At 44.4% G+C, this 288,358-nt stretch overlaps 1 protein-coding gene across 1 annotated transcript; it reads left to right on the top strand.

Moving 5' to 3' along the window:
• Positions 1-51,837: 51,837 nt before the first annotated feature.
• AACS (acetoacetyl-CoA synthetase) lies at positions 51,838-224,722 on the top strand. Its single transcript, XM_088482114.1, has 18 exons — positions 51,838-52,071; positions 90,235-90,338; positions 97,883-98,003; positions 108,507-108,620; positions 116,476-116,573; positions 159,843-159,957; positions 161,905-161,986; positions 175,429-175,579; positions 180,608-180,688; positions 181,966-182,090; positions 193,695-193,759; positions 196,542-196,664; positions 207,560-207,673; positions 210,721-210,846; positions 213,477-213,546; positions 217,530-217,588; positions 218,392-218,594; positions 222,247-224,722. The coding sequence occupies exons 1-18, from the start codon at positions 51,942-51,944 to the stop codon at positions 222,382-222,384; spliced, it is 2,019 nt and encodes a 672-aa protein (XP_088338240.1). The 5' UTR covers positions 51,838-51,941; the 3' UTR covers positions 222,385-224,722.
• Positions 224,723-288,358: the final 63,636 nt, after the last annotated feature.

The raw sequence follows: 288,358 nt of genomic DNA, 5'->3' as shown, positions 1-288,358 counted from the left end.
TTCACCCCACCATTGTCACTCCCTCCTGGGGTTCGTCCTTTTCCTGGGCCACCTCACACTTAGAATATTTAGGCATTATTTTGCCAAAAATCCTGCTCAATTATATGACATGAATGTATCTCGGATGACTCGACTTACTACTGAGGAGCTCCGGAGTTGGAGACATTTGACGCTCTCATGTCTTGGGTCACAAGTCTTGCCTTATTGCTTACAAATCCATTTATCTTCCGTTCCTGGGTAACTTAGATTTTCAAGAGGGAGGGGCAGCCTATCCTTTTACGATATGGAGGGCGGGAGGGATACATAATATAAGTCATTTGCTCAATTTAGATGCTTGGCGACCCCTGACATTCCATAAGGCAACTGCAGAATTTGAAACTTTAAGGGCTTATCCCCTGGCTTATTTTCAGACACAACATTACATAGCTTCAGTGGTGCGGACATTTTCGGCTGATGATTGGTGTAATCCATTGAACCAAGGCCTCTCTGGATCAACACCCCCACGTAAAGCCATCTCCATATACTACAGATTTTTGAGTGAGTACTTGGACCATGATATAGTCAGCCAGGAGATGCACCAATGGTTGAAACAATTTTCAACTTTCTACTGAGGATTTGGTAATGGTCACGTACACAGCTAACAGCTAGTTCATATAATGAACTTTTCTTAAACATATATCATAGGACCTATTTGTCCCCTCACAGATTATATAGAATGGGTCTGTCTAAATCACACAGTTGTCCTACCGTAGATGTGCTAAGGAAGAGGCCGATCTTTATCATTGTCTATGGGAGTGTCCAAAATCACTTTTGTGCCGTTTACTCTGGAATGGACCATCTTGGATATCTTTCCGAGGGGTCAGAGGCTCACCCCGGGTAGCAGGAAATTACTACTCTCTATAAGTGCGGCAGCAGAAAAGACCATTTTGCAGGATTGGATACACCCAACCCCCATTAACTTTCAATTGTACAGGGAGAAATTAAATTTTATATTCCGAATGGACTGGGTTGAAATGGTGTTTAAAAAGAGAGGAGGGTCGATTTTTTCTGTGTTGAAAGTGGCAGAGTCACAATAAAACTTTCCCAGGTGTCAAACCCAGATTTATCAAAGTATGCGTCTAACCCAGTGGTATGAAACTAGAGTACTCTTGGGTGATCCTCCTATCACGTTGCCTGGCAGGTGAGTGTAGGACATTCTCTTTCTTTTCATTTATTTATTTAGTTATTATTTATGTATTTTCGATTATTTGTGTTTATATTTCAATTTGTGCTGGATTAAACTATGGGCAAATTGTATGCAGATATGTATACAGACATACATATGCCCTGGAATAAATGTATATGCTGATACACTATATGTATTGTTATCCAATATTTGTACTGGATTTATTACATTTATATATAGCTAATTTGATGTATAGTGTGTTTTTTGCTTCAATAAAAATATTAAAAAAATAATAATTTTATATATATATATATTTATAATTATAATCTGTAAAAATAAAATTCTAATCCTTCCTGGAATTTTAACCCTAGTCTCCCAGTGTAGCACTGTGTAACTACCCCTCCTTTACCTGTGTTACGGTAGAGCTTTCTAGGTAGATTTAAAGATACATCACTTTTCTCTGAACAAGAACAGGCTCCCAACAAGAGAGTTAAATCGTTTGAAACAGAACTAGTTGATTGCAAGAATAGAAAATTTCTCCAAGGCTAACCTAGATTTCAAAGATAGAGTACGGACTTATAGAAAGAAGAATCCGTACATTGAGACTAGTTTACAAACTAGTCATAGAAGACCAGAACATGATTCGGAAGTAACTGACAACACATATACAGTACCTGAGATAATTATTAATTTAGACCTCAATCCACCAGAAATAGGTCAAATAGTTTTCAATATAAAGAAAGAAAACATTCATATCAATCCTTGAGACATAAGTACCATAGAACTAACACTTACAAACCATCTACTACTGAACATAATACATATAGGAAAAAATCATTTGGAGGTTGTTTTTTTTTTTTGAGAGACAAGACCAGTAGAGAAATTTGCACATCCCAATCCATATGCTTCCCTATCCGTAGGCACCCCAAAAGATCCAGAGAATTGGAGGAACTAGAGGTGGCAGTAAGTCATACAAGGATACCCAGACTGAGATAAAAGCTGATGGGATATTTATCTTGACCGATAAATCTCTTAACTGATGTCCATCAAGACTTTTACAAAAAGGATTGAAATTTTCACCCAGCCAATAACCAAATATGTTTTGATTTATTCCTAGAACTCAATCACTATGTTTGTAAGTTGTGCAAGAAAAGATACTTTGCTTCCAAGAAATTAAAAGATTTTGAAACCTCTCCATTATTATTAGACAATGAGGATTCAGAGACTCTAGCTATACTGGAAGATCACAAATAATAATGAACATATTTTTGAAGTTGAGAATATACAGGTAAGGTTGATGAGAGTTTTCATTTAAGAGAAAATCCAAATATTTTCCCATGAAACATAAATCCAGTACTATTCTTTATTTTTACAGACAATAGATGATTTAAAACAAAAAGTGTTCCCAGAGGTCTACCTGATCAAATTTGTCATAATGTAAAAAAAAATAGCCCTCAAGAAACTTGAGGATGATCATTCCGCAGTTATTAAGAGTGCTGACAAAGGAGAGGGAAGGGGGGGTGGTGTTGTGAAGTAGGGAGTATTATATGTAACAAGCGTATAACCAGCTTGAACATAAAGAATGTTATCAGAGACTTATCGGTGACCCTACTAATAAGTATAAATTGGAATTTAAGATTTTATTATAGGTGGCCTTTCCGAGGAGAGGTCATTTCTAAAGATGAGTTTTATTTTTTTATTTTTGAATATGTGGTTTAGGTTCATTTTCCTCAGTAGAAAAATGAGCATGTCTAAATGTCTGTCTCATTTGTTTGATTTGGTTCTCTATATCTACTTTTAGGACTTGTGTGAAAATATGAGGTAGTTTTAGGCCAAATTTCAGCAGAAATAGAAAATTCTGAAGGGTTCACAAACGGTTAAGCACCACTGTGTGTGTAAAAAAAAAATATATATATATATGTGTGTGTGTGTGTGTGTAAAATATATATATATATATATATATATATTGTGATAGGATCATTGGTAAAGTGGTCTGTGGCAGGTACATTTGTCCCAGATTCCTGTCTTAGGTGTTTTAAACCCCCAGGAGAAAGTCTGCAGTGTAGCAGGCTTGAGTCTCGGCTTTTTGAAAAGCCGGTTTGGGACCTGGGGGTTGTGGGTGAGAGGAGAGGGAGGGCTCCACCCACGGCCACTCCAGGTTTTGGTTCTCGCAGCCTGGTAACAGGCTTGTTAAGGTTTCCACCTGAGAGTGGCCAATATAAGCCTAGTGTGTTGAGGGCTGATTGTCTCACCTGGGAGAGCAGACAGGGAGTTTGCTCAGAAACACTTGAAAACCTAACTGTAAGTGTTGTGCTGGCCCTGCCAGGTTCTGGTAGTGAGGGAACTACCTGTGAAGTTAGTGCCCCGACAGGGCTAGGATTTATGTTTATGTTTTCTTTATGTTTGTTTCTGACATTGTACAATAAAGACTGGCGCCAACCAGCTTGTACTTGCATCCAGTCTGGCGTACTGTTTCCCAGCTGCTGTGTGTGAAAGGAAGGAGTCCTCTACCCAGGAGAGGGACCCCGTAACCTAACTGTGTCACAATATGGTGGAGAATGCGGGCAACCACACACACTGAAGTTGCAGCAAGAGGAAAACTTTCCGTTTAAAAATTAAAGGGACAGACACCCAATTGGTGAGTGTGGAAATAACACTGTGTTCTTGGAGTCCCATAGATGAGGCGTCAGCCAATGCTCAGAGAGGCAAGGTTCAGCTTCCAACCTACACCCCAGGACAAAATGGAGGACATGATTAAGGCCTTGCTCCAAGCTACAGCTGCTCAGCAGGAATCTACCAGAGCTCAGCAGGAGACGAACAAACTTCAGCAGGAATCTACCTGGGCACAGCAGGAATCCACCAGGGTGCAACTGTTGGCCTTGGAGACAGCCCAGAGGCAACAACAGGTCGCCATCGAGAAAACCTGCCAGGCCATAAAAGAGGTGCTACAGCACCTGGTCGCCCGGCCCAGAGATGTTGCTACTGGTCCTCCCACCCCCACTCACTCCGTACGAGCCAGTCACTTCCTTCAAAAGATGACTTTGGGCGATGATGTGGAGGCCTATCTCGCCGCATTTGAAAGAACGGCCAATGAGCAGTGGGCAAGTCTGGTGGCACTTTTTTGTCTGGGGAGCCACAAAAAGCATATTTCGACTTATGCCTGGCTGATGCCAAGAACTATAAAAAACTAAAACAGGAGATCCTAACTCGCTTGGGAGTCACCACCTTTGTTCGTGCCCAACGGGTCCACCGCTGGGAGTTCCATAGGGACAAGCCTCCACGTTCACAGATGCATGACCTCGTCCATCTGTCCTCAAAATGGCTACAGCCCGAGACGCTGACGGGACCACAGATCGTGGAAAGGGTCGTGATGGACCGGTACCTGCGATCATTACCTGTGACTCTGCGCAAGTGGGTGAGCCATGCAGACCCTAAGTCCGCGGACCAGTTGGTCGAGCTGGTGGAGATGTACGTGGCGGCTGAGGAGCTGATGAGTATGCCCCACCGAGCCCCGATGGCGCACCGGCGAACTCCCACAGACACTGGTAAGACTGTTCCAGGGGAGAAGGGTGCTGGGCGGTGGAATGTACCTAAGACTGAGGGTGTAGAACCTGGAGACAGGCCTGCCAGGCCAGGAAGGTTCTTGCCCCGTAAACGACTAGACATTAATATGACTGTGTTTCCGATGTGGTGGCTTCGGCCATATTGCCGCTAATTGTTCACTTACAACTGGACCTATGCAATGTGATACTGCTCATGTCTACCGCTGGGGGGCTTTCTTTGCACAGACAGTCTGTACGGCTGACCGGCAGGCTGAGACTGATAAGCACATGTGTGTACTCACTGTAGATGGCAACCGAGTAGAGGCACTGTTAGACTCTGGTAGCTTGGTGACACTTATAAAAGCTGAGCTGGTGAATCCCTTGAGGCATACAGGGAAAACTGTTGGTGTGACCTGCATACATGGGGATACTCGATATTATGTTACGGCCGAGGTGAACATCGAGACACCATGTGGCTCTGCTATAGTTTCTGTGGGTTTGGTGCATGGTCTGGTGTACGATGCAATATTGGGGAGAGACTTTGCTCACTTCTGGAAGTTGTGGGAAAGCCGTTTTGATCCAGAGGTGAACAACCCCGATCCATTTGAGAAGGTAGTTGATGTAGTGGAGGAGGGAGTTTCTTCTGAGTCAGAGTTATTCCCTTTTTCTACTATGGTTGGCGAACTAGAGAATGCGGAACGTGACGGTGGCCCGCCAACTGATGTGCCTCCCATTGAGGTGGGAAGTGTTGTTGGGCCAGGTGATCGTCTGCCTGATTTAGAGGTCAGAAGAGAGGTCTTTGCCGTGGAGCAGTTGAATGACCCTACTTTGGTAAAAGCCAGGGAGAATGTAAAAGTAGTTGATGGTAAACCCGTAGACCCTGATAGTCCTTTGTCCTATCCCCACATGGCAATGTGTCAGGATTTGTTATATCAGGTGACTAAGAAGGGGGAAGATATTGTGGAACAACTAATAGTTCCCAAAGCCTACAGAAGAACAGTGTTGGATCTGGCCCATGGTCATATAATGGCAGGCCATCTAGGGGTAGAGAAAACCACTGAGCGAATAATGCAGAGGTTTTTCTGGCCCGGGCTTCATAAAGAGGTGTCTGACATTTGCGCATCCTGCCCTGAGTGTCAGTATCATGCTCCCAGGCCACATTTTAAGGGTCCACTAGTTCCATTGCCTATTATAGAGGTGCCGTTTGAAAGAACAGCGATGGATTTGGTTGGACCCTTAATGAAGTCTGCCAGGGGACACCAGTATATTCTGGTCATAATGGATTACGCTACCAGGTACCCGGAAGCGATCCCGTTGCGCAATACGTCAACCAAGACCATTGCCAGAGAGCTAGTTCATGTCTTTAGCAGGCTGGGTATACCCAAAGAGATACTAACTGACCAGGGTACACAGTTTATGTCAAAAGTCATGAAAGAGTTATGTCGCCTGTTCAAAATTGAACAGTTAAGAACTTCGGTTTATCACCCCCAAACCGATGGGCTGGTCGAGAGGTTTAACAAGACGTTAAAACACATGCTTAGGAAAGTGGTCGACAAGGATGGTAGGGATTGGGATTACTTATTGCCGTATTTATTGTTGGCCATAAGAGAAGTTCCCCAGTCCTCCACCGGGTTTTCACCCTTCGACTTGTTGTATGGGAGACACCCAAGGGGGTTACTAGACATTGCCAAAGAGACATGGGAGGGGCAGTCTAGTCCTTACAAAACCGTGATTGAGTATGTTTCTCAAATGCAGGAGAGAATTGCTGCGGTAGTGCCGATAGTGAGAGAGCACCTGGAACAGGCTCGACAGGCACAGCAGAGGGTATACAACCGCAATGCTTGGTTACGCAGCTTTGCTCCTGGGGACAGAGTGTTAGTGGTGGTTCCCACTGTGGAAAATAAACTTTTGGCTAAATGGCAAGGGCCCTTTGAAATCTTAGAAAGAGTGGGGCAGGTCAATTACAAAGTTTACCAGCCGGGGAAAAGAAAGCCGGAACAGATATACCATATAAATCTGTTAAAGCCCTGGAAAGATAGAACGGTACTGTCGGCCGTCCGAGCCCCTCCAGTAAATCCAGGGCCCTTAGTTCCCGAAGTGACAGTGGCAAAAACCCTTTCGGCAATTCAACAACAAGAGGTCAAGGAGTTTCTGATCAGAAATAGGGTGCTGTTCTGTGACGTACCTGGGAAAACCTCGGTTATTAAATATGACATCATCACTGACCCAGGGGTTAAAGTTAATCTAAAGCCCTATAGGTTGCCAGAAGCACAAAGAGAATCGGTGTCGAAAGAAATTAAAAATATGCTAGAGTTAGGGGTTATTGAAGAATCACATAGTGAATGGTCAAGTCCCATTGTGTTGATTCCATAGCCCGACGGGAGTGTGCGTTTCTGCAATGACTTCCGAAAGTTGAACAGTGTTTCAAAATTCGATGCCTACCCGATGCCAAGAGTGGATGAATTGATTGAGAGACTAGGGACGGCAAGGTATTTAACCACTCTTGACCTAACCAAAGGGTATTGGCAAGTACCGTTAATGGAGAGCGCCAAACAAAAGACAGCTTTTTCAGCGCCAGAGGGCTTGTTTCAGTACAAGATGTTGCCCTTCGGGCTACATGGGGCACCTGCTACCTTCCAAAGAATGATGGACAGGATTCTAAGGCCCCATAGACGGTATGCGGCTGCTTATCTGGATGACGTGGTCATTCATAGTCCTGATTGGCAGTCTCACTTACCCAGGGTACAAGCAGTGTTGGACTCCATCTATAAGGCAGGTTTGACAGCCAACCCAAAAAAGTGTTGTCTAGGCATGGAGGAAGTAAAATATCTGGGATACACCATTGGCAGAGGCCTGATAAAGCCTCAGCTCAATAAAGTTGATGCCATACAAAACTGGCCACAGCCTCTGAATAAGAAGCAGGTGAGAGTCTTCTTGGGAATTACGGGGTACTACAGGAGGTTTATACCCAACTTTGCCACCATGGCAGTCCCACTGACTGACCTGACCAAAGGCAAACAAAAAATCATGGTAGAATGGAGTCCTGAGGCAGAGAAAGCTTTTCAGGAGTTGAAAGTAGCGTTGTGTTCCCAACCAGTCCTGATGACTCCTAATTTTGAAAGGGAATTCATAGTACAAACCGATGCATCAGAAGTGGGTATAGGAGCGGTCCTGTCCCAGAACAAGGAGGGTGAGGAACACCCTATTTTCTATCTTAGCAGAAAGTTGAATGTACATGAGAGAAACTATGCCACAGTGGAGAAGGAGGCGTTGGCCGTAAAATGGGCATTAGAGGCTCTCAGGTACTACTTGGTTGGAAGAAAGTTCAAATTGATCACTGACCATGCCCCTTTGAAGTGGATGTCCGAAAATAAGGACAGTAATGCGAGAATTACGAGATGGTTCTTGGCGTTACAAACGTTGAAATTTTCAGTGGAACACAGGCCAGGAAGCCAGCTGGCCAATGCTGACGCGTTGTAACGTGTTCATTGTTTGGGGGCTTCAGTTGTTCCGCCCCACAGGTCGAAACAAAGGGGGGGGATATGTGATAGGATCATTGGTAAAGTGGTCTGTGGCAGGTACATTTCTCCCAGATTCCTGTCTTAGGTGTTTTAAACCCCCAGGAGAAAGTCTGCAGTGTAGCAGGCTTGAGTCTCGGCTTTTTGAAAAGCCGGTTTGGGACCTGGGGGTTGTGGGCGAGAGGAGAGGGAGGGCTCCACCCACGGCCACTCCAGGTTTTGGTTCTCGCAGCCTGGTAACAGGCTTGTTAGGGTTTCCACCTGAGAGTGGCCAATATAAGCCTAGTGTGTTGAGGGCTGATTGTCTCACCTGGGAGAGCAGACAGGGAGTTTGCTCAGAGACACTTGAAAACCTAACTGTAAGTGTTGTGCTGTGCCCTTGTTGCTGGTGAGGGCATTAGGCCCTGCCAGGTTCTGGTAGTGAGGGAACTACCTGTGAAGTTAGTGCCCCGACAGGGCTAGGATTTATATTTATGTTTTCTTTATGTTTGTTTCTGACATTGTACAATAAAGACTGGCGCCGACCAGCTTGTACTCGCATCCAGTCTGGCGTACTGTTTCCCAGCTGCTGTGTGTGAAAGGAAGGAGTCCTCTACCCAGGAGAGGAACCCCCTAACCTAACTGTGTCACAATATACATATATATATATATATTATATAATATATATATAAAATTTCCGAAAATCCGGCACTCGGTAGGGCTAGTGCAGCTGAGTGTGCTCGTGTGATTGTTAACATATAGTTATGAGGGTCCCGAACAAAACAAGTCCCAACACTGCACTACTAGTACAAAGTTATTGTATTAAAGGTGGTTAATACATGTCAATACTTGCATCACATCTTCAACATGATAAACGGTGCATCCACAGCATAATGTGCAACGTGACGTTTCGGGATCAGAAGACCCCCTCCTCAAGCTGCTGTGGTCTGTGAATAGCAAAGGTTTATTAGTCATTTGCTATTCACAGACCACAGCAGCTTGAGGACGGGGTCTTCTGATCCCGAAACGTCACGTTGCACATTATGCTGTGGATGCACCGTTTATCATGTTGAAGATGTGATGCAAGTATTGACATGTATTAACCACCTTTAATACAATAACTTTGTACTAGTAGTGCCGTGTTGGGACTTGTTTTGTTCGGGACCCTCATAAATAAATAAATATATATATATATATATATATATCTCTATATACACATATATGCTGGTTAATGCCACCATGCAGCATGAGAAGTTTATGTACACTAGCAGCAAGACACCACACAGCTTTCACAAGATATTATTATTATTATTATTATTACCAGTTATTTATATAGCGCACACATATTCCGCAGCGCTTTACAGAGAATATTTATCCATTCACATCAGTCCCTGCCCCAGTGGAGCTTACAATCTACAGTATTTTCCTTATCACATGCGCACACACATACACACTAGGATTACTTTGTGTTGGGAGCCAATTAACCTACCAGTATATTTTTGTAGTGTGGGAGGAAACCCACGCAAGCACAGGGAGAATATACAAACTCCACACAGGTAGGGCCGTGGTGGGAATTGAACCCATGAACTCAGCGCTGTGAGGCAGTAATGCTAACCATTACACAGTCTGTGCTGCCCACAGATATTGAGCCCTGGTATACTTCTGGGTCTGTTCTTTCAGGTTGGGTATGGGATGCCGGCAGTCTGGATCTCAGCTGTCAGAATCCTGACGCTGGGATCTCGACAGGGTTAACATATTGACAGTTGTTCATCGGTATGCTAACCCTCCCCCTCTCCCTAACCTAAACCTCTCCCTACCCTAACCCTTTCTCTATTGGTGCCTAACCCCCCCCCCCCGCACCTAGTGCCTGAACCTAACCTCCCTGCACCCTAACCCTCCCCCATTAGTGCCTAACCTTAACCCTCCCTTTAGTGCCTACCCCTAAACCTAATCCTTCCCCCAAACCCGCTACTTACCTTTGGCATCCCGGCACCAGGATTCTGACCTGCTTTGGGATTCCGGCGCTGGTAATGTAAGCGTCGGCGTCCCATCCATGGAGATGCCAAATGCATCCTGTTCTTTTGCCTATTGAGGAGGTTGCTACTAGTACTGGGGGGGGGGGGGGGGCTAAGGTATAGCCAGTACTTTTTAATTTCTGACTCCTAATTATTAAATGCTCATTTGCCCTTTCTGTTTTTTTACATGTTTTTGTTTCATTTTTGTATATCTCTGATTTGGGCCTATGTATAGGATATGTGTGTAGGGATAATGGCACACTTGGGTATATTTTGTTTCAATTCTATTTGTTTTTTTTGCTTTGTATTGTTTTGTTTTTTTTCTCTGTTTTCTTGTGAAAATTATAAAGACACTTATGGATCAATCCAATAATGTGTGAATTGCAAAGTACTAGTTGCTGTTTTTTCCGAATTTGCACAGCAAATTAATTTTGCAATTCGCTTAGCAACACGCACTGAACCAGTTCTAGAGTGAATTAGCATTTTTCCATTCGCACATCCATGAGGGTGAGAGATGGAAAGGAAAATCTTTATTTTAAGGTTAAAATTTTGGGACAGTGTGCTGAACCCCTTGGAAACCCCCTCTATTGACTAAGTAGGTAATTGGACGTTTGCAATTAGCTTAATTAGTCCAATAATTACATGTCATTTTTTGGGGGTAAAAAAAGCCTCAAATTACTCCCAAATCAACTTTTTCATTAGGTTATACCCCCCAAATTTAACTACAGTATTTATTTTTATTGAAAAATATTTTTTTTCACAATTTTTCTCCAATTCAATTAAAAATGCCTGTTCACGGTACTCTCAGCGGGGGTTTGAGAATTGTCAGCCAAATGCAATGTGAGAAATGCATGAAAAAGTGGGTTGACCTTACTGGAAACTAAAAAACTGACAATACATTTTGCAGAATCGTACAGAAGGCAATTAGTGGGCATAAGTAAGGTGCTGGAAGTATTTAAATAGTGTTAAATAGCTTATTTTTTTATTTTTTTTATACGAAAAAAAAAGAAAAATGCAAAAAGAAAAAATGCTTGGGGGAAAAAAAAAAAAATACTCCCTAATTAAATTTGGGTTGCATAAAGCTAATTTTTTTTGTCAAACCAAAAAAAAATTACATGTAATTATTGGACTAATTAAGTGTATTGGAAACTTCCAGTTGCCTAATTAGTCATTAGAAAAGGTATCCGAGGGGTTCTGCATGGTGTCCCGTCATTTTAACCTTAGAATATTTTCCCTACAATCTCTCACGCTCAGGGCGGTGCGAATGGAAAAATGCGAGTTGCTATTTGGATTGCAAAATGAATTTGCAACTCGCCACTCGCACCTAATTGGATTGATCTGTTCATTGAAAAAAAAAAGTGTTTCCCAATTATAGCTGCAAAAAACAAATTATCTTTATAGGCAGGGAATGTCCATGTCTCGATATGGTAAACCACTTTTGAAGGATGGGGCTGCTTGTGTGCTTGACCCCCAGGCTGAAATTTGCCAGCTAGCCTCTGTTGATGGGTTTACCTGGGTGGTGACTGGGAGGTGGCTACTATTACATGCAAATATGGGCCATTCAGTTGGAGTGTCAGGGGCATGTCAATGCAAGAGGCTGCATTCAGACGCACAGACGCAAGCATAGGAAGCTGTGGTCAGATTGAGAAACTGCACCTGCCATAGGACTGGTGCAATTTACAATGGTGCGATTGGTGGTGGCATTTAAGAACACACCAATCGGTATTACAGCACGCACATGTGCTAAAAAGTGGCCATTTCACTTCTTGCACATTCAGCCACCCAAATGTTTTCAAAGGAAAAGAGTTGGCAGACAGGCGTGTGCTGTTGCATGCGACGTAAAATCAGCCCCTGCCAGTCATGTCAGGAAGATAGCACCTACAATATTAAAACTGAGAAGTTCAGTGTCCAGTGATGACCTAGTCAAGAAAAGATGCATTTCGGGTTGACCAAAATACAAGAGGCTTGCAGGTGATTGGTAGAATGTAGGTTAAAATGCTTGGGAGAACATGTGCTTTTAAAATATAATTATAAATAGTATTAGCCCTGGCGCAAAGAATATATTAAAATCAGTAATAATGTGTGGATCATAGATGGTAGATACTAATATAAAAATATATTATTCTTCATACTTTATGAATAATCATGCATACATAGAATAATAAAATAAAATAATACACTGCTGAATAAACGTGATACTGTTGAAAAGAAAAAGTCTCTCACTGTCCCAATATACAATGCTGGCCGCAATTTGTAAATGGTAGTAAATGTAAAGGCTTCTATAGGGTAGATGAAACTTCAAAGTCCGTTCCTTTATCAAACAAAGGAGCTTTAATAGAATTAAAAGTTCCGGTCTCTATACAGAGTATGGTGTATCTTACACTAACAGCGCTATGTAGTTCGATGTAGCTTACCGGTAAGCCCAGCCAGGTGAAGATAGTTCCTTTTCCCACCTGTTGGCGGTCCGGATGTGTGCTTGTTGCGCCCTCCATGAGGAATCCTCCGGGTAATATTCCCCTCGTCAGTAGCAGATGGCCTGATTCTCCCTTTAGTTAGACAGCACGGCACGATACTTCTGCTCCTTCCGGGGTCCCGTCTTGGTACGGCAGCGACATACTTCCGGAAATGCGGACGCTCTAGCTTCACTCCTGGCAGTTGCTATGCCAATGTGTTTCTCCCGTATTGCAGGCTTCATGAGGGCTATGTTCCTCATTATGAGGAGCTCTATTTATTCAGAGATCAATTAAATGTCAATCATTCAATAAAAATGGCTCACGTTTACCAGCTTTTGAACCTCACAAAGTTTATTACTTCAGCAGTGATAAAACCAATCATTATCCTTATATGAAAATACAGATGATGTGTTTAATTTAAATTAATGTTCATATAGTATTTAATTACATGTCGAACTTAATTATATAATTATTGACTCATTGTATCAATTGTGACTTTTACTGTGGCAAATAGTGCAAAGCTTTGATATTTATGTTCAATATTCTTTCTTTCTCTTTTAATATTATAAATCTGGTTGAGACACAGTGTGATTTGCATCAAAGAAAATGTAAATGGATTATAATTTTTTATTTGATTTACGAATATTCCAGAAAGGTTCCCAAATCAAAATCAATGTTCATGCCCCTGGGTGTCATGGTATCTAATAAATAGATCCACTTTGCTTCTTCTTTTGAAATATTGGTTATAAAGTTCCCTCCTCTCCAGTTTTCTGCCACTTTTTTTGATAGCCATAAATTTTAGTTTTGAGGCATCACTTTCATGAAATAGTTTGAAATGGGCTGACACACTATGTGTATCCAGCCCTTTATTAATATTGCGAATGTGTTCAGATATCCGTATCTTCAATGGTCTTATCGTTCTGCCTACGTACTGCTGTTTGCAAGGGCATTCCAACAAATAGACCACTCCTTTCGTGGCACAAGTCATTCTTTCTTCGATCTTATATTCCTTTCCTTTACTTAAGGATTTGAAAACGTCCTTTCCTTTAGTACTTTTGCAGCTGGTTATCCTGCATCCTTGGCAGTTGTTGCAAGTATAGAAACTGTTTTTCATCTCCTGTAACCATGTTTCTCTCTCCTTTTGTTGTTGTTTGTTTGGTGGAATGGCACTATGGACCAATTTGGTTCTCAGATTATTGACCGCCTTATATATTATACTGGGTTGGGTAGGTAGTATTTGCAGTAACTTTTCATCCTTCAAGAGAATGGGCCAATATTTCCGTATAACTTTATCACCAAATACAATAAGAACTCGAAGAAGTTTGAAAAAGTACACATTTTTCTTATTTTCATCCTTTTTCTTAGGGTGTAGCATACTTAGACGGTCTGTACCTGCCACTTCTTCAAGATCCTTCTCCAGTTCAGATTCGCTATAGCCCTTCTCCAAATACCTTTGTTTTAAATCTATTGCCTGTGTTCTGAAGTCTTCTTCATTTGAGCAATTTCTCAGGACTCTTTTAAATTGGCCTTTAGGTATCCCTTTTAACCATCTTGAGTGGTGATTGCTGCTTCTGTCAATATATGTATTACAATCCACCTCTTTAATGTAAGTTCGCATTTCCAGTGTGCCACCCTGTATATAAATTTCTAAATCCAGAAACGTGACTTTAGTTTATTAAATTAAGATCGCTATTGTTGATATGTGAAATGGATTCCAATAATTCCTCCTCTGGACCAGACCAAATGAATAGCACATCGTCTATAAACCTTTTCCACAAATTAAGATATTTCAAATGTGGATTATTGTTCCAAATATTCTTGTTTTCCCATTCTGTGACAAATAGATTGGTGTATCCCGGGGCAAATTTCGTTCCCATCGCTATTCCCCGTGCCTGTTTATAGAATGAGCCTTCAAAATAGAAAAAATTATGCGTGAATATATACTCAATACTGTCTATAATAAAATTAATTTGGCTTGCTGGTACATCACTTTCTTCCACAAGGATTTTTCTTATATACTCGCAACCCTTCTGATGATCTATTACACTATAGAGGGAGGTAATATCGTATGTGACCAAGATGCAGTTGTCTTCCCATTTCGTGTTCTCCAATATTTCTAGGCCATGCATAGTGTTTTTCAAATGGCTTATCTTCTTCACCACTAATGGCTGTAAAAATGTTCAATATATTCTGACAAATTTGCCGATACTGATTTGGTTCCGGCTATTATTAGTCTTCTGGGTGAAGTGGTTTGATGCTTATGCATTTTTGGGAGATAATAGAACGCCGGCCAATAATCTGAGAACCAAATTGGACCAAATTGGTCCATCGTGCCATTCCACCAAACAAACAACAACAAAAAAAGGAGAGAAACATGGTTACAGGAGATGAAAAACAGTTTCTATACTTGCAACAACTGCCAAGGATGCAGGATAACCAGCTGCAAAAGTACTAAAGGAAAGGACGTTTTCAAATCCTTATGTAAAGGAAAGGAATATAAGATCGAAGAAAGAATGACTTGTGACAAGAAAGGAGTGGTCTATTTGTTGGCATGCCCTTGCAAACAGCAGTATGTAGGCAGAACGATAAGACCATTGAAGATACGGATATCTCAACACCTTCGCAAAATTAATAAAGGGCTGGATACACATAGTGTGTCAGCCCATTTCAAACTATTTCATGAAAGTGATGCCTCAAAACTAAAAATTATGGCTATCAAAAAAGTGGCAGAAAACTGGAGAGGAGGGAACTTTATAACCAATATTTCAAAAGAAGAAACAAAGTGGATCTATTTATTAGATACCATGACACCCAGGGGCATGAACATTGACTTTGATTTGGGAACCTTTCTGGAAGATTCATAAATTCGAATTAAAAATTATAATCCATTTACATTTTATTTGATGCAAATCACACTGTGTCTCGACCAGATTTATAATAATAAAAGAGAGGGAAAGAATATTGAACATAAATATCAAAGCTTTGCACTATTTGCCACAATAAAAGTCACAATTGATACAATGAGTCAATAATTATATAAATTAAGTTGGACATGTAATTAAATACCATATGAACATTAATTTAAATTAAACACATATCTATGTTTTCATATAAGGCTCATGATTGGTTTTATCACTGCTGAAGTAATAAACTCTGTGAGGTTCAAGAGCTGGTAAACGTGAGCCATTTTTATTGAATGATTGACATTTAATTGATCTTTGAATAAATAGAGCTCCTCATAATGAGGAACATAGCCCTAATGAAGCCCACAATATGGGACAAATGCGTTGGCATAGCAACTGCCAGGAGTGAAGCTAGAGCGTCTGCATTGCCGGAAGTCTGTCGCTGCCGTACCGAGACGGGACCCCGGAAGGAGCAGAAGTATCGTGCCGTGCTGTCTAACTAAAGGGAGAATCAGGCCATCTGCTACTGACGAGGGGAATATTACTCGGAGGATTCCTCACGGAGGGCGCGACATGCACACATCCGGACCGCCAACAGGTGGGAAAAGGAACTATCTTCACCCGGCTGGGCATACCGGTAAGCTACATCGAACTACACAGCGCTGTTAGTCTAAGACAGTGGTTCTCAAACTCGGTCCTCAGGACCACACACAGTTCACGTTTTGCAGGTCACCCAGCAGGTGCACAGGTGTTCTCATTACTTACTGACATATTTTAAAAGATCCACAGGTGGAGCTAATTATTTCACTTGCGATTCTGTGAGGAGACATGGAAAACATGCACTGTTTGGGGTCCTGAGGACCGATTTTGAGAACCTGTGGTCTAAGATACACCATACTCTGTATAGAGACCGGAACTTTTAATTCTATTTAAGCTCCTTTGTTTGATAAAGGAACGGACTTTGGAGTTTCATCTATCCTATAGAAGCCTTTACATTCACTACCATTTACAAATTGCGGCCAGCAATGTATATTGAGACAGTGAGAGACTTTTTCTTTTAAACAGTATCACGTTTATTCAGCAGTGTATTATTTTATATTATTATTCTATGTATGCATGATTATTCATAAAGTATGAAGAATAATATATTTTTATGTTAGTATCTACCATCTATGATCCACACATTATTACTGATTTAAATTTTTAATATATTCTTTGCGCCAGGGCTAACACTACTGTATTTATTGTTCACCCTTCCTTTCTGGTAAAGTAGGGATACTTTACCTAGCCCATTCAGGGCCGCATTGAAGTATTATAAGATATAAAACCTACTCTTTTGCACAGGTGACATCCTTTATATTTGTTTAAAATTTAATTTACCAAGAAAATGGATTGCAATTAAATGTACACTTATAGTGTAGACAGCTCTTCTTATTTAGAGAAGATAACTGAATAAATGGGAGAAGTGTCTAGTAAAACTAAACCACTTTAATGCTAGTTCTTGACACATTTAATGGAATTAATCCACTCATCAGAAGTGTTCACAAACTTATGTAAAAAATAGTGCCCTTTTTTTGCATATTCATATAGCAAATTAGTCATCCAATTGTCTATAAGCTTAAATGGAGTCATCAAAATTGTAATTTAATACATTATTAGTAGAATGAATATTACAGTATAATTTCCTACAGCAGGAATTTTCCTGGCTTTAATAAAGGAAATACTAAAGTCTGCTTGCAGAACAACCAAGGCACTGTTCGGACCCAGGCAATGGGCCTGATTCAGAGATGGACGCTAATGCGATCACAGCTCTGATTTAGCACGAAACGCAGCTGCAAAAATATGCTAATAGTTCTAAAGCTTACCAGAACAAAAGGACAGCAACCACTGCCTTCTCATCTGTGTACAATGTCTCGTACCAGCGAAAATATGTGTAACATTGACCAGCAATGCAGGCCTTGTGGACGGTCTGACCTGTCTCAAATACAGCGTCTCCCATGCTACATATGTGACAGCAATGGCTAATTTATGCACGCCCATGTAACGGCGCATGTAACGACGCTTAAACGGTAAGACCCACCTGCTTTTTTCAGACCACCCCCGTTACCATCCCCCAAACGCTGACTCAGTCACTCATTTTGTGAATGGGTTCTCTGTGTATGCGGAATCACCAGACAATTGCAGCATGTGCACAATGCGGCTTATATCCATGCGCAATGGCAATCACTGGGTCTGCGTAAAAATCAGCATTGCATCCATCTTTGAATCAGGCCCAAAGTCCTTATCTGTAAACTTGAGAAAAACATTACTAGAGTGAAGGCTTGGGCTAAGGCTAGGCAATGGTTTCATTTTTGTAGTAGGTTTACATATAGGACGAAAGCTATTTTTAGGGTTATTTAAGAGGTAAAATAAAACCGGATTTTATACTTCCATTATATCGTTTTCTTTGAGTCTAGTGGGGGACAATGGAAATACATTACAGTACAATAGAGCACGGGCACTTTAAATATGAATGACATGTTCATGCTCCCATCCATAAAATCATATTTAATGATTGAAAGTAAAAAAAAATCCTGATTTCTTAGCCCACCAATGGGGACACTGAAAATATGTTGGGGACGTTCCAAAGCTGCCTCTGCATTGGTACACTGAGTGGAGTGGTGCAAAACGCCCACATTCTAAAATAGGCACTGCTGTCTGGTAACGCTGGTTAGCTGAATCCTCATGCCATGCCACCAGGAGGTACTTATCGGCCGGTTAGAAAGTGCCTTGAATTTGAAATTCTCAGGAATTTGTTGCCTTTCCCTCGAATAAGCCTAATCAAGTATATAAAGGGAAACAGCCATAGATGTGGACCAGACAGGCTCTTCCACATCCTATGCATACTCCCCTGAACCAGTGATACTAGATCCCCTTTGACAGGCTGTACAAACATCGCCAGCACCCGATAGTCCATCTGGTAAATTTACATGGCAGTTGGGGCAGGATATTTCTGTTAGATATAATAAAAAATAGGCAACACTGCCACAGAACAGATAACACAAGACTATTAGAAAACAAAAGAGAACTTGTAACGGCAGAACAAGCCCAATAGTTTGAGGGTCTAACCATAAAAAAAACCCTAATACCTCCCAGCAGTCAGGATACTGTTTAGGGAATAATGGAGCACAAAAAAAGGCTGCAGCTTCGGCCAAGCTTTAACACTTAAGGCGGGTTTCCACTGTGGTGAGGGTTGTCTCTCACCTGAATTGCCAACATTCAGGTGGTATCCGCTCACTCCAGGGGAGGCTGGAGTGAAACTTGTGCGTTCTGCATTAGCAATGGTGGTGTGGAATTCGGGAGATGAGCGACGTCGTCAACGACCAGCAGGAGCTTGCATCACTGGTCATTGACTGCATACACTGGATGATATTGCGGACAATGAACGATAACGCTATAGTTCAAAACTTCCAATATATCGTCTAGTGCAGAGGTCTTCCACCTTTGGCCCTCCAGCTGCTGTGGAAATACACATCCCAGCATGCCCTGCCACCGTTTTGATAACAGCATGCTAAAACTGTGGCAGGGCATTCTGGGATCTGTAGTTCCACAGAAGCTGGAGGGCCTAAGGTTGAAGACCCATGGTCTAGTGGATACGCGGCTTTACATAGGAGAGCCTGCCAAGGAGGAGAGGAGGTGCATAAAGGAGAAACGCCACAGGACCTAGCCCCATGATAGCTGCTGTCCCTTGCTTATGATAGTAAGTCCTACCTGGCCCAGCCTGTAGACCAGTGTGGTGAGGTCAATGGCTGGGGAGGCACACATGTAGATGGGTACATAGCCGAAACTGGTTGTGGGTGGTCCAAGTTTTAGCACAGTGTAAGATAGAATTTTTTCCAAGAAACAGTAACACACTATCACATACTGTATTATGTATTTATATTCTCGTGTTACAGGGGGCAGTGCGGCTGTCAATGAAAAGGTAACTTTTGCGCATGCCGGAGCTTTAACATTTTCCGCAGCGTGGAGAATATTTTGTCACTCACATTAGTCCTTGCCCTAGCTAAAGTGCTGTGGATGAAGCAATTATATTGGTAGAACCCCCCATACATTGGAGTAACTGTGTGTGGATAGGTGGTCACTGCAGAAAGCAATACGGATATGATGAGCTATGCTGTGGTAATGTCAGTAAGTGGTGTAGCACTAGTGGAAGGTGTGTGAATGGGCCAACTTAGTTGTTCTAGGGCCCCCACAAGCTTCAATAAAGCCCTGACGAGACGAGTTGGAAATATGACTAAGGGGTCTATTTACTAAGCTTTGTTAGGAGCTCATTGGCTGATACTTTATCAGCGTTCACTTTATCTCCTAACTGCCATTTTTCAAACACAGCCTGTGACATGGCAGTTAGGAGCTGATTGGCTGGTACCTTATCACCGTTCACTTTATCTCCTAACAAAGCTTAGTATGTAGTAGAGATGAGCGGTTCGGATTCTGTGGAATCCGAACCGCTCCGAACATTGGGGATCCGAGTCCACCCGAACGCTGTTCGGGTGTTCCCCGCCTGACTCGGATCCCCATTCGAGGCCGAGCCGCAGCTCCCTAGTGTAGGGCAGACCGCTGTGATAGCGGTCTGTCCTACACAGATCACACACACAGCCGCCAGCGGCAGCTGTGTGTTTGTAATAGCAGCCAATGAGAGTAAGGCAGACTCTCATTGGCTGCTGTATGGAGGGAGCCGGTTGGAGCTCACTCATGAGCTCCGTCTTCCGGGTCCCTCCTCAGCGCGGGACGGAGGCAGGAGCAGGGATTCAGGTAAGTTTTCTTTTTTTTTTTTATGCGTGTGTGTAAGGGGGCATTAATGGGGGTTATACTACTACTGGGGGCCTGCTAGTGGGTGGCGTATTACTACTGGGGGCCTGCTAAGTGGGTAGCCTACTAATGGGGGGTATACTACTACTGAGGGCCTGCTAGTGGGGGGCATATTACTACTGGGGGCCTGCTAAGGGGGAGCATACTACTACTGGGGGCCTGCTAATGGGGGCACTACTACTACTGGGGGCCTGCTAATGGGGGCACTACTACTACTGGGGGCCTGCTAATGGGGGCACTACTACTACTGGGGGCCTGCTAAGGGGGGTGGCATACTACTACTACTGGGGGCCTGCTAAGGGGGGGCATACTACTACTACTGGAGGCCTGCTAATGGGGGCACTACTACTACTGGGGGCCTGCTAAAGGGGGGCATACTACTACTACTGGAGGCCTGCTAATGGGGGCACTACTACTACTGGAGGCCTGCTAAGGGGGGGGGGCATACTACTACTACTGGAGGCCTGCTAAGGGGGGGGGGCATACTACTACTACTGGAGGCCTGCTAATGAGGGGCATACTACTACTACTACTACTGGAGGTCTGCTAATGGGGGCACTACTAGTACTGGGGGCCTGCTAATGGGGGCACTACTAGTACTGGGGGCCTGCTAATGGGGGCACTACTAATGGGGGCACTACTACTACTGGGGGCCTGCTAATGGGGGGCATACCACTACTGGGGGCATGTTAATGGGAGCACTACTACTTGGGACACTACTACTGGGGGCCTGCTAATGGGGGCACTGCTATTGGGGGGCATACTACTACTGGGGGCACTGCATAGGGGGCACCACTACTGGGACCATTGTGTAAGGGACACCACTGCTGGGGGCATTGTATAAGTGGCACTACTACTGTGGGCATTGTATAAGGGGCATTACTACTGTGGGCTTTGTGTATAAGGGTCACTACTGTGGGCAGTGTGTAAAAGGGTCACTACTGTGGGCTTTGTGTAAAAGGGGCACTACTGTGGGCATTGTGTAAAAGGGGCACTGCTGTGTGTCGTAACATAAATAAGAGACACTACTTTATGGTGTAATGTAAATCGGGGGCACTATGGGCCAGATTCAGAGCCGAACGCTCTGACCAGAGCGCTTGCTCTGAATCAGGGCCCTCCTCCATGAAAATGGAGCGGCCCACCCACAGCATATGCGAGCGTCCATGATGATGGTCACGATGGTCTTGACCATCACGACTACCGGGCTTGCGACGGAGACCCTGCGGTAGGGTCTCGCTGTCGCAAGCCCTGGAGTGATTTTGGCTCTATCAGAGCCAAAATCACTCCCACTGACATCACTAGTGATATCAGTGGGGCCGGCTTCAGACGGTAGGCGTTCCCATGGGAACGCCTCCGTCTGGCAGGCACGCCCCCGGCACGCCCACCAAAGGGGGCATGCTGTCAATCAACATCGACAGCACGCCCCCTTTGGTGCGAGACCCAGAGCGATGGAGAGCCCGTCGCTCGTCGGGTCTCGCGCATGCGCACGACGGAGCTCCCTCCGTCGTGCGCATGTGCAGTGGGGGAACATCGACCCGCTTGCGAGCGTCCTGCGCTCGCGAGCGAGTCTGAATGACCCCCTATGTGCAGTGTAATAGATTGTGCACTGTGACTCCTTGGGCCGTAGCCCACTATGTAAACGAGTACTGTGATTCTGCTGGCCGTACCCCACTGGGTGGGTGCACTACTTTTCATTTCTGCCTCTGCTGTGTGGCAATGTTTCATAGATGTGCTTTAAACTGTGGTGTCTGTGCCGCTGCTTTGTCACTTAGTAACCAGTCAGCTCACTGCAATCTTTGGCCAATAATGTTGAAAACAATATTATAAGCTGTGGGGTGGTCTAAATTGACTATAAATGACTGGAAATTAATGTTATTGAGGTTAATGAAGAAAAAAAGAAGAAGAAAAAAGGACCAATTTATGTGATTTTAGCTTTTTTTGTCAATTTTTAAAAAAAAAAATCCAAATCCAAAGTCAGTCACTTCAGTTTGGCAAATCCAAATCCAAATCCGGACGGCGAATTAGAACCAAATCCAAAACCGTCAAAAATGGTCCGGCGCACATCCCTAGTAAATAGACCCCTAACTGTCCGTCTGTGTAGAATGCACACACATAGCTATTTAGCCTGCTTAGCCATTGTTTTAGTGTCTGTTTACTCTGTGTTTGTTTTTTTACAAGTGTGTATGCCAACACAGGAGGTGAACATTGAGTCTGAACACACTATTTCAGGAGACCAGCATCCAACAGACTCCTGTGAGTTCATGTTACAGTGCACTTTATGCACCTGCTTTGTGCATTGCTTGGCATTTCCTATTAAACGGCAGTACTTGCAAACCATGCTTCTTACAACTGCTTTATCACAATGTTTTTGTACATTTCCATTTTGTTGCTCTTTATGACCTTACCTTTGACCAACGCTTGCTGCTTATTCCCTCTCACGTGTTAATGTTAAACACAGTTTACTCATTCATGTTCTCAGTTAACACTTATTCTATCTGCCACTCCTGCTTAGAATTATCCTTATTTGCTACTGCCTCTCCTCCTCCCTGTACTTGCTGATTCAAATACTCTCATCTCTCCAATTTAACATCTTTTCTCTGTCTCAACCCGTCCATACACACATTTTTGCAACACTCCCTCACTCTCTGTAACATCTCAGACCTACTCTTGCCTTAAATACTTCATGTGCATGTGATGTACCTTTTAAATCTCTCTGGCCCTCCTTCTTTCACACCGCCTCCTCCTGTGGCCACTGATGACTTCAAATGAAGATACTATGTATACTGCCTCCTTTTTGTCGGTCGCGAACCAATCATAGCCCATGAAGTGGCAGGCACAATGTTTTAAATGCTGCCAGTGCTTTCACCATGCCCGGCTTGCAGCAGGCCTCGCTGCCTCCCGGGCTCTCCTCTCTCTAGTCGGTGAACAGGGCTAATGGGTGGTCTGTTGCACCCCCGGACCACCCCCCCAGTTTTGCCAATGGATGGGTTTTTAGTGCTGGGAGCCTGTCTCACCCCTATTCACTAGCCGTCCGCATGAAATCTGCTGAAAATGGCCCTCCCAAAATGACCGCTGCCTAGGAGGAGACATATGCTAGAGGTCCTACTGGACCTCTAGCATCTGTTAGTCACCCAGGCAGGGCGGTAGTGTGGACCGCACATAAGTGCAGTCCGCACTACACTATTAGTATAACATACACACAGCCGCCAGCGCCGCCAGCTGTGTGTTTGTCTGACTCTCATCGGCTGCTAAAACAGACTCTCATCGGCTGCTGCGCCCACTGCCGGAGCCGGGCTCTTCCGGCTTCTGCAGTAGGTGATGGGAGAGACGTCATGACGGTCTCTCCCATCATGCAGAGCGGGCCAGCCCGGGAGGACGCCGGACGGAGAAGCATGCCGGAGCGGGGATTAAGGCAAGTGTTTTTTTTGTTTTGCGTGACTGTCTGGTCGGGGAGGGGGATGACTACTACTGGGGGCACTGCTGGGGGGACGACTACTACTACTGGACTGCTACGGTGGGCACTGGTGGGGGGGACTACTACTGGGGGGAATTGCTGGGGGGAATATTATTGGGGCACTGCTGGGGGGAGCTATTACTGGGGGCATTGCTGGGGGGAGCTATTACTGGGGGCATTGCTGGGGGGGACTACTACTACTGGAGGTACTGCACTGGTGGGACCACTACTGGGGGCACTGCATAGGTGGGGATTACTGCTGTGGGCACTGCGTAGGTGGGGATTACTGCTGGGTGCACTGCATAGGTTGGGGGCATTGCTGGGGGAGGACTACTGGAGGCTCTGCTGGGGGCACGGCTGGGGGGTTAGTACTGGGGGCACTATATAAGGGGGACTACTACTGGGAGCATTATATAAGGGGCACTGCATATGGGGAGACCACTACTGGGGGCACTGTTTAAGACCCCTGACAACAAGCGGGTAATTTAAAAGTAATTACTGTGGGGGATAAAATGGTGTCAGGGGGCAAATATGTAAGTGGCACTTTGGTAATAGGCATTACAGTGTGTGGCATAATGTGTAATGGGCATTATGGTGTGTGGAATAATGTGTAAGGGACATTACGGTGTGTGGTATAATGTGTAAGGGACAGTACTACAAGGAGGAAAAATACTGTAAACTGTCTAGGGGGGGTGGGGGCACATTTTTAACTTTTGCACTGGGAGCCAAATTGTGTGTAAATGGCCCTGTAATTATTTTACCAAAATGCCGTAGGGGGGCGAGGGGGCGTCAGAAACATTTTTGGCAAGGGGGGGCAAAATTTATAGTTACGCCACTGACTGCAGTGCACTTCCTGGTCAAGGTGTCCATCAGTGCTCAAGACATGCCCACCGTAGTCTGAGGCATGCCTCTATTAGCTCTTTCTGTGCAGCTTACTGCCCATGGTATGGCCCTGCCCTCAGCTCTGAAGCAATGTCTGACTATGTAGAACAGGGCTGAACTGTTGCTGCCTCATCTCTTGTCTCCCTGCAGTCCCAGGGAGCTCCACAAAGCTGGTGAGTGTTAAATATAAAATGATTACAATAAACTAAGAAGATGTTTATAAGTTATAAATAACTTCTTTGTATTATTCTAGTAATTTTTATATAAAATCTCAGGAGTTTTACTGGAGATGCACTGCCTACCCTGACTGCATATCCCTGCTGTAGAGCATTAAATGGTCTGTACACCTAATGGATGTAGACTCCAAGACCCACTGTAACCATTTAGAAAAAAGGACTTCTCCTAGGATGTGCAAAAGACTTTTTACTACCTGGATCTATTCCACTAGTTATACGGTGGTGCTAGGACTGTTTATGCAAGCAAATCCTACACAAAGACCAGTCAGTGGCAGTGATCCTAGTCTTCCAGATGTCCAGTACTGTGAGTGATGGTACAGATCAGGGGGTGGGGGACGGACATTACATACATACATTCATTTAAAATGGCCATGTTTGCGCATAAAACTAAAGGGTTTATGTATCAAGCTGTGAAAAGCGTGGAGAAGTTTCCCACAGCAATCAATAAGTTCCAACCTATTTTTTTTTTATAGACTGTAGTTGATAAATGCTACTTCTAAGCTGATTGGTTGCTATGGGCAACTTCTCCACTGGTCCACGCCTCCACGCGTTTCCTTGCTTGATACATAAACCTCTGTGTTCTACACAGTTTTAGTAATAAAAGCCATTATACTTACTGTGACCAGATGACCTCACTTGCCATCCGATCACTGATTAGTTTTTATCCCCACTGGATCTTGGGGTATTAGGGATTCCCTCTTGCCATCGGTAACTGCCTGTTACTGACTCCACCCACTGCGCAGTGGGCAGGTATGTTGCTGCCACCACAAACTTCTACCATTGGTGCTTGGAATCACTTGCCTTTCATACACCCAGGCTCCTATCGCCAGCACCTGTAACTGCTTCTGCTGCATTTGCGTGGACAAGTTGCGGCCACACCTCCTGATTGGTGTTGGCTAATATTCACTGATCCCTCCGCAAAAGGACCAGGCTCTGCACGGTAGCTGGCAGAGGGCTTGAGCTTGGAGACACTGGGCTCAATCCAGAACAGCCGAAGCACAGAATAGCAATTCTGTCTTTGCAGGATTCCCCTGGGGTGTATCACAGCATGCAGATGTTACAGCAGTTAATTCCTTTTTGATGTACAAAAAGATACACACAAACCAGGCTTGCAGGCCTTTTATATATAGTCAGAACCAGCAGTGGCTCCTGCCCTCTTGGATGAGCGGGGCTGCTGCTGCCGAGAAGGAGCAACACTTACCGGCGCCTGCACAATGAAACTGACAGGCGCTGGGACTGGCGCATGCGCACTAGCGGCAGGGAGCTGCACATGCACATATCCCCAGCTTTCAAAGGGCTGCATCGTCTGCAGCCCCAAGGAGCCGGGTGGGGCTGGCCCAAAAGCAGAGAAGCTGCTTCCTACTGGCAGTCCCAGGGGGAGGAGACACTCCCCCTGAGACTGCATGTTTATGTGACTGACAGGTGGCGCTTCCAATTGGAAGTCACTGCCAGTTACAGTGTAGCCAGTGCAGTCACGGACTGCACTGACTACACTGAGGTGGCAGATTTTACTGGGGGAGCTGCAGCCCCTAGGTAAAAACTGCCACTGGTCAGAACACATAATACAGCATGGTGAAATCCTCCCACAGTCGATCTTGTATGCTAATCAGACATCTATCCCAAATGTAATTACAACTCCTATCCAGGGTTGCCGACATTTAGCTCCCTCCTTCCGGGAGGGAGCTGTCGGGCTTCCACAAGGGGGGCGTGATGCAGCAAAAAGGGGGCATGGCCATGCAAATGTCACATTATTGGGGTGGGACAGCGCGATAGCATCAACTTGGCCCCGCCCCCTCTTCACAATGCCGAAATTAATGGCATTGTAGAGCAGGGAGCGGGGCTAAGATGACGCAATTCAGCGCAAATCGCGTCACCGCCTCCCCTACTGCCGGGGTTTATACAGGTGGGTCGCCAGGGCCGGGAGGCTTGCCTGCTTTATCGGGGGGGCAAGGAGCGGCACCCAATTTTCGTGAGGCTCCCGGACGAAACGGAAGGGTAGGCAAGTATGCTCCTATCTCACAGGAGCTGGTAATTTTACTTTCATCCTTTGATACATTTATTACAAAGAGTCAAAATATCTATGTACGTTAACCAGCTTTAGTATTAGCATTCGTCTTCCTCCAATGTGCAGGTAAACAACTGTTTTTTTTCCCCAAAAGCACAGACACACCTTAGGGCCATTTCAAAGGAAGTGCTGTAAACATTTTTGGCCATTTGACACATTTCACACCTTCCCACAGAAACTTCAGAAATGCAGGCCTCACCTGGAGTGCACTGACCACAAAAGATCATTCCATTCATCAGACCTCCTGCTAGTAAACTACAATTAGTATCAAAAGGCCTGAATCAGGCTAGCAACAGCGTTCACAGATAAATGGTGCGTACTGCGCATGCAGCACAGTGTGCGTGATTGAGTTAGCATTGCAATCGCTTTGCGATCACTCAAGCAAAAGAAAAGTCATCACAGAGTGAGTGACAGGCTGTGAACGTTTGGGGGTGGTGATGGGGGAGCGGTAGGAGAAACGCAGGTGTCTGTCCATTTGAATGCCGTTTTCTGGGCATGCATAAATTAGCCATGACCGCATAGGCAGCTTGAGTACTTACTGCTTTCAACAAGACTTGTATATTCTGCGGCAGGTCAGACCTGCTGTAATTCAGCGTGAGGGGCCTATGTTACTCAGTGTTACTGATGTATACACAGGAATGCAAGGTATTATGGATGTGAGATAGCGGTAGTGGGTCTCTCTATGCTGGCTGTGCCATGGCTCTGCAATTGCATTCATTAGCATATTTTTGCAGCAGACCTCCGTGCGATTATGGATTGCGATAGTAATAGCAATCCATGTTGAATCATGCTAATTTCTTGCAGTCACAGAAATGGCAATTCCTTATACAAAAAGTGAATTTAAACACATCTTTAATATAAATATATTTAAACATGTTATAGACTATTAAATATACAGATGTAGCAATGCTCATATATGCCGCGATGCGTGTGCAGGGGCGCCGAGAGAGGGGGGGTAGCGGGTACAAATTACCCGGGCTTGCTGGAGAGGCCCGGCACTGCTTCCCCCCCTCTTACATCATAGCAGCCCAGCACACGCTGCTGTGTGCTGGGCTGCACTGGGAGACTGCTCGCGGCTGCTAAGAAGCAGCCACAGCAGTCTCCTATGCCTGTGGGGGGAACGATCAAGCTGATTGCGCCCCCACTGGTTATGCGCCTGGCTGAGGGGGCTCACTGTGCCCTCTGCGCCAGCGCGCAGCACTGCTTCGCAGCGCTGCAAAACGGGTTTTTTACCTAAGGGGGCGTGGCCACACGTTCAACGATTAGGCCACACCCCCTTTTTACTGGGACCCCGTGCGGCTCTTGATGGGCCTGTGCGTGTGCATTGTGGCATGGATGGTGTAACTAGTGTGCCCATGTCTATCTGTGCGTGTGTGTATGCACGTGCAAGCCATAGACTTCAATGGAGAAACGTAGTCTGGCAAGTGCTGTGCTATGCCACGATGTGTGTGCCCATGTGCACGCATCACGGCACCGATGAGCGTGGCTACATCATACATGCCTATTCTTCCGGAATTCACGGGAGGCTCACGATTTTTTGGGTAACCCCCGGAAGGTCGGCACCTCTCCCGCATTCTGCCCACTTCCTAGTGAAGTGGGCAGAATGGGGAGAATTTCTGCGGCGATCGCAGGTCTCTGTGCAGGGGGTGGGGCTTAATGTCGCGATTCTTCATGATTTGCGTCATTTGGCCCGTCCACTATTTAAATTTGAGCCAATCGCGGCAGTTTGGCACATGGGGGTGGTCCTTATTGGTGCAAATCGTCAGGCCTTGCCCACCATCGCCACCCTCCTGCTTTTCTTACCCGGGCTTCTCCAGGGAAGAGAAAAAAAAAAGGTAGACAAGTATGGGCTACATCTGTGCTCTGCTTTATACACCAATGCATTGCAGATCAACTGCAGTGCTTTACAGCAATATATATATATATATTTTAATACAGTTTATTATATATAATATGTGTGTGCATTACTGTTGGCACTAGTCCCATCTCCCAGCCTCTGAATTTTTCTATGCCAAGTCCCAGCATCAAACAGAGGCCAGCACAGCCTGGGTTAAAGTGCTCCTGGCTGCAGTCCTGCTCCTTGCCAATGGCTTTCACATTTACAACAGGCGCCTCTGCGCTGATTGGTCCATTCAAAAATGGCGCAGAAGCACGAGGGTTAACCCCTTCAGTGCTGTACTGGCCATTTTAGCCACTTGGGCTGGGTCTCTGGCCACACTTTGGCTGGGTACACACCTAAATGACCGGCAATCGTGCCGATGTTCAGGGCGATTTGTCTTCACCCTGGACATCGCATGATTGCCGGTACACACTGCACAATTTAATTAATGACGGAACGATTACTTGTTCTGTCCTTCATTAATACTGTACTGTATGTATTGCGCCACTACCTATTAAAAGAGAGAACCTCTCAAACACAGGGAAATGTTTATGCTCGACTCGTGGTCATATAAAGTCAGCATGAAGTAGAAATTAAATATATAAGTAAGTTTGAATCAAGTATGTGAATGGGGGGAAGGTCAAGTAGAAGGGTGGGGAGGTGGGTCCACTAAGAATAAGAGGCATAGAAGGCTTAGTGAGACTAGAACCCCTAGTAAAAAAAAAAAAAAGGTCACAGGGGTTAAAATTTGAATATTTTGGAATCAGAGATATGTTACCTCAAAAATACTCAAGGGCTATAGAGGCGAGTAATGGGAGACGTCATCTGAGAACTTCATAGTCAGGCTTTGTAAAGCAGATGACATAAATGGCCCTTATTTATGTGGAGATAGAAATATTGAAGGAAATGAGCATCCTAGTATAGTGAGAGAGTCCAATATTCAAGGACATCAAGTCAAAGATGGTGTGGAGAGGGGGCAGGGCAGTAAAGAGATAAAAAGAATGCTGGGAAGGGATAGAGAGAAAGGAGGTAAAAGTAAGAGAAGCTGGAAACTGAGCTCAGAGGAACAGAGGGGTGTTAAAGTTGTAAATTGAGCAGTGGTAGACCAAGTAGGGGGAGGGAAGACAAAGGAAAACAATCATTAGGATAACACAATAAAACATAATGTAACGTTAGAAGACATACCGTACCTGAACAGTAACAGGGCCCTCAAGGGGACTACATCCCAATAAAAAACGTGTCGCGGCTTGGTGTCTATTACTCAGCCCAAAGGAGTCAGCCAATACCAGGAGAGAGCCTTGGGCAAACTAGGACACAATATCAACTACAGGTGAAAAGCATATCAGCAAACAGTATATATAACAAGAACAAACATGCATCAAGAAAGGTAGCTCACGCCGGACCATTATAATTACATCTAAAATGTAGGCTAACATAATCACTGGAGGAGCAAATGCTATTACTCGCATATAAGGAGGTGTGTAAGAGTCATTTACAGATGTAGTCAGGTATCAAACAAAGTCTCTGGATGGAAGCATCCGAAGGAATACATAAAGTTGGTGAGTAGAGTAGCATACCTACCCGAGGAGGGGTCCAGTCAATATGCTGGTTCCGGAATCCAAACACCTATCAGAATCCCGGTGCCGGCATTCCGACTACCGGCCTCCCGGTGATAAGCACTAGGGTTTGGGGTAGGCACTAGGGGGAGGATTAGGGTTAGGCACTAAGGGGGGAGGTTAGGTTCAGGCCCCCCTTAGGGTAGGGAGAGTTATAGGGTTAGGATACTGACCAACAACTGTAAGTGTAAGCTAACACAAAGCCTCCTTGAGTTTTATTCCTGTAAGCCTTTTCCGTCATGTACCCATTGGAGAGCTGAAATATGTCAGCTGGAGCAAGAGAACAACTAACATAAGGGCTGGCAAATGTCCCCTGCAGTAGGTTTACAGCAATGTGGAGTTTACATAGTATCCCTGTGTGGTGACATGCACGGCCGTAGCACGTCACCAGGAAAGAGTGTAAATGTTAGTGGCAATAGGATAGGCAGGACAGTTGTAGTGAATGTAGCTGCAGTATTGTATTAGGCCAGTAGGTGGCCTCCAAGACCAGGAGTAAAGACTGTCCAGGAAGAACAGGGCCGATCCTCTAATAATACATGTGATAACTTCCATGAATGATGATGATTGGTACATTCAGGCCAGGTTACGATGCAGGAAGATAGGAAATATACAGAATGAGAAAAGGATTCCTATACCTGAGCCTCAGCAGAACAAAGGAGGGAGCGAGGGAGAGAGAGAGAGGGAGAGAGATCCTCAGACTGATAGGAGGCAAAATCTAAGATGGCAACCCAGCTCAAGACATGGCAGATGGACGGTAGACTCGGCTAACCGGCCTCGGCAAGCACTCAGGGACAGATGTATAGGGACTGTACGTAGGCCGACACTACCAAAGGAGGAAATTACCATTACCAGATATTTATATAGCGCACACATATGCTGCAGAAATCAGAGGAGGGATTGTGGATCCACGGCCAGGTCCCAGAAGTTAGACATGTCTCACAGGGAAGACTCCCACCTCATGGTGAAACAGGAGTTGCTGCTCCCGGGGTCAAGAGCGGGTCTGGAGCTGAAACATTGGGCTCAACAGAGGGCCCAGGAGGAGAGGACATAGGTGAGGCGAGTGGTAAGGGTGAGAACGTTATATAGCCACAGCAATAAGGGATTTCTCCAATGGTTAGACAGAGCACAGCTGAAGTGCGTCCACCATCACTACCTCCTCTTCTTGAGTACTTCCATGTCTTAGAGGTGGTCTCTTCTAACATGATTGTTTGGCAAAGTAAAACAAGCGTACTACAATTTTTCAGCACAACTGGTTCAGTAGAAAGTACAATACATAGGAGTTTAAGTTGATTGCATGTTATTTATATAAATTGTCATGTAATTTCATTATACAGCAGCTAAGTTAGCAATACTGCAGCTCCTATTTATATAATCGTAGATGTGTACATGCCGAAAAAGAAAAAAACAACAACTAAGATGAACATATATAATACTATTATATAATACTTATAGGCATACTTACCGACATGTATAAATCCTTTCCTGGAGCATCCCACAGAGCTGCTGCTGCAGGCCGGTTTGGGGGACAGGGCCGGACTGTTGACGTAATTAAGCCCTACCCCTTTCCCCAGAAAAAAATGTGATTCACGGGTCCGAGAGGAGGGGATGAGGCTAAATGTTCACTGACCTGCGAATTCCCCATCAAATCTCCCCATCCTGCCCACTTCACTAGGAATTCGGCAGGATGCGGGAGATCTGCCTACACTTCCGGGGGTTACCCGAAAAATCGGGAGCCTCCTGTGACCTCCGGGAGTGTAGGTGAGTATGCTTATAGGTTTGTACTTCCCCGTACAGACTGTGGGCTTGATATTCAGCAAGTATCGCAGTTGTTTATACGGATGCGATCGTCCGATTATTTTGCACTGCGCAGTGACCACGCAGACCCATCGCAGAGTGATTGACAAGAAGTGCCATTTGTGGGTGGTGAACACAGGCGTGCCAGTGCATTTCAACGGTGTTGCATTGACGTGCATAAATTAGCCACTGCGATACCAGATGCAGCCTGAGGTCTCATAGCGTGCACTGAAGTAAGCAGTTCCTGAGTAAGGTCCGACCTGCCTTAACTGTGCATATGGGTCCGATGTTACCGATTATTTAGATATGTTGCCCAAGTATACGGATGTGTATAATGGGAAGTGGGCATCCTTATGTTAGGCTGTGATCGCAATGCAAATGCAAACATTTGCATATATCCGCTGATATTAGCAGTTGCGTGCGTATAAGCAGATTAGCGATCCCTACTGAATCTGTGTTTGAAAAATTACAGTAGCTGATTTGTTGGTGCTTTATCTCTCTCCACTTTACCTCTCTCCAAGCTTTGATAAATCTCCCCCCCCCACTTATTTATATACAGGCAACACAGAATTCATACATACAGTAAAGAGAAATTAGTAACATCATTTAAATCAAATAAACTTACAAAATCCAATATGTTAGACAGTTAAAGTACATACAGCAGATACAAATTGTTTGTTTTATATGCTCACGGATTGTTGACTCTTGGCTATTGCTGTGTTAGGCTGGGAAGGTCAGATTCAGATAAAGAGATTGCAGTCCTATAACTTTGAATAACCTGGTGATTTCATCAAACCATCTACTCTTGCTCATTTACAAAATGTTGACCTTGAATACACTTATTTGTGTAGTTGAATGTATAAAGCATATTGCCTGCAATTTTCTGTCTAGTCATTTTAACATTTAACGGAAAAGAGAGAAAAAAACCCCCATGAAATAGTAACTTGGAAGAGCTCAGTGACCTTAACTTTTGCATTAGGAAGTCAAATGTTCCTAGTCTATTCCTGTTCCTATTGAGGGCCCCTGTCACGTTTGGCTTAGAGGACACCCCTACTGAGGGGAAGGTCCCTGGAGGAGAGAGAAGCTGGAGGCGTGGGGTCTGTATATATGATCTCCTCATCCACGAATATCAAACATTGACGAGACCTGTCCAAAGGCGCAGAGTCTAACCAGCTGGGAGGTGTTCACCAGTGACCCCCCCAAGCGGGATATGGATTTAAGCTGCACCCAGCAGGCAGGTTGCGACCCTTTGGAAAGGTGTCTGATACCGTGGCAATAGAAACAATAAACCCAAGAGATATATTTCTACAAGAAGTACCTTTTGCACTGGGAACTGGTACTCGTATGAGTATGAAGGCAAGTGCTCGAAGCACTGTTGTGCCAAGGAGTGGCACTCGTAACTGTACATTGGAAAGGGGTATTTGATGCAAAGCTGCATCAGAAGGTGGTTCTTGTATCGCACACAGGCAAGATGTTCGGACACACTGTTGCACAAGGAGTTGGCATTTGTATCGCACACATGCAAGATGTTCGGACGCACTGTTGCACAAGGAGTTGGCACTTGTATTGCACACAGGCAAGATGTTCGGATGCACTGTTGCACAAGGAGTTGACACTTGAGACTCAAGGAAATCACGTAGGGAACCTGGGACGAGGTAACAGCAAGTATACACAAGGTAGCGACGACATTGCACAGGCAACTTCCTTCTGTCCGGAGACTGGCTTTACACCCTAAGGTAGCAGATCATTTGTGGACAGCATCAGCTGACCACCACCATGCTACCATTGGGTAAATGACAGTCAGGTGATGTGAACTGTCATGGCTGCGTTCATGATGGCAACCGCAGCAACCAAGGCACAGCGCAGCTAATGGATGTCCACATGGCTCTAAGTATAATGCTCAACGTGTCACTTGCCGCCGCACCTGACGTCTGACCACCTGAGGGATCAGGGGAAGCCAGTGCTGTGGTAACGGCCGATCCTAGGCCACAAACTGACAGCCCCATTTCATACTTGCCTACTATGAGCTCCCTCTTTCCGGGAGGGAGCTGTAGGCGGAGCATGTGGAGTGACAGAGCGACAGCCCCCTCTTCACAATGCCAATATTAATGGCATTGTGAATCGTGGCACCGCCCAAACCCCCCCCCCTCCTGCTGCGGACTGGTTGCCGGGGACCGGGATGCTCGTCTGCCTTTCCGGGGGGCCAGGAGTGGCACCCGATTTTTGGGAGGCTCCCGGCCAAATCAGGAGGGTAGGCAAGAATGCCCCATTTAATAACAATAAATAAACCTTTTAGCATTTGCTAAAGGGGTTATGTTATCCTTTCAATATTTAACAAACAGCGGTAATCTAAGATTACCGCTGTTTGTCACTGCATCTTTAGATGACGAGAGTGATGCGGGTCCCCATTGCCTGCAATGAGGACCCGGCAGCTGCCTTTCTAGCTCAGTAATGTCCTCGTTTGGTTAAATAGTAATGCACATGCGCAGACTGACCGCCACGTATGCGCATGACATAGAAGTCCGTCGCTGACAGCAATAGGCTGCCAGCAGCTGAGCGGAGGACCTCGCAAATAAGGAAGGCTTCGCTGGACTTTGCCGCCAAGGTAAGAAATGAAGAATGCCAGTGGCATATTAGTTTGTATCACTGCGATACTAAACAAAATATGCCTTTGGTATTTAGGTTTGTTAATAAATGGGGCCTTCAGTATGAAGCCCATGCCCTGTGTTGTGGTAACTTGAGCCTTTTATACCCCTTTTACACTGACCTGAAAATCCCGGGTTGATGCACGTGAACGTGCATCAACCTGGGATTTTTGTCAGTGTAAACTGATCCAACCGTGTCCAAGGACCCAGGGATCCAACTCGGGTAGCTTGCAGGGTTGGCCACGGGTCGTTTCCGTGTCACCCTGAAGTGTAAACCGCGCAATATGGGTCACGATGATCAGGATCATGCCGTATGCTGCCTGATTGGCTGGCTTGAGTGGTGCTTGGAGATGACATCATCTCCAAGCGTCCACTGCAGTGCAACGCCGGAAAAGCCGGGTCACTGCAGACCCGGCTCCATTGTGGTCGGCTTCAGTGGCGCTTGAAGATGACATAATCTCTAAGCGTACACTGCAACGCCGGAAGGGTAGGGTTACTGCAGACCCGGCTTGGTGTGAACCGTGCCGACCCGGATATAGCCCGGGTCATTGCCGTGGTGTGACAGGGGTCTGTCTCGGGTCTGATCCTGGTTGGAAATGTGTTCCAAATCCAGGGTCAGACCCGGGACTTTGGTATAAAAGGGGTATTAGTGAGTGATTAGAAAGGAAATACTAGCTGCTCTCACTACCAATAAGCTACTGATTAGTTCTCTCAAGATAAGGGCCAGTACAGGGGGGTGTATCTACTTATGTACCAGGCCTAGTGGTGAGGGAAACAAGACAATGAGTTTACATCTAACATGTAGCCCCCACTCTGCTGTTCTGTGCAGAAGACCTGAAAGCCCAAGTGATGTTTCACTGTGTGAGCCAGACTAATTTGGGGGAATATTAATTATGTACACATTTTACCCCAGAAATGCATAATACTTTATTGCCGCATATTGGGCTAATAAGAAATTATTTTTTCGGGGAAAGGTATTAAAAATGTCTTCCAGTGACACAGGCTCCAACAGGAGCCCATCCCTGCAAAGACAACAAAATAATAAAGTGACAGCTTATGCGTACCAGGGGCTACAATGGTGTAGCGACACTTTGTCAGGCCCCAATCATGCAAAAATATTTGTTTACTATAGATTCTGGTGACTGCTAGTACTGCCCATATTATGATATGATGTTGTACTTGAGGTCTTTGATGCCTATAAAATAAATGTAGACAGGATTCTACTGATGTGGAGATAATAAAAAGGACATGACCTTTTCTTATACCCAGGGCTGCCATCAGAAATTGTGGGTCCCCAGGACCGACAGAACAGGCAGGCGTTAGGTGTTTCTGCAACTCCAGCCCTGCAGTGTCTCTCAGTACCCTTTCTGCCTCCACCTGCCAGCCCTCATTCTGTCTCCGCCTGCCAGCCCTCATTCTGTCCCGCCTGCCAGCCCTCCTTCTGTCTGCCAGGCCCCCTTCTGTCTCCGTCTGCCAGTCTCCCTTCTGTCTTTGCCAGCCAGTCCCCCTTCTGTATTTTCCAGCAGCCACCATTCTGTCTTTGCCAGGCAGCCCTCTTTCTGTAGGTGGCCAAACATGTACTAAGAAACCTTACATTTAAAACCATGTCAATTGTTGTAGTTTATTATAGATTTTTCATCATTAGAATTCTTAATGCTTATAAGATCTGATTCAGATCCGGTCGCTAGAAGCGCTCCCTCGCATGCAAAAAGGGGCCAGCCATGTAAAATTCATGATCGCAATGAAACAGGGGTGACCAGATCAGTGATAAAATCTCCATCTAATTTACAGGTGACCAGCAAAACAGTACCAGCAATGGGTGTTACGGGTAAAGTGCAACATTATCCTTTAACCAAATCTGCAGAAGTTACTATCGGTCCATTGCATACCAGGCATTCCTTTCTCCTGGCAGCAGCGGCCCCTACTAACCTACTGGGAAGGGATTTGTTATGTATAATAGGATGTGTCATTTATTGTACCACTGATGGTATATTATTAGATATTCTAGAGAGAGTTGGGCACGAGGTGAGGGATATATTGGACACTCCCCAAAGGATAATGTTTCACTCTACTGTTCCAGATAAAAATCCATCTCAGGTAGAGCAGATGTTATCTCAAATACCAGGTTCACTTTGGACCAAAGATGGACAGGACACTGGATTGATGGCAAATGCAGCTCCCGTAATGATAAATCTAAAATGTGGTAGGCAAGCTCCAAAAATTCCCCAGTACCCGTTAAAACCAGAAGTAAAGTTAGGGGTTTATCCCATAATTGAGCTGTTATTGCAACAGGGAATTTTAGTCCGTACAGCGAGTGTAGCCAATAGTCCGATTTTTCCAGTGAAAAAGGCTGGGGGGAGGGGCTATAGGTTAGTACAGGACCTTAGAGGGGTTAATAAGGTAGTTGAGAGCCAATTTCCCATAGTGCCAAATCCATCTGTCATTCTCATGCAGATCCCACCAACTGCAACCCATTTTACTGTCATTGACCTCTGTTCTGCCTTCTTCTCTATCCCTCTTCATCCTCACTGTCAGTACCTATTTGCATTTACATACAGGGGGGTACAATACACATGGACACGATTGCCCCAGGGCTTCATAGACAGCCCCAGTATCTTCTCCAAGGTCTTACATGACTGTTTACAATCTAATCAACCTGCCAATGGATCTGTTCTAATACAATATGTGGACAATTTGTTGTTGTGTTCAGATTCATTTATGTCATGTTTAAATGATACTAAACTTTTATTGCTTCATCTCTCGCAAACAGGACACAAGGTTGCTAAGGACAAATTACAGCCATGCCAGTCCAGGGTTAAATACTTATTACACTGTCTAACCCAGGGATTTACAACATCTGACTACTGACAGAATCCAGGCCATACAGACCATGACACTGCCGCAGAACCAACAGCAAATTCATACCTTCTTGGGAATGTGTGGATACTGCAGAATGTGGATCCCAGGTTTCTATTTTGGCTTTACCATTACAGGACTTAGGCTCTTCCTCAAAGCCCGATCGTGTCATACACACAGAGGAAACAGAACAGGCTTTCCTTAACCTTAAGGATAGTCTGACAAGAGCATCTGCATTGGGAATACCTGATTATGAAAAACCTTTTGATTTGTATTGTATGGAAGCTAATGGTTGCGCTGCAGGTGTCCTCACACAAACATGGTGACACTAGCAGACCCGTAGCATACTACAGTGCACAATTGGACACTGTGGCAAGATCACTCTCAACGTGTTTAAGAAGTGTAGCAGCAACTGCTCTATTGGTCAGTAAGAGTGAGGATGTAGTATTAGGCCATGATATGACTGTTTATACACCCCATGCTGTATCTGCGTTGCTGAATTCTGCCCAAACCAGACATGTTTCCTCAGCTAGGTTCACGAAATGGGAACTAGCTCTAATAGCACCTGCAAACATCACCATTAATCGGTGCAGTACATTAAACCCAGCAACATATTTACCAATTGTGCCTCAAGATGCACAAAGGTTGGAGAGAGGTGAGTCGCTGGCGGAAGGTGAGTTCTGCAGGTATATTGATGCACATGATTGTATGGAATATTTGAATCAGACCTTTACTGCAAGACCTGACATACGTGATACACCTTTAGATAATGTAGATGTGACATTTTACACGGATGGGAGTTGTCATGGACAAACTGACACTGGAGAGTTATGTACAGGTTATGCTGTGGTAAATGACGAGGACGTTATAGAAGCTGAACCCCTTGGTCCACCTCACTCAGCCCAAGTGGCTGAACTGGTGGCATTGAGGAGAGCGTGTGAACTGGCAGAAGGTAAGTCAGCTAACATCTACACTGACTCCAGGTATGCCTTCGGGGTAGTGCAAGATTTTGGTGCTCCTTGGCGTCTTCGAAATTTTATGACAGCAGCAGGCACACCAGTAGCACATTCATACCACATAAAAGGACTGTTGACAGCGATTCAGAAACCAAAGGCAGTGGCCGTTATTAAGTGTAAAGCCCATACATGTGAGGACGATCCGGTGTCACTGGGCAATAACAGGGCAGATGAAGCTGCCGAATGGGCAGCAGGTTTAAGAGTGAACATGCCAATTAACCAAATGATGATGTTTGAAACGATTGATATGCAGAAATTGAGATGCAAAATTTGTGTTCCATTCAGGAAAAGGCAGTCTGGAGATCCAAGGGATGTGGGCAAGAGTTCTCTGGACTCTGGAGAGATGGACAAGGTAAGCCGGTGGCACCCAAGGCATATTGCCCAAGCTTGGCTGAGGCAGCACACGATCTGACTCACCTGGGAAAGCAAGGTATGTGCAAATTGGTCAGGGCGTATTGGTGTGCACCAGGTTTCTCTTCCCAAGCTGAAAAGAGGGCAATGTCCTGTTTGACATGCTTGAGGAAGAACGTTGGAAAAACAATACCAACCGAGCCATCTCACATCCCTCTGACAGATGGACCTTTTCAGGTAATACAAATTGATTTCATCCAATTACCACCCTGCAGGAATCTCAAGTATGTATTAGTTTGTACAGATGTGTTTTCTAATTGGGTTGAGGCATATCCAGCTGAAACTAATACTGCTGCGTTTACTGCTAAAAAGATTGTTCATGAATTTGTATGCAGATACGTTATCCCTAGAATTATTGAAAGTGATAGGGGTACTCATTTCACAGGTGATTTCTTCCAGAACATGTGTAAGTTGATGGGCATTAATGGTAGACTTCACACCCTATACCGACCGCAAGCCAGCGCCAAGGTGGAGAGGGTAAACGGTACTATTAAAAATAAATTGAGTAAGATCATGGCAGAAACTGGACTGGGATGGCCAGAATCATTACCGCTGGTCCTTCATAGCATCAGGACAACTCCTAGACCCCCTCTTAATCTGTCCCCATTTGAAGTACTGTTTGGTAGACAACCTCATTTGATTATAAGTCCGCAGGAAGATTTGAAGAGTAACAACGAGGTAACTGTAAAGTATCTTATAATAATGAGTAAACAGTTGAAGCAGCAACAGCAGAAACTGAAATTGTTGTCACATGATATGCCAGAAACAAACTGTCATGATGTTGAACCTGGAGAATTTGTTATGATCAGAATTTCTTGCGTTCAGGTTGTCTGACAGATCGGTGGAAAGGTCCATATCAAGTGTTGCTGATGAGTAGAACATCCTTGAAAGTGGCAGAGAGAGATACCTGGGTCCATTCCACTCACTGCAGGAAGGTCAACCAACCGATGGAGATACAAGGTGGAGTCGAGGCAGATAATGTAGACCTGTCAATTGCGAGCCTGTTCCGGGAGGGTTAAGAGTTGCAGTGAGATACCTGAGCTAAAGAAATTTGTAGATTACTGTTCCAGCAATGGAGTGGTGTGCTGGGGTTACGGTTGTGTCTTCTTCCAGAATTTTCATCATCCTAGTTTGTTTTGGGATTTCTGGTTTCTGTGACGGAGGACAGATGACGGAGAGGGGAGCTGATGGTGATATCGATGGAGTGGAGTTAGGAGAAGGAATGCTAAACCAACCGGGGGAATATCTGGCCAAACCCAGTACAGTAATTGCTAAGAGATCTGTTGTTTTGGGAACTCAGAGACAGTGTGAAGGTCTATTATCTGAGGACTATTGTATTTGTGAGTTTTGTGCGTCCCTAGTCGATGAGAGATGCATCCAGCGGTATCAGTCTAAGTATAACCCGTATTGGGGGTGGGTATCCTTTAGAGGATTATCATAACATGGTGGGCAAAGTTTTAAACCAAACTGACTGTTGGGTGTGCTCTCACGTGCCTCAGGGACAGCATAATGTAGGGTTAGTGCCATTCCCATTGAATGTCTCTGAGGTTTTAGAATTGCAAAAAGGGGAAGCACTGGATGGAAAATTTCTTATGTCCAAACCACCCCATTTTAAACTGCAAGTAGATAGATCACTTTTATGTTTGAACATCACCAACTCCAACAAACCAGGAAGTTAGGAGGTGACTGGGAATAACCAGACGATGACCTTCTCACTATGAGCTGATAATAAACCTATTAATTTTGAACTTTACTAGGTGGGAGACACATCCGGTATAACTATACACTTAGTTCCACCAAGGAAATGGTTGGTAGGGTACCAGAAGGGTACTGTGCCAGGATTATACAACCAGAAACGTGTGTTAGTCAAATGGGAAAATATGAAATAGGATTATTTGTTAGAGAATTATGTTCAACAATAATGATATGTTCTATCCCTTATGTACTCCCAGATGATGTGTATTTTATATGTGGAAGGAAAGCGTAGAAGTGTCTCTCTCCGATTTCCGAAGGTTTATGTTATTTGGGAAGGGTACTCCCAAAGGTTATGACCCTTACACATGGTGAAATGCTTGGTATCCATAAAAACACACCATCTCCATATCTTCATACGCATTATGAACACTGGTGACCCCAAGGAGGTGATAGACCGGAAAATGGATGAAATTCTGCAGTTGAAATGGGAATTTAGAAAGAACCATAATGCTTCACTGGTAGAAATAGAGGAAAAGGTAGAAGATTGGTTCACTTGGTTGAACCCTGTGAAATGGTTCTCCGGTCTAGGAGAGTGGGTCCAGGAACTGGTTGCTACTGTGGGTAAACTCCTGATTCTTATACTGATTGTCATCATAGTAATTGGCTTATGTGTCAGGTGTGTTCCTAATGTATTGAAGTGCGGAAAATGTACCAGGGTGAACAGAGAAACCAAGATGATGGTGATGAGCAATGATATTATGGATACCAAGGTCAAGGAGGAACTGTATTACAATCCTGAATTAGAGTGTACAATATGATAATATAATCTGGATTTGTTTGGTCATGCAGAGATGTATTGTTGATGTTATTTTTAAAACATCCTAGATAATGCAGTCCCAAACTCCCTTCAAGACTTCCCTTTTAGGTTAGGTGCATCCCCACATCTTTCCCATGATCCCTTATAGATCCGTGGTGTGCGTATAAGGGCAGTTTTATGTCCCTTCTGTCAAAGCCGAATGATTGGCTGAGACCAGAACTTAAAATTAATATCGAGTGACGCCATTTTAGGTTGCCCCTGACAACGCCATCTTGCGTCACCAGCATGAAGCCACTGTGTCTGATGCTAATATGCTATTATTAGCATTGTGCGATCGCATTGCCACCGCATACTGTTTAAAATCCTATCACACCCCATACGCAAGAATACACATATAAATATATATATTTAAAGACTTCATATATTCAGTGATGACAGACATGTCTTGTGGACATGTTTGTGACAAATAATTAAGAATACACAAGGATACTGTGAGTGCTCTGCAACTAGATACAGGAGCTCATTCAGAGTCGGTCAGCAATGATGTCAGTGGAGAACTTCCTGCTCGAACAGAGCAGGAAGCTCCCTGGGGCTTACGAGTGCCCAGACCCTGGTCGTAAGCCCCGATGGTCGCGATGGTCTTGACCATCGCGACCATCACCCATGTCAGTCGTTAGAGCTGTGGGTGTTAACGATCAACAAGGAGGCGACTGTTCAGGATGCAAGCGGCCGCCCTGATTCAGACCGACCGCTTGCATCCAACGACCGCCTCTGAGGAGGCCCATAGTGTGTCTGTGGCAATTGAAGCATAACACAGACACTGATATGCTGAATGTGGAAAACAATGGTCAGACATTTAACTATCGTTTAACAATTGTAGGCCTTGTATCCAATGCTGATGTGGTTAAGCAGAACTAACAGTTGTATTCTAGATAAACATAGGAGAGCCTTTTGTTAAAATTATCAGACTGTTTGCCAAAGCTTGCTCCATCTCTGATCAGAACAACTCCATTGTCTGTCATTTTTTAACTTAGTTCAGACAGAAGTAAACGTAATATTACCAGTTACTGAATAAAGCTATATATATATTAATATAAGTATATATATAAATATGCACATTTGTACACAAATATATATATATATATACATACACTTAAACGATTACATGTGTATCCACAAGGCTTGCACACATATACAGTTGCATTTGTAAATAGAAACACACACAGCGCACCTTTTATGCTGCATGTAGACACACAACACATACTTACATATAATCATAAATATACACGCACTCATAAAAGGTTCCTGCACATTATGGTTTATAGTAAAGTTATTAATTATGATGTAAAATGCATGTATTTGATATTAATGGTATACAACATGATAGCATGTTTGGTACTAAACTGATACACTGTTTATTTCCAGATATCTGAACCTATCAGCGAAGGAATCGCATCTGGCGTTCGATGGTTATGGAATATAGGAAATTATTGGTTAGAATGTATACACTGTAATGTAGTGTCTCTATCTAGTTTAAATCAATTAAAGAAAGACAATGTAATCTGGAGAATTGGGACATACCCCTAGTGAACTGTCCTATGAACTACAGCATACTACAAAGACCAAGAGCAAGAACCAATGGAATTATGTTTGTCTGTCTACATTGTTGTTATCATGATCTGTTAGGGTATATGGAATCGGTATGTAATACCGCCGGCTGCATGGCCAGCAGTTCGAATCCCGGCAGCGTCAGGCTGTCCGCTCGCGGTGCCCGGCATCCATTCGATCGGGATGCCGGGCACCGGTCGCCCAGCGTCGGTGAAATGAGTGGCGTCTACATCTAGACGCCGTAATTTCACCCTCGCCGGGATATGACAGTCGGGAAGCCGGCTGTCGGTATAATGTCAGCCGGCTTCCCAATTGCATCCCGGGTATATAGCTTGTGTCCCGGTCCCAGTCAGTAGCCATTCTTCTTAGATGACCGCAGGCTTCTGGATTGATGACTGTAACTGGGACTGGTGTGCTTGCGTATGTATCGACTGTACCTTGTTTTTGTATAATCTTTTGCGCTAATTGTATTTAGATCACAGCGTGTAACTAAATGCTTTTTCTATGAATAATAACTTTTTGTGCTTTGGAACCACACTGAAAGTCTGGAAAGCAATTATTTTTCGTGCGACTTACAACGCTAAATAGCGACATTTAGGGTGTATAGATTATTAGATATTCATACCTTTTTTTCTTCTGACTAACACGCTGTGGAGAAGTTGTGCAAATTAAGAATGAACATCGGAAGCACGGCATTGAAGGGTTGCTGGGGTTTCCGCCATCAAATCATGCAATGTAGTGACAACTAGCCATCACAACTATTCGATAGAATAACCATCGCAAATTTTCCGATGGCTGACAACCATCGAATTTCCAGTATTCCATGGAAAAAGTACTATCAAATCGGCTTCCAATGTTCATCCCTAGTGCAAATTAATCAATCAGCTACTGTCATTAGTCTAGTACATTCTTTAAAATTGCACTGATTGGTTGCTTTTGGCAACTACTCCACTCTATCTCTCTTCAAGGTTTGATACATTTCCCTTTACTGAGTAAAGCTAGGTACACACTGTACATTTTATTTTTTATTGGGACGACAAACGGCGATATTTCGACAAATTGAAAGCCCCAATATCTGTTACACATTATGCAATTTTTTTCTAGATTTTCCGCCACACAACACTGATTTTGCATATGTCCGCCCACAATGAGGGTGACATAGAGACAGGAAAATATAGGAAGTATGGGAAGATTATTGAATGCACACACTGCTCCATATCTGAAAATTTACAGACAGATCGGATAATGGAAGGAATATGTTTGTGGATGTTTTCTTATAATTTTATTGGTGAAACGATCTTTTATACATACTATACAATAAATGAGGCTGATAACCCGATTATTGGTAAAGCTAACCAATAATTGTATAATGTGTCCCTAGTTTTACACTTGCCAGAACTTCGTACATGTGTGACAGGTGCAGTCAGATTACAAGTATTGAATAATTCAATTAATCATAAACCCTCTTCATCCAGCAGGTGATATTATTTTCATGCTAATCCATGACTAAATTTAGCAAGTTTAGTTACTGAAATGTCTTATATCACTATTACATCTGACTGCCGGGTCACACCCAGGATTATGTTCATGCGCCCATCTAGGGTGCGACCCGTCAGACTGGCGGCCTGGTCCAGCACTAATGCTGGGTCGATTATGTAATTGGCATCACGTGGTGAGCCGACGCTTGGAGATGATCTTATCTCCAAGTGGTGGCTCTTCCTATGCAGAGAACGGGACCTGGGTTGCATCGACACGGGTTAACTGTTCACACTGCATCACAAGCAGGGTTGAACACGCATGACCAGGGTTGAAATGCCGGGTTACTCAACCCGGTTTATTTCAACCTGGTCCTTTCACACTGCGCACTAACCCAGGTTGCTGCACGTTCATCTTCTATAACCCGGGTTATTGCTGCAAGTGAAAAGGGGTATTAGTGATATGTTCCCAACTATGTGAATATGTATAGGTATGATACATCTTAACCAGAAATCTGTTGTTCAAAAAGTTCTGAAATCCAGAAATAAAAAGTTAATTATTGCTGCTCACGGCTGTACAAGCCTTGTGGGCGAACCCCTATCCCACCACATGGAAGTGCCCCCACCTGCACTTTGGGATGCATCCTCTATTTCTTAAACTGGGTATACACTACACACCAGTGGGGCCCAGCGACGGTGCGATGCGATATGATACGATCCTGCGTACAATGGCGTGATGTATTATTACATGCTGCATGTAACTGCATCGGGTCATTCATTGCCTCATCCTATCTGCCGTGCAGAACAGCAGATGGGACTATGTGATGAACGACGGACCAGGCGTATATACTATACGATGTGTATAATATATCGTTCCGATCTACGTTGGAATTATATATTGTAAGATACATTGTATAGTGTACCCAGTTTAACACAGGGAGTATGGAGCTTTGTTGTGATATCATAGCCAAGCGCTACACTCCTAGTATAACACTGACCTTCCTTGCGTTGGTATGCAGACATTATTAGCTAACATTTTCTTCAGCAAATCAGCACGCACACAAGCTACCGGGCTTGTACGACGGGCAGATCAGGCAGAGCCTCTGGATTCTGGCTTCAGCCTTTGGCTGGCTTGTTGTGGTGATGGACTCTGAGTGAACTCTGAGATCCAATAATTTTAATTACTTATCGCTGCAATTAAGCAGCCCCCATAGAAACCTAAGGGAGCTGATTTTGCAATAGCAAACAGGAGACCGCAGCAGATATCTCCTAGATATTTACATCCCTGGGAATCTTAATACTTATGGATGCCCTCCGATGGATGTTTTCAGGGGATATCCTTCAAATATTCTTTAATAGTGTATTCTCATTAAATATGTTTACGCAATGGTGTTTCCAAAGGCTTCAGATACCTCAATTCCCACACATTTTGGGTAAAAGATCCCTTACCTGTGGGCATTATGAATTATTTTGTAATCATTTAACTTTCACCCAGAACCACTCCCTTATCAGACAGCCAATTTTGTTATTACATATCAATTGATGAACTTTGCTTACTGCACTGTGGACCAAGGGCCTGATTCAGAGATGTACATTCATCTGAGGATGAACGCACATGTCCGATGGTTAGGGTCTGTGTCTGCGCAGGATCCGTTCTGCGCATGTGCAAAACAGGTCCTACGATCTTGCTTGCAGAACCCAAGACGCAGCATGGTTGACATTCTGCAGCTTTTGGGGGGCGGAGCCGTGCCTGGACGCCGTTCCCGAAAACGGAGGTGTCTCCGTTTTCTGGGAAGGACGAGGCCATGGTCTGCATTGGCAGACACAGATTCCTGGCTTCTTGCATGACCAGGCACCCGGCCAAGCTGCGGGAAGCTTCAGCTCCCGTAAGCTGACCAAAGGAGCAACCATTGCGAACATTGGTTGCAATAGTGATCCCAGCCTGCGACCAACGTCGACACCTCCTTCTGTATTTGCATCTGAGATGGACGGATTTGCACAGTCGCTTGTGTGCGGCTCTACAAATCCTGCCATCTCTGAATCAGGCCCCAAGTTCCGATCTATAAGTGAATCGCTGCACAAAACAATTAGTGGAGAGCATACATATATGTGCAATACACATTTGTGGAAAAATTACTACATTATCGCTGCAATTAAGCAGCTCCCATAGAAACCTAAGGGGGCTGTTTTTGAGATAGAAAACAGGAGATCGCAGCAGATGAGCTCCTTACTCATATACTGTACGTGCATTTGTACTACGTTTCTAAGCTTGCTTTCAGAAACGGCAGAGGCAGCATACAGTTAACATTCTCTGCCCTGCCCCAGCCACAGGGGTGTGAACGCCAAGCAGCAATACTACTGGCAACGAGCGGGTTCCTGTTGTAGTTGCTTCGCCCACGGCATGAGGTTGCGCCCCTCTAAAGAGTGACGCTGATTAGCTGAGACGTAGGTTTTGCTCTCGCACCATTGGTTTCCTCTACTGACAGCCTCACATGCACACTGCAAGCACTCGGCTGATGTGGAGCCAGTGTAGTCTCAACCAATCAACGGCTGTGTGTGTGGTGGTGATGTAGCCGATATCCCTCCGCCGCAGTGACCGCGTCACAGTCTGACTCCTCCTGATTCCTGTCCATTGAATGGGAGACTAGAGAGAGGGAAGTCGTCAACATATTAAATAGCACAGGCAGGCGCTGTGCTGCTGACTGCATCAGCCTGTAGTCGTTAGCTGCCTGTTACTGATTGTATTGGAAGATTCATAAACTATCCAGATAACTGTAGTGGAAACAGTTGTAATTACATGTCTGAAACTCTGAATATATACTATGATCACCAGATAGCTACTAGGGGGCTACATTTTTTGAAAGAGGGGAATAACTAGTGATCACAAGACAATGGGGCCCATTTACCGAAGTGAATTTGAGGTAAATTCCCCGAAAACACCTGTTTTCAGGGGTTTACCTCAAATACTAAGTATCCCCCGGACGTATGAAGGAGGGACTGCAGCAGGTATCTCCGACACCTGTTGTGATCCCTCCATTGTCACTGACAGCCGCCTCCCCCATAGGTTTCTATGGGGGATGCGATGCTGCCAAATGGATCAATATCGGGAATACGAAGCATTCCCGATATTGACCCCAGCAGCTAATAGAGTTAGCCGCTGTAGTCTATGGCAACTTACCGCATATCAGCCGGTGGAGGGATCTCACGGAACCCTCCGCCGGCAATGAGAGCTGCTTGTGCAATCCGCGGGACTGCGCATGCGCAGCAGCCCCGACTGCCTTCCAGAGACATTGCAGGGATGGGCTCCTTTCGGAGCCCGTCTCCCTGCATGTCCCGGATAATACATCCAGCAGATAGGATCGCATTTTGCTATGCAATCAGGGATCAGGGGCGTTACTGGCATGCCCTGATCGCATTGCAAAAACGATCCTTGATAAATGGGGCTCAATAACTGTAGGGTTGATCCTATTTCCCCTTTAAGTTAAGGACCCGTATGTGATGTCGGTGAGGGCGGACGTGCGGTTCCATGCCCTGACAGCGTTGTTAGAGCTAGACTGTCCTAGCATTAGGTAAAAAGTGCCATCAATGGCAAAACTATCTGACTTCGGCTGTTAACCATCAGTGCTTTGTAAACTTCGATGATCAATGGGAATCCCTACTTTACAGGGATTACAGCATTCATGTGCACACGGACGGCACATCTCCACCAGTCATCTGGTCCTGTGAGGGAGGTGAATTAAATTTGTATTTTTTTTCACCCCCTCCCACAGTGGACAACAAGTCCCACTCGGCCGCAGTTTTAATGTACATACAGATGATGAGTAGCAAAGGGGATAAGATTAGTGAGCAAAGTAAGAAATGTTACAGATGCTAGCCAGGATCAAGGCTCTGCTCGGCCGATATGCTGAGACGGGGCATGCCGCAAGGCCACGGTCCTGTGACTTGCAATACACTTTTCTGTGTGCACTTGCCTGATGCCTGGGCCGAATTTTACCTCCAGAACGTCAATGGCCAGGAATGACACCTAGTTGTGCAAATCTTTTTTTTTTTTTGTGACATAAAGCTACACTTTTGGGGTTCAAAACCATAATTGTCTATAGTGGGTGAAGGGATAAATTGCAGCCTTTGTACAAATGTGAGTAGGACTGGATATTTAATGATAAATCTGGCCTCCTATCCTAGAATCCCAGACCAATGTCAACACTGACTCAGCACCATGCTTGCCAACTTCTTCATATGAAAAAAAAACATGCTGCCACCTTTGCTTTCCAGGCAGAAATGAAGTGTAATGCCATTAGAAAAATACATAAAGACTACCCCAATATGAAAATGCTACATTTCAGTTTATGTATGAAGAAAATCAGAGCTACAGTACAAACTGACCTTGGAAATTTACATATACTAGTTAAGGGCTTTTTAACCATAAGATTATTAAATAATATTTTAAACAAGTGTTATAAGCTAGAAAAATTTAAAAATATATGGCAACAAAACAGCATGAAGCCTTTTGTGCGAACAGAAGTCCGCGCTAAGTGCACCCTCTGGGCTTATGTTGGACAGTAATGGAATTGTTCTTAACCCTGGAGCTAAAAGCCCGTGGTAAATACCGGGCGCAAGATGATTGCATTCAGGGATGCGTTATTTAACTCAACCCCAAAATAGTAATAGCTGTGTTACATAGCACTTGAACCCAGGGAGGCAATCTCCTCTCTGCGTCAGCCCTGAAAGGTGCACACTGACCTCCTCCATTGCTTCAGGTTCTCCTTTATGCGCAGGAATAAATAGTGAGCCCAGGGGGCATGTACCGCGGTCCTCCCTCTCTAGGGATGGATCTCCAGGAAGGAGCGTATTAAGAAAGGAGTGGGCCCGTGTGCAGTCTCCGTCCGGAGCCCCCTCCTCTCTCTCTGATGGCCAGCACTGATTTCCCTACTGTGCATGCGCCAAACGCAGGGAAAATGCGGCGGCCATTTTACAGGCAATTTATACAGCGCTGATAGCGCCGTCGTGGGACTCCGGAGAGGTATTAAAAATATGAGTGCAGGGTGTGGGCCTTCCTAGAACCAGGGACCTGTGTGCCCCGCACACATTATAGATACGTCCCTTAACTGCACCAATGTACATAAAAGGGGCATGGCAGAGGCTCTAGAGCATCCTTTGTTCATCCCCCTCACACATGCAGGACCTGCTCTCTCGCTGTTGTTGTGGGAGCAGCAAATAGCAATAACGGAAAGTCCTGATCAACGACAGGCAGTATTGTATGCTGGAGTGTTGGTAGTTAATTGGGGGAGAAGTGTGTGTCTGGTTGCTGCTGTGTTGGCACGGCAGTGAATGCAGGGAGGGAGAGTGTGTGGGTTCTGCTGGGTTGTTGGAAGTGAATGCAGGGAGGGAGAGTGTGTGAGTTCTGCTGGGTTGTTGGAAGTGAATGCAGGGGAAGGAGAGTGTGTGACTGGGTGCTGCTGGGGGGTTAGTAGTGAATGCAGGAGGAAGAGAGTGAGTGTCTTGGTGCTGCTGGGGTGTTGGCGGTTAATGCAGGGGGAGTAGAGTGAGTGTTTGGGTGCTGCTGGGGTGGGGGCCCGATGTCCCCTCCCACCCCCCCTTACACAGGGCAACACTGTGTGCACGTCGGAGCGGGGGGAGGTGCAAGGCTGCTGACGGACAGCTGAGCCTGTCATGTCAGCTATAGAGTGAGGCGGACCATCAGCATCCCAGCGCACTATATGTGTGTCACGCATAACAGTGTGTCGGGGACTCGGGATGCCGATGGCCCGCCTCACTCTATAGCTGATGTGACAGGCTCAGTTGTCAGTCAGCAGCCTTGCACCGCCCCAGCTCCGGCACGTGCATACGTGTGCAGGGATGCCGACCAAGATTCCTCCCCTGGGTACCGTGTTAGGAAGCTGACCAACAGCTGCGCATGCGCAAAGGAAACTGCCCAGCTTTATAAGCAGTTTCTTTTACGCATGTGCGATTCTCCGATGGTCTAAACCATCGGTGGCATATAATTGCTTGGTTTTATACCATCGATGGTTCATGCCATCATCAACATCGACGGTAACCATCAATGGCAACCTCCCTGATGGCCATTCCTAGTGTCTGGGTGCTGTTGGAGTGTTGGAAGTGAATGCAGGGGGAGGAGACTGTGGGGTCTATTTATCAGTGAAAAGTGTGGAGAAGTGGACCAGTGGAGAAGTTGCCCATAGCAACCAATCAGCTTTTAAGTAGCATTTATCAGGTAGTCTATAAAATAATAGGTAGGAGCTGATTGGTTGCTATGGGCAACGTCACTGGTTCACTTCTCCACACTTTTCACTGCTAAACAGACTTGTGTGTGACTGGGTGCTGCTGGGGTGTTGGTAGTAAATGTGGGGAGAGTGCGTGTGGGTGCTGCTGGGACTGGATGGTTTTGGTAATGAATGCAGGTGGAGGGGGGCACCAACAACTATTTTGTCTTCCCTGAGTGAACCCTTATTGATTCACAGCACTTCTTGACCTTAATTGTATACAGAGATGCAAATTCCCTCCATGGATTTAAACACTGCAGTTAGCCAATATTGAAACATGCCCTCATGTACAGGAACATAACACATCTTATTATAACATGGATATATATGAATTAATATTTGGTTATCACAGCAGCATGAAACATCCTGCTCTTTTCATAATTGGGGGCAGAGTGCTACGTTTGTCTGGTGAAAGACCAAATGGTAATGTAATGTTAGTTATTGTAGAGAAGAAAAACTATATCCCTGTGACTCTGATTTGGCCAACCACTCATTAACCTCAGTAACCTGTAGAGAAAATGCTGTTTTTTTATTTTTTTGTTACGTACTACGTGTCATTTACCTTCAACAATAAAAAGGTTTAGTGGGAAAAAACTCAGGAGCAGCAGGACCTCGCAACAGAGGAGAGAGGTGTGGCACTATATTATTTCGCGGAGGAATACACTACAGCAGTCACCTCGCTTACATGTACAAAACAGCGTGTCAGTCTCAGGCTCAGAAGCAGAGAGAGATTGTGTGTGTGAGACAGAGAGTCAGAGTGCACACAGCACAGCATACATACATCCAGCATGTCTAGGAAGGAGGAGCCGATGGAGGAGATACTGGAGTCCAAAGTGATGTGGTACCCTGATTCCAAGAAAATCACCCAGATGGATGAGTTCAGGGCCAGAGTGAATAACAACTGTGGTCTTAATCTGGGTGAGTGAAAATAATAGGGGTTGTAAACACTGGCATTATGTGACACTAGTGACAAGTAAGTAAGTGATAGAATGAAAGGCACAATAATGAAAGTACATACAAGTTTCCCTTATGCACCTTTTGTGGTAAAAAGAACACAGGGAAATCAATGATTTGCAGTCCTGTATAGTTACATATAACTAACTGGGAATGTGTTTAGATATAGGTACCTTGGTTATCTGGAAACAATAATTCACAGTAAAAAGAAATATGATGCTGGAATATGGCCTGAGGTAAAATTGGCACACCTGTAAGGAAGAGTGCAAGTTACTGTATCACACACAATCTACCTGTAAGTGGCATCACTAGGTTGTGATCTACTGTAAATGTTCTATTTGCTCATTTACACGTTTCTTCTCCCTAAACCAGTTATACAGTAGACCAGTGTCATATTCTGTCAGTGGGGTGTAAACATGTATCCATGTAATACTAGATATTAGGGTGTGCATCTTCCACATCCATTTCACTTATTGTTTATTTTATCACCTGTTACAAAAACATCTGCATTAAACTGGTAAAGTAAAATCTGTATTGTTTTTTTAGGCCTGTATCCATTAGCATTTGAGGTTTTCTTTTTTTTTTAATGCTACGGTAGTAAAACTGTAATAAGAACTATTAAAATCCTAAAACTAGAGAACGGACAAGAGACCTCCCAGTAAAAATGTGAGTGGGGACTTACTTGGAAAAATGGTTTTTACTGTGACAACCATTTATCTAACATTTAATACATTCCTTTTATTCCACCCTTTGCCTGATTTGAGTCTTTCCCTCTTCCTGACCCACCTTATCTGCACCCAGGAACCCCTTTGATCATTTGACTGCTTTAGTCCTATATATATCAGTTGTATTATACCATTTGTATTTTGTTGAATTGGCGGTTTTTGCTAATTGGATGTACTTTATTTATTTGCACTGTACACTGTTTTACTTTATTTTATTTTATTTTTTTTGCTGCTACTTGTTCCATTTCCTTGTTTTTTTATGTTGTGTTTCTATGCATTTGAACTATGCAAACACAAGTGATAACATATATGCGTTTGTATGTCAAACACCAGTGAATGTTCTACGAAATTTCTACGTTGGTGATTCTATTGCAATACCTAAAAGATCTGCACTTTCTCTTTATTGTTTAATATCTAGTAGAGTTCCCGCTAGGCTGTTTTAGTGTGGCGCGGCGCCCTGCCCTCCTTCTGGAGGGCAAAAAGCACCCTGCCCTCCAGGAGGAGGGCAAAAAGTGCCCTGCCCTCACAGCCTGCGGGTGCCGTTCTCACCCGCGGGACGCAGTGTCCCGCGGGTGGAGAAACATGCGGTGTCCCGGTCACCGCCGGAGAATAGTCGCGCCGGGCGCATGCGCCCGGCATTTATTCTCTCTTTCTGCAGCGCTTGGGGGCTGCCCGGCATGTCCGTAAGCGCCGGGCATGCCCCCAAGTATGACGAAAAGGGGACGCGTCTTATAGACATGCCCCCTTTTCGGCCGCACGCGCGCCTTCGGTTGCCCTCTCTAGCTCCGGCGCCCTGCCTGCCGCCGGAGCTAGAATGAACACTATCTAGCGCAACTATGTTTCCAAAAGATGAGTGGAAAGAAAATAAAAATCAACATTTATAGGTCTATGTATAAGAAATACCGAGCTGCAAATTAATTAGGTGTATAATGTGTGTTGTAGGAGTCTAAAGTCAGTAATGGCTATGGAAAATTCAAAAGTGTAATGTGGGGTACACACCTAAACGATGGATCGTCCGGTTAATCAAACAATTTGGTAAGTGTTCTTCACAAACATATGTGCATACACGCTTGACAATCGGATGGCCAAAGGAACCATTTGTGACATCATTGTCGCTGGTTCCTGCAGCCCGCATATGGGTCAGTCATTCGCGTGTACACACATGCAGCACGGGCGATGTGATATACCTAGGAAAGACGTCGTTCACAGCTGTACTGAGTAGATGGTCCGGATGATGTATTGTCCGTCAGCTATACACACCAGTGTTCTCTCCAGGCAATTTTTTTTTTTTTTTTAGAGGGCACACCAACCGGCAAGATTCAGCCTACCGCCTGCCACTTCCCCTTGCTCCAATGCGGTGCATCCCCGTACAACTTACTGCACTGCACTCTCCCCCGCCCCAATGCATCACGTCCCCTGTCGCCTGGTCACCCCCAACCTGTCCTTGTTGCCACGGATGTGACGCCGAGCTGTGCCAAAGTCGCACGTTCTTCCATCAGAGGCTCCCAGTCTGTCTGGCATCTGTGTCTGCTGGCACTTTAGTGGGGGTTCCGGGCGATGGTATGTGACTCATTGAGGCTGGGGGAGTGACGGGCAGTAGATTGTACGGGGACATGACGCATTGGGGCGGGGGAGAGTGCCGGGTGGTGCAGCTTGGGCCTGTTACAGTGCAGGGCAGTGTCAGACTGGAGGGCAGAGATCCCTCACCGTGTATAAAAGCAAGGGCGCGCTGTTCGGGCGGGAACAGTCGCCTGAACACATTAAAGAGAATAGTCCTGCGTCCACTCTGTCTGTGTAGGAGCTGGAAAAATAATCTGTGGGGACAGTATTTGTGGAGACTGCAGGTGGGGACACTGTATCTGGGAGCTGTAGAAAAAATAAATTCTGTGGGGACAGTGGTCCTGATTCAGAGCTGGACGCTCTGACAGAGCGCTCGCTCTGAATCAGGGCCGTCCTTCTTGATTTTTAGAGCGGCCTCCTGGCAGCTCGTATAGCTGTGGGTGACCACCCACAGCTATAGCGAGCAGCCAGGAAGATGGTCGCGATGGTCAAGACCATCGCGACCATCAGGCTTGCGACGAGACCCTTGTGGTAGGGTCTCGGTGCCGCAAGCCCTACAGTGCTTTTAGCTCAAACAGAGCCGAAAGCACTCCTACTGACATCACTTGTCAGTTTTCCCATGGGAACGCCTCCGTCTGGGCAGCCACGCCCCCGGCACGCCCACCAAAGGGGGCGTGCTGTCACTCAACAACGACAGCACGCCCCCTTTGGTACGAGACCCGGAGCGACGGTTTGCCCTTCGCTATCCGGGTCTCGCACATGCGCACAACTGAGCCGGCTCCGTCATGCGCATGCCCACTGGGCCAACATCGACACGCTTGCGAGCGCTCGGCGCTCGCGAGCGGGTCTGAATCAGGCCCTGAATCTGTGGAGACTGCAAGTGGATTAGTACTCTAAAGCAAAATAAAACCTGTTTAAGGAATCGCATGAAGCAGAGCACATTAAATAACCTGATGCTGAATTCACTAGAGTGACCAGATCCTACATACTTTGATTATAACAAAGCTGCAGACGACTGGGCCTCTAAGAAGAAGAGGAGAATTAATATATATATAAAAGTTTTCTCCAGTTTAAATTCTTTATAAGGTTTTAAAACATTTTATTACTGGGAAGGCCCCACCCGGCTACTTCTTGATGCCACCCGGCTTGAAAAAATTTCTGGGGAGAACACTGCACACGGGGTTCCGGACTATAGACCATGTCTAGATAGACACCAGATGTTAGACAGTCAATAGGTCGACAGAGACAATAGGTCGACATGTAAGAAGATCGCCAGATACAAATGGTCGATGTGGGCAAAAGGTCGACACAAAAATGTTTTTTTTTTTGGTTAGGGTTAGGCATCAGGAGTTAGGGTTAGGCATCAGGAGGGAGTGTTAGGGTTGGGCACTTACTGGAGCGTTAGGGTAAGGTACTAGAAGGGACGGTTAGGGTCAGGCACCTACCCCGACAGTTAGGGTTAGGCACCAAGGGGATGGTTAGGGTTAAGATTAGGGCTATAAAACAAACAAAAAAAAATTATCGATAGTGATCGCGCTGTGCAAAAAAAATGTGGGTCTCAGGACACCTCACTTTAAAAAACATTGGGGTCCTACCCCACAGTTTCTGGGTCCCATCGCGATTTATGCTTTTGAGCTCCCCATATGCCATGAGAACACTCCACATGCCATTTATATATGTTGTTGCACATTTATCTATTTTTGCAACACGTTATGTAACAATCTAACTGTACACTGATTGTGTTCACTCGGCGGCAGGCAGGGCACTGGAGCTAGAGAGGGCACTTCCCCGCGAGCGCCGAAAAGGGAGCGTGTCTATAAGACTCGTCACCTTTTCGTCACTCTTGGGGGCGTGCCCGGCACTTACAGACACTCCGAGCAGCCCCCAAGCGGTGCTGACAGGTAGAATAGATGCCGGGCGCATGCGCCCAGCGTCTATTCACCGGCAGTGACCGGGTAACCGCACATTTCCCCTCCCGCGGGACAGTGCAACCTGCGGGTGAAGACTGCAGCTGCAGGCTGTCTTAGCGGTGCGGTGCGGTGAGGGCAGGGCGCTTTTTGCCCTCCAGAAGGAGGGCAGGGTGCAGCGCCCCACTAAAACAGCTTAGCGGGAACTCTGAGCGGCGTTGCATGTGATGCGCTTCTAAGAATCAATATTTAGGAGAAAAGTTCACTGCCAAGTGATACCCATTGTGAAAATATCTAGGATGGAGACAAGATGGTAAGATTATCAAACGTGATTCAATTAAACGTGAGAATCTACGAGAAGTTGGATCAGGGAAGGCTCGTTCTCGCGCCTTAAACAGGGTGTTTAGGCGCGAGAACGGGCATTCTCCGACTAAACTTCCCGACGCGATGTTGTTTTCCCGGCGCTAAGGGCAGAAAACAGCATCGCGCCTGGACTTTTGTCGGATTTCTGCTCGCATTCCTGGAGGGATGCTGATTCCCGGTACTAGTCACTTCGCGTTGAATAGAATCGTGCCCTATGAGGACAATGGTAATCGCCCAAGTTCTGTCCCTCCAGTGGACAATAATTAATTATTATTATTCTCGTCACAAATTGGCAAAAAATACCTTAATGTTAGACCTAAAAGGGTATAACTGTATATATTTAATTAAATAATAAATTGTATATATTGTATTTTTAATGTTGCTGCTATTGATCTAAGGAGCTACAGTGATTTGGACATAAAAGTAATACAATAGTTTCTTACGGGTAAATTTACTAAAGTCAGAGTTTTTAGAAGTGAGTTTTAGAAGTGATGTTGCCTATAGCAACCAATCAGATTCTAGCTATTATCTTCTAGAAGGTGCTAGTTAAATGTTAAGTAGAATCTGATTGGTTGCTATGGGCAACATCACTTTTAAAACTCACTTCTAAAAACTCTCACTTTAGTAAATTTACCCCCTAGTATTTGCTTTTTTAGCAGTCCCTTTCCCCTCAGTTTGACTTGCTGCACAGCCAGCTCCTCAACCACACACAATTTTCTCAGTACTTCAGCTGCCAGAAACATCCCCCAGTTTGCATCACTCAGCACCCTGCAGGCAACACATGGTAAATTACACGGATCCCGCCTGTGTGCATCTTGTCTGGTACAGCCCATGAAGATCATGCTCAATCACAGACCAGATCATGTGTGTGTGTCTATAAGGTGTCTGGACACTGTTTAGTAAAAAAAAACTCTACAAATTTAAAAGCTCCCAAAGTGCGACAGCCCGCCTCTATCCTGACATTCTCTGTTTGTAATAATTATCACACCCTATCATGGTCACCAGCCCTCCTCTATCCAGACAGTCCTCACTGCAATTAATATTTATCCTACTCTGTTTATCATGCCCCCTTTATCCTGTCCTCATACCCTGACCTCTCCCTCTTTTCTTTTCAAGTTCCCCCATCACTACACGTATTATCCAGCCCCCTCCGGGACACACACTGATCCCCCTCCACATCCCCGGCACCCAGATGCATACTTTCGGCTATCGGTACAGATTGGAAGGCAGTAAGTCAGTGCATCACCAGGTCCGTCAAAGCTCCAAGGGAACGGAGGAGTTGTATGCTGCCACTGCACCTCCCCCGAGATTCAGCCATGATGTGGTGGACATTATTATTAGATATGGCGTTACTGGTACTACTGCCTGAGCTCCTCCGTCTAACTGCTCGGTCACCTGCGGTGATGGATCATTGAGCAGGTGGGATTCTAGGGAACTCAGACACCCCCCTTCGTAAGTGCCAGACACCCGCTACACCACCTGCTCACATCCGACCCACCCCACCACAGCATAGTACCCATTCACCATCAAAGCACCTCTACCTGCCATAGCGCCATCCGCTAACCCGCTAACGAAACTGGATCAGAACCTCTATATACCCCTGCCTATACCTTCTAAAATCCTTCCTATAAACCTCTAAGAATAACACCAATTTGCGTGCGCAGTCTGACCGCAAATAAAGACAGGAGTGGAATCTGTGGTTCCAAAGCACAAGTATTATTCAGGTAAAAGTTCAGTCAGTTACACGCAATTGATACATACACAATTTAGGCGTAAAAGGAAATAATACAGACCCAAGTACAGTATACATACGCTGCGCCTCTGGACACGGAGATAGGCATCAGTAAGAGACCCTCAGTTCATACAGCATTCAGCATGGACTAAAAAAACAGTATCCGGGCACACATATTTATCCTCCCCAGACTAAAACAGGACAATGGGGAAGTTTCTTGCTGATGTCATTGGTTCCCAGAGGAGAAGCATATGTTACAGCACATTTAACAGGCTGGTTCAAATAGACTCTCCCTGCCTCTAACAGCAGGGGAATCTTTCTAGTCACGCCCTCTGTAACATCCTAACAATTATTCATGAGATAAAACATTTTGTTGCTTGTAGGTTCTGCGATCCATAACTTGCGAATGCACTATGCGATCTCCACACCGATAGTACCGGAATTCTGTTGAAAGAGTACACATCAGTACGGACCCAAACACTGCTTTCTTATCATGTACAGAACCTAAGTTATCAAATATCTTTATTTCACAGCATTTAAACTAACTGAACCAACTTAAATCATATCCTTTAAAGCTTATTAAACCTTATGTGTGAATATGTAATGTGTGAGTATTCAGGGTTTGATATAAAGACGCTAGTTAACTTAGGGCAGATGCGTGCGCTTAAAGCTAACAAACGGTATTTTCATTCGGGATCTTAAGCATAATGTGTGTATGTGAAATGGTGAAAGATGCAATCGCATGATGCTAATAATTGTGCATTCGCTACTGGGCGTCATGTTAGCAGCTCAATTGTGCGTATGAAACTAAAACCTGTTTGGATTCAGACAAATCCAATTGTGTAGATCAATGCCTGGATTATATTACAATTGTCACAACTATACTTTATCTGCATCCAGGGATTCCCAATTTGTATGTAAAAATACCCATTGTCTATTTCTATTTACTTTTACTCAGAAAGCTTGTTTTTCCAGTTGCCCTTGGTAGATTAACATTGCCATCTGTTCTTAGCTCCTGAATTGTAACTTGAATTGACGCTGGCCACAAAATGGAATCTTGCGGCCATTCGCAAGATGGCGTCGCCGCGATTAAATTTTAAACTGAACTTGTCTCAGCCAATTATTCAGCTTCGACACCGCTCACAGCTCACCCCACCCGCTAAAGCACCAGTCGCCTCCGCAGCACCAAACACTCACCCGCTTACATTTACTTCATCCAAGCCGGCTGCAGGGACCCTCTTCACTCCGAGTCACATCTCCGCATGTCATTCCCTGCTGTGGCTCCTCCTACTTTTTTTTTTTTTTCTTTATAGCCTGGCGCCGGGGCATCAATCACTTAATCAGGAGCCCATGGATTGGCCATTGCGGAGCGTGTCTCCGGGCCCCACCCATTCTTGAAAAGCAACTCCCTGGTCCTCATAACTGGTAAAATTCGTGCTATAGCCCCTTTTTATGTGTCAACGTTTTGACCCTGTCAACCATTTGTACCTGTCGACCTTCTTACATGTTGACCTTTAGTGTGTTGATCTATTGCCTGTCTAACATCTGGTGTCTATCAAGCCACTGTCAACCTTTTTACGGTCTAAATGTTAATCCACACCCTTGCACACGATATGTCATCTAGTGCTGGGGTTCCCAAACTCTGTCCTCAAGGCACCCTAACAGTCCAGGTTTAAAGGATATCCATGCTTGTGCTTAGATGTATAATTAAACTGTACTAATTAAGTCACCTGTGATGGATGGATATCCTGAAAACCTGGACTGTTAGTGTGCCTTGAGGACCAAGGTTGGGAACCACTGGTCTAGTGTGTACCCAGCATGAGACTAGAGTGATATTAAAAAAATAAAATAGATTCCTGCTAAAATTTCCAAAATGTTTACTAAACATGGTGAAGATAATTTAATATTACATGGATTAATATTTATTTAATACAGACTCAATCACATGATCAAAGCGCCATATTAACCACAAAGGACTTTTGGGGCCAAATGTAATAGTCTCTGGTTTGCTGAAAGCGCATATGGTTCTTTCTATTTGGGGCCCTTTCATAGACGATTCTTGGGACCCTAGGCAAATTCTCAGTGTTTTCCAGTTTGTTCGCGTGCCGAATTATGTAACGTAGAGAATTAATCAATTCAACAGTTGACATTTTGTTTCTGTAAGAACAGTATAAGGTATTTTGCCTGTTTTATGAATGCTTCTGTCTTTGATCAATTACTTTTGAGACCTTAAATTGATCTCCGTGTATGTTTCAAATCCATTTCTCCAGTGATTGTTTTTTGGCATATAACTATTACAATCTTTTTTTTTTTTTATGTATGCTTTTAGTGTATAGGTTTTGGACTTCCACATAGATTATTAAGTCAAGGGGCAAAATTTACTAAGAGGTGGGTTCTAAACCTCGGCGGTTTGGCGGCGCTTTGCTATTCGCAGTCCAAAACCGCTGCAAAACTGCTGTCAAAATAAATTTTATAATATAATAGAACAGGGCTGTCATTTAGAAAACGCCACCAAACCCCGGGGTTTAGAACCCGCCGTCAAACCGCCACCAAATCGCTGGGGTTTAGAACTTTAGAATTTTGCCCAAATAATTCTACTTATTCTGATCTTATGTGGTGCCTGAATTCTGTAAATACATCATTGTGATTGCTTTACTCTATGATGTGGGACAGTTCTTCCTGTTTCTTTCCAGATGAACAAAGTGTTCTCTATATATTTTGACCATGAGACAATATGCTTCAAGTGCTGGTTATTTGCCCAAAACTTTTCTTCATCCTACTTTACCATAAACCTAAATGAGCTGCTAATTGGAAGCATTCTTTTATTATTCATAGTGAGTAACTGCTTTTGATTGGAGTTGCCGAAGTTCAACTCCTTTGGGGGCGCTCATAGTGAGCAGTCTGTTTCGCTAGTACGTAATGTTTTTTTATTTTCCCATTTAATATGTTGACTCAAAATAAGAATAGTGTAAGGAAATATTATGCCCATTACTCTAAAAAATATATGGGGGATAAATATTTTATTACAATAATTTTGCCAATATTTATTTAAAAAAAAAAAAAAACAACGAAAGGAGGCACAGATTAAATGTAATAGTATTCCAAAGAGGACATTATCTATATAGGATGTAGTTATGTGACCGGCGGCCTCAAGGCCGTCTGTCACAATTCCAACAGCAGAATGCCGGCTAGGGATTTATGATGGACATCAAAATACAGACTCCTGTCATAACCCTGACACTGGAATCCAGGACGACGCGTGCCCGAACGAGGTAAGTCTGGGGCGCCCGTCCTGTTAGCCGTGGGGGAGGGGAGGATTAGGTTTAGGGCAGTTAGCGTTAGGCAGGGCACTGGAGCTAGAGAGGGCACTTCCGTGCGCGCCTAAGGCGCGCAGCCGCGCCCGAAAAGGGCGTGTCTATAAGACGCGTACCCTTTTCTTCTCGGGGGCGTGCCGGAACTTACGGACACGCCGTGCAGCCCCCAAGCGCTGCTGACTGAATAGATGCCGGGCACCCGCAGGCTGTCTTAGTGGGGTGGTGAGGGCAGGGCGCTTTTTGCCCTCCAGAAGGAGGGCATGGTGCAGCGCCCCTCTAAAACAGCCTAGCGGGAACGCTAAACCTCCTTCCTAAAGAAGATTTTATCAACACAAGACCCAAAGTGTTCAGTCACAGTCATCGGGACTACTGTGACAAGTGGAGCAGGCCCTCCAAAAACCCCCAGACATGTTTGACAATCTGGGTACCCATATTGCAAGTAGTTTCTGTGCAATGGATCTGGATCATATGACACTGTCATAAGGGGAAAAAACAAAAAATTAGGCAGTGCGACAAGGCTTACTGACAAGCCTCTGCCCCAGGCAACTATACAGCCTATTCAGATGATTGGACCCTGCACATCACATTCCAACCAGCCAGCCATCTACCATCCCACTACACTGACAGGTCCAACCCTACTCTCCAACCCACTTATCCTACTCCCTAACCCACTTACCCCTCCACAGCCTCAGAGCCTCTCTATAGAGCCATGCTGGAGGTGGACGAGGAGCCACCTCAAATTTTTCATTTTTGAACACTTTAAACTATTTTTAGGATCAAATATATTAAAATTATCTCCCCCAATAGCTACTCTATGGTATACAGTGGTGACGCCGCCGATTGTACACTGTCACTAAACACATGGCGTAAGGACAGATTGTTGGATGCCGGGGCCACAATCTGTACTTGTGCCATGTGTTTCTTGGCCTATTCAATCCGCCATCTGAACCACCGTATACCATAGAGCAGCATAGCAATTGGGGACAGATAAAACTTGTTGATAACGCACTTTTTACACTGCCATTATAAGCAATGTTGGTTTTATAATACATTAAGAAAATGCAGACATGTTGGTAGCATTTAATTTTAAATATGCAGCCATAAAGGTTGCCATGTTACATATATACAGCCATGTTGGCTGTTTGTTTTCTACATTTTGTATAAAAAAAAAAATAAATAAAATTCTTTCACTAGAAAATCATGTGTAATGTTTTTTTTTAATCACCTTTTAAAGTAGTGGTACTTCAGGACATTCACAATGTCTTTGCAGGTGTCCGGAATGATGACACCCAAAGCCTGGGGGGAATTGAGGGTCCCAAACTTCAGGTCTTCAAAGGACCTTCCTGTAGCCAGGAACCTCAGGGTAGCAATGAGCCTCTCCTCAGCAGGAATGGCCCTCCTCATATTGGTATCCTGCCTCTGGATATAGGGAGTCACCAGACGCAGCAACTCCTGGAAGGTGGCGTCATCCATATGCAGGTAGTTACAGTAATCATCCAGGTTGTTCTCCCTAATCTCCATCAGCAGCGGCATGTGGAAGCGAGTCTCCCTCCTCATCAACCACTCCTTCGTCCAGCAGGACCTCATCCTCCTACTTTCCTCAGCTCCAAAACCTTTCAGTTTTAGATAGCCATAGGCTAGCAGAAGATTATAGCGATAAGAATCCATCACCACAGAATGTAGTGTAGAACACACTTTGTTAAAAGAAAACCAAAAACAAAGCAGAGAACAATAGCAATGTACAGCGTTCAGCAGGTATAAATCAAGCATCACTAGTCCCAGAGTGGAAGTGCACAGACCTAAATGGAGCCTGCTTTATATACCCGCTAGTCAAGCCCTCCCATTATTTAAACTCCAACAAATGCATCGTGAGTTGTTTTTCGCAAGCGAAATATCGTTTACGACCCATCTATATCATTTGATTGTTTGTACAATCGTTCCATGTGTGGGCACAATTTTGTTTTACCAGGAGAGTTCAGGAATTAATCGCAAACCAGATTGAATCATTTGCAAATCGCACCATGTGTGGGGGCCTTTAGTCCTTTTTTAAAGTGACAATATATATTAGTCAGCCCTCTGTGTTTGCATGCAAGGGCGTAAGTAGAACTTTGTGGCTACATAGCAAGATCTTAAAATGGCCCCTCCCCGAGAGTTAAAAAAAAACACATACATTTGTCCCCACACCGAGCCCATTCATGTTATACCACACAGTAGTACCCCTTATACACATTAGGACCTGGAAGTGACATGCAGTTCCATGCCCATAAAGTCCACCTATAGCAGGGGTGGCCAACCAGTCAGAGGCAAAGAGACAAAAAATATATGTAGTCAAGCGAAAGAGCCGATAGCAGGCGCACAGGCAAAAAATGGGGCGTGGCCTAGCTGTCACAAGGCCAGGCCCCAATTTTGTGCTCACGCCTTTGGTATGACATTTGCAGGAGCATGACCTTGTGTTACACCCCCGTTTTTAGTTACGCTGGGGGCGAGCCCAGGACATTGAAAATACACATTTTACGTAATCTTCCCAATATACATTTTTCACTGTTAAAAGCCAGAGCAATATAGAAAACATTGAAATAACCACGTTCACATAAAGTACACAGAAACCAGTCAGATCCATCTAAAATACATATTGAAATCCAGAATAACATAAAATACATTGAGAATGCCAGTGCCCATGATGCTGTGCCCCTTGTAGTTGTGCCCCATATGCAGTCCCCTCCTGTAGTTGTGCCCATTAAACAATGCCCAGAATAGTTGTGGTCATTATGCAATGCCCCCTTGGAGCTGTGCCCATTATGTAATGCCCCCAGTAGTTGTGCCCCTTCTGCACTGTCCCTTGTACCTGTGCCCCCAGCACTAGCTCTCCCTCCCCACCCACACTCCTATGAAGAAACTTGCCTTCATGCTGGCACCGCTCCACGCCATCAGAGCTCCCGAGTCCCGCCGTCGCTGCTGCTTCTGCCGCCTGCTGCATATAACTGGATCCAGCAGACGTGTAGGCTCCTCACATCGCGGGTGACATCATGACGTCACCCGCGCACTGCATTACTGGGAACGCTGGCCTCTGCAGCGATCAGAGGCTTCTTCAGTCTCTGATGGCCTCAGAGACCAGTATTCTCAGTAATAATGGGGGTCTGCCGAGCCGTGAGCCTGGGAGGCGCATTAGAAGCTCAAAAGAGCCTCATGCGGCTCGAGAGTCGCAGGTTGGCCACCCCTGACCTAGAGAATAAACATGTCCCCTTGCCACGCTTCGGGCACGGTGGCTCGCTACGCTCACCACAAGATTATATTCCCCCTATATGTCCACGTGGATGGTAGGGAATGACGTTGGACAGTAGATGATGACGTCCGGGTCCTCTCCGCGACTAGACACTACCGTGAGGGGAGGGAGATATCTGCACAGGACTTCATATAACAGTCATCAAATTGAGACCAGCAGTAAGAGTTGTATTAATGGACTAAATAATTGTTACATATCTGAGTTGGTGGTGCTCCCCGAGTCGAAAAGGATAATAAAGTAGATTTTTGGGTGCACATTTTAAGTGTTCCCCCAAAAAGGAGTCTCTTCTTTTTTTTGCACCTTGCAGAAAACTAATGAGTCATAGGGCTCGATTCTATTCAGCGCGATGTAAATAGCTCCGGGAGTTAGCTCCCGGAGCTATTCAATACACCGCGCTGACAAGTCCGACTAATGATTTCTTCTCTCATCCCTCCGGGGATGAGAGAAGAAATCCGACAAAAGTCCCGGCGCGAGGCTGTTTTCTGCCCTTAGCCCCGGGAAAACAGCCTTGCGCCGGGAAGTTAGGTCGGGGAATGCCCGTTATCGCGCCTAAACACCCTGTTTAAGGCGCGATAACGAGCCTTCCCCGACCTAACAGCGTGATGAATTGAATAGCTCCGGGAGCTATCTCCCGGCGCTATTTACATCGCGCTGAATTGAATCGTGCCCATAGACTCCTGTTCATGCATTAATGCAATCACTGATATCTATACAGTGCTGGATTACCAGATAGGCAGAGTAGGCACTGGCCTATGGGCCTTTTAGGGGACCCCCGACAACGGGTCAAAATAAAATTAATTTGATCTTGAAAGATTATTACTATCAAGCTTTCCTAAATTGTTTGCAAAATATAGAAAAAAATTATCAAATCAAAGAAACGAAAACTTTACATTACAGACTCTTAATAAAGAAAATACTGTATATGTAATGTACCCATTAATAACTTAAGTACATAAACCATAAACATCAGATTCACATTACAAGGTTTGTCTCTTAAAAGCTCATCTTCTGTCAGCTGTCAGTTTGTTAAAAAAAGTCTGTGCATCCTACGTACGGTTTATTATAATTGTTGGTTGGTAAAATTAAAAACTTATTAGGAAATAACTTGCGAGGGGGCCCTGAGTTTTTGACTGCGTAGGGTCCTCCACAGGGTTTAATCTGGCACTGTATTTATATAATAAAAGCTTTTACTTTTAAGGTTGGAATTGGTAAATTTCTCCTCTGACTCTACAACCCTGGTTAGCATATCTGTTATGTTGTTGGTGCTTTCTGTCTTGCTGTCTTGCTCTAAGTTTTTACTGTCTACAAGTTCCTCATTTGGTTCCAACATGGTTTTGATCAAAGCAATCTCTGTTTCTATTTTGCTTATTGAAGCTCTCATGACCTCTACATTTAGTTTAATAAGACTGAAGAAGGAGCAATCATCTAAAGTTCTGTTCCATTTAATTAGAAATTGTTGTCATGGGGTATAAAGGCTGGCAAAAAGGCCTTTGAAACTGGCACTGCCGCATGTCAAACAGAGCAAGCACAATCTGTGACCAACAGACTGGAATTAACCACCTGCTGCACTTTTTCCATATTCTGTAAGTAACTATTTATATGAAAGACCTTCATTGACCTATGAAATACTTAATCTAACAATTTAATATCTCACTTAAAATACGAGTTTTTCAATCTCTTACAGTCATTTCTTTTCAGTGAAGCAGTGGAGCAACTTGTTTTGTCCCACTTTATTGCGATGTCCACCTAAGTAAATATATAAAGAAATTGACCTTCGCTTGTATTTCAGACAAAGGGGGGTATCCAATTAGCGCTGCTAATTGATCGCGGCGGGGCTATCCTATTAACCCCGAAGTGTTGCACGATACCAGCATTTATCGTGGATATTTTTCAGGACCTGATGTGTCCCGAAAAATAATCCATAAGTGCTATTTTTTCGCCCCAAAAAAGGGCGAAAGAACACATAGGTCTGCAAGCTTATCGCGGACACTGTGTTTTAGTGAGATATATCCTATTTAGTTCGAAATAATAGGATAGGGTGAAAAAAACATCTGTGAAAAACGGGGATAATCGTCGAAAAAACTATTTTTTTTGCCGATTGTGGGGATCCATTAGCGCCCGAACAATGTTCAGGGCTAATTGGATACCGCCCTAAATATCCTTCATGGTTTGAATTACTGTACACTTTTTGATAGGGTGATTATGTTTTCATTTAATTTTGCTTGCAATAATATTTACTTCACTGTGAACTTGATTCTACTTTGACTACCATCCTGCATTACTAATACATCTTATCATATACATGTGACTTTTCCATAACCAGTCGATTTTAGACTTCTACCACATGCACCTGGGTCTGCTATATCTAAATGTATTCATCTGAATTTTTTTTATAAATACAACTAATTAAAATTGGATGTAATCTCCCTATGATGGTGCGTACACACGGGACGATTAAAATGCTCGATATGAACGATAACTGTATCGATCATATTGTGTATTTTTTTGCTTTTTCCAACGACCTGCGATGCGCGGGCATGTATGGACGATAACTATATCGTCCATCGAACGTGCAGGCAGGCCAACCTGGTCGATATCGACCAGGTTACTATAGGGACCCACAATCGTTGATCACGAGTCGTTGGCCGTCCGTTGGTGGTGTGCTAGATGATCAATGTTGATCATCCAGCACACCCGGAAGATCGTTCAACGTTATCGTTGACTATCGTCTCCGTGTGTATGCACCATGAGGAATGCCACCATCATCTGTCAAATTTGAGAAGTGAGGGATATATTTTGATGCTTATAGTAACTATTTAAAAAATAAATGCAATAATTGTTGCTTTTGCCACCATTCCATGGCTGTTTTGCCAGCATGCAGCAGCAAGTGAACAAAGAATATCGGGTAACTTTGCTGGAGGCGATGTATGAAGATTATTACCGCCAATAGCTTTGAAGTAATATACAATCTATGATCAGGTCAAAACTAGGAAGCTACATTTCATTCATCAGTCAGTGTAGCAGAGAAACCAATATGAAATCTCCTGGCAATAATGGCCCTCATTCAGAGCCGCACGCAAGCGGGCGCACGTACGTTAGGCGTACGTACAAAAATATTTAAATTCAATGGCTCGCTCGTATTTTCGTTCGCATCTAAAATTCCTCCCTAAACTCTGACGACCCCTCCTCTAACTAACGAGCGTACGAAATAGCGAGCGTACATCCCCGAAATGGCTTGAAAGGAACGCACGCACAAGTATAAACAGGAAGTGGCCTTGTCAGATGTCGATTACCTGCTCCTTTATTCTGCCTACCTCCATCAATCGTATCATGCCAATCAATGTATCAATTAGCTTAATTGTTTGTTTTTTTTCAACACAATGCAAGAAACTTTACTCTTGTCTGTGTTTGTGTTTACCCGCAGAATACGTACGGATGAAACATTCGCTTTTATTGTTTAAAAAACATGTGAACCACAATTAAACAATTGTACTATTGCTGTGTATCCCCGCATATTTCCCTGGGTTCATTTCTTTATTTAAATTTGCTTACGCATGTCACTGCATCAAGCCTATCCTAACTCTCCAGAGATTTCTGGCCCTGTCGAACACATGACTCATACACTAACCAATAAAATTGCTCCTGTTAATTTCCAAAATACATTAGCCAATCAGAAAATTTTTACACACTTTATCAAAAATGATTTTTAAGAAAAACACCATTGCCATCATGAGAGCCTCCGCATTCACCAGGCGTGAGCTGCTGGTGCTTACGGAGGTCATGGATCGCCGGATCACCAGCCAGCCAGAACCCATGACCAACCGGCAGAAGCGCTCCGCGTATGCGGAGGTACGGTCCCGCCTGCGGTCCTTCGGATCACGCCGCAACATCGGGCAGCTGGAGCGCAGGTGGTCCGACCTGCAACGGCGAACGCCCCGCTTGCTGGCATGCTTTCGCATGCAGATCCTGGCAAGTAAGTGTTATGTATTGTGGTTTTAATGTTTGTGTTTGTGGGGCAAACTGCGTGTGCATGTTTTCCTGTCTGTTCTATTTATTATTTGTACTCATATCTGCGTCTGCATGTTTTCCTGTCTGTTCTATTTATTATTTGTACTCATATCTGCGTGTGCATGTTTTCCTGTCTGTTCTATTTATTATTTGTACTCATATCTGCGTGTGCATGTTTTCCTGTCAGTTCTATTTATTATTTGTACTCATATCTGCGTCTGCATGTTTTCCTGTCTGTTCTATTTATTATTTGTACTCATATCTGCGTGTGCATGTTTTCCTGTCAGTTCTATTTATTATTTGTACTCATATCTGCGTGTGCATGTTTTCCTGTCTGTTCTATTTATTATTTGTACTCATATCTGCGTCTGCATGTTTTCCTGTCTGTTCTATTTATTATTTGTACTCATATCTGCGTCTGCATGTTTTCCTGTCTGTTCTATTTATTATTTGTACTCATATCTGCGTCTGCATGTTTTCCTGTCTGTTCTATTTATTATTTGTACTCATATCTGCGTCTGCATGTTTTCCCTCTTTTTATGAATTTTTAATTCTACTGCTATTTTTTTTAGTTTTATTTCTTTTTTCTTTTTTATTTTTTGTTTGTTTGCCCGGATTTGTCCATAAACTAAACGCAATTTATTTGACATATTTTAGGGGGACAGCCAAGACTCCGCCGTCAACGTCGGCGTTCCCGCCCACTCTCCCCAACCCCCAGCCAACACTCCACCCCAAATCTTTCGCCTATTCCCCACTCCTCCCCATCCTTCCCAGACCCTCTCCCGGAAATGTCGGGCCTCCTTCCCCTCCGTCCCACTTCCCCCTCTCCTCCACCCACCCCTCTTCCAATTACCCCCTCCCCGGAGTCCAGCATAACTCCGCCCCATTCTTTGGGGAATGACGGATCCTCCGAGGAGGATCATGGAGGTTTTGCCGGAGCTCCCGATTTGTTTCCCGGTATGTTTTTTATTATTTTTTTTAAAAGCACAAACTGTTTGTATGTAATCATGTGTCGTGCCTTTCTTCGTGTTTTTGTGGCTTGACTTTTGTTGATTGTGAAGGTTTGCCTTTACCTCTTCCTGGTGATTTAAGCATACACATATCATACCTGTGGGAATTTGTACCTAGGCCTTGTATTTTTGCCAGCCCACCCTTTTTATTTATGTTTTTGGGTTTAGGAGTGTTTTTTTTTTTTTTTTATGTTTTTCTGTGGAGTCCCTATTGTTGTATTAACCCACACACTTTTCTCACCCACAGAGGAACAGAGGCGTCGGCAAGAGGTGGCGGATGTTGTGGGGCAGATGCGCCACCATGTAATCGGCCTTCTGGTGGCCCTCGACCGGCTGTCTGGCCTCCTTCGGCATTAGTTTTTTTTTTTTTTTGTTGTATTTGCCAAATAAATTTTTAAAGACAAATATACGTTGTGGCTCATTTTTAAAAACCAAAACCAAGATAGTTTAGCCTGACATAAGTTCCTGCAAGGATTTCCCTTTTTTAAAAGTTAGATTGTGTTTTGTCTTTGTATGTCAAACAGACACCAGAAACACATAACAGTAACAATGTAATTTCCCTTTTAGGGTGTAGTGTCAATTTCAGATTTCTACATTTTCCAGGTTCCTACTTGGTGCGCAATCTGCTTAGGCCAATCTTACAAATCCCAAGGTTGGGCCAGGCTTCCTTTTGGTGTGGATTGGAAAGCTGAAAACATATTTCAGTTTTGCTCAACTGGCGTCAGTACTGGTTTACCCCTTAGTCAAATGTAACTTGTGTTAACCTGGTTACACTTGCTGTTAACGTCCCAAAAAAGGAAGACCATTTCACTCTTCAAACATTTATTCACCACATAACAGAGAAAACAAAGTGGTCACTCCCAAAAAAAATACACAGTGATAAATTCAAATACAACACATACCAAGAAAAAAATAAATAAAAACACAAAATCAAGAACTGGTTGACGAAGGACCATGCCAACATGATTCCACAAACATGGCGTTGCGATATGGGTTCCAGAATATATGCCCAAAAGGACCAGATCCAGGTTTGGTAAGGGTAGCAGGAAGTAGTGAGCGTTGGAGTGCCAAAGATTATGTGAACAAACAGAAGATGGTGAGAAAATTATAAAAAAATTAGATGTTTGCCCAAAAAAACAAACACATTAGGTATAAACACTGGAGTTTTGAACAAACTTACCTAAAAAATCTGGCCACCACATCATCGCGTATGGCCCCCCCACATACTGACCTTCGACCAACCTCGGGGGGGCCATCCTCAGGTAAGGCATCCTCTGGCTGCATTGGGACACCACTCCTTATGGCAATGTTGTGAAATATCCCACACAGGACCACAATTTTCGACACCATATCCGGCACATACATGAGCTCGCCACCAGAGCGGTGGAGGCATCTGAATCGGCCTTTTAAAAGGCCGATACAGCGCTCCACCACTTGCCTGGTGGCTGTAAGTGCGGAATTATACGCACTTTGTGGCCCTGGTGTGGGAGCCAAATAAGGAGTGAGCAGCCAGGACATGCAAGGGTATCCACTGTCTCCTGTGAACAAAAATAGACCACATCAGGAACACTGTGTATCAAGCTTAACATTGTTATGTACTAAAGGTCTCCACTTACCCAGAAGCCACGCATCACCAGCTTGTAGGTTGGTTAATTTCTGCCATATCCCTGATTGCCGGATGACGAAGGAGTCATGTGCACTTCCTGGTAATTTAGCATTCAGGGACAGGATCTGGAGGGAGGCATCACATACCACCATTACATTCAGGGAGTGATAGTGTTTCCTGTTTCTAAATATTGCCTCCAGCCGTGCTGGAGGCTGAAGTGGTATGTGAGTACCATCCACAACCCCTATGATGTGTGGGAAGCCAGCTATTTGGTAAAAATTGGCCTTGGCCACACTAAGGGCACCCATATCCAAAGGCATTTTAATAAAATGATGGAGGTGCTTGAAAAGTGCCTCCATCACTGCCCTCAGGATCCGGGAAAAGGAGGATTGGGAGATGCCCGCCACTATTCCCACCGTTGTTTGAAACGATCCTGAGGCACAGAAATGTAACACCGCCATAAATTGCGTCAGTGGTGGTATTGCTGTTGGACTGTCAATTTGCCGCTCAAGATCACTTTCTATTAATGAGAGAGTGTCTATGATGATTTTGGGAGGTAGACGGTAGCGTCTTAAAACCTCATCATCGGGCATTCCAAAAAGGGTGACACGTGTTCGAAATATCTGGGGCCTTGCATGCCTACGATGCCTACGCCTGGGACGAGTTTGAGGTTGGTCGTCTTCCGGGAGCAGGGCCAGAACAATTCGCCCCAGATCTACCTGAAATTCAAAGTTTACAATGTAAGGCTTTTGACCCACCCCAAAAGTAAGAAAAAACAACTTAGCTTTCTGATACCATCCATAGCTGCTTACATGCCGGGGTATTGTCATGATACGTATAAACTGTAAAAAAAGGCAACAATGAGACTTCAAAAATTTAGAGGGTGTTTTTTTTGTTTAAAAATTGTTGCAAGCCAACACAGAAAATAGCGGAAAAACACATTTGGCCATCGATGAAAACTACATTGCACACCGTACGTCAAATAGGGTTCAAATGGACCCAAAAAATGGAAAAGGGAAAAGCAAAACTGGATTATATGATGAATAAGCCGTCAAAAATGCGGTAAATTTTTCGCAAATGTAAGTCACTACACCAACAGTCAAAAATGCGGTAAATTTTTCGCAAATGCAAGTCACTACACCAACAGTCAAAAATGCGGTAAATTATTCGCAAATGCAAGTCACTACACCAACAGTCAAAAATGCGGTAAATTATTCGCAAATGCAAGTCACTACACCAACAGTCAAAAATGCGGTAAATTATTCGCAAATGCAAGTCACTACACCAACAGTCAAAAATGCGGTAAATTATTCGCAAATGCAAGTCACTACACCAACAGTCAAAAATGCAGTAATTCATTCGCAAATGCAAGACAAAAAATGGACTTACCCAACTCGAATATATAAGATGTCGTCAAAAAACTTCTTTGGGTCCGAAAAAAAAAAAAAACTAAAAAAGATGAAATGAGTGTTAAACAAATTAACTAACCACAAAACAGAAGAATACACCAATTGGCCACAAATTTGAATGCACAAAACTTACCAAATCAGGAAAGGATGTTGATAAAATGAAAAAAATGCGAACGGAAAAACCAAAGAAATGTAGCAAAAACAAACAAAAAAACAACTCTCCAAAATCCTCCAAACGCAACCAACCAACCAAATCCAAACCACTTAACCAACAACACTCCAACAACCCCACCTCGAATCCACACACACCAAGCCATAAATAGTGTTTATTTTCCCGCACAAATTAAGGATGAATCATAGGGACGCACAATCAATGATGCGGCCGCAAACTAACGACGCATGTATAAATACGTCACGAAATCACATAGAATTTCTGGATGATTTCATGCTGGAAGCAGAGACATGGCTTCAAACCAGGGAAACAATGGTCAAAATTGCGGCGGTAAGGCCTTCATGCATTTTGTGTCAATGAGTATTTTAAAACATAATATTGTGCAAGTTGTGAAGTGGCTAAATCTGCATATTTACCCAAATAGGTGAGGAGGATGACATGGAAGAGACTGCTGGCCCCAGTCAACCCGCCAAAGCTGCAAAAAAAAAAAGGCAGCCACATTTCACAAGCAAGGAGATGGAGGTTTTGATCCAGAAGTGCGTTGACATCCTGCCCCAGGCAGCCAGGAATATGAGCCAAAGCCAGAAGTGGAGAATGTGGGAGGAGGTCGCCGTTGCTGTCAATAGGGTGGGTGATTATGTCCGTCTAGCCCGGGATGTCAAACGGCGGTAAGTAAACACTTTCCCATCCTATAAACAAACCCCATTGTAAAAAAAAGGATAATGGTTCCAAATTCATTCCACAGATGGGCAGACTTCAAATATCGTCTAAAACAAAAACTTGCCGACAGGGCTAGGCATGCAAGGGGGACAGGTGGGGGTCCCACCCCTGTGTCATTGGAGTTGACAGACTTAGAAGAGATGGCACAGGGGTGTGTGCAGGCTGTGGAGGTGTTTGGCGTGTCCAACATGGATACGGACATGCCAGACTTTGCGGCTCCTCATGTTGGGCAAGGTAAGTCTTGTGATGTCACCAACTCTGAAATGCTATTGTGCCAATATGTAGATTCTAATGTGAGTCTTTTCTCCAATTTCCTAACAGAGACAGAGGCGGATGAGTCTGCTCCAGAGGGGAGCCTTGGCCGCAGAATTTCTGCTGACTCTGCAGGGGAGGAACCAGTACATCCGGCTGAGGACCCTGCAGAAGCCAGTCCAGGGCGTGCCCCCTCGCAGGCAGTGGGCCTCCTCACAGAACTCAATTTTAAATCGGATTGCCATACGGAGATTCTGCAGAGGATGGACGCCAGTCTGATACGGGTGGCTGAGGCCCTGGAGCAAAATGCTGCGGCCAACGTGACCATTGCTCAGGCCCTGGCGGAAAATACCAGGGCCAACATCCGCATCGCCGATGCCCTGGAGCAGCTCGTTCGCCAGCACATGGTGGAGCCGACCTCCCTTCCTGCCGGAACATCCAGATCCTCTACCTCTGGCACAACATCAGGCAATCCTCCAAATGTGCCTAGCCCTGTGCCTAGTCCAGAGGCCACAACATCTGCCTCTGGACAGGCCAGCCCGATGGCATCCCGGACCCGGTCTGGCGCCCACCCTCACCCAGCCAAACGGGCGAGAAAACGGTGACAGCAATGGCGACTTTTCCCACTTTCCTTCTGTGCTTGGCTCATATTCCTTTCTGGTCAAAACTTCCCTCTCCTTTCTTGTGAAATGTTTTTAAATTTTGTATTTACGCTTATGTTAGTAGTTATGTTTTTTTTTTTTTTTGATCAAATATCTTGGCCACAAAAAAAGGCAATACAATATTATGCCAATTTGTTTGTGTGTAAACAATAAATTAAAAACAAAACACTGACATTGTATTGTGACATTATTGTACAAATGGGTTACATTTAATCCTGGCCTTAAACGCAAAAACTGACCCTCTTTTTTTTAAAAAAAGGCCTCTTTAAGGAACGTTTAAAAAAACACATAGCGATGCAAATTCCACAGTAAACAAAAAAAAAGGGGAGCTAATTAAAAGATAATGACATTATTGTTACAATAGGCCATAACCACCAAATTGTGGCCAAAATCAAAGCCCAAAAATGTACGCTAATTGATTATGTAATCATGACATTAGCAGCTCTGATTTCCACCTGCGTACGCTTTTGTGCTATCCCAATAAACTGCTTTCCAAACACATACCAAGCCGGATTTCAATCCAACACTAATTACTTTACTGACCAGCCACGATTAATCGCTGCACCATCGTGGAGTCCCGGGACGGAGGAGAAGGCCATCGCCAATGTGGTCGAGTAATCCTGACCCTAAGCTGTGCGAGCATTTTGAAGGGAAAGCGGATGTTCCAGTGACGTATGAGACGGTCCGAACACATTTGACGTTCGCATCTGCTAATGTATGTACGCCCCAAAAACGCCTCGCCACGCCTGCGTTTTTTCATCTCCACCCCCGTCAACACCCAAAAACGCCCTGTTCTGTCAATCACATTTGACATGTCACTTCCTGTACGCTATTTTAGGAACGAGAGAAAAAAAGCTCGCAATCTGCCGTACGCACATGCGCGGTGTAACACCGACGCATGCGCGGTTAGTCAACATCGGAACGCAACGAGCGTACTGTTGTTAACGTGCGGCTCTGAATGAGGGCCAATGTCTTTTGCAAAACTATGTGAACATAATGTGAATTGTTTTTATGATCCATTGTCACACGAATAGATGATGACCCATGTGTTTAGGGGTGGTTCAAGGGGAGGAGGGGGGGCATGTGTATCTGTGCGCCCCAACTTGTGATTTCTGTAGTGGCAGTTTGCCTGAAAACCAGATCATATTGTCTGCAGAAAATTAGTAGACAACAATCGCATAAGTCCAAAACCAGGCGTCCCCGGAAGATGTTGAAATAACTCCCCAGGGGCCGCTGAAGAAACGCGGGCCGATGAAAAGGCGCATGCTATTGTATACTACTACCATTTGATTTAATGTTTCAGGTAGCGTGCTACAGCTTTTAAGCTGGGTACACACTAGATGATTTTATGAACGATTTGGCCGATTCCGATGCATCGGAACGACAAATCGGTCATATCGTCAGTGTGTATGCACTATGGTGCTGATTCAGACCTGCTGGCCGCTCGCTGGGTCTGTGGGCGTTTTTTATTTATTTTTTCTCCAGCCGCTCGCAAAGCTGTGGGAGACCACCCACCGCTTATGCGAGTGGCCAGGAGACCATCGCGAAAATTGCAACCTTCGGTCTTGCGACGAGACCCTGCGGTAGGGTCTAGGCTTCTGCAAGGCCGAGTGAACTCCCTGCTCTAATAGAGCAGGAAGTCCACTACTGTCATCAGTAGTGATGTCAGTTTACCCGCCCTGCAAACGCCAGGCATAGCTAAAGGAACGCCTGCGTTTCTCCTGCCACCCCCCCTACCCGCCCACAAAACGGGGCGAGCTGTCACTCACCATCGACAGCCGCCCTGTCTTGTTGCGAGCCCCGTAGTGACTGAACTTCAGTCGCTCAGCGGGGCTCACGGACATGGCGCATGCGCAGTGCGCAAATATCGGACTGCTTGCGAGCGCCTCTGAATGAGCTCCTATGTCACTAACGATGCGCACTCCCAAAGGGTCGATATCGTTAGTGGGGCCATGCTGCCGAATGCAGCATGACCTCCACCATCGTGCCGACGTCAGCAATGTGTATGCACTTGCCATATCACGCTGGGTACAAATCGTTTAGTGTGCACCCAGCATTACCCCTATTTGGTGTTGGTGCCAACCACTACCTGTTTTTCTGAATGTATCCAACTGTAGGAATTGCCTAATCAGTATTGTAGATTAAATGATGCATTCAAAAAATGGACTTTGGTCATTCTTTTTGCTGTGTTTGTGAAGCTTAGTTCACATTTGCACCAGGGAATTATTGTGTCTAATGTGGTGTTAAATAGGTTACTGCAGGTAGTTTGTGAGTACACTACACTCCTCCTATGCACCGTTTTAAGGTTTTTTTCTTTTTCCCTCCAGAACACTATATATATATATATATATATATATATATATATATATATATATATATATATTAGTGCCTTGCAAAAGTATTCACCCCCTTTGCATTTTTTGTTTTTGTTTTGTTGCCTCACAACCTGGAATTAAAATGTATTGTTTGCAGGTGTGCATCATTTCATTCACAGAACATGCCTATAACTGAAGTTGTGTTTAATTTTTTTATATTGTGAAGCAAACAACATTTAGGACAACATAACAGAAAACTTCAGCGTGCATAACTATTCACCCCCCTAAAGTCAGTACTTTGTCGAGCCACCTTTGCGGCAATTACAGCTGCAAGTCGCTTTGGATAAGTCTCCATGAGCTTGCCACATCTTGCCCCTGGGATTTTTGCCAATTACTTAAGTCAAAACTGCTCCAGCTCCTTCATGTTGGATGGTTTTCTCTTATGAACAGCAATCTTCAAGTCTGACCACAGATTCTCAATTGGATGGAGATCTGGGCTTTGACTAGACTATTCCAACACATTTAAATGTTTCCCCTTAAACCACTCGAGTGTTGCTTTAGCAGTATGCTTCGGGTCATTGTCCTGCTGGAAGGCGAACCTCCGTCCCAGTCTCAAATCACAGGCAGACTGAAACAGGTTTTGCTCAAGAATATCCCTGTATTTAGCACCATCCATCTTTCCCTCGAATCAGTTTCTCAGTCCCTGCTGCTGAAAAACATTCTCACAGAATGATGCTGCCACCACCATGTTTCACTGTGCGGATGGTGTTCTTGGCGTAATGGGATGTTCGGTTTGCGCCAGACATAGCGTTTCCTTGGTGGCCGCAAAGTTACATTTTAGTTTTATCTCACCAGAGCACCTTCCTCCATAAATTTGGGGAGTTGCCCACTTGCCTTTTGGCAAACTCAAATCGTGTCTTTTTATTTTTATCACTAAGTAATGGCTTTTTTCTGGCCACTCCTCCAAAAAGCCCAGCTCTATGGAGTGAACGGCTTATTGTGGTCACATGCACAGATACACCAGTCTCTGCTGTGGAACTCTGCAGCTCCTTCAGGGTTACCTTTTGGTCTCTGTGCTGCCTCTCTGATTAATGCCTTCCTTGCCCGGTCTGTGAGTTTTGGTGGGTGGCCCTCTCTTGGCAGATTTGTTGTGGTACCATGTTCTTTCCATTTGTTGATACTCTGGGGGATCATCAAAGATTTGGATAGTTTTTTAAAACCCAACCAGAATTGTACTTCTCAACAACTTTGTCCCTGACTTGTTTGGAGAGCTCCTTGGTCTTCATGGTGTAATGCCTCTTGTTTAGTGGTGTTGCAGTCTCTGGGGCCTTTCAGAAAAGGTGTGTTTATACTGACAGATCATGTGACACTTAGATTTCACACAGGTGGACTTCATTTCACTAATTATGTGACTTCTGAAGGTAATTGGTTGCGCCAGAACTTTTGAGGGGCTTCATAGCAAAGGGGGTGATTACATATGCACATGCCAATTTTCTAAATTTTAGTTATAAAAATTATTTTTTATGTGTTTTTCTCATTTCACTTCACCAAATTAGACTATTTTGTGCAGATCCATCACATAAAATTCAGATAAAAAAAAAAAATACAGGTTGTAATGTAACAAAAAAGGTAAAAAGCCAAGGGGGTGAATACTTTTGCAAGGTACTGTACACATACATACACCTGAAGTGCCAAAAGTCATGGAATAGCAATATGTAAAGGTAATTGTAGTCCATGGTAACAGACAAGCGACACTGGCTTAAATCACATCCACATTTAATGCAGAGGGTACCGTATGCATATCCTGCAGGTCAGTGCAGTGTTCTTCAGCTTCTGTAGATATGAGAGCAGAAGACCAACGAGTGCCCCGTTAACAATACAACACTGCACACAGCACTTCACCTGGGCTAGTAACGTTTGTAATTGGACCCTGGAGGACTGGCAACATGTGGTGTGGTCCGATGAGTCATAAATCCAGTTGTTTCGGGATGATGGTAGGGTTTAGGTGTGAAGCAGACCCTATGACGCTGTGGACTCCAGTTGTCAATAAGGCGCTGTGCAGGCTGGTAGTGGTTCCATAATGGTGTGGGGTATGTTCACGTGGCATAGGTTGGCTTTGCTGGACCTCCTGAACCAGTAACTGTTACGTTCCATTGCTTGATGATCACTTGCATCCCTTCATGGACTTTAGGTACCCCCACAACGATGGAATATTCCAACAGGATACTACACGTGTCATCGATCCCAAGTTGTCAAGAACTGGTTCGCGTCATGAACCCAATCGAGCATTTATGGGACATGATGGAGAGGCCCATTAGCACCCAAGATCCTGCATCTACAAATATTGGGGAGCTGTGGGACGCTATCCAGATGGCAAGGGTCAACGTCTCCAGAGGTCTTCTGTACTCTTGTGAAATCGATGCCACAGCGAGTTGCTGCATTTCGCCAGGCTAGAGGGGGCACTACACGATAATGGGCATCTATCCTATGCCTTTTGCCACTTCAGAGTGTATGTATGTGTATATTCTAGCAAATACAAGACAGCACTCAGGGATTTGTACAGAAGGAAGAGTCAAGGCACTGAGAGTTCAACGTTTCAGTCCTTCCGGACTTTTATCAAGAACGCTTTTCTTGCACTTTTATTTAATATATAATATATATATAAATTATACACTTCACAGAATAGGTATGTAGCGTAGATCTGTCATATGTCCTATTTGTGATCACCTTTAAAATGACGCCGCACTATATAGCTATTCTGTGAAATGTTGCTTTTGTTATAACCAATAAAATGGTGTCCATCCATTTTCAGAGATCATTCAAAATTTTTATTGTGGATTATAAATGAGTGTGTAACATAACTTTATTTAGAATGCGTGATATACCAGTTTTGAGACTGATCGTGCTTAATTAGGAATATGAATGAGTCCAATTAAATTGATATATGCGGTCGTATAAACATCTCCAGTGTGCGGTATGGACATATCCACTGACTAAGTCTGTTTTCTGACTAAATGCGTTTGAACAGTTCTACAGAGATGCAGATGCAGTGACAGCAATTATCTGAAAGCGAGAAGTGGAGCGATACAACTTCCGTGATTGGCACATAACACTAGACTTGTTTTATATACTTGTATTGATGTGAGTTTTCTAAATCCTTAAGTAAAGGTTCTCTTTTACATGCTTCACAGTTGTGTGCTTCTCTTATGTCTGTCTCTTTTGTGCCTGATCTCCTGTCTAAAGTGATGTGAGATCGCGGGGTGCTATTCAATTGATGCCGATGATCGCACCCATAGAGGTCGGGTTTAGCCACGTAAAACGGCTACCCCCTACCAAAGTGCTGGACGCGATCCTGAAAGTGGCGTTTGGGCGCACAAACGGGTCACTTTTCACCGATTTCAGCTTGCACCCCCCGCGGGGTGTGAGCTGAAATGGTGCGCCGGCAGCTGATCGCACCCGACAGGAGCAACAATTGAATAGCTCTGTCAGGCGCGAAGGGGGCTGGAAACAATTGAATTCTCTTTGCCCCTCTCAGGCACTGTTAAATCATTAAAATCTATCAGCCACTTGTACCTGTTGGGAGAATTGTGTGCTTACTCGTTCAGTCTATGGCCATCATTCGGGTCAATTGCATTGTTGAATGTGATGGCAGGGATAGATCTCAACTCCCAGAGAAGAGATAAGAGTGCTTTTGAACCTGAGAGTCTAATGTTGAAAGTGTGGCCCTGATTCAGAGCCGGTCGGTCTGACAGAGCGCTCGCTCTGAATCAGGGCCGGTCTTTTTTTTTTTTTCTTTTGTTTAGAACAGCCTCCTGGCCGCTCGCATAGCTGTGGGTGACCACCCACAGCTATAGCGAGCGGCCAGGAAGATGGTCTCCATGGTGAAGACCATCGCAACCATCTGGCTTGCAACGAGACCCTTGTGGTAGGGTCTCGTTGCCGCAAGCCCCAGAGATTTCGGTTCTAACAGAGCCGGAATCTCTCCAATGACATGTGATGTCAGTGGGGCCGGCCCCAAACGGTAGGTGTTTACATCGGAACGCTTCCGTTTGGGCAGCCACCCCCACGGCCTGCCCACCAAAGGGGGCGTACTGTCACTCAACATTGACAGCACGCCCCCTTTGGTGCCGGCCCCTTCGCTATCTGAGTCTCGCGCATGCGCACGACGGAGCCTGCTCCGTCATGCGCCCTGGGCCACCATCGACCCAGTTGCGAGCGCTCCGCGCTTACGACCGGGTCTGAATCAGGCCCAGTGTGTGTGTGTGTGTGTGTGTACATGATCTGATTTGTATGAGATTAGAGACTGCATATAGTTACCATGTAAAGAAATGATTTAGAATTTATCCACTTAAGAATATGACCTGTTGCCCATCAGTCTCATGGGTTCACTCATTTACATGCCCTATCTCTATTGCACATATATGTTTGGATCTCCTGTTTGCAATTCTTAAGGTGCATACACACACAACGATTTTGTGAACAATTATCGTTAACGATATCGTTTATCGTTCAATCACTGAGAAAATCGTTCACTTTCTGAGTTAAAACGATAAACGATTATCGTTCATGCGCGTTTACGTTTGTAGTTCAGTCAGACTGACCAACTAAACGATTTTCAGTAAGGGAATATGCAAAAATCGTTTGTAGTTCAAAAAAATCGTTCATTACACTTCGTAAATGAACGATTATAGTGGACTATTTTCGTTCATTTTTCCCTTGAAAAAATGAACGAAAATCGTTCATTTACTAAATCGTGTGTGTGTGTGTATCCACCTTTAGCCTGCAATACCCGAGTATGGGACAGATTGGGGTATATCTGGTTGGTCAATCTTAGGTAGCTGATTATTGTCATGATGGATCTTCTGCTATTACGCATCCATGAGTCACATATTGCTAATCTCAGAAGACTATGTTGAACATACATTGTAATTTTATGCTTTTAATTTTCTTAACATAGACGATCGGACGACACATCGGGCAGTGTACCCACTGTCACTGACTAATCAGCGACATCGCCCGTCAGACCTGCATGCAGCCAAACCCTCCCCTCCCACAACCTTACCCTGACCCTCCCCCTAGTGCATGGGTCTTCAACCTGTGGCCTGCGGACCTGTTCCCCTTGGCCCGCCAATGGTTAGCACTACACAGAAACAAACACGTTGGCGGCAGTGTGTTTGTTTTGGCAGCCAATGAGCGTCAGACTCTCACTGACTGATGTGCACACTGCAGGAGCCGGACTGGAGCTCACTCCCGCAGTGTGTGATGAGACGTTATGACTCCTAACTCATAGTGCAGAGCGGGCCGGGAGGACTAAGGAACGGACAACGGCAGGAGTTGGGGATTCAGGTAAGTATTGTGTTTTTTTTTTTTTTTTTGTTATTGTATTGTGTCTTTGTCCAATATATGTAAGGGGCACTGCATAGGGGGAACAATTACTGGGGGGGGGGCACTGCATAGGGGGGACCACTACTGGGGATGTAATATAAGGGGGCACCACTGTGGGCACTGCATAGGGGGGACTACTACTGGGGGCACTGCATAGGGGGGACCGCTACTGGGGGCACTGCATAATGGGGGCGCAATATAATGGGCACTACTGGGGAACTGCATATTGGGGACTACTACTGGGAGCACTGCATAGAGGGGACCGCTACTGGGGGCACTGTATAGAGGGGACTACTACTGGGGGGACTATATAAGGGGCACTGCATTGGGGGGTCTACTACTGGGGACACTGCATAATGGGGACCACTACTGGGCACTGTATAAGGGGCACTACTGGGGCACTGCAGAGGGGGGCAGTAATGGGACATAATTGTTTGAGGATGGGTGCAACTATCTGACATTTAATGGAGTAGGAGGGACAGCTATGGGGCATAATTATAATTGTGGGAGGAGGGGTGCCGTTCTGGTACCTAATACAAATTGTAGGAGGGGGCAGTTATGGGTCATAATTGTGTGAAGAGGGGGCAGGGTCTAAATACCGCAGTATAGCTTAGTGGCCCTCGGGCTTCGTTGAATTTTTTAATGTGGCCCACACTGTCTTAAAAGTTGAAGACCACTGCCCTAGTGCCTTACCCTAAGTCTCCGCCTAACCTAACTCATTGTCTGGGTCGCAGCCGTCTGTATTCTGGAGCCGGGATTCTGACCGCTGGAGTGGAATGTTGGCATTTGCTTGAGAGCAGACGTTTGCAATGGCTGATAGGAGAAGTAGGGCTGATTGAAGTTTAAATGCTATATTTCTTTAACTGAACTTTCAGGAGCTGTTTTGGGGGGTAATTCCCATGTGGATTCAAGAAAGTTTAAGCTTGCAAACATGGATTCAGTAACCAACCAGTCAATAGTGTTATGGACTGCAAATATAGCAGTCGTTCTAGTTTTGTTTTTAAGTATATGTAAGGAGGTTCTTTAGGGTTTATCATTTCATATGAAAGTAAGAAAAGCTGATCTTGTTACGAGGCTGAAATATGTTTTAGCTATACTTTACAATATAGCCTCATTGATGTCGCATACTGTATTGAGGTCATCTTGGGACATGCAAAACATTTAGAAATCCTGCATTTGTAGTTAAAATTCGTATGAAAATGAAAAGTATTTTAATTAAGTATATAATTAAGGTATTAGGGGTATAGTTACTAAGCAGTGTTAGGAGACAGAGTGAAAAGTGATAAGGTGCCAGCCAATCAGCTCCTAACTGCCATCTCACAGGCTGTGTTTGAAATATGACAGTTGGGAGCTGATTGGCTGGCACCTTATCACTTTTCACTCTGTCTCCTAACACTGCTTAGTAAATAGACTCCTTAGTCTCTATTGCTGCTTGGTCAAGCATCTCTGCAAATTAATTTCAAAAAGATTAACTGTGTTTCAATCATGAATCTTACAAGTAGAATAGTTTATTTGAAGATCCTATATACTCCTGAAATGTGATTTGGTGACTCCCACCCTTTAAAATATTGGAGAGTTTAGAAACATCAGATAAGCCTTTCATCTTACAAAAAGTAGTGTTCCTGCTAGGCTGTTTTAGCGAGGCGCCTCGACCTGCCTGATTTGAAAGCGCAGAAATGCGCCCTGCCTTAAAGGTGTCGCCCCGATGAAATGGTTGTCCAAACCTGCAGGCCGCATTGTTGCACTGGAGCTTTCCCCCCGCCGGACAATCATCGGTGAATGAATAGATGCCATGCTCATGCTGCCCCTACAGTGATGAAAAAGGGGTGCGTCTCAAGGCCATGCCCCCTTTTCGGGTGCACGCTGAAGTGCCCTTTTCTGACAGGTGCCCTGCCACACCGTGAACACTGAAAAGGTAAGCATCCAATTGGCTGTGATCATATGTGGACGCTATTTCGATGTTCACGTGGTTATCGGTGGACTGTGCATGCGTCTTAGCAGCAGTGCGCACATGTGGCTACTAAATTGCAATCAAATAGAACTACGGTTGTAGTGAGGATTTCTTTGTAAGTGATTGAGCGACAAGGGCTGTTTTGTAGGAGATAACTGGTAGTGGTGGTAAAAAAAAGCGGCATGTCGTGACCACTCTCCAGGTGTGTATCTGCCTACATCTGCCATCGCGTACGCAGAAAATATGGCGCCATTCTCTGTTCCCTCAACCATAGGGTTAAACAGATGGTCAATTATAAAAGGATCTGCGACCGCCACTGTTTATTTGTATTAGGGGTGAGCGGGTTCGGATTTCTGAAATCCGAACCCCCCCGATCCGAGTCCGATCCGAGTCAGGCTCGACTTTTCCCGCCTGACTCGGATCTGAAATCGAGGCAAAACGTCATCATCCCGCCTTCCGAGTCTCGCGGGTTTTGGATCCTATATAAGGTACCCGCGTCGGCGCCATTTTCTCACTCGGCTGTGGACAGTGAAGAGGGAGGGTGGGAGTTAGGGCTGTGTAGTGTAGTGTAGTGTAGTGCTGCTGTTGTCCACTACTTCAAAGTCCATAGGGGCTGGCTGTGTTGTGCTGTGCTGCTGTTGTTAATAGGGGCTGTGTCCACTACTTCAAAGTCCATAGGGGCTGGCTGGACTGTGTTGTGCAGTCAGTTCTCCATAGGGGCTGTGTCCACTCCAAAGTCCTGTGCAGTGTCCCAGTCCTAAAGGAGTGCTGTAGTGTTGTCCAGGGGGTGCTCTGTCCATCAGGGGTGCTCCCCCCAAGTGCTAAAAAAATAATATATTTTCTGTGTTTGTGAATTGTGTGCGCAGTAGCCGCACGTGCATCAACAAAGTAGTGCCAAGCGTGCGCCTGTGTCATAAGTAAAGGGCCGGCTGGCTTGACCGTTAAGGGTGCTGTAACCCCCAAAGTACACTCCAGTCCAAACCAAAAAAAAAATTATTTTCTGTGTTTAGCCGCACGTATATATCAAATCGATATAACATAAATGGAGGACCAAACTTTCTCCGATAAAAATAAAATAGAGAAAGATCAAGAACCACTTCCTCCTAGTGCTGAAGCTGCTGCCACTAGTCATGACATAGACGATAACATGCCATCAACGTCGTCTGCCAAGGCCGATGCCCAATGTCATAGTAGAGGGCACATACAATCCCAAATGGCAAAGTTCAGGAAAATGACCTTGAAAAAGACATTTAAATCAGCTGAAGAGAAACGTAAACTTGCCAATATGCCATTTACGACACGGAGTGGCAAGGAACGGCTAAGGTCGATCCCTAGTATGTTCATGACTAGTGGTTCAGCTTCACATGACGATGGAAGCCCTCCTCCCACTAAAAAAATCAAAAGAGTTAAGCTGGCAAAAGCACAGCGAAGAACTGTGCTTTCTAAGAAGATATCACAAATCCCCAAGGAGAGTCCAAGTGTGGTGGTGGTTGCGATGCCTGACCTTCCCAGCACTGGACGGGAAGAGGTGGCTCTTTCCACCATTTGCACGCCCCCTGCAAGTGCTGAAAGGAGCACCCACAGTCCACTTGCTGATATGCAAATTGAAGATGTCACTGTTGAAGTACAACAGGATGAGGATACTGGTGTAGCTGGCGCTGAGGAGGAAGTTGGCGAGGAGGATTCTGATGGTGATGTGGTTTGTTTAAATCAGGCTCCGGGGGAGACAGTTGTTGTCCGTGGGATGAAAAAGCCCATCACGGTCATGCCTGGGCAGAAGACCAAACATTCCACCTCTTTGGTCTGGCAATATTTCTATCCAAATCCGGACAACAACTGTCTTGCCATATGTACCATATGTAAAGGTGAAATAAGTAGGGGTAGGGACGTCAACCACCTAGGAACATCCTCCCTTATACGGCACCTGCAGCGCGTTCATAAAAAGTTACTGTCAAGTTCAGAAACTTTGGCTAAGACCGTAAGCAGTCCAGGGACACCTAAATCCCGTTGTCCTGTTGTATCCAAGCGCCTGCAAACCACACCGTCAACTCCCTCCTCGTCAATTTCCTCCTTAGTCAGGATCGGAAGTAGTCCTGCAGGCCATGTCACTGGCATGACTGACTCTCCTATCCGGGATTCCTCTGGAGGATCCTGCATTGCTACGCCTACTGCTGCCGCTGCTGCTGTTGCTGCTGCTGGGAGTCGTTCATCATCCCAGAGAGGAAGTAGGAACACCACTACTTTTACTAAACAATTGACCCTCCAACAGTCCTTAGCGAGGAGGATGAAGTACGACAGCAGTCATCCTGAAGCAAAACGTATAACTGAGGCCTTGACTGCTATGTTGGTGTTAGACGTGCGTCCGGTATCCGCCATTAGTGCAGTGGGATTTAGACAATTGATGGAGGTAGTGTGTCCCCGGTTCCAAATCCCGTCTAGATTCCACTTCACTAGGCAGGCGATACCGAGACTGTACAGAAACGTCAGAAAAAGTGTCCTCAGTGTCCTGAAAAATGCCGTTGTACACAATGTCCACTTAACCACGGACATGTGGACAAGTGGAACAGGGCAGACTAAGGACTATATGACTGTGACAGCCCACTGGGTAGATGTATCACCTTACGCAGCAACAGCAGCAGCGTCACCAGTAGCAGCATCTCAGAAATGCCAGCTCGTTACAAGGCAGGCTACGCTGTGTATCACCGGTTTCAGTAAGAGGCACACCGCCGACAACCTCTTAGAGAAACTGAGGGAAAGCATCGCCCAGTGGCTTACCCCACTTAGACTCTCCTGGGGATTTGTGATATCTGACAACGCCACCAATATTGTGCGGGCATTACATCTGGGCAAATTCCAGCACGTCCCATGTTTTGCTCACACAATAAACTTGGTGGTGCAGAATTTTCTGAAAAGCGACAGGGGCGTGCAGGAGACGCTTTGGGTGGCCCGAAAAATTTCTGGCCACTTTCGCCATTCAGCGACTGCGTGCCGAAGACTGGAGCGCCAGCAAACACTCTTGAACCTGCCCCGCCATCACCTGAAGCAAGAGGTTGTGACGCGGTGGAACTCAACCCTCTATATGCTTCAGAGGATGGAGGAGCAGCAAAAGGCCATACAAGCCTATACATCCACCTATGACATAGGCAAAGGAGGGGGTATGCACCTGACTCAAGCGCAGTGGAGAATGATTTCCGTGTTGTGCAAGGTTCTCCAGCCCTTCGAACTTGCCACACGTGAAGTCAGTTCAGACACTGCCAGCTTGAGTCAGGTCATTCCCCTCATCAGGCTTTTGCAGAAGCAGCTGGAGAAAGTGAAGGAGGAGCTAAGACGGAGCGATTCCGCTCGGCATGTGGGACTTGTGGATGAAGCCCTTCATTCGCTTTGCCAGGATTCCAGGGTGGTCAATCTGTTGAAATCAGACCACTACGTTTTGGCCACCGTGCTCGATCCTAGGTTTAAAGCCTATGTGGTGTCTCTCTTTCCGGCCGACACAAGCCTGCAGAGGTGCAAAGACCTGCTGGTGAACACACTGTCAGCTGAAGCGGAACGTGACACGTCAACGGCTCCTTCTTCATTTTCTCCTGCAACTGGGGCTGCCAGGAAAAAACTTAGGTATCCTAAGCAACCCGCTGGCGGTGATGCAGGGCAGGCAGGACCAAGTTTGGACATCTGGTCCGGACTGAAGGACCTGGCAACAATTTCTGACATGTCTACTGTCACTGCATATGATACTGTCACCATTGACAGAATGGTGGAGGATTACATCGGTGACAGCATCCAAGTAGGCATGGCAGACAGTCCATACCTGTACTGGCAGGAAAAAGAGGCAATTTGGAGGCCCCTGTACAAACTGGCTCTATTTTACCTGAGTTGCCCCCCCTCCAGTGTGTACTCCGAAAGAGTGTTTAGTGCAGCCGGGAACCTTGTCAGCGAAAGGCGTAGGAGGTTGCTTCCACAGAATGTGGAGAAGATGATGTTCATCAAAATGAATTATCAGCTCTTCCAGGGAGACCAGCCTCCAGAAGGTACAGAGGGACCTGTGGTGGTGGATTCAAGTGGGGACGAGTTAATACTTTGTGAGGATGAGGATGTACACACTGAAGAGGGTGAGGAATCGGTGGATGAGGAGGATGAGGATGACATCTTGCCTCCATAGAGCCAGTTTGTGCAGGGACACATTAATTGCCAGCTTGTTTTGTGGGGGCCCAAACGAACCAATCATTTCAGCCACAGTTGTGTGGCAGACCCTGGCGCTGAAATGATTGGTTTGTTAAAGTGTGCATGTCCTGTTTATACAACATAAGGGTGGGTGGGAGGGCCCAAGGACAATTCCATCTTGCACCTCTTTTTTTTTTCTTTGCATTATGTACAGTTTGGGGCCTAGTTTTTCAAACTGCCATCCTGTCTGCCACTGCAGTTTCACGCCTAGATGGGTCACGTGTTTGTGCCGCCCACTCGTGTCGCTTAGCATAGTCATCCAGCTACCTTGGTGTAATCTTTTGGCCATAAAAACAATATTGTGAGGTGTGAGGTGTTCAGAATAGACTGGAAATGAGTGGAAATGAAGGTTATTGAGGTTAATAATTGCATAGGAGCAGAAAAACCCACAAATTCTGTGATTTAAGCTGTTTTTATGCTTTTTTAAAAAAAAATACAGATCCAAAACACAAAACCCAGAACCCAAAACACCGAAGGGTGGTTTTGGCAAAACCAATCCAGATCCAAAACACGAAGAAAGATCCAGATCCAAAACCAAAACACAAAACACGAAAAGTGGCCGGTGCACACCCCTAATTTGTATGCAGCTGCTTGGATCTGCGAGGCCTTCGGTGGTCTTCTCAATACATTTCCAGGTGGCTTCAGCATTAGCATATTTTCTTACGGCAGCTATGTAGAAATTCATAGCTGTTAATGCATTAGCATACAAATATAAGTCAGGCCCAACATGCCGTGGGCACCCTCATTTTATCCATCTTTCTATGTACAGCTATAAAGTAGGGGAATTTGGGGAGAGGGTGGTATCAAAGGGTTGGTGTCAGCTGCCAATATACTGACCAAGCTTATCGGTAAATCATTAGGTTTAGATTTATTGGTATTGCTTGCGATCTGTAACTGAATAAATAAATTGCTGTTTTAATTATAAAAAAAATATTGAGTGTTCAATTTAAGTCCAGAATTTACATATTGGTCCTAGCCATTAAATATTTAGAACTTTTGATGTGCCATTTAAAAATGTTTAGTGTGTCAGGGCTGGGTACAGGATCCCAACGCCGGCATCCCGACTAGTTTAGAATGCCGACGCCTCCAGGTAAGAAGACCTAACCCATAACTTTCCCTCCCCGCAGCCTATACCTAACCCCCCCCTCCCCCCACCCTAGTGCCTAAACCTAATCCTCCTTCCCCTCAGCCTAACCCTAACTTTCCCCTTGGTGCCTTACCCTAACCCTCCCCCTAACCCCAGTACTTACCTTCGGGATTCCAGCCTCAGCATTCTGACCGCCGGAATCCCAGTGTTTGTTGTTCTGACCGCATTCCCTGAAATCAGCAGGAAAAAAACACACTTTCATATTATTGTCTTAGGTTTTAATAAGTGAAAAAATTTGGGTTAGTAGGGAATTATTGCGTTCACATTTCATAGCTTTCTCATGCATGTACCTAACGGTTTCCTGTGGTATGATTTGTACTCTTGTATGTGGTAATCTTAGGAATCTTGTTCACTTGACAATTAAGGTTTAATTATCTCTTTTTTGCAGCCAATTACAATGATCTGTATCAGTGGTCTGTGGAATGCTATCCAGAATTTTGGGGAGAATTTTGGGACTTCAGTGGCATAGTCTTCTCACGTATGTATGATGAGGTATGTTCTCTGTTACACCTGTTCTACTCTTCTGAACCATTTTAAGAAAAATGTTGCCCTCTGGCAGGAAAATACAACAATGAAATCTATATTCATGTAAGCAATTCAGGCTTTGAGTGCTAAAACACTTTCATGTGACAGGGAACTACATTGTGTTCATACTCTGCATTTTTCTTGCATGACTAGCAAACTTGGTGGGGGAGTGTTTAGGGTCATAAATAAAAATCTAACAAATATGGCAACAATGTTTTTTTTTTTAATTTGTTTTTTTTATGCGGGTTGGGTATATATGTTAGACAAGTAAGATTTAGACATTGAAAATATAGGCACCATAATGTCAACTGGTACAATATTTGGTCAACCAAAATATCGTCATGTACTATATGTAGACTGTCAAAATATCAACATGGACATAATGTAGAATATTAATATGTAGACAGTGAAATGTCAACAGTCAAAAATGTCAATAAATAATACAGCTGCTGCTAAAAGCTGGCGGCTCAGATGCCTGCGAGAGCCACAAGTTTAGACACTGCCAGAAGCGGCGAAATAGTTACTTTTAAAAAATGCGTGAGTCCTCCCTCAAATCCATAACCACCAGCTAGGGGGTAATGCTACAGCAGAGAAACACAACATCGGGTCCCCCTGCCATACAACTCCTTGGAGGGGGGACCCCATTTTATTTTTGACTGTCGACATTTCTTTATTTATTGTCAATATTTTAACTGTTGACCTTATCACCCTATCATCCTTACGTTGATAGGGTGATAAGTAACTGTTGATCTTACGCACCCCTAAGCCAATTGAGAAACAATAGTTATGTGGTGGTGGAGAGGGGTGCTCTTCTGCTTGTCCAGATATTGTATGATGAGCAAAACCAATGTTGGTGGTTGCCATTCACATTGACCATAAATAATTTAATTTGGTCTTGGACCACTGACCCTTGGCACCCCTGCCAAGGGTGCCACGGGTCAGTTTGGGAACCACTGATATATGCTTTAAACTATATTGAATTACAGTTAAAATGCACTCACCTCCCTTGTGCAGAGGCTCCAATGCAAACAGATTGACTTGTAAAACACACATATACAGCCCTTAATTAAGCCTGATGGATAACTGCCAGGACAATATTTGAGCAACATTTTGAAACAAAAACATAATAAATATGCTCAGTCTTACCTATATTATACATGGTACCTTAAATAACCTTTTAAAGGAAATATTTTTTTTACTTTACTTTGAATTGGTTTAGTTTGGAACTGCATGAAAGGAATCTTAGATAAAAATATACTTTTTTTTGTCAAAATTCTACATTGCGCGCAAAGCTCTAATAACAGTCACTCAATTAGCCGGAGCCTGGGAGTCTCTAGTCTCTTACGGTTATGTAATAAAGAACTGTAAAACCTAATTTTGAGTACCATTGTAAGGTGCTGATTTTGGGTTGCACGGATCTCTTTATAGACGCAAATGGTGAGTGAATGAAACGCATACTTGAGGTGAAACTTGCGGTTACCATCAAAGGCAACAATGGTTCCCACCATAGACTTCAACAGAGATTTCCCACCATTGAAGTCTTTGGGGGAAAGTGTGAGACAGGCTGACCGTACACAGCCTATCAACAGGCAGCTCCTACGGAGGCGCCGGCTGATTGGCTGGTGGCTCCTGTATTGACAGTGGTCACGCGGGTCCCTGTCATTCGCGCTGAGGAAGGGTATGTGTAAACACATACCCTTCCTCCAGTCTGTGCTGGATTCGGGTATTTCGTTTTTTTGTTTTTAACCCTGTGGATGCCTAAATGGGCCAAAAAGGATGTGATCTAAGTAAGGAAGAGGTGAGTATTGAATTTATTTATTTTTTACAGGTTTCGTGGATTTCTACTGGACAAGGGGATGTGATTGACTACAGGGATTCTAGGTGAGTATGCGTGAATGAGAGTTTGCATGTATGCTTTAATAAAACTTTACTGTCACGGTGTGTGTGTGTCTTGTGTGTGTTTTTAATATTTTTGTTTTGCAGGTGAACTACAGGTATCAGTGGGCCCTTAATGCCCTGCATGCTGTTACTTGTGGTTCTCCAAGTACCAGCATGTGGGGGAGGCTTGCCAGGACCTGTAGTTTTCCAGCAAAAAACAATATTAGTTCATCCATTTTTTACACACTATACACAATCAATCCTGCACCTGGAGAGGGGGACCCCTTTATTGGGGGGTGTCCCCACCATCACCGGCCTGGGCTGACCAGCGATCAGGTGTAATGTTTTTGCCGGGGGACCTGTTGAAAGGGAAATTTTTTTTTATTTAAACACACAGAAATATGCACGTATCTCATGGATATGGACTCTCCTATCTGAGCCTGGTCTATTGTTTCGATTTTTGGTATGGTTGCGGATGCGAGTTTCAAACTCACATCCCATTACATTTCCTGAGTTCTATCTTGTGATTGGGAAACCATATGGATGCGAGATTGTTTTTTGCGAGTTATAGATAAGCTAGAAATCTGCAAGTTTTTACACGTCGCACCCTATTACATTTGTGAGGGTGTAAAAAAAAATAAAAATGCGAGTTTAGCACTAAAATCACAACCCATTACATCTGGCCCAATAATTTTGATACAACTCCTGCGTCTGTTCACATTGGTGTATTAAGTAATAATACTCTGCTTATGACAGCATCGATCTAAATTATGTAGTCCTTGCAAACTCTTCTAGTTGGGGTGAGAGTTTAGAAAATGTGTTTTTTTTAAACTCAGCCAATGTAATAGAGTCAGAGAACAAAGCAACAGAAAAAGCTGGCATGTTTTTCAGACTCAAAAAAAAAAGCTCACGTTCTAAATATCTCATCCAGATGGTTTCCCATTTTGAAGATAAAACTTGACTAATGTGAGAGTTTACTGCTAAACTCTCACATTTTCTAAACTCACCCTATTACATTTGGCCCCATAGTCCTGGTTGATAATCCAGTAGCGCACCTGTGAAATTTATAGCTGCTTCTGTTGTCACTACTCAAAATAGTGTAGAAGTGGTTAATGCAAGAAGCGCTTTTTTTTTTTTTTTTTGGATTTGTATGTACTAATTACTATTGATACTTGCTGGTCCACAGAAAAGTGAATAAATAAATAAATAATCAAACTGCAAACCAAACGAACAAATAAAAAGGAGGTATGTAAATACTTAAATAAAATTAAAAAAGAAGAAAAGAGGATGAGTTAGAAAAAAACTATATATCAGCATAATTGCTGACTAAATGAAACTAATAATTAAAAATAGCATAATGCTTATGTAGATAAATGAATTGGTAACGAAAAGTTTGATAATGGTATAGATAAAAAATAAGATATCTATGTAAAAATTAAAACTTTGAGTCTACTCAAACAGGGTTTAAAGTTCGCACCACAATCAAAACCAAGCAAATTTGAAATGTATATAGATCTGCACAAATTCATACGCAAAGCTTGTCTAAAGAAATATTATGCCAAGGAACCATCTTTAAGAAACGAGACACTAATACCCAATTACAGTAACTCAGAATTCAAGCATACTCATTTGAAGCCACAGAGTCACTTTACTCCATACCATGTAAAAGGATCAAGCTTGGAAACCTTTCAGAAACTAGTGGAAAAAGATATCGATATGCTGCCAGAAAAACCCAAAATTAAGATGAACCTCACGAAAGAGGAAAAAAACGCCCTAGAAGAACTGAAAAATAACAAAGAAATTGTAATTAAAACAGCAGACAAGGGTGGGGGTCTGGTCATCGACATGAACACTACAGATTACAAACTAGAAACGGAAAGACTACTTGCAGACACCACAACATACCAAAAACTAGAAGGGAATCCAACAGACAGATATATTAAAGTACTCACCGAACTTCTGGAAGAAGGTCAACATTTACAAATATTAACTAAAAATTAATTTGCCTTCCTCAATACATCCACACCAAGAATACCAGTGTTCTACCAGATTCCTAAAGTACACAAAGACCGAGAGAACCCTCCGGGACGTCCAATAGTATCTGGTATAGGATCAATGACATCTAATCTTTCTGGCTATGTGGACTACTATTTGCAACCACTTGTAGCGGAACAGGAAAGTTACATTAAGGACACCACAGCAACATTACAGAAATTAGCCAACATCACGTGGCAGGATTCGTTCACACTAGTAACGTGTGACGTGTAAATTTACACCTGTATAAGACATGCTGATGGTTGTGCCCACACCTACCATTATTTATGTAACCAGCCGGACATCCCAAATAGCCAAACAAACTTTATTATGAGCTGCATAGAATTCATACTAGAACACAATTTCTTTTGGTATGAGGGTAATTACTATAAACAACTGACTGGGACTGCTATGGGTAGTCGATTCGCACCAAGCTATGCGAATTTGTTCGTGTCAATAACCCATACAGATCTAACATTCATATGTGGATTAGATATATAGATGATGTACTAATGATATGGGATGGCAATCAAGAGGACCTAGAAAAATTCCTGCTGTATATAAACTACAACGATCTAAATTTGGAATTTACATCTACTCACAGTAAACACTCCATCAATTTATTGGATCTGGAAATCTTTATAGAAAACCGAAAGATTGAAACTAAAACTTATTTGATACCAGTGGACTGTAACAATTTTCTGCTAGCAACAAGCAATCATCATCCAAAATGGATGGCCAACATACCAGGTGGTCAATTCCAGAGATTGAGGAGGAATTGTTCTAAAGATACGGATTTTGCGATACAAAGTGAGAAACTGAAGGAAAGATTTGAAGACAGAAGCTATAACAAGGACCTGCTAGAAAACAGTCTTAAAGCAACCCACAGAAAAAATAGAAGTGACCTCATCAAATATAAGACATCCAAAAAGGATGTCACATCACAGATGACTTTCATAACCAGATATAATAGTAATACAAAAGCATTGGAAAATATTCTACACAAACATTGGCATATCCTCAAAACAGATCCATTGTTAGAAGGAATAATTCCTCCAAAACCGAGAACAATTTATAGAAGAGCCAACACATTGCAAACAGCTTTTACTGCAAGCTACATCCCGCTAGCAGAACCAAGCACAAACAATGGCAGCAAGGGATTCTTCCATTGTAACCACTGCAAAGGATGTACAACATTGGAAAAGGTAACAACTAAAGGGATACACAGTTTCCCATCAAAAGTAACAAATAAGGAATATACGGTGAAAGAACATCTAACTTGCAATACAGAAGGAGTAATATATTTGCTACAATGTGACTCTGGACTTCAGTATGTGGGCCGCACGAAAAGAAAGTTCAAAATTAGAATATGTGAACATATCAATAACATCAGGAAAGGCTTAAGAACACACAGCGTCTCTGACCATTTCTTCATTAAACACAACAGTAATCCTAAGGGGTTAAGATTCATGGCTATACAGAAAATAGAAGAAGATTGGAGAGGGGGAATTTTATACAACGAATGTACAAAAAAGAAACACAATGGATTTATGAACTGAAAACTTTGCATCCCGGAGGACTCAATATAGATTTTGAACTGAGTTCATTTTTAACTAGTGCTTAATAACCTGTTTTTATACATCCTGTGGTCCACTATTTATCATTCTATTTTATTTCTTTACATTTCATTTTTTTATATGTATTTCCAAATTTCATTTTCCATTTTTCTATTTATTTTAATTTTTACATAGATATCTTATTTTTTATCTATACCATTATCAAACTTTTCGTTACCAATTCATTTATCTATATAAGCATTATGCTATTTTTAATTATTAGTTTCATTTAGTCAGCAATTATGCTGATATATAGTTTTTTTCTAATAAAGTTTTTTTCTAAAAAAAAAAAATCTAGCACACAGCTGCATTAACTTGCAGTAATTGGTGCAATCAGCATAGTATAAATGAAAGCAACGACCAACAGCTTGGCTTCCTTGAAAAAGTCCCCCACGTGGACGAAACATGTTGGAGCCCAGACCACTACACAAGCCACCAGCCACCTTTCATCAATAGAGCCAGAGGCCAGAAAGATTGCCGGAAGCACAGCGGAGATTGCTGCATGCTGAGCTGCAACCCCCGCTAACAGACTGGGTACAGTCCGCTGACAGCAGAGTGGGAGCGAGTACAGCATCAAGCGGCACATGTTCACCAGCAACAAAGGACAACACCGCTTTTAGGGTAAGATAGGGACAGTTACCCGTTTGCACTGCACCAAAGCAGCGGGCACCTATCATTCCCACAAAAGGAGTGTAAACATTAATGCTTAAATATCACTGGTACTTTATCATTTTCAATTAATTTTGAACTAGCCACATTTCGTTTTTGTTGTTTTATTTTATTTTATCTTCATTTCTATTCAAAGTAACTCATCCTCTTTTCTTCTTTTTTATTTAAGTATTTACATACCTCCTTTTTATTTGTTCGTTTGGTTTGCAGATTGATTATTTATTTATTCACTTTTCTGTGAACCAGCAGGTATCAATAGTAATTAGTACATACAAATCCATAAAAAACAAAAACAAAAAAGTGCTTCTTGCATTAACCACATTTGGCCCCATATCTCAAGTTTTTGCATAGAGTATTTTTAAATGAATTATTTTGCTTATGTCTTGTAATTGTTTATCTACACCAGCGTTTTTGAACCGCTGTCCCGCGTCACACTAGTGTGCTGCGAGCGGTTGTTAAGTGTGCCCTGCAGTCAGATCTTTGTACTGGACTGGGCAGTACTGAGCTCTTCTGGGAGTGTCAGGTGTGCCTGGGCCATCACCTATGCAGACGCAGCGGCGTGACATCACAGGTCACATACGCCGCATTTCCAGTCAGCCAGCCTGTCCACCTGCCAGACCTGCGGCCCCTAGAGATGCCCTGCATAAGGCCACCAGCACCCCCAGTTAGCCAGCCTGCCTGCCTCACCAGCCAGCCAGCCCCGTGGCAACCAGCTCCATCAGCACCACTAGCCAGTCTGCTTGCTGCCACCAGCACTGCCAGCCTGCCTGCCTGCCTCACCAGCCAGCCAGCCCCTTAGCCACCAGCTCCATCAGCACCGCTAGCCAGCCTGCTTGCCTGCCTCACAAGCCACCCCTGCGGCCACCAGCCAGCCTGCTTGCCTGCCTCACCAGCCAGCCCCACGGCTAACAGCTCTACCCGCACCCCCAGCCGCCCCGCGGCCAGCCAGCCTTTTTTTTGGGGGGGGGGGGAGAATGTGGGTTTTTTTTTCTCTTTGGGGGCCAGCAATGTATTTATATTTTTTTTTAACTTTCCTGTGGGGAGCAATGTATTGCATTTCATTCCTGTGAGGGTTTTATTCCTGTGGAGGCCAATGTGTGTGTATTTTTATGTGTGTTTTTATGTATGTTTTTTTCATGGGTCGCGCATGGCGCATCGCCGGATGGTGTGCCTTGGCAATTTTAAGATCTTGCGTAGTGTGCCTCGAGTTAAAAAAGTTCAAAATCACTGATCTACACAAACCGATCCTTTTCTGATTTAATTGCAAGCTTTAACTTTTTATTTTTTTGTTTATTCTTCCATGTTTTTTTGCAGGTAGTTGACCGATCCAAAGGGATTGCTGATGTTCCAGAGTGGTTTCCCGGGAGTAATTTGAATTATGCAGAGAACCTTCTAAAGCACAAGGAAAATGACAAAATTGCTCTGTATGCTGCAAGTAAGTGTTAACTATTATACTTATATCATTTTGTTGAGCTTTTTTCTCTTGAACATATGAGAATAAATGTAGGGATAAGAGGAGAGCACATTATGGAAGTCAGTCTGCAGCTGCATGACTGGCGCAGGGGGTCCAGCCTTGTAGAGAAGTGGATCCTCATTTTTAAGCTCTTTTTCCAAAAATGATTGAAAATTTCTAAGTTTATTTCCTCTCCATATGGGTTTTGTGTAAATATCAGGAGATCTGCTCAATCATATATTTAGATTATAATACATACATGATGTTTATATAAATATTATTTACAGTAGCCTATACATGTATAAACGGTGAGATCTGACATAATTTGTTTTCTTTAGGAAGACTTGTATGACTGTAAATACTGCAAAGTTATTAGAAGTCACCTTGGACTTCTGTGACAATCACTCAACCTACAACCTTGTACATTTTTATAGTCAGACTGCTTGAGGTCTTCTATTCTCTATATAACTTGCAGTAGGGAGTGCATTTTCCTATATATAATATACAGGATTTTACATCTTCTCTCTGTTGTTAATCAGGCTGATTGCAAAGTTTACTAATTGATTATATCTAATTATTGGAGGGTAATCCTTTTATAATACAGTTGCTTGGGGGCATGACATAGTGACAGAGACTGGGCATGATGCCATTGTGAAAGAGAAAGAGCTCATCATTAGGGGTGTGTCAGATGCAGGAGGTATAAGGAGCTGGGTACGGGATGCCGGCGCTCTGGATCGCAGCGGTCAAAAACCAGACACTGGCGTCCTAACAGGATTAGGTATCCTAACCCTTCTCCTATCCCCTAAACCCCCCCCCCCTCTTAGTGCCTAAACCTAACACCTCCCTCACCCCCTATATCTAACCCTCCTCCTAGTGCCTAACTCTTACCCCTAACCTTAATCCTTCCCCTAAACCCATTATTTACCTTCAGGATGCCGATGCTGGGACTCCGACAGGTGTCGGGATTCCAGCGCTGGCAACCCACTGGCCGGGATTATGTCAGCATCCCGGTATAAGAATATGACTGAGAGCAGACACATGGGATGTAGTAGCAAACCCTAATACGTTTTTATCTGTCCATAGAGAACATTCATGTGCAGTATGTCTACCATATGCAGTTTCCACATGTTGACTTATTTAAACAATTTATAGTAAGTTCAATTTTGTGTTGGATCTATTTCTTGTGGCCAAGATGTTATACATGTAAGTAACATTGTGGATGTTGATGAGGGACTTATTACATCAGCTTGAGTGAAGACTGTTAGGACACATATTCTCAGAACTGGGAGTAAATTTACTGAGAATCGTGTTTTCCCAATTGCATTCTCAGGTGAAAATATCACTTTTTTTCAAATCGGAAATTCACTATCACTAGTCGGGTGATTTCTATATCTTTTGGGGTTGAAAGCGGGTGGTTTAATGCCGCAAATTCGTCCGTTTTGAACAATAGAAATTTTCTCCTTCATCCACTAGGGGACACTGGAGTTCAAGACAGTGGGGTATAGACGGTGGTAGAGCAGAGCTTGGCACTTTAAATAATTTAAAAGTGTGACTGGCTCCTCCCCCTCTATGCCCCATCAGCCTCAGTTTTTAGAATGTGCCCGAGAGAGCCGGTCGCACATCTGGCTGTCTCCAGCCTTTTTCATATTTTTTATTTTTCAAGCATTGAGGACAGGCAGACTGCTTGCTGTGACAGTCTGCCTGCTACGGGGGAGCCGCCGGGAGGGCACCACACGGCTACTGCAGCCTGTGTCCGGTGACCCTGAGGAGGGGGCACCAGCAGATGGAGTCATCGGACCCTGCGAGGACCCGCCACTGCTGACACCGGCATGTGTCCGGGTTCCTCGCCGCCCCCTCAGCCCAGCATCCCGGCCGCAACAGCCCGTAAGTATATCCCACCACTCCTGACTAGCTGGAGTGGTGGGCGAAAATGCTGGGCTCAGGACAGCGCGCGCTGCGCGGCTGTTACACAGCCTCCTTCCCCTGCCAGTAAACAGGCAGTGTCGGAGCTGCTGATGAGACCCGCTGCTGCACTCGGCAGTCAGCGTCCGGGTCTCTGGCTTAGCCTAGCCACTGTTCCCCCTCTCCTATTTAAATGAGGGGATGGATAAAGCAAGAGGCCCCTTTGAAGCTCCTATATGCAAGGAGGGAGACTGCTGCATCCCACTGCTACCATAACGGGAGTCTGCAGCCCCGCTATTATAGCCCTGCATAACGGGGCTGGGGCGGGGCTTAAGGAGCCGCTCAACGCGGCTCTAAGTTGCCGCGCTGGTGCTTGTATGAAAGCGCTGGCTTATGCTCATTAGCCGCTGTAGAGCGCGGTACAGCGCTCTTAGCGGTTGGTTGCTGTGCCGGTGCTTATTTGAAGAAGCACCGACGCTGGCTCTCACAGCGCTATGCCTGCCTAGAGAGAGAGGCTGGAAAATAACAGCGCTTGTAGTGCAGAGTCCCCGTTAGCGAGACGGGGTTGATTTACCGCCGTTAATGTGGTGTTGGGGGCGGGGCTTAGCGGCGACCCGGCCAAGGCCAAAACGCTGGGCTCAAGGACAGCGCGTGCCACGCTGCGGTTAGAGCTAATGAGCACAGCTGCGCCTTTGTACGGGATCCCCCCTCATTTAGTCTGCACTGCAGCAGCATCCCTGAGGTTAGTAAGCGGCTCACTGTAATAATGCCGCTTCCCTGTTCAACGCTCTGGAACATCCTGCCTGAGCAATGCCAGCAGTCAGTTCCAACACAGGTGGGCAAGCGCTGACTCCCCCCCCACCCCCCCCCACCCTCCCCCTGCCCCCTCTGCTCAGGAGAGAGGCTGGAAGACAGGACCCGCCATAGCTGAAATCGGCAGAGTCCGGGTCTCCTGCCCCTTCCCCAGCATGGCTGTTAGTAGGCTGACAGCGGTGAGGTCTGCGTTGCAGGGAGTGCTTTAGCACTGGTTTCCTACGAGACCCCTCCCTTTTTGGGAGTGCTTCAGTAAATAATAGGATGTCCGTCACTGTATGACAGGAGTATTCCCAGCTAAATACGCTGTGCTGACGGGACACGGTCCCGCCATTTTGCCAGACAGTGTAGTGGTTAGCGTTGCTGCCTCGCAGCAGTGAGGTCGTGGGTTCTCTTCCCACCGTGGTCCTAGCTGTGTGGAGTTTGCAAGCAACGGGTGTTACCCCCTGTCATGGCTTCCCCTTGGTTCTATAAAGGGCACCTGGCTTAACCTAATTAAAGATATATAGTATGTATAGTACTTGTACTAGTCATTGTTCTGGTTGCTGGGGCCAAAACTTATGGTTATAGCTTACCCGTAACCAGGGTTAGCACATTATTGCGTCCCATCCCCAGGCTTATGCCTCATAACCCTGAACACGCTCTATCTCGTCTGATTTTGGAAGCTAAGCAGGGTCAGGCTTGGTTAGTACTTCGATGGGAGACCACCTGGGAATATCAGGTGCTGTAGGCTTATATAGGTGCCAGCACATATACTACATTATAGGCTGGTTTTAAAACCTTCCAGTTCTGTATAGTGCTAGCTACTGTGCATAGCTAGTTGTTAGCAGAATGGGAACTAGCCTAAAACCCCTGTTTGCACTATAACACCGCGTTATGCGGTTCTGAGAGGGGCCAGTTACTCAGCCGGTGCACATTCCCGGCTAGAGGCGCTGGGCTGACGGGACACAGTGCCGCCATTGCAGCGCAGGGTATTACCCACTGTCAGGCTTCCCCTTGGCTTTATAACAAAGGGTGCCTAGCTAAATCTAATGGCCTGATATCATAGCCTGTGAAGGTTACTCCATGGTGTACTAGCTACTCTGCCTAAACTGAGATCTTTTTGATTCCCTCTTCAAAAAACGGGTTAATCTGGAGCTAAAATAGCTCACCTGAAGCACGCACGCTCATAATATATAAGGCGAGTACACCAGTAACAGAAGTCCCAGGAACGACACCAGTCTGGGACAGCACGCTGCTAACACATCTTGCCTCTACGCCATAACAGAATGACGGCCACATGAGCAGCCTCCCGGCGTGGAGGTAAGCCACGGTATATATATATGTGAGTATGTGTGTGTGTGTATGTATGTATATATATATAATATGTGTGTGTGTGTGTATGTGTATATATATATATATATATATGAGTATTTTATACCAGCCCTGCTTTAGAATATATACATGCTGGAGTGAATTTGTCCATCCATGGCGCTAATTATGCTCAGGTTCTATTTTAAATATTATCGTCGCCTACTAAACTTGTATGTAGGTACACGTATGCATATGTGGATATCGCGTCTTATCCTTACCATAACATACTAGCATAATTAAAGATGCTACGATTGGAGGCTGGACGCTCCTGATGCGGTAGTTGGTACAATGACTCCGCTTTACACTATCTCTCCCTAGAAATTGGGTTGTGTGTGTGTGTGTGTGTGAATATATAATGTTTATACTTCCACATTCATTAGGTTTACCTATTATTCCACGGATGCGTAGCCGTCTGGGTTTACCATAAGCTGTAGGCTATATCCATTCCTATTATATGGTGGTTCTATAAACTAGAATCATGTTCTGCAGCTTACATAGTGATAGTCACAATTCCCTGGGCATTGCTTCCAGTATGGTCCCTATACATGTCCTGGGGCGCGCCCCATTCGGGGGATCTATTCTCATTACAACTACAGTGGTGCACTTGTATTAATATTTCCGAACAGGTACCCTTCTCAGTATCTATTCCGGTACTCCATATTTTTGTCGCATATCTCAATAAAATGAGTCTCAAAAGGGCCTTAGGTACAATTCATACCATGAGGCCTTGGGCCGCCCACAGAACAGGCTCAATTTAGAGTCCTGTTATACGACCACCTTGTCTCCACTAACATTTTATTAGTTTCCACAGTAATTTCTACTGCACTTCTCCAGACTAAGGTCCGTGCTGTGGAGCATTGGTCTTCGCCCACTGAAGCTACTCTTTATACCTAACATGGCGGGTTGCTGTGTGATAAAAGGTCAGTGACATTCTACATAGCGTCCAGAGTGCTTCTGGTCGCTCACAGGTAAGAGCTTACCTCACTAATGCCTAGGAAGATGCTCCTATTTCATGCAACCTGACATACATAACGTTAATCTCCCATACGGAGCCTAGCGGCTGTCCTAGCAGCCCTCTGCTCTTTTAATCAGTTGGCTCTACACTTTAGAGTTTCCCTGGTGTGTGGGTGCATAGTTTGTACATTGAGATTAGCGACACTATTCTACTAGAATCTGTTGGGGTTATGGACCAAAGCGCATCTCTGGGCTAGTGCACATCTTTACATAAGTGTGACAGTCACTATGTTCCACGCAGGGGGCCTGGTTGGGTTTTCCTGTTCAGTATATGTTGATATTTTATCACACTAATAGGTACCTGACGGGTACTTGCATGGTTGTCCTGCTGCCCTGGCCTTGCTGTGTGGGATGCTTCCCTATATTGGTAGCTCTCCCTGGGTGGGGCTACATTCGTGCTCCTTTACTGCTAAGTTCCTGGTTGTTTTCACACTATGTTCGGGCCGGCAGTTGGTACTGACTACGCACTTCCATCAGGTTGGAAGTTGTCTTTTTATCCCTGTTTTCAGTATGGGTTATACTGCTGTCTGACCCTCTGAAAGGAATTGTAGTCTCCATCCTCTCGCATTCGCCTCTGCCACACGTTGGAGACTTCTATGGTATAACCTTTCCGCTGGTTCACAACTTTGTTGTAGTGGGACCTCAAGGATCGTTCCAAGCGATTGTTCGGTCTTGTCTTTGACCTCCCAGTATACTCTTTATTGGGAGTCTGTGGACAGGATCAACTTTGTATCTGTTGATTGGTATTGTCATACTTCTATCTATATGATTATGACCAGCGGTGCTGGGATTCTGCTGTCTGCAGCTGTTGCAGTTTCCTGTGCAGACTCTAGTACGATTCACGAGTTTTTCTCGTTTTCTGCCCTTCTCCTATGGATTCTTGTTGGGGCTCTCTGCTACCAGCTGTCTGGTTTGGTCTATTTTCAGCCGCTTCTCAACTGTGATTGTTTTCTCGCCAGCCGTTCTGTTCATTTTGGCTTCCGCTGTGCGTACGCTGTGGAAGTTCTTCTGTGACTGTCTCCTGAGGAGTAGTGTTTGTCTACTGTGCTCTACGACACTTGATCCTCTGCCTCTGCTGGGCCTATTGTTCTTGGCAGTCCCTATTTCGGTTTGGCCAAGGGGTCAGCAAGTTCTCCGCGCTTCCCACCCAGGAGGTTGGCTTTGGGACGTCCCCACTGTCTTCAACTCCAGTGTCCCCTAGTGGATGAAGGAGAAAACAGGATTTTGGTACTTACCGATAAATCCCTTTCTCCGATTCCACAGGGGACACTGGACGCCCGCCCAGCGCTGCGTACCTGACGTTTTGTTGGGTTCATTCTATGGTTGTGTGACTGCATGGTTCCCTGTTATGGGTTCCACTGTTCTCATTCAGTCGGTCTTGTTCCGTTCTGTGGTCTTCTCCTTCTCCTCGTTTTCTTTTCTCTTGTCCTCCGTCTCCTCTCGGGCTCAGTTCTTAAACTGGGGCTGATGGGGCATAGAGGGGAAGGAGCCAGTCACACTTTTAAATTATTTAAAGTGCCAAGCTCTGCTCTACCACCGTCTATACCCCACTGTCTTGAACTCCAGTGTCCTCTGTGGAATCGGAGAAAGGGATTTATCGGTAAGTACCAAAATCCTGTTATATCACCATTGGCTCAATTCGGAAGTACTTTTCACTTTTTTCTGCCTAAATTGTGAATTTACCATTATGTGTGTAATCTTTACTAATCACGGTGTGTGTGTTTGTTGTGCCTTTACTTAACTATTTATTTTACAGTGGGTGTACAGGTGCTGGACGCCAGTTGGCACTTGTAGTTCCACAAGTGCCAAAGGGCAGGCATGCTGGCACCTGTAGTCCCACTGTAAAATAGAATAGTTTTAATCTATTCTTCACTTTATTAGCCCCGTACCCACCGCTCCAGGGGTGCGGGGAAGAGCCCCGGTATTCAGATCAAGCCTGGGGTTCAGGAGAGAGGGGACCCCTTTATTACAGGGGTCCCCACCTCCCCTGAGATCCCTGGCTTGGCCTGACCGACTTGGGGTGAGAATGCTTTTGTCCCTGGAGACCCGATAATAGGGTCTCCGGGTTGTGGCATTACACCCCAGTCGTTTTGGGTCAGGTGCTGGTTTTAAATATAGGGGGAACCATACGCATTTTTTTTGCCCCCCTATATTTCAAACCAGAACTGGCCCTGCAGCCTGGTGCTGGTTCCTAAATTACGGTGGAACCCTACTCGTTTTGTTCCCCATAATTTTTGGAACCAGGCCTGGCTGACCAGTCCGGGGCTGGTTATGCTTTTGGGGGGGAGGGGGGGAACCCACGTAAATTTTTTTTTCCTGTAAAATTAACCCTTAAAATAGAAAAAAAAATAAACAAACAGTCTTCATATATTTCACTGATATGTGCAGCCTGCTTGTTCGGGAGAGAAATTCGGGCGGTGAAATCTGGACCTGTCAAAACCGGGAGCTTTGTAAATTCCCAATTTTTAAAGTGGAAAAAACGGCCGTTTTTGATCGATCCTATCAGAGTTGAAAAACGGGACAAATCAGGACCAACGCGAATCTTAGTAAATTTACCTCCTGGAGTAATACAGTAACATGTTCATTATATCAGCATCAACACACTCTAGGCCTGATTTAGATTTGATAGCAGCGGATCTGAGAAGGTATGTAAAAGATGCAGGTGTCTTCTTTTGAATTGAGATGTCCACATATGCCTTCTCAGATCAGCTGCATGCTTCTGAAGACCCAGTATAGGATCACAATCTGCAACATCACTGGCCTTGGCACCTTACTTGCAGTGGACATTCTGAGTAACCCTAAGGTTTCTCAGAATGTGCAATGCAAGTAAGGTGCCAAGGCCAGTGAATATGCATCAGAAGACACTCTGAAATCGGCACTCCTCTTCATTACCACCCTCAATGAATAAAGGAAGCTGATGATTTTACCAGATAATCTGGAAACAGTGAAGGGTTCCCAGGTCCAACATGCAGTGAGGTTAACCACTTGGTGAGCTGATCCTTATATTGGCATCCACCACTGCAGCACTTCCAGCACAGATGGACGAGTGGTTTAGTCAGCACCGCTGTACAGTGAGCTCCATATGCACACCAGGGAAAGTCTTTCAGGGTAAAACAGACAGCTCAAATATCCAATAGGTAGAGGCTTTTTTTTTCACTTTATACGGATCATCTGGTAAAGTCATCAGCTTCCATTATTCATTGGATCCGTGACTGTTCATATACCCTTGGGACTTGTAGTTCCACAAACACCTTTTTGCCATATGAGTCTCCATCCATTTCTAATATATGCATTGAAATCATTGGGATCAACTATACAAACGGCTCATATAATATTATTCTTTACCAGCGTGAACTATCATTTTTTAGGGTATATATAGTCAGGTGCATAAATATTGGGACATTGACAGCATTTTCATATTTTGGCCTCTATTCACCACCACAATGGCTTTGAAATGAAACAAACAAGATGTGCTTTAACTGCAGACTTTCAGATTTAATTTGAGGGTAATTACATCCAAATCAGGTGAACGGTGTAGAAATTACAACGGTTTCTAAATGTGCCTCCCACTTTTTAAGGGGCCAAAAGTAATGGGACTATCAACTCAAAAGCTATTTCACGGACAGGTGTGGGCTATTCCCTCGTTATTTCATTATCAATTAAGCAGGTAAAATGTCTGGAGTTGATTCTAGGTGTGACATTTGCATTTGGAATCGGTTGCTGTCGACTCTCAATATGAGATCCAAAGAGCTGTCACTATCAGTGAAGCAAGCCATCATTTGGCTGAAAAATCAAAGCAAACCCATCAGAGAGATAGCAAAAACATTAGGTGTGGCCATATCAACTGTTTGGAACATTCTTAAAAAGAAAGAACGCAGCGGAGAGCTCAGCAACACCAAAAGACTCGGAAGACCACGGAAAACAACTGTGGTGGATGACAGAAGAATTATTTCCCTGGTGAAGAAAAACCCCTTCACAACAGTTGGCCAAATCAAGAACACTCTCCAGGAGGTAGGTGTATGTGTCAAAGTCAACAATCAAGAGAAGACTTCACAAGAGTGAATATAGAGTGTTCACCACAAGATGTATACCATTGGTGAGCCTCAAAAACAGGAAGACCAGATTAGAGTTTGCCAAACAACATCTAAAAAAGCCATTACAGTTCTGGAACAACATCCTATGGACAGATGAGACAAAGATCAACTTGTACCAGAGTGATGGGAAGAGAAGAGAAGGAAAGGAACTGCTCATGATCCAAAACATACCACCTCATCAGTGAAGCATGGTGGTGGCAGTGTCATGGCGTGGGCATGTATGGCTGCAAATGGAACTGGTTCCCTTGTATTTATTGATGATGTGACTGCAGACAAAAGCAGCAGAATGAATTCTGAAGTGTTTCGGGCAATATTATATGCTCCTATTCAGCCAAATGCTTCAGAACTCATTGGACGGCGCTTCACAGTGCAGATGGACAATGACCTGAAGCATACTGCAAAAGCAAACAAAGAGTTTTTTAATGCTAAAAAGTGGAATGTTATGCAATGGCCAAGTCAATCCCCTGACTTGAATCCGATTTGAGCATGCATTTCACTTGATGAAGACAATACTGAAGGGAAAATGCCCCAAGAACAAGCAGGAACTGAAGACATTTGCAGTAGAGGCCTGGCAGAGCATCACCAGGGGTGAAACCCAGCGTCTGGTGATCTATATGCATTCCAGACTTCAGGCTGTAATTGCCTGCAAAGGATTTGCAACAAAGTATTAAAAAGTGAAAGTTAGATTTAGGATTGTTTAGTTTGTCCCATTACTTTTGGCCCCTTAAAAAGTGGGAGGCACATATAGAAACCGTTGTAATTCCTGCACCGTTCACCTGATTTGGATGTAATTACCCTCAAATTAAATCTGAAAGTCTGCAGTTAAAGCACATCTTGTTTGTCTCATTTCAAAGCCATTGTGGTGGTGAATAGAGGCCAAAATATGAAAATTCTGTCAATGTCCCAATATTTATGCACCTGACTGTATGTGACTGGGATTATTTATTATCAATTGCAATACAGTGATTTTATATTTAACCCTATTAATATTGTATATTTATATATTGTATTAAATCTGTATTTTACCTTTATCGGTGTGTCTTGACCGTCACTTATTCTGCCATACCAGCATTTAATATTTTCTTATATGGGTATTGTGTATTGATTAGCGCAGTTTCACTTGTTTGTGTTGGTTCTGTTTATTAGGTTTTTTTCATGAATTACTTTAAAACTAGCTGCTGCTATTAATCCCACGTATACTTTTTACATATGTGGAGTCATTTTTCAATATATTCTCACAATTTTATTTAATTAGCGCCAAGAATAAGTTTTTTCTTATTTTGCTGAGCTGTATCATTATTTTCCACAGGGGAAGGAAGGGAGAATGTGGACAAAGTGACTTTTGAAGAGTTAAGAAGAGACGTTGCATTGTATGCTTCTGCCATGAGAAAAATGGGAGTCAAAACGGGAGACCGTGTTGTTGGTAATTGTGCAGATTTAATTATACTGTGCTTCCCATTCTTTTTAACTTTTAGACATGCTTTACAAAAGATTAGAACAGAAATTTGAAAGAGGAAAAACTAATGATTATCAATTTTTCCACTCAACCGCTTAACTAGCTAATATTTTTTTTCCATAAACCACTCCGAAATTGTTGTTTTCTTTAATGATTGAATTAGGTCCAGAACATTGTTTTAAAACTTATCCAACACGACTTTTATAAAAAAAAAAAATGTTTAAACACTTGGGGCCTGATTCAGAGCCGCTCGTAAGCGGCCGCTCGTTCGCTCTGAGCGATGTTCGCACATCTGCGCATGCGTATGGGCCGTAATGCGCATGCGCCAACCAGTCATTGCGGTCGGAATTCGTGTGTTCGCAAAATAGCGAGTGCCTGCTAATTTGAGTGACAGGATGAGGCGTTTGTGGGTGGTAACAGGGGAAGGTGCTTGAAAACGGGGAGTGGAGATCCGAACGCAGGCGTGCCAAACGGTCAAAACGGGCGTTTTAAGGGTGTGCATAATTAACAAAGCTGCGTCATCGGCCACGTCACTTGGTTGTCTCTTGCCTGAACTGTTCGCATTATTGCGGTAGGAAAATCCTACCACAAGCACTGCGAGCAGTTCAGACGCCTTTCGATGTACTCGATTAATCTAATAAATAGCGGAGATGACGTATGATGCGAACGGCCAGGGGGCGTTTTTACAAAATAGCGAGCACATATTTCGTTCGCTCGCTCAGACATAGAGGCGTCAACAGACCGCAAAGAGCGAGCGCTCTAATTAAATATCTGGCCCCTTTTTCTGAACGAGCGAGCGCAAATAGCGTCCGGCTCTGAATCAGGCCCTTAATACCATAAAAATAGCACTTTTTATGGTATACTGTAATGATGTCCATTGACAGCTGTACCATCGATGGCCGATAGTTTACATCGATGGTTGAACCTATTGATTCTTTGAGACTGCAGCTGCTGATGTTTTCTTAACATCGGTTGGGGGACTGCCATAGATGGTGTAGCAAAGGTGCCTGTCAGCAATGGCATATTGATGGCATTGGTTTCAGAAGGATTTCTAAACTTCTGAATATTCCAGTGAGCTGGTGGGGCCATAATCCGGAAGTGGAAAGAACATCATTTCAACATAAACCGGCCACTACCAGGTGCTCCTTGCAAACTTTCTGATAGAGGAGTGAAAAGAATTATCAGAAGAGTTGTCCAAGAATCAAGGACCACTTGTGGGGAGCTTCAGAAAGACCTGGAATTAGCAGGTACAATTGTGTCAAAGAAAACCATAAGTAATGCACTCAACCGGCATGGCCTGTATACAGGCTCACCACGCAAGACTCCATTGCTGAAGAAAAATCATGTTGAAGCTCGTTTAAAGTTTGCTGCACAACATTTGGACAAGCCTGTGAAATACTGGGAGAATATAGGCCCTCATTCAGAGCCACTCGCTGTTTGCGGTCGTTCGTTCTAAAACAAGGGGTGGCTATTCAAATAAACCGTTCGCTGTTTGCGGTCTATTCACGCCTCTATGTCTGAACGAGCGAACAAAACTTGCGTTCGTTTTTTGGAAAAATACGCCCCCTGGCCGCTCGCATCCTACGTCATGTCCGCTATTTATTAGATTAATCGAGTACATCGACAAGGGTATGAACTGCTCGCTATTCTTGGGGTTGGTGTTTGCTACCACAATTTTGCGAGCAGTTCTGACTATAAAATAACTCAGTGACGAGGTCAATGACGCTGCTGTTTTAAATATGCACACCCATAAAACGCCCGTTTTGACCTTTAAGCACGCCTGCGTTCTGATTTCCACTCCCCATTTTCAAGCACCTTCCCCTGTTACCACCCACATACGCCTCTTTCTGTCACTCAAAATAGCAGACATTCGCTATTTTGCGAGCACATGCATTTCGGCCGCACTGACTGGTTAGCGCATGCGTATAACGATCCGTACGCATGCGCAGTTGGGCTAACATTGCTCGGAACGAACGAGCGGCCGCTTACGAGCGGCTCTGAATCAGGCCCATAGTCTGGTCAGATGAGACCAAAATGTAACTCTTTGGATTCCATAATACACACCATGTGTGGAGGAGAAATGGCACTGCACATCACCCCAAAAACACCATGCCAACAGTGAAGTTTGGAGGTGGGAACATCATGGTGTTGGGCTGTTTTTCAGCATACGGTACTAGCATACTTCATATACTTGAAGGAAGGATGAATGGAAAATGTACTGAGACATTCTTGATAAAAATCTGCTGCCATCTACCAGAATGCTGAAGATGAAACGACGGTGGACATCTCAGCAAGACAATGATCCCAAACACACAGCCAAGGACACTCTCAATTGGTTTCAGAGAAAGAAAATAAGCTAATCAGCATGTAATAAAATATAACTTTTATTAAATTCAGTCTAAAATATGGACTTGCATAACAAACAAACACTAAACATTATGGGAGAAAGGTAATAAAGTAAAGGGTGTGGGGGAGAAAAATTTCCCTGTGAAGGCGGCGAAATATAGGAAAGACAATACAACACAAATTCACAAAAAATGCACAATACTATACAGTATTTGTGTGACAAAGACAATGTATAAAATACACCCAGGAGTGTCAAAGGTTTATAATCAAATGTACGCATCTTGTAGAACAAAGGAAATATCAGAAACGTTAAAACAGATTTATCAAAGATGAAGATCTCGTCAGTAGCCCGACACTTCCATCTTAAACATAACGGGGAACCCAGGAACTTGAAAGCTTTTGGTCTTGATAGAATCCACATGGGTATTCGAATAGGAGACCTAACCAACACCCTATTGAAGAAGGAAACTGAATGGATCTTTAAGTTGGGGACCATGGTTCCACATGGCCTCAACAAATACAACAGTTATAGTTCATTCCTGACCCATTGGTTTCAAAATATGGACCAAAGGTTATTATCTATTCCCTATCTGATTTGATTTCTTATACCTATGTTTAGGTTAATATCGTATTTCTCCACATAACCATACTCAATTATGATTTTTCTCATATAAGAACAAAACCAAAAAATTTTTTCTTTTCAATTTTATCTTATGTGACTTCCACAATATAGCAACTAGGTATTTTATACAATCATCTCAATATTTCTCACGTTATTACTTTATTTTATCTCACATTAGTTTATCCTGTTTCAATTACTTTTTTATGGACAGGATTACTTATAACCACAATATATTACTTTGCAAATGATATGACCCAGAAGGATATCTCATAGACTTCATATATAATATATCGCGCTACACCCTATTTACTAACTCTTTCTTCTCCTCATTTGCACCTACAGCACATGTACCTTTTAATCTCTGGTCACTACTGATTCAGGAGATATATATATATATATATATATAGCGGCAAATGTAAGGTCGCACTCAAAACTTATACAGGAGTGCACGGATCACAGGATTTGTAGCAAAATCCAGCACACCTCTTGGTAAAGAATAACATGAAAAAATATTTAATGTTTAAAAAGTCACCATCAGGGTATAGTAGCAAGCCATAAAGCAGTATAATATAAGGTAATACTCAGCACATCTTGGAAATGTATTGCCTCCATAGACTTTTTAAACATTAAATATTTTTTCATGTTATTCTTTACAAGAGGTGTGCTGGATTTTTGCCCTATATAGGGCTTATTGCTATATATATATATATATATTATGCACTTATTAGCACCTTGCTATTATTGTTATATCTAGCTTTCAGCTTTTACATAATTATATTGTGCATCAACATTACCATTCTTATTTACTATTGATTTTTTACAACCTCTGAGACTAATGTACGAATATCTTTAGATGTAATTCACATCTTTTGAGAAACAGGATCAACTTTTGATAGGTTATATGGATTTAGATTAAATCCTTACTATATAGCACGATGCATTATAGCATTACAGTGAATCTAATTTCTACAGTATATTTTCTCACATTTTTAGTCTCCGATTCCTTCTAACCTACAAGGGTAATTAGTCTTGAGCATAACACTCCATCAAAAGCTTCATTGCTATTTACAAACGTACACCTGTCATAACAGGCACTTACTCAGGTCCCAAACTAGCATTATGTTTCTCTTTCTTCCCATTCTGTCTCTGTTTTCCCTCCCTGCTCCCTTTTTCCTTTTTCTAAATTTACCCTGTAGCTATACGTTTTATACGGACATCGTGCACTAATGGCATATGTACATAGTCCGTGGAGCACAATATGCAATCTGCTGTAAGATGTCACTCACATTCTTCCCTCTCGCACAGGGCTAGTAGCTCATGACAAGCTGTTAACACAGCTGCACGAGCCTCCGTTTTGACTCACCCCGCTATCTGATTGGGCCAGTCTGCTCATAACTGAGCCCATTGCTGACTGGCTGGTACGAATGCCAATCTTTCTTTACAGCTTCCTCACTGGTCCACTAACCCTAGATAACCAGTGGAAGCTTTCAACTCATTTGTAGCTGACTCTTAAGTGATCAAGCCACTCAGGCGAAATGTGCGTCGATCCCCAGGGTGCCCTGCATGTGCAAAATGTAGGACGCCCCTACACACAGGTCGTATTTGGATTTAACTATTTATTTCTTTTTGGAGCAATTTCCTTTCATGTAACGTCTACGGCAGTGATTCCCCCAACCTCTGTCCTCAAGGCACACTAACAATCTTGGTTTCAGTGTTATCCATGCTAAAGCACAGATGGTTAAGTTAAAATAACTGAGGTGCTAATTAAGTCACCTGTGCTCAAATTTGGCTGTCCTTAAATCCTGGACTGTTAGTGTGCCTTGAGGACCATGGTTTGGAACCCCTGGTCTACGGTTTTAACATCTCAGGTACAGCCCCTGTTACTAAATATTGCCATATTATAACAGCAAATTTGTTTGTTCAATTGCAATTTACTAATACATTTATCAGGGCTTCTGTTGCCTCATAAGTGTTACATAAAGAGCGCTGCATGATACATATTGCCGGCAAGCTGCCAATCTTACCTTTCTCTATAGACAAGATTTTACTCTTTGATTGCCTCTAATTAAGCTAGGTATATTATTTTGACACATATTGTACAACTATTATTCGTGCTCCCCCTTTTTTTCTTATAAGGTGACTGCTACCTATCATTTAGTACCTATAAAGTTCTCTGTTACTATATATCAACTGGGTTTAGAACAATCTTATGTGATCACATACCTATACTAATAAGGGTATATTTATCTCTATACACTCCTATCTCTCCCCGCCTACAGCCCAGTCATTTCCCTCTTTCCTTTTGTCCAATGCTAAATTAGCAAGACAATAAAGGGGTAGAAACGAATGCCTGTTGAAGGGGCTTGATATTGTCTGTATTCTCCTGTGGTTACTGTGAAGCACGGGTCTCTCACTTCCCAGCCTCTGCTTTTTGCAAGATGGGAAGCAGCAGAACTCGTTGACGGAACGGGTTTCTCACACCCTGTACTTTCATCTTTCTATACTATATGGTATAAATACTACCATAACCATCCTACTTTGAGTATTTATAAGGCAAATATTGACCAACGATATACCTTGACTTTACACTCTTATCACCTCCCGTCTGCAGCCCAGTAATTTCCCCCTTTCTTGTCCAATGCTATTTTAGTATGACAATGAGGGGACTGAAATGAATGCCTGCTACAGGGTCGTGACCTTACTTTTAATTTGGAGGGATTACTGTGACACACAGGGTCTCACTTCCCATTCTCTACTTAAGCATAATAGCAAGCAGTAGACCGGGATTTCTGACACCCCTCATTTTTCATCTTTCTGTACTATATGGTATATCTCTATAGTGATTGGTCCATTTACAGGACTTGATTTTGTTACCATTACATCTAGAGATTTTCTTATCATATGTTTAGCTTGCTGAAGTGATATCATTATATCTCTCCAATTGTATTAACATTTGATTGTAAACCTTTGACACTCAACGACCTGGGTGTATTTTATACATTGTCTTTGTCACACCAATACTGTATAGTATTGTGTATTTTTTGTGAATTTGTATTGTCTTTCCTATATTTTGCCGCCTTCACAGGGAAATTTTTCTCCCCCACACCCTTTCTTTATTACCTTTCTCTCATAATGTTTAGTGTTTGTTTGTTATGCAAGTCCATTTTTTAGTCTGAATTTAATGTTCTATTTTATTACATGCTGATTAGCTATAAGAGTGCTCCATCATAGAGTCTTGGATTCGGCCTTTGGACCTTTCTCCCTTCCTCTTTAAAGAAAATAAGCTGCTAGAAAGGCCCAGCCAATCACCTGACTTGAATCCAATTGAAAATCTATGGAAAGAACTAAAGATCAGAAACTGTCATTACCAACAAAGGCGTTTGTACGAAGTATTAAATAAATTTCAGTAATCGTGATCAATACTTTTTTTTACACATAACTTAATTTATGGACATCTATGGTTTGATTTCTTTGCATGTGTGGATTGCATGGGTTGTTGCTGACATTTGGGGAAAATTTCATTACAATAGCCCCATTACAAATCTATTTACTGATAAAACTGTTGATGTGTTCAATACTCATTTTGTCTGCTGTCAGCTGCTATCTGCCCGGCGGCTGCTCTTTCCCCTCTGCAGCCGCTGGAATGGCTTATGCGCAGACAGGGAGGGAGAGAAGGACATTTCTAGCGCCGTCAGCAATGTCTTTCTCTCCCTCCCTCCTGCTATAGCGGCAGCTCCCCCCCCCCCGGCTGCAGAGAGGACAGAGCAGCCGCCGGGCTGCCGCTAGCAGGGAGGGGGAAGGGAGAGAACGACAGCGCAGTCAGTGTGCCGTCAGTTGCTATCTGCCCATCAGCACCTCTGTCCTCTCTGCAGCTGACGGGGTGGGTACCGCCGAAGCCGGGCTGCCCGATCACTGCTTCTAGCAGAAGCAGTGATCGGGCACATGGAGGAGGTCCCTCTGAGATTGGCGGCTGCTAGAAGATCATCTTCAGGCTTTTTTGACTGGTTGCATCAGATGCGACCATGTCAGGGAAAGCCCAGCCTGGTGTGTCTGATGCGACCATGCCAGGCAAGTGGTTAAAGGCTCAGCTCCCTACTGTCATGTTACAGGCTGTGTTTGAAAAATGTCATTTGCAAATCACTTTTCAGAGCTTAGTACATCTGGTCTAGGATGAAACTGCAAATTGATAGGAAATAATTGTTTTAAGAAACACTTTTTAGTTCAACATACATCACCATACAGAGCATCTATCATCCAAGAAATTTAATGAAATGCTTTTGAGCCAATCATTACAGCCAGGACAGGTTGGAGCTCAGGAGATCTATGATTACTCTAGAATGAGAGTTACTAGTGCCTAACTGGCAGACTAACAGAAAAAGGTTGATATTTCAGTAAGGTGAGAAGATACAGAACAGCAAGTGTAGATGACCACAAGTCTTTGAATGTGGCACCAATAATTAATAATCAACTTCAGTTGAATCATCCTCATTTTATGGACTTAAGGGGATCGTACACCTATCCGCTATAACAGCAATTCCCCATCCACATTCTGCCAATAAGGTGTCAGGGAACCGGGAATATTCAATGTTGAAAAATCTTGATTCCCCCATCCTGATCCAAAAATGGTTGGAATTGTTGAGTCGGGGATTTTTTCCATGTTAAATTTTCTTGATCCGCCGACAGATTGCCGATCATCGATTAGAACAAGAATTGGAGCCTTAGATTTGTTATAAATGTGAATTGTATCATTAATAGTGTTCTATTTTCACTGTATCATTCCTATTATCTGTTAACTGCTTGCAAACAAGTTAGTGGTAATCAGTTTTTCTTTACTATTGAATTGTTTGGTTTTAGGCTATCTTCCAAACTGCATCCAGACAGTGGAAGCTATGTTGGCCACAGCAAGTATTGGAGCAATTTGGAGCGCCACGTCCCCAGATTTCGGAGTCAATGTAAGCTGATTCTTTTAATTGTTCTACAGGTGTCTAGCAACCATCTGTTTTTTGTCTCCACTTGCAATTTCGTATTCTATGTGTCATCTACATTTTTTTTTCTATTTATTCAAAACTTTTTTTACACTTTTTGGCTGCCTTTATTGGAAAATAGGTAGAACCCTATTTGGAACAGAAGATAATAAATGAGTATTATGATTCTGCTGTTGATCAATAGATAAGTGTTATCTACTTTAACTCTGCATCCCCCTGACTGTTTATATACTTTAACTATCGACTCCTGCACTTCAATGATGAGTGATCCATTTTAAAACGTTAAGATTTGCAATGATATTCTAATGCTGGCCCCACACATAGCGATATTTTACCGATTCTGACACATTGGAACGACAGCTCGTGTAAAATATGGCCAAATTGAGAGTAAACCGTGAGTCCCACCAAATCCTGTGGAAATCGTGTGCAGAGCTGCCGGGGAGAGTTTCAAGGGAAATCGTACACATCGGCTGATCGTGAGCACATCGCTATGTCTGTGACCAGCTTAAGACTTTACTTACATCAGGACTTTCTGGCACACATTCATTTTCACAGCAATCCCCTGTATACCATTATTATTGTTTGCTCTTCAGGTGTGGTTATATAATGGGGATGCAGGCATTAGGCCAATGTCAATAAGCTGCAGTGATACGTGGACTGTGTATTTTATGTCTTTACAGTCAGAAAAGTTCCAATAACAAAGTTCAAATCTACAGTAAAATAAAAAAAAGACGAAACAAAACCTTCTTGTGCTATCTTGTTGACTTCTGTTAGGATAACATAGATATCAGAATAACTAATAATATTGATGAACTTCCTTAAAGGATCACTAAACATCCAACATTGAAAATTTCAGATGTGGACATGAAAGTCAACTACATTGTCAAGGTGCCCACACACATAGCGACATTTTACACGATTTGGCCGATTTTGACGAATCGTGACGGCGAATCGGGTAAAAAAAAGTACAAATCGTGAGTTTATACTCACGAGCACGATGCCGATGCGCGTCCCCGCTAGTTGTATATCGCATCTTCTGATCTGCCGTGCTGTAGGGCAGATTAGCCAACCATGAACACGATGGACGCCGATCGTGAGGGTTTTTTCCTCACGATGAATCGTACGATTCATCACACAATGCGGAATTTGACTGACAGAAGCCTGGACACGCCCCATCGCCATCTTGTGCAGCATCGTGTATGGAGCAAGACAGTCGCACTTTGGGAGCCTGCACAATGGATTTTTGTTTTGTTGTATATTTGGTGAGTATTTGTACAGTTTTTAAATGCAACCACACTGACCACCAATTAGGGATGTGCATGCTCGGATAGGTTGTAATGATGATGTTCGTCCATGCAAGATGACGTTTTGCCTCTTTCTGAGTTCCGTTTTTTTGGAGGGAAAAATCCGAACGCCACGTGCAAACTCGAACCTATCCGAGCCTGCACATCCCTACCACCAATATGTGCTCCCCACTGCCCACCAATGTGTGCCCCCAGGTAATCAATGCATGACCCAGCCACCGCCCGCCGTATTGAGGCGGGCGTTGGCTGGGTCATGCATTAAGCTCCCACTGCCCACCAATGTGTAATACCTCAAATAAATAAATAAACACGTTTTTTACAAAAAAAACACCATTACTTTTAAAAACACACATTATTTAAAGCTGGGGGTCTTCTACCTTTCGGTCTCCAGCTGTTGTGGAACTACAGATCGCAGGATGACCTGTCACCCACCTTTGAAACTGTTTTTAGGGCATCATGGGATCTGTAGTTCTACCACAACGACAGGCCCAAAGGTGGAAAACCCATACTGTCAAACAAAGAAAAACATATTACCAAGCAATAAACACATAACATTCCTGTAAAAGAAAACATGATTAGAATACCATAACAAACCTTTAAAAACCTGTAAAAAAGAAAATATTAAAACATTAAAAATGTGAACTATAACAACATTACATTTAACAAAACTATATACACAAATATTTAATTGTCCTTTTTTTTCTTATTCATAGATAATGTCCATGGATTCAGAACGTGAATTAGTTACAGGATTCATTGAAATCCTGCACTCGAAAGACTGTCTGTGGAAGATCAGTTCTCGGAAGTACCACAATAAGTCGCACAAGTTGGCCGCACTCGAGGAACTGTTGGTGTATACGAAAAAATACATATCTGATGCAGACCTGAAAACTGCACGGCAAAAGATACAAAATCTCAGGACAGTATACATCAAAGAAAAAAAGAAGGTGGATGACTCCAAAAAATCAGGAGCGGCTACAGATGAAATATATACTCCTGCGCTGTGGTACTACCAAATGATGTCATTCATCAGTGAACAAGAGCCTCAAAGGGAATCAATCATCTTGATGTCTGAGCGTGAGGGAGATGAGGAGGTTGCAGAAGTCTTGGTAAGTAGTGACACAGTTTAAACCAAAATCCTTAATGTTTTTGTTGTTAAATCCCAATGTCCAATTTAGTCAGTAGTTCACAGATAGTCCTCCTGCCATGGTACAGCACCTGGTCCATTGAAATAGGTCATGTACTCCTCCCTCACTTCTTTGGCACGTGCGGTGGATGTTGTTGTAGTTGTTGGTGCAGACACAGATATCAAATGTCCAATGTCTTCCAGGGGTCCTACATCTTCTGGTCTAGCTGGGACTGGTCCTCGTTGAGTAGATTTTCTTTGCAGAAAGTTGTGCAGCACACAGCACGCCATCACGACCCAGTCTATCTTCTCCACATGTTGATTGATGGTGGTGTGGAAAATGCGGAAGCGGTTGCTCATTATTCCAAACGCATTTTCCACAATGCGCCGTGCCCGGGATAGACGGTAGTTGTATATCCTTTTCTCTCTGGTCAGGCCCCTGTGTGCAAATGGCTTCATCACATGTTCATGTAATGCAAAAGCCTCGTCTGCAACGAAAACGTAATTTAGGCTGTGCTTTGTCTGGTCCAGTGAGGGCAGGTTGAGGGTTTTGTTGGCGAGTCACTGGTAGAAAGCCGTCTTTTTGAAGGACCCACCATCCGAAGCACGCCCATTCTTGCCAACATCCACAAACAGAAATTTGTAGTTGGCATTCACCACTGCCATGAGAACGATGCTGAAGAATCCTTTGTAGTTGTAGTAATATGATCTGGTGTTGGCAGGTGGGTTGATGCGGATGTGTTTCCCATCGATGGCTCCTCCGCAGTTAGGGAAATTCCAACGTTGTTCAAAATCTTCCGCGATGCTGGTCCACTCCTCCACGGTGTTGGGAAACTGTAAAAATAGTAAAAAATATGTTAAAACATGACTATAATATATTTTATATCTTTTTTCCCTATATAGTCTCCCACCCAAGACCCTGATTTAGCATCCACACCGGACCTCAGTCTGCTCGGTGGCGAGAGTGATCCGGAGAATAGCACACAAGTGGAAAGTCAAGTTCCACCTGGACTCAACAACCCCAAAAAAAGAAAAAAAAAACAAGGCAGAAAGGAGAATTTGACAGAACGTGAGGACCATTTTTTACAAAACGCAGAACGGCTGCTGCAGAAACCCCCAGATGCAATTGATGATTTCACAGCTCATGTGAACAGCACATTGAGAGATCTGGATGCAGATATCCAAAGAAATTTTTTAAGGTTAAACTATGACCTCTTGAGTCGTTGTATGAGCAAAAATATCTCAAATTCGACATACATTGCAGATCCAATGCTATTTTCCCCTACCCAAATAGGTATGTCCGCCCCCCCCCCCCCCCCCCCGCCCAGTTAGATATTACTCCCCCACCAAGCACCAGCACCACCTTGTATAATGCTCTGCTGGATGCAGCAGATGAGTCGCCCCAATATACAGAGATGTAAATTTTTTCTTGATTTTAATATCACCAAATTTTATGAATTCTAATAGGTGCTTGCTGCATGGGATAGGGTGGTGATGACGCCATTTGAACAAGGTCACTACGCACATGGCACAAGTACACATTACTGGAAGCCGGGGCCACAATGTGTACTTGTGCCATGTGTGTATTGGCCTGTTCAAACTGGCGTCTGACCCACCCTATCACATACAGCCAGCTACCTATTGGGATTCATAAAATTTGGTGATAATGTTCTTTTGTAAAGTTGTAATAAAAAAAGTATTTTGCACACAGTTTAGTGCACACTTTCAGTTGCCTGCAGGTCAGTGCACATTGTACTTAATGAAGGCTATTTTTTTCTTTGTTTTAGAAAAAAAAAAAATAATAATTTTCTTTACACAAGAAACCAATGTGTGGTGTTTTTTTTTAACTTACCTTGCAATACTGGTACTGTAGCACTTTTACGATGGCTTTGCAGGTCTCCGGAATGATGACGCCCAAGGACTGAGGTGAGATGAGTGTCCCAAACTTTAGGTCTTCCAGTGACCTTCCTGTAGCCAGGTACCTTAGGGTAGCCACCAGTCTGTCTTCAGCAGGGATTGCCCTCCGCCACCTTGTGTCCTGTCTCTTGATGTGGGGGGTCACCAGATGCAGCAATTCTTGGAAGCTGGCGTCATCCATGCGCAGGTAGTTCCGATAGTCCTCCGGGTTGTTCTCCTTGATCTCTATCAGCAGGGACATGTGAGAGCAGGTATCCCTTTGTAGCAGCCACTCCTTGGTCCAGCATGCTCTCGTCCTTCTTCGCTGGGCCCTCTTCCTAATCTCCCGGACCCCGGCTTCAGCGACCAACACTTTATACTGATAGGGACGTATCAGTACAGAATTCAGGAACAGGATAGAATGCAGGTAGGTAGCACACACTTGCAGGTAGAATAAACTTTGTATAAGGTAAGCCAAATACAAAGAGCACAGTAGCAATGTACAGGATTCAGCAGGAATACACCTAGCCTCATCTAGTAGCAGAGCAGAATGTACACAGAGTTTAGGGTGCCTGCTTTTTTTATACTCCCAAGCTAGCCCCTCCCATTGTTATGGCTATTTAAATTTCCCTCCAATAATCAAGAGCCTGTTTTTTTTTTATTTTTTTTCAACTCACGATTTGTTATGACCAATCTCACGATGCGTACGATCCGATAGATCGTGAGATCGTAAGACAGATTGGGTGTCTTTTTTCCTAAATCGTTATCACGACAGCAAGGGAGCTCCCGTGAAAGTTCATGAGGAAATTGGCCATAAAATCGTATCGTGAGCACATCAGTATATGTGTGGGCACCTTCAGACTGACAGTCTATTGTAGCTCTTCCCAAATGGTACAAACCGCACCTGCCGCCTTTTCAGGACAGGATCTGTTACAGTCAACTGAGCATTTTTGACATCAAAGGCTATACAGTATATTTCTGCAGAGCAAGCCTAACTCATCAGTCACGATCTGCTCAGTTAAAGAATCCTTTGCCATCAACCCAAGGCACCCCTGCAAGTGCTCTGATGCACACCAGGTTGCCACAGCACCCAGTTTGGGAACCACTTGCATAGATCGTGCACATTTTGCAAAAATATGCATATATTATAATAAGTTTTGGTATAAAACTGGAATACATTTAGTTGAGACTTGGAAGGGTTAAGTTGAAGGTAGAGGGAGTCCATGATGGTGAAGACGGCAGAAATACAATCAGTGGCGTTAGTTAAAAGAGAGGGTGAAAGTTCACAGTGGATGTCATCAGCATGTAGGTGGCACTTAAGTTCCAATCTGCTGAGTACAGCGGGGCATTTGTAAATTGCGACTTGAATGTGCCCCAGCAATGCTATCTGTGGTGCTCCATGCTGAAAGGAAAATGGATACGTAAAACCTGCAGAAACTACTAGATGAGAACATGATGGGTAGTGTCTTCCAGGAGAACTTCCAGTTTGGAAGAGAAGCTGCATCACAGAATCAGTGTTTAGCAAGGACCGTTTACGTGAAGTAGAACCAAAACCAGATTATGCAGTGAATATGGAGATGAAAACTGAGGTAGGTATTGACCCAGTGTTAGATGCATATAAGATGAGTAATGCAGTATCTCAGTGGAGGGGAAGCAATCGGGAAGCATACGGTCGCAATGCCGACCGCTGGCTTCCTGACTGTCTAATCCCGGCAAGGTACAAATGACAGGTGTCGAAATCTCGACGCCTGTCATTAGACCCGCGCTTGGAACCCAACACCTGGCTTTCCGATCGAAGGTAAGCGGGCGCGGACAGCCGCATAGGGGGAGGGTTAGGTTAGGGGCTCCCGGGGGGGGTTAGGGTTGGGCACCCCCCCCGGGAAACTTAGGGTGAGGCTGCGGGGAGGGGGGAGTTAGGGTTAGGCACTTGGGGGGAGGTTAGGGTTAGCGGGGGGGGGGAATTAGGTTAGCTATACTTACCTTAGTGGACAATTGGGATTTCCACCTCTGCCGGGCTGCCGCTGTCGGGATTACAACCTATCGGCGCGGTAAATCATACTGATCTCCAGTGGAGAAGATGGATCATGGTTTCTAGACACAGAGTTATTAAAGAATCGATTCTTAAATGAGGAAGAGGTTGAAAAGTACATTAAGGTGAGCAATGTTTTCATATTAAATGGTACAGATGTAACCGCCGCCATCGTTGCCGCGATGCATGCGCACAGTGTCATGCATTGCAGAACAGCCGCAATGTCCGCCATAGACTTTGACATGCGAGTCGCGCCATTCATGCCGCAATGCGCTCTCATCACGGCATAGATGAGCGTGGCTACATCTGCATTTACCTTGTCTTCAAGAGTACAGATGTGTCCTCATACACCTATCCTTCTTGCGCCTTATGCTTTTTTCTTTGATAATAGTGTTTTAAGGGCTTAATTCACTACCAGTCGCTGCTGCGATTAAGCACGCAATTGGCCGATTGTTGCATTCTGCATATGCATTGCAGTGCACGAACCGGCCACTGTAATATGGACTGCGATCGCAGTGACTGCGCAGAGCAATTGCAGAGTGATTGACAGGAAGTGCAGTTTGGGGGTTGTGATGGGGGGTGGTTGGCGAAACGCAGGCGTGCCAGTGCGTTTGAACGCTGTTGCAGGGGCATGCATAAATTTTCCACTGCAGTGCCTTACGTAGCTTGAGTACTCATAGCGTGCGTTGAGGATAGCAATTTCTGAGTAAGCTCAGCGCTTGTGCAAGTGTGTGTGAGGCTGCGATTGTACTCTGTTACCAATGGTTTCGCAGTCTTGCTAAGGATTACGGATGTGTGTAAGGTAAAGTGGGCGTCCTTATGTAGTGGTATGACAGCATAACGATCACAATGAATTGGCATATCATCGCAGCAAGACTGCGTGAGTAATCGTTATTGCAATCGCAGTTGCTATCCGTAGTTAAAAAGTTAAAAAGTACTTTTATTTAGGAGTATTTTGTCGCAAAGGAAAGGTATAAAGTAGCAGATTAAGCTTAATGATGCATACAAGTGACCCATGCCAGGCATCGCGACTCGTGTCACATGGGAAATATCTCTGCACTGCATCCGACATCGGCAGTGTGTGTGACTCTGAATCAGGCGCTTCTATGCATTTTTTCAGAAAAAAGTTTCATGGCACGGTAAAGTCTGTGACACACCAAACAGGATTATTTGGCACAATTTGTGGATAGGTGTATGTGGACTCATCTGTAGGCATCAAGATGTTGGACTGTTAGTGATGAGGTCTCTTGATCCTGGACTAAGGAGGGATTTAAAGATGCCAGATAGGTCCCTTATTTAACAGCTCTTTCCCACAGATTTCTGTACAAGGTTTCCCATGAAAACAGTTTGGTTCTTCATACAGCTCCCTGAACTGAATCATTGACTCAATTATGTGTTCAATACTAACTTAGGACAGTAGATGGCAATATTACTCTAATATATAACATGTGAGCTGTGGGTCTTATGTCCAGTATGACTAATTTTGCGCCAAACAAGAAAGCCTAAAATGTCTCCAGAATAAATACTTTATTTTGCTCCATTGGGCAAGCTGGATGAAGATGTGACCAACACTGCAAGGGAAGCATATTTGTCAGTTTTACACCAGGAGAGAACAGTGGTATATGCACCAGGTTGATACCAGGATAAAACAGTAGTTTATGTTAGGGCTGTGGGGCCAAACCTTTGACTTTTGACTCCCTACTAGTGTCCCTACTTCGACACCTTCATGAATGGCAAATGTATATTGTAAGTAACAAATTTACTGTAGGAAAATGGTAGCACAAGGCTTGTAATCAGCACCACATAAATCATCAGGCTACATAAATTGATTGAACATAAAAGTGCACAATATAATGTAAAGAGGTCATACACTATAGTCTCCCATTGCCCCCGGAAAGTTAAACAAAACCCCCAGATTCACAACTGCCCGTCACAAATCTGACCAGCGCACTTGCGATTCCGGATGGGCCGGGGCTCGGACGATAGCTCCACCACTGTGTCTGGGTGATGTCCTATCAGAGGAGATGTCATGAGGCAGCCCAACACCACAACCTATGTGCTCTGCTCAGCCTCTGACTAGAGAAGAAGTGTGTTTTCTTTCACTTGGGGGTTCAGGAGGTGATGACACTGATATGGGGGTGTGAGGGAGCCAGAGACATAAGAGAGTGGGGCTAAGGTAGATATGACAATGCTATGGGGAAGGGGAGACAGACCTATGGAGAGTGGGGGCTCAGGGGCTGATGCTGCTATGGGGGGAAGTAAAGATATAGTGAGTGGAAACTCAGAGGGAGATGACAGTGCTATGGGTGTGAGGGAGGCAGAGACACTGAGTGGGGCTCAGTGCCTGATGACACAGCTATGGGGGGAGGCAGAGATATGGAGAGTGGGGGCTAGGTGAGATGACACTGGTATGCGGAAGGAAGCTCGGGTAAATAACACTGCTACGAGGCGGGCAGAGACAACATTAGGAGAGTGTGGGCTCGGGGAGACGACACTGTTATGGGGAGGAGGCTCACTGAGATGACAATGGTATGGGGAGCAGAGACATTTGGAGAGTGGGGCATCGGGCTGATGACACTGCTATGGGGGGCATACATACAGAGAGTGGGGGCTCGGGGTGATGACACTGCTTTGGGGAGGGGGAAGGAAAGACAATGGGGTCTCAGAAATCATATTGCTATGGAGAGTGGGAGACAGAGAAATATGATGAGAGGGGACTCAGGTGATAATTACACTGTTATGTGGGGCAGGCAGAAACATAAGGAGAGTAGGGCTTAGGGGGAGATGACCTTGCAAGATGGAGTTGCAATAGATACACCCATAGGTGGAGCTAGCAATGCCCTTTGAGTGGAGCATGACATGCCCCCTCAATGGCGCACCGTGCTCCGCGGGCGCATTCTACAGTTCATGCTTGCCAACTCTCCCTGATTGTCAGGGAGACTCCCTCAAATAGTAGCAATCTCCCTGTTATACCTTTCCCCCATTATGTAGCTGTTTTATCTATGCTTGTGTAAATATGTTTCACATTTAATACAAATTAATGTTTTGCTACTATTGGAGTGCCGCCTACCTTCTTTCCCTTTGGGGCTTGTACAGCTCCTTAGGAGATACCTGCGTTGTATCCCACCTACAGGAGGGCACCCGAACTATATATATATAATTAATATATATATATACACACAGTGCCTTGCAAAATTGTTCACCCTCCTTTTTGGCTTTTTACCTTTTTTGTTACATTACCTGTAATTTATTTATTAATTTAATCTGATGGATCTGCACAAAATAGTCTAATTTGGTGAAGTGAAATGAGTAAAATATATATAAAAAAGATTCTTTATAAATAAAATTCTGAAAATTGGCATGTGCATATGTAATCACCCCCTTTGCTATGAAGCCCTTCAAAAGTTCTGGTGCAACCAATTACCTTCAAAAGTCACATAATTAGTGAAATGAAGTCCACCTGTGTGAAATCTAAATGTCACATGATCTGTCAGTATAAACACCTTTTCTGAAAGGCCCCAGTAGCTGCAACACCACTAAGCAAGAGGCATCACACCATGAAGACCAAGGAGCTCTCCTCAACAACTTTGTCCCTGACTTGTTTGAAGTACAATTCTGGGTTGGGTTATAAAAATATATCCAAATCTTTGATCCCCTGGAGCACCATCAAATCCATCATCTTCAAATGGAAAGACATGGTACCACAACAAACCTGCCAAGAGAGGGCCGCCCACCAAAACTCATAGACCGGGCAAGGAGGGCATTAATCAGAGAGGCAGCACAGAGACCAAAGTTAACCCTGAAGGAGCTGCAGAGTTCCACAGCAGAGACTGGTGTATCTGTGCATGCGACCACAATAAGCCGTACACTCCATAGAGCTGGGCTTTATGGTAGAGTGGCCAGAAAAAAGTCATTACTTAGTGATAAAAATAAGAGGACACGATTTGAGTTTGCCAAAAGGCAGGCGGACGACTCCCCAAATGTATGGAGGAAGGTTCTCTGGTCAGATGAGACTAAAATTTAACTTTTTGGCCACCAAGGATAACGCTATGTCTGGCGCAAACCCAACACATCCCATCACCCCAAGAACACCATCCCCACAGTGAAACATGGTGGTGGCAGCATCATGCTGTGGGGATGTTTTTCAGCAGCAGGGACTGGGAAACTGCTTCTAGTCTAGGGAAAGATGAATGATGCTAAATACAGGGTTATTCTTGAGCAAAACCTGTTTCAGCCTGCCTGTGATTTGAGACTGGGACGTAGGTTCACCTTCCAGCAGGACAATGACCCGAAGCATACTGCTAAAGCAACACTCGAGTGGTTTAAGTGGCATGTTCTGTGAATGACATGTTGCACACCTTCAAACAATCCATTTTAATTCCAGGTTGTGAGGCAACAAAACATGAAAAATGCAAAGGGGGGTGAATACTTTTGCAAGGCGCTGTGTGTGTGTGTGTGTATGTGTATGTATATGTTTGTGTGGAAAAAAACAAAATGTGCTGGCATCCAGCCTGGGTACCTACAAAAAAAATTCACAAACCGTCCAGTCCAATAAAGTGTCAGTCTCAGGACTTGTAATCGTGGTGTATTGACACCTAACACACAACTGGTACTTCTGTGTGGTCAAAGTTTCATTTAATACAAAAAATTATAAAATAGTGTTAGAATTATTTCTCATAAACCCCTTTCCACCATTGGATTTTTAACTTGTAAAAGAGCCTTTAAAATGTTAATGCATTAGAAACAAGTTATGACTCATCTTAAAGCATACTATTAGTTTTTTTTTCAAAATAATTTTTATTGAAACACTGCACATATTCACATTCAAGAATTTCAATCAGATCAGTACAGAGCATTTAAAGACATCAGAAATGTAACACAATTACATAGTATTGTCACTATGTTCATAAGTTTTTGAGATCATATAAACCTTATAGCCGTATTGCTCTGTCAGATGTTACATAATACAGACTTCATAATAGTATATTGTACAGGTTGAGTCTCCCATATCCAAATATTCCGAAATACAGAATTTTTTTGGCATGACTCAGATAATGAAACCTTTGATTTTTGATGGTTCAATGTACACAAACTTTGTCTAAGGCACAAATTATTAAAAATATGGTATAAAATTACCTTCAGGCTTTGTGTATACGGTGTTTATGAAACATAAATGAATTTCATGTATGTATACAAACTTTGTTTGAGCCACAAAATTATTGAAAATATTGTATAAAATGACCTGCAGGCTGTGTGTATAATGTGTATATAACACATAAATGCATTCTGTGTGTATATTTGGGTCCTATTCCCAAGATATTTCATTATTGTATGCAATTATTCCAAAATACGGAATATTCCGTTATCCAAAATACCCCTGGTCCCAAGCATTTTGGATATGGGAGACTTAACCTGTAATATTCAATCTAGTCACATCACAATTTTTCATATAACATAAGAAATTCTTAATATGCATACAAATACAGTCAATAATGAACATTAACTAAAGAAAAATAAATAAATAGAAACTCTCTCTCGCCCTCCCCCCCCGACCAAAACCAGAAGAGTCCAGATTCCCTCAATATTCAGTATGTTTAGTGACCAACCGAAGTGACATCTATTGGAGGGTTGTTTCCAATGGTTTGAAGTGTGTACCATGAGGTATCCTTCACACTATTATAAATTTGCCGTCGCATTTCCAGGGACAGAGTAGATATAAATGATTCCCATGTGTTAAAAAATTTCTCCACTTTGATTTCTTTTTCTAATATTACCTCTACCCAATCCATTCGAAAAACATTAAATAATTTTATCTTAAATAATGCAAAAGATGGGGCAGTGGACGAGATCCACTCTTGTAGTATCGTCTTGCGTGCTGCCGCACTGATTGCTAAGAGCATTCTCCTACTCCCCTTACTCGCCCTCATATCTGTGGGAATAATGCCAAAGATTGCCCACTCTGCCATAAAAGGGACATAATTGAGTATTGATGATTCCGCATATCTTTTTATTTGTAACCAGAATCCTCTAACCAATGGGCACGACCAAAAACAATGATATAAATCGGCATTACTTTCCCCACACCTATAGCAGCAATGAGAAGTCGTGCGTCCCATTAAGTAACTTCTGTGCGGTGATAAATAAGCTCTGTGGAAAATGTTTAAGAACATCTCCACATAGATAGTTGATGTTAGAGTTTTACAAGAGTAATTAAGGGCAGCCATTAAATCTTCAATTGTGTACGTAGGACATTTCTGAATCCACTGTGACAATCCCCTAGTATTGGATGCATGATCCATGTTTGTTTTAAAACACAGATAATAGTTAGAAATGGCTTTCCTCAAAATTGGTGGTTTGGAAAGAAGACTATCTATTGGATTGTTCCAATCTCCCTCTGCAAACACCTGTATCACAGAATTAACGTAATGTTTTGCCTGTAGCAAGGCCACAGGGTATCCTGATAAAGTATTATATTTTTCCAAGGCTTCACAATATGTCAGAGTCCTATGTGCCTCTCTATCTACCAAACATCCTATTCTCTGTATACCTCCTACTTGCCATAGTGTAAATGGGTATGTTGCCTGTCCATTTTGAAAATCGGGGTTTCTTACAAACGGAAGAAATAATGATTTATGTGAATTTAAACCTGCCTCATGTCTCAATTGATGCCATAGTCGTTTTGTATTCCACAATAGTGGGTTATCCCTCACAGAGGCAGAAAGTTCTTGATCGTGAAGATGCAAAAATGTAATTAGGTCCCTTTGTTCGAGAAACTCCCGTTCAAGTGACGTGTTGGCATAGTTTTCTGTTCGTTTATCCAATCGGACAGATAACGAAACATAACTGCTTTATTATATAACTTGATATCTGGAAAGCCTATTCCCCCATTTAATTTAGATTGTTGTAATTTCAAGAGGCTTATCTTAGGTCGCTTACCATTCCAAACAAAAGATCGAAAAATCTTATTCAGGAGTTGCAAATCTTTTGCTGTAACAAACAAAGGCAAGGCCTGAAGCAAGTACATCAGTCTCGGGAATGAGATCATTTTGATTAAACATGCACGTCCCATATATGATAGGCAGAGGTCCCTCCATCCCTCTAGCTCGTCCGAGATTTTTTTTATAATAGGTTTGTAGTTAAAGGAATATAAATTTGCTAAGTTTTTAGGAAGTATAATACCCAAATATGTGATCCTGTCACTAGCCCACCTAAGTGATATGTTTTCTGGTAAGTGTGGTATTGTATTGCGCGTACCGAGATAGAGCGCTTCCGATTTACTTATATTAACTGCAAATCCTGAAATTTCTTCAAAACTTTTTAACACTTCAAATATGTGGATCATACTTTCATGAGGATTAGCGATATAGAGCATTATATCATCAGCGAATGCTGTTAGTTTTATTGTTCTGGAGCATATATTAATCCCCTTAAAAATACTATCTTTTTCTAATATTCTTATTAACGGGTCTATGGCCAAATCGAATAAAAGGGGTGAAAGGGGGCACCCCTGTCTTGTACCCCTAAACATCTCTATTGGGGTGCTGATATAGCCATTTATTAGAAGTGTCGTCATGGGGGATAAATATAAATATTTAATTAAATCAATAAATGTTGACCCAAATCCACGCATTTGTAATATCTTAAATAAGTGAGGCCATAGCACTGTGTCAAACGCCCTTGACGTATCAAGACTCAACAGGGTATTAGTGGAACTTGAGGATATTCCTGACGTTACCGCCACTGCTGCTATTGCCGCTCTAACCACACGGACCGAATGTCGCCCTTTCACAAATCCCAGTTGATGGGGAGTTAATATATCAAGTAGAATAGTTTGCAAACGATTCGCCATGATTTTGGCCAATAGTTTGGCATCCGTATTTAACAGATTAATCGGTCTGTACGAATCTAGCTTTTGTGTGTCTCTTTGTGGTTTGGGAATCAACACTGTAGTAGTATTTGTGAAGTATTGAAATGGGGATTTATTATCTATCATATCATTAAACAACTCCTTAAGGATCGGAGCCACCTGTTGCTGCAATAGTTTGTAGTATTCATTTGAGAATCCGTCTGGTCCAGACGACTTCCCTAGTTTTAGTTCTGATATAACAGACAACACTTCAGTTAATGTCACTTCTCCTGAAAGTGCCTCTTGTTGTTCTGTAGTTAATGGAGGCAACAAATCCTCAGTGATTAAAGTATCATGTTGGAGCTGATTAAAGGAAAGATCGCTATATAATTCCCTATAGTATTCCTCGAATTTCTGTACAATATCATTATTGGTAGTGAGTAAAGTGTTAGTGCGTGGATCCCTAATGGCTGTGATATAATTCCTTTTCCGCCATGATTTGGACATGTCAGCAAGCAGCTTTCCTGCTTTGTTCCCCCATCTGTAAAACTTATGCTTAGCATATAGTACATCTTTTTAGCTTGGGACAGAAGGTGTGTGTCTAATATTTGCTTCGCCTGAACATATGTTTCTCTAGTTAGCTCAGTAGGATCTGCAATATAATTCTGTAGAGCTAAAGTGAGGGCCTCTGACATTGATCTATACTCAGCGGTTTGTGCCTTACGTTGTTTAGAAACAAAATCGATAATCCGTCCTCGCATTACAGCTTTAGATGCGCCCCAAAAAATGGTTGGTGTATCCCACGCTTCTAAGTTGTCATCCTGATAGTTCATCCACTGTGTAAGTAAATATTCCTTAAAGTTAGTTGATTTGTATAAATAGGACGGAAATCGCCAATGTCTTAGGCCGCCCTTTGATTACGGTATAGTCAATGTTATGGTAATGGGTGCGTGATCAGAGATTAAAATTGAATGTATCCCGGAATCTTTTATTTTAGACACTATGCTGTCCGACACAAGAAATAGATCAATTCTTGACCAAGATCTATGTACGGCAGAGTAAAAGGTGTATGATTTATCTGTGGGGTTTAATAATCTCCAGACATCTGTAATGTGATGGTTTGCTTTAAGAGACTGGAATTGTCTCCATACTGCCGAATTAGATGATTGTGGGGTCGGTTGTCTATCTATTGATGGGTTTTCTACCGAATTGAAATCTCCTGCAACTATTAAGGAGTAATTAGTGCGCTGTGCCAAAATACCCATTATCTGTCCGATAAAATCTTGAGGTGAAACATTCGGTGCATATAAGTTTACTAGGGTATACCTGGAGCCCCAAATTTCCACATCTATAATTAAAAACCTACCATTGGGGTCGGCTATGGTGTTTATGATAGTATACTGTAAATTTCTCTGAAATAGTATAGCAACCCCTCTGACTCTTCTGTCGCAACCAGCTTTTACACACTCCCCTATCCAGGATGCCTTCAAAGTAGAGAAGTCGCCCTCTGCCCAATGCGTTTCTTGTAATAACATAATATCTGCTTTAAATTTTTTTAGGTGAGTAATTACTCTTTTTCGCTTAATTGTGGAATTTAAACCCCCCACATTCCAGGATAAAAATTTCAGCTTACCATCATGTATCCCAGAAATCCCGGTGCTCATGTTTAGGGACATATCTTATCCAATACCCTGTTGTGGGATAAAAAATGTATTGAACATTATCAAAGCAAAGTACGGAACTCTGCCCCAGCCAACAGAGACCGTCATTTTTGATACAATGAAACCCCATATTCCCAGTATCCTCCAGGATGGGAGGGAGAGAGCGAGAGAGAATCCAACAAAAACAAAACAATAAAAAGCATAGAAAAGAATAAACCAACTGAAATCAAAGGCATTACACAATTTTGTGCAGCGCTTCCACCTTTTTCTTTTATTTTCCCAACTATATTTCCATGTGGTGTTCATCACTTGTAACTTGTGATGTACACCAGAACTTTGTAACATATTCTACTCATTGAAATGAGGAATGCCTCTTCATGTGAATAAAACACAACATTTTAAATAGCAATTATCATCTTGCAGATTATCATCAAGTATAGAAATGACAACAATCCACTCCTGTAAATATCCCTATTGATTACTGAATTAGAACTATGGCCCTCATTCAGAGCCGCACGTTAACAACAGTACGCTCGTTGCGTTCCGATGTTGACTAACCGCGCATGCGTCGGTGTTACACTGCGCATGTGCGTACGGCAGATTGCGAGCTTTTTTTCTCTCGTTCCTAAAATAGCGTACAGGAAGTGACATGTCAAATGTGATTGACAGAACAGGGCGTTTTTGGGTGTTGACGGGGGTGGAGATGAAAAAACGCAGGCGTGGCGAGGCGTTTTTGGGGCGTACATACATTAGCAGATGCGAACGTCAAATGTGTTCGGACCGTCTCATACGTCACTGGAACATCCGCTTTCCCTTCAAAATGCTCGCACAGCTTAGGGTCAGGATTACTCGACCACATTGGCGATGGCCTTCTCCTCCGTCCCGGGACTCAACGATGGTGCTGCGATTAATCGCGGCTGGTCAGTAAAGTAATTAGTGTTGGATTGAAAACCGGCTTGGTATGTGTTTGGAAAGCAGTTTATTGGGATAGCACAAAAGCGTACGCAGGTGGAAATCAGAGCTGCTAATGTCATGATTACACAATCAATTAGCGTACATTTTTGGTGTTTTATTTTGGCCACAATTTGTTGGTTATGGCCTATTGTAACAATAATGTCATCATGTTTTAATTAGCTCCCCTTTTTTTTGGTTTACTGTGGAATTTGCATCGCTATGTGATTTTTTAAACGTTCCTTAAAGAGGCCTTTTTTTTTTTTTAAGAGGGTCAGTTTTTGCCTTTAGGGCCAGGATTAAATGTAACCCATTTGTACAATAATGTCACAATACAATGTCAGTTTTTTGTTTTAAATTTATTGTTTAAACACAAACAAATTGGCCTAATATTTTGTTGCCTTTTTTTTGTGGCAAAGATATTTGTTAAAAAAAAAAAAAAAAGCCATAACTGGTAACATAAACGTAAATACCAAAATTAAAAACATTTCACAAGAAAGGAGAGGGAAGTTTTGACCAGAAAGGAATATGAGCCAAGCACAGAAGGAGTGTGGGAAAAGTCGCCATTGCTGTCACCGTTTTCTCGCCCGTTTGGCTGGGTGAGGGTGGGCGCCAGACCGGGTCCGGGATGCTATCGGGCTGGCCTGTCCAGAGGCAGATGTTGTGGCCTCTGGACTAGGCACAGGGCTAGGCACATTTGGAGGATTGGCTGATGTTGTGCCAGAGGTGGAGGATCCGGATGTTCCGGCAGGAAGGGAGGTCGGCTCCACCATGTGCTGGCGAATGAGCTGCTCCAGGGCATCGGCGATGCGGATGTTGGCCCTGGTATTTTCCGCCAGGGCCTGAGCAATGGTCACGTTGGCCGCAGCATTTTGCTCCAGGGCCTCAGCCACCCGTATCAGACTGGCGTCCATCCTCTGCAGAATCTCCGTATGGAAATCCGATTTAAAATTGAGTTCTGTGAGGAGGCCCACTGCCTGCGAGGGGGCACGCCCTGGACTGGCTTCTGCAGGGTCCTCAGCCGGATGTACTGGTTCCTCCCCTGCAGAGCCAGCAGAAATTCTGCGGCCAAGGCTCCCCTCTGGAGCAGACTCATCCGCCTCTGTCTCTGTTAGGAAAAATGCGAAAAGACTCACATTAGAATCTACATATTGGCACAATAGCATTTCAGAGTTGGTGACATCACAAGACTTACCTTGGCCAACATGAGGAGCCGCAAAGTCTGGCATGTCCGTATCCATGTTGGACATGCCAAACACCTCCACAGCCTGCACACACCCCTGTGCCAGCTCTTCTAAGTCTGTCAACTCCAATGACACAGGGGTGGGACCCCCACCTGTCCCCCTTGCATGCCTAGCCCTGTCGGCAAGTTTTTGCTTGAGACGATATTTGAAGTCTGCCCATCTGTGGAATGAAATTGGAACCATTATCCTTTTTTTTACAATGGGGTTTGTTTATAGGATGGGAAAGTGTTTACTTACCGCCGTTTGACATCCCGGGCTAGACGGACATAATCACCCACCCTATTGACAGCAACGGCGACCTCCTCCCACATTCTCCACTTCTGGCTTTGGCTCATATTCCTGGCTGCCTGGGGCAGGATGTCAACGCACTTCTGGATCAAAACCTCCATCTCCTTGCTTGTGAAATGTGGCTGCCTTTTTTTTTTGGCAGCTTTGGCGGGTTGACTGGGGCCAGCAGTCTCTTCCATGTCATCCTCCTCACCTATTTGGGTAAATATGCAGATTTAGCCACTTCACAACTTGCACAATATTATGTTTTAAAAGAATCATTGAGACAAAATGCATGAAGGCCTTACCGCCGGAATTTTGACCATTGTTTCCCTGGTTTGAAGCCATGTCTCTGCTTCCAGAATGAAATCAACCAGAAATTAAATGTGATTTCGTGACGTATTTATACATGCGTCCTTAGTTTGCGGCCGCATCATTGATTGTGCGTCCCTATGATTCATCCTTAATTTGTGCGGGAAAATAAACACTATTTATGGCTTGGTGTGTGTGGAGTCGAGGTTGCGTTGTTGGATTGTTGGCGGTTAAGTTGGTTGGATTTGGTTGTTTGCGGTTGGAGGATTTGGCGGTGTTTGTATTTTTTTTGGTTTGCTACAGTTGTTTTGGTTTTCCGTTCGCATTTTTTTGGTTTATTTTTTGCCATCGTTTCCTGATTTGGTAAGTTTTGTGCAGTCTAATTTGTGGCCAATTGGTGTCTACTTCTGGTTTTTTGTTTGATATTTTTTTTTTAACACTAATTTCATCTATTTTAGTTTGTTTTGGCTTTCGGACCCAAAGACCTTTTTGAGGGAAATCTTATATATTCGATTTTGGTAAGTCCATTATTTTTCTTGCATTTGCGAACTAATTAACACATTTTTGACTGTTGGTGTAGTGACTTGCATTTGCGAAATAATTAACGCATTTTTGACTGTTGGTGTAGTGACTTGCATTTGCGAACTAATTAACGCATTTTTGACTGTTGGTGTAGTGACTTGCATTTGCTAAATAATTAACGCATTTTTCGAGGCTTATTTATCATGTAAACCAGTTTTGCTTTTCCATTTTTGGGGTCCATTTGACCCCTATTTGACGTACGGTGTGCAATGTCGTTTTCATCGATGGCCAAATGTGTGTTTCGCCTATTTTATGTGTTGGCTTGCACCAATTTGACAAACATAAAATCACCCTCTAAATTTTTGATGTCTCATTTTTGGCTTTTTTACAGTTTATACGTATCATGACAATACCCCGGCATGTAAGCAGCTATGGATGGTATCATAAAGCTAAGTTGTTTTATGTTACTTTTGGGGTGGCTCAAAAGCCTTACATTGTAAACTTTGAATTTCAGGTAGATCTGGGGCGAATTGTTCTGGCCCTGCTCCCGGAAGACGACCAACCTCAAACTCGTCCCAGGCGTAGGCATCGTAGGCATGCAAGGCCCCAGATATTTCGAACACGTGTCACCCTTTTTGGAATGCCCGATGATGAGGTTTTAAGACGCTACCGTCTACCTCCCAAAATCATCATAGACACTCTCTCATTAATAGAAAGTGATCTTGAGCGGCAAATTGACAGTCCAACAGCAATACCACCACTGACGCAATTTATGGCGGTGTTACATTTCTGTGCCTCAGGATCGTTTCAAACAACGGTGGGAATAGTGGCGGGCATCTCCCAATCCTCCTTTTCCCGGATCCTGAGGGCAGTGATGGAGGCACTTTTCAAGCACCTCCATCATTTTATTAAAATGCCTTTGGATATGGGTGCCCTTAGTGTGGCCAAGGCCAATTTTTACCAAGTAGCTGGCTTCCCACACATCATAGGGGTTGTGGATGGTACTCACATACCACTTCAGCCTCCAGCACGGCTGGAGGCAATATTTAGAAACCGTAAACACTATCACTCCCTGAATGTAATGGTGGTATGTGATGCCTCCCTCCAGATCCTGTCCCTGAATGCTAAATTACCAGGAAGTGCTCATGACTCCTTCGTCATCCGGCAATCAGGGATATGGCAGAAATTAACCAACCTACAAGCTGGTGATGCGTGGCTTCTGGGTAAGTGGAGACCTTTAGTACATAACAATGTTAAGCTTGATACACAGTGTTCCTGATGTTGTCTATTTTTTTTCACAGGAGACAGTGGATACCCTTGCATGTCCTGGCTGCTCACTCCTTATTTGGCTCCCACACCAGGGCCACAAAGTGCGTATAATTCCGCACTTACAGCCACCAGGCAAGTGGTGGAGCGCTGTATCGGCCTTTTAAAAGGCCGATTCAGATGCCTCCACCGCTCTGGTGGCGAGCTCATGTATGTGCCGGATATGGTGTCTAAAATTGTGGTCCTGTGTGGGATATTTCACAACATTGCCATAAGGAGTGGTGTCCCAATGCAGCCAGAGGATGCCTTACCTGAGGATGGCCCCCCCGAGGTTGGTTGGAGGTCAGTATGTGGGGGGGCCATACGCGATGATGTTGTGGCCAGATTTTTTAGGTAAGTTGTAACAAAACTACAGTGTTTATACCTAATGTGTTTGTGTTTGTTTGCGAACATCTAATTTTGTGTTTTTTTTCTCACCATCTTCTGTTTGTTCACATAATCTTTGGCACTCCAACGCTCACTACTTCCTGCTACCCTTACCAAACCTGGATCTGGTCCTTTTGGGCATATATTCTGGAACCCATATCGCAACGCCATGTTTGTGGAATCATGTTGGCATGGTCCTTCGTCAACCAGTTCTTGATTTTTTGTTTTTATTTAATTATTTCTTGGTATGTGTTGTATTTGAATTTATCACTGTGTCCTTTTTTTGGGAGTGACCACTTTGTTTTCTCTGTTATGTTGTGAATAAATGTTTGGAGAGTGAAATGGTCTTCCTTTTTTGGGACGTTAACAGCAAGTGTAACCAGGTTAACACAAGTTACATTTGACTAAGGGGTAATCCAGTACTGACGCCAGTTGAGCTAAACTGAAATATGTTTTCAGCTTCCCAACCCACACCAAAAGGAAGCCTGGCCCAACCTTGGGATTTGTAAGATTGGCCTAAGCAGCTTGCGCACCAACTAGGAACCTGTAAAATGTAGAAATATGTAATTGACACTACACCCAAAAAGGGAAATGACATTGTTACTGTTATGTGTTTCTTGTGTCTGTTTGACATACAAAGACAAAACACAATCTAACTTTTAAAAAAGGGAAATCCTTGCAGGAACAGTCTACTTATGTCAGGCTAAACTATCTTGGTTTTGGATTTAAAAAATGAGCCAGAACGTATATTTGTATGAAAAAATTTATTTTGAAAAGTTAACAAAAATAAAAAAACTACTGGCGAAGGAGGCCAGACAGCCGGTCGAGGGCCACAAGAATGCCAATTACATGTTGGCGCATCTGGCCAACACAATCCGCCACCTCTTGCCGACGCCTCTGTTCCTCTGTGGGTGAGAAAAGTGTGTGGGTTAATACAACAATAGGGAATCCACATTAAAAAAACAAAAACACAACGAAATCACTCCTAAACCTAAAAAAAAATAAAAAAAGGGGGTGCTGCCAAAAATACAAGGCCTATGTACAAATTCCCACAGGTGTGATATGTGTATGTTGAAATCACCAGGAAGAGGTAAAGGCAAACTGCGAAATCACCAAAAGTCAAGCCACAAAAACACGAAGAAAGGCACGACACATGATTACATACAAACAGTTTGTGCTTTACAAAAAAACAAAATAAAAACATACCGGGAGCCAAAACGGGAGCTCCGGAAATGCCTCCATGATCCTCCTCGGAGGATCCGTCATTCCCCAAAGAATGGGGAGGAGTTATGATGGACTCCGGGGAGGGGGTAATTGGAAGAGGGGTGGGTGGAGGAGAGGGGGAAGTGGGACGGAGGGGAAGGAGGCCCGACATTTCCGGGAGAGGGTCTGGGAAGGATGGGGAGGAGTGGGGAATAGGGGAAAGATTTGGGGTGGAGTGTTGGCTGGGGGTTGGGGATAGTGGCCGGGAACGCCGTCTGGACGGACGGTGACGGCGGAGTCTTGGCTGTCCCCCTAAAATATGTCAAAGAAATTGCGGTTAGTTTATGGACAAATCCGGGGACCAAAACTAAAAAAAAAACACAACCCAAAAAATAAGCCAAATAGGAGTAGAATGAATAAATCAGAAATAGAGGGAAAACATGCACACGCAGATATGAGTACAAATAATAAATAGGACAGACAGGAAAACATGCACACGCAGATATGAGTACAAATAATAAATAGGACAGACAGGAAAACATGCACACGCAGATATGAGTACAAATAATAAATAGGACAGACAGGAAAACATGCACACGCAGATATGAGTACAAATAATAAATAGGACAGACAGGAAAACATGCACACGCAGTTTGCCCCACAAACACAAACATTAAAACCACAATACATAACACTTACTTTCCTCGATCTGCATGCGAAAGCATGCCAGCAAGCGGGGCGTTCGCCGTTGCAGGTCGGACCACCTGCGCTCCAGCTGCCCGATGTTGCGGCGTGAGCCGAAGGACCGCAGGCGGGACCGTGCCTCCGCATACGCGGAGCGCTTCTGCCGGTTGGTGATGGGTGGAGGCTGGCTGGTGATCCGGCGATCCATGACCTCCGTAAGCACCAGCAGCTCGCGCCTGGTGAATGCGGAGGCTCTCATGATGGCAATGGTGTTTTTCTTAAAAATCATTTTTGATAAAGTGTAAAAATTTTCTGATTGGCTAATGTATTTTGGAAATTAACAGGAGCAATTTTATTGGTTAGTGTATGAGTCATGTGTTCGACAGGGCCAGAAATCTCTGGAGAGTTATGATAGGCTTGATGCAGTGACATGCGTAAGCAAATTTAAATAAAGAAATGAACCCAGGGAAATATGCGGGGATCCACAGCAATAGAACAATTGTTTAATTGTGGTTCACATGTTTTTTGAACAATAAAAGCGAATGTTTCATCCGTACGTATTCTGCGGGTAAACACAAACACGGACAAGAGTAAAGTTTCTTGCATTGTGTTGAAAAAAAACAAACAATTAAGCTAATTGATACATTGATTGGCATGATACGATTGATGGAGGTAGGCAGAATAAAGGAGCAGGTAATCGACATCTGACAAGGCCACTTCCTGTTTAAACTTGTGCGTGCGTTCCTTTCAAGCCATTTCGGGGATGTACGCTCGCTATTTCGTACGCTCGTTAGTTAGAGGAGGGGTCGTCAGAGTTTAGGGAGGAATTTTAGATGCGAACGAAAATACGAGCGAGCCATTGAATTTAAATATTTTTGTACGTACGCCTAACGTACGTGCGCCCGCTTGCGAGTGGGTCTGAATCAGGGCCTATACTCTGAACTGTATCAGTACTGTCAATCTTTTCATCTACGTGGTGATCTTTCTCGGTTCACGCCAATACCAAAGTGAGTCTTGGCTGTCTTAGGATCAGTGAAATATAACGTTTGATCTCCATCTTCCACTCTCAATTTGGCTGGGTATAGTAGTGCAAATTTAGTATTGCGCTCATACAGTAATTTGCAAACCTCAGTGAATTCCCTTCTTTTCTGTGTAACTGCTGCTGAAAAGTCTTGGAATATTAGTACCTTATAACCATCTATCATCAGTGTGGATGTTTTTCGGTATCCAATAAGAATCCTCTCTTTCATTCTATAATCTAGATACTTTGCTATTACTGATCTGGATCTGGCATTTGGCCCTGGTCTATCTGGGCCTATTCTATGCACTCTTTCTACATGAGGCAGGATTGGGCTCTCAGATAAATTTAAGGCTTCAGGTATTTTATGAACTACAAGTTGCACCAAGGCTTGGCCACTTATTTGTTCAGGTATCCCAATGAACCTTAAGTTACTGCGCCTAAGTCTATTTTCCATGTCATCAATTTTGACCATGAGCAACTGTACACTTTCTGATTGTGTGCTCGCTGTTTGTTGCAATTCATGAGATTGATCCTCCATGTCGCTAACTCGTTGTTCTAAAGTACTAAGTCTGGAGGTGTTAGAATCAATCTTTGCAAGTGCTGCGTCAAATGATGACTGAAGGGAATCTAATTTTTTATCTATCAAAGGCATCAGTATTTTTGAAATTTCCTGAGCTGTTTCTATAATTGACGAGGGATTCTGAGAGTGGTGACCTAATGATGTAGCTCCCTCAGGCTCCAGTTCAACTGTATCACTATGTGATGGAGAAGGAGGAGCATTCTTAGCCGTTTTATTTACCTTGCCCATTTTGGAGTTTGACCCTGTGGAAGATATAGTCGGAGTGGGCTTACGGACGTATCTGTCCATCACCTATCAAAGAAAAAATCCACAGAGAATTCCACTCTAGATGGATAATTAGTGGTCAAAAAATGAAATTGTAAGAGTCAAAAAATTACTAAGCAGTACTGAAATAGTATGAGGTTGACTAGAGTACAGGAGTAGATAGGTATAAATCTGGTATCATATTACCCAAGAAAATATTTGCATTGCATTTCCAATCCATGCTTTGGTTTCCTGAAAAGACCTTATGAGATGCATTCCTCTATACAGTATGCGTAAGCCTACAAAAGCTCCATGATATCTTATGTAGCTAAAGTCAATATAATATATTAACGTTTCAACCACTAGATGGCAGCACTACTACTCAGATAGGCTATATATGATGTCAGAATTATACCAATATACAAGTCAGAAGTCTTCAGTATGATCACTTATTGCAATTGTTTTGTTCTCAATCTCAGAACAACATGCATCTAGAGTAATATGGTAGTTAATTCCTGAGAGAGTTCGGTACTACTCTAGCTAGATATAATGCAATTTGAGAGAAAATGTGAATTAACACCAAGCTAAGCAACAACACCCTTCCTATAGAGCTTATTTACCTTGACCTCTATGCATCGACAGTATAGTAGTTCAGGGGCAGAGGAAAGGGAACAAGGGAAAAAAGGGGAGCACACACCAAAATGCAGGGGGACAATTTTAACAGATGTTAATTGACTCTAGCAATAATATTAGTAATTGTATGATGCAATACAATATGTTAGGATCAAGGCATGGATTATAGGCAGCCGCCTTAACAATTCTTGGCATTTAAGTTATTATAGGCGACTCTACAGATATTTCAGAGGTATAACCTGCGTGTGTATTAGCAGCCCTAGTGTTCAATCCAACTTTGCAGTGGACCCCAAGATATCACAATGCAGGCCAACAGGACTATCCAGAGCCAGTTTCGTTTATCATTCTATTCACCCTCCCGTATCATAAATATTACAAGGATTCCGTGTCCAAGATGATAAGTCAGCCAAGGGTAAGTGTCCACTCACCGACCAAAACCTAAGTGGGTGATTTCAGATAGGGACGTTGCCAGTACCTGTATCCTGACAAAGATCCCCTTGAAGAGCTACAGTCTGCTACCGGACCTCCGCCGCTCCCCCTCCCCTTCTTGTATCCAGCAGGGAAAGCACTGACATGCGCTGGGCACCGGGAGTACAGGTAGCAAGAAGGACTCCCAATCAACGCAGCCCGCGACCGGAGATTTCCAACTCTCAAGGCAGAAAGAAAAGGTATAGCGTCCAGCCGATGCTATGCTGCGGCACCCCGAAGAAGCAACGATCGCCCCCGGAGCAAGACCTCAATAGGCAGCGTCAGGTAGGGACGTTACCAGCAGCGTTATCCCGTTTTAGATCCACCAGGCGAGCCGCTGCCTCTTACCAGAACTCCACTCTTCTCCGACACAGCAGGGAAAACACTGGTATGTATTGAGCGCCGATAATCTAGGCAGCAGGGAGGGTTACCGATCTACGCGGCCCGCGGCCGAAGATGTCAAACTCCCAAAGTGACAGAGAGGGATGCAGCGTCTAGCCAATGTTTTGCTGCGGTACTTCGGAGGAGCACCGATCAGCTCCGGAATGCACGGCAGGCGAATTCTCCCAAGCCGATGCCCATACACTCTGCACAGTCAGTCCCAGCGTTCAGCCTCTGACCCCACAGCAGTTCCAGATGGATCTTGTGTTCACTGCATCTCTCCAGCACCGCTCCGCGCCACGTGCGCACCTTAGTGCCGGGTAGTTTCTGTAACCTCCGCGCTATTTCAACAACTCCGGTTCCACTGTATTCCACCGACAACAGGTGAGTAGTAGTTCGGTATTATAAGTCAGTCGTGTTTAGCCTTCTGTATAAGGCCTACAGCTTTCAGAGGCAAATCGCGCCACATGAGCTTATGGCGTTCATACAGCCCATCTAGTTTGATGGCCAGACTCCGGCAGATAATAATCTCTCCCAGTCGATATAGGTATCTCCAGATTCCCCAAATGAAGGGGGATTTCAGGATGGTTTTGGCAAACCTTAAATCCGTCAGTTGTAGGGAGATGCCTTCAGATTTTATGCCTACATCAGGGATCTTGTCTAAAACGCGGCCATGCTGGATGCCCCGCCTACCGGAAGTCGCATACTATTAGTTTAATACTGGGAACAGCACAGAAAATACATGGTAAAACACATCTAAAGCATGCATTAGTTTTCATGCATTTTATTTATACTTGCCTACATTTAATCTCTCCATTCTGCAGCTGGTCGGTTCTCATGCTCCCTTACTGCATAATTCCGCAAATGAAGGGTCTTCGAAGAGAGGGGGTGGACAAAATAATGCAATTCTCATGGAAATGCAGCATATTGGCCCCACCTCCTCCCCATAGACCTTTGATTTGCAACATTAGTGTCCCCATCCTGCCCATTTCACTAGGAAGTGATTGAGATGTTTTGGGGACTCCCCAAAAATTCGGGAGTAGGTAAGTATGATTTTACCCATCTACCGATGCATATGTTTGAGCGAGTCCTTAATGTTTGTGGAGGCACTTTTTACCAGTGCAATCTGATTGAAACACTATGCAATATGTATACCTAACCTCATGTATCAAATTCCTATTTCCCTATGGAAGCATGTACCACTTAACTCTTTGTTTGTTATTCCCGAGAGTTGTTTTATTACTGTGTACCAAATTGTACAGTAAAATTAAATACAGCCGTGGCCAAAGGTTTTGAGAATGACATAAGTATTGGTTTTTACAAAGTTTGCTTCTTCAGTGTTCTTAGACCTTTTTGTCAGATGTCACTATGAAGTAAAATTACAAGCATTTCATAAGTGTCAAAGGCTTTTATTGACAATTACACTAAGTTTATGCAAAGAGTCAATAATTGCAGTGTTGACCCTTCTTTTTCAAGACCTCTGCAATTCACCATGGCATGCTGTCAATCAACTTCTGGGCCACATACTGACTGATGGCCGCCCATTCTTGCCTAATCAATGCTTGGAGTTTGTCAGAATTTGTGGGTTTTTGTTTGTCCACCCACCTCTTGAGGATTGACCACAAGTTTCCAATGGGATTAAGGTTTGGTGAGTTTCCTGGCCATGGACTCAATTTCGATGTTTTGTTCCCGAGCTACTTATACCGCTTTTATACCTAAATTCCGGGTCTGACCCGGAGGTTTGAACAGGGGGCCTGATTCAGACCCACTCGCTAGGCTGCGTTCGCACGCAGCCTGCCGATGTTTGCAATCTGCAAATGCGTATAAGTCGCAGTGCGCAAACTAGTCCATGTGATCGGGAACTGTTTGCTCGCTGCACATAGCCAGCTCGCTAGAATGAGTGACTGGACAAGCCGTTTATGGACGGTGACAGGATGGTCGATGAAAACGGGGGTGTGGTGGTGCGAATGCAGGCATCTCTGAGCGTCTCAACGCTATTTAGAGGCATGCATAATTAAGACGCAGTGTCCTAGTACACGTCACATGGTGGTTTTACATACTGAAGCACTCGCAGTGCTTGCGGTAGGGTATGGTCGTCCACAAGTGCTGCATTTGCTTCCGATGGTACTCGATGTTACTGATTGTTGCATACACTTCCTGGAGATGACGTGGGAAAGTGGGCGTCTTATGGGTGGTGGGCATTTAAATACACACCACAATTGCTTGCCAAGACATAGTGGGCGTGCTAATGCTTTGCAGTGCGTTCGCGGGATTTGCATACTTTGGCTGCGTGCAAACACATCTAGCGAGTGTGTCTGAATCGAGCACAGGGTTCCAAACTGGATCAGACCCGGAAATTTAGCCGGCGCCGACCCAGGACATTCCCGTCTCTGCACCGTTCACACCGGAGCAGGGTCTGCAGTGTCCCGGCTTTTCCGGCGAGGAAGTGGACGCTTGGAGATGACTCCCTTCAGGTCATCGCGCCGTTTACACTGCAGGGTTTCACAGGTCATTCCTGTGTTAAACCCTGCAAGTTACCTGGGTTGGTTTGCCGGGTCACTCGACCCGGGAATCCAACCCTGTCCCCTTTTACACCAAGGAGCTACCAGGGTTAACCCTGCAATAACCCGGGTTTTAGCTCTGGTGTAAAAGGGGTATTCGTTATCACTTTTACCTTATGGCAAGTTGCTCCATCATGCTGGAAAAGGTATTTTTCGTCACCAAACTGTTCTTGGATGGTTGGGAGAAGTTGCTCCTTGGAGGATGTTTTTGTACCATTCTTTATTCATGGCTGTGTTCTTAGGCAAAATTGTGAATGATCCCACTTCCTTGGCTGAGAAACAACCCCACACATGAATGGTCTCAGGATGCAATCGATACCTTTTTTAGACATTGCATAGCTCAAATACAGTGAAGTGCCAAAAGTCATGGGATAGATTTCTAGTATCGTGTAGGACCCCCTCTAGCCGGCGAAGTGCAGCAATTCGGTGTGGCATAGGTTCCATAAGTGGACGGAAGACCTCCGGAGATATGTTGACCCATGCCGTTTGGATAGTTTCCCACAGCTCCCTGATATTTGTAGGTGCTGGATCTTGGGCGCGAATGGACCTCTCCACATCGCCTAATTGCTCAATTGGGTTCATGTCTGGTGAACGTAGTGGCCACACCATTTGTTGGAACTTTTCAGAATGCTTCTCATACCAATTTTGGACAACTTTGAGAATAATGACGTGGTGCATTATCTTGTTGGAAAATTTAATTGTTGTGGAGGTACATGAAGTCCATGAAGGGCTGGAAATGGTCATCAAGCAAAGCAATATAGCGATTACCAGGCGGACCAGTGGACCCAACCCATGTTACGTGAACACACCCCATACCATTATGGAACCACCACCATCCTGCGTGGTGACTTGTTGACAACTGGGGTCCATGGCCTCATGGGGTCTGCGCCACACCCAAACCCTCTCATTAGCCCAAAACAACTGGTACTGTGACTTATCGGATCACTCCACATGTTGCCAGTCCTCCAGGGTCCAATTAGTGATGTCATATGCCCAGGTAAGGCGCTGTGTCCAATGTCAGTGTTAATAGGGGCACTTTGGTGTGTTTTCTGCTCCAAGACACCACAAAGGTAAAGAACACTTCACTGACCTGCAGGATATGCGTCTGGTACCTCCTGCATTGCATGTGGATGTGATTTGAGCCTGCGTCGCTTATCTGTTACCGCGCCAATGATCATTAAGCACCCGTAGTTGGCCACTGCACGGACCACGGTGGGTGGTAATACCTTCCCTGAGGTACTCCCGGTACCTACGCGACACCAAAGATGGAGGAATGCTGAATGTACGCACAACTTCAGAAATGCAATGTCCCATACGTCAGTCATCCACTATCATGCCCCGTCGAACTCTGATAATTCACGTCGCCTTGCCATGAGCATCCTAGCTGGTGTTCATACTGACTCACGGGATGTCAGATTACAATTGATGCAGCTCTGGACATTTACGAAAAACTATAGTATGGAGAACCATCTACCATTACTTTTACATACTGCTATCCCATGACTTTTGGCACTTCAGTGTAGATGAGCATTGTTAAATTCAGTGTGGTTGTTATCAAAATATATACCAATAGTAATATATATGTATATATATATATATATATATATAAACAAAAAACAGGGAGCGCACCATCGTGAACCACATTAAAACATATAATTTATTGAAAGTCACTAAGAACACTCACAATGTATTCAATTTTCACGAGCATATCAAATAAGGCTCTCACAGATCCCCAGAGCTGTACAGCATCGGCTCAGACCAAGCGTCGCAGCTGTCGGACGGGAACTGTTCCTTCTCCTTCACACCAGCTGGATAAGCAGACAAACACAGGTATTGCTTCTCCAAATCTCCAAACGCGTTTCGTCACGTCATTGGACTTCGTCAGTGGGCGTGTCTGGACCCCACGGTCCAGTGGATTTTATAGCGCACACAATCAAGCTTATTAACCCTTTCCATACTTCACAACCTGGTTAAATCAGTAATATTTCAATGACTAGCGTACATTGCGTATATAGTGTGCTTTCCATATAAATTAACCATTTCATCAATACATAAAACAATACAAATATTCTAATACATTAATTTTAACAAATATAAAATAAATCGATACTCAATACTCATTAAAATGACATCTGGACATTACATTATAGATGCATTATAGCAATGATCATAAACCATCGATATCAACAATATATCATAATATAAATAAATATTAAATACAAATCTAAAAATACAAATCTATAACAATACAATTACACCATAAAAAATTAATCAATAAGAAATGGAATTAAATTGCAACCTTCATTTAGACCAAAAGGAGTTAAGAGTGTTTAACTTATGGATCCAAAAGGTTTCTCTTTTAGCTAGCTTCCTTAATACATCGCCCCCCCTCTCATCAGGAATATTATGCTCTATTGCCTTAAAGGATACATTTTTTACAGTAGCATTTTGACACTCTGCAAAGTGTCTAGAGATACTGTGATTCTTTATTCTATTCAAAACATTTCTCATATGTTCTAACACATTATTTTAATCTGCCGTTTAGTCTTCCCCACATATTTCTTATGGCATCCATTACACTCAATTAGATATATAACATATGTGGTCTGACAATTCATAAAACTTTTATCTCATATCTCACATCACCACAAGAATCACTAAAAAACTTCTCTTTACTAAAAAACTGACATATTTTACAATGACTACAGGGGTAAAATCTTTTAACTCTATCAACATTTCCACTCTCTGTAGTCATAGGTAGAGCGCTAGGGGCTAAAGCATTCTTCAGTGATCTCGCCTTTTTAAAAATCACCTGGGGATTCAGGGGTAACACACCACCCAAAATAGGGTAGAGGGATAACACATTCCTATGCTTTTTCAATATCCTCTTAATATCTTTCTCTTTACTATTAAAGGTCGTCACAAAAGGGGCAAAAAACTCTTTATTCTTAGGAGCATTAGTCCTATCCTTATATATTAATAACTGTTGTCTCGGCAGTGACTTAGCTCTCTCCATGCTCTCAGAAATCAAACTGTCTGGATATCCTTTCTCTTTAAATCTCGCACCATATATAGCTGATTGTTTATCAAACATTTCATCTTGTGCACAATTCCTACGTAAACGTACAAATTGGGAATAAGGTATGTTTGACTTCCACTTTTGCAGATGACAACTATTGAAATGAACATAACTGTTACTATCTACAGCTTTTATATGGGTATACGTTTCTATATTATCCCCGCTCTTCCAAGTTGAAGTATCTAGTACAAGATCCAAAAATGTAATTTTTCCTTTTTGTATATTACTAGTGAAATGTAAATTAAAATCGTTCACAGCCAAGTATCTCATAAATTCTTCAAACAAGGACGGACTACCCTCCCATATAATAAGGACATCATCAATATAGCGCCTAAATAATTAAATTTTCTCAAAGAAGGGATTATTCATATTATCCAAAATACAATTCTTTTCCCATACCCCCAGATAGAGGTTCGCTAGACTGGGGGCACACGGAATCCCCATCGCAGTCCAGCAGTGTTGGAGCAGAAAACAGTCCTGAAAAAAAAAGAGTTGGGGGCTGTTAAGACTTTAGAGAAAAATAGGGATATAGTAATCAAAAGTGCAGACAAGGGGGGAGGTGTTGTAATAATGGACAGGGAGGCATATTTGAGAGAGGCTTGGAGATTATTGAATGATGAATCCACCTATAAGAAGGTGGATGAATCTTTGATTGATAGTATTGTAAATGATATTAATAATCTTTTAAAACGCAGCCTGGATGAAGGCTGCTTATCAAGGGAAGAGCACGGGTATCTGATGGTGACATTTCCAAGGATGCCTGTGTTCTATTTTTTGCCAAAAATACACAAACGTCTTATTGACCCCCCTGGTCGCCCCATTGTGTCAGGGATAAAATCTGCAACATCAGGTTTGTCCGAATTGGTGGATATTTACATCAAAAAGTATGTTGTGAATTTAGATTCATATATTAAGGATTCAACGCAAGTATTGAAAATATGAAGTGAGATAAAATGGTCTGAAAACTATTTCTGGTGCACTATTGATATTGAGGCCCTTTATACAAGCATACCACATGATAGAGGTGTTGCAGCAGTTGATTTGTTCCTAAGAAATGATCCTGAAGTAAGTGAGATAAAAAGGAAATTTATCGTGGATTGTTTGATATTGGTTTTAAAAAATAATATGTTTAAATTTCAGGACTGTTTTCTGCTCCAACACTGCGGGACTGCGATGGGGACTCCGTGTGCCCCCAGTCTAGCGAACCTCTATCTGGGGGTATGGGAAAAGAATTGTATTTTGGATAATATGAATAATCCCTTCTTTGAGAAAATTTAATTATTTAGGCGCTATATTGATGATGTCCTTATTATATGGGAGGGTAGTCCGTCCTTGTTTGAAGAATTTATGAGATACTTGGCTGTGAACGATTTTAATTTACGTTTCACTAGTAATATACAAAAAGGAAAAATTGAATTTTTGGATCTTGTACTAGATACTTCAACTTGGAAGAGCGGGGATAATATAGAAACGTATACCCATATAAAAGCTGTAGATAGTAACAGTTATGTTCATTTCAATAGTTGTCATCTGCAAAAGTGGAAGTCAAACATACCTTATTCCCAATTTGTACGTTTACGTAGGAATTGTGCACGAGATGAAATGTTTGATAAACAATCAGCTATATATGGTGCGAGATTTAAAGAGAAAGGATATCCAGACAGTTTCATTTCTGAGAGCATGGAGAGAGCTAAGTCACTGCCGAGACAACAGTTATTAATATATAAGGATAGGACTAATGCTCCTAAGAATAAAGAGTTTTTTGCCCCTTTTGTGACGACCTTTAATAGTAAAGAGAACGATATTAAGAGGATATTGAAAAAGCATTGGAATGTGTTATCCCTCGACCCTATTTTGGGTGGTGTGTTACCCCTGAATCCCCAGGTGATTTTTAAAAAGGCGAGATCACTGAAGAATGCTTTAGCCCCTAGCGCTCTACCTATGACTACAGAGAGTGGAAATGTTGATAGTTAAAGGATTTTACCCCTGTAGTCATTGTAAAATATGTCAGTTTTTTAGTAAAGAGAAGTTTTTTAGTGATTCTTGTGGTGATGTGAAATATGAGATAAAAAGTTTTATGAATTGTCAGACCACATATGTTATATATCTAATTGAGTGTAATGGATGCCATAAGAAATATGTGGGGAAGACTAAACGGCAGATTAAAATAATGTGTTAGAACATATGAGAAATGTTTTGAATAGAATAAAGAATCACAGTATCTCTAGACACTTTGCAGAGTGTCAAAATGCTACTGTAAAAAATGTATCCTTTAAGGCAATAGAGCATAATATTCCTGATGAGAGGGGGGGCGATGTATTAAGGAAGCTAGCTAAAAGAGAAACCTTTTGGATCCATAAGTTAAACACTCTTAACTCCTTTTGGTCTAAATGAAGGTTGCAATTTAATTCCATTTCTTATTGATTAATTTTTTATGGTGTAATTGTATTGTTATAGATTTGTATTTTTAGATTTGTATTTAATATTTATTTATATTATGATATATTGTTGATATCGATGGTTTATGATCATTGCTATAATGCATCTATAATGTAATGTCCAGATGTCATTTTAATGAGTATTGAGTATCGATTTATTTTATATTTGTTAAAATTAATGTATTAGAATATTTGTATTGTTTTATGTATTGATGAAATGGTTAATTTATATGGAAAGCACACTATATACGCGATGTACGCTAGTCATTGAAATATTACTGATTTAACCAGGTTGTGAAGTATGGAAAGGGTTAATAAGCTTGATTGTGTGCGCTATAAAATCCACTGGACCGTGGGGTCCAGACACGCCCACTGACGAAGTCCAATGACGTGACGAAACGCGTTTGGGGATTTGGAGAAGCAATACCTGTGTTTGTCTAGTGTGAAGGAGAAGGAACAGTTCCCGTCCGTCAGCTGCGACACTTGGTCTGAGCCGATGCTGTACAGTTCTGGGGATCTGTGAGAGCCTTATTTGATATGCTTGTGAAAATTGAATACATTGTGAGTGTTCTTAGTGACTTTCAATAAATTATATGTTTTAATGTGGTTCACGATGGTGCGCTCCCTGTTTTTTTGTTTCTATTTAGACATACGGCTCAGGAGGTGAGCCGCACTGATTCATACTACCTATTTGGTAAAAATCATTGGCTGGACAACACTACTGAAAAAGGAATCTACAAGGATTATTTGCGCTACAGACTGTGCCTTTATGTATATATATCTATATATATATATATATATATATATATATATATATATATATATATATATCAATTTGTTTACAGTGAGAAATGCCCGGTGATTATTGTTACAGCTTTCTCTTCCCTTCCATAAATGGAAGTTTGGAACACTGTTGAGAAGCTTCTAAACAGGCATCTATTTCATTGTATTATCCTGTCATGTGAATTTCTCCATATGGCCACTTGAGAGCAGTAGAACCTCATGGTCCTCAAGTCACTTACAATTACATGGAAAAATCTTCACAAATCTTCACAAATGATATTAAAGCTGGTTTGCAGAGAGTGATTTGAAAGTGTTAACCCTATTTTAGGGTTTTCATTTCTTTTGTAAATGTTCGCTTTTTCTGCAATTCTCACTTCATTAAAAATCAATCCCTTTCCATAATCCTTCATTGCCGGACAGCCAGTTGTACTGGACTCTGGGTTATACACTAGTCCAAAATTGCACAGTATTGTGCCATCACAGTAACTGTCCTGACTCATTTCCGGGAGTATAATTTTGTGTTCTGTTGGCGTCATCACTCTTAATTTAACTATTGTCTTTCAGAGTATTCTCATTTACATAATACAGTTACATTGCACATATGAGTGTGAATGGAGATTTAAATTGCATAGATCTTGCTAGTAATTATTGGTTTCTAAGTCACCATTTCAAAGCGATTACATAGAGAAATGCTTACCAGCATTTTCAGTGTCCGAAAACATTTAAATGGAAAAAAATTGTGCTGACTTCAATTATGCACCAAATTGTGCACTCCTGAACCATGCTGACACCCTTACAGCTTGTTCACATTTTTAGTTATTGATGATGCAGCGTAGTATGGCATGGAAACTGCAGGTGACCCTAGATTCAGTGAACTTTCTGCCCTGTATATGTAACCCACACAGCTAGTGCTCACCTGAATGCAAGTGAAAGGCAAGAAGCATAGGCGCAGTAATGTCTCACCGCTTCAAAACAAGTGGGTGGATTACCTTGCAATGTACTTTAATGTTTTTTTATTATTATTATTACTATTATTTGTTATTCAGGGTCCATAGGGCTCCACAGAAAGACAATGGGGTGTAGGTGGTACTTGGAGGACCGGACACCAACAGCAAAGCTTTTTCCTGTCCCAGGATGCTGCGGTCCTTCCCCCTGTACCCCACCCACAGCCTGAGGGCAACTCCGTTTCGTTGGTGACCGGCAGGAGCTGGATCACCGTTAGAACAGTGGGGCTGCTGTTAAGCAGCCAAAGCTTAATTTTTATGATTTACTTTTATTTTCATTCTTACTACAGTGCAGCAGCATTAGACAGTCCTCTGGACGTCTGCGCTACTGCTCCGTCACCTCTCTGCGGCGCCGCGACACCAGCCTTCGGCTAAGTACTCTCGGTGGGGCTCCGGGGGGGACCTAGCTAGCAGGGCTCCTCGGACCTCAGACTGCAGCCGGGACTCAAGGGGACAGGTAAGGCGGGAACCCACATCTATGCGCAGTCTTGCCTCTGGTCTCAGGAGACAGACTGGAGGCGCTGATGTGGACACCGGTTCATCCTGGAGTCCACTAGACCACCAGGGCTTTACAAATACTGGCACAGGGCACAGGTTAAGGCCAGAGACCCTGTGGTTGATGTCAGCACAGGGGAGAAGGCCCTCTTCCTGCGGCCCTCCCCCTGGCTCAGGGCGCCATTCCACTGCGGTCTTGCCGCCCCTGAGCTTCTACTTCCTCATCCTCCACCCCCTCTGAGACTCACGGCAGCCATTGTGTGCATTCAGGTCTTCGGGAACGCTGTGTCCAGTCTTCCTGTATACCACTCCCAAAGGCCAGGTTATACAGCGCTATTTCCTAACAGCATCTGCGGTCTGTGTAGTTGAATTTAGTGCCCACTGTAGTTATATTTTATGCTCTGCATTGTATGTGTGCTAGCTCTGCTGTCTGTTTCTTTTTTCACAACTGTCAGCTTGTACCTTTCCCTTTCTTTCATTATTACCCTGGAATACTGAGGTATAGGTGGTTATTGTACCTCACATCTACCTATATTTGTGAGGGCTATCACATACTGTATATCTGTGTTGCGTACTACACTGTGCCATATTGTACATATATCTGGGTTGCTCACTGCACTGTGCCAGCTTGTGTGCTACAATTATCCTTGCAGCTTTGTCTAGCAAAGGCAAGAATAACAAACAGCCTGCTGCTCCCACTCTGGTGTCTTGCAAGTCCTGTTTAGCAGGTTTAGCTTCAGAGGATCTCATTCAAGATGGTCTATGTGCATCTTGTTATATGGCCCCTCAGCCCCGGCATCCTCTCCTCCTGACTCTCCCTGGGCTTCTTTTTCAAAGGTGTTGGCAAAAATTGTGGACCACTTAGCATTCCCTGTGGTAGCTTCCCCTATGGGATAGATACAGCAGGTGCTCCCTTCTAGTCCTTTGCCTCCCCCAAGGGTAGATGTACTTTGTACCTCAGTGCAGAGTCTAGCAGCTACCTCCACAGCCTTTCAACAAATGCTGCAAAAGGAGAGACTCTTACCTTCTAAGCATGCTATGTTATCTCCCCAGTCCACCCAGCTATCAGATTCTGAGTTATCATCCAGGGAGGCAGAGGATGCAGACCTCTCTCACTCTGACTCCCCCTCAGGAGAAGAGGGGCACCCCTTTAAATTGAATATACCTGCACTTGTAAGAGCAGTAAAATCTATTCTTCAAATAGAGTCAGAACCCACTCCTAGGGCAAAAGAGCCACTATTTAAGCGACAGAAGCTAGTTTTGCCAGAGTTTCCTCACTCGCATCAGCTATCTGATCATATGTGTGAACCATGGAATATGCCTAGTAAAAAGTTTCAGTGCCTAAACGCTTGATTTCCTTTTACCCTGTTCCAGCTACTGATTGCACTAAATTTATTCCCATGTGACATGCCTAGTTAAGAACGCTACCTTACCTATCAATACTGCAACCTCCTTAAAGGAGGCTACAGATAGAAGGATGGAAGCTTGCCTGAAGTCTATATACTCTCTTACAGAAGCTATTACTTGTCCTGCCAGGGCTACGGTCTGGGTGGCAAAAGCCATTAAGAGTTGGGCAGAGGCCCTAGAAGATACATTTCCCTCTAATGCTTCCAGGGAACAGCTGTCCTACATATTTCACATTAGAGATGCAGCCTCCTATTTATGGGATGCGGCTTTGGATACATTGCCTCCTAGCTTCCAAGGCATCTGCTACTTCCGTGGTAGCCCGCCGTATTTTTTGGCTTAGCTCATGGAAAGCAGATCCGGACTTTAAAAAGGCTTTGGAGTTTCTGCCTTATTCTGGGGAGATCCTGTTTGGCCCAGATTTGGACAAGATTGTGACTACCTTGGCAGCTTCCAAGGCCTTGAAAATGCTGCCCAGAGCAGTGAAACGAGTTGGTGCCTATTCTGACTGTGCCCTGGATCCTGGTATCATCATTGGACTACCTGTACCAGTATTCCAGGGTCTGCCACTCTTAATGCTGATTGCAGCTATTCATGCTCTCACTACATTAGTCACATGCATTAGTCTATTAATGTGATTTTTATGTGTGTTTTATGTGGTTTTATTGTGTGTTATATGTTTATTAAATTGTATTAAGGATTTGTGACTTCAGCGCTGCTTATTGTCATTTCTGTGTATTGGAGATTAACTATTTCCTTTCTGCAGCTGCTGGGAATAGCACCACATGTCAGCACCCTTTCTATTTTTTAGATAACCAGGCTTGTGCAACTACCAAATCTGATTACAAGCCTTCAGTCTGATGGGACGGGCCTCTCCCCAGGGGCTCCCAGGGTGGAATGCCGACTTCTTCAGTTCGCCCAGTTCTGGCGTCAGACCACATCAGACGCCTGGGTAAGAGAAATGGTATCCTGTGGATACGCACTCTCATTCCTGAGGCGGCCCCCCCAGCAGTTCTTTTGCACAGGACCTTTATCGGGCCCAAGCAAAGCCCTGCTCCTCAAGAAGGCCATTCAATCCTTACTGCTCTCGGGTAATAATTCCGATCCCCTCATCACAGAGAGTGAAGGGATATTATTATATCTACCCTTTTCTTGGTTCAAAAGCCCAACAGGTCTCATCGGCCTATCCTCAACCTCAAGTCTCTGAACAAGTTTATCAAGGTGCTCAGGTTTCGTATGGAAACCCTACTCTGTATTGTCTTGGCTAAGGAGCCTGGTGTCTCTGGACATTCAGGACGCTTACCTACATGTACCTATAGTGCCTTCTCATCAGCAGTATCTCCGGTTTGTTGTCCTACAGCAACATTACCAATTTCAAGCACTGCCTTTTGGGCTTTCTACAGCTTGGATCTTTACCAAGATCTTGGAAGATATGGCGGCCTATCTTCGTCGTCAGGGGATCAGACTGCTCCCATACGATCTCATGCTCTTAGCAAGCTCCCCAGAAATTCTTCACCGCCATCTACAAGTAACCATTGCCTTTCTACAAACGCACAGTTGGCTGATAAACTGAAACAAGTCTTCCCTGACCCCTTCTCAAAGAATGGTACATCTGGGAGCCTTCCTGGACTCTCGGGCCCAGAGAATCTTCCTGACGGCAGACAAAATATCTGTATTACAGCACTGAGTGCAAAGATTACTCCACAGTCGCCGAGTATCAATTCACTATGCAATGCAGGCCTTGGGATCCATGGTGTCCACCTTTGACATGGTGGAGTTTGCTCAATTTCACTCCAGGCCCCTACAACACCTGATCCTCTCCAGGTGGAATGGGCTGCCTCATCTCCTCAGATCTCAGACGATGGGCCCCAGGAGGTTCGCCTGTCACTATCGTGGTGGCTACAGACGTCCCACCTAAACAAGGGTCACTCGCCCCTCTTGGATCCAGGACTAGGCACTCCACACAATGGACGCATGCCTCTGTGGGTGGGGCGCAATGACCGGCCAGCGGTCCTTCCAAGGATGCTGGACTGGAGGCGATCTTACCAGTCAACGTCCTGGAACTCCGAGCCATTTACAAAGCCCTCACTCTGGCCCAGGATATTCTTCAGGGCAAGCCTGTACAATTTTATAGTATGACAACACCACGGCAGTGGCCTACCTCAATCACCAAGGAGGCACTCAAAGTCGGTCAGCTATGGCAGAAGTGGTCCGCATTCTCACATGGGCCAAACACCATGTCCGCAGTGTTCATCCCGGGGATTCTCAATTGGGAGGCGGATTTCCTCAGCCGTCATGACGTGCATGCAGGGGAGTGGTCTCTCAATCCAGAAGTCTTCCAGCTCCTGATGGACAAATGGGGTCTACCGGACGCCAGTGGTACTCCGATCTTCAAAGTCTCTCCATAGACGTTCATCTTCAATTTCCTCTACGACCAGACCTGTTGTCTCAGGGTCCTGTCTACATCCGGACCTTGCCTGTGTATCTTTTTAATGGCTTGGCTCTTGAGACATCCCTCCTAAGGTCTAAAGGATTTTCCAGCTCTGTGGCCCAGACCATGCTCAGAGCGCGTAAACCGGACTCTCCCAGGATTTATCAGAGTGTGGCATACATATTTCCAGTGGTGTGCTACTAGAAACTAGGTTTTTAGGGTTTCTAGAATCCTTGTCTTTGTTCAAGCTGGATTGGATCTCGAACTCTGCCTAGCCTCTCTGAAAGTGTACATCTCTGCTCTGTCTATCTGGTTCCAGCGCAGAATTGCTCCTCTACCAGATGTTCACACCTTCCGACAAGGTGTTCTATTCTATTATATACAACCTCCCATTGTCCCTCCTGTGGCTCTGTGGGATTTGTCAGTGGTTCTCCACGCACTTCAGGAGCCTCCATGCGAACCCCTGGATTCAGTGGATGTCAAATGGCTCACTGCGAAGACTCTGTTTCTTCTGGCTATAACATCTGCCCTTAGGGTATCGGATTTCTGGGTGCTTTCTTGTCACTCCCCATTTCTAATCTTTCATCCGACAGGGCTGTTCTCTGAACGCTCCCTGGCTTACTTCCCAAGGTGGTCTCTCGTTTCCACCTCAATGAGGAAATTGTGGTTCCGGCCTTTCAATCACCAGACCTCTCGGCAGGTGAGGCCTCTTTGGATGTGGTCCGTGCTCTGAAGATCTACGTGGACCGTACTAGTTCATCAGGAAATCTGACTCCCTCTTCATTCTATATGGATTCCACAAAAAGGGATGGCCAGCTAACAAACAGACTCTGGCCAGATGGCTTCGCATGGCTATCTCACAGGCTTACACGCAGACTAGCCTTCCTGGGCAGGCTACAATATCTGCTCATTCTACTCGCTCTGTGGGTCCCTCGTGGGCAGCCCGCCGTGGCGCGTATGCCGAACAACTATGCAAGGCGACCGCGTGCTCTTCCTTCGAGCGCCGGGTTCTCTCAGCTCAGGAGCATCACTGCCCTTGAACACTACTTTGGGACATCCCCATTGTCTCCCTGTGGAGCCCTATGGACCCTGAAGAAGAAAAGGAGAGTTATGGTAAAACTTACCCTTGTTAACGCTCTTTAATCAAAGTCCATAGGGTCCACAGGGCACCCACCCTGACGCTCCTGGCTTCTATGGGTTTCTTCTCTTGGTCACTTGGTTCCTTCTCTGTGTGAGAGTGTGATTATTCAGTGTTCCAGTCTTCCTTCTCTCCTATCCTGCTCCTGCCTTGTGCTTGTTAACAAAACTGAGTTGCCTTCAGGCTTTGGGCGGGGTATAGGGGGAAGGACTGGAGCATCCTGGGACAGAAAAAAAAGCTTTGCTGTTGGTGCCTGGTCTTCAAAGTACCACCTACACCCCATTGTCTCCCTGTGGACCCTACAGACTTCGAAAAAAGAGAGTTAACAAGGGTAAGTTTTTTTTTTTTGTTTTTTTTTTACCATTCCAAAAATATGGAATATAGTACGTCATTGATTGTATCTTTATTAGTTAACTTAAATGTTTTTACTAGCTGGCTAATGGCAAGAAGTGTTTTAAATGGACCGGTATTCCTTTTTTAAGGAATACATGTGTTAATATGTTCCAGTTATAATGCTACACCTTGCTTCTATAATGATGCTGGTAGTTTGCTTGTAGCACTCACAATTTAGTAGAGTTCCATTATGCTTCCTCTTCCCCACAATTATTTTTTTTCTCTTCACCATCAGTCTTGTGCTTTTAATGTAAACTTGACATCAGAGTTTAGCTCCCACTACCGTAGAACAACCCTTTAGTTAAAAATGTTTGTTACAAAAATAGTGCTCTCTTTATCCTTATTTATGAGATAACTTAGGGCCTGATCAGATGTGGATAGTATGCACAGTTACAAGGAAGCAGCTGTGCAATACCGTACAGCAAATATTGAAAAGCTGCAGGAAGCGTCTATAGGAAGCAAACCCCTCCTGACAGCAATTGTGATCTGGAGAAAATCCGTGCCGCTATAATACATCTATTTAGGTGTAAGTGACAGTGCTCCTTAGATAGCTAGGAGTGCTGTGTAAGGGATAAGTGTGATGTCATTTGCAGAGTATGTTGTCATTAAGGGGCATGGTTTGGTCCTTAAAGGTCTGAAAATCTAATTGAGTGCAAGCAAAGCTTTAGCAGACAAAACTCCCGGCACCGCCTGCACAGAGGGACAACATAAAATACAAATACACCCCCAGTGATAGACACCATTATGATATGAAACACCCTAAACCGACCTGATACTGGATTGTTATCCCAAACACAGTTTATTGCTCTGTTCTTGTATGTACTTTGTTTTTATGTATAATTCAAATTACTGTACAATAACTTAATTTCTGTTGTGATAACCCGTTGGTGTAGTCCAGCATGTCTCTTATGCAATGATTTTACAGATAGCAGCTGGTAGAGAAGGATGTCTAAATGATGGAAAATGTACAGAATAACAGTCTGTTGCCGCAGCTGCTAGATATGATGCTATTTTAAGTTGCAGACCAGTGGTTTCTTAGCCATGAATGATGCAGGCTGAGAATACAATAAAGGTTCTGTCTGCAGTAATGTTTTATTGATGGGGCTAAATGCATCTCTGTGAAATGGAGATATGCCAGCAAATTTCATATTCTGTCTGTATAAAATAAAATAGGCTAACATAATATTCTGTTTATCTTGTTCAGGGTCTCATATTGGTATAAGGACCATAGCATTGGTTGCTTTAAGATTAAATATGTCCCTTTGAGATTTGTCTGAGTAGGTCGCAGCCTCCAATAAAACACTATAGTAATGTGTGTAGAGAACAGGCCCATTTGGATGTACTTGTTGCATTGGATTAGTACACATCTGCTTTTAACCTAATATTTTTCTCTCTCCATCCCTACTCCTCCCTCTCTATACCTCTCTCTATCTATCTCTCTTTGTAGGGAGTACTGGACAGATTTTCCCAAATTCAACCCAAATTAATTTTCTCGGTGGAGGCAGTGATTTATAATGGGAAAGAACATTCTCACCTGGAGAAACTGCAGAGTGTAGTGAAAGGTACAGGAACTTTATATGTGTAATTTTACTGTGCATGAGCAGTTGCTTAAAGGTGCAGTAACAGTTTTTTAGGGGGGTAGTCAATTAGTGGCAATGGGAGCAAGATGCTGTAGTTCCAACCAATTCTCTATATTCCACCACCATTGCAGATTTTTTCTAGCACCCCACTGTGGTGCACAGGAAAACCTGCAGTGTTGTACAGGTTGAGTCTCCCATATCCAAAATGCTTGGGACCAGGGGTATTTTGGATAACTGAATATTCCGTATTTTGGAATATTTGCATACCATAATGAGATATCCTGGGAATAGGACCCAAATATACACACAGAATGCATTTATGTGTTATATACACCTTATACACACAGCCTGCAGGTAATTTTATACAATATATTCAATAATTTTGTGGTTCAAACAAAGTTTGGGTAAAGAAATAAATTTCATGTATGTTTCATATACACCTTATACACACAGCCTGAAGGTAATTTTATACAATATTTTTAATAATTTGTGCCTTAGACAAAGTTTGTGTACATTGAACCATCAAAAATCAAAGATTTCATTATCTCAGTCATGCCAAAAAAATTACGTATTTCGGAATATTTGGATATGAGAGACTCAAACCTGTAGTACCATAATGATGGTTTGTGTCCTGCTGCTCATAGTGTCTGCACATTGCCGATAATTGTATACCAAGGTTGAAGTCTTCAGTATTTGCTCTATGTATGTCAGTGCTGTTTTGCCATTTGCTAGAAGCTGATACCTTTCTTGGAAACAAGGCCTGTCTGCCTCCAAAATAGTCACCGATTTCTTAATACCAATCGATAACATTTACTCAAAATGCGGTGAATGAAAATGCCAAATGTAATTAATATAAATTGTCTGCAGCCAGAAATAATTTCTATACAAACATGGCTTTGTTACACATAATTAATTTTGGTGAAATGAGAATTTTGTAATTGCAAATGATAAAATATGTTTCGTCCAAATGTCAGATTTTTTTCCCGTTTTCATGTGTTTTATTAGAAAAAACAATTCAAAATTAATTAGTCTCGTGACACTATTACATATATTGGGCCTGATTCAGAGCCGGTCGCTATTAGCGCTCGCTCGTTCAGAAAAAGGGGTGGCTATTCAAATGAACCGTTCGCTCTTTGCGGTCTGTTGCCGCCTCTATGTCTGAACGAGCGAACAAAACATGCGGTCGTTTTTTTGATAAAAACGCCCCCTGGCCGCTCGCATCATACGTCATGTCCGCTATTTATTAGATTAATCGAGTACATCGACCAGCGTATGAACTGCTCGCTATTCTTGTGGTTGGTTTTTCCTACCACAAGTTTGCGAGCAGTTCGGACTATAAAATAACCCAGTCACGTGGTCAGTGACGCTGCTGTATTAATTATGCACACCCATAAAACGCCCGTTTTGACCTTTAAGCACGCCTGCGTCCTGATCTCCACTCCCCGTTTTCAAGCACCTTCCCCTGTTACCACCCACATACGCCTCCTCCTGTCACTCATATTAGCAGGCATTCGCTATTTAGCGAACAAACGATTTTCGGCCGCACTGACTGGTTCGCGCATGCGTATTACGATCCGTACGCATGCGCAGTTGGGCAAACATCGCTCGGAACGAACGAGCGGCCGCTTACGAGCGGCTCTGAATCAGGCCCATAGATTGTGCATGAGGGATTTTTTCCTGTGTAAAAAATAAATAAATAATTAACTTTTAAGGCTTTTTTTTTTTTATTTGGGTGACAGTTAAAGCAAGTATAAATATACTCTATGGAGAGATCCACCTTGTTCTATTACATATATGTGTGTATTATGCACTTTTTTTCCCAGACAGTTCATAAACTAGTCCTCTGGTCACTATAATGGACAATATGGTTCTGGCTTTGTTTTTCCTTGTCCAACACAATGGAACTTGCTCTGTTACTGTTGTCCTCAGGGTTACCAGATTTAAAGAAGGTGGTTGTGATTCCTTACGTTTTTCCGAAAGATAAGATCGACCTCTCCAAGATTCCCAACAGGTTTGTGGTTGTGTGGGAGGGAGGATCAATCACCATGTTTCTGTCCAATGATTATAGACTTCTGTATTCATACATGTCATTTTAATGGCTTTTTTTTTCCAACTAAAGAGTTCTCCTAAGAAGTGGCAGAACAACCACCACTGCAGGGGGTGCAGCCACTGAAGCACTAGAATGCCAGGTCACTCTTACAGGTTTCCAGCTCTACTCTATCCACATGCTCAGAGCAGGCCCCCATTTTTGCTCTTCTGAGAGCTGAGCCGGGCCTGGGAGACTGTACTATGCCCTGTGGACCTCATAGCAAAATTTGTGGGAGGCATGCAGTGTTCCTCCTCTGTTTCTCGGTGACCTAAAGTATCTGCGCTGTCTATACTAGCTAATGGAATATATCTAATGTGCCCTGTCCATGTAGAATTTGTAGCATCTATGGTGCAAGACGGCCAGCATGACAGACAATCTGAGATGAGTAGCATACTTTATTTTTCTTTCAATTATACATCTTCGCAGACACAGTGAAACACTACGCATGGCTGCACAAGGATTAGTTTTACACAAATACAAAATCGCAGATGAAAAACAAAGGAACATAGCATGAGAAAAAGCCGCGTTGCTCGCATTAGAGCCCCTCTTACACAGATTCAGAATCAGTCGCACATCAAATTGACCAGTGCAAGCTAGTAATGTAGACTTTGTCGCACCCAGTTGTTTTATTTATGCGAAAAGACTCATTTTATGAGAGAAGGATGTTCAGCGTGGAGTCGTATTTGCCGCGATTTGAGCAACAGTGTATGAGATCACATCTGTATATGAGTATGAAAAGTGTTCCCAGTACTGGAAATGTGCAGAAGTTACACACACCTCAAATGGCTGAGAGATATGCTTTATAACATACACAATTTCTTATTTCGTGTGATTCTTCTCACTTCACTGGTGAACCATAAAAAATAAAAAAGATCAATTAAATGTAAGATCAATATACTATCACACGCGCCTTATTCTAAGATGAGGAAAAAACCTTAATTGTGCTGTAGCGCCTCCTTCTCTATGGATTATTCCCAGAAAAGAAGAGAAATACTATACGCTCACTGTGTAGAAAGATCAATATGTGATAGCAAATAGAAAACATGGATGATTGATATTAGACCTCTTAAGTGATCTTAAATTCACCAATGCCAGATTAGTTTTAATTGGAAAGCCTTTATTCAGAAACAGTCACAATTCATAGTGCCGTAATCACTTAAATGTTTTAAATTACTACTAATCTGCTACTTCTTACTTTTCATACTGATGTAAGCAGGTACAGTACATACCTCGCTACTGTCACAACTGTGGTCCTCAGCCATCTCAACAAACCTCCTTATTATAAATCTGTAACTGACGGACAAATATTTAAATACTGCACAAATGAAGACGTGACTGTCCACTACATTTTTTCATGTTCTGGAACCACTAAGCCTGAGCCAGTGGGTGAATGGGACAGAATAATAAAGCGATACCTGCATGACACTGTAACTATGGGAGTTAGTTATTTAGATAAAATGACGTTATGGTTCTACACTGACTAAAAATGGAGACACTTGACACTTCATTGCAGCATGTTAAGCATTCATTAACACAAATGCAGCATATTTCACTTGCTGAGCTTCCTTTTTAGAAATCCACATTTTTCTATTACTATTTCTGTGAGTGCTGTCAAATACTATGTGCATCATTGAAAACATGACAGTGTCAGCTGTTTTCATGTTTATGGAAAACAAACCATAACAGATGGATAAGACTGTGAACATGAACCAGATTATCTTAAAATACCAAACCATTACAAAGCTGTTTGTTATTTAAAAAGACACAGCAATCCAAATATGTATGATATACAAAGGCTTCCATGTAAATACAGATTTAATAAGGGCATAGTTTGTGTTTAAACCTTTACTTTTTTTTTTGTTGTTTTTATTAATAAATGCCCAAAAGCTGGGTACACACTATACGATATGTGACTGCCTATCCCCCCTCGCAAACGGGCCGACATAACGGGTGGACGGTACACACTAGACGATCCGATGCCCGATAGGTCAGCTCCTGCCGCATCCCGCTGCATGGGGTCGTTAGTCGCATTGTCAGGTTGAGCTGCATGTAGGGATGACCTGACGATGCGGCTGACAACCCCACGGGAGCGAGCAACAGCTGACATAGTGGGTAAACACTACACGATTTGGACAATATGTCGTTCCGATTTGTTGGAATCGGGCATATCATGCGAGAAATTATATATTGTGTACCTGGCTTTACATGCAGTTGCTTTATTACCACCCTAGTCTTTTTCCTTGAGTCTCATTGCTTTTCATTGTGATGTAAATACTGTAGGTAATTACATCTATTGTTCATCCACAGAGTGCCTGCTAATGCCAGTGAAGACTGAGCTAGGCTATTTCAGTTAATAGAGCTAGAACCATGTACAAACTGACTGCTTTGCAATCTCTTATAGCAATTAATTGTTATCAAATATTTATAAAGTGCCACCAATTTACGCAGCGCTGTGCAGAGAGAATATGTGTCACTCGTATCTGTCCCTGCCCCATTGGTGCATACAGCTTTTGGAGTATGGAGAAAAACCCATGTAGGGAGTACATATTGCTTGGTAAATGCTGTGAGCAGGGCTGGATTATAGGGAGGGCGACAGGGGCGGCCGTCCCGGGGCCCTCCCCATGCTGTCCCCGGCCGGCCAGCCCCTTCCCCAAGATTAACCTTTTTTTTTTTGGTCTTCTTATATTGGAGCCGCCTGCCGTGGCCCGCGATTAAGCTCCGCCCCCTTCTGCCTCTTAAGTAAGCAATAATGTTTGCGTGTGAGTATATATGTATATATAATACCCACACACAAATAGGCCTACCTGATACACATATATATATATGTGTGTGTGTGTATATACATATATATATATATATATATATATATCTCACACACACATATCAGGCAGGCCGATTTATTACCAGTTATTTATATAGCGCACACATATTCCGCAGCGCTTTACAGAGAATATTTGGCCATTCACATCAGTCCCTGTCCCAGAAGAGCTTACAATCTATATTCCCTATCACATGACACACACATAAGCACTAGAGTTCATTTTGTAGGGAGCCAATTAACCTACCAGTATATTTTTGGATTGTGGGAGGAAAGCGGAACACCCGAAGGAAACCCACGCAAGCACAGGGAGAATATACTAACTCCACACAGCTAGAGCTGTGGTGAGAATCGAACCCACGACCTCAGTCCTGTAAGGCAGTAATGCTAACCATTACACCGTCTGAGCCTTTGAGTAATAGCTGCCTATTGGCCTCTTATTTCTGTACAACGGCACATCTATTTGTGTAAAAGCAGAGAGACCTACTAATGTGACTACCGTCCAATATTATTGCTACCACTAAAAATTTTAGTTTTCACTAAATTGAATGTGTTTACTTGCTGTAGTAACTGATTATTTTATTTGCAACACCACAAAGTAGTTGTACAATACAATAGATTTATTGGGGTCTTTTAGATAACATAAAGCAAATAGGATTGAATTAAATACAATTTTTATGTCACTCCCATAATTCCAAGATTGGTGCTATAAATCCACACAGTAGCAGTAGCATGGAGATTGCAGCAGCAGCATAATCATTCTGAAACCGCAACACAGGGCAGACAATGTAGCGTCTGTTCCCTGCCCTTGGTCACCGAGCAGTTAACCGATTCTTCAGCAGCTGCTAAGTTATGGTAATGCATTGACATTTTTCATGTAAATTTCTGGGACATGCATTCACTTGAACGTCTGGAAGAGAAGATTTATCTTCTCATAATGAGTGAAAATTGAAATTCATATTATAGTCTGTGCCCTCCCTTATTTTATTTCCCTGTATTTTATTTATATTTTGTTTGATTATTTTTACTCTAAATGTAGTTTTTAACATGTTGTGGCAGTTACCATCTACAAAATGAGCCCTCCTGGCTTAGATGAAAGATATCTCCATTCCCTAGCACAGTGCAGGAGACATGGGTTCCAGTGAATAGATTTACAATCAAAAGGTTGACAAAGTCTAGATAGACACCCATTGGTAGACATTCAATAAACAGGGACAAAAGGTCGACAGGTACACAAGGTCCACATACAAAAGGTCGACCTGGATAAAGATACAGGTACAAACGGTTGACATTAAAATGGTCAACACTTTTTTTTAGTTCTTTTATGCTTAGGCACTTACCTTAGGGTTAAGCTCTAGGAGGGAAGTTTAGGGTTAGGCACCAGGAGAGAGGGTTAGGGCAGACACCATGGGGAGCGTTAGGGTGAAGATTATGGTAGAAAAAAAAGTCAAGTCAAACATTTTTGTGTCGACCATTTCAGTGTAGACATTTTGACCATGTTGACCTTTTTGTACCTGTCTATCTTCATCCATGTCAACCTTTTGTACACGTCGACCTTTTTTCCCTGTCTACCTAGCGTTCCAGCTGGCCGAGTATCGTCCCTACCCTCGGGCTGCGGCTCAGAGTGCCCTTTCTCTAGGTCCGGCGACCGGGCCTAGAGGGAACACTACTACCTATTGACTGTCTACCATTTGGTGTCTATCTAGACATTGTCTACTTTTTTACTGTAGATCTCTTATACCAAACCCGCATACGTATGTTTGTTTTTTAGGCACTTTTCAATACTCCTTGGATTTTGTTATGGATAAGTACCTGCTAAACACATCCTGGTTTACAGTCTATTGCAAACACTATGTAGAATATAATTATGGCACTTGATTTCTCATCCGGTACACATTCTCAACCCTTCTTGTGCCATATGCTCCAGAATCCTATCACCCTAGTACATTGTAATAAGTTGAACCTGGTCTTTTCTTGCATCTCTCCCTCTCCCTCTCCCTCCCTTTTGTATTTTGCTGCAAAAATTAAATGTGTAATTTTATAAATGAATCATATTTGTAAACCATGCCCATCACACTGTTGGGAGTAGCATCATGAATTTATTGACTGTAGTGTTGGTGCTAGATGAAAGCTTCTGCCTTTTATATTGGATGCTCTATGTTGGCTGCTGCCAATAGAAACGTTTATCACAAAAATGTTTGTCAGTGACAGTAATAATAAGACATAGTAATCATATTAACATAGTGGGAAATATGGGCGTGGCCTGGAGTAGCAGTGCGTAGGAGGTGTTTGCCAGCTCTCCTGCTTTCTTCCTGTTAATATATCCTGTTTGCGTGGACGTACCATCTTGAATTTCTGTATAGTGTGAGGTATTCTTTCCTGCATCTCCTGAGGTTCACCGGTGGGCTCTTTGTCTAGTGCCTACTTACCTGTTGCCCGATTATCTCCATGGCCGGGTCCCGCAGTGTGGTATTCCTGAGACTGCTCCTGTTTTTGTGTCCTCTACTACAGATCCTGTCCTGGACTTATCAAACTCAGATACAATCTCATGTATTGGAAAGGATACCTACTCCATTTCTGGGTATTTTGATTCTACTGTGGTTTCTCTGAACATTTGTTCTCCAGTCCTATTGGATACAAAGTTTGGGATGGCTGTATCACTGATTTTTGAATCTGAAGCTTTCATGTTCACTACGAAAGGTCCTGTCCTGCATTTATCCTTCTCAGTGGATGTGATTATATCCGGATCTGATATCTGCTCTCTTTCTGGGTGTTGCAATTCTGATGTGGTTCTTCCAAAGATCCATTCACCGGGCCTATTGGATATGATGGGGATCCAGGATTTGTTGTTCCAGTGTTCCATGGATTTTTCTATTTGTCCTTGGGTGGGCTGGAACAGGACTGTTCCTTTATTTACATCCTAGCAAAATGTGGAGACCTGGCCGGATTAATGCTTTGTAGACTATCATTTTGCCTCTCTATTTAGATGCCTTTTCGACCCTATTTTTATTTTTCTTACTGGTGAGTATGTCAGTAAACTGCTTAGCATTTTGTGTGGGTAATATTCCAATTGCTTAATAAGTTGGAGAGCTGGGCTGTCAGGTTCCGGCCTAGGATTGGCCGTTACTCACCACAGTGCCGTCTTCCCCTGACTTCTCGTGCAGTCAGACGTCTGGTGCAGCGGCAAGTGACGCGCTGAGGATTATGCCTTAGGTGCACTTGTCTTCCAGTTTCTGCTCCGTGATTTGGTTACCGAGGTTGCCATCATGGGCGCAGCCATGACCATCTTCATCACCTGATTGACCCTCCGTCCAATGGTAGCATGGTCATTTGTCAGCTGACGCTGCCTTCCAATGGACTGCTACCAGGCTCTGGACAACAGGAAGTTGCCTGAACAACGTCGTTACTACTAGTGTTTTCTAGCTGTCGCTTCGTTCCAGGTTCCCTTGCTGTTCTACTCTCGAGTCTATTCTAGTTCTCTCCTGTGCCAGCGGTGCGTCTGAAACACCTTGCCCACGTACTCAGTACATCCTTTGAGTACAATCACAGCATCATCCTCCTGTGCCAGTGGTCATCTGATACCTTGCCTGTATACTCAGTATACATCCTCGTACTGTGACCTCGCTAGTGCTTCCTTCTGAAGTACAACCTCCTGGGCCTCATCTGTGTTCTAATCTCCATTTCCCACGTGTATCGGACACCTGACCAAAGGGCCGCGACCTGCCTGCTGGGTGCAGCTTAAACCCATATCCCGCTTGGAGGGGTCACTGGTGAATACCTTCCAGCAGGTTAGACACCGCGCCTTTTGGTCGGGTCTCTCCAACATCTGATACTTGGTTGAGGAGGTCATACATCCAGGGCCCGATTCCTTCCACAACCCCGGACCTCCGCTTTCAGCTCCTCAGTAGGAGATTCCCCTGAGTCATTCTTGACAGTTTGTTCAGGCCAAATGGAAGCTCCAGGATCCCAGGGTGCAGGGGCGTTATAAGATCTCACCTCTCACATGGACAATCAGGAGGCAGCACAACATCAAGTGGCTCAATATTTGCAAGAGCTTTCTGGGGAATTACTTTCCATCCAATCTACCTTGGCCACGTTACTCCCTCCTCACACGGTGTCTGCTCCTTCGAATCCTCCAGTCCATCCCCTGGTTCCTGTAACACAGAAGTCTCGTCTTCAGTTGGCATCCCCGGAACGCTTTGATGGAAATCCACGACGTTGCCGAGGTATCCTCAACTAATGCGAGCTTCAGTTCGAATGTCTGCCACAATTTCCCTAAGTCTAGGTCATAGGTGGCTTATATTATTTCATTGCTGGCTGGAACCGCCTGGGATTGGGTTTCTCCGCTATGGGAACGAGCAGATCCTCTGGTGTCCAACTATGAAAATTTTATTTCCTCTTTCGAAAGAATTATTGACGAGCCAAACCCGTACTGCCTCGACTTCCTCTGATATCTTTCGAGTCCGACAAGGAGCCCGTGGGACAGTACGTGGTTCAATTTCAGATGATTTCTTCTGAATTAAAATGGAATGAGGAGGCTCTTAAGGCAACCTTTTTATATAGACTTTAGGAGAAAATGAAAGATGAGTTAGCCTCTCGGGATCTTCCAGAGTCCTTCTCCGAGGAAATCTCTCTATGCATCAAGATTGACTTACGCCATAGGGACGATTGACTAGTAGAGGGCGAGGGGATCATTTTCGGGATCGGACATTTTTGTATACAAGTTCCTCTTCTCCAGCTACAAGTAAAGAAGAACCAAGGCAAGTCATTAAATCTCGGCTGACCACGGCAGAATGTAATCGCCGCTTCCAGAATAAGCTCTGCCTTTACTGTGCAGCTCCGGAACACGTTCTCAAGAATTGTCCTCTTCTTGCGGGAAACTAGACACCCAACTGGTTCTGGGAGCATCCAGTTGGGGGTAGTGATCAAGCCTTCCCACTTAATGGATAGTCTCTTAACAGTGTTCCTTTCCCACAAGTTAAGGACAAAGGATTTGAAGGCCTTGGTAGATTCCGGAGCTACAGGGAATTTTATTTCTGATTCCTTGGTGCAAACCCTGGGTATTACTCCCCTACCCAGCAAGCTAACTCTTTCAGGGGTGGATGTCAAAATCATTCTGGGTGAGTCTATTTCCACTATCCACCCTGTGTCCCTCCGAGTAGGATGTCTCCAAGAAATGTTGGAGTTCCTGTTCCGACCTAAAACCTCCTATGAACTAGTTTTAGGTCTGCCTTGGTTAAAAAGACATAACCCTACGCTAAATTGATCTAATATGCAAATCCTCACCAAAAAGGGAGCCAATCCTTCTCAATGGTCTTCCTCGGCAGTGACGGCGTTCCAAAAATTAAAAACTGCGTTCTCTACAGCCCCAATCCTTCGCTAACCACAACTTGCTAAATCCTTCACATTAGAGGTGGATCCCTTTTTCGGTTGGAGTGGGAGCTGTGCTATCTGAAACTGCTGAATATGGGAAGATTCCATGTGGTTTGTTCTCGCGAAAAAAATTTCTCCAGCTGAAAAGAATTATGCCATCTGTAACCAGGAGTTATTGGATATGCACTTGGCACTGGAAGAGTGGCGACCTCTTTTGTAAAATGCTAGATTCCCTGTCGCCATCATTACTGGTCATAAAAATCTGGTATATCTCCAAACAGCTCATCGGTTAAATGCTAGGCAAGCTTGTTGGTCCCTCTTCTTTGCTAGATTTGACTTCAAGCTTCAGTTTCATTCTGGTGTTCTGAATAAGAAAGCTGATGCCCTGTCTCTGTCTTTTCTGTCTGCACAGGAGGAAGAGGATCAACCTCAAGTTCTCAGAATCCTGGACCCCCTTGTGTTTGCACCCACTCAACTCCTGTCTCCTCCACCTGGAAAAATCTTCGTTGCTCCACAACTGCGGAAAAGTTTACTGACTTGGGCCCATACCTCCCTTTTCACTGGACATTCCGGCATACTTAAGACTTACAGCGATCTTACTGGTGGCCTACCATGAAGAAGTTTGAGATTTCATTATGTCCTGTGCTAAGTGTGCTCAGCATAAAGTCACTCGCAATAAAACCGTGGGTCTGTTATGTCCTCTGACAGTTCCAGTTGCTCCGTGGACTCCATGGATTTTATTTCTGAATTACCACCGTCCAGAGGACATAACACTGTTCGGGTGTGTGCTCGTGGATCGATTCTCAAAGATGGCCCATTTTATTCCCCTTGTCGGTCTTCCGTCTGCTCCACAATTGGCGAAACTATTCATCCGGGACATCTTCAGGTTGCATGGTCTACCCACATAGATAGTGTCCAGTCGAGGGGTGCAAATCGTAGCCAACTTCTGGAGAGCGCTGTGTGCAACCTGTGGTATTAAATTAAAATTCTCCTCCGCATACCACCCACAAACTCATGGCCAGACCGAAAGGGTGAACCAAGAGTTGGAAACATTTTATTAGACTTTTTGTATCAACTTCACAGGATGACTGGGTCAATCTTTGCCGTTCTTACATAATTTCAGGTATCATTCTTCCTCTAATTCCACTACATTTTTCACAGTCTGTGGTAGACATCCACGAGTGCCTGATTTCTAAGAATTACCATCCATGGCGGTACCAGCCATAACCAATCTGGTAGACTCATTTGCGGTCTTATGGAAGAATATTTATTGTTCCATGAAAAAAGCCTCAAGTAACTAACAAAAAATTTGCTGATAAGAAACGCCTTGCTGTTTCCCTTCTGAGGATTGGAGATAGGGTATGGTTATCATCCAAGAACATTCGTTTAAAAGTACTGAGCATGAAGTTTGCTCCATGCTTCATTGGACCCTACTGCATTCTCAGAGTACTTAATCCCGCGGTGTATAAATTAGAACTTCCGCCTCAGCTGAATATCTTCAATACCTTCCATACCTCTCTACTACGTCCTCTGATTCTTAACCAATTTCAACCTTCCTCTCCTAAAGCACCTCAAGTGCAGACCCAACAGGGTATCGAATTTGAGGTTGAGGGAATTCTGGATTCTCGACATCGATCCAATTACCTTCAGTACCTTATTGATTGGAAAGAGTACGGACCTGAAGAACGAGCATGGATTAATGCCTCCGACATCCATGCTCCTCAACTTGTTCGAGCTTTTCACAGAAAGTTTCCTGATGAGCCTTGTAGGTCTCTGGAGTCCACCCTGAAAGCAGGGGGTACAGTCAGATTCCGGCCTAGGATTGGCCCTTACTCACCACAGCGCCCACTTCCCCTGACGGCGAGTGACGTGCTGAGAATTATGCCTTAGGTGCACTTGTCTTCCAGTTGCTGTTCCCTGATTTGGTTACCGAGGTTGCCGTCATGGGCGCAGCTATGACAGTCTTCATCACCTGACTGACCCTCCGTCCAATGGTAGCATGGTCATTTGTCAGCTGACGCTGCCTTCCAATGGACTGCTACCTTAGGATATTTAACAGGCTCTGGACAACAGGAAGTTGCCTGAACAACGTCGTTACTACTAGTGTTTGCTTGCCATCACTTCGTTCCAGGTTCCCTTGCTATTCTACTCTCGAGTCTATTCTAGTTCTTTCTTGTGCCAGCGGTGTGTCTGAAACACCTTGCCCGCGTACTCAGTACATCCTTCTGGTGCAACCACAGTGTCATTCTCCTGAGCCAGCGGTGTGTCTGAACACCTTGCCTGTGTACTCAGTACATCCTTCTGGTGCAACTACAGTGTCATCCTCCTGTGCCAGCGGTCATCTGATACCTTGTCTGTATACTCAGTACTACATCCTCGTACTGTGACCTCGCTCGTGCTTCTTTCTGAAGTACAACCACCTGGGCCTCATCTGTGTTCTAATCTCCATTTCCCACGTGTATCGGACACCTGACCAAAGGGCCGCGACCTGCTTGCTGGGTGAAGCTTAAACCCATATCCCGCTTGGTGGGGTCACTGGTGAACACCTCCCAGCAGGTTAGACTCCGCGCCTTTGGTCAGGTCTCGCCAACGTCTGATTCTTGTGGATGAGGAGGTCATACATCCAGGCCCCTCGCCTCCAATTCCTTCCATAACCCCTACCTCCGCTTTCAGCTCCTCAGTAGGAGATCCTCCTGAGTCATTCGTGACATGGGCCTTATATAGGTAAGGGTCATTTCATTTATTTGCCTAGTCAGTTATGATGTTTTACTATCCTTAATTTGAGGTGGGGTGGAGGTAAAAAGGCCCATTGTGCTTAGCTTGCAGAGCTGGCCGTATAAGCAATATACATCAAGTTTTGCAGGTTAGCTTTTGTGCCTGCTTTACTCAAGGATTGAAGAGTAGTATATCTGTGCCTGGATTGCGACAGTAGATGTGGTTATACAGTGGTAGTAGTAAATGCTAAAATATTGTACATAATTCATATACAATCAGTTGTGGATCTACATTTTTGGGGCAATGAAGCTTGAACTGTTATGGGGGCCCCTTTGCAACCAGCAACAATAGGGCAACATCCAATAAGGTCCAAATGGCTTTGTTGCCCTTGCATGGACCTTGAGACCCAAATGGTGGAGATGTAGAATCCCCCCAGAGAATGAGAGACTGTAGATTAATATATCTAGAAACAACCAGAGTGAGAGACTGTAGAGGTGGATAGTTGTAGAAACCCCCCACAGAGAGTGAGAGACTAGATAGATGTAGAAACCCCCAGAGAGTGAGAGACTGTGTGTATATATATATATATATATATATATACATAGATGTAGAAACCCCCCAGAGAGTGAGAAACTGTAGATGGATATAGAAACCCCCCAGAGAGTGAGACTATGTAGATAGATGTAGAACCCCCCCCCCCCAGAGAGTTGAGACGAAAGATATAGAAACCCCCCAGAGAGTGCAAGACTGATGATAGATAGATAGATAGATAGATAGATAGATAGATAGATAGATAGATAGATAGATGTAAAAAAAACCCAGAGGGTGAGACTATGTGGATAGATGTAGAATCCCCCCAGGGTGAGAGACTGTAAATAAATAGAAACCCCCCAGAGAGTGAGAGACTGTAGATATATAGATAGATGTAGAAAACCCCTAGAGAGTGAGAAACTGTAGATGGATATAGAAAGCCCCCAGAGAGTGAGACTATGTAGATGTAGAATCCCCCCCAGAGAGTGAGATGATAGATATAGAAACCCCCCAGAGAGTGAGAGACTGATAGATGTAGAAACCCCCCAGAGGGTGAGACACTGTAGATAAATAGAAACCCCCCAGAGAGTGAAAGACTGTAAATAGCTGTAGATGCCCCCAGGGAGTAAGACACTGTAGATAGATGTAGAAACCCCCCAGAGCAAGTGAGAGAGAGAGAGACTGTAGATCGATCACATACAAAACCAAAACTTCCTCTGTTGGATCCAAGCTATTGATCCTCCTGATTGGGATCTCTGGGATCCCCCTGAGTCAGGTCTCTCCCCCACGCTGCATGCTCCCACCTCTGGGCTGCATGCCATCCCTCAGTCAGCTCAGCTTTCAGTTTGTGGTCAGCACTGCAAGGCCGACTTTTGGCAGATGGGACAGAACAAATGGAGATGGAAGCATCTAGTGGCACCTGACAGTACTACACTCATCAGTGACACTGACGGCGGCTCTCTATTCTGTGCCCAGCCAGCTCATAAGAGGGATGGGGGGGGGGGGGCGGGCGTTTGGGTACTCAGAACCCCCCCCTCCCCCTACATGCCACATCATCAAAGGAGCCATTTGTGTAACTAGTAACATCACTTTTATCATGTAAAAGGAATTTCGAACAAGACGTAAGGTCAAAATTAAACTGAACTGTTCACACAAGGCAGAATGGGTCCATGTATTCATGTTGTTTATGCAAGATTCTGACCTTACCATCTGCATATTATAGCAGAAATAGAGTTTCACCAGACCAGGTACAATTTTCCCAATTTGCCAGTAGCCTCTGTACTTATCTGACAGTAATGAATGGAACCTGTGTGATCTAGTACTGTATCAACTTCAAGGTTCGATAAGTTGTGCTTTCAGAGATGCTCTTCTGCATGGCACTAACGTATGGTTATTTAGGTCACTGTCTCCTTTCTGTCAGCTTAAACCTTGACATTTTGTTTTAAATTCTCATTAATAAGGTTTTAGCCCATGGAACTACCACTCACTGAATATATTTTGTAATGCGCAGCATCGTCTGTAAACTCTAGAGACTGTTGTGCATGAAAATCCCAGGAGATCAGCAGTTTCTGAGATATTTAAACCACAATGTCTGACTAATAATTTATCCACAGTCAAAAGTCACTTCTGTCGCATTTCTTCCCCATTATGTTTGTTCTGAACAACAACTGAATCTCTTGACCATGTCTGCTTGCTTTTATGCATTGAGTTGCTGCTACATGATTGACGGATTAGATACTTCCATTAAAGAGAAGGTGTGCCTAATAAAGTTGCCACTAAGAGATGGCCCTAGCATCTCTATGGCCATCAAATAAAGTTGTATATTGCCTCCTCCTCATAATCTATATGGTTGGTTCATACAGGGGCTTCCAGTAATGTACAAATTACTTGGTTATCCTTATATTCTTGTCTTTATTTTATTTCCCAGTGTGTTCCTGGATGACTTCCTAGCAACTGGAAGAGTCGGGGATCAGTCACCACAGCTGGAGTTTGAACAGCTTCCCTTCAATCACCCCCTATATATCATGTACTCATCTGGCACCACAGGAGCACCCAAGTGCATGGTGCATTCAGCAGGAGTAAGTATTAACTTTGGTTTAGTTGCAAAAGACTGGTGACAGATATCTGTTGTGTTGTAATACTGTATTTGTGAGAACCAATGCATCTGCTCCTAAAATCAGCTCATAGTTTAACTACCCAAATTAAATCTACCATAACATAAAATCGCTAGCCTATTTGTAAACGTCTCCGAAAAGCTCAGCTACTAATTGTTGTGAAAATAGTTTAAACTGCCTAAAGCTACTAATTTCTAATTATATGCTCAGAACAAATATTCATTTTATTTATCCTTAAAGCTTGCCATGGTAGTTCTCTGCAAATATGTCTGATGGATTGTGTAAACATTTCATCTGTTACATCATATCTGATATTATTATTATAATACATTATTTTGATATTCAACATTGGACAAACAGAACAAGAACCTGCAATCATATCTCATTGTAATGGACATTCTAGCATGGGCATGGTCATGTCAGCAGAAAAGTTGAATTCGGAAATTAAAAAAAAATTTGAGAAAACTGGTCATGTATCCAGATAAAAATAATGAGATCTCATTAACTGTTCAATTTTCTGCTCATAGTTCCAGCAGCCAAAATGCCTGAATTTGCTTTAGTAGATTGGAAATAACAATGGGGTGTTGGCTGAGTAAAATTAATCATGCCGAGAAATGTATTTATTTTTTTTGAGAACTAGAAAATTTCACCTCACTTTGTGTCCTTTTGATGTGCTTGTGTTGGTTAGACTGTGATATATGCACTTGTGTGGCAGTATTGCTACTTTTACAGAGGACAAGGGACCTCATTCAGAGGCGGTCGCAAGAAGCGATCGCTCTCTCTGAATGAGGGCGGGCGCTTCTTGTTTTTTGGTGCAGCTGTCAGCTTAGCTAGCGACCATGGTGATGGTCGCGATGGTGATCATCATCGCGACCATCAGGGCTTGCGACCAGACCCTAAGGTTGGGTCTGGGCACTCGCAAGCCCCAGGGAGCTTTCTGCTCTGATGGAGCAGGAAGCTCCCCACTGACATCACTGATGATGTCAGTGTGGCCGCCCACAAAACGGTAGATCAGATCAGATCAGTCGTTCCTTAAGGAACGCCTCAGACCAGATCAGATCAGTCGTTCCTTAAGGAACGCCTCAGTTTTGGAAACCACCCCCCCGGCCCGCCTACAAAAAGGGGCGAGCTGTCGATCAACATCGACAGCCGCCCCTTTTGTAGCGAGCTCTGGAGCAAAAGGCTTGCGCACGCGCAGTGAGGCCGCTGGACGTGCCCAGGGCTACCCATCTACCCGGTTGCGAGCACATCGGTGCTTGCGACCGGGTCTGAATGACCCCCAAGATCTTCTCTAGTGACCAAAATTCCCCACACACAAGCAATATATTTTATTCTAGTTAAGGGCTATTTCACACACAACTGTTTTTATCCGTCCTGTAAAAAAACTGACCTTTTTTTTTTACCGTTGTTTCAACTTCAGTGGAAGTTACAAATACATTAAGGTTTCCACACTGTTACAGCCGTGATAACCACTGACTAGGACGGCAGACTAAGGCTCTTTTCACACACAACAGTTTTGTCCGGACAGAAATTATTTAATTTTTTTTCCTGTGGATCAGTCCCTTTCACACACAGTGGTTTTGTGTAATGTTATTGCCGTGTGTTACAATCTCTTTTCAATCTTTAAAACTGAAACCGTGGACGGCAGCCATCCTAGTCAGTGGTTATCATGACTGTAACACGGCGACTGTGCCGTGTTCGTGCAGTGTGGAAGCCCTAATGTATCTGTAACTTCTGCTGAAGTTAAACATCGGTAAAAAAAGTTGTGTGTGAAATAGCCCTAAAAGTACATATTTTGCATATCTCTTAGTGCACAGATGTAGTCATTCTTTGCTCATACATTTTAAAAATATCCACTGGTGGACCAAATTATTTTACGTGTAATACTGAGGAGATCTGTAAAACATGCACTGTTAGGGGTCCCTGAGAACTGGAGTTGGAAAACATTGCTTTGGGCTCTCATATATGACAGCCAAATGTGAATACCAAAGCTGCATACACACACAACGATTTTGTTACCAACGATTTTCTGAACGATTTTCTGGCAGATTTTTTAAAGTGTAATGAACGATTTTTTGAACTACAAACTATTTTTGTAACTTCCCTTAATGAAAATCGTTCAGTTGGCCAGGCAGAATAAACTACAAACGGGAACGCACATGAACGATAATCGTTCATTGTTATAACTCAGAAACTGAACGATTTTTTTCAATTATTGAACGATAACGACATCGTTTTAGTTAAATCGTTCAAAAATTTGTTACGTGTGTATGCACCAACTGAACGATTTTCATTAAGGGAAGTTACAAAAATCGTAAATTGTGTGTATGCAGCTATAGACCTACATAAGCCATAATGACCACAACTACGTATATGGGTTTGTGAAAATGCTGTATTCTGACTGCTTGTAGTTGTATTCTATGAATTCTGTTACATTGTGTTATCGTATCTGCCTCATCCAAGGAAGATCACTGTTGTTGTTGCACTGCAGATCTTAGAATGCAGAAACAAACTGTTATCACAGACCATTTACTTTACTCCTCTAACTATAACGTCAGCAGAGTTGAAAAAAGTGTCAACGGTGTACGAGTCTGGCTGCTGACTGCGATGTGAAGTCTCACCTATAGAGCTGCTGTGTCCTCAGCAACTCTATGAGAAATACAGTGTGTGAGACTGCAGGCGTCACATTAACAATTTCACTGCTGAAAGAATCTTTGTAAATTTTTTCAGACATGATTGTGTTAAAAAAGATAACTAGCATTTTCCAGCAATATTAATCCTCCTTTAGAAGTTTTGCAAAAACACTTTGGCCCGTATTCAATTAGGGAGCGAAAAGTCCGTGCTGGACTTTTTGCTCCACATCGGAGATTTTCCTGGGATAAAGTATCAGGCGCGCACCCGCTTTATCCCGTATTCAATTAGGAAGCAGCGAAAACGTGAGCCTGCGGAAAGGTAAGTATCGCTAAAAATTCGGGAATTTTCGGGTTTTGTTCCTAGGACCCCCCTAAAGATGTCCAGACATGGGGAATCACTGTGGGTACCCTCGTTTAGCCCTGCAGAATGTGTTCTGCATTTTTAAATAGCCGTGGCAGGTGTTTTTTTCCGACATTAGAACAAGTGATACAGAAGAGCACTTAGGTTTGTTTTTTCGATTTTTTAAGTGGTTACTTCAAATTTGGGGTACATGAAAATGGGTACTAGCATATTTTTAAGTCCCTAAACTAATTTTTTTAAAATTCTGCAAAAATGTACCTGCCGCTAATAGCTTATTCTAGAAAACACCTGCCGCATACTTAGAGTACCCCTGAACCTATTGGGCTATTTTTAAACACTGTTTGCCTTTTTTTTTTATTTTTGCCCCAAAATTTTTATTATTTTTTTGGGGTGTCCCTATTTTTTTTTTTTTTTTTTGACACAGTTCATATTTAGGGGCTATTCCCAGGGGTGCAGGTTTATTTTTTTTTTTAAGCCTGCACCCCTAAAGCCCAATTCTGCACTTTTTTTCGCCATGTAAAACATGGTGAAAAGTTATCCCCATTTTTTTTCAAAAACTTTTTGAACCTGCGAAAAGTCTTTGAAATTGAATACAGGGATAATTGAAATCCCGCTGCCGGGATTTGAACCAAGCATACCGATTCCGTCACATGATTGATTTTTTTTTTTTTGCAAGTTTCAAAACTGCTGCTCAACGCAGGTGATTTTGCCCTCCAACTTGCCATATTTATGATCTGGTGGTTTGGAGGCCTATATTTCATGCAGTTTATCTGATACAGCATATGGTTTAGGAGACACTGCCATTATTTCCCTTTTTTCTTTTTTTTTTTTTAATTTAGTATTTTTTTATTGATTTTGATATGAAATTACAGAAAAAAATAAGTACATGCTTCGCAGCTGCTAAAACACAGCAAAGGCATATCATCACAGTGCACAGATACTCATGGTTATATAAACAGAGTATATAGATATCAGCGAGAAATAAAAAATTTGAAAGTCACACATTCAAAACCGCAAATAAACAAACAAAATGTGTGGAGTGGCACATACTGTACCATTTTCATAATAAGCCAACACTTAAACAAATCCCATATTAATCTAAGAAGGGATGTAGGGGAGAAAGAATTAACATCACAACCTAAAATTTTTATAAATTCTTCAGTCAGGCCGACGCGGGGAAGCATATTTCGAGGAGAGCCATCTGGACCATATCTTGTCATATTTAGCTTCTGTTTTACGAGTTCTATACAGATAGCTTTCATGCTGCAACGCTATAGCAACCAAGGAAAACCAAGCCTTCACTTTTAAAAAAGAAAAAACACCACCTTATTTACTAATTAGTGTTGGTCCCAGCCCTCTAATTGGACGCTCAAAGCCCGCACTTGGGCATGTCTGGCCCAACTGGTACTATTGTCCTGTGGGTACCAGGGAACGAAGGTAAATAGGTTTCTTTCTCTCTTGCTTTCTATATATAAAATTGTGCCTTATTTTCTATATATAATAGTTCCTCTTTTTATTGTTCTAATTAATATTACACCCATATTTATGTGAATGGTAATTGTGTCCCCATATTTAATTAATTAGTTAATAGCTCCCCCTTATTTGAATAGTTAATTATGACCAAGTACTATTTTTATAATTGTTCCTTCAATTATTACCCCCTAACATTTTCCATACTGCAGTGGTATCAATATGTACTTACCTACTTCTTCTTTATTCTTCTTCTCTATTAAAGGGAGATGGTCCCCTCACAATAAGCACCCAATGTAAAATAAGTTACTAGCTGGTATGTCAGCCTATTTAATAGGCAGCCAGTTAGTCAGGAGCAGATGAGTAATGTGATGTCTCATAGAGATTTCATGCACAGTGTGCTTCCTATAATATTTATTTTCTCCTTAGTTTTCTATTAAGCTAAGGATGCTGTATGATAACAAACATTATTTTTACGTGTTTAATGTACACCCTGTCTGATAAGGGATCTTCTTTTTTTTTCCTTAGGGAACCCTGATAAAGCATTTATGTGAGCACATTTTACATGGCAATACTACAAGCAGTGATATCATCATGTACTACACCACGGTAATATACTCTCTTGTGGATCACAGTACTTCTTAGCAAATTTCAAATATGGTGCACAACACATAGCTGACCTAGGGCTATATTTACTAAAGTGCAGGTTTTTAGAAGTTGAGATGTTGCCAATAGCAACCAATCAGATTCTAGCTATTATCTAGGTGCAGGATAAATGTTAAGTAGAATCTGATTGGTTGCTATTGGCAACATCTCCAATTCTAAAAACCAACATTTTAGTAAATATACCCCCTAGCCTTTGTTTAGGTGCGTTTGACAAAGTTCTTATCACTCATTTTAGTTTTCTAAAAAAAATAATAATAAATAAAAACACAATAGGCAGGAGGTAAAGTGGTCAAGTCAGAGGGCTAGAATTAGACCAGCAGCAGAAAATATTTAAGTGCCACTATCTTCTGCATGTCCTATGTATTGACAGATTTCACACTGGGTGAGTGGGTGAGGGGCAGCTAGGACATCCTGCTGCCAATCAGCAGCACAGAGTAGGAAAGCAATTCTCTGCAGGGATATCCGTGTCCAACACACCTCTATGTGATGTAATAGTCATGCATCCAAACTGTTTATATTTAGAAATGGGATGTAGTTACAAACCCGGTGGTCGAGATTCCGGCGCTCAGAATACCAGCGCCAGAATCCTGACCGCCGGCATCCCGACTGTGAGTATTAGGGTTAGGGGGAGGGTTACGGTTAGGCTGCAGGGGGTAGGGTTAGGCTGTTGGGAGTGTTGGTCTGCAGGGAGGAAGGGTTAGGTTTAGGCTGAGTTAGGGTGCGAACACTTATTTATTGGGTCGGGATTCTGACTGTTGGGATGACGCTGTCTGTATTCTGACTACTGACATCTCGTCAGCCGGGATCCCGTACCCAACCCTTAGAAACGCCTCTTGTGATTTACCATGCCTACTTATAAACTGTTCTTTGAAGTGATAATTATTTTATCCCATTGAATCTTGTGAGATGAGGCCATGCCACCCAAGGCACGGGCATGTGCTGCTATCGAACTGCTGTCATGCTGCAGCCTTTGTCAGAAGGTTTTAACAACTTCATAATCAACAAAATACAAATTAAAGATCAAATGGATTTTCCCAGTAACCAACTTAAATTACTCTAATATATTACCGGTATATAGATTTAATAATTAAGTTTTGAGCTTTTCCAAAACGTTATGTCCCTGCATTTGTAAATATCTAACGTTACTGAATGGTTGGTTGAACACACTTTTTTTTTGTTTCTAATGAGGAAGGTATTGGCATGTGTTTCTTATTTTACAGGCTGGATGGATGATGTGGAACTGGCTGGTTACAGTAATAGCAACTGGAGCCTCTGTGGTGCTGTATGATGGCTCTCCTCTTGTTCCCAGTCCAAATGTGCTATGGGATCTTGTGGACCGACTAGGGTAAGTCGCATCCCTACCCAATTGCAAAATATGAGTCCTGTAAAGTTGCATAGTGCAATCTTCTATATGTCCACTGAGAAGCACAGATGAACCTGTGGGGTAATGAAGCAGTGACTATACAGGTGCTCTGTGTGAGGGTTTGTCTTGTGGATGTTCTAAACCTAGTTCAGTGACGCGAGGTCAGTGGCTGGGGAGCCACACATGTATAGAAACACAGTTTTTATATCAAGACTTTGGAGCATGACAGGGAGTATAATAGGAGAGGGAGTATGACCGGGGAGGCCCTGCCTACCCTGACTGCACGTCCCTGACCTAGGGCCGTATTCAATTAGTTTCGCACCTGCGATACTTTTTCGCCTGCCGTACTTTTCGCCTACATCGCATATTTTAGCCGCGGAAACTTATCACGCGTGATTCGCACTATTCAATTCCAAAAGAAGTGAAAACGCAACCTGGCGAATGCAAATCAGGCGAAAAGTGCTGACAGAATTGTGGAATTCAGCCTGACACCCCCTAAAAGATGCACTAACATTGGGGATCAATGTACATGGCCCCCGAATAGCCCTAATAAAGCTATTTGGGGTACTTGAGGTGTGTCAATTTCTTCTAATTAGCGTCTTTGCACAAGTGGTGAAGAAATAGTATTAAGCAGTTTTTTTGTGTGAAAATAAGTCGTCCTGTCAAATTTGGGGTACTTGAAAATGGGTGCAGGCATGGTTTAAAGTCGCAAAAGTTAAGTTTAAAAAAACATAAAAAACCGCACCTTCAGCAAACACCTGCAATCAAAAAAACACCTCACCCATACTTGCAGACCCCCCAAAGTCTATTTCACTAGTTTTTATGTTTGTACCCCCACTTTGCACTTTTTCGCCCCCTTTTTCAAAGTGCTTTTTTGGGGTGTTCCACGTTTTTTTTTAAGGTTTTTTTTTATTACGCAGTTATCCTTTGGAAGGGCTGTCCCAAGGGTGCTGAGTAGTTTCCCCACCTTTTCACCCACAATAGCGATTTTCTTTTCTCCACCTAATCAGAGATGAATCTTTTTCGCCTGTTACATTGTATTGCGTTTTCGAGAGCACGACAAGCGGATGCAGTTGAATACGGCGATACTTTTCCGACAGGCGAAAAGATGCAATCGGCGATACTTTTTTGCGGATTCCGACTTTTAGTGGCTGATTGAATACGGGCCCTAGTTGTAGTTGAAACAAATAATTCAATCTTCTGACATTAGTGAGCGTGGACTATTAGTGAATGTGAAGTATCATGGTAACAAGAAAAAACACAATGTTTATTTGTGGAAATGTATCTAGATATATGACTGAATAATCCAATATATGCAGTAGCATACTTTCTTATATAACAATTGTGGCAATAATATATACTTTATATGGAGAGGTTTCATTGACACATCTGGGGACTGATTCAGAGTTTGTGCTTGTGAGAAATGTGATTTGTGTACAATTTTACACTTTGTACAGTACATGCACCAAAACGTATGCCCATATTTTTGGTTCAGCAAAGGAGACGCAGGTCAGGGGCAGTCACATGTAAGTTCAGTACATTTGGCACACGCAGACACAAGTCAGACAGCCTTGGTATTCGATGTTGACTTGCGCATATCCTTTGCACATCCCATAGAGCTTGTGCAATTTCTGAGTCAATAATGACTGCGTATTTGCAACTAACTGTAGATATGTGCATGTCAAAATACAGCCATGGAAAGATAAGTGTACAGAGTAAATAGACCACTCTGGTTATGCCATAAAATCTTTTCAAATGATTATTTAGTTTATTTGTAGAACTATTGAAATTACTATAGGGTTAAGACTAATACAGCAACCTGAGTCATATTTGTAGTAAAGACACAAGTTACATCTTTTATTACTGCGGCACATGAAAATCGTGGAATTTCTTTATATACAGTGCATCCAGAAAGTATTCACAGCGCTTCACTTTTTCCACATTTTGTTATGTTACAGCCTTATTCCAAAATGGAATAAATTCATATTTGTCCTCAAAATTCTACACACAATACCCCATAATGACAACGTGTAAAAAGTTTTTTTTGAGATGTTTGCAAATTTAATTAAAAAAAAAAAGCTAAAATCACATGTACAGTAGTGTTCACAGCCTTTGCCATGAAGCTCAAAATTGAGCTCAGGTGCATCCTGTTTCCACTGATCATCCTTGAGATGTTCCTACAGCTTAATTGGAGTCCACCTGTGGTAAATTCAGTTGATTGGACATGATTTTGAAAGGTATACACCTGTCTATATAAGGTCCCACACTTGACAGTGCATGTCAGAGCACAAACCAAGCATGAAGTCCAAGGAATTGTCTGTAGACCTCCGAGACAGGATTGTCTTGAGGCACAAATCTGGGGAATGGTACAGAAAAGTATCTGCTGCTTTGAAGTTCCCAATTAGCACAGTGACCTCCATCATCTGTAAATGGAAGAAGTTCGGAACCACCAGAACTCTTCCTAGAGTTGGCCGTCCATCTAAACTGAGCGATCGGGAGAGAAGGGCCCTAGTCAGGGAGGTGACCAAGAACCCGATGGTCACTCAGTCAGAGGTACAACATTCCTCTATGGAGAGAGGAGAACCTTCCAGGAGGACAACCATCTCTGCAGCAATCCACCAATCAGGCCTGTATGGTAGAGTGGCCAGACGGAAGCCACTCCTTAGTAAAAAGCACATGGCAGCCTGCCTGGAATTTGCCAAAATGCACCTGAAGGACTCCCAGACCACGAGACTCTGGTCTGATGAGACAAAGATTGAACTCTTTGGCGTCAGTGCCAGGCACCGCTCATCACCAGGCCAATACCATCCCTACAGTGAAGCATGGTGGTGGCAGCATCATGCTGTGGGGATGTTTTTCAGCGGCAGGAACTGGGAGACTAGTCAGGAGGGAAAGATGAATGCAGCAATGTACAGAGACATCCTGGATGAAAACCTGCTCCAGAGCGCTCTTGACCTCAGACTGGGGCGACTGTTTATCTTTCAGCAGGAGTGGCTTCAGGACAACTCTATGAATGTCCTTGAGTGGCCCATCAAGAGCCCAGACTTGAATCCGATTGAACATCTCTGGAGAGATCTGAAAATGGCTGTGCACCGACGCTTCCCATCCAACCTGATGGAGCTTGAGAGGTGCTGCAAAGCGGAATGGGCGAAATTGCCCAAAGATAGGTGTGCCAAGCTTGTGGCATCATATTCAAATAGACTTGAGGCTGTAATTGCTGCCGAAGGTGCATCAACAAAGTATTGAGCAAAGGCTGTGAATACTTGTACAGGTGATTTCTTAGTTTTTGTTTTTTAATAAAATTTGCAGAAATCTCAAAAACTTTTTACACATTGTCATTATGGGGTATTGTGTGTAGAATTTTGAGGACAAACTTTAATTTATTCCATTTCGAAATAAGGCTGTAACACAGTGATTCCCAACCTCTGTCCTCAAGGCACACTAACAGTCCTGGTTTTAGTGATATCCATGATTGTGCACAGAGGGTTAAATCAAAATAACTGAGATACTAATTAAGTCACTTGTGCTCAAGTATGGCTATCCCTAAAACCTGGACTGTTATTGTGCCTTGAGGACCATGGCTGGGAACCCCTGCTGTAACATAACAAAATGTGGAAAAAGTGAAGCGATGTGAATATTTTCCGGATGCACTGTATGTCTAAGTATATATATATATATATATATGTGTGTGTTAACTTTTTTAGTTCTAAAAGGGCAGGTTCAAATTTTTAAAATGGGCAAAGTGTAATAGGGTGAGAGTTTTATCTTCAAAATGGGAAAAAATCTGAATGAGAGTTTAAATCGTGAGCTTTTTTTTTAGTCTAAAAACATGCGAGTTTGCATGTTCTCTGACTCATTGGGCAAGTTTAAAAAGTGTCAGAGTTTACTGCTAAATTGTCACATTTTGTAAACTGTCACCCTATTACATTTGACCCAATATGTGTTATTATAACGTGTAAGTTATTGATCCCAACCTTTAGGACAGCAAAAAGGAAGCAGATAGAAAGAGCTGGATGACATGTAGGATTCCTCAAGGAGATATTTAATTAGCTTTTTTAGCCCAAATCTGCTGCTGAACTTCAATCCTCTGTCTAATAATGACTATGTTGAGCTATTTATGCTGTCACTGAATTCAGCAGAGCATAGCAGTCAAAAGCAGCTCTTGACTTATTCAAAGGAGGGCACCAAGGGCGAGGCGGATTCGGTATGATACACCGCCGGCCGCACTTGGAAGGAAATCCCGATCGTCTAGAAGGTAAGTACTTACTAACCTAACTCTACCCCCTAACTCTCCTTTAGGGTGCCTAACCCTAACCTCCCCCCCCCCCGTGCCTAACCCTAATCCCCCCTCTAGGTGCCTAAACCTATCCCCCCCTACCCCGCCGCCTAAACCTAAGTCCCCTGGGGGGGTGCCTAACCCTAACCTTCCCCCAGGGGTGCCTAGCCCTCCCTCCCCCTAGCCTAAACCTAACCTCCCAGTGGGGTTTCCAACACTATGTCCCCTCCGGGAACCCTAAACCTAACCCCCCCCCTCGCTGGGATTCTGTAGTCTAGATTCTGGCGGTCGGCATTGTGACTGCCGGCATCATAAACGTATGCCGTCTAAAACATGTAAAAGCTCGCGGAAGCATAAAAAGATGCCCACTGAAGGCTTCTCTGATCTGGACGCAACATCGGATCAACATCGCAACCATCGGTCGCATCATCGGACATCTGAGTAACCCTAGGGTTAAGCACGATGTCCACTGCATCTAAGCTGGTAAGATCAGTGAATCTGTGTTGGAAGACATAGACACTGGCTTTGGCATTCCCACAAAACGGAGACGACATGCCTTCGGTTTGTGCAACGTCTCCAGCGTCTACAGTGCACTGAAACCGACATCGTAGCTGTATTGCGACACATGCACAGTCCTCTAAACATCGTCCAACTCTGCAAAAATCGTAAAAGCATCCACCACTGAATCGGCCCCTATGTACTTTTAATATAGGAATATGCTAGATGCCATGTGTCTGTCTGCTATCAAGAAAGAATATTTTATTTGTATTTCTGTAGTGCACACATGGGGAAAGATAGAGGAATCCTCCATGAACTGTTAAAGCAAATTCATTTATGTGAAGTTCATTGTAGCAGGGGACACTTCATCCTCACATGGAATGGATGATATAGCGCTCCTGCCTCTTTATCGCCAAAATCAAGAGTCTGAATATGAGGACTTAGTAGGCAGCGAAGAATCCCTGGAGATCTTCTTATACTTAAAATCCTTGCCTACAAAGAAGGCGTTTGCTGACATCAGTGAAGTTCTACTATAAAGAGGTGTGATCTCAGTGATAAAGGGCAGCCTAACTCCACTAGGTACAGAATTTCAGGTGTAGAAATACTGCAAGATCCCATTACAAACTCTGCTGCAGACCTGGAGAAAACTATTTTCAAGCAGGCTGATTCCATTCAGCTACACTAGCAACTTCATGATGTTGAAAAGCATCTTGTAGTACAAGGTTTACGTAAATTCCTTTTGATATACCTGAGGATTTGATGGCAATATGGAAATTATTGTTGTCTGAAAGACTTAAATAGAGCAAGCTTCTAGGGCTCTGAAACCTGAGAGGTCAACCTCAGATATTTCAAGAGGCTTCAGCTGTTGTCAGTTTTATTCCACAACAGAGGAAACCATGAGAGAGGCTAAATTGCAGAAGCCTCTGCTGTGTGATAACCTCTGCTGTGTGATAACCCCGTGAGATTACTCTCTTTCAGGATCTCTCTGCTCATTTTACAAAAGAGGCGAGCACTGTGGTCTTATACTGGGTTTCCTCAAAGGACTATTTTATTGATGGCTAACAAGTGTATTGTAGTGTTGATCCTCGGATGAGCTTTCACTTTTCACAAGGTTCTGGTCAATACTTAAGTATTTTAATGCCTTTAATAGGTACCCAAATGCTATTTGTGAGTTCTTTTACATATTGAAAGGCTGTGTGTATTCTGGTGATAAAGCCAGAGGAGTCTTTATCATTTTTCCCAGCATGTTCCATTTAAGCTCATAGGTATATAGTGGGAATATGAGTGGAGATATTTATTTCTTGAAGGCCAGATCAATATTGTTACCTGTACTTGGGCTGATTTTTATGTTCCCAATAAACTACAATCCTCTTGCAGGATTTTACCTACATTGGAACGGTTCTCCTATTGGTGATTTGGAGATTTTAATTTCATGCTAAATCCTATATTGGATTGCTCTGTTGGGGTCTCCTGTATCCCCTGGGTTCGGATGCATTCGCCTAAACATAAGTGTTATTATTCTAATTTGTTATCTACTTTATATTCTTCTATTTAAATTGGAGTTCTCCCCATGAATAGATGGTAAACTAGTTAGAAACTGAATACATCTTTCCAAGCGCAAAAATAGGAAGTGAACCTTACAGGAGATGCTTTATCGTCCTTTCTAATGAACTGTACTCATAAAAATGTCACTAGGAAAATAACATAGTAAAAATATGTTTTACATACTTGTCTTCTCTCACTAAGTTTATTCATTTGAACTATTATCCATAGTTTATTTATTTGCACTATAACTTGTTTTTCGCTGGGTCTCTTCACTTAGCTTTCTGGGGAAGTTATAATATTCTTTCAGCTAAAAAACATATTTCCTTTTTTACTTGATAAAAATGTAAGTGAATTGTCTGCATGTCTGCGATATTGGGATCTGGTTACATCCTCAGAATGTTGACCTGTTCACAATGTTGACATCTTTTAAATATCGCCGACGGTTTGGATTGGTCTGCAGGGGGATGTTAGGCTTGGGTTGTGGAGCGAGGGAGGGGGGGTTAGGGACTAGAGGGATTGTTAGGGGTATGGATTAGAGCAGTGGCGTAACTAGGGCAGGGCGATCGGGGCACGTGTCCTGGTTGCCGTGGAACCGGGGGCGTGCAGGGGGGGGGGCGCCGCCGGCCACGGTACCGGCCCGCCCTAGTTAGCCAGTGTAGTGCCGACCGCAGTGTGTGCGGTCAGCATTACACATCTACACAGGACCGGCGCTAGGCTTCCCAGCGCCGATCCTGTGCTGCACAGCTGAGCCCTTTCCCTCCCCCTGAACGCTTGCCCAATAGCGCCAGGAGGAGGGTGGCAGGCGGGCGGGCTCAGGCTGTGCTGACACACAGATCGCCGCCAGCGCTGGCGGCGATGTGTGTGTTAACCAGCAGCCAATGAGAGTCAGACGACTCTCATTGGCTGCTGCTGCTACTGCACACACATCACCGCCGAGCGGCAGCGATGTGTGTGTGAATCAGCAGGCAATGAGGTCAGACAGACTCTCATTGGCTGCTGCTGCTGCACACAAATCACCGCCAGTTCTGGCGGCGATGTGTGTTAAACAGCAGTCAATGAGCGTCAGATAGACGCTCATTGACTGCTGCAGCCGCAGCGCCCACTGCAAGAGCCGGCTCCCTTCCGGCTCCTGCAGTGGGTAATGGGAGAGACGTCATGACATCATGACGTCTCTCCCATAATGCAGAGCGCGCCAGCCCGGGAGGACTGAAGTGCGGACTGCAGCGTGGATTCAGGTAAGAATGTTTACTTTTATTTATTGTTTCATTTCAGTGTGTATTTATCGGGGGGGGAGGAGTCTAAGGTGGGGACTACTACTGGGGGCACTGCTTCGGGGGGGGGGGGGGACCACTACTGGGGTCTACTACAGGGGGGGGACTATTACTAAAGAGGGGACTACTACTGGGGGCACTGCTTCGAGGGGGGGCACGGGACCACTACTGGGAGCTACTACTCGGGGGGGATACTACTGGGGGCACTGCATTGGGAGGGACCACTACTGGGGTCTACTACAGGGGACACTGCATTAAGGGGGACTCCTACTGGGGCCACTATAAAGGGCATTGTGTAGGGGGGACTACTACTGGGGGCACTGCATTGTTGGGGGACCACTACTGGGGGGGACCACTACTATTGGGGGCACTGCATCAAGGGGGACTCCTACTGGGGCACTATATAAGGGGCTTACTACTGGGGGCACTTCACAGGGGGGACCACTACAGGGGGCACTGAAAAGGGAGAACCACTACAGGAGGCACTGCATAGGGGGGGCAACTACAGGGGGCACTGTATAAGGGGCACTACTGGGGTGCTGCATATGGGGGATCACTACTGGGGGCACTGTATAAGGGGAACTAATGGCGGGCTGCATAAGGGGGACTACTACAGGGGGAACTGTGTAAGGGGCACTGCATATGGGGGATCACTACTGGGGGCCTGTATAAGGTGAACTAATCGGGGGCTGCATAAGGGGGACCACTAATGGGGGTACTGTATAAGGGCACTACTGGGAGCCTGCTTAAGAGGGACCACTACTGGGAGCATTGTATACTGGGGGTACTAAATAAGGGGGACCACTACTAGGGGCACTGCATAGGGGGGACTGTATAAGGGGCACTGCATTAAGGTGCAAATTGAAAAATGTTCACAGTGACCATTTTTCAGTGGCCACGCCCATTTTTCGACACGCGCGCCCTCAATGGGGGGGTGTTTTATGGGGGGGCTCAATTTTCAAATTTGCCCTGGGCTCCAAATACCCTAGTTACGCCACTGGATTAGAGTTAGGGGGACGAATATTCAAAAGAGCACCACTCCTCAGATCTAGTCACCGGAACTTCTCCTCACATGACCGCCGTGATCCAGAACACGACGCTGCCGCCGGGACCAGGTAAGACACCACTAGACCACCAGGGGTCGTTTCTCAACAGTCTATCATGTTGACATGTCAATCGTGTACACATGATGAATGTCGACATGGTCACTATCGACATACTAAGCATGTCGACATAACTGTTGACTAAACGTCCCAGACCTGCAGTATCAGTAGTAAAAACCTAGCTGCATATTAGAGAGTATGAAAATAAGGCACACCTCTAGCTGTGCAATACCAGTGTGGATAAATTGGTGGCTAATTTTAATTGATTACTGTAGATCTGATTTAATCAGAGAAAGCCATTCAGTTACGTCCGTGTTTCTCAAACTATCCTCGTGGAACCCTAAAGGTGCATTTCTACTACTTGTAGATCTGTTGTGTTAGTCAATTAACACACTTATTTTAAAGCTAGATGATCTGGAAAACATGCGCTGTTGGGGTTCCGTTAGGAGCTGGTTTGAGAAACGCTGTTACATAGTTACATACATGCATCTATATATGTGCACTTAACTTCAAGTATTCTTATTTGTTCTGTTTAGAATCCATATACAGTATGTATGTGTGTGTAATATATATATATATATATATATATATATATATATATATATACATATATATATATATACAGTCAGGTCCATAAATATTGGGACATTCACAGAATTTTCAGATTTTGGCCTCTATTCACCACCACAATGGTTTTGAAATGAAACAAACAAGATGTGCTTTAACTGCAGACTTTCAGATTTAATTTGAGGGTAATTACATCCAAATCGGGTGAACGGTGTAGGAATTACAACAGTTTCAATATGTGCCTCCCACTTTTTAAGGGGCCAAAAGTAATGGGACTATCAACTCAAAAGCTATTTCATGGACAGGTGTGGGCTATTCCTTCATTATTTCATTATCAATTAAGCAGGTAAAAGGTCTGGAGTTGATTCTAGGTATGACATTTGCATTTGGAATCAGTTGCTGTCGACTCTCAATATGAGATCCAAAGAGCTGTCACTATCAGTGAAGCAAGCCATCATTAGGCTGAAAAATCAAAACAAACCCATCAGAGAGATAGCAAAAACATTAGGTGTGGCCAAATCAACTGTTTGGAACATTCTTAAAAAGAAAGAATGCACCAGAGAGCTCAGCAACACCAAAAGACCCGGAAGACCACGGAAAACAACTGTGGTGGATGACAAAATAATTATTTCCCTGGTGAAGAAAAACCCCTTCACAACAGTTGACCAAATCAAGAACACTCTCCAGGAGGTAGATGTATATGTGTCAAAGTCAACAATCAATAGAAGACTTCACAAGAGTGAATATAGAGGGTTCACCACAAGATGCAAACCATTGGTGAGCTACAAAAACAGGAAGACCAGATTAGAGTTTGCCAAACAACATTTAAAAAAGCCATTATAGTTCTGGAACATCCTATGGACAGATGAGACAAAGATCAACTTGTACCAGAGTGATGAGAAGAGAAGAGTATGCAGAAGGAAAGGAACTGCTCATGATCCAAAACATACCACCTCATCATTGAAGCATGGTGGTGGTAGTGTCATGGCGTGGGCACGTATGGCTGCCAATGGAGCTGGTTCCCTTGTATTTATTGATGATGTGACTGCTGACAAAAGCAGCAGAATGAATTCTGAAATTGTTTCGGGCAATATTATATGCTCATATTCAGTCAAATGCTTCAGAAATCATTGGACGGCGCTTCACAGTGCAGATGGACAATGACCCGAAGTATACTGCAAAAGCAACCAAAGAGTTTTTTAATGCTAAAAAGTGGAATGTTATGTAATGGCCAAGTCAATCCCCTGACCTGAATCCGATTGAGCATGCATTTCACTTGATGAAGACAAAACTGAAGGGAAAATGCCCCAAGAACAAGCAGGAACTGAAGACATTTGCAGTAGAGGCCTGGCAGAGCATCACCAGGGATGAAACCCAGCGTCTGGTGATGTCTATGCTTTCCAGACTTCAGGCTGTAATTGCCTGCAAAGGATTTGCAACAAAGTATTAAAAAGTGAAAGTTAGATTTAGGATTGTTTAGTTTGTCCCATTACTTTTGGCCCCTTAAAAAATGGGTGGCACATATAGAAACCATTGTAATTCTTACACCGTTCACCTGATTTGGATGTAATTACCCTCAAATTAAATCTGAAAGTCTGCAGTTAAAGCACATCTTGTTTGTTTCATTTCAAAACCATTGTGGTGGTGAATAGAGGCCAAAATCTGAAAATTCTGTCAATGTCCCAATATTTATGGACCTGACTGTATATATATCTATATATGAAACTGCAGCACTCCTGGCGACTTGAATAAATCCACTATGACGGCATGTGATAGCAACGTTTCAGTGCTCTTTATTCAGCACTTTCATAAGCTTGATGAAAGTGCTGAAACGTTGCTATCACATGCCGTCATAGTGTATTTTTTCAAGTCGCCAGGAGTGTTGCAGTTTCTTATGTATGTATTTGACCTTTTTTGTGCTGGCACCCGGGGCATTAGTTGGCTATCCAGGGAGAGCCAGACACCAGGATAGTGTGTGTGTGTTTTTACTGCACATATGTTATAGCCATAATGTCGTGCCCATTTCTTCATAACTTGGAATGAATCATGATGGAATAAAAATATTTCTTAAATTGTTGTTCACTTACTAGTTAACACTAACCAGCAAACCAAAGTATCAAATACAAACTGCAAGAGCTGTTAAAAATTAGAAAGATCTTCTACAAAGTACCGGTTATGAATGGCACTGAGTCTTATTATAAACTCAGAGTAAATGTGATAAAAATATGTAATGTGTTAATCATTTACTTTAAACCCTAGAACTATTAAACACAACAGTTAAACTGTGAATTTGTTGTCTTTAACAAGCCAGAATTTTGTTTTGCAGGATTACCATTTTGGGAACTGGTGCCAAATGGTTGACTGTACTAGAGGAGAAAAATCTCAAACCGTGTAAGTGTTTTATTTTTGTTTTTGTGTTTTATGATCTTATTTTTTTTTTTTTTTCTTAAAGACAAATTTTATTGAGAGGATGAGACAATACATAGAAGACCCACATAAAGGTCCAAAAAAAGATGAAATAATACAATACGGATACAAGGAAAATCAACAAATTGTCAGATACATGTACTGACAAACCATAAAATAAGTATCCATAAATCTGCAGTCTCAACCAAGTTTTAACTAAAATCTAGAAATAGAAAAAAAAAAGAATAATAATACTTAGAATAGAAAAAGGAGACTTAAGAGTAGAAAAGAAGGGGAAAAGGGAGATGAGGACTCGGCTGAACTCCCGGCAAGGGGTGGCCTAGCATACAAGTCAAGGAGGACCTGTCCAATTTAGAAAAAGCAGGGGGGACCTGGAAATGGGATGTCCAGGACTCCTATATTTTAGAAAAACTGTTAGATGAACCCCGAAGAATACTGATCGTTTGAGACCTCTCCAATGACTGGGATTTCAGTTTTCTTCCAAGCTAGTGCAATGTGACACCTGGCTGCCAGCACCATATGGCAAAATAACTTATGCTGATGGTAAGGTGTTTTATTGTCTTATTAAATTAGTCAATAGATAATATTTATGTCTACACCTTTTGAACTCCAACATAGGGCTGGGATTCGCTGCGAAATTGCCCGATTTTCGCCAAAAAAAAGGCGAAAACAGAGCGGTGAAAAAAAAAAGGCGCAAAAGTTAAGAATTTGCGTCTATACCTCAAAAAATGGCTGACTTACATCGGAAATTATTTTAGAAGTGTACGATTGGCCATAATAAAAGTTGTCGGTTGGCGATAATTTGTGTATTTGGAAAAACATTAAAAAAATTATAGAAAACAATATTTTACAGGAAATTACTGTTCCATGTAAATTGGAGGTACGTTAAAATGGGTGCAAGTATATTTTCATGTCGTTAAAAGCGCAATTTTAAAAACCGTTAAAAAGCGCCTGCTGTGGCCATGTGCGATGTTTAAAACACTTGCCGCATCCATACCGCCCCCCTGAAAAACCAGACCCAATATGTTAAACCCATTTTCAACTATTTTTTTTTTTTCTCCCTAAATTTAACTGTAGTTTATCGCCAAATTAAATAACTTTAAAAAAAAAATTGGCTAATTTATCATTAGGTGGGGATGGCCAAAGGGTTCTGAAAAAAATCCCCACATTCTTAGTCAAAAATTGGGCTATTGCAATTTTTTTTCTCCTGGTCTTAGGTGAAGAAAACTTTTCGCCTGTTTTTTTTCGAAAATCGTCAGTTTTCGCCAGGTTTTTTTGGGCACAAATTGGCCAATATCGGCAGCAAAACCAGATGATTTTACCACTAATTAAATCCACCCCATATTGGGATACATTTCTAAAAACTGTTCTACATTTTGTGAAAAAAATAAAACTGGTGTCTGATGTTTGCTTTCATTTTAAAATTATTATAGAAGAATTACAAAATATTTATAGCTTTGGGAATTAGAAGAATCTGGAAGACAATGGGGAGGGTTTATGGAAACGGTCATTCATGTAATGCTACATGCAAGAAGGTTTTGTACATTCCAACTTTACTTGTTTCTAGCAATGTCTGGTTGGTTATTGTCCTAAATATCTCCATGTTTTCCACTGTCCTCCATATTCTTTTGACTACACATATTCAACCTTCTGACATGATAGTGTGGGCAGGCAGCAGCCAGCATAATAATGTCTTAATGATTAAGTGCACCAGTGAGATGTTGAGTTAAATTCACAGTATGTGCCAAAGATCACTAGTGATTGTCAGCACACAGGATCACTTGCAATATGATCAAATCACCTTGGCTGCAGTGCTACTTTAGCCCTTTCATTTGTAAACTGCGCACATAACATGATGTAGGCAGTGACCGCCTCCTTACATACTGGAACATTTTTGTAGAGTATTAATAACTCCAGTCTGTTCTGAAAAAAATGACGATATTCCCTAGAATTGGAACGTCATATTTGAACAATTTTTGAGCATTGCGATTCTTGAATTATTCCTTTTTATATTTTAAAACCCACTGCCACAATGAGACAATGGGGTACATCGCAAACACTGAAACTGTGCTATGTGTTTTTCTACAAAATGGCTGGTTATTAATCTGGATATTGTACAGATTACACAATTTATCCATTATAATCCAAATGGTTTTACACACAAATCCAAAAGTAATAGATTCTACTTTGTGTAATGGACTATTTTATTGTGTGGTAAGAGGCGTGAATGTCACATTTTGAACTTCCTCAGTTTGTATTCAGCCACTACCTTCATTGGGCCACCGCTTGCTTCATCTTTTGCGGATTTTCAGATGAATCATTTCTGTTCAAATCTCCTTTATCAATCAACAAGTATTTTCTGAAAGTTTAGTAAAAGTCATCCTTTTTATTGCATTTATCTCCGAAGGTGTTCATTTAAGGTGTTGATTTATATATTTTGTGTTTTTCAAAGCAAATGTTGCTCAGCCTCTGCTCAGATGAGCCATGGAATTGTGGAATGGTCACACATGTGAATATGTACTGTGCAGTTAAATAGCTGCTATTGCACACACACAAAGAAAAAAGTGCAAATGACCCCCAAGAACCTCTAACGTAGCACAATGTGGTAATATGAGAGTTGTAGTAACACTGTGAGGAGAGGTCTACAAACAGAGAATACAAGAGATCACATACATGTCGAGGACTTGGTGGCAGTGGTTTTATTTGTAAACAATTTGAAGGTATTTGATGTAATTACTTTTAACAGGTGAAACGAACAGTCTGAAAACGCTTCATACAATACTATCAACTGGGTCACCTCTAAAGCCACAAAGCTATGACTACGTGTATGAGCATATAAAAAAGAATGTCCTGCTTGGGTCTATTTCAGGTATGAGCATCCAGTCTATACTGGCAGCTTTGTGCATCAGTGTACTAATATTAATGTTAGACTGTTAATGTTAAAATGTAAGATTGATGTTAGACTGCCAAAGTAATACACAGACCAAGCAGTCTTTATCTGTGTTTTACAATGTTCATTAGTTTTATTTTTAGCTTTGTTTGCCCTTTTACGGCATAATACATAAAAACTACATTATTATTATTATAAATGATGTATGTAAGGTCTTTTATGTTCAGAATTACTATGTTCTAATTTTGATTCAAAATGAGGGGAAATCAGAAGGATAATCAGAATAATCTAGTGTTCTCTATCTTAACCAAATTGTTTCATAATGTCATTGATTTCCAATGGCATTGTGTATTTCTGGATTCATTCATATTTCATAGCCAGAGGGCTTATCGCCATAGAGGTAACTGTGGGCTTTGGTCAAATTACATCCCTTAATAATTGTTAATGTTATTTTGTTCTGAAAAGATCTTCTTCTAGGCAGGTCCATAGAACACGTTTGTTGAAGCCCACACCCCTGAGGCACAGGGCCTGATTCAGAGGTGCACGCAATTTGAACGCAATGCCAATTTTCACATAGTTGAGCGATTATTTGCTACTGCACATGCTCCAAAAGTGCTGAAAATCCCAACGACATATGCGTTACACTGAGTGTACGCAGAAAGATGCTGTTGCGTTAGGGACAGACGGTATAAGAAATGGGGTGGCAAGGTGATGGACACATAAAAAAATCTGTCTCATGGGCGTGTTATGGGAGCAGAGCCTGCCCTAGGTATAGGCAAACTAAACAAATGCCTATGGTATTTGGAATGCCTAGGTGTATACAGGGGCACATAGGGCAGCGTAGGTTTGGGATAGGCACGGCTGGGGTACCTACTGCCGCTGCACGGAGTCAACGATTGAAGCTCAGCTAACCGATCCGATCAAATCGGGCAGCAACAGTAAGCGGGCAACGGTGGTTTAAGGTAGCGGAGCACCTGGAAGGCGGCTAGTGGCAGCTGCGATTAGAATGAGCTTCTGCACATGGGCAGAGGCTCATTCAGAACTATAAGTAAATGGCTGCAGGAGGGCTGCTGCACTCGCAGCAGCTCCTCCCATGGGCCTTTGCGGAGCTCGGAGTTGTGAGTCGCACCTCACGGCTCCGGGCTCCGCCTCCAGCAATCTTCACACACAGCTGCGACCTGTCAGCCTGATCCGGGAAAAGCGGGCCCACCACCCACGGCTTGCTGTACCTAGAGTCTGGCGGCTCTGCTGGCTGAGCAAAAGTAAAGTCTGGAACTGGGAGAGGGCCGGGGTGTTGTGGCGCTCACTGATGGGAGAGAGGTGCGAGATGATGAGGTTGGGTGCTGACATTGTGCTGTGCTGGGTGAGGGGTGTTGTGCTGGGATAGGAGTTCTGGGTCAGGTGAGGGGTACTTGCGCTGTGCTGGGAGACGGGGGGTTCTGTGCTTGGAGAAGGCTATGATTTGTGCTTTGCTGGGAGAGGAGCTCAATCAGAACTGCCAGAGTCTCCGTCTAGCTGGCAGCAGGGTGGCCCTAAGATGTAACGCCCTCAATGATTCTTGACATGCCACCATCGGCGCACCACCGACCCTTGCACCAGTCCTTTGACAGGTGCACTTTATCCATCTGAACATGGCCTCTGTGGCTGTACGTTTGGGAACGCAGATGCTTTCATTGCCCGCGACACTCCCATACAGAGATGGCCCTAAGATGTAATGCCCTCAATGATTCTTGACATGCCACCATCGGCGCACCACCGACCCTTGCACCAGTCCTTTGACAGGTGCAGTTTATCCATCTGAACATGGCCTCTGTGGCTGTACGTTTGGGAACGCAGATGCTTTCATTGCCCGCGACACTCCCATACAGAGATGGCCCTAAGATGTAACGCCCTCAATGATTCTTGACATGCCACCATCGGCGCACCACCGACCCTTGCACCAGTCCTTTGACAGGTGCAGTTTATCCATCTGAACATGGCCTCTGTGGCTGTACGTTTGGGAACGCAGATGCTTTCACTGCCCGCGACACTCCCATACAGAGATGGCCCAAGTCAAAGTTGTGCCCTAGGCAAGATTTTGGCTGGTGTCCCACCAAGTCAGATCATGAAAAGGGGTGTGGCCTTCCCCCAATGTGCTGTGTTCTCTGGTGCTGGGGGCAGATTTTGGGGCCGTGAGGTGTGACTCACTACTCCGGCTCTAGTCAAGAATCATTGGCGGTGTTACAGCATGCAGAGACGCTGAAAGTGGGCGTTTTAGGGCTTGCTCATTCAGATGCAAGCTACTGGACCAGGGGAAGGCTAAAAGTAGCATTTGCATATTATGAGAGCTGCAACTCTGGCAGCAGATGCTTGAGTGGACACCGCAGCATCCACCTCTGAATCAGGCCCACAGTGTGGAATCTCTCAAAAAAAAACGCTTGTTAGGAACACTGTATAACCTTTACACAATGCTAAGCCATGTTTTGATCAAAATCCTTTGCTGTCTAGTTTCTTATAAGTTGGCACCACCTTGAGAAAGGCGATGAGAAGCCCATTTTTTTTCTCCCATTTTTACATAGGAGGGTTAGTCTCATGAGGTGGCTGATTAAATATTGAACAAATAGGTGAAAAACCCTCTTCTGATTAGAAAAGTCTAGAAAAATAAGCTTGCAATGCATAGGCAAAACAGCCACACTTGTATGGGGGTATTTACTACTATTAGCATCATTAGTATTGTACTTGTGAAGCAGCATGGTACTGCGCTGAACAGTTTATATAAACAATACAGTGCATGAAGCAACAAGATGACTGCGGACATGTAATAATGGTGAAGAGGACCTTGCTCCTGAGAAATTACCATCTAGTGCCGATAGGGGTACAGCTGACGAGCAAGAAAGTTGATGGAAAATGTTATCCCTCCAGAAATGTGCAGAAGTTGAAAGGGATTAATTGTTTTAAAAATGTGAAGGAGTTCTGAGTTTAGTTTATGACAGAAAATATCCTAGACAAGTACAACCTCTCTGGGACTACTGTGAAACCGGGTGGGATTGAACTACCAAAGAGAAAAATGGATCAAAAGAATGGCCATTAGAACAGAGAGCTAACATTAGGTCTGCTTTGGCTCTTAAGGTGCATACACACACAACGATTTTTTGAACGACTATCGATAACGATGTCGTTTATTGTTCAATCGTAGAATAAATTGTTCACTTTCTGAGTTAAAACGATGAACGATTATCGTTCATGCGCGTTTACGTTTGTAGTTCATTCAGACTGACCAACTCAACGATTTTCAGTAAGGGAATATGCAAAAATCGTTTGTAGATCAAAAAAATCGTTCATTACATTTAGTAAATGAACAGTTGTAGTAAACTATTTTCGTTAATTTTTCCCTTGAAAAAATTACTGAAAATCGTTTACTAAAATCGTTCATTTACTAAATCGTTGTGTGTGTGTGTGTGTGTGTGTGTGCACCTTAACTGCTACTTGTTCCTCTACAGATTGTTGTTCGTTCCTGTAAGGAGAGATAATTGAGACTGCATTTGTTTCAGGTGGGGTCACTCCTGATACAGCATTGATTAAGACCTGTCCGATAATGGCAAACATGCACTTCTTACATTTATAAGTGTGTAAATGACATCTTCTTTAAAATTTGTTCACATTTATAAGATAGGTTTTTCTTATAGAAAAATTACAGTACAGAGGGCCTGATTCAGACCCACTCGCGAGCGGCTGTCCACTCGCAAGTGGGTCGATGTTATGGACTGAGCATGCGCACGACGGAGGGAGCTCCGTCGTGCGCATGCGCCAGACGCGACGAGCGAAGGAAAGTCCTTCGCTCGTTGTGTCCGATCAAAGGGGGCGTGCTGTCAATGTTGATTGACAGCACGCCCCCTTTGGTGGGCGTGCCGGGGGCGTGCCTCCCTGACGGGGGCGTTCCCACGGGAACGCCTCCCGTCAGAAGCTGGCCCACTGACATCACTAGTGATGTCAGTGGGAGTGATTTTGGCTCTGATAGAGCCAAAATCACTCCGGAGCTTGCGGTTGAAAACCTCAACCGCAGGCTCCGGCTCGCAATTTCGATGGTCGCGATGGTCTCGACCATCGCGGCCATCACAAAGCACGCTCGCATAGCCTGTGGGTGGTGACCCACAGCTATACGAGCGTCCAGGAGGACGCTCCATGAAAATGGAGCCCGGCCCTCATTCAGAGCGTGCGCTCTGCTCAGAGCGTATGGCTCTGAATGAGGGCCAGAATCTCTTATCTGTAATCTTTTATCATGGAAATATCTAAATCCAGAAAGGAGAAAAAAGTAAATAATTGCCACAGTTTTTTAATGTTGCCCTACACACAGGCATTAATATTAGGTTGTATTCCTACAGTTATTATGAATTATTTAATACATCAGAGGATGTTAGGGCAGTTTGGGGAAATATTTTTTATATGTATTTTACTAGATTCCAGAAAGTTCACCTCTTTAGAAAATCATCGCAGTCGTTGTAATATATCCAATACTGGAACTTCATTCATGGTATATACTAAAAGTTAAAATGTACTCCTATTACTGGGTATTATGTTAAGATACTGTTGCCTACTCTTCAATCAATGGAATGAAATCTCCTAAACTACTACTTGTTCCGTGTATAGGATATACTCATATTATTACAGTATGTCAGTTTGTGTTATTCCTGTTTTTTATTTCAGTAATATACTTTAAAACTAAAAGCACTTAAAGCCTTATTGTGCATACTACAAGGCGGTCCATAAAATAGGATTTTTTTATGCTATGTCTAAGTATTGCCTATTAGAAATTTAGGGCCAAATGTCATAGGGTGAGAGTTTAGCAGTAAACTCTGACACTTTTTAAACTCTGCCAATGTAATAGAGACCGAGAACATGCAAACTCGCATGTTTTTAGACTAAAAAAACTCACGATTTAAATTCTCATTCAGATGTGTTCGCCCTATTACTTTGGCCCTTAGGGTTAGTGAGTGCCTTAATTTTTGGCCTCTATTCTCTACAAGTTGAGTCTCCCATATCCAAATATTCCAAAATTCAGATTTTTTTTTTTAGCATAACTGAGATAGTGAAATATTTGCATATTGATGGCACAAAATTATTAAAAATAAAGTATAAAATTACCTTCAACAGTGATGGCAAAATACGGGCTATAGCACATTTTTACGCAATACATTCCTCACTCCTCACTTGTGTGCTCGCTGCAGAACAGCCTTTCACCGCGATGCTGCCGGCGGTGACTGGCTGCTGCAGTGCACACACAGCGACTGCAGCAGCCAATCACCGCCGGCAGCGCCTCATCCCCCAATCACCGCTGGCAGCACCTCGACCTCCAATCACCGCCGGCAGCACCTCGTCCTCCAATCAACCATTGTCTATGTCGTTCCGTTTCAGTATATCACTTATCACAGCTATTTGCTTAGTGGTATTCACACACTGTTATGTCTTCGTTTCATATGTTATAGCCAGAGAGTTTAATGGAATGTAATTCCCTCACACAGGGAGAGATAGGTGTTGTGTAGCCCTTTATCAAAATAACCAGTCAATGCTGCCAAAGATACTATATTTCACATAATTATTACACATTCTCAAATCATCAGTAATGGGCTAATCATAATGGTCCTGCTCTAATTCTATATATAGCCTATCTCTGCTAATATAGTATTATATTCCAACTGATAACAGTTGTACTTTGTGTCACTTTTATCTCTTGATTAAATGTATCCAATCAGTTCCCCCTTGGTAACTGCATACATGGGCACTATGGTCCTAGTGATTTTGTCATTCGTATAATATACTTTATTAACCACACGGATTTTTTACTGTGCTACTCAAATTTATTTATATCCTACTAATGAGGATTCACATCATATCCCGCACAGGTACAACTCAGTATGGATTCATTTCTATTTTTAAAATCTATTCACATTAATCACCAATAAGGTTATAGCAGGTCAGGGCTGCATCTGCGGTATCAATTAGCTGTTGCTATTCTATCCTAGTATATTGTTGTGATCAGTGCTATTATGACAAGCTCTTTCCGTGGATCCCTGGCCGCATGCGGCACTATTAATCCCCCATAAACTTTTTTTTATCACCGACAATAATATCTACTAGAAGTTGCTGCACTTTAAGCCGCGTGAGCACCGGCGTAACTTGTATAAATATGACCTGTTGGTGATTTATCAGCGTTGTTTCAAGTCCTGTGAGTGCCACCCAATTTGCCACATATTTTATATAGAGTGATTCATCATTACCGGGGGGAGGACACCCAGGCAGGTATATTTATTTTTGAGTGTCAGTCGTGTCAGTTTGGACACACCTCCTCATTCAATAGTTTTTGTTTATTTTAATTATTTTCAACATAGTAGATTAATACTGAAGACATCAAAACTATGAAAGAAACAAAAGAGTGTTAAACAAATCAAAATATGTTTTGTATTTTAGATTTTTCAAAGTAGCCCTCTTCTGCTTTGATGATAGCTTTGCACACTCTTGGCATAGGGGTCCCCTGTGTTTTCCATAACCAGCACACCAAGCTCTTTCTAGCGTAGGGATAATGCCACAGCCAGAAGCACCCTTTCACCGGGTCCCCCAGCCAAACCATTAAACCCTGGCCGCTAGTCAGTCTAGGCCGAGGATCCCTGGGGTGGTGGGGACCCCCACAATAAAGTGGTCCCCCTTTCCAGGGCACCCTAGGCCTAGTCTAATAGCCCAGGGCTATCCCTGGCACACCTGGAGCGGTGGGTGACGGGTTGAAGTGACCCCACCCTCCCCTAAAGCACAACCAGCCCTGGGATTTTCACTGCCAGTCCAGGTTGTGAAAATACAGGGGACAAAAGACCTAGGGGTCCCCTGTATCTAGCGCAACCAGCACAGGTCTCTGAGCCGGTCCTGGTTTTGGAAATACAGGGGAAAAAATTGGTAGGGTTCCCCTGTATTTACCAAAACCAGCACCGGACCCTTTCTAGCGGGGGGAGTAATGACACAGACAGGGGAGCCCTTTCACCGGATCCCCCAGCCAGAGCATTACCCCTGACCACTAGTCAGGCCAGGGTTTCATGGGGAGCTGGGGACCCCCCAATAAAGGGGTCTCCCTCTCCAGGGCACCCCAGGCCTAGGCTGATAGTCCAGGGCTATCCCCGGCACCCCTGGGCTGTGGGTGCCGGTTGATTGTATAAAGTGTGGTGTTATATATTTTTCTTTGCAGGTGAACCACAGGTCCCAGCAAGCCTCCCCTACATGCTGGTACTTGGAGAACCACAAGTACCAGCATGCAGGGCATTAGGGCCCTCTGGCTCCTGTAGTCCATCTGTAAATAAAATATTAAAATAAACACAATACACTTTAATATTGTAATATTTTATTGTACTGCATCCTCACCTGGGGGGCGGCGGTGTTTAAGCCCTTTTGCATGGCTGCCACCTCGCCAGGGCTTTGGCGTCTTCGCCTGGGGACGGCGGCCTTTAAGCTCTATTGCGGGGCCACCGCCACCCCAGGGCTTTGGCGTCCTCATCTGGCAGACGCCAACCCGCCAGGGCTTCTGCATCTTCGCCTGGGGGGTGACGGCCTTTAAGATCGTTTGTGTGGCCTCCGCCACGCTAGGGCTTCAGGTCCCCTCTTCACCTAGAGAGCGGCAGCATGTAAGCTCTTTGTTACGATCCTCTAGCAATTGCTAGGACCGAGATGGAGGTATTGGAGATACGAGGCACATCGAAGAACAGTCACAAGCAGAATATTAAAATCATGGCAGTTTACTTTATAAATTATATGGTGAACCTGGAGGGCCAGTACAAACACAACAAGTCAGTGATGCAGTAAGGAGCTGATACAATAGGACAGTCAATAGAATATACTGTAGACTTACAGCCCAAACTAAAGTTGTTGAATGGCCAGGAGGCCTAGTTGACAGCGTTGCTTGAAACGTGGTATAGAAGCAGGATTGCTGGAGGTCCTAGTAGACAGCGATGCTTGAAACGTGGTGTAGAAGCAGGATTGCTGTATGGCCTGTAGGGCCTAGTAGACAGCGATGCTTGAAACGTGGTGTAGAGGCAGGATTGCTGTATGGCCTGGAGGGCCTAGTAGACAGCGTTGCTTGAGACGTGGTATAGAAGCCGGTGTGCAGAGTACACACAGCATGTACATTAATAACTGGAAGTCTGGATGAACAGAAAGCAAGTTGCATAACCAAAAGTTCCACATGAAAACTCTATAGCCGACAGTGCGGCGACAGTCCAGCAAGTTCAAATAGAATCAGCTGCCAATCAGGCAACACTAGGAGGAAACATGTGAAATTCTCTGACGTCTGGGTCTTTTACCAACCGGCAACCTAGAAGCATGGTCAGGAGCAGGAGGAATACTGAGAGGAGACAAGTCCTGGACTGGACTTGTAACAGTACTCACCCCCCCTCTCCCACCCCCCTCCCCCCTTGACGTGGGGATGAAGAAACCCAAGATTCAGGTTATCGGGAAACTTCTGAAAGAAAAGTCTTTTCAGTCTCGGAGCATGGAGTGCATCTTCCGAAACCCAGGAACGTTCCTCTGGGCCGTAACCCCTCCAATGAACCAAAAACTGTAATTTACCTTTGGAGAACTTGGAGTCCAGAATTCTTTCAACAACATATTCCTGTTGGCCATGGACAATCACTGACCAGGTTTGGAACTAGGCTTACTTACAAATCTCGTGGAAGAAAAAAACGGTTTGAGGCAATAAAAAGTGTTGTTAATACGTTAAGAATTGGGTAGTTGCAACTTGAAAGCGACGGGATTCACTTGAGCAATAATGCGAAAAGGCCCGATGAATCAAGGTCCCAATTTATGAGTAGGTTGGCGCAGCTTGATATTCTTAGTAGAAAGCCAGACCAAATCTCCCCTTTTTCAATAAACACGGTCTTCGATGCCTGATGCCTGTCAGCAATACTCTTGGAATGAAGAGAAACTTTGCAGATACTTCGATGAATTCTGCTCCAAATACGGCGAACCCGAGACACAGATGACGGAGTAGACACACTGGAAACATTAGGTTCAAAGGAGTTAGCTCTGGGATGCTGACCGGTGACACAGATGAAGCTGAATGACAAGCATTGTTGAACGCAAATTCTGCAAGAGGCAAATGCAGGACCCAATCTGAATGACATTTGGAAATGAAACAAAGTAAATATTGCTCCAGAGTCTGGTTGGAACGTTCTGTCTGACCATTGGACTGTGGATGATATCCTGAAGAAAGACTGATAGAAATACCCATCGTGGAACAAAATGTTCTCCAAAATTGTGCAATGAATATGTGCCACGATCAGACACTATCTAAAGGCAATCTATGAAGTCTAAAGATGTGATGTATAAATAATGAAGAAAGGGCCTGATTCAGACTCGTTTGCTATATGCGTTTGCTCGCAAGCGGCCCGATGTTCTGCGTACGCGCATGCACACTCTTCGTTCTGCATGTGCGCGAACTACTCACTGCGATCGCATACCGCTCGCTCACCCAGCAAAGGCAGCCCAGGGTAATGAGTGACAGGAGAGGCCGTTTGTGGGTGGTAACAGGGGAAGGACACTAATAACGGGGGGTTGGAGATGCGAACGCAGACGTGCCCGGGTGTTTCAACACCTTTTTAGAGGTGTGCATGCAGTATAACTATCTTGTGTCTTGTTGCTGTGCTCAGTCTTGCCATGGTGTATGACCTGTGACATGAAACGGTCTTCCACATCCTCACCTTTTGTAGCAGAGTTTGACTGTTCCTCACCCAGTTTTAAGCCTCCTACACAGCTATTTCTGTTTCAGTTAATGACTGTTTCAACCTACATATGAAAATGATGATCATTATCACCTGTTTGGTATGATTGGTTAATCATACACCTCACTATAATCCTACAAAATCCCTGACTTTGTGCAAGTGAACCTAGAAGAATTGATGCTGATTTTAAGGGTGGTCACACCAAATATTGATTTGATTTAGATATCTCTTCTGCTCATTCACTTCATTTTGTTAATTGATAAAAATGAACTATTAACACTTTTATTTTTTAAAGCATTCTTACTTTGCAGCATTTCATCCACACCTGCCTACAACTTTTGCACAGTATCTTGTGTGTGTGTGTGAATATATATACACACACACACGCACACGCACACACACGCACACACCAGAGTACTGCAGAACAGCCAGCATTGTTTATTATCTGTCCCCATCAGTTAAGAGTCTCAGAGCAGCAGCAGAGTGTGTTGGCTGATCATGTGACGCCAGTGCTGCTGACCTTGTCAGTTGTATTCATACATTGGGTTTGATTCAGAGAAGGATGCAATTCCTATATTTTCGCAGAATGAGTGCTTGTTATTGCACATGTGCAGCGATTTGCTTTGCGACTGCTCTCGTACACAGGAACCACTCGCAAAGTGCGTAACAGGTAGTCGTCGTTTGGTGATGATAACGGGGAGTGGTTAGAATAACGCAGGCGTATGACCGTTTGAACACGGTTTCATGGGCACGCGCGTAAATTAGCCATTGTGATCTCCTGCATGTCAGGAGAGCTGCAGTGTTTGCACTGGTCAGACTTGACTGCCCGATGTGTGTCGATAGTACCGATGATTATGCTGTATGAGAAGGCAGCAGTGGGCGTCCCTATGCTCGGCTATGCTTTGGAAGGCATTAGCATATTTTAGCAACTGCGATCCGTGAGTATGCAATTGCATTAGCATAAATCTCTGAATCAGGTCAAAAAATGATTAGGCCTTTTTTTCCCATCTACTTTAATGTACTCATTTTATTTTTTTTAATAATATAATTTATTTTATATATACAATATAATATAAATATAATAAAATAATCTATATAATAAAATACTTGCCACCTAGATAATAGTGTTTTTTTCTCTTCTAGGTGGCACAGATATTATATCCTGTTTCATGGGGCAAAATATCACCATTCCAGTTTACAGAGGGGAAATCCAGGCCAGGAACCTTGCAATGGGAGTGGAATCTTGGAATGAGGAAGGTAATTATTTTGTATTCTAAAACGAAAGTTCTCCAAATTATCTTACACTATCTAAGGGGTTTATGTATTTGCACTGGGTTCTAAAATGGACATTCAGATTTACAGTATATCGGCATAATGGTTGTAAAATGTATTTACCTTCACCACATTGAACTTTAGGGAGAAAATTTATTCAAAGGTGCTGCGTCTTCAGTAGATATTGCCCCTTGAAATCAAGTGGCCGAAACCAAAGAAATGCCCTCATATGATGCTTGTGTATTGTGATGTAACTGGAGCTGCAACGTGGCACTGTTCCTGATGCATGCTCTCTTTTGCACAGTGTATACAGTCAATATGGTAAAGTCAACCCCACATGTATATAATATGGCACAGTGTACTGTGCTGACAGCCACTACTCCTGGCAAGGAAGTTTATAATGCTAAAACTCCATGCCTATGAGCATCACTTATTTAATTTAATATATACACTTTGTAAAGCACTTTTAGCTGATTAAAATGATGTAACAGATCGGGGATGAATAATTGAAACATGAGTGGTGAAATTGGAGGGAACGCAAATGAAGCATACCCTATGGTATATCTGCTTTTACCTCTGAAAACATGAAGACCATTTTGCTTGCACATATTTTTTTCTCACTTCATACATCTTACAGACAGTACTGATTTTGCTTAATGTGGCTCATTATCATAAGGTTGTTTTATATGTTATGTTAAGCTGTTTACATTTTATCCATCACGTTATGGGGCCTGAGTATCAAACCTGGGAAAGAGATAAAATTGTGAGAGATAAAGTACTAACCAATCAGCTTCCAATTTACATTTTGCAGGCTGTGTTTAGAAAACGATAGTTAGGAGCTGATTGGTAGGTAATTTATTTGTTCAAATTTTATCTCTCTCCCTATAACTGTTAACTTTTTTCATAACTTAAGTATGTTATGAGATTACATGGGTTGCACTACAGCTGGTGGTTACACATTTTTTTGTGCTACTGTACAATTTCAAGTACATTTTAAATCCTTTTGGGATTACTCACAGTTTATTTTCATGCATTGGGTAATCAAAATAGATTTCATTTGAAATTCTTAACACATTATTGATTAGCGTACACCTGTATACAATAAAGGTGTTTTAAATTAATTTAAACATGAATACACCTCTGAGAGGTCTCACAGCTGGTTAGTGCATTACTAAACAAGAGATTCGTCATGAAGGTCAAATGACATCTAAAGCAAATGCTGTAAAACGTTGCTTTAAAAGTATGAAGCAGAGAAAGGATATAAAAAGAAAAAAAAAAAAAGACTTCAAAAACTTTTAATGCTGTACCTCCTGCAGCAATGCCAATTCCGTCATAAGGAAATATAGAGAAAATAGGTCACAACTGTGAGTTTGTCTAGAGCAGGCGTTCCTTCAAAACAGCATCTGTGTGAGAAGAGGTCTTGGTAGAGACCACCTACGACAACACTGCCAGACAAATTGTCTTCCATGGCAGATTTCAGGCTACAAAAGCCTGTCACTTAACATGTCTGCACTTTATAGAATGGTGCCAAAAAGAAAACAATTGTTAAAGAAAACTAACATGAAATGTCAGCTACAGTTTTCCAGAAAGCCTACAATGACATTGGGGTGGCATTTGTATTATTTGATGCTATATAAATGAGAAATGCTGCAAAATATCAAAAACTGAAAAATGTTAACCTGATGGGACAAATAATGGCATGAGCTACATTATTTCCCAATGCAATTAACACTGAACAAAACAGTGATTTTGCCCTCAAAAAGACAAAACTACTATTGAATGTAAACCTTATCTGTGGCTTACTATAAAAGGAAAAAAACAAACGCCAGGGACATTGCGGCCCCTTCATTAGTTGTCCATCTTTACAAATGAGCCAGTAAATACTGGATATATGCAAAGAGAAAATAAGATCGCAATTGCAATGGATAACGTAAAAGGGACATGTGGACTGTAGGTATGTAATGTAGGGGTTTTCAGCAATTCTCTTTAGGAATAAAGGGCCTGATTCAGAGCCGCTTGTGAGCGCACAGCGCTCGCAAGCTCCATGTGCGAGCCCGCCCAGCGACTGAACTTCAGTCGCTACGAGGCTCGCTACAAGACGGGGCGGCTGTCGATGGTGAGTGATAGCTCGCCCCGTTTTGTAGGCGGGTAGGGGTGGTGGCTGCACAAACGCAGGAGTTCCCTTAGGAATGCCTGGCTTTTGTGGGAGGACCTACTGACATCACTAGTGATGTCAGTATTGGACTTCCTGCTGTATTAGAGCAGGGAGTCCACTCAGGCTTGCGGAAGCCGAGACCCTACCCCAGGGTCTCGTCGCAAGCCCGATGGTCGCGATAATCACGACGGTCTCCAGCCCACTCGCACTAGCTGTGGGTGGACACCCACAGCCTTGCGAGCGGCCTGGAGCCAAAAAAAACGCCCACAGACCCTGCGAGCGGCGCTGAATCAGGGCCAAAGTTTTTTGTTATTGAATTTGGTTAAAAGTTGTAAGTTCTTTAAAAAAAATGAAGTGTAAAAATTGTGAAGTCTATCTCACATCTCAAAAGCTTTATGCCTCACTAAAGGTTAATATTCTGCCTCATTGAGTCTTTCTGGTAGAGCAACAACACACTGTGTAATAGTTGCGCGTTTGTTGTGTCAATTCATTCCCCTCCCCTGTAAAGGTGTTAATGCCAAGATTGCAATGAATATGCTTAATTAATTGGGTCACACTAAACATTCTTCTTTAGAACCTTCAATCTGTGAATCAGTTACGCATATGTCATCCAAATTTACATAGCACACAGGAAATCTTAATAAATAAAACAGGCTTGTGTAGTTCTACTTTAGACAATCAAAACTTACATAAAGTCAAAATAAAGTTATCACTTCAGTAGCAGATAAGAATGTAGAGTACAGTATGTCTTTTTTTTTATTTTATGTAAGTGGATAATCTATTGTTCTTATTCTGCACAGCGTAATGCTAATATTATCATCTAATTATGTAGATAGATGTTCCTATATTCCCTTATAGTTCTCTCCATTTTCTCCAGGAAAGGCTGTGTGGGGGGAAAGCGGAGAGCTGGTGTGTTTAATACCGTTACCATGTCAGCCCACGCACTTCTGGAATGATGAAAATGGCAGTAAATACCAGAAAGCATATTTCTCCAAATTCCCAGGTACCACATTAAGATAGAGCATTAATGAATATACACCAGCTATCATCTGTAATTATAATCCAGATAGTGGCAGTGGGTGTTTGCATTTGACCAACAGTCAGTGGGAAAAATAGCTTTTTAATGTCTTGGAATGTACTTAATGAGGTGTGCGCTATTTATTCAGTATAGTAGAATAATTAGAATTGTTTACAATCCTATCATGACAAAATACAAAAGGGGGCCAGTAGCATAGAATGTCATCTCCTAGTAAATGTCATATTTATAAAAAAAGAAAACCTTTTTGTTTTTTACATCCTTTTATTTCTCACTTTGCTTTATAATTTACAATGCAAAAATGGGGTATAGACCGTAATAACAGGTACTGCTGGGTAGTGACATACGGGGGTAATGTGATTCATGAATCGGTGGTGCAAAATCAATCATTAACATATAAGTAATTGGTCAATAGGGGGGTAGGATAGAGAGCAGAAGAGATAGTATGTGTATTGGATGGGGGTATTTGTGGGATCAATGGAGGGGGGAAAGCAGGGGCTGGCTGGCAACTTTTAGCCTGGGGGGCAAATGCATGCAGGCGGCCCTGGCAGAGGAGTAGCGTGTAGCCAGGGTGCCCGAAGAACGTGCGTGCTACGGCGCCCCCCCCCCTCAAGTGTTCCAGGGAGGAGGCTGGCCATATGGGATTAATGTAAAGTAAAAATAAAGATTAGGGACAGCCCCGTCGTGGTGCCCATATGCAGTGCCCCCCTGTGCCCCAGGAGAGGACCCCCTTATGCAGGCCTCCAGTAGTGCCCCCAGTAGTGGTCCCCCCTGTGCAGTGACCCTTGTGCCCCCAGTAGTAAGCCCGTTATATAGTGCCCCCAGTAGTTTTACCCCCTATGCAGTGCTCCTTATATAGTGCCCCCAGTAGCAGTCCACACCCCTTGCAGTGCCCCCAATAGTGGTAACTCTTATGCAGTGCCCCTTAAATAGTGGCCCCAGTTGTAATCTCCCCCCTATGCAGTACCCCCAGTATTGCCCTTTTTATAGAGCCCCCAGCAGTGGTCCCTCGATGCAGGGCCCCCTGTGGTAGTCCCCTCCCCCCTATGTAGTGCCCCTAGTAGTAGTCCCCTCCCCCCTATGCAGTGCCCCTAGTAGTTGTCCCCTCCCCTTGTAGTGCCCATAGTAGTAGTAGTCCCCCCTTGTAGTAGTAGTCCCCCTCCTTGTAGTGCCCCCAGTAGTAGTCCCCCAAGTTGTAGTCCCCCCCCCCCCTTGAAGTGCCCCCAGTTATAATCCCCAGTAGTGGTCCCTCCTTGTAGAGCCCCCCCCTGTAGTGCCCCCAGTAGTGATCTCCCCCTTGTAGTGCCTCCAGTAGTGGTTCCCCCTTTGTAGTGCTCCCAGTAGTCCTCCCCCCTTGTAGTGCCCCCAGTAGTAGTAGTCCCCACCCTTGTATTGCCCCCATTAGTAGTAGTCCCCCCCCCCTTGCAGTGCCTCCAGTAGTGGTTCCTCCCTTGTGGTGCCCCCAGTAGTGGTCTCCCCCCTTGTAGTGCCAGCCTCCCCCCCCCCAGTAGACACACATAGTAAAAAAAAAAAAAAAAACACTTACCTGAATTCCCGCTCCCGCCGTCGCCATCCGCTCCTCCGTCTGTCCTTCCCGGGCATTATGGGAGAGACGTCATATGATGTCATGACGCCTCTCCCGTTGCCCACTGCGGGAGCCAGAAGATGGAGCGGCTCCTGCAGTGGGCGCAGCAGCAGCTAATGAGAGCCTGACAGACTCTCATTGGCTGCTGCTTACAACAAACACACAGCTGCCGGAGCCGGCGGCTGTGTGTTTGTCACTTGTGTAGCGTGACCGAACTCCGTCCGGTCAGCGCTACACACGCGGTGCAGTCTGTGTCACAGTGATGCTGCGGCCCGGGGGGCACATGGCACCCTGCCCCCCGGCCCAGCCCGCCACTGGGGGAAAGCCCAGGGTAGACATGGATGGGGGTATTTGTGGGATAAATGGAGGGGGGAAAGCCCATGGTAGGCATGGTTAGGGTTGGGGCAACATAGAGTGGGGAGATGACTTTGCGGGAGGAGGGCTGTTGTTTTACGCAACCTCTTCTTGTAAGCAGACTGTCTATTTTCTCAGTCCCGGGACCCACAATCTGATGGCAGCCCTGTATATAACATGTACTGTATATAAGGCTGACTAGACTACTGTTTATTAAAGGCTTTTTATTAAAAAGAAGAAAACTATAGTCTATATAGGGCAGACTAGAGGGACATATCAATTCTTATCTGCTTTCAAATTCTAGGCTCTATTTGCTAGGATGGAAATAAAGTGGATGGAGAAAGCACCAGCCAATCAGCTCCTAACTGCCATGTCACAGGCTGTGTTTGAAAATTGACAGTTAGGAGCTGGTTGGCTGGTACTTTACCTCCGGCCACTTTATCTCCATCCAAGGCTTAGTAAATAGACCCCTCTGTTTCTTGGAGTACCTCTGCTAAGTTGGTTTGATGAGTTGGGTTTACATTTAAATGTATTGGCATGATTGAAATTGTTCTTTAATAATGTTTATTGGAAAGTCTAATTCAGTGGCTTTGTTTCTAATTTGAGCTGTTTAAGATTTGTAAAAGGTTTTTTTTTCACAAAACTTTGTTGTCTGTAGGTGTCTGGGCTCATGGAGACTACTGCAAAATAAATCCTAAAACAGGAGGGATCATAATGCTGGGGCGCAGGTGTGTACTTTTAATTTATGTTCACCCATTTACTATACTTAGGGCCTGATTCAGACCCGCTCGCGAGCGCTGAGCCCTCGCAAGCGGGTCGATGGTGCCCTAGTGCGCATGCGCACGACGTAGGGAGCTCCGGGTCTCGCCCCAAAGGGGGCGTGCTATCGATGGTGACTGACAGCACGCCCCCTTTGGTGGGCGTGCCGGGGGCGTTGCTGCCCAGACGGAGGCGTTCCTAGAGTGGGCCGGCCCCACTCTGATAGAGCCAAAAGCACTCCTGGGCTTGCGGCAGCGAGACCCTTCCGCAGGGTCTCGTCGCAAGCCCGATGGTCGCGATGGTCTTGACCATCGCGACCATCTTTTTGGCCGCTCGCATAAGCTGTGGGTGGTCACTCACAGCTATGCGAGCTGCCAGGAGGCCGCTCCAATTTTAGGTAGGAGGGCCCTGATTCAGAGTGTCCGTGTCTGCGCTGCTTATGCACAGTACAGAAATCACAGAGAACATGGCGTAGGCACTATTCTCCCAGAGATGCAATGGCTAGTATCAAAACCATTTGCTGGTATAACCATCGATGGTTATACTTTATATGTGCAGAAGCAGTCATATTTTTGCGCATGCGTACTTTATCTGAGCTGCAGACACCACTTTCGGGTGTCCACAGCTGAAAAAGTACATCCAGCCATTGGGTGGGCACCTGAGAGCCTCATTAGATGGTTGGCAAACATCGAATACACGCAAATCGATGGAAAGTGTTTCCATCAGATTGGGAGCATCAATGGTTGCTAACAATCTGCTTCGGATGTCTATCCCTTTTGCACAGTGCTAGAGTCTACTCGCATCTGCACCATGGAGAGAAGAGGGAGCCCGGCCAGAGGCTGCACACGGGCTCCCTCCTCTCTTAATCTGACACTGAGTCGGATGCATACCTCTTTCAAATTTGTACTGCTCAGCCCACTGATGTTGTTTTGCAATGAGGATTTATTCGCAAAGTGATTGAGAGGCGACTTAAGTGCAGGCGTGTAGCATCTATTTTCGGGGTGTGCTTCTGCCTACAATTGCGATCTCATATCCAGTAAAAATTACTCCGACATCTCAGCTCCAGTGACCATTCTGCGTGACCATAAGGGTACTCCAATAATCGATAGATCTGCAACCTAGCTGCGTCTTTGTACACAGGGTCTGATTCAGCAAGGACCGCAGTTGCTAATACGCATGCAATCAGAGGATTGTTTCGCACTGCGATGCATATGCAGTGCGAAACAATCGGCCGATTGCGTGAACCAGCCGCCGCGATCGGAACTGCGAGTGATTGACAGGAAGTGTGGTTTGTGGGTGGTGACAGGGGGCTGGTCGGGGAAAACGCAGGCGTGCCAGTGCGTTTCAACGGTGTTGCAGAGGCGTGCATAAATTATCCACTGCAATACCATACACAGCCTGAGGTCTGATAGTGTACACTGAAGGTAGCAATTCCTGAGTGAGGTCTGACCTGCCTTAACTGTGCGTATGGGTCCAATGTTACTAAATGTTACTGATTATTTTGCTATGTTGCTAAAGTATACGGATGTGAGTAAGGGGAAGTGGGCGTCCTTATGTTAGCCTGCGATCGCAATGTGGATGCAAACATTTGCATGTCACCGCTGATATTAGCCACTGCGTTGCGTGCATTTTAGCAGAATAGCGATCCTTGCTGAATCAGGCCCACAGTCGCTTGGATTTTCAAAGATGCCGGTGGGCGTCTCAATACAAATCCTGGCGACTGCAACATTTTCATATTTTGGCACTGCAGCTGCATACAAATTTACAGCTGCAGCAACATTAGCGTACATCTCTGAATCAGGCCCAGAGTACATTAAGGGCGTGTTTGCATATTTACTAATGGAGGCAGGCACTGAGATGCATATATGTCTGTCAGTAGCTGTATCACCTAGTGCTGCTGCAAATACAAGATAGTTGCCCGCTATGATAGCTAGCCAACTATTGATTGGCTGGTTGCGGACTCACCTCTGAAGATAATAGTGGTTTTCTTCATTGAGCTTGCCAATATTATATGATCTTGTTGCTGTATTTTAGAAGCTTTTGCTACTTTCATTTGCATTGAAGGAAGATTTTATTGGCTGTATTTTTAGATGTTTTTAAGCAAATAAAATCTAAAAGCGAATTAGTTTTTCGCTGTCAAAACAAATGTATAGGTATATCTGGGTATTAGTACACTGGCAACTGAAATTTGCACATATGCTAATTGTGCAGAACTGGATGCATCTTATGATGCCACCAACTTGGCTTATAGTAGTAAATTAATTTTGTTACGTGCAGATTTGTCAAGTTTATTTTAATATGCAACTCTGTAACATCCCTCTTATGTCTGGAATAATAATTACACATGGCATACCCATAAGACAGTTTCAACTTCTAACTAGTGACTTCTACTTCCCCCGCCTCAAAAGTAATTGCTGGACTTCTATTTCTGATAGTCAGACAGGGGGGGTCATTCAGACCCGCTCGCAAGCGGGCCGATGTTACCCCACTGTGCATGCGCACGACGGAGGGAGCTCCGTCGTGCGCATGCGCGAGACCCGGCTATCGACGTGGTAGCCGTCGCTCCGGGTCTCGCACCAAAGGGGGCGTGCTGTCGATGTTGATTGACAGCACGCCCCCTTTGGTGGGCGTGCCGGGGGCGTGGCTGCCAGACGGAGGCGTTCCCATGGGAACGCCTACCGTCTGAAGCCGGCCCCACTGACATCAGTAGTGATGTCAGTGGGAGTGATTTTGGCTCTGATAGAGCCATAATCACTCCAGGGCTTGCGGCAGCGAGACCCTACCGCAGGGTCTCCGTCACAAGCCCGATGGTCGTGATGGTCTTGACCATCGCGACCATCATCATGGACGCTCGCATAAGCTGTGGGTGGTCACCCACAGCTATGCGAGCGTCCAGGAGGACGCTCCATTTTCATGTAGGAGGGCCCTGATTCAGAGCGAGCGCTCTGGTCAGAGCGTCCGGCTCTGAATTAGGCCCAGAGTTTTATATAGGAAAGAAAGGAATATAGAAAGGACTAGGTGACCTCTTGTGTCTGTGCCATAGGATTGCAACACAAGCTCTTAATGTTTCATAGCCCAAAACACATTTTATATTTGCCCATTTAAAGGACCACTAAGCTTAAAACCGCAGTTAAATGAAATAACTGTAACGTGAGCTTGCTGAGAGGAGACTATGGCCCTCATTCAGAGGCACTCGCAAAATGCGAGCGGTCGCTCTGAATGAGGGCGGCCGCTTGGGTTTTGAAGTGTGGCCTCCTGGTCGCTAGCTAAGCTGTGGGTTACGACCAGGTTGATGGTCGCGATGGTCTGCCCTAAGGTTGGGTCTCGGCAACCGCAAGCCCCAGGGAGCTTCCTGCTCTGATCAAGCAGGAAGCTCCCCACTGACATCACTGCTGATGTCAGTGCAGCCGCCCACAAAACGGCAGGCTTTCCTTAAGGAACGCTTCAGTTTGTGAAACCACCTCCCCGCCACGCCTACAAAACGGGGCGAGCTGTCGATCAACAGAGACAGCCGCCCCTTTTGTAGTGAGCTCCGGAGCGAGAGAATTTCTCGCTTCGGGGCTTCCGCACACGCAGTGCCGCTGCTGCGCACGCGCGGGTCCTAAACATCGACCCGCTTGCGAGCGCTCAGCGCTTGCGAATGTGTCTGAATGAGGTCCTATATTTGCAATAAGTGATTGTGCTGATGGAGGAAGTATTTTTTATTGTATTTTGTAAATATGCACGCAATATATCCTGCCACCAAAACTGATGAGACACACCATATACTTTGGGTATTGTGAATGTACAAATCTTGCCCTACAGTACATTACTTGCAACTCTTCCCTTAATGGTAAACATACCTTTTTGGCTTTTTAGTTGGTCAACACACTGTAGTTATTAGTATGCATTTATTGTATATTGTACATACCTGCCAATTGCATGAATGTTAATAGTACCTTTTGCATTGCAGTGATGGAACACTGAATCCAAATGGGGTACGATTTGGAAGCTCGGAAATCTATAATATAGGTAAAGATGATCTGATTTATATAGTACAAAATATGAATATTTCCGCAAGCCCTCAAACAAGTGAATATAATAGGTTCATTTCCTACATAATGGTAAAGAGGTGATTGTAAAATAAGAAACTGTCAGAATTTTAAGTGGGAAGAAATGACTAATGTGTAGCCAAGATTTGTAATGCAGAAGTTCACTTCTGGGACTTGCTAATTAAACACATTTTCAACATTCGGCTGCTGACTGGCTATGCTAACAAAGCCATTATTACGTCTCCTGAAAAGATACAGATTAGAATCCCACTGCTCCCCTCCAATTCCCTTTTACGCTTCTCCAACAGACATTAACTGCTGCTTATTACTGGGGCTTAGAGGATAGATCAGGTCACACAGTTATTATTGGAAAAACCTCATTGAGCTGCAACTGCATTATAAGTAGCAGTAATACCAAGCACAGTAAAGTTCACATAGATACTTGGAAGAATGGTGTAGTGCAGAATAAGCTAATTGGGTATGGAAATTGTTTGCATTAACCTGACAGAGTTTTATGGGGGTTATATTTCACATTCCACAATATATGTTCATCTTTTTTACTTTTCTGCAAGTAAAATGGAAATGTGAATAGTTTCTACAAAATCATGGGGGGTTTTCTAAGTGGAGTACTGTACAGCAATTTTTTTTATGTCTATGTAATTGTGATGCTGTTTTGCCAGAGGTAGTGTGTAATCTAACTGCAGTATGTAAAAATTGCCCCAGCAGTAGATGGTAAATACCGACTTGTAGATGTATAATGGACTGAACTCTCGCTTCTTGCAGTTGAATCATTTGTGGAAGTCTCAGACAGCTTGTGCGTCCCCCAGTACAACAAAGATGGGGAGGAAAGGGTGATACTCTTTCTTAAAATGAACAATACCTTCACCTTTAACAGCAATCTGGTGAAAAGGATGAGGGATTCTATTCGTGTGTCACTGTCTGCCAGACATGTACCAGCTTTGATCCTTGAAACAAAAGACATTCCGGTATGTGTATAGTACATTCATTGTTATAATATAACAGATTAGAGATTGTGGAATAGTGTGATTGGCATTAACATGGATCACGTGTTAAAAAACACTTTAAAGCTGCATAACGATCGTTTACGAATATGCCTTTTCCACCCTGCGGAGACGGAACCACTGCTACTTTCAGCCATGTAGGGGTTCCGTGGCTCCATCTTCAGATTCTCATTGGTCCTCCTGCTCACATGACCCATCTGCAGCCATTTTAAAGTGGCAAACTTAAAAGTCTGCTGGGCAATTGATAATGTGGCTGTAATGGGTACTACAGATTTATAAATAAAGAAATGATAAGGAAATGCTATGGTTTGGATCAGGAAATCGGTAGATGGGAAACCATCCAGGAATGACTCTTGCCTTAGCCTGCTTCCACATACACTTCTCAAACCAGGGACTGGCAACATCATTTTTATTAAGGGTCTTATATGCATCCCTCAGTCATTGCATTGGGAGTATTAAAACTGTCAGTGCACCCACTGATCTTTAGATCACTTCCCATTATGACTGCACAGTATCAGAGCAACATGCTAATGCAACCAACCTAAGCAATACACTATGCATATAGCAAGAGGACCCCACCATAACAGGACAGACTGTATTAATGTACTGCACTGTCACTTTGATGTCAAAAGGGGAAACATAAAATACTACAATCAAAAGTGCAATAGGTGAGCCTTTGGAATCAGACTGCCATGGCACTCCTCTGTTAAACGGAATACTCCTCCCATTATTTAACATTGCATAAAACCAGTATATTAAAACATGGTGCTCTTGCTGTCTGGGTTGTGCTGTTCACCTAATCCACTAGGGTGCATGAAGCGGATTGGGTACGGGATGCCAGTGCTCGGGATATTGGCGGTCAAAATCCCGATGCTGGCATCCCGACAGGGTTAGCATACCAACATCTTTTAATGGATATCCTAACCCTTCTCCTACCCCTAACCCTCCCTCGCCTGTGCCTAAACCTAACCTCCCCTCCTCACCTAGTGCCTAAACCTAACTCTCCCCCTAGTGTCTAACCCTCCCCCTAGTGCCTAACCCCGCTACTTACCTTCAGGATGCCGGCGCTGGGATTCTGACAGGTGTTGGGATTCTAACAGCCAGCATCCCATGTGCCGGGATATTGACCGGATCCCCATGAAGTCATTAATGGTCCTCTGCTGTTTTCCTGCCACTCTTCTGATGCAACAGTAGTGTTATAGATGTAGCTCCCAGTATATGTGAATGGGAGGAGCACCATAGACCACATGATATTCCAGTTCAGGAGTTAGAGCTTTCCACTTCTGTTCTTTAGCCTTTTTCTTGCGCATGAACACAACACTAGTGCACTTTTCTAGGTAATATTATACTAGTATACAGTATAATAAACTAAACATATGGGATTTGTTCTCCCTGTCACACACAGTCCTCCAGCTTTGCATGTGTTAAAATGTTCAAAAGAGAATCAAAAACTACCGAGCAAAATGTTATGAAAGTTTGGCAAAGAATTGTGACCTTGAATGATTATAGAACTGCCAAGTTTCATCATGATCTGAGTCTTTTTCCCATAAGTCATAAGCATCTGAAAAACAGGATTTAACATAATGCTGCCTCACTAGATTTAATGTAAGGAACTCTGAGTTTGGCAGAGAACAGCGGAGACTGATATGCATTCCTAAGCTTTCTCTAATGTATCTGTGGGATAGAAAATGTCTTTATTTTTGCCTGTTTCATAACTTTGTATTTTACTTTATTCACTTTGGGAGGCCCCAGGTGAATTCTCATTTTTTTTTTTTTTTTTTTCACGTGCTGAGCTCTATTCTGCTTTCTTCCCTTTTCTTGCTTGATATCGAATTACGTGTATGTCTTTGTTACTTTTCTTCTAGATTGTATTTTAAGAGAGCTTTTTTAGTGCAAATTTTCAATATTGTTTTTAATAGGGAAAGATAACAGCAGATTTCATATGTCTTCAGGAAAGGATAATTGGTAGAAAATGATGGTTAATTTCATATGAATGCACTATGTTCTTTGAATATGTGGAATAGAAAATAACATGCCACTAGATGTAAATTTGTGAATATCTGTAAGTGTATATCTGCCGTATCTTTGTCAACGACTCAGTAGTTCCAAGACAGAATTTAAGATTTTGTCTGACCTAGATCCTGATTCACAGGTGCTCGCAGTGCCGATGTTGGCACAGTTGAGTGATGTTGTGCTACTGCGCATATGTGGAAAGTTTAGAAAACCCTTACTGCGCATGTGTGAACCAATTTGTGCGATGGCATACACCTTTACGTACACTATCCCCATGATTTGAGACTGCGTCTGAGATCCATGCGTATCAGGGTGGAGACTGGGTGGTGAGTTAAGGTGATGGCAAAAAGAGGTGGCATGAGCGTGTTATGGTAGTGTTTTGGCATCTAGCTGCGTTCTCTTTCGCAGCACCACAGCCACTGTGTCCATAGTTTGAGAAAGTCGATAAGGAAGTCGATGTTGCCACCGATGGTGCGTCCATGGTGGAAAGATTGGATCCACCAGCGCAGTTGAGCATTGCTAACATATGAAAGTGGCCATGGAAGAGTTAGCTCAGTCCGTCGCATGGAGTTACACAAGAGGAATGCTGAAGCTGAAATGCATATTTTCACACTTGTGATTCCGTGAGAAATCACAGCCGCGCATGAGCTGTGTACATCTGAATCAGGCCTTAGGCCCAGATCTATCAACGAGTGATATTCTTGTTATCACTCGTTACTAATTTTAAATGGTGCTCCAGCCAATCAGCTCCTAAATGTCATGTGTTTGTAAAATGACAGTTAGGAGTTGATTGGATGGAGCTCCATTTAGGATTAGTAATGAGTGATAACAAGCATACCACTTGTCGATAAATTTGGGCCTTAGGTTTTCACTGCTCCTACAGAATTTATGCACTGGGTTTTTTTAATCATAGTTTTTGGATGATAGTGTAAGAGAATCTACATTAAAAATCACTTCTCCCTTCTTTATAATGCTCCCGTCACCTGCCAACTGGTAGCTTCTAAGATCTCTGTATATGTAGTATAACATACTATATTAGATGTTAACATAAGTAGAGTCATAAGTGGACACATTTTCCTGGCTGGGTTTGCTATGTCTTGCCGGGTCTCTGGGCATGTGAACACTTTTTAGCTGCTTTTGGCCTCAAGCTTCAGACAACCTTGTTACTTTCAGGACAGAGGTGATGGTGGATTATTATTATTATTTTTTTTCAAATAAAATTAATCATTAAAATAAGCTTGTTTATTTAAAATCATACATCCTAAGAGAAATACACTTCTTTTGTGGTTATGAGTAATTATTTGTGTCAGTAGATTTGTGTTATCTTGTGAACCAAACAAACTAAGATATTAATAATAAAGGTCTGAATTTATCAATTTAAAATGTTGGGACAGATGCCGTGATTCAATAGTCATCTTAGGAAGCTTGTTCAGTGATTTTATCTCCTTTGAAAAATAAAGGCTTGTGAATGTGTATATACTGCACAGGTTCTTCTCAGCTCATAAATATTGTGAGTAATGACGATGTGTATTTATCAGTCTTCTGCATATGTGTATTTCATGCAAGGTCTCATGTAAGCAATTTTCTTTTTTCTTTTTTCCAGTACACTATAAGCGGGAAGAAAGTAGAAGTTGCTGTAAAACAAATAATCGCAGGCAAAGAAGTAGCACACCGCGGGGCTTTCTCCAACCCCCAGTCCCTGGATCTGTATCGCAATATTCCAGAGCTGCAGAACTTTTGATAATGTACATAGACTACATGTAAATGGCTAACACGCAGTCTTGCACATGGTCTTCTATCTGTTCTGCAGACAATTATTTTGTCATTCATTTGACAGTCTTGTTAAAAACTTTTCAGAACCAAATATCTTACCTTCTAGAAAAGCAGGGGTTTAAGCCTTTTTACCTTTATGAAAATTAGGCCGGTTATCTTCCTTAAATCCAAGTATAAGCAGTTTGTGACTGTTCAGCTAGTAAACTACAGCTTTCATCATGTTCTGCCTGTTACTTTCAGCTCATATGTCGTAGTTTGACAACAGCTGAAGAGTCAGGCATTGCCTACACGTTCTTCAGACACTTAGCACTTTATCACATATGATAAATATAGCATGTCAGTCAATGGCACATAACAATAGAAAACGTCTGTCTATACAGAGAATGAGGCTGGATCTAAAATAATTGATCCTGACTGTTCGCCTTTAGTATGTCCTATAAATGTATGCAGGTGCTGTATGTCAGGGATGCCCAGCCCTGTGACCTAGTCGGGTACTGGTAACCTCTGAGGCCTTTCACACACCCTGCAATAAAGGGGACTATCTGTATCTCATAGGGGTTATAGTGGTGGCCTAAAAGAGAGAAAATTCACTCTACATAGATACAAATATAAGAGATGCTGTTACACTGGCGGCTTGTGGCCACTTATCCACTGGGTTGTTGTTGTTATACAGTTTGTCTTTTGATAATTTCATTATAACCACATTGACTTAATCTAGATAACATTTCATTTACAGTTATACAAAGGATAACGCTGTTAACCTGTTACATATAGTTCTTAGAATGTAGCATGCAGAAGCAGTCTTTCTTAACTTACAACAACAACCACATTTACCATGAAGTTGTGAAGAAAAAAAAAATCCTTGAAAATTTGTATATACCGGATTTCCAAATTGGTAGTGAACCTGACATTTGACATATATTGTGCCTATTAGTGGTATCATACTGTATTTTATATACTGTAGCCTCCTAAAATCTCCAATCAAGTGGAATATTCTATCCAGGCTGTAAGATTCACCCCTTGTCTGTGCAGTGGCCCTACCAGTTGCTAATTTGTATTATGTCTTAGGATAGTGTCACACTGGCCTTTTGGAATGACATGTATTTCCAGCTACAAACACACAGTGTGCTCAAACTCCTAGCAGCCAATGAGAGCTGGTTATCTTGCCCTTGAGATGCACTTCACTAAATTTAAATTGCTATTTTTTTTACACAGGAAATAGGTTTCCCTTTTACTGCTCTTGTGCAGGGCACCATGCTATTGTAGCTGACATTTTATTGTAAATCGCCCAGTGACACCATTCTTAGTCTGTGCTCATAAGACACCTGCCAGGGTTTTGCTGCTGTATGTTTGATTTTTTTTCACTTCTAGGACTGACAAGAATGCAAGAGAACAGTCTGCCATTTCCTCTGTACGTAAAGAATATGATTTCCAGTAGTACATTCCCTTTTATATTGCACACAAGATTCCACACCACCAGTGGCTGGTACAGGGGTGCCACCGATCCAACTGCTTTCTCCATTTATTGTTGTGAAAGCAAAGAGTGTCTGCACTCATTAAAAGGGCCACAAATGATACTATTCCTTTAAAACAAAATATGTTAATGTGTACACTTATTCTGCAGCTCCATATAGTCTTTGGCTACTAAATTGAGGTAATGGGGTTGTTATATTTGTTTTTTTTTGTTTTTTTTGATAAGATAATATTTTGTCTGGGTAAATGATGGTTATGCTGTATTATGAGCTTTGTTTGTTTACAGAATATATAATTGTGCTTCTATAGGCAGACAGATGTGGGAGATACATTTAGGACTCTTTTTATGACTAACAGCTGCTGATTGATCAGTCCTGGTGTTATAACATAAGGTTTTACTACCAAGTATTTTATAGTACAGTTTTATATGTCAGTGTGCGCCTGTGGGTGTGTACACCCTTCATATAACATGGGCAGGTCTGGAAATTGGTACAAATCCAATAAGTGCACTAAAACTGAAAACTGGAAAACAGAATTTAGCAGTATGTAGGCTAGAATAATCACAATGCACAGAGTGCTGCTAAAGGTATGACATTGTATTGTTTTACTTCAAAGTTTCAGATGAGGTCAAACCGAAGACATATTTTTAATTTTAAATGAGAGATTCTATGTATCGCTGTTTATACCAAAAAGTAATGCTTAAATGTTACATAACATTGTATTTCATTCTCTGTGTAGGTGAAAAATGTTTTGGAACTTTAATCAGCATGTGAGAATACAGAATGTGTATTAAATATGGATGTTATGAATTAAAAAACAACAGTAAGTCTATACATTATTGTCTTTACCTTGTTTTCAGACTGTTGTTTTGCTCGTAATACATAAATATCATATAGATCAGTGGTTCTCAAACTCTGTCCTCAGGACCCCAAACAGGTCATGTTTTCCAGGTCACCTTCCAGGTGCATAGGTGTAATCATTATTCACTGATACATTTTAAAAGATCCACAGGTGGAGCTTATTATTTCACTTGTGATTATGTGAGGAGACCTGGAAAACATGCACAGTTGGGGGTGCATGTTTTCCCTGAGGACCGAGTTTGAGATGTGGGAGTTTGAGATAATATAGACCAGATAATATAGACCAGTGGTTCTCAATCATTTCCCATCTGCGTATCCCCTAGCAGTTCATTTGCGTTATTTGTTCCCCACATAATTTCTCACACACTGCCCCTAATGCAGTGTTTGCCAACCTCGGTCCTCAAGGCACACTAAGGGGTAAATTTACAAAGATAGTTCTATTTAAGAAGTGATGTTGCCCATAGCAACCAATCAGATTCTACTTCTCATTTACTTTCTAGAAGATGATACCTGGAATCTGATTGGTTGCTATGGGCAACATCACTTCTTAATAGCACTCCCATCTTAGTAAATGTACCCCTAACAGTCCAGGTTTTAGTGATATCCATGCTTGAGCATAGATGGGTAAATTAAAATAACTGAGGTACTAATTAAGACACCTATGTTCAAGTATGGCTATCCTCAAAACCTGGACTATTAGTGTGCCTTGAGGACCGTGGTTGGGAACCCCTGCGGTCCTAATGTCAGAACTTGTGACTCTTACATTAGCTTATAATCTTACATGTTAATATAATTATTACCAGGTTCTGGTGAATCAGAATAGTTGGAAAAATTTAATCATTATGGTTAAAAAAATATATATATATAGCTAGTGCTACTTTCTGATATAATGGTGACAGGGTATTTGCGAATTATCAGGTTCCATGTATGTACTTCCGGTTGCGGTCTCCTTGATTCTGAGGGAAGGTACGCGACTTATTGAACATACTATTTAAGTTGGCTCCGGGTAAGTGTGGGTTATGGGTCTCTGGTGGCTATGACGCTGTGATTGGTCTTGAAAAATATCTTTAGTGGACCGAAACATCGACTATCCAAATTGATGTTTGTGAGTAATTAAAGCTTCATTCTATTTCTACTGAATGGTGAGTGCCCATTTATTTGGACTTATGTGCAGAACCATTGTGTCTTTATTGGAGCAACATCTACTTATCACATTAAGCAGTGAGTGCAGCAGACGGTAAGGATTGGATATTGGGACATTATGACCATACTCTGTTTGGATTATTATGCATTATACCACCTACTTGGAGACCATATACCTACAAGATTTTTGATATCTTTTACTTTTTATGTTTTTGTTTTGTTTTTGATAATACTATCTTATCTTTTCTTTACACATTGAGGTTTTTTCCACCATCTAAGCTTATGTGTCCTCCCCTATGGTGAATGTGAGTAACTATGCTGAAGTGAATTGTTTGTATGCAAATTTGTTGTTGTTTGATTGTACTTCTGCCTATATGGTGGGTTTATATGCACTTTTGTCCACTTTTATGATGACCTATGCCACAATGTATTGTATGTGTTGATAATTTTTTCTATCCAATGCTGCTTCTAGCAAGTATTGGCTAATTGCCCTTGGCTGTCCTGATGATATTCTGCCTAAGATCTACTATATGCCAATTTATTTTATGTTTTGAAAAACTTCTTTCTGAGGGCCAGGTGGTTTTGATATGGCTAACGAGTGCTCACCGATTCTTGATGAAGCCGCATTTGAATTAGCACAAAATACATTTGTGTCCCTTACAGATGACGATGCGGACAAGGTTCTTTTCGACCATATTGAATTTTCTAGATTGCCAGAAGAGTTATCTACTGATTTATATCACAAGTTACTGAGATAAAGAAAGCGTGAAATAGACTTGACCTTATACGGTCAATTTCTTTGTGACTACTATAGAAACAAAAGAATACCCCGCGGTTTTTGATTGAGCAACGCCCCAACCATTGGGTGCAATAACTTATCGTTTTGCACCGTGTGGTGTGGGGTGTTTAATAAATGCTAAATGCTTGATATTATTAGTTATTGAAGAGGTTTGGGTCAAATTGACCAAAGTCAGGGATAAAATTAAAACGTTTAATGGAAGTCAATTAAATATTCTCAGTGCTGATACATCTGATAGCTGGCTTAGCAAATTACAAGAACAGATTACTGTGTATCAGAGAGATTTGATCACCTTTTAAGCGTAAAAAATTATCCACAGTCAATGCCGATTATATGAATCATGGGGTGTATCTGTGGTTGAGGGGTGAGAATTTTCTGCGAAGGACAGTTGGACATACACGCTATAGGCCTCCAGTTCAATTTCATACGTCCTCATCCAAATCTAAATCTAAAAGTGAATTTACAAGCCACAGACCACCTACCGTTTCAGAACCTTTTATTAGGCAGGGAGTTGAGATCTGGAAGTGGGCCAGGCCGAGGACACGCCCCAGGTACCCAAGTAGGCTAGGTGGTCAAAACCAAAAGACCGGGAAGAGGACGGACAAAGAACTAGAACCTATTTATAATTTGTCTAGTAGGTCTCTGTCTCAATCTGAACGTGATGTATTGTCACTGGGTCTGTCTTTCCTTCCCACAGTTTGGTTGGGCCGTCGACCACTACAAATTTGGTTGCAGACTACGTCTACATGAGCATTTTGCAGGTACCCATTCATTACCTGTAGGTGATAAATTTAAAAACCCAAGTGTGTTTGATCCACAATCTAATTATGTCAGTATCAGGACATGTTTGAGGCTAGTTGAACATGAGATGGCTTCCTTTAGTGATAATAAAAAATATGACAATTTGACTTTGGCACAAAGACATGCTTTGCATGATCTTATACTGTACATGATGATAAAGTGGTTACACGACAGGCTGACAAGGGAAGTGCTGTCGCTGTCCAAGATTGGCACACTTACGACAGGGAAGTTCACTGACAATTAAGTGAAATGCCTTGTAATCCTATGTTGGAGATTAAGTGGAAGGTTGATTTGGTGGTTGACCGGGCGGTGCAACACAAGTGACTTGCAGACGGAGTAGCTTCGTATTTGAAAGTTGTTCACCCTATTTGCCCCATTCTTTACCTACTCCCCAAGGTTCATAAGTCCCTGGTTGACCCGCCTGGTTATCCCATCATTTCCGCCTGAGGGTGGTTCTACAACCCCTCGATATGTATGTGCAGGGTTTCCTACAACCACATGTTGTGCAAATGGATAGCTATCTCCGTGATACCACAGACTTTTTGGATAAGATTCTACCTCTTAGCGGTCTAACTGATGCTATGTGGCTTGCCACATTAGACGTGGCCTCACTATATACAGTGACACCTCACGATGAGGAGCTGGAAGCAGTGAGGTAGACATTGAGTGGAGGTACACATGTAGGGCCACCTATTGAATTAATCTGTGAGGTGATTGGTTTGGTTCTTAAAACAAAATCATCTCTGCTATAGCGGTGAGTACTATATGCAGGTTGCTGGCACTGCGATGGGGTCCAATTTAGCCACCACCTTATGCTAACCTGTATATGCACTGCTACGAACAGCGCTATCTCTTGGGACAGTTTTGTGATAAGCTAGTGTGCTACAAGAGGTACATAGACTATCTTTTTCTATTGTGGAGAGGTATGGATACTGAGTTTTTAGATATGGTGGAAACCCTCAATAGTTTAGAGAGTCCAATATGCTTCACTGCAAATTTTGATAAAAATACCATACATTTTTTAGATGTTACAATTTCGCGTGTAGGTGGTGGTCTCAGTTCTACTCTGTACCGGAAAGCTACTAATCGTAACACACTACTGCATTCATCCAGTCACCACTCGAGTAGCCTCAAAGAGAGCTTACCGATTTCCCAGTTTATTCGTGTCCTGCGCAGTAATACATCTGAAGCCTTGGCCGAAAAGCTACTCCTTAAGATTCCTGGGAAGAGGGTACTCACCATTAACAGTAGATAGATGCCTTGCGAAAGCGCGACATCGACACTCAGAAGCTACTAAGAAAAAAGCCAACGATACTACAAGGATGATATATTCATCAACGATTTGGCAGCTAAGGCCACCAGTAAAGCCATTAAAAAGCACTGGCCTATCATCTCCTCTGATTCCACCTTTGATGGCATAAGCAAGCGTCCTCCGATGATGGCGTACCGCAGGGGCCTCAATTTACGCCAATTATTGATGCGGCCTATCACACAACCTGTTGATTTGCCCCAAACTTGGCTTCCTGGCCGCAGACGCGGATGTTTTAAATGTGCTGATTGCACCACTTGCCACTCTATGTTGGTTGGCACTAGTTTCGCCCACCCTCACAGTGGTAAGACGATTGAGATACAACATAGACTGCACTGTACTATGGATTACGCAATCTATATCTTACCGTGTCCATGTGGCTAATATTACGTCGGCCTGACAACCCGACCATTTAGGGAACTGATGACCAACCACCGTTCCTCGATTCGCTTAACGATTCAATCTCAGGTTTCAGATAAACTGATGGCTTAACATTTTGCGACATATGGACACTCTGCAGCATCACTCAAATGCATGTTGATCGACCATGTCCCTAAACCTAATAGGGGTGGCGATCGGGAACTACAGTACTATTGAAATAATGTGAAGCCAAGTGGATATTTGATCTTGGGACTGTGGCCCCAAGGGGTCTAAATGACTATCAACCTTACAATATTTTTCTGCAGTAAGGGTGGCAATATTGGCATAATATAGGAAATTTTATTTCTTTTTCATTTTTTATCTCATTTATTGGGATTTTCTATTTCTTTATGGTTCATTTATTCATTGCTTTGTATATTGATATTCAGCGATTATATTATAACCACTGTTAGTTAAGGTATCTTTTTCCGGGAGCTGACTTATCTAGTAGTTCGCTTTGATGTATGTGATTTACAATGGGGTTACAGCCAGACTCTACTGATCTAGTGATTGTTATTATTATGTTAGTTAAAATATTCATGCTGTAAGCCAATTTTACTAGTAGTCTACTATGGGGTTACAGCCAGATTACGCTTATATTTATCTATATTTGATGTTACTAGTTAATGTTTATGCTGTTGCCTAGTCACAAGCGCTTTTTTAGGCACACCCCCATCGCCGTGGCACTACTTCCATCAGTGATGCGTTCCACGGGCTGGAGCGCATGGCACTTCCGGTCCGTGCCAGCGGGGATTTGTATGTGTTATTCACTACCTGTGCAGCGCCTCTTTGTCCCTCCATTGGATCCGTGTACATGAGCGCTGGTTAGCGCTTCTTTCTGATATAATGGTGACTGGGTATTTACGAATTATCAGGCTCCGTGTATGTACTTCCGGTTGCGGTCTCCTTGATTCTGGGCGGAGGTATGCGACTTATTGAACATACTATTTAAGTCGGCACAGTGTAAGTGTGGGTCTCTGCTGGCTATAACGTTTTGATTGGTCTTGAAAAAAGTATTTTGTGGATCGAAAGGTGGACTATCCAAATTAATGTATGTGAGTAATTAAAGCTTCATTCTATTTCTACTGAATGGTGAGTGCCCATTTCTTTATCATAGATATCTATCTATCTATATATCTATCATAATGATCAGGCGGGGATTGTTTTCCAGGTCAAAGTTCTGCCCAGCGTACACACAACAGGAGGTCCATTAGGCATCCCAGACCAATTGCCACCTCTCTGAAGTTTTCATCCAAATCCATCAAGTTGAACGCCCAGGACAGGCTTTCCAGGTCAAAGTTCTGCCCAGCGTATGCACAACAGGAGGTCCGACCGGGACCTCAACCCCCTTTATTGTCTTCTGGGATCCAATGTTACTACTCTGAAGTTTTCATCTAAATCAATCCAGCGAAAGGCTCAGAACAGACTCCCCGGGTCAAAGTTCTGCCAAGCATACACCAACAGGAGGTCCGACCGGACACTAACACCCTAAAACCTGGCCAGGATCCAACTGGACCACCTCGTGTTGGTTTCATCCCAATCGGTGCAGGGGTGTCCGAATGCATAACCAGACAAACAAACAAACAGACCAATCAATTTTATATATAAGATTATTGCCAGTACTTGCAGTGCACAGCTTTCATAGGATCTTGTTACCCGGAATTTGCAGTCCATTGCTCAATATAGGATAGTAAATGTCTGTATTTTGCAGTGCACAACTCTCACAGCCTATGTTGCAGTGCACAACTCTTATGAGTCATAGGATATTATTGCCAGTACTTTGCAATGCACAGCTCTCATTATAGGATATTATCGCTAGTACTTTGCACTGCATAGCTCTTATTATAATATATTATTGACAGTACTTTGCAGTGTTCTGTTCTCACTATAGGATATTATTGCCAATAGTACATAGCAGTGCACAGCTCTCATTATAAGATATTATTCCCATTACGTAGCAGTGCACAGCTCTCATCATAGGATATTCTTGCCAATAGTACATAGCAGTGCACAGCTCTCGTTATACGAAATTGTTGCCAGTACATAGCAGTGCACAGCTCTTATCGTAGGATATTCTTGCCAGGACATAGCAGTGCGCAGCTCTTATTATAGGATCTTATTGTCAGTACGTAGCAGTGAACAGCTCTTATTATAGGATATTATTGCCATTACGTAGCAGTGCACAGCTCTTATTATAGGATATTATTGCCATTACGTAGCAGTGCACAGCTCTCATTATAGGATATTGTTGCCAGTACATAGCAGTGCACAGCTCTTATCAAAGTATATTATTGCCATTACGTAGCAGTGCGCAAATTTCATAAGATATTAATGACAGTACATAGCAGTGCACCGCTCTCATCATAGGATATTAATGACTGTCCTCTAATGAGAGCTGTGCACTCATATGTACTTTGTTGCCAGTACATAGCAGTGCACAGCTCTCATCATAGGATATTATTGATAGTACATGTCAGTGCACAGCTCTCATTATAGGATATTAATGCCAGTACGTAGCAGAGCACAGCTCTCATTATAGGATATTATTGATAGTACATAGCAGTGCACAGCTCTCATTATAGGATATTATTGATAGTACATAGCAGTGCACAGCTCTCATTATTGGATATTATTGCCAGTACATAGTAGAGCACAGCTCTCATTATAGGATATTATTGCCAGTACGTAGCAGAGCACAGCTCTCATTATAGGACATTACTTTGCAGTGTATAGTTTTATTATATTTAGTTTTATTTGAAAGGGATAAATATTCTGCATTGTAAAATATATGTATTTACCTCTACTAATATTAGGTATTAAGTGTGGAAAGCAATAAACACTGTTCTGAGCAGACTGGAAGGTGAAATGATTAAGATGTTTTAGTTCTGCATGCTTCTGAAGCTGTTTGTAAGATCTCTTGTGTGATCTTTGAGTTGAGAAACGCAGCGATGATATTCTCCCGTGTGTCACATTTCTCAGGTAAACTAGGAGTGACAGTGGAAGCAGAGGGACAAGGGACAAGTGAAAATGAAATGGTTTGCACAGTAGCTCATTATTGTGTAGTTTGTGTCTTGTAGACATCTCTTGGGTATGTTACTGATTTGCTTTGAGCTACTTAATAAATAAGATCTGTGGAGCAGAAAGTTGTATGTGGTGTCCTCAATGGACTCTGTGCTTCAATCTCCAACCTCTATTTTATTCTACAGAAATAAATTGTTACATCTAGGTTCGTAAAAAATGTACCCACATTTTGCCCTTAGTATATAAACTTATAAATTAAATGTGTAATAAGACATGAGAAATTGTTCTTTAATGCTGCAGGAAATTTATCATTTCAAAGGTACCAGGCCAGTTCACTAAATACATATTACACATATTTGTGTGTCTGGAAAAATACATTGTTCTGTAAAGGTGTAAAGTTATCAGTCCTCAATAACACCCACACAACAACAATATAAACACCCTTACTTTAACCTATACATATTCTACTTTTCTGCAGTGCTTTTTTTCAATGGGAAAAAAAGATGCCGGTACGAAATGAGAGAGGTGCTGGTACTCACCTAAAGTTATAAGCTGGTGCATGATTCATAGTAGCTCCCATACTCCAGACAAGTCTTCAGATGCTAATTTTATTAATTTCTGAATTTTTCTATGTTTTACTTTGCTACTGATTTCTAAAAATTAAATAAAAGCTGCTGGCACTGCGTGCCATGGAATACCATGAAAGAATCACATAGTAGTTTGATTGCTTACCAGTAACAAAAATGTTTAGATGCTCCAAAATGTAAAAATGGACCTGTCACCATGAAGAAAGGACTTGTGGTTCATTGGTATTGGTATTTATTTTGCTTACCTTTTAGACATAAGACTTTGCTACCAAAGAATAACTAGAAACCAGCCATTTACTACTGCCTAATGTCTATACAAATATCAATAAGTTCTTCATGGCCTTGGAAACACCTGGATCATTTCATGAGAGGTCCACTTTAAGGGCTAACTGACATTAATGTTTTTACTGTGGTATATGTTTAATTATTGCACTGTATTACACTGTAATGAGTTTGATTTGTATCCCAGTAGCTTTGTTCCCTCAGGCTTATACATGGACTGAACTCCCATACAACAAATGACATGTTTGCTTACATTAACTAAGATCTACTCACAATTACTGCCAGAGCCTGATTATTTTTTATGGATAACAACATTTTCTGCACCATTACCTATGGAATTTTTAATCAATTTCCTTTGTTGTCCAAACTTTAGTGTCAAGCATTAGATTTTTTTTATTACGTGAGATTGTTACCTTTTTTTATACATAATTTTAAGGAAGCCATATTTACAGGTAGTGGATAAAAATGGATAGACATGGGTAATGAGTGACACTAAAGCGTACTGAAAGCGAGTGCTTCCACATAGGTGTGATCAGGGTCAGGTATAAAAATAAATTGACCTATTTGACTATATGGCTGCTATTCCCTTGAATATGAAAAAAGGTTGAGTGTTAGTAGGGTGCGTTTGGCAGGAGCCGAGCTCCAGTTACCAAAACTTGTTGATGTTTCACAGCGACATTATCAGGTGATGTCAGAATGGAACTTCTACGGAAAAACATTTAGCAAAGGGAAATAGCAGTAGCACCTACTCCAGGATTGTGATATCTGTGCATTCAAAGTGCAACGCAAAACAGACAAATGTCTGCAAGTCAACGGACTACATGTTTCAGTATGTGGTATGAGCAAGAGTTATGTAAAAAATAAATAAAAATGGTACAAGGAATACTCCACCTAGCAACATATTATTAGTCTGTGTGAAGTGCATAAACTGCTCATCACACCTGGCAGTGCACATTTGCACATTCAGTGGAGTAAACAGCACATGCAGGGGACTAGCAAGTACTGGAGTAAGGTGATCTAGCCAGATAAAATATCCTTCACCTTGTTCTCTAGAAATGGAGAAGCCCATATGTGACACCAACCTAAAGCACTCTGCAGCCTTGACTGCTTGTTCCTGATGGTAAAGGGTTCTTGCATTTGAGTGGGGGGGATTTTCCCAGCTTGATTTGGATACAGTCAGACAAGGGCAATGCTAATTGTGACATAATGGTACTGAGTGATAATCTTCACCCTATTTTGCAGCATTTTATATTTCCTGACCAGGATGAGCACGTCCCCATCCGCAGAGCATGTGTGGCCACCCAATGGTTTGAGGAGCATGACACTGATGTTCTCCATATGCCATGACCTTTTTTGTCACCAGATCCGCAACCAATGTGAGCGCCTATGGGATGTTCTGGAACGATGCCTGAGATAGTATATTTCCACATCAACCAGGAATCAAATGAGTGACTTTCCTCCGGAAGAATGTTTTTTTGCATCCCACTTGCACAATAGTATATATCAGTGCTACTATGACACTTGGTGAACCAACTCCTTATTAGGTGTCTTTTATGTGGATGTTTACATTACTATATTTAATGATCTACGTAAAATGAAGAAAAGACCAACAATAATACACTTTTCATTGATCCTCCTTATATGTACATTTATGATATTTATATATATCTAGTTCTTCTTGGAATAGAACTATGGGAAATCTATTAGGAATTCAAATATGAAATGATGAAAATAGTGTATTTGCACTTTGTCAATATTTCTATGGTACTGACATACCACTTACTATTAGATTCTGCCTTATGGGATAGCAGCTCATTCTGCTTCCCACTGGCCTATCTGAATCACATTGCGTAGTGACATCATAGGGGCTGCCCTATAAAATTCAGAACCGACTGATGCTCCTTTATTGATCAGAGCTCAGCCATTTTTGTAGTGATCAGGGAAGAGGAGGACAATCACAAATCATATACAAAGGGCCTGATTCCGAGGTGGACACCGATTTATGAAAATGCTATTACAAAGCGCTTCCCTTGTGTACATCCATGTGTCCAAATGTGCAAGGACTGAGATGCAATAATACCGATTGGTGCGTCTTTAGGCCTCACCATTGGTCCCACCATCGAAACTTGCACCAGCCCTTTGGCAAGTGCAGTTTCTCTGTCTGACTATGGCCTCCTATGTGTGTGTGTCTGTGTATGCAGACACTTTCACTGACACGCTCATTAAACCATTGTTACATACATTAATAGCCACCGCCCAGGAACACCCTGAACTTTTCCACAAGATTTCCAACACCATGCATCGCCATGGCAATAGCGTCTTTGTGCGTACACTGTGTAACGCATGCGCCATATGACTTTTCAGGTATTTTTATTACATGCGCAGTTGCAAACAATGGCTCAACCAAGTGAACATCTGAATTGTCTCCAGGCCGCTGCCAATACTGCAGCCGCTATTTTTGAGTGTGCAGATGCTCAAAACCACAACAATATAATTTATTTTTATTTTTTTAAATAGTACAGAAGTAAAGCACAAAATTCATAGTTGAACTTTTAACTCACTTGGGCGATGAGAAAGCTATTACACAGCATAAAATTGTTGGCAGATAGCAGTAGGAGAGATCAATGTGTCAGATTGCTATCCTCAATCTTCAGCAAATGTGTTAGTTAAGGGCATAATTCAACTGTGCTGGTGTGAATTGGATTACAAGTGTTGGTGAAGAAGAATAAAATAGAGTTTGTAGCAACATGTATCTCTATCTGCTAGTTTGGAGGGGGGGACGATTTAATTTCACACAGGAATGGGCATAAGATTGCTCGCCATTGTGTAATGAGAAGACTGCACTCTATTGGTAAGCCAAGAGAAAAAAGAATTTCTGGCTTGAAGTAATGCTTCCTGCTTTATAGGTGCTGCAACCAGTTTTACCCAAAAGACCATTTACAAGTGAAAAGACTGTAAACTGTTTATATACAATTTATAATTTGTGATACACGTCATGAGCTTATATGAACTACTTGATTCCTTTCTGTTTATGCACAGTAAGATGATCATGGTTGATAATAACTGTAAAGCAAAATACATTTTACATTTATCGGTATGTGCATGCCATGTTGCAGCTCATAGTGCTTTATTACTCAGGCTTTCTTTTCCTTATTTATCAAAGCCTTTGAACCATTTAGGCAGTTATTTTTTTTTTATTTTTTTTTTAATAATTTTATTTGCCTTTGAATACCTCACAGCTCAGCTCTATGTACCAGATACGATTTGTATTTGCAGAGCCATTTTACGTCAATAACTAAAAGCAATGTAAATGAACAGCATTTTTGCGGCTCAAGTGTTAGGGCCAGTGTGGTTTTACCATCCACTTTGCTCTTCCTGATGAAAATGGAACCTGTGACAGTGTGTATGTATAAAGTTTTCATTAAAATATATTTTTTTATTGATAATTTAAAAAAAAATGAATAAATGTAAGTAGGGATACTTCAATTTTAACTGACCTGCACTTTAGATCACTGCACTTCCCAAAGTATAATAATGTATATTCCAAAAGTCATGGGATAACTGTACCATGATATTGTGGAAATGCCCAGACATGCATCAGTTGTAATCTGACATCTCATGAGTCAGTTTAAACACCGGCTATGCTGCTCATGGCAAGACGATGTGAATAATCTGAGTTCACAAGGAGCATGATAGTGGGTGCCCAACGGAGGGCACATTCCATTTCCGAAGTTGTTCAGACATTCAACAGTTGGGGTACGCCCATTTTTGTGTCTACTATATGTCCATAAGGATTTAAAAGCTTACGGGTTGTTCTAGAAGATAAAGATACCTTTTTGGGTGGTATATACTACGTTTTAACGTGAGTATGGTATGTGATTGATTTGGAATATATGAAGTGGAGGACTGCTATATATTACTTATCTATTAGAGAAATACTGCACTATTGGTTCCCCTTGTCTTTTACCTCGCTTTGAGGAAAACTCTGAAGCATACAGCATCCTTTGAAGATTGGGACACTATATATCCGACAGAAGGGAAGCCCTGTACCATCCAATGACAGTGTCTGGAGCCACCTGACAATAAGTGACTTTTTACATAGATAATACCATACGTCCCTCTTGAGAGTTATTATGATGTTGTGATCAGCATATTACCAGTGTCGAAGCTGGAAAATTGGCTGAGACAATAGCAGTTTAAAATTGAATCGCGGTGACGCCATCTTGCGACTGGCCGCAAGACGCCATCTTGGAAATGAGATCGCAAGACGCCATTTTGCGAATGGCTGCCCAAGCGCCATTTTAGATAAACTCACATTTAAGTACATATGGCAATATTACTATTAAGCACCCTACGATTGCATCTTTCCTCATTTCCCATACACACAGTAATATGCACAATTGCGCTGTTAATTAGTCGCATATTAGCGAATGCATAAGACCCCGAATGAAAAACACCATTTAGTAGCTAAATGTGCACGCACCCGCACCAAGTTAACTAGCGTCCTTATATCAAACCCCGCATACTCACATTACATATTCACATACAAGGTTTCATAAGCTTTAAGGCATAAGATTTAAGTTGTTCATTTAGCATAAATGCAATGAAATAAAGATTGTTTGGTAACTAAGGGTTTATACATGCTAACTAAGCCATGTTTGGTTTTGTACTGATGCGTACTCTTTCCACAGTATTCCGGTGATATCGGTGGGGAGATCGCATCATGCATTCTCGAGTTATGGACCGCAGAGACTTCAAGCAACAAAATGTATATGATATGAATAACTGTTAGGATGTTGCATGTGGCGGGAGGGCAGAGACCCCCAGTTGTTAGAGGCTGGGTGAGTCTATTTGAACCAGCCTGTTAAACTCTCTGTAACAGATGCTTCCTCCCTTGGGAACCAATAGCATCAGCAACAAACGTCCCTATTGCTTTGTCTATTCCTGGGGGGTATAAATATGTGTGCTCCAACACTGGGTCTTTAGTCTTCATGCTGAATGCTGATAGACTAGGGGTTTCTTGCTGATGCCGAACATCTGGTCCGGAAGCGCTGCGTATGTATACTGTACTTGGGTCTGTATAATTCCTTTGCGCCGAATTGTGTCTGGATCAATAGCGTGTAACTGACTGTACTTTTACTTGAATAATACTTGTGCTTTGGAACCACAGATTCCAGGTCTTAAGTCTTTATTTACTGTATGACTGCGTAAGCAAATTAGCGTCATCTTTAAAAGGTATAGACAGGATATTAGAGGGTATAGTAAGGAGTGTATAGAGGTTCTGATCCAGTATCGTTACCAGTTTATGATTTTGTTATTGGCTGTGCACAGGTGTGGGGGTGCTTGATTTCTGTTCATTCAACATTCCCCGATCTAAGTGTCACGTGTACCAGGAATACCTCCATAGGAGGCATTACCACCCACCGTGGACAGTGCAGTGGCCGACCACAGATGCTTATAATTGTGACAAGCGGCATCTGCCCGGAGTTGTTCATATTAACAGACAAGCGACACTGGCTCAAATCACATCCACATTCAGTGCAGGAAGTACCAGACTCATATCCAGCAGCGTTTTTTAGTTTCCATCGGATATGGGAGCAGAAGACCCAACAGTGTACCCCTGTTAACACTACATTGGACACAGTGTCCCACCTGGGTTCGTGACATCAGTAATTGGACCCTGGAGGATAATGCACCATGAACCCAATCAAGCATTTATGGGACGTGGTGGAGAGGTCCATTCGCACCCAAGATCCTGCACCTACAAATATCAGGGAGCTGTTGGAAGGTATCCAGACTGCATGGGTCAACATTTCTCCAGAGGTCTTCCATCCACTTGTGAAATCGATGACATGTCGTGTTGCTGCACTTCGCCGGACAAGAGGGGGTCCTACACGATGCTAGGCATCTATTTCATGATTTCTGGCACTTCAGTGTACAAATAGCAGAATATATATTTTTTTAAATACAATGGCCCTCATTCAGAGCCGTACGCTCTGAACAGACTGCACGCTCTGAATGAGGGCCGTCCTCCATAATTATGGAGCGTCCTCCTGGACGCTCGTATAGCTGTGGGTCACGACCCACAGCCTATACGAGCGTGCAGGTTGATGGCCGCGATGGTCTTGACCATCGCGACCATCGCCACTGCGAGCCAGAGCCTGCGGTTCAGTTTTTCAACCGCAAGGCCCGGAGTGATTTTGGCTCTATCAGAGCCAAAATCACTCCCACTGACATCACTAGTGATGTCAGTGGGCCGGCTTCTGATGGTAGGCGTTCCCTACATCGACAGCATGCCCCCTTTGATCAGACACAACGAGCGAAGGAAAGTCCTTAGCTCGTCGCGTCTGGCGCATGCGCACGACGGAGCTCCCGCCGTCGTGCGCATGCGCAGTGCACAACATCGACCCACTTGCGAGCGGACAGCCGCTTGCGAGTGGGTCTGAATCAGGCCCAATATCTGTTCAAAGATTCCTTCATAATATGGAGCAATGAGCAGTACATATGTGGAAGTACATCTCATCATTCATTACATGGTATACAATTTGCAGTCATACATTATGGATGGCACTGAATAATAAAAAAAACCCTCCAATAGTTTAGTTCTTATAGGTTTATTGTGCACAAATGCAAAGGAACCTTGTATTTACAGGAGTCATATGGTATTAGAGATGAGCGGAGGAATCCGAATCGCTCCGAACATGTGGAATCTGAGTCCATCCGATCGGAGGCTCGGGAGTTCCTGCCTCACTCAGATTCCACCTTGAGGCTGTACGTCATCCTCCCGACGTCAGATTCTCATGAGACTTGGATGAAGTTCGGCCTCTATATGAGGTGCCGCGCCCAGGACTGCACCATTTGTTACTAGGCGCTATAGGCTCAGGCTGTTTACTCCGGACTAGTGGCTATGGTTAAGTGACTGTAGGGGGCAAATTGCACTCTGATGTATGATGCGCTATACTCTGCTGATTAAAGTGACTGTGTCCAGAAGATTCAGACTTACAAGTGGCTGTGCTGGGCTGCCAAAGTGACTGTGTATAGGGGGCACATTGCATGCTGATATATGCTGCGCTATACTCTGCTGATTAAAGTGGCTATGTCCAGGTTCACAAGTGGCTGTGTGTATAATTGAAAAAAGTTTTACAAAAAGTTAAAATGAAAAAAAAAACTTTTTTTTTTTGGTACTGTACATCACCGTGACTCCTTGGGCCTTAGCTGGGTAGCCCTCTGTGTATACAAGCACAGTGACTCCTTGGGCAGAAGCGCTCTGTGTATTAAAAGGACCATGACTTCTTGGGGCTTAGCCATCTGTGTATACAAGCACTATGACTCCTTGGGCAGTAGCCCTCTGTGTATAAAAGCACCATGACTCCTTGGGCAGTAGCCCTCCATGTACAAAAGCACCATGACTCCTTGGGCAGTAGCCCTCCGTGTATAAAATCACGTGGCTCCTTGGGCAGTAGCCCTCTGTGTATACAAGCACCGTGACTCCTTGGGCCTTAGCCATCTGTGTATACAAGCACTGTGACTCCTTGGGCAGTAGCCCTCTGTGTATAAATTAAAAGCACTGTGATTCCTTTGGCAGTAGCCCTCTGTGTATAAAAACACTGTGACTCCTTGGGCAGCAAGCCCTCTGTGTATAAATTAAAAGCACCATGACTCCTTGGGCCTTAGCCCTCTGTATAAAAGCACTGTGACTCCTTGGGCCTTAGCCCTATGTGTATACAAGCACTCTGACTCCTTGGGCAGTAGCCCTCTGTGTATAAATTAAAAGCACCATGACTCCTTGGGCCTTAGCCCTCTGTATAAAAGCACTGTGACTCCTTGGGCCATAGCCCTCTGTGTATACAAGTACTGTGACTCCACAGTGAGTGGTGATTAGTATATACATAATACTACAAGTAGGAGTAAGTAGTTTTTGTACAACTTGAATGTTTTCATCAATATGGATCATGACAACCAACCGAGAGGAGAGCAGAAGAGGAGGCAAGCAAATGCTAGCACTGCAGCTGCTGGAACCAGTCATGATGACAATACTAGTCCTTCATTATCATCTAAAGCTTATGCTCAAGGGCGTAGAGGTTTTAAAACTGAGGTATTTGAAATAAAAAAATGGAGATTTGACAGGGTTAAAGACAAAAAAAGCTCTAAAGGTTAGTGCAGAAAAACAGAAAATTGGAAACATACCATTCGCCACATGCAGTGGCAAGGAAAGGCTCAGGCCTTGGCCTTTAATTCTGAGTGTTGGCTCTGCAACTGTCAGTGAGGCATCTTCTGCTTCTCATGACAATTAAATACCTTTCAGTCACACTATAGAAGAAGTGTAAAAAAACTGAAAACCACTATCAAACTGTGCATTCAGAAACACAAATGTCAGAAATCCCTGAGGAGAGTCTAAGGGGCATATCCAATTAGCCGCAGGGTTTGCCCCCCGCGGCTAATTAGCGCACTTGTCGGTAATCAATTAGCGGGGAATGCACACGCGGGTGTCCCCGAGACCCCGCGCTGTCGGGCTTTACCTCGCACCTCATGTAGATGCGAGGTAAAATCTGCATGAAGCCGCCCTAATCGACCTCGCGCTAGAGGCAATAACAGACTGTTTCTGCGTTTCTCGCGGAAACAGTGTGTTCCCGCGCGCGAGAGCCGATTTAACGGCGCGGGGAAAAAGCTGTTTTATTGAATAGCTTTACCCCCGCCGCTGGACTTTCAAGCCTCAATTACTCCCAGGAGAAGTCCCACGGGTAATTGGATATGCCCCTAAGTGTGTCCATGAGTGCTATGTGTGAGCCTGACCTTTCAGAGAAGCCGCCTTCCACAGTTTCTGCTCGCTCTGGATTTGTGGGGATGAGCAGCATAAGTATTGCTGGTGACATGTAAATTGAGGATGCCAACGTGGCATTGCAAGAGGATTGTTAGGGACTGTGGGCCTGATTCAGAGACGGACGCTAATGCAATCGCAACTGCGTTGCCGTACACAACGAAGTTGCAAAAATATGCAAATGTTATCAAAGATCACCCAAGCATAAAGACGCCCACTACTGCCTTCTCACCTGCGTACCACTACGCATACCTACATAAACCGGTACCATCAAAGTTCATCGGCGGCCATTTTACCCTTGCGGCAGGTCTGATCTTCCGCAGGCCAGGGAGCTCTTCTGCCACGCAGAGCTGCGTATGCACTTGTAGTGGTTAATTTATGCACACCCATGTAACGGCGTTCAAACGGCCAGGCATGCCTGCATTTCACTAACCACCCCCTGTGAGCACCCCCAAACGGTCACTTCCTGTCAGTCAATCTGCAATGGGCCTCCGTGGTCTGTGTGAATGCAGGATGATCGCACTGCTGCGTTTGCGCACGTGCACTGTGATGCATATGCATAAGCAATGGCTAATAATTGCTCAATCTGCATGCAAATTGCAGTTGCGTTCATCTCAGAATTAGGCCCTGTGCTTGTTGTGGACCCAGGGTGGAAACAGGAGCAGACGCCGGAACAGGTTTAAACTGAAAGGTGGGTTGTTTAATGTGAATGTTCGTAAACATGAACAATAAGATAAACTAAAGTCCAGTAATAAACAAACTGATATATGTGGCTGAAGGGAACTGTAGTGAATGAGAGTAAACGAATGTCCAGATCAGTGACTGAGATGAATCCAGATAGACTGTGAGATTGAAGTGGATATCATGGTTTGCTGAATAGTGGCTGAAAGGGAAATCCAGAAATGCTGCGATGATGGCTGAAAGGGAAATCCGGAAATGCTGGGATGATGGCTGTGCAGGAATGGGTTAACTGAGGAGACAGGTTCAGGCAGGAGTGGGTTAACTGAGGAGACAGGTTCAGGCAGGAGTGGGTCTGGTGGAAGGTGCAGGGCTGATCTCAGTGGAGAGCAAGGCAGAGCGGTGCAGATTATGCAGGGAGCCAGAGGCTGACAAGGAGCTAGGGCAAGCACCGGAGCACAAGTCTAGGTTTCAGAAGCGCATCGAACTCTCTCTCACAGCTACGCTGTGAACACGTTGCACTGGCAACTACGGGGAGCTCCAAACACCCTTAAGTACCCAGTAGCAGAACTTGATAGGCCAGAGAGAGCAGGTGACCTACAGATGATTGACCTGCTATGTCACATGGCCAAAGACAACATGGTGGCGCCCAGATACCTGTGATGCAGAGATGCCGCTTGACTTACCCTTGCCAGGATGGCCCAATGCTGGCAGACCTCTGTGTACAGCCAATGCCAGTCTCCACATGCCAGCTCCCCCGACAGAAGGACCGCACCACAGCGCCCTCACCGGTAAGGACTGCAAACCTCCATGCCGCAAAACCCTGGTTGTGACAAGGGTGAGGTAGATATTTCTGTAGCTGACACTGGCACTAATGAGGATATTTAGGATGAGGATGTTGTTTGTGTAAGTCAGGCTCTTGGCCATGTTAAGAAGAAGGCCATTGTCATGCCTAGACATAGGACCAACAAATCCACCTCTCATGTCTGGAATTATTTTTACCCAAATCCTGACATTTGTCAAGCCATCTGTAGCCGTTGTGGAACCACAGTATAAGTAGAGGTAGGGACGTTAAGCATCTAGGAACCTCCACGCTATTACTCTATTATCTGCAGCGAGCTAATGACAAGTATTTTATAACATCAGAAACTGGTGCTAAAAAATAACAACAAGCAGTCCAGCATCAGCTAGCTCCCTTCTCTCTACAGGATCCAAGCATCTGCAATCTCCACCACCAACACCTTCATCCTCAATATCCACAGTAATGATCAGAGGTAGTCCAGCATCCAATTTGCTAGGTGACTCATCCCCTTTCCAGGACTCCCTAGAAGAATCCCTGAGTGCTAGGCCTGCTGCTGGGGTGGATCTTCATCCCAGAAGTGGACCAAGAAGACTACTAGTAGTAGTTTAACAAAACAATTGACTGTTAAACAATCTCTTGCAAGGGTAAGCAAGCATGACAGCTCTCACCCAGTTGCACAGCGGATCATTGACGCCATGACAGCTATGCTAGTATTAGATCTGCGTCCAATATCCACAATTAATGCAGTGGGTTTTACAACGTTAATCGAGATCCTGTGTCCCCGGTACCAAATTCCATCTCGGTTTCATTTTACCCGAAAAGCCATTCCTCGGCTGTACCAGGATGTTAAAAAGCTCCTAATATGCCCAATGCTAGATGATGCTTACTGTACCTAATGGAGCAGCTCTTGTATTGCTGACTATTTCTATGAGCAACTGCACATTCTCAAAAAGCTGGCCATCCACTTTACAATTTTCTGTCAGATATCTGTCCAATCTGGCTGGTTGGAATGAAAACCTGGTAATGTATGGGAGCAAATGACAGTCGATCATATGGTTTTAAACACTGAATAAAGGACAAAAACATGGTTCAAATTGGTTAAATTTGCGTGTTTTTAACCAATTTGTCTGAACAACCATTTTTGGCTACTTTCTAGTGTTTTGTGAGCAAATGGACGATTGTCACAGTACAGAGGGCCTGATTCAGAGCCGGACGCTCTGAACGAGTGCCCGCTCTGAATCAGGTCATTTTTTTTTTTTTTGGTGCGTCCTCCTGGACGCTCGCATTGCTGTTACCACCCACAGCTTATGTGAGCGTCCATGATGATGGTCGCGATGGTCAAGACCATCGCGACCATCGGGCTTGCGACGAGACCCTGCGGTAGGGTCTCGGTGACCGCAAGCCCTGGAGTGATTTTGGCTCTATCAGAGCCAAAATCACTCCCACTGACATCACTAGTGATGTCAGTGGGGCCGGACCCAGATGGTAGGCGTTCCCATGGGAACGCCTCCGTCTGGCAGCCACGCCCCCGGCACACCCACCAAAGGGGGCATGCTGTCACTCACCATCAACAGCACGCCCCCTTTGGTGCGAGACCTGGAGCGACAGCTTGGCTGTCGATATGCGGGTCTCGCGCATTCGCACGACGTCGAATGCGCATTAGGGCACCATCAACCCGCTTGCGAGCGCTCAGCGCTCGCGAGCGGGTCTGAATCAGGCCCAGAGTCTTCTGTAATGGTGGATTCCAGCAGGGATTAATTAATATTGTGTGAGGATGGCAATGACGGTGACGTCTTGCCACTGTAGAGCTGTTGCCTTAAGCCAATTGGTAGCTTGTTTTGTGGGTGCTCAAACAAACAAAGCACTTGTTAAAGTGTGCATGTCCTTTTTAATATCCAACATAAGGGTGGGTGGGAGGGCCCAAGGACAATTCCATCTTGCGCTACCTTTCATTTCTGCCACTGCTGTGTGGCAATGTTTCATAAATGTTCTTTAAACTGTGGTGTCTGTGTTGCTGCTGTGTCGCTTAGTAACTAGCCAGCTCACTGCAGCCTTTGGCCAATAACGGTGGAAACAATATTGTAAGTTGTGAGGTGGTCTAAATTGACTGTAAAAATGACTGGAAATTAATGTTATTGAGGTTAATAATACTCTAGGAACAAAAAAAGATACAAATAATGTGATTTTAGCTTTTTATTTGGCAATTTTTGTAAAAAATCCAAAACCAGTCATGGCAAGTTTGGCAAATCCAAAGCCGGACGACGAATCAGAGCCAAATCCAAACCCATCAAAAATGGTCTGGCGCACATCCCTAGTATTAGTGTATTTAGGGAGGCTGCTCTGCACCACAACATTCAATCAGATGACACACTAACAAGATCACATGATATGGATTTGTTACCACTTTATTCACCTCTCTGCCATACCTTTATACATACACCTCAGAGCCAGTAGAAGAGATCTAATTCTCAGAAGGCATAACTGGAGATTTATTAATACCTGATCAATTGGTAACGTTACCTAATGTGATGCAGACCAGTCCCCGGATCTAATTCCAGATGACTCCTGGAAATGTAAAATCTATTCCTGCTAGTGCACAATAATCCTATAAACAATTTACCTATATTCATCTGGTGCTATCCATACTGTGTGTCAGCAAATATGAATAAATACTTTTTTTGGTTTTCACAATATGCCCAATGCTAGATGATGCTTACTGTACCTAATGGAGCAGCTATTGTATTGCCAATTGACTGTTTCTATGAGCGACTGCACATTCTCTCTAAAGCTGGCCATACACTATAAAATTTTCTGTCAGATATCTGTCCAAACTGGCTGGTTGGAATGAAAACCTGGTAATGTATGGGAGCCAATGATAGTCGATCATATGGTTTTAAACACTGAATAAAGGACAAAAACATGGTTAAAATTGGTTACATTTGTGTGTTTTAACCAATTTGTCTGAACAACCATTTTTGGCTATTTTCCAGTGTTTGTGAGCAAATGGATGACTGTCATTTGCTCCCATACATTACCAGGTTTTCATTCCAACCAGCCAGATTGGACAGATATCTGACAGAAAATTGTATAGTGGATGGCCAGCTTTATACACCTTTCAGACATAAGCCAAAAACCCAGTTTTTTTTCTGTGCAAACACATCAACCCAGGTCCTGCTTATGTCTGAACCCGGGTTCGTGACCATGCAAATGACCAGGGTTTTTTCGGGGACTTGCAACCCGGGTCCTCACCCAGATGTGAACGAGGGTAAGTACAAAACACCCTGGCTTCAACCCGTGTTCTGTGACCCGGGTCAGAGCCGGCTTAATGCCAGGGCCTAAGTCTGAAAGGGATATTACCCTCCTACACGTCACCGGCCGAGTGATCCATAATCAACTTTTACTTCAGGTAGTGTAGTTGGCTTCCAGTATACATAACTGATCTGTAGGATCCACACTATCAGCAGAACTTATCAGCTGATAACTGTAGGATCTGTCATTGCAGCAGGCTAAAGGTAACTCCAGCACAGCCAAAACCTAATACCATTTATTTACGTCTACAATATAACTGGTGGTATTTCCATTTCCGGACAGCAAATGTTTTTCTGAGCACTAAGGTTCATAAATGCCTTACTGATGTGATTTTTTAAAACTAATGTCTGTTCCAACCCCTTTTGCAAGGGCGTCTTGAGAGAGGAGGGGGCCCGTGTGCACTCTCCTTGCGGGACCCCCTCCTCTCTCCCCGGTGGCTGGCAGCCGACTGACGCGGCTAGCCAGCCACCGGAGCCTTAGTAGACTCCGGGCACTAGAGTGGCGGCGGCCATTTTCCGGTGTTCTGTACATGTGCAGTAGACTCCGGGCACACTCTAGTGCCTGGAGTCTACTGCGCATGCGAAAAAACACTGGAAAAATGACCACGGACAGGTAAGTCTAAAATAATATGGGTGCGGGGCCCCCCTGGACCCGGGGGCCCGTGTGCCCCGGACACACTGCACCCATTATAGATACGCCACTGCCCTTTTGGTTACATTATTAGTGTGTCCCAAAGGCTGAAGTACTGGTTTACAAATAATGAATTTTATTTTTTGCTGCTTTAAAGTTTCAACTAGTTTCTTCGTTTTTCTTTTGACTACAATGGCTATTTTATTACTGATGTTGCAAGCCTTATGGAGCCATTGTATTGCTGTCACCCATTTCCACGAGTAGCTGACAAGCTTGCTATTACATATATTAATATAACAAAATAATGTACTATTTAAAGGTTACAGCGGGTGCTGAAATGCCCACAGTTTCCATTCTAACATTGACACCCACTGCATCATTTGCATCTTTCAACTGTTCCTATAATCTACAACTTGTGTGGCTAACTTTCTCAGAAGCCCATAAAGATGCTCCTTGTCTGCTTCATACCTCATTAATATGAAGGGCTGCAAGGCTTTGTTTACATGTAATCTAAAGTATGTATTTTCACTTTTAAATATACTGCTAGCTTGAATCCTGTTTCTTAATCTCTCCCAGAGATCCAAGAGAGCAGGTGGAGGTGGTATAGCGCAATGAATTGCGTCATCGCAGCCAGGGCCAGTTCTAGACATTGTGGAGCTCAGGGCGAAAGTTCCCAGTTGCGCCCCCACCCCCCCAAAAAAGAAAAAAAAATTACTTTTTTTAGATGGCGTTCCTCTGCGCGTGCTGAAAGCGCGAGCGCTTCCGGAAAGGGGGCGTGTCCTTGCGGAACACCCCCAATTCATCACACTGTGGGGCGTACCCAGCATTTACGAAGGTGCTGGGCTTCCCCCAAGCTCTCCCCTTGTGGCGAATAATTGCCATGTGCAGTAATGCACCTTACACAGTATGTCTTACACAGTGATGCCCTTTATAACACATTATGCCACATGTAGTAATGCCCTGTATAACACATTATGCCACATGCAGTAATGCCCTTTATAACACATTATGCCACATGTAGTAATTAGGGGTGTGCACCGGCCACTTTTTGTGTTTTGGTTTTCGATCTGGATCTTTCTTCGTGTTTTGGATCTGGATTGGTTTTGACAAAACCACCCTTCCGTGTTTTGGGTTCTGGGTTTTGTGTTTTGGATCTGTATTTTTTTTTTAAAAGCATAAAAACAACTAAAATCACAGAATGTGTTGGTTTTTCTGCTCCTATGCTATTATTAACCTCAATAACCTTAATTTCCAGTCTATTCTGAACACCTCACAATAGTGTTTTTATGTCCAAAAGGTTGCACCGAGGTAGCTGGATGACTATGCTAAGCGACATGAGTGGGCGGCACAAACACGTGACCCATCTAGGAGTGATACTGCAGTGGCAGACAGGATGGCAGTTTTAAAAACTAGGCCCCAAACTGTACATAATGCAAAGAAAAAAAGAGGTGCAAGATGGAATTGTCCTTGGGCCCTCCCACCCACCCTTATGTTGTATAAACAGGACATGCACACTTTAACAAAGCAATCATTTCAGCGCCAGGGTCTGCCACACGACTGTGGCTGAAATGATTGGTTCGTTTGGGCCCCCACAAAACAAGCTGGCAATTAATCTGTCCCTGCACAAACTGGCTCTACGGAGGCAAGATGTCGTCCTCATCCTCCTCATCCACCGATTCCTCACCCTCTTCAGTGTTGTGTACATCCTCATCCTCACAGAGTATTAACTCGTCCCCACTGGAATCCACCACCACAGGTCCCTCTGTACGTTCTGGAGGCTGGTCTCCCTGGAAGAGTTGATAATTCATTTTTATGAACATCATCTTCTCCACATTTTGTGGAAGCAACCTCCTACGCCTTTCGCTGACAAGGTTCCCGGCTGCACTAAACACTCTTTCGGAGTACACACTGGAGGGGGGGCAACTCAGGTAAAATAGAGCCAGGTTTGGACTGTCTGACATGTCTACTTGGATGCTGTCACCGATGTAATCCTCCACCATTCTGTCAATGGTGATAGTATCATATGTAGTGACAGTAGACATGTCAGAAAATGTTTGCCAGGTCCTTCAGTCAGGACCAGATGTCCAAACTTGGTCTTGCCTGCCCTGCATCACCGCCAGCGGGTTGCTTAGGATAGCTAAGTTTTTTCCTGGCAGCCCCAGTTGCGGGAGAAAATGAAGAAGGAGCTGTTGACGTGTCACGTTCCGCTTCAGCTGACAGTGTGTGCACCAGCAGGTCTTTGCACCTCTGCAGGCTTGTGTCAGCTGGAAAGAGACACCACATAGGCTTTAAACCTAGGATTGAGCACGGTGGCCAAAATGTAGTGGTCTGATTTCAACAGATTGACCACCCTGGAATCCTGGCAAAGCGAATGAAGGGCTTCATCCACAAGTCCCACATGCCGAGCGGAATCGCTCCGTCTTAGCTCCTCCTTCACTTTCTCCAGCTGCTTCTGCAAAAGCCTGATGAGGGGAATGACCTGACTCAAGCTGGCAGTGTCTGTACTGACTTCACGTGTGGCAAGTTCGAAGGGCTGGAGAACCTTGCACAACACGGAAATCATTCTCCACTGCGCTTAAGTCTGGTGCATACCCCCTCCTTTGCCTATGTCATAGGTGGATGTATAGGCTTGAATGGTCTTTTGCTGCTCCTCCATCCTCTGAAGCATATAGAGGGTTGAGTTCCACCGCGTCACAACCTCTTGCTTCAGGTGATGGCGGGGCAGGTTCAAGAGTGTTTGCTGGCGCTCCAGTCTTCGGCACGCAGTCGCTGAATGGCGAAAGTGGGCCTCAGTTATACGTTTTGCACCAGGATGACTGCTGTCGTACTTCATCCTCCTCGCTAAGGACTGTTGGAGGGTCAATTGTTTAGTAAAAGTAGTGGTGTTCCTACTTCCTCTCTGGGATGATGAACGACTCCCAGCAGCAGCAGGAGGCGTAGCAATGCAGGATCCTCCGGAGGAATCCCGGATAGGAGAGTCAGTCATGCCAGTGACATAGCCTGCAGGACTACTTCCGATCCTGACTACGGAGGAAATTGACGAGGAGGGAGTTGACGGTGTGGTTTGCAGGCGCTTGGATACAACGGGATTTAGGTGTCCCTGGACTGCTTACGGTCTTAGCCAAAGTTTCTGAACTTGACAGTAACTTTTTATGAACGTGCTGCAGGTGCCGTATAAGGGAGGATGTTCCTAGGTGGTTAACGTCCCTACCCCTACTTATTCCACCTCTACATATGGTACATATGGCAAGACAGTTGTTGTCCGGATTTGGATAGAAATATTGCCAGACCAAAGAGGTGGAATGTTTGGTCTTCTGCCCAGGCATGACCGTGATGGGCTTTTTCATCCCACGGACAACAACTGTCTCCCCCGGAGCCTGATTTAAACAAACCACATCACCGTCAGAATCCTCCTCGCCAACTTCCTCCTCAGCGCCAGCTACACCAGTATCCTCATCCTGTTGTACTTCAACAGTGACATCTTCAATTTGCATATCAGCAAGTGGACTGTGGGTGCTCCTTTCAGCACTTGCAAGGGGCGTGCAAATGGTGGAAAGAGCCACCTCTTCCCGTCCAGTGCTGGGAAGGTCAGGCATCGCAACCACCACCACACTTGGACTCTCCTTGGGGATTTGTGATATCTTCTTAGAACGCACAGTTCTTCGCTGTGCTTTTGCCAGCTTAACTCGTTTGATTTTTTTAGTGGGAGGAGGGCTTCCATCGTCATGTGAAGCTGAACCACTAGTCATGAACATACGGAAAGACCTTAGCCATTCCTTGCCACTCCGTGTCGTAAATGGCATATTGGCAAGTTTACGTTTCTCTTCAGATGATTTCAATGTTTTTTTCAAGGTCATTTTCCTGAACTTTGTCATTTGGGATTGTATATGCCCTCTACTATGACATTGGGCATCGGCCTTGTCAGACGACGCTGATGGCATGTTATCGTCTATGTCATGACTAGTGGCAGCAGCTTCAGCACTAGGAGGAAGTGGTTCTTGATCTTTCCCTATTTTATTTTTATCGGAGAAAGTTTGGTCCTCCATTTATGTTATATTGATATATACGTGCGGCTAAAGCACACACAAACACAGAAAATAATTTTTTATTTTTGTTGGAGACTAGTGCACTTTGTGGGTTACACCAACCTTTAAGAAATGAGCCAGCCGGCCCTTTACTTATGGGACACAGGTGCACGCTTGGCGCTGCTCGTTTGTTGATGCACGTGCAGCCACAGTGCACACAATAAACAAACACAGAAATTTTTTTTTAATTTTGTTTGGACTGCCCTTTGGGGGTTACAGCACCCTTTAGCGGTCAATCCAGCCGGCCTTTTACTTATGGGACACAGGCGCACGCTTGGCACTACTTTGTTGATGCACGTGCGGCTACACAATTCACAAACACAAAAAAATATATTTTTTTATTTTGTTTGGAGTGCCCTTTGGGGGTTACAGCACCCTTTAACGGACAAGCCAGCCGGCCTTTTACTTATGACACAGGCGCACGCTTGGCACTACTTTGTTAATGCACGTGCGGCTACTGCGCACACAATTCACAAACACAGAAAATATTTTTTAATTTTGTTTGGAGTGTACTTTGGGGGTTACAGCACCCTTTAGCGGTCAATCCAGCTGGGCCTTTAATTATGGGACACAGGCGCACGCTTGGCACTACTTTGTTGATGCACGTGCGGCTGTTGCGCACACAATTCACAAACACAGAAAATATTTTTTTATTTTGTTTGGAGTGTACTTTGGGGGTTACAGAACCCTTTAATGGAAAAGCCAGCCGGCCCTTTACTTATGACACAGGCGCACGCTTGGCACTACTTTGTTGCTGCACGTGCGGCTACTGCGCACACAATTCACAAACACAAAAAAATATATTTTTTTATTTTGTTTGGCGTGCCCTTTGGGGGTTACCGCACCCTTTAACGGACAAGCCAGCCGGCCTTTTACTTATGGGACACAGGCGCACGCTTGGCGCTGCTCCTTCGTTGATGCACGTGCAGCCACAGTGCACACAATTCACAAACACAGAAAATATATATTTTTTTTAGCACTTGGGGGGAGCACTCCTGACTGACAGAGCACCCCCTGGACAACACTACAGCACCCCTTTAGGACTGGGACACTGCACAGGACTTTGGAGTGGACACAGCCCCTATGGACAACTGACTGCACAACACAGTCCAGCCAGCCCCTATGGACTTTGAAGTAGTGGACACAGCCCCTATGGACAACAGCAGCACAGCACAACACTACACTGCACTACACTACTACACTACACTACACAGCCCAGCCAGCCCTAACTCCCACCCTCCCTCTTCACTGTCCACAGCCGAGTGAGAAAATGGCGCCGACGCGGGTACCTTATATAGGGTCCAAAACCCGCGAGACCCGGAAGGCGAGATGATGACGTTTTGCCTAGATTTCTGATCCGAGTCAGGCGGGAAAAGTCGAGCCTGACTCGGATCGGCCTCGGATCGGGGGGGCTCGTGGGGGTTTGGATTTCAGAAATCCAAACCCGCTCACCCCTATTAGTAATGCCCTGTATAACACATTATGCCACACGCAGTAATGCCCTTTATAACACATTATGCCACATGTAGTAATGCCCTGTATAACACATTATGCCACACACAGTAATGCCCTTTATAACACATTATGCCACACGCAGTAATGCCCTGTATAACACATTATGCCACAAGCAGTAATGCCCTGTATAACACATTATGCCAAATGCAGTAATGTCCTGTATAACACATTATGCCACACGCAGTAATGCCCTTTATAACACACTATGCCACATGTAGTAATGCCCTGTATAACACACTATGCCACATGTAGTAATGCCCTGTATAACACATTATACCACATGTAGTAATGCCCTGTATAACACATTATGCCACATGCAGTAATGCCCTTTATAACACATTATGTCACATGCAGTAATGCCCTTTATAACACATTATGTCACATGTAGTAATGCCCTTTATAACACATTATGCCACACGTAGTAATGCCCTTTATAACACATTATGCCACACGCAGTAATGCCCTTTATAACACATTATGCCACATGCAGTAATGCCCTTTATAACACATTATGTCACATGCAGTAATGCCCTTTATAACACATTATGTCACATGTAGTAATGCCCTTTATAACACATTATGCCACACGCAGTAATGGCCTTTATAACACATTATGTCACATCATACTTGCCAACTCTCCCTCATTGTCAGGGAGACTCCCTGAAATAGTAGCAATCTCCCTGTCTCCCTGAAGAGTCTAGCATTCTCCCTCATTTCATCCTTACCCCCATTATGAAGCTGTTATATTAAAAAACAGAGATATATACATTCCAATGGGATCATTAGTGTCATTTCCTTGCATTGGTTATTATAAGGCACAATGATCCCTATGAATTTCTGAAAAGTATTAGTGTGTTTTCATCAACAAACAGATCTTACTAATAGCTTTTAGGCTGGTTTACATTTGGATGTAAGTCAGGTTTAGGACACGCCTCTCAGATTTATCAGTACACGCCCACGGTAACACGCGCTCATAGGTGCTGCTTTCACAATCTCCCTGAAATGCTTTTTCAAAAGTAGGCAAGTATGTGTCACATGCAGTAATGCCCTGTATAACACATTATGTCACATGCAGTAATGCCCTGTATAACACATTATGCCACACGCAGTAATGGCCTTTATAACACGTTATGCCACACGCAGTAATGCCCTGTATAATACATTATCCCCAATTTGAATTACGCCACACAGAAGTCCCTTATTCATGTTATGACACACACTGGTGCCCCTTTTACACAATGCCCAAATTAGTGCCCCTTAAACACAAGGCCCACAGTAGTAGTGCCCCTAATACAATGCCCACAGTAGTAGTGCCCCTTACACAATGACCCCAGTAGTGGTACCCCCCATGCAGTGCCCTCATTAGTAGTGCCCGCAGTGGTAATGCCCACAGTGTTAATGCCCCCATTGGTAATGTCCCCTATAGTAGTGCCCCCCCTATAGATGTGCCTATAGTAGTAATGCCCCCTGTTGTAATGCCCCCAGTGGTAATGTCCCCCTATAGCCATGCCCCCAGTAGTAATGTCCCCCTATAGCCATGCCCCCAGTAGTAATGCCCCCTATTGCCATGCCCCCAGTAGTAATGCCGCTTATAGCCATGCCCCCAGTAGTAATGCCTCTTATAGCCATGCCCCCAGTAGTAATGCCCTCTATAGCCATGCTCCCAGTAGTAATGCCCCCCTATAGCCATGCCCCAGTAGTAATGTGCCCCTATAGCCATGCCCCCAGTAGTAATGCCCCCCTATAGCCATGCCCCCAGTAGTAATGCCCCTTATAGCCATGCCCCCAGTAGTATTGCCCCTTATAGCCATGCCCCCAGTAGTAATGCACCCCTATAGCCATGCCCCAGTAGTAATGCCCCCTGTAGCCATGCCCTTTATAGCCATGCCCCCAGTAGTAATGCCCCTTATAGCCATGCCCCCAGTAGTAATGCCCCCCTATAGCCATGCCCCCTATAGCCAATTAACAATACAAACAATTAAAATACAAACACAATGCTTACCTTAAGCCCCTCTCCTGCGTCCGCTGCTGTCCTGTCCGACCGCGGTTCCACCACGTATCTATGGGAGAGACGTCATGACGTCCCTCCCATAGTGGTCTCTGCGGGAGCAGGAGCTCAGAAGTGAGCTCCAGCTCCTCGCATCTATGGGAGAGACGTCATGACGTCCCTCCCATAGTGCCCTCTGCCGGAAGCTAGAGCTCATGAGTGAGCTCTGGCTTTCGGCTTCTGCTACAGGGAGGGAGCCGGGTGCCTGCTGATAACAAATATCAGCGGGTGCCCGGCAACTGCAGCCTCCCTGCGGTGGCGGCTAGCGGGGGGGAAAGAGGCGCTGGGTTTTTGGGGTTTTTTTAGAACTTTTTTTTTTGCCTCTCTCCTGGGGACCCGGTGGCGCCCTCTAGGGGCCAGTGCTCCGGGCGACTGCCCTGTTAGCCCGCCCCTAGAACCGCCACTGATCGAAGCCCTCCACCCCGCTGCTAAGTACATAAAACCTTAAATATTTTCCGTTGCTTGTGCACAAAACTAGACTGAAACTCAGGGGATCCTTAGAGAAGCTGCAAAAACAAGGGGTCTGCAGGACAAAATCTGTGAATTACCACTCCCCTCCCTACTGCTGTCCTGCAATCAAGTAATGCTGGTCATACACGCTACAATTATCGGGGCGATCCGCCTGATATCGGCGGATTGCCCCGATAATTGTAGCGTGTGTGCGGGCGACGAGGGTTAAAAATTGCTCGGTCGGGCATGCCGGATTGTCCAGCATGCCCGTCCGATGCGATATTTACCCGGTAAACTGTCGGCCGCATCGGGCAGTGTATGCCCAGCCGCGGCCGACAGACAGACATTTCCTGTGTTCCTTCCCATGGAAGGAACAGGGAATGTCTCCTCCCCCGGGGGCGGAGCGCGGATGTCGGGCTGATACACTGTGAGAGAAATCTCACAGTGTATGCCGGCGACATCTGCAGCTGTCAGCCGGCCAGATAAAATGTCTGTCGGTCTGACAGACATTTTATCTGGCCATGTATGCCCAGCATTAGATGTGCGCCCTTGTTTAGTGTTTGTCACACAAGGGCTAGGCTCTTTAGCAGCAATCAAGTATTGTTAAATGATGGATAACAGTCTGGATGCACACATCAGACAACCTCTGATTTATTTCTTCCATTCAAACTATGCACCAGTGCAAACTAATTGCACCCGAGACAAGGGGAATATTCTGTCACTGTCAGAATACGTTATATTGTAGTACCTAGAATTAGGGTTGCTATATTTCAGAAATAAAAACCGGGACACATTTGCATGGATCCTGCAGATGCAGTCAACCCACACCGCACCCTATTACATAAACCCCATAATATGGGAATTATATTGCTGTGAAGGCAAAATACAGACTGTACGTAGAAGTTGGTTGTGTTTGGACATTTACTGTAAAGCACATTTTAAAGTTCACACTTTATCCTGATTATATGCGTTTTCATTTAAAAAATCTGCCTACTGAACAAATGAAGAAATATTTTAAAAAAACACATTATGATGTAGACGATCATGTTCCGTCACTTTCATGTTGGTTTTGAGAGTAAGGAGACTCATTGGGCGAATTTAGCAAAGTAGTGGCGGTTTGGCGGTGGGTTCTAAACCCAGCAGTTTAGTGTCGGTTTGATGGCGGTTTCTAAATGACATGAAAACCACTGACTAGTCATTTAAGCCCTAGCCCTGTCCTGTACTATTCAAAAATGTGTTTTGACTGCGGTTTTGAAGCAGTTTTGGCCTTCATAAATCTGCAGATAGCAAAACCGCCGACGTTTAGAACTGCTGCTTAGTAAATTTTGCCCATTCTCTGCTTTGACATGGTCACTTCCCTGAAAGTTAAAGAAGCCTGTGCTGCAAGTTTATAGTTCTTTGATTTTATATGGACCATAATGTTAGACGTCATGGCCAACTGAAAACGCAGCTCTGCACATTGAGTATAACACAGTTTCATTGTTGTTCTCTTTAAATTTCTTCATAAAAGGAAAGTCATTACACAGTTTATCTGTTAACTTACAACTTTGAGCTTAAACGCAAAATAGTATTTCATATACATTACGGGATGCAGTTTTTAAGTCAAAGACCCAAGACCAAGTTCAAATACAGTCTTTTTATTTTTTTTTACCCTTATATTGCTCTGTTATAGTGTATTTTTCATTTACTGTATTGTCTTTTGCAGTAGACAAAAACAGACTATATAATACAATATTCAGTGCAGTCTGTGTTATTGACTCTGGGCCTGATTAAGCAATATACGCTAACCCGATGCTTAGCGCACATCTCTGATGGTGAGTGGTCTGCGCATATGCAGATTGCAGAACAGGTCCCGTGATCTCGCTCGCAGACCTCTCCAAGCTGCAGCATGATTGAAATGCTGTGGCGTTTGGGGGGCGGAGCGGGGGTACGGCTGACCAATGTTCTAGGAAACGTGATCATGTTGCCCCATTTTCCAGGAGGGACAAGGCCAGGGTCTGCATCAAGGGATGCATATTTCCTGGCTTTGCAGCTGCCAGAACCAGGCCAGGCTGCGGTAGACTGCAGCTACCGTAGCCTGGCCAAGAGAGCAACTATCGTGAACATCGGTCGTGATAGTTGCGATGGTGATCTCAGACTGTGACCTTGGTCGCAGTGCTGGGATCGCAGATGCAGCAAGGAGGTGTCTGTTTCCTACAGACACCTCCTGCTGCTTTGCATTTGAGATGGATGGAATTGCACTTCTGATTGTTTGCGGTTCTACAATTCCGTGGCCCTGTGTGTCACTGTCACAGCCTGGTGATGGTGCACAGTCACAGGCTATATGCTCTGTGTCTCTCTGACTGTCTATCTGTGCTCTCTACCTATCTACGCTCTCTACCTATCTATGCTCTTTATCTCTCTATCTATTGTCTCTAGGGTGGTGAAGGAGTTTGTGAAGGAGTGATCCAGACCAATCCCGAGCTGCCTGTGCTCTGAGGTCTGAGGTGGGCAGGAAGGCCTAGATGGCCAGCCGCTGTTGATGTCATCATGTGCGTCCGGCCACCAGGAACAACACCTTGATGTTCCACAACCATGTCACACACACCAGGCTTTTCTTCTGCCTTTCTATAGTTACAGTGCTGTTAAGGACTAACTTACATCTCAGGAGCTAGGACCAGAAAACCTTTGGCATCCTAAGCCCCAGCCATCAGTTGTCCTTTAGTTATATCCTTTTCTCCATTCAGTGCACCATTATAACACAATATGATTTGTGTTAGTTAGCTCTTATTGTCCTCCTAATGTACCCGTCAGGGTGGGTACACGATATCGGCGCTCATAATGCAGCTGCAGCAGTCAGAATCCCGGCAGCAGAATCCCAAAGGTGAAAACCCCGACACATGCAGTTTAGTATTCTAACCCTAACCTTCCCCTTCGGCAGCCTAACCCGAACTGTCCCTTCGCCCCGCATTTTCTTCTTGTAGCCTCTGAACACAGCCTCTCCTGTATAAAATCTATGGGGGGGAGTTATGTCATTTTATAGGCTGTTTAAGAAAAATAACAGTTAGTAGCTAATTGGTTGGTACTTTATCCAAGATTTGATAAATCTCTCCCTATATATTTCTGCTACAGTAATTGCAGAGTACAGCTATGGCGTCAGGGCCGGTGCATGGTTTCCCAGCGCCTTAGGCAGAAGTTCAGCCTATTGCCCCCCCCAAAAAAAAAGTGTGTTGTGTGTCAGTAAGTTTAATGGCACTGTGGACCGTATAGTATAATATATACTGTCTACAGCGCCATTCAGGGGTGTATCTGCCCATTGGCCAGGATGGCACTCGCCAGGAGCGTTGGCCGAAGGAGTGGCGCCGCCCGGCGGTGTCACCCGTGGCCGGGGAGCCGAATCACAGCCACCAGCAGGGGACGCCCGAACCCGCTACAGTACATCCTCCTCCCCTCTCCTCTGTGCAGTCAACCAAGTAACTGGCTGTTGCAGGTTTCTATGGCTACAGAGATGCACGTCACGTGCTGCCTGTGATGTCTTTAACATGCTGACATCACGCGGAGGTGGGAAATGGGTGGAGTAACTGTGCAGGCGGCAGCAAGAGCATTACTCATGGGGACATCGCACAGCGCAGGTTATTGCGTGGTGGTGTCACTGGTGTCTGGGTGGCTGATACGAAATCATAGAGTGAGTCTATGCGGGTGTACTCTGGCGTGCTGGCCGCTCCAGGTAATGCAGCTTATGTGCCTGTGCTGCACCACTGCAGTACAGGTGTATCTAAGCCCGTTGAGGGCAGTTGAAGATATTGGGCCTGATCCTGAATTCGACTGGAAGAAGCAAAAAAAAGTTAGTGTTTTTATTATTATATTATATTCATCTTAAAATCCTTTTTTATATTAAAGTAATCCCTAGTTTAAGTTTTTTGTTTTTCCAGAAATATGGGGCGTGGTGGGGCACTATTTCCTTACATTGCCAGAGGTTCATAGACCCCTAGATCATACCTCCCAACATGACCCTCTCCAGGAGGGACACAATGCTCTGGTCCTGGACTTCCCTGGTAATTTATGATTGGTGGCGGCTCCAGAGGTGGGGCTGCAGCACAGTCCAATATTCAAATAGGAGAGTCACACCAACTGCCAGTGAGTCCCAGCCAGTGATGTTTGGCAGTGTGTGAAATGACAGTTGGTGTGGCTCCCCTATTTGAATTTTTAACTGTGCTGCAGCCCAACCTCTTACCAGGGAAGTCCAGGACCAGAGCATTGTGTCCCTCCTGGAGAGGGTCATGTTGGGAGGTATGCCCTAGATACACCCCTGGCGTCATTACACTTACTGACACACATACACATAGCATACATTGCTTGTTATTATATATTTATATTATAGATAAAATTGCATACTTATTATATTCCACTGCAAGCAGTTGTCTGCATCCATCTCCTTTTCCTCGAACAAATGGGCAAGTACAGAGGCAGCCTAGGGGGCGGGTGATAAATTGGCATAGGACGTCTGCGCTGAGGCTGACACAGTAGAACCCGGCCAGACACATGGCGGATGCTGTGGCTGCGGGGGCCGGGGAGTGATAAGACAGCGTGCAGAACTAACACAGCACACTGTTTCAGTTACTGACAGAGCGGTGGCCGCGGCTGGCTATACACGTGCTGTGGCCGCCGCGCAGACTTTACAGATGGTCTGCCGTCCAGTGGCTGGCGCCCCTAGGCAGCTGCTTAAAGTTGCCTAATGGTGGTGCCGGCACTGTTGAACATCCCAAAAACGAACAGGCCAGGAGTCAGTCAGTCAGGACAGGATCACAGTGGGGGGCCTCCCATGACTCCTGTTGTTGCTCTGTAGATTTTGGAGATCTCACTTGTCCAGGTTTGAATTCCTGTGAGTTTTGAACTCAAGAATGATAAAAACAACATTTTTATGTTAAAGTTTTTGGTCCATTACTGTTATGAAAGCTAATTGGCAAAGAGGAAGGGCGCAGAAAGCTTCCCTGTCAATCATGTCTCCTTTATGGGTCCCATAAATCTAGCCACTGTTGTGCCATTTCCCCGTTCTGCCGACGCCTGGGTCGGGGGATCATAAAAATCCAACATGCTGAACATTCTTGATTCTGTACCGAAAATGGTTGGAATGGAGTCTGGGATTGTTAACATGTTGCTTTTTACCAATACCCCAATAAATGGCCGATCAACAGAGTCCACCAACTGGCACATTGGCTGAACAGGGAATTGACGTTTAGAGGTATGGCCCGCATAATAATATATAAGCAGTACAATAACAGAGACATGAGGAGAGCCCATTAACTTCCAAGTGTCACGCCTGAGGGTTGGTTTGGGTTGGAACAGGCGTGGAAGGCTGAAGAGGAGATTTCAGAGGCATGAAAGAACTTAGATGGCTTGAGCCAGGACTTCCTCATATATTGATGTGAGGAGGTAGAGAGATGGCAGTAGATGATGGGCCCGAAGGCAAGGACAGGAATAGAATGTCTTTATTGAACAGCAGGTTGGAATGGAACTAGCTATATAATACTGTATGGATAAGCAGAATCGGATTTTGACTGATGATGCTGGATTGAGAGCTGGATCGGTTGAGACCGATGTTGATGAATTGAAGAACTTAATTGATGTGAGTCCGATGTTGATGAATTGATGAACTTGATCGGTTGGGACCGATGTTGATGAATTGAAGAACTTAATTGATATGAGTTAAATGTTGATGAACTTGATCGGTTGGGACCGATGTTGATGAATTGAAGAACTTAATTGATATAAGTCCAATGTTGGAAGCATTGGATGAGACCGATGGTTGAAGGTATCGGCTGGACCGATGGTGGCTGTAAGAACAAGTCTCAGTGGTAAAACCAGACTTGTGTGCTAGATGGTATAGGAAACTTTTTACCAGATATAGGAACTGGATATAACTGACTGGGAGCTTACAGATACAGAGTACCTGGGAGCTCAGCACAGAGCTGTAACTTCACCAAGAAGCGACATTGTACTGGCAACAGAGGCCAGGCAGGAAATGGAATTTATAGGGGAGGATCCCCAGGGATTGCATGCTGGAATCAGCTGGTCTGGGAGCAGCGCTCTGAGTGAAGGAAGAGCGTCAGGTGACAGAGTCCAACATGGCTGCACATACTGTGGATTAGGAGGGAACTCTGGCTTGCAGCTTGTGTGCCATCATGCTGGGAAGACATGCTGTGAGGAGGGGCTGCAGAGCGCCATCTCCATGCTCAGGGACAGGACACTGAGCGGACAGGGCAGGAGCAGCACAGACAGACCTCAGCACCAGCCGGGAGTGATGTGCAGCATGAGCGAACCTCTGTGCTATCCGGGAGTGAAGCACAGTGTGAGCGGACCTCAGCGCTAGCCTGGACAGACACAGGAGAGGTAAGAAAGTGTTTTTTAAGGGTCAGAGCATGACAGCAGCCCCCCTTCATGGGTGGACCCAGGACACCATTTAGGCTTACATGGAAACTTGGCATGGAACGCTCAAATCAACTGAGGAGCATGGACATTAGAGGCAAAAGTCAATGAACGTTCTTTTGGTGCCATAGCAGTCAATCAAGTATTGGGGACGTCCATAATTGATTCTAGAGTCCAGAATCTTTGCCATGACTCCACGATGAGTCTGGACTTTGGGTGCCTTTGGAAGTGTTGAATGAAACAGATTGAGTATGAGTGGTTTCAATAAAGAAATATGGAAGGAATTTGTTATCCTCAGGAATGGAGGTAGCTCGAGTTTGAATGAAACCGGGTTAATAACACAATCAATGATGAATGGCCCAATATAACCACAGGTTTCGTGTAGAGAGCCAAACTCTATCTCCTTGCTTGAGACTGGGGACTGCCCTCCTCTTCCTGTCAGCGAACTTTGTATACTGCTCAAAAGCCTTCACAAGGGAAGAGCAGATCTCTTTCCAAATCTTGGAAAAGTGCTGTAAGGTGCGGTCAGCAGCTGGAGCCTGAGATTCAGGAAGAGGCTGAAATTCAGGAACTTGAGGATGGAGGCCATAAGTGGCATAAAAGGGCATGGAACCAGATGAAGTATGGAGCTGATTGTTGTGACAAATTTCCACCCAAGGAAGCAGTTCAGGCTAGTTGTCCAGAGAGGAGGATACGTATAAACGAAGAAAATACTCTTTCTGTCTGGCCATTAGACTGGGGGTGGTAGGCAGTGGAGAAACTGAGCTGGACTTGAAGTGAAGAACACAAGGAATACCAAAACTTGGCAACAAACTGCACTCCCCGGTCAGAGATGATTTCCAGAGGTAGTCCATGAAGTCTGAAGATTTCTTGTATGAATAATTGAGCCAACTTGGGAGCTGACGGAAGACTGGTGAGGGGTATGAAGTAAGCCATCTTGGTGAGCCGGTCAACTATCACCCAGATGGTATTGAATTTGTTTGAAACCGGAAGGTCGGTAATGAAGTCCATCAACAGATGTGACCATGGTTGGTGTGGAACAGAGAGGGGAAGTGACTGCCCAGCTGGAGACTGTTGAGGCACTTTATGCTGGGTGCACTTGTTACAAGAGGCAATGAAGTCTTGGACATCTTTTCTGAGAGAAGGCCACTAGTATGACCTGGAAATTAGCTTGAAGGTTTTTTGTATGCCTGCATGACCTGCGAAGCGGGAAGCATGAGCCCCAATGTAGCAGTTTCTTGGGTAAAGCAGGCTTGAGAAGAGTTTTCCCAACAGGTGGTGAAGATTCTTTTCCGACTGCAGAGAAAGCCACTGGATCAATGATGAGATAATTCCCAGTGTATGTAGTCTCATTTTCTTGCTCTATGGAGCAAGAGAGAGCATCAGCCTTTCGGTTCTGGATCCCTGTACAAAAAGTCAATTTGAAGTTAAATCATGAAAAGAAGAGAGCCCATCTGGCTTGCCTCGGATTCAGACAATGGGCTGTCTTAAGATATGGGTTTTTGTGGTCTGTGAGAATGGAAATGAGATGCAGAGCTCCTTCCAAAAAATAGCGCCACTCCTCCAAGGCTAATTTAATAGCGAGAAGTTCTTGATCCCCAATAGAGTACTTGCACTCAGCCGGAGTAAATTTTCTGGAGAAAAATCCACAGGGGTGAAGAAGACCATCAGGAGCATTGAGAGAGCACAACTCAGACTCCTATGGAAGAAGCATCAACTTCCAAGATGAATGGCTGTGTGACATCAGGTTGACGAAAAACAGGAGCTGACATGAACTTCTGTTTGATTTTTTGGAAGGCCTCCTTTGCTTCTCCTGACCATCGGGATGGATTGGCACCTTTCTGGGTGAGAGGTGCAGTGATGGTGGAAATGTTCTTAATCAATTTGCGATAGTAGTTCGCAAACCCAAGGAAGTACTGAACAGTCCTGAGAGTATTAGGAAGCGGCCATTCCTGAATTGCTTGGAGCTTTTTCTGGGTACATTTTGAGACCAGGGGCCAAACATAATAGGGTGAGAGTTTAGAAAATGTGAGAGTTTAGCAGTTAACTCTAACATTGGTCGAGTTTTATCTTTAAAATGGGAAAACATCTGGATTATAGTTTAAATCGTGAGAGTTTTTAAAGTCTAAAAATATTTGATTTGGAATGTTTTTGGACATTGGTCGAGTTTAGAAAGTGTGAGAGTTTACTGCTAAACTCTCGCATTTTCTAAACTCTCATTTTATTACATTTGGGTCCAGAACCTAAAATTATATAAAAGGGAATAGACTTGACCTCGAAGACACACTTCTCCAATTTGCAATAGAGATGATTGGAACATGTCAGAACCTCCTTTGCTTGCCGGCGATGTCCTTCCAAATCATTGGCGAATATGACAATATAGTCAAGATAAACAACAGCATGTTTGTACAACAGATCACAGAAGATCTCATTGACATAGTGCTGTAATACTGCGGGAGCATTTCTGAGACCGAAGGGCATAATGAGGTACTCATAATGACCATCGTGGGTGTTAAATGTGGTCTTCCACTCCTCTCCTTCCCAAATTTGTGTGAGATTATATGCTCCTCGCAAGTCCAATTTTGTGAAGATGGTGACTCTGTCAAAAAACCTCTGTGATCAGAGGGAGATGATAAAATTTTTAATGGTGATGTCAATCAGTCCCCTGTAGTTGATGGAGGGGTGCAGACCTTCATCCTTTTTTTTTTTTTTACAAACAGGAAGCCCGCACCAGCGGGAGAGTTGGAAGGGCGGATGAACCCTTTATCCAATTTATCTTGGATATAGTCAGTCATGGCCTTTGTTTCTGGGAGCGATAGCGCATAAGCTCTCCCTCTGGGAGGAGATTTCACTGAGTTTATTTCAATTGGACAAACCCATTCACGGTGAGGTGGAAGATTATCAGCACCAGCTTTACTGAAAACATCAGTGATAAGTGATAAGGAGTAGGAGGAGTATCCGGATTATATGATACTGCAGAACATACTGTAAGAACTTTTTGGAGGCAAGAACCGAAGCAGGAAGATCCCCAAGCGGTGATTTGTGAGGTTCTCCAGTCAATTTGAGGATTGTAGAAACAGAGTCAGGGCAAGCCAAGAACGATGGAATGCGATGCCCTGGGTATGATAAGAAAACTTAAAAGTTTAGAGTGCAGAGCACGAATCTTGACTCTCAGAAGGAGAGTCTGAAGGGTAATTGTTGTCACGATTCTGGTATTCTGTAGATCTTGCACTGGGCCCTGGGTATTTACTATGGAGTGCAGGAAACAGGGAGGCTTCAAGATACCACGACTCATAAGTAATACAGGTACTGGCAGGCTAGAGGCACTAGGAATCACAGACCGGAGCAATGCAAGGATACTAGAATTGGAACAGGAACCCAAGCCACCGGGCAGCCTCACCTAATGGTCCAAAGACCAATCAGGCCAGAGAACTACTCCAGTGACAAGAAGAACCTGAACTCAAAACAGTATAGTACCGACAGTCGGGACCTGGGAACCAAGCCAGGAATCAGAGTCTTATGTAACCAGGAAAAAACTAATGAAGCTATATCCCTGGTATAGCTCTGACGCAAGACCTGGACCATAATCTGGAAGGGCAATTCAGGATAGAGAGAAACTTCAGGCACAAATAGTACTGAACACCTTGATGCTAAAAGACTGTGACCCGATCATGCCCTCTAGACCTGGAACCCCAACGCTGTCAGCCGAAGACAAGAGCACACAGTGCAGGATAACCAAAATAGTCAACCTAGATTATGCAGTAACCCACTATAGCCATAGAGTGTAGTGATACTTGCAACATAGTCCAGATGATGCCCGCACAACGCAGAGTGGAATCCACGCAGGTGATAAGATCAAGAGCAGATGGTATGCACCGCAGGTACACTGGCAGAACTGGAATTGGAAGCGGTCTGGGTGTAGCGTGGGAGCACAACAAGTAAGAAAAAGTATGGCTATTTGTTTGGGCACACTTAAATGAAAATTCATATAGTAGATTATTTTATGAATAATTAATAAAAGTTATATTTTAATCTACTATATGAATTTTTATTTAAGTGTGCCCCAACAAATAGCCTTACTTTTTCTTACTTGTTGTTCTACCTGAATTTAGGCTGTGGTAGCACCACCAAAACTATTTAATGTAGGATACTCAGTGCTGCATAATGGTTGGTTAATAATAATTAGTCCTAAATGTATTCAGTGGTTCTGTGCGGAATCCCCCTTGCCTTTTTAGTCTGTAGCGTGAGAGCCGCAGCGCTGATAGATGGTACACAGCAGTAGATGGAATGCAGACAACGATGATCAGTCTGTGTGTGGTGTGGAAGCCGCGGCGCTGAGAGATGAAACACAGCGGTAGATGGAATGCAGACAACAGCAAGCAGTGTGTGTGTGGCTTGGAAACCGCGGTGCTAAGATGGTATACAGTGGCGATGGTAAACAGTCCCGGTAGTTATCTGTATGCAGCGTGGAAGCCACAGCGCTGAGAGGCAAACAGCGATGGTACAAGTGGGTAATGGTTGAGTTTCAGCAAGGAAAGTATCCACAGGAGAAAGCTCTGGAAACACAGGAGACACTGAGCCTGGAACGATCAGGGCCTGATTCTGACCCGTTTGCTAGGCTGCGTTCGTTCGCAGCCGTCAGCAGCCAAAGTATGCAAATCCCGCGATCGCTAGCAAGACATTAGCACGTCCACTATGTCTTGCCGTGCGATCGCGGTATGTATTTAGACGCCCACCAGCCTGATACAAGACACCCACTTTCCCTTAGTAACATACGTCATCTCCAGGAAGGGTATTAAACAATCAGTAACATCGGACCCATACGCAGCACTTGTGGTTGACCATACCCTACCGCAAGCACTGCGAGTGCTGCAGTGTGTAAATCAGTCATGTGACGTGTATGCTGATGATGCGTCTTAAGTATGCACGCCCCTGAAATGGCGTTCAGACACACAGACATGCCTGCATTCACACCACCACTCCTCCATTACCATCAACCACCCTCTGTCATCACCCACAAATGGCACGACCTGTCACTCATTCTAATGGAGCATCTATGTACAGGATGCGAACGCTTCCGGATCGCATGGACTAGTTTGCGCACATGCACTGTGTCTTGTACACATGCGCAGATTGCAAACATCGGCAGGCTATGTGCAAACGGGTCTGAATCAGGCCCACAGTTGTTCAGGCAATGAGTCTTTCCTAGGCCTGGAAATATATAGGGAGTGGTAATTGGTCAGACTGACAGGTGAGCAGTAATCACTGGGATAGTCTGTTGGATGTTTTAGACACAGCAATGAATGAATGTTTAACCCTGTATGGGCGGCTAGACCACGATTCGTGACAATTGTACCCCATAGGATGAAGCAGACTCACGGTTGGTAATGCCTATTGCTGGACCAATTCAGATGTGACAAAGTTACCAGCTGCGCCTGAATTCAACAGTGCAGAGACTTGAGTCTAGGGGAGCAGCAGAAGAACCCAGCACTGCCATATATGTACATATTGATCTCCTTATGCGTTGGATAACAGTAATCATAATTAACTCTATAGATGGTCTATAGCAGTGCAACCCTAAAGCTGGCCATACACGCTACAATTATCGGGGTGATCCGCCCGATATCCGCCGGTCGCCCTGATAATTGTAGCGTGTGTGCGGGCAACCGAATGTTAAATATTGCTTGGTCTGGCATGCCGGATTGTCCAGCATGTCTGTCCAATGCGATATTTATGGGGAAAACTGTCGGCCGCATCGGGCAGTGTATGCCAGCCGCAGCCGACAGACAGACATTTCCTGTGTTCCTTCCCATGGAAAGAACAGGGAAATGTCTCCTCCCCCAGGGGACGGAGCGCAGATGTGGGCTGATGAACTGTGAGAAATCTCACAGTGTATGCCGCGGACATCTGCGGGCTGGCATGCTGCCCGATAAAATGTCTGTCGGTCTGACAGGCATTTTATCTGGCCGTGTATGCCCAGCTTTACTGTGTATTTATTACTGGCTGACATATGTTAAAAGATCCACAGGTGGTGCTAATTATTTAATTTGTGATACTGAGAAGAACATGCAGCACTAGTATATTACTATTTATATTGTGGTCATGGTGTGGGCTGGGGAGGGGGGTTTCCAGGCATACCTCACTGCTATACAGGAGAGTAGGCAAGTCTATATTAGTAAGGTCTGCTGCAAGTGCTGTCAGTGAAATAGTAGATCTAAAGGCAGTGTTGGACTAGGGCATGAAGGGCCCAACAGGGAATGCAGTAGTAGGGGCCTATGGTTAAGGGGTGTGGTTATCCACCAGAGAGGGTGTGGCCAGTCACCTAAAATGCTTGGCTAATCAATAGGTGTAGATTCTATAGAAGGGAACCAATCACCCATATTGATCAGTGGTACTGCTCCACCAGATAACTCACCATCATGATCTAATAGAGTAACAATGTATAATTTGAGGTCTGGAACCTGACACCTTGAAGAGGGGGTGGGCCCTTAGGCAGTGGGGCCCGTCGGGGATTTCCCCTATACCCCTGTGAGCTAATCCAACCCTGTCTAAAGGTGTAACTACCATAGGGCAATGGGGGCATCTGCTACAGTTGAGTGGGGCCCACTTTCCCTGAGAAAATACCATGTGCATTTGTGTCTTGTTTACCACTGGGCACTACTTTGAGGTCATTATACATTTTGCTATGGAGCTCACAGGTATTTGGTTACATTCCTGGGTAGAACTTTATTTGCCATGTATACAATTTGTAAAAGACTTTGCAGTTGGCCACAGCATTGAAGCAAGAGATTCTGTACAAACTGGGAGCCATCACATAACCACTGAAAGCCAGCAGCCCCCATACCCCCGGATTACTATGTTACTAATACTAAATATTTTCTGCAGTGATGTAGTAATGGATGTCAAACACCTAAATGGGCCGATAAAATGCTCACACTCAGGTACAAAGGTCCTGTGTGACCATTTACCAATCCACAGGCAGTTTTAATGGTTTGTGCATTGAATATTTTTATCATCAGTGAAGAAGACCATTATTCACTGCAATGTGGTTAATGTCTTAGCTGTACAGTTTTCTTTTCTTTTCAACCTTTGATCACCCAGTAGCCTTAAAGGCTGCAATTCTCTTAAAGATTTAGATAACATAATTACTTTCTTGTACAACTTGGAGAAGCACTTGAGCAAGTCCTGATGTGACAATGCTATTAGGTTTCAGTGGGTTTCAAATTGACCCTGTAAATTGAAACTCTGTGAGGTCACTGCATCTGTCTTATTGCCGTATTTAATAATTCCACTGAAGCTTTAGAGGTCTTATTTTCATTTAAATCCATGCCTGCCAACCTCTCAGGATGTGTGCTATGCTTCTCTGAGCACAGGTTATAACTCTCCTGTTTGCTGATGGTGTTTCTGAATGCTGCTAGAGCATAAAACCACAGAAATAATTATGACTAAAAAGTGCCTCTGTCTTATTAAAGTAACTGTAACCTCAAACTTTCTTTTGCTCAATTATGAAAGCTACACAGTATAATGTTACCCCTGTGTGTAGCCTAGCTATAAACAAAGGACACCTTGCTCATATTATACATGTGTTCCTGATCATATTTTCAGCCCTGTCTGGATTTGGTCACATGCCATATAAAATCCCACTTGACCATGCTCCAAAAGACTTAGGGGTAAATTTACTAAGATTCGATTTGGTCCCGATTGTCCCGTTTTTCAACTGCGTTTTTATCACTTAAAAAATCGTGAATTTACCAAGCTCCCGGTTTTGACAAGATCGTTTTGATTGATGGTGTATTTGGTCAATATTGTCCGTATTGAAGCCCGGATTTAACCAGCCGAATTTCTCTCCCGAACAAGCAGCCTGCACATATCAGTGAAAAAACTAACGTGTATTCTGCTGTTCCCACCATTGACTTCAATGGAGGAGCCGTTCATTGGCTGAGAGAGGCGGGAGCTCACCTCTCTCAGCCAATGAACGCTCAGATATGGCTCTATAGAGGCAGAAACCACTCCTGGTAATGTAGGTGAATGTGTGTGAGTGCATTTATGTAATAAAACTCTACTTTCACGGTGTATATTTTTTGTGTTTTTTTACACATTTCTTTACAGGTGAACTACAGGTACCAACGGGTCCTTAATGTCCCACATGCTGGTACTTGTGGTTCTCCCCGGGCTATCAGCCCCTTTATTGGGGGGGTCCCCAACTCCACAAGGGATCCCTGGCCTGGTCTGACTAGTGGTCAGGACTGATGCTGCTGCTGGGGGGTGCGGTGAAAGGGCTCCCCTGGCTGTGGCATCAGCTCCCCACTAGAAAGGGTCCGGTGCTGGTTTTAATTATAGGGGGACCCCTACGCATTTTTCCCCCCCTATAATTAAAACCAGGTCTGGTCCTGCAGCCTGGTGCTGGTACCTAAATTACGGTGGAGCCCTACTCATTTTGTTCCCCGTAATTTTAGGTACCAGGACATGCTGACAAGTCCGGGGCTGGTTATGGTTTTGGGGGGGACCCTACGTCATTTTTAAAAATAAATTAACACTTACAAAACACTTTCCATTAATAAGCATACACAAATCACTCGGATTTGTGTATGTTGAATGACAACTTGCAGCTCAGGAGGTGATGCATTTAAAACTTCTATTGAGTCCCCGATTTGAGTGTAAAGCGCGCGACTTTTGCAAAACGAATAATGGTGAATTCCCGATTTAGGCAGATATAAGTGAAAAGTGCTTCCGAATTGAGCCGATGGTGATATCATTTCTATTGGTCAAAACGGCTGAATTTGCGGCATTAAACCCCCTGATTTCAACACCAAAACTAACACAAATCACCTGACTGTAATGATAGTAAATTCCCGATTTGCAATAAAGCGATATTATAACCCGAAAATGCAAATCCGGACCAACACGAATCTTAATAAATTTACCCCTTATTGTGAGACAAAATCAAACCTTCATAAGAATCTCAGGGGAGTTCTGGGAGCAGACAAAGGATTAGGGGGAAGCGAAGAGAAATAATGGCAGCTCTAGTGAATGGAGAGTTGTATATGAAGTCTTAAAGAAGGATATTTTAAATATTTTTGTTTTTATATTTACATTAGACCAATTCAGCCAAAATAAAATTAGAGTCTTAGGGGGAAATGTAAAGAGAAAAATGTCAAAATGGCAGATTTTTGCCATAGAGTATTTAGAATTGGTATGTCTTCTGGTCAGGGCAGGATTTCCCGCTAGGCATCCTAGGCGCTTTCCTAGGGCCCGGCGGGACCAAAGGGGCCTGTAGTCGGGCCCCTTTGCCCTTAGAAATTGAAGGATCGCATTGCTCCCAGATGAGCACTGCACGATGCGTGACGTCATGTCACGTGGTCCCGCCTCCTCTCCCGCGTGGCTGTCTCTCTGTCTATATGAGAGAGAGACTGTATGAGTCGCGGCCGCCTGCCTGCACATGAACAAAGGAAGGAAGCACAGAGGCAAAGACTGACCTGGTCTGGGCCCCGCCCCCTGCCCACTCCGCAGCCAGCCTCAGCAGCCTCTCTTCCAGGCCTGCAGCCGCCCACCAGCAACTCCCAGAAAAGCCAGGCAGGTAGGGCCCCTGATTTTATATATATATATATATATATGATCTGAAAATGTATATATCAATGGGTGCAAATATATATATATATATATATATATATATATATACTGTGTGTGTATATATATATATTTAATTTTTTTATTTTTTTTTCACATCTGTTGACATTGTAAAGACTGCATATATCCAGTAGGTGTCACAAGGTCAAGACTTGACCTGGTGACACCTACTGGATTTATGCTCAGTTTTTACAATGTCACTAGATTATATTATTGTTAGATATATATATATATATTTATATATAAATGTGCTGAGTTACTACCTATTGTGTAGGTGTTTTTATCTTATTTTCTGTTCCCTCACCAACTCCTGTCTCCCTCTGTTCTTCCCCCTTTCCTCCCATCTCCCTCTGTTCTTCCCCGTTTCCTCCCGCCATCTCGCTCTGTTCTTCCCCCTTTCCTCCCGTCTCCCTCTGTTCATCCCCCTTTCCTCCTTCCCCCTTTCCTCCCGTCTCCCTCTGTCCTTCCCCCTCTTCTCCCGTCTCCCTCTGTTCTTCCCCCTTTCCTCCCGTCTCCCTCTGTTCTTCCCTTTCCTCCTGTCTCCCTCTGTTCATCCCCCTTTCCTCCCATCTCTTTCTGTTCTGTTCTTTCCCCTTTCCTCCTGTCTCCCTCTGTTAATGCCCCTTTCCTCCTGTCTCCCTCTGTTCATGCCCCTTTCCTCCCGTCTCCCTCTGTTCTTCCCTTTCCTCCCGTCTCCCTCTGTTCTTCTCCCTTTCCTCCTGTCTCCCTCTGTTCATCCCCCTTTCCTACAGTCTCCCTCTGTTCTTCCTCTGTTCATTTGACCCCCTTTCATCCTGTCTCGCTCTGTTATTCCCCCTTTCCTCCCGTCTCTCTCTGTTCTTCCCCCTTTCCTCCTGTCTCTCTCTGTTCTTCCCCCTTTCCTTCCGTCTCACTCTGTTCTTCCCCCTTTCCTCCGGTCTCACTCTGTTCTTCCCCCTTTCCTCCCATCTCACTCTGTTCTTCCGCCTCCTCCCGTCTCCCTCTGTTCTTCCCCCTTTCCTCCCGTCTCTCTCTGTTCTTCCCCCTTTCCTCCCGTCTCCCTCTGTTCTTCCCCATTTCCTCCCGTCTCCCTCTGCTCTTCCCCCTCTTCTCCCGTCTCCCTCTGTTCTTCCCCCTCTTCTCCCGTCTCCCTCTGTTCTTCCCCCTTTCCTCCCGTCTCGCTCTGTTCTTCCCCCTTTCCTCCCATCTCCCTCTGTTCTTCCCCCTTTCCTCCTGTCTCCGTCTGTTCTTCCTCCTGTCTCCCTCTGTTCTTCCCCCTTTCATACAGTATCCCTCTGTTCTTCCTCCTGTCTCCCTCTGTTCATTCCCCTTTCCGACAGTCTCCTTCTGTTCTTCCTCTTGTCCTCCTCTGTTCACTTGACCCCCTTTCATCCTGTCTCGCTCTGTTCTTCCCCCTTTCCTCCCGTCTCCCTCTGTTCTTCTCCCTTTCCTCCTGTCTCCCTCTGTTCTTCCCCCTTTCCTTCCGTCTCACTCTGTTCTTCCCCTTTCCTCCCGTCTCACTCTGTTCTTCCTCCTTTCCTCCCGTCTCCCTCTGTTCTTCCCTTTCCTCCCGTCTCCCTCTGTTCTTTCCTTTCCTCCCGTCTCCCTCTGTTCTTCCCTTTCCTCCCGTCTCCCTCTGTTCTTCCCTTTCCTCCCGTCTCCCTCTGTTCTTCCCCCTTTCCTCCCGTCTCCCTCTGTTCTTCTCCCTTTCCTCCCGTCTCCCTCTGTTCTTCCCCCTTTCCTCCCGTCTCCCTCTGTTCATCCCCCTCTTCTCCCGTCTCCCTCTGTTCTTCCCCCTTTCCTCCCGTCTCTCTCTGTTCTTCCCCCTTTCGTCCCGTCTCCCTCTGTTCTTCCCCCTTTCCTCCCGTCTCCCTCTGTTCTTCCCCCTTTCCTCCCGTCTCCCTCTGTTCTTCCCTTTCGTCCCGTCTCCCTCTGTTCTTTCCCCTTTCCTCCCGTCTCCCTCTGTTCTTCCCCCTTTCCTCCCGTCTTACTCTGTACTTCCCTTTTTCCTCTCGTCTCCCTCTGTTCTTCCCTTTCCTCCCGTCTCCCTCTGTTCTTCCCTTTCCTCCCGTCTCCCTCTGTTCTTCCCCCTTTCCTCCCGTCTCCCTCTGTTCTTCTCCCTTTCCTCCCATCTCTTTCTGTTCTGTTCTTTCCCCTTTCCTCCTGTCTCCCTCTGTTAATGCCCCTTTCCTCCTGTCTCCCTCTGTTCATGCCCCTTTCCTCCCGTCTCCCTCTGTTCTTCCCTTTCCTCCCGTCTCCCTCTGTTCTTCTCCCTTTCCTCCTGTCTCCCTCTGTTCATCCCCCTTTCCTACAGTTTCCCTCTGTTCTTCCTCCTGTCTTCCTCTGTTCATCCCCCTTTCCTACAGTCTCCCTCTGTTCTTCCTCTGTTCATTTGACCCCCTTTCATCCTGTCTCGCTCTGTTATTCCCCCTTTCCTCCCGTCTCTCTCTGTTCTTCCCCCTTTCTTCCTGTCTCTCTCTGTTCTTCCCCCTTTCCTTCCGTCTCACTCTGTTCTTCCCCCTTTCCTCCGGTCTCACTCTGTTCTTCCCCCTTTCCTCCCATCTCACTCTGTTCTTCCCCCTCATCCCGTCTCCCTCTGTTCTTCCCCCTTTCCTCCCGTCTCTCTCTGTTCTTCCCCCTTTCCTCCTGTCTCCCTCTGTTCTTCCCCCTTTCCTCCCGTCTCCCTCTGCTCTTCCCCCTCTTCTCCCGTCTCCCTCTGTTCTTCCCCCTCTTCTCCCGACTCCCTCTGTTCTTCCCCCTTTCCTCCCGTCTCGCTCTGTTCTTCCCCCTTTCCTCCCATCTCCCTCTGTTCTTCCCCCTTTCCTCCTGTCTCCCTCTGTTCTTCCTCCTGTCTCCCTCTGTTCTTCCCCCTTTCCTACAGTATCCCTCTGTTCTTCCTCCTGTCTCCCTCTGTTCATTCCCCTTTCCGACAGTCTCCTTCTGTTCTTCCTCTTGTCCTCCTCTGTTCACTTGACCCCCTTTCATCCTGTCTCGCTCTGTTCTTCCCCCTTTCCTCCCGTCTCCCTCTGTTCTTCTCCCTTTCCTCCTGTCTCCCTCTGTTCTTCCCCCTTTCCTTCCGTCTCACTCTGTTCTTCCCCTTTCCTCCCGTCTCACTCTGTTGTTCCTCCTTTCCTCCCGTCTCCCTCTGTTCTTCCCTTTCCTCCCGTCTCCCTCTGTTCTTTCCTTTCCTCCCATCTCCCTCTGTTCTTCCCTTTCCTCCCGTCTCCCTCTGTTCTTCCCCCTTTCCTCCCGTCTCCCTCTGTTCTTCTCCCTTTCCTCCCGTCTCCCTCTGTTCTTCCCCCTTTCCTCCCGTCTCCCTCTGTTCATCCCCCTCTTCTCCCGTCTCCCTCTGTTCTTCCCCCCTTTCCTCCCGTCTCTCTCTGTTCTTCCCCCTTTCATCTCGTCTCCCTCTGTTCTTCCCCCTTTCGACCCATCTCCCTCTGTTCTTCCCCCTTTCCTCCCGTCTCCCTCTGTTCTTCCCTTTCCTCCCGTCTCCCTCTGTTCTTTCCCCTTTCCTCCCGTCTCCATCTGTTCTTCCCCCTTTCCTCCCGTCTTACTCTGTACTTCCCTTTTTCCTCTCGTCTCCCTCTGTTCTTCCCTTTCCTCCCGTCTCCCTCTGTTCTTCCCTTTCCTCCCGTCTCCCTCTGTTCTTCCCCCTTTCCTCCCGTCTCCCTCTGTTCTTCTCCCTTTCCTCCCATCTCTTTCTGTTCTGCTCTTTCCCCTTTCCTCCTGTCTCCCTCTGTTAATGCCCCTTTCCTCCTGTCTCCCTCTGTTCATGCCCCTTTCCTCCCGTCTCCCTCTGTTCTTCCCTTTCCTCCCGTCTCCCTCTGTTCTTCTCCCTTTCCTCCTGTCTCCCTCTGTTCATCCCCCTTTCCTACAGTTTCCCTCTGTTCTTCCTCCTGTCTTCCTCTGTTCTTCCCCCTTATTTCCCGTCTCCCTCTGTTCTTCCCTTTCCTCCCGTCTTCCTCTGTTCATCCCCCCTTTCCTACAGTCTCCCTCTGTTCATCCCCCTTTCTTCCAGTTTCCCTCTGTTCTTCCCCCTTTCCTCCCATCTCCCTCTGTTCTTCCCCCTTTCCTCCCGTCTCCCTCTGTTCTTCCCCCTTTTATCTCCCTCTGTTCTTCCCTTTCCTCCCGTCTCCCTCTGTTCTTCCCCCTTTACTCCCGTCTCCCTCTGTTCTTTCCCTTTCCTCCCGTCTCCCTCTGTTCATCCCCCTTTCCTCCCGTCTCCCTCTGTTCGTCCCCCTTTCCTCCCAACTCCCTCTGTTCATCCCCCATTCCTCCAGTTTCCCTCTGTTCTTCCCCCTTTCCTCCCATCTCCCTCTGTTCTTCCCCCTTTCCTCCGGTCTCCCTCTGTTCTTCCCCCTTTCCTCCCATCTCACTCTGTTCTTCCCTCTTTCCTCCCGTCTCCCTCTGTTCTTCCCTTTCCTCCCGTCTCCCTCTGTTCTTCCCCCTTTCCTCCCGTCTCCCTCTGTTATTCTCCCTTTCCTCCCGTCTCCCTCTGTTCTTCCCCCTTTCCTCCCGTCTCCCTCTGTTCTTCCCCCTTACCTCCCGTCTCCCTCTGTTCTTACCTTTCCTCCTGTCTCCCTCTGTTCATCCCCCCTTCCCTACAGTCTCCCTCTGTTCATCCCCCTTTCCTCCAGTTTCCCTCTGTTCTTCCCCCTTTCCTCTCATCTGCCTCTGTTCTTCCCCCTTTCCTCCCGTCTCCCTCTGTTCTTCCCCCTTTTATCCCATCTCCCTCTTTTCTTCCCCCTTTCATCCCGTCTCCCTCTGTTCTTCCCTCTTTCCTCCCATCTCCCTCTGTTCTTCCCTTTCCTCCAGTCTCCCTCTGTTCTTCCCCCTTTCCTCCCGTCTCCCTCTGTTCTTCCCTTTCCTCCCGTCTCCCTCTGTTCATCCCCCTTTCCTCCCGTCTCCCTCTGTTCTTCCCCCTTTCCTCCCGTCTCCCTCTGTTCTTCCCCCTTTCCTCCCGTCTCACTCTGTTCTTCCCCCTTTCGTCCCGTCTCACTCTGTTCTTCCCCCTTTCGTCCGGTCTCCCTCTGTTCTTCCCCCTTTCCTCCCATCTCACTCTGTTCTTCCCTTTTTCCTCCTGTCTCCCTCTGTTCTTCCCTTTCCTCCCGTCTCCCTCTGTTCTTCCCTTTCCTCCCGTCTCCCTCTGTTCTTCCGCCTTTCCTCCCGTCTCCCTCTGTTCATCCCCCTTTCCTCCAGTCTCCCTCTGTTCTTCCCCCTTTCCTCCCGTCTCCCTCTGTTCTTCCCCCCTTTCCTCCCGTCTCCCTCTGTTCATCCCCTCTTTCCTACAGTCTTCCTCTGTTCATCCCCCTTTCCTCCAGTTTCCCTCTGTTCTTCCCACTTTCCTCCCATCTCCCTCTGTTCTTCCCCCTTTCATCCCGTCACCCTCTGTTCTTCCCCCTTTCCTCCCGTCTCCCTCTGTTCTTCCCCCTTTCCTCCCGTCTCCCTCTGTTCTTCCCTTTCCTCCCGTCTCCCTCTGTTCTTCCCCCTTTCCTCCCGTCTCCATCAGTTCTTCCCCCTTTCCTCCCGTCTTACTCTGTACTTCCCTTTTTCCTCTCGTCTCCCTCTGTTCTTCCCTTTCCTCCCGTCTCCCTCTGTTCTTCCCTTTCCTCCCATCTCCCTCTGTTCTTCCCCCTTTCCTCCCGTCTCCCTCTGTTCATCCCCCTCTTCTCCCGTCTCCCTCTGTTCTTCCCCCTTTCCTCCCGTCTCTCTCTGTTCTTCCCCCTTTCGTCCCGTCTCCCTCTGTTCTTCCCCCTTTCCTCCCGTCTCCCTCTGTTCTTCCCCCTTTCCTCCCGTCTCCCTCTGTTCTTCCCTTTCGTCCCGTCTCCCTCTGTTCTTTCCCCTTTCCTCCCGTCTCCCTCTGTTCTTCCCCCTTTCCTCCCGTCTTACTCTGTACTTCCCTTTTTCCTCTCGTCTCCCTCTGTTCTTCCCTTTCCTCCCGTCTCCCTCTGTTCTTCCCTTTCCTCCCGTCTCCCTCTGTTCTTCCCCCTTTCCTCCCGTCTCCCTCTGTTCTTCTCCCTTTCCTCCCATCTCTTTCTGTTCTGTTCTTTCCCCTTTCCTCCTGTCTCCCTCTGTTAATGCCCCTTTCCTCCTGTCTCCCTCTGTTCATGCCCCTTTCCTCCCGTCTCCCTCTGTTCTTCCCTTTCCTCCCGTCTCCCTCTGTTCTTCTCCCTTTCCTCCTGTCTCCCTCTGTTCATCCCCCTTTCCTACAGTTTCCCTCTGTTCTTCCTCCTGTCTTCCTCTGTTCATCCCCCTTTCCTACAGTCTCCCTCTGTTCTTCCTCTGTTCATTTGACCCCCTTTCATCCTGTCTCGCTCTGTTATTCCCCCTTTCCTCCCGTCTCTCTCTGTTCTTCCCCCTTTCTTCCTGTCTCTCTCTGTTCTTCCCCCTTTCCTTCCGTCTCACTCTGTTCTTCCCCCTTTCCTCCGGTCTCACTCTGTTCTTCCCCCTTTCCTCCCATCTCACTCTGTTCTTCCCCCTCATCCCGTCTCCCTCTGTTCTTCCCCCTTTCCTCCCGTCTCTCTCTGTTCTTCCCCCTTTCCTCCCGTCTCCCTCTGTTCTTCCCCCTTTCCTCCCGTCTCCCTCTGCTCTTCCCCCTCTTCTCCCGTCTCCCTCTGTTCTTCCCCCTCTTCTCCCGACTCCCTCTGTTCTTCCCCCTTTCCTCCCGTCTCGCTCTGTTCTTCCCCCTTTCCTCCCATCTCCCTCTGTTCTTCCCCCTTTCCTCCTGTCTCCCTCTGTTCTTCCTCCTGTCTCCCTCTGTTCTTCCCCCTTTCCTACAGTATCCCTCTGTTCTTCCTCCTGTCTCCCTCTGTTCATTCCCCTTTCCGACAGTCTCCTTCTGTTCTTCCTCTTGTCCTCCTCTGTTCACTTGACCCCCTTTCATCCTGTCTCGCTCTGTTCTTCCCCCTTTCCTCCCGTCTCCCTCTGTTCTTCTCCCTTTCCTCCTGTCTCCCTCTGTTCTTCCCCCTTTCCTTCCGTCTCACTCTGTTCTTCCCCCTTTCCTCCCGTCTCACTCTGTTGTTCCTCCTTTCCTCCCGTCTCCCTCTGTTCTTCCCTTTCCTCCCGTCTCCCTCTGTTCTTTCCTTTCCTCCCATCTCCCTCTGTTCTTCCCTTTCCTCCCGTCTCCCTCTGTTCTTCCCCCTTTCCTCCCGTCTCCCTCTGTTCTTCTCCCTTTCCTCCCGTCTCCCTCTGTTCTTCCCCCTTTCCTCCCGTCTCCCTCTGTTCATCCCCCTCTTCTCCCGTCTCCCTCTGTTCTTCCCCCCTTTCCTCCCGTCTCTCTCTGTTCTTCCCCCTTTCATCTCGTCTCCCTCTGTTCTTCCCCCTTTCGACCCATCTCCCTCTGTTCTTCCCCCTTTCCTCCCGTCTCCCTCTGTTCTTCCCTTTCCTCCCGTCTCCCTCTGTTCTTTCCCCTTTCCTCCCGTCTCCATCTGTTCTTCCCCCTTTCCTCCCGTCTTACTCTGTACTTCCCTTTTTCCTCTCGTCTCCCTCTGTTCTTCCCTTTCCTCCCATCTCCCTCTGTTCTTCCCTTTCCTCCCGTCTCCCTCTGTTCTTCCCCCTTTCCTCCCGTCTCCCTCTGTTCTTCTCCCTTTCCTCCCATCTCTTTCTGTTCTGCTCTTTCCCCTTTCCTCCTGTCTCCCTCTGTTAATGCCCCTTTCCTCCTGTCTCCCTCTGTTCATGCCCCTTTCCTCCCGTCTCCCTCTGTTCTTCCCTTTCCTCCCGTCTCCCTCTGTTCTCCCTTTCCTCCTGTCTCCCTCTGTTCATCCCCCTTTCCTACAGTTTCCCTCTGTTCTTCCTCCTGTCTTCCTCTGTTCTTCCCCCTTATTTCCCGTCTCCCTCTGTTCTTCCCTTTCCTCCCGTCTTCCTCTGTTCATCCCCCCTTTCCTACAGTCTCCCTCTGTTCATCCCCCTTTCTTCCAGTTTCCCTCTGTTCTTGCCCCTTTCCTCCCATCTCCCTCTGTTCTTCCCCCTTTCCTCCCGTCTCCCTCTGTTCTTCCCCCTTTTATCTCCCTCTGTTCTTCCCTTTCCTCCCGTCTCCCTCTGTTCTTCCCCCTTTACTCCCGTCTCCCTCTGTTCTTTCCCTTTCCTCCCGTCTCCCTCTGTTCATCCCCCTTTCCTCCCGTCTCCCTCTGTTCGTCCCCCTTTCCTCCCAACTCCCTCTGTTCATCCCCCATTCCTCCAGTTTCCCTCTGTTCTTCCCCCTTTCCTCCCATCTCCCTCTGTTCTTCCCCCTTTCCTCCGGTCTCCCTCTGTTCTTCCCCCTTTCCTCCCATCTCACTCTGTTCTTCCCTCTTTCCTCCCGTCTCCCTCTGTTCTTCCCTTTCCTCCCGTCTCCCTCTGTTCTTCCCCCTTTCCTCCCGTCTCCCTCTGTTCTTCTCCCTTTCCTCCCGTCTCCCTCTGTTCTTCCCCCTTTCCTCCCGTCTCCCTCTGTTCTTCCCCCTTACCTCCCGTCTCCCTCTGTTCTTACCTTTCCTCCTGTCTCCCTCTGTTCATCCCCCCTTCCCTACAGTCTCCCTCTGTTCATCCCCCTTTCCTCCAGTTTCCCTCTGTTCTTCCCCCTTTCCTCTCATCTGCCTCTGTTCTTCCCCCTTTCCTCCCGTCTCCCTCTGTTCTTCCCCCTTTTATCCCATCTCCCTCTTTTCTTCCCCCTTTCATCCCGTCTCCCTCTGTTCTTCCCTCTTTCCTCCCATCTCCCTCTGTTCTTCCCTTTCCTCCAGTCTCCCTCTGTTCTTCCCCCTTTCCTCCCGTCTCCCTCTGTTCTTCCCTTTCCTCCCGTCTCCCTCTGTTCATCCCCCTTTCCTCCCGTCTCCCTCTGTTCTTCCCCCTTTCCTCCCGTCTCCCTCTGTTCTTCCCCCTTTCCTCCCGTCTCACTCTGTTCTTCCCCCTTTCATCCCGTCTCACTCTGTTCTTCCCCCTTTCGTCCGGTCTCCCTCTGTTCTTCCCCCTTTCCTCCCATCTCACTCTGTTCTTCCCTTTTTCCTCCTGTCTCCCTCTGTTCTTCCCTTTCCTCCCGTCTCCCTCTGTTCTTCCCTTTCCTCCCGTCTCCCTCTGTTCTTCCCCCTTTCCTCCCGTCTCCCTCTGTTCATCCCCCTTTCCTCCAGTCTCCCTCTGTTCTTCCCCCTTTCCTCCCGTCTCCCTCTGTTCTTCCCCCCTTTCCTCCCGTCTCCCTCTGTTCATCCCCTCTTTCCTACAGTCTTCCTCTGTTCATCCCCCTTTCCTCCAGTTTCCCTCTGTTCTTCCCACTTTCCTCCCATCTCCCTCTGTTCTTCCCCCTTTCATCCCGTCACCCTCTGTTCTTCCCCCTTTCCTCCCGTCTCCCTCTGTTCTTCCCCCTTTCCTCCCGTCTCCCTCTGTTCTTCCCTTTCCTCCCGTCTCCCTCTGTTCTTCCCCCTTTCCTCCCGTCTCCATCAGTTCTTCCCCCTTTCCTCCCGTCTTACTCTGTACTTCCCTTTTTCCTCTCGTCTCCCTCTGTTCTTCCCTTTCCTCCCGTCTCCCTCTGTTCTTCCCTTTCCTCCCGTCTCCCTCTGTTCTTCCCCCTTTCCTCCCGTCTCCCTCTGTTCTTCTCCCTTTCCTCCCGTCTCCCTCTGTTCATCCCCCTTTCTTCCTGTCTCCCTCTGTTCTTCCCCCTTTCCTCCTGTCTCCCTCTGTTCTTCCCCCTTTCCTCCCGTCTAACTCTGTTCTTCCCTTTTCCCTCCCGTCTCCCTCTGTTCTTCCCCCTTTCCTCCCATCTCCCTCTGTTCTTCCCTTTCATCCCTCTGTTCTTCCCCCTTTCCTCCCATCTCCCTCTGTTCTTCTCCCTTTCCTCCAGTCTCCCTCTGTTCTTCCCCCTTTCCTCCCGTCTCCCTCTGTTCATCCCCCTTTCCTCCAGTCTCCCTCTGTTCTTCCCCCTTTCCTCCCGTCTCCCTCTGTTCTTCCCCCCTTTCCTCCCGTCTCCCTCTGTTCATCCCCTCTTTCCTACAGTCTTCCTCTGTTCATCCCCCTTTCCTCCAGTTTCCCTCTGTTCTTCCCACTTTCCTCCCGTCTCCCTCTGTTCTTCTCCCTTTCCTCCCATCTCTTTCTGTTCTGTTCTATCCCCTTTCCTCCTGTCTCCCTCTGTTAATGCCCCTTTCCTCCTGTCTCCCTCTGTTCATGCCCCTTTCCTCCCGTCTCCCTCTGTTCTTCCCTTTCCTCCCGTCTCCCTCTGTTCTTCTCCCTTTCCTCCTGTCTCCCTCTGTTCATCCCCCTTTCCTACAGTTTCCCTCTGTTCTTCCTCCTGTCTTCCTCTGTTCATCCCCCTTTCCTACAGTCTCCCTCTGTTCTTCCTCTGTTCATTTGACCCCCTTTCATCCTGTCTCGCTCTGTTATTCCCCCTTTCCTCCCGTCTCTCTCTGTTCTTCCCCCTTTCTTCCTGTCTCTCTCTGTTCTTCCCCCTTTCCTTCCGTCTCACTCTGTTCTTCCCCCTTTCCTCCGGTCTCACTCTGTTCTTCCCCCTTTCCTCCCATCTCACTCTGTTCTTCCCCCTCATCCCGTCTCCCTCTGTTCTTCCCCCTTTCCTCCCGTCTCTCTCTGTTCTTCCCCCTTTCCTCCCGTCTCCCTCTGTTCTTCCCCCTTTCCTCCCGTCTCCCTCTGCTCTTCCCCCTCTTCTCCCGTCTCCCTCTGTTCTTCCCCCTCTTCTCCCGACTCCCTCTGTTCTTCCCCCTTTCCTCCCGTCTCGCTCTGTTCTTCCCCCTTTCCTCCCATCTCCCTCTGTTCTTCCCCCTTTCCTCCTGTCTCCCTCTGTTCTTCCTCCTGTCTCCCTCTGTTCTTCCCCCTTTCCTACAGTATCCCTCTGTTCTTCCTCCTGTCTCCCTCTGTTCATTCCCCTTTCCGACAGTCTCCTTCTGTTCTTCCTCTTGTCCTCCTCTGTTCACTTGACCCCCTTTCATCCTGTCTCGCTCTGTTCTTCCCCCTTTCCTCCCGTCTCCCTCTGTTCTTCTCCCTTTCCTCCTGTCTCCCTCTGTTCTTCCCCCTTTCCTTCCGTCTCACTCTGTTCTTCCCCCTTTCCTCCCGTCTCACTCTGTTGTTCCTCCTTTCCTCCCGTCTCCCTCTGTTCTTCCCTTTCCTCCCGTCTCCCTCTGTTCTTTCCTTTCCTCCCATCTCCCTCTGTTCTTCCCTTTCCTCCCGTCTCCCTCTGTTCTTCCCCCTTTCCTCCCGTCTCCCTCTGTTCTTCTCCCTTTCCTCCCGTCTCCCTCTGTTCTTCCCCCTTTCCTCCCGTCTCCCTCTGTTCATCCCCCTCTTCTCCCGTCTCCCTCTGTTCTTCCCCCCTTTCCTCCCGTCTCTCTCTGTTCTTCCCCCTTTCATCTCGTCTCCCTCTGTTCTTCCCCCTTTCGACCCATCTCCCTCTGTTCTTCCCCCTTTCCTCCCGTCTCCCTCTGTTCTTCCCTTTCCTCCCGTCTCCCTCTGTTCTTTCCCCTTTCCTCCCGTCTCCATCTGTTCTTCCCCCTTTCCTCCCGTCTTACTCTGTACTTCCCTTTTTCCTCTCGTCTCCCTCTGTTCTTCCCTTTCCTCCCGTCTCCCTCTGTTCTTCCCTTTCCTCCCGTCTCCCTCTGTTCTTCCCCCTTTCCTCCCGTCTCCCTCTGTTCTTCTCCCTTTCCTCCCATCTCTTTCTGTTCTGCTCTTTCCCCTTTCCTCCTGTCTCCCTCTGTTAATGCCCCTTTCCTCCTGTCTCCCTCTGTTCATGCCCCTTTCCTCCCGTCTCCCTCTGTTCTTCCCTTTCCTCCCGTCTCCCTCTGTTCTTCTCCCTTTCCTCCTGTCTCCCTCTGTTCATCCCCCTTTCCTACAGTTTCCCTCTGTTCTTCCTCCTGTCTTCCTCTGTTCTTCCCCCTTATTTCCCGTCTCCCTCTGTTCTTCCCTTTCCTCCCGTCTTCCTCTGTTCATCCCCCCTTTCCTACAGTCTCCCTCTGTTCATCCCCCTTTCTTCCAGTTTCCCTCTGTTCTTCCCCCTTTCCTCCCATCTCCCTCTGTTCTTCCCCCTTTCCTCCCGTCTCCCTCTGTTCTTCCCCCTTTTATCTCCCTCTGTTCTTCCCTTTCCTCCCGTCTCCCTCTGTTCTTCCCCCTTTACTCCCGTCTCCCTCTGTTCTTCCCTTTCCTCCCGTCTCCCTCTGTTCATCCCCCTTTCCTCCCGTCTCCCTCTGTTCGTCCCCCTTTCCTCCCAACTCCCTCTGTTCATCCCCCATTCCTCCAGTTTCCCTCTGTTCTTCCCCCTTTCCTCCCATCTCCCTCTGTTCTTCCCCCTTTCCTCCGGTCTCCCTCTGTTCTTCCCCCTTTCCTCCCATCTCACTCTGTTCTTCCCTCTTTCCTCCCGTCTCCCTCTGTTCTTCCCTTTCCTCCCGTCTCCCTCTGTTCTTCCCCCTTTCCTCCCGTCTCCCTCTGTTCTTCTCCCTTTCCTCCCGTCTCCCTCTGTTCTTCCCCCTTTCCTCCCGTCTCCCTCTGTTCTTCCCCCTTACCTCCCGTCTCCCTCTGTTCTTACCTTTCCTCCTGTCTCCCTCTGTTCATCCCCCCTTCCCTACAGTCTCCCTCTGTTCATCCCCCTTTCCTCCAGTTTCCCTCTGTTCTTCCCCCTTTCCTCTCATCTGCCTCTGTTCTTCCCCCTTTCCTCCCGTCTCCCTCTGTTCTTCCCCCTTTTATCCCATCTCCCTCTTTTCTTCCCCCTTTCATCCCGTCTCCCTCTGTTCTTCCCTCTTTCCTCCCATCTCCCTCTGTTCTTCCCTTTCCTCCAGTCTCCCTCTGTTCTTCCCCCTTTCCTCCCGTCTCCCTCTGTTCTTCCCTTTCCTCCCGTCTCCCTCTGTTCATCCCCCTTTCCTCCCGTCTCCCTCTGTTCTTCCCCCTTTCCTCCCGTCTCCCTCTGTTCTTCCCCCTTTCCTCCCGTCTCACTCTGTTCTTCCCCCTTTCGTCCCGTCTCACTCTGTTCTTCCCCCTTTCGTCCGGTCTCCCTCTGTTCTTCCCCCTTTCCTCCCATCTCACTCTGTACTTCACTTTTTCCTCTCGTCTCCCTCTGTTCTTCCCTTTCCTCCCGTCTCCCTCTGTTCTTCCCTTTCCTCCCGTCTCCCTCTGTTCTTCCCCCTTTCCTCCCGTCTCCCTCTGTTCTTCTCCCTTTCCTCCCATCTCTTTCTGTTCTGCTCTTTCCCCTTTCCTCCTGTCTCCCTCTGTTAATGCCCCTTTCCTCCTGTCTCCCTCTGTTCATGCCCCTTTCCTCCCGTCTCCCTCTGTTCTTCCCTTTCCTCCCGTCTCCCTCTGTTCTTCTCCCTTTCCTCCTGTCTCCCTCTGTTCATCCCCCTTTCCTACAGTTTCCCTCTGTTCTTCCTCCTGTCTTCCTCTGTTCTTCCCCCTTATTTCCCGTCTCCCTCTGTTCTTCCCTTTCCTCCCGTCTTCCTCTGTTCATCCCCCCTTTCCTACAGTCTCCCTCTGTTCATCCCCCTTTCTTCCAGTTTCCCTCTGTTCTTCCCCCTTTCCTCCCATCTCCCTCTGTTCTTCCCCCTTTCCTCCCGTCTCCCTCTGTTCTTCCCCCTTTTATCTCCCTCTGTTCTTCCCTTTCCTCCCGTCTCCCTCTGTTCTTCCCCCTTTACTCCCGTCTCCCTCTGTTCTTCCCTTTCCTCCCGTCTCCCTCTGTTCATCCCCCTTTCCTCCCGTCTCCCTCTGTTCGTCCCCCTTTCCTCCCAACTCCCTCTGTTCATCCCCCATTCCTCCAGTTTCCCTCTGTTCTTCCCCCTTTCCTCCCATCTCCCTCTGTTCTTCCCCCTTTCCTCCGGTCTCCCTCTGTTCTTCCCCCTTTCCTCCCATCTCACTCTGTTCTTCCCTCTTTCCTCCCGTCTCCCTCTGTTCTTCCCTTTCCTCCCGTCTCCCTCTGTTCTTCCCCCTTTCCTCCCGTCTCCCTCTGTTCTTCTCCCTTTCCTCCCGTCTCCCTCTGTTCTTCCCCCTTTCCTCCCGTCTCCCTCTGTTCTTCCCCCTTACCTCCCGTCTCCCTCTGTTCTTACCTTTCCTCCTGTCTCCCTCTGTTCATCCCCCCTTCCCTACAGTCTCCCTCTGTTCATCCCCCTTTCCTCCAGTTTCCCTCTGTTCTTCCCCCTTTCCTCTCATCTGCCTCTGTTCTTCCCCCTTTCCTCCCGTCTCCCTCTGTTCTTCCCCCTTTTATCCCATCTCCCTCTTTTCTTCCCCCTTTCCTCCCGTCTCCCTCTGTTCTTCCCTTTCCTCCCGTCTCCCTCTGTTCATCCCCCTTTCCTCCCGTCTCCCTCTGTTCTTCCCCCTTTCCTCCCGTCTCCCTCTGTTCTTCCCCCTTTCCTCCCGTCTCACTCTGTTCTTCCCCCTTTCGTCCCGTCTCACTCTGTTCTTCCCCCTTTCGTCCGGTCTCCCTCTGTTCTTCCCCCTTTCCTCCCATCTCACTCTGTTCTTCCCTTTTTCCTCCTGTCTCCCTCTGTTCTTCCCTTTCCTCCCGTCTCCCTCTGTTCTTCCCTTTCCTCCCGTCTCCCTCTGTTCTTCCCCCTTTCCTCCCGTCTCCCTCTGTTCATCCCCCTTTCCTCCAGTCTCCCTCTGTTCTTCCCCCTTTCCTCCCGTCTCCCTCTGTTCTTCCCCCCTTTCCTCCCGTCTCCCTCTGTTCATCCCCTCTTTCCTACAGTCTTCCTCTGTTCATCCCCCTTTCCTCCAGTTTCCCTCTGTTCTTCCCACTTTCCTCCCATCTCCCTCTGTTCTTCCCCCTTTCATCCCGTCACCCTCTGTTCTTCCCCCTTTCCTCCCGTCTCCCTCTGTTCTTCCCCCTTTCCTCCCGTCTCCCTCTGTTCTTCCCTTTCCTCCCGTCTCCCTCTGTTCTTCCCCCTTTCCTCCCGTCTCCATCAGTTCTTCCCCCTTTCCTCCCGTCTTACTCTGTACTTCCCTTTTTCCTCTCGTCTCCCTCTGTTCTTCCCTTTCCTCCCGTCTCCCTCTGTTCTTCCCTTTCCTCCCGTCTCCCTCTGTTCTTCCCCCTTTCCTCCCGTCTCCCTCTGTTCTTCTCCCTTTCCTCCCGTCTCCCTCTGTTCATCCCCCTTTCTTCCTGTCTCCCTCTGTTCTTCCCCCTTTCCTCCTGTCTCCCTCTGTTCTTCCCCCTTTCCTCCCGTCTAACTCTGTTCTTCCCTTTTCCCTCCCGTCTCCCTCTGTTCTTCCCCCTTTCCTCCCGTCTCCCTCTGTTCTTCCCTTTCATCCCTCTGTTCTTCCCCCTTTCCTCCCATCTCCCTCTGTTCTTCTCCCTTTCCTCCAGTCTCCCTCTGTTCTTCCCCCTTTCCTCCCGTCTCCCTCTGTTCATCCCCCTTTCCTCCAGTCTCCCTCTGTTCTTCCCCCTTTCCTCCCGTCTCCCTCTGTTCTTCCCCCCTTTCCTCCCGTCTCCCTCTGTTCATCCCCTCTTTCCTACAGTCTTCCTCTGTTCATCCCCCTTTCCTCCAGTTTCCCTCTGTTCTTCCCACTTTCCTCCCATCTCCCTCTGTTCTTCCCCCTTTCATCCCGTCACCCTCTGTTCTTCCCCCTTTCCTCCCGTCTCCCTCTGTTCTTCCCCCTTTCCTCCCGTCTCCCTCTGTTCTTCCCTTTCCTCCCGTCTCCCTCTGTTCTTCCCCCTTTCCTCCCGTCTCCATCAGTTCTTCCCCCTTTCCTCCCGTCTTACTCTGTACTTCCCTTTTTCCTCTCGTCTCCCTCTGTTCTTCCCTTTCCTCCCGTCTCCCTCTGTTCTTCCCTTTCCTCCCGTCTCCCTCTGTTCTTCCCCCTTTCCTCCCGTCTCCCTCTGTTCTTCTCCCTTTCCTCCCGTCTCCCTCTGTTCATCCCCCTTTCTTCCTGTCTCCCTCTGTTCTTCCCCCTTTCCTCCTGTCTCCCTCTGTTCTTCCCCCTTTCCTCCCGTCTAACTCTGTTCTTCCCTTTTCCCTCCCGTCTCCCTCTGTTCTTCCCCCTTTCCTCCCGTCTCCCTCTGTTCTTCCCTTTCATCCCTCTGTTCTTCCCCCTTTCCTCCCATCTCCCTCTGTTCTTCTCCCTTTCCTCCAGTCTCCCTCTGTTCTTCCCCCTTTCCTCCCATCTCCCTCTGTTCCCCCTTTCCTCCTGTATCACTCTGTTCTTCCCTTTCCTCCCGTCTCCCTCTGTTCATCCCCCCTTTCCTACAGTCTCCCTCTGTTCATCCCCCTTTCCTCCAGTTTCCCTCTGTTCTTCCCACTTTCCTCCTGTCTCCCTCTGTTATTCCCTTTCCTCCCGTCTCCCTCTGTTCTTCCCCCTTTCATCCCGTCTCCCTCTGTTCTTCCCCCTTTCCTCCCATCTCCCTCTGTTCTTCTCCCTTTCCTCCAGTCTCCCTCTGTTCTTCCCCCTTTCCTCCCGTCTCCCTCTGTTCTTCCCCCCTTTCCTCCCGTCTCCCTCTGTTCTTCCCCCTTTCCTCCCGTCTCACTCTGTTCTTCCCTTTTTCCTCCCGTCTCCCTCTGTTCTTCCCCCTTTCATCCTGTCTCCCTCTGTTCTTCCCCCTTTCCTCCCATCTCCCTCTGTTCTTCCCTTTCCTCCCGTCTCCCTCTGTTCTTCCCCCTTTCCTCCCGTCTCCCTCTGTTCTTCTCCCTTTCCTCCCGTCTCCCTCTGTTCATCCCCCTTTCTTCCTGTCTCCCTCTGTTCTTCCCCCTTTCCTCCTGTCTCCCTCTGTTCTTCCCCCTTTCCTCCCGTCTAACTCTGTTCTTCCCTTTTCCCTCCCGTCTCCCTCTGTTCTTCCCCCTTTCCTCCCGTCTCCCTCTGTTCTTCCCTTTCATCCCTCTGTTCTTCCCCCTTTCCTCCCATCTCCCTCTGTTCTTCTCCCTTTCCTCCAGTCTCCCTCTGTTCTTCCCCCTTTCCTCCCGTCTCCCTCTGTTCATCCCCCTTTCCTCCAGTCTCCCTCTGTTCTTCCCCCTTTCCTCCCGTCTCCCT

Source organism: Taudactylus pleione, unplaced genomic scaffold, assembly GCF_031769625.1.
Source record: "Taudactylus pleione unplaced genomic scaffold, aTauple2 ptg000282l, whole genome shotgun sequence".
Classification (NCBI taxonomy): Eukaryota; Metazoa; Chordata; class Amphibia; order Anura; family Myobatrachidae; genus Taudactylus; species Taudactylus pleione.
This window is presented reverse-complemented; position numbering and strand designations above follow the sequence as displayed.

Excerpts from the sequence above, each read along its gene's own strand:
- AACS (XM_088482114.1), top strand. The coding sequence starts at position 51,942 with ATGTCTAGGAAGGAGGAGCCGATGGAGGAGATACTGGAGTCCAAAGTG. Across the intron at positions 207,674-210,720 it reads GGAATCTTGGAATGAGGAAG|GAAAGGCTGTGTGGGGGGAA; the intron begins GTAATTATTTTG and ends CATTTTCTCCAG. Across the intron at positions 217,589-218,391 it reads CTCGGAAATCTATAATATAG|TTGAATCATTTGTGGAAGTC; the intron begins GTAAAGATGATC and ends CGCTTCTTGCAG.